Genomic DNA, 285,459 nt, shown 5'->3' on the forward strand with positions numbered 1-285,459 from the left:
CATGCATCGGGCTGTACCTCAAATTTAAACTTTTACAGCTTACAGCCTACACGTGCGTTTGTGCGAAAAATGTTTAAAAATCTCCGACAGTCCTTGAAAGTTGCAAAACTTTCTCATGCGCCACTATCCCCTCTCTAGCTCCTCTACCCCCGCCCCTGAACACGCCCCCACACACGCGCATGCACAAACACATACACACACATGCACACGCACACACAGACGCACATTCCAGTAGGCGGAGTCCGTGACGTCCTCCTGGTTTGTGAATGAGCTGCACAGAGTAGCGTTCATCTCTCAGAGTCCCAGCCAAGCCTAGGAGCGGAGCGAAAGGAGAGAGGAAGGAAAAAGTTTGCTAAATGGATTTCTTCACTGGAGTCGCACCTTTATTATTTTCATATGTACTCATTAACGGCATACTAATAACTCTACAGACTAAAGAAGGTAAGTGTAGAAAAAAAATAATGTCCCAAAAATTGATAAGGCTAAATCTTTCGAACGTTTATTGAAGCGCGTGCTTCAATGCGTGCTCCATGCGGGGAACCTCCTTTTAATTAAGAAACTTTAAAACCAGGAAACGCACTCTCTTAATCATGTGACAGTCTTGTAGTCTCTCAAAGTCGTATTCAAAGAAAAATCTTTAAGTTCATAAAAATGTATTTCTTTGAAGTTTCATATTTAATCACTCAGCTGAAAGTGTATACCTGCATGAGCGCTGCTCTAAACTCTGTCAGCAGGTGAATTCTGGTCATTTTTCTCTGAAAATATTTATTTCCTTTTGCATCAGCCTTTTAGGTAGTGTGTGTCTAATGTTTATTTTACACCCATTAGTTTGACTTTCAGAAACTCTCAAAGTATATGACAATTTATTTCTAGTTACTGCCTAGTAAAAAAAATAGAATTTTGAACACAACCTTTATTTAGAAATAGTTTTTTTTTGTGAAATTACATTTTTAATTACATCTGGTCAGCTTTTGGGTTATTATGCAGGTCATTTAAAATCACTTTCATTTGTAAATGTTCCAACTTCTGTGTAAGAAATAAAGTAGGATTGATTACCATTAATTCTAAGTCAAAATGTGTCTTTGCGATGAGCTCAAAGGTTTATTTCCATGTATTGACGGTGTTCTTATGTCTCCACAGAGGTGCTTTTGGATATGAAGGCAACGGGAGGTGAACTGGGCTGGTTGACATGGCCCTTAGATCAGGGAGACAAGCCTGGGGTGAGTGTTGCTTCGACTTCTCCTGCAGCTCCCACGTTTCCACTTGGAATTTGCCTTAGGACAAAAAACTGCATGGAGAAAATGCACAGGAAAAGTGTGTGTGTGTGTGTGTGTGTGTGTGTGTGTGTGTGTGTGTGTGTGCGTGTGTGTGTGCGCGCGCGCATATGTGTACATGTGTACATGTGTACATGTCAGGTAGCTATACAATCTGGGAGTTAGAGCCCAATGGTTGCTTGAGTATGGATATTGGAGTTGTAGGATCCTATCAGGAGCTGCCTGCAGAGCATGTCTGGGCTACACCAAAGCTGAGGCAGACAGAATAGCTGCTAGCTCTGAACTGGGAATACTTGTGGCTTCTTGTGGTTTCAAGGCTTCAGCTCCAGAATTGTATGGTAGAGAGCAATTTACTTTAAAAGTTTGCAGCATGTGGTACCTCTTCTTAGGGGGGAGGGGTTTTAGTTGGGGCCAATCAGTGAGAGCTACCTTTTCCTCAAACCAGGGTAAAATGTCTACGTTTTGGAGATGTGTCTAGATAATCGCTACATTATTGCACCCAAATGCTGCGGTTATCTCTTTGCCAGAACACAGGAGGAATGTGTGCCTTCTTCCATATTGTGGTTTCAAAGTAATTGGCCAGTCAAGCTCATGCAAATTCATTGTAAATAGCCTCATTTCATGTGCTGATGACTCAAAGGCATGTGCAGGCGTGCTGTTCACAGTGGCTCAACCAACTGGAGGTTTGACTGCTTAAATAATCCCTTTGACATTTAAGTTTCACTTTTTGCACTAATGTGCATCAAGCGCTGTACTTTCTTGAGGTTGGTTGGAAACATTTTGTATTGTGCACAGTTTTCTCATGTAACTACATTCACTTATGACAATTATTATTTCAAGTTTTAAAGGCCCCTATTAAAATAATGTTCACCAGCTGTTTAATATAGGTGTTGGTGTAAACGCAGAACCACACACTCCGCTAACAAAGCACATTCCTTTAATTAATAGCACGGTGGCTACATGCAGAGAGCAAACCACAGGCTCTGCCCCTGTGAGGGCCAGTTGTTCCTCTAGAGCCAAAGTTACGTTAAAACATGTTGTCACTTTTTTTCCAAAAATATTTGTGGCAGCATTTGGTATTAGAGCTTCGACGCTGTTTGGGGAAGATGCCAACAGTAGCGACAGAATGTGAAAGACTGAATTGGAAATAATTTGGTATCTTTGCAATGCCAGATGTGCTTTCTCACACACAGTCCTTGAGGTTTTTCTGCATTGTTATGCTGTAAAGGCCCATAAAGTGGAGTGTTGCAGGAATATATTTTGGCTGTGAAGGATAGTTAAAATATTCAGGGGGAGTAATTAGCAACATGTAGAGCCGTGGGTTCCCAGGTTACTGTGGTTTAATGTGAAATGGTATGGTTCCCCATACCTTTGGGGCTCCCAGGGGTTGGTGTTCGTACCTCTAACCTTGTTGGTTTGTGTGGTTTTGTTTCAGTGGGAGCTCACTCAGAGGACCCTGAACGGCTCTCAGCTCTATACCTACTCGGTCTGCAATGTTGGGGAACGTGAGCAGGACAACTGGCTGCGCACCACCTTCATCCAGCGGCATCTGTTGGCTTCACGGGTTTTTGTTGAACTCAAGTTCATTGTACGTGATTGCAACTCCTTTGATGGCGCTTCGCTGACCTGCAAGGAAACCTTCAACCTCTTCACGTCTGAGTCTGATGCAGACGTGGGCACCACCTTCCGCAAGGGCCAGTTTAAGAAAGTGGCCACCATAGCGCCCGACGAGATCACTGGCAAAAACGCAATGCACATCAACACTGAAACGCGAGTGGTGGAGAACCTGTCTCGGAAAGGCTTCTACTTGGCTTTTCAAGACATCGGAGCCTGCGTCGCTCTTGTCTCCACCAAGGTCTACTACAAAACTTGCCCAGACACAGTGAAGAGCCTGGCATCATTCCCGGAGACCGTGGCCGGAGGTGAAAACCAGGCACTGAGGGAAGTGAGCGGGGTGTGCGTGGACAACGCCATCAGCGAGAAGATTCCTCGCATCTACTGCACCGTGGATGGGGAGTGGGTGGTGCCAGTTGGACAGTGCCAGTGCAAAACGGGCTATGAAGAAGTCAAAGATGCGTGTCAAGGTAAGGGCGTGTGGTTGAATCTTTGGTATTTGTAAAGGTCTTTCTGCCCCCAGGCACCCACGACGCAGTTCCCATGAGAGTTTTAAAACAACCATTTGGCATTAGTCATTTATCTTCACTTTAATTGCTGTATGTTGTAAAACGAGCCCGTGTGGTATGCTGCGGATATTTATCATACGTGTTATTATCATTGTTCAGTGGAATTCTCCCCATGGCTAACAAGGCTACTCTGCAATGGAAAGAATGCTTTGAGCTACTTGTGCATGTCCCAGCATCGTCCCTGACCTTGAGTCGATACCTATGAAATTAGTGAATGTGTGCTTTTGAGTTTCAGCTATGAGTTTAAGATCCTAAGGAAGTGTTTGTACAAGCCTCGATCATTTGTTTGTGCTATAAAGTGATACACCCTTTGTGTCATCAAGGCTCACATTGGGCAATGAGAAAAGCTTTCAGTTCTGAGGGAGCTCACATTCAGGTTACACCGACAGGTATTCAAACCTCAATTTAACTCTTTACCATTTAGTTCTCATAAACTTGCAAGACATTGTGTAAAAATCTTCTCTGAACTGTTTTGTTGCGGTCTTTAAAACCACACATTTTAAAAGAGTTGTTGAAATTGTGCTCAAGCACTTCACCTTTCACAATACTTCACATAGGTCATAATAACTTACAGCCTGTTGCATCAGGTGAATTCCTGCTCCCTCTTTATCGTTTGTTCTCTTATCTCGACATGGGTGTGCTACGTAGTCCAACCATGACATTGTCCCTTGACTTTGTTGCCATGGCGTCGCTGTGTTTCAAGTCCTGCAAATTGTTGTGGGAAGGGCCGTCAGAGTGACAGAAAGTGATCAAAGAAGCCGGAAGGCTACCTGTACTGTGATGGATTAGTATCTTCAAGGCTGGGGGGGGGGCGGGCAGGCGGAGGCAGGAGGAAGCCTCTGAGCCTCACTGACTGTTCATCTCAAGCATCACAGAAAACAGGGGCCCTCCTCGCCACATCCGTCTCCCCCTTGTGAATCTACTGAGCCCCTGCTTTGGGGTGTATTGTGTGACTCCAGCAGTGTATGTCAACATACAACACAGGCCGGCATGCAAGGGCATGTTGGAATTTGTTCCATGTCAGAACACCTAAAGACTCCCATCAGCCCCAAGTACTCCTCCCCCTCCCTTTTTTTCTGGAAATTTCTTTTACACACACACACACACACACACACACACACACACACACACACACACACACACACACACACACACAGACAGGTATTATGCTTAATCACACTTTGGACTGCAGTTGTAAATCCACATGCAGCCTGTTTATAATAGATTCCCTCCCATTGGCTACAGAGCGATAAAAGTGATGAAGTTTTTTGTCAGTACATCATTTTCAGCTGCAGGAAAGTGCCAGGTAAGATGATTTGGGAGGAGGAGAGGCAGGAAGGAGTGAAAGAAAAGTCATAGAAAAGTGACAGAGGATTTGCTTAGCGGAGGGGTGTGATTTTAAAACAGAGAGAGGTGAGGAATGGAATGCAAAGATAGCAGAACAATGAAGCGCTGTGTTTTCCCCATGATGCCAGAGGAGCCCACCTCCACCGCCGCCTTCTCTCCCCCTTGGTTGGTACATTCCTGATCAGTTTGCTGAGAAGGAGTCTCCCAACATTATTCCAGACCTGTGGAATTCCCAGGGGGGGAAGAGCAGCGCCGGGTCAAGCCCTCACATAAAAATGACTAAACAAAGAAAAAACCCCAAAACTACCGAGATGAAGTCAAATGAGAAGCCGGAGACGCACAAGGGCAGTTGTAGATGAGGGTGGAAATGAATCACAGGGTTGCAGAGCTAGGGCCAAGATGAATGGTTCGTAGGGCTTTAAGTGGAATCTCATACAGACACACAGTTAATCATTCTCCCAACTTCTTTCCTGTGCTGCGTGCTGTTCGGGGGGAAAACCGCAAAACTTCAATTGTGGTGGGTTTTTTTCTTACTTGGGTTGAAAGTTTCCATGTTCAGTGATGTGTTCACTCAGTTTTATGACTCCTCGGCCTCGTGGGATCTGTTAAAGTAGCAATCTGTGACTTGATCTGTTTTTTGTCCGCGTCTCCTCATCAGCGCTTACCGCAATGGTGTTTTTGGCTTAGAGATCCCTGGTTCGTCAAACTGTGTTTGGACCCCCCCCCCCCCCCGAAGTGAAAAAAACGCATCACTTCCTGTGCTGCAGAAACCTACCACAATGTTTAGAGCAACAAATATAAGGGCTTTTATGAACTGGTTGTAGATCATATCAGTCAACAGGAGAGAGGCATTTGTTTTTTATGGAAGCATTAGAGACTTCTATAAAAAAATATTTATTTTGGCTCTCAAAATACATGAATGTCAATTATGAAATTAATCAGAAATAGAGTAAGCCCAGTGAAAGCTGCTCTCAAGATGTGTTTATTGCCAAAATCCACACAAGACTGATGAAGACGGTCTTTGTGTTTTCTCTAAAATTTGTTATTCTTTTTCCCTGCCCTTTTTATTCTAATAAAATCCAACAATAATACAAATATTTCTCTGGTGAAACAAGTACTTAAATCTTTAACAAGTAATGAGTGTACATGTTATTTAAGGAAAAGTCCTGCATTAAAATTTACAAAGTGAAAAGCTTAGTTAGTTATTCAAGTTTTATATGACTGAAACTTGTTTGCATAAATAAATAAATTAAATAAATAACAATACAACATAACATGGTGAAAATGGCTTTTCAAGTGGTGTAATCTATTTAATTTGGCATCTGTTTAACACCACAATGTCGTGCATTCAAAATAAACATTCTTTTTTTAATTCTGGAAAACAATTGTAACACTTAATGCAACTAAGCGGTTGGCTTTTAAATCGACAGCGGCGCTGTGACTCACTGTTGACACTGACACAGTTTTCCTCCGTTGCCTATCACCCCCTTCCTTACCCATAATCCTCCCTGACACAATAGAGCTGCATACCGTGTGTCACCCCACAAAGGAGCATGGGCTGCCTTGGCTGGTCCTCAAGAGTGTGTTGAACCGCCCAGGTCCACACCTCATCAGCTGCTCTAAAGCCTCAACAAATAGGACTTAATCCCACGTCATGGTTATAAGGCCGGAAAACACAATGTGATATATTTGGACTGCTGAGGGCAGTTTTGGTGAAAAATGGCGTCTCGGTGGAACCCTGAGTTCCAGTAAAGTTATTATTCCTCTCGCCAGAGAGGTTCCAGTAAGCCTTTCCTCTCGGTCCGTGTCTCCAAACTCATCCCCAGCTGATGTAACAAACAGTTGGTGACTAAGTTGTAGTTGTGTGACTGTGCGCTGTGGTGAGTGATTTGTATGGGTAGTAATTGACTTGGGTGTGTTTGTGCTTTTTAAGTGAAGTAACTACAGGTTCTGCATGCTTTTTTGCCTTTGTGCAATCCCTTTTTGCCGTCCTCTATACCTCTCTCCCCACTTCCTGGCGGTCCCCGGAGAGCCTTTCTATTTTTGCATCAATTTTCCGCCTCTCGTCTTCTATTTATTTGATAGATTCTTATCTCAACACTCGATTCCCGTCACAATTTTACAGTTCTTAATCCACGTTTCTCAGACGTACACTGCTGCACAAACTGTCCCAAGTATAACAAACTGACAAAAACGTTTTTCCTTTTGTGTGTTATGTTCTTGTTGTCCGTGAAAGCACAGAGCCACTGTTGTTTTTGGCTGGCATGCAGGTCATGAACATGACACCAATAGAGTTTAAACATCCCGTTTCACACAGCCCTGATGGGACTATTTAGACTGTGTACGGTTCTCGTCTTTCTCACTGGTAAATACATTTCTCCGAGACTGACTTGTAAAGATAAATGGAGGCTAAGTTTGAACAATGCTGCCAATCGGAGCGTTTTTTGTGGAAACGAAGAGAAAACAACAACTGGCCCTGTTCTCATTGTGGTTGGGGAATAAACATTTAGTGGAGGTGAAATGTAAACTTTAGCTGTCAGCTTCTGTTTTTGTTGGTGAACTTTATGACGGAGTTTGAGATTTGGAACGCAGATTGTTCCCTTGGAAATACATGCTGGAGATCAAGTCTTTCAATGCCAATAGCCTTTAAATCTGCTCGTACCTGGAACCAACCGGTTCATCATAATCACCCCCAAACCTTTTAAGACCAAAAAGTCTTGTGCAATTTCAATTTATCTGATGGACGGGAACATAGCACCACATCTCAGGGATTTGATTTAGCTGGCTTACGATGGATTTCACATCAATCATCTCCTGCTGCAGAATAAAGTCTACATTGAAATGTTCTGCTCTACTGAATTCCCTCGTCTTTTATCCCTGTAGCCAGACTCTGAAATAAAAAAGTAAAAAGTCGTAAGTCGACTTATCGTACACCGCTGCTCCTTTAGATGCACAGGCTGGATATAACCTCTCTTTTTCTTCCCCTGCTCTCGAAAGCAGCCGTGATTACTTTGAATTAGCGGATTCCTCAGATCTTGTGCCAAGGTAACGTCTGCCTAGCGGGCTGAACTTGAGGGAGTTGGTTGGATAATGGGGGGGACTCTGAAGGCACTTTCAAGTGGTGTCATGCACCGTCTTGTTGGGCCGCGTTTGGAGTGAACAGAATACTGGCAATTACTGTGGACGAGTTGACAGGAAATCTGGTGGCCCCTATGATTCTTTAATGTGGATTAGCGCTAATAGCACTGTTGTGGTGTAAGTGGGATCAGTCTGTTGGATGAGCCTTTGAGGTGTCTATGTAAAACACACTCAATATCAACTATACGATGAGATATGTTACTTCTGCACTACTAGCCTGAACACTTACTGAATCGTTTAGCGTGAAAAACACATAGTATATGAGCCATTTTTGGTCTCAGGACGAAAGTAGTTTAAAGCTGCAGTACTTGACTTATTTAATTTTTTAACTTTGACTACACAACATCTCAGATATTACCACCTTGAAAAGTTCACATGGCAAACTCGTTATCAAACGGTAATGTTAGCTCATTTACACATGTAGCAGATGCACGGCATGGAGTTTTGTTTCATCACCAGATGAAACGCAAGTCCAATATTCTCTCTTCTTCCTGGTTTGGCCTCTACCAAAATATCTGTGTCTCCAGCTTACTATATGTTCACATTTGTTCAGCTAGCTGCTAACAGTGTTGATGAGAACAGAGTTTGCACACTGGAATACCAAAACAATGCATGAAAGGAGGCTGAAAATGTTCTGAACTGCAACATTTTTTTGAATTATTCTCTTCAAGTGACACCTTTTACATTTCACATTATCTAAAAAATTAAATTAAAATAAATATTGATTGGTGCAGCTTTAACCTGGGGTTGGTTTCTTCAAAAATCAATAACGCCCAATTAAATCATTAGTGAAGTGTGTGTGTGTGTGTGTGTGTGTGTGTGTGTGTGTGTGTGTGTGTGTGTGTGTGTGTGTGTGTGTGTGTGTGTGTGTGTGTGTGTGTGTGTGTGTGTGTGTGTGTGTGTGTGTGGGGAAGTTGGGACATATTTCCTCTTGGTGACATTCCTGAGCCTGGGGGCTGTTAGTGTGTGTGTGTGTGTGTGTGTGTGTGTATGCGTGTGTGTGTATATATGCGTGTGTTGTGATGGGGTTGTCCAGAGCAATGTGAAGCACATTGTATTGTACTGCTGGTGTGTGAGGTCAGCACTTTCCTTCCCCCATGTCAGTCACTCAGTCATTCCCCCTCAGCGCCACCCACCAGCTACCGCCCCACCCATCACCGCTAACAGGACGAGCCCGCAGCGGAAACCGGAGGTCACCTAATCCTTTGGTGACTCCCCGACCCGTTGGCTCAGGACTTTCCATTGTCGCTCCACTCTGAGCAGCCTCGCTCAGCCACTTTCCATTTTGTTGTACTGCCTGATAAGTCATTTTGTTTACTGGTGCATTTGGTCCCATTTTGGCCTCTATCCCCTAACCAGGAAGCAGACGGTTGTCGGAATCCAGTGCGTGACCTGATGGCTCTGTGTGCTCTAGTAAAATGGTGTTGTTTGCCACCTGGCTGTCTGGATTTCACCAGCAACATGGAGAAACGTGGCCAAATGACCATGACTGCGGTGCAACTGAGGCGTCTGGACGCTGTATGTGACTCATGTCAGCCAGGATTGGTGTTTTTAAAGTGTCTACTCTATTTCAAACCATGTTTAGTATGTTTTGTGTCTTCTTGACTCCACTTTTCACTCCCTGTATCTCCACCTCCTGTTGCCGAGCCGGGCTGGACAGAGGTAGTGAGAGGAGAAAGGGGATCAGGGAATTTATTGTGTTTAACAACCCCAGATGAAAGCCTGAGTGCAATTGTAAAACAGATGTAATGCCCTTACAGCTGCTCCATTGGTCAGCTAATCCTTTTGACTAATGTCCCCCCACCCCCTTCCCACACGCACACACTTCCATCAGCTCCTACACCTTTACTGCCCCCTGCTCCCTCCCTTCCTCTACCTCAGTGACCCCTGGCTCATGTTACCCGCTCACCTCCCCCATCAGAGACCCCCATTGTTCCACCAGAACCCGACTCACCCAAAAGGCTAATGACATGTTGTCATCCTGCATACAAACAAAATTACATGACATATTGCAAATTACGGGTCCGACCAACTCAGGAACTAAAATGGGGGGGATGGGGAGGAGAAGTTTAGTAGATGAGGGCACAGATAAAGTGAGGACTCCCTTGCCTCAGATGCCCTGATAAAGATCTAGATATTGTATTTGTTTCTTATGGATTCATTTTTCCATGATGTTTTTTTGTTCACTGGCTGTACTTTAACTTCCCTCCTCATGAGGCAAGCCTCCGGCTGCTGCTGCTGCAACTCTTTCTCTCTCCCTCCTCCACCTTACGGCGAACATGTGTTTGTTTTACTTGGCCACTGACTCCCTGTAAGCCATGCGCAGTTTAACTCACAACTACCCTGAGGCAGACATGACCTTTCAGCCTTTTTAAAAAGCCCAGCGTCGGACTCGATTGTGGCCCCCCCCCCCCCCCCACCCTACCACTTACTCCTCCAGTCCTGAGGGCCATTTCTGTTGTCAAGCCCCCATGTTACCCATTCATCCATCTATCCGACCATGCATTCATCACTGTCGCCAATCTCATCCATCTTAACTTCTGTCGACAAACTGGGAGGGGGGCCCTTAGGGGGCTCCCACTCCAGAGCCACTCGGGCTCCCAGAATGTAACAGGCCCCTGCACTCACTCCCAATAAACAAACACAGAGCCACTCAAGGCGCATGGGGGGCCTCTCAAATGACAAACAGTTCCTTGCTCTTTAGCAACCTCTTTGAGGTTGTCAGATGTTTCAAGTCAGAAGAGGCTGAGAGACTTTTATGATAGAGAAAGCCCCCCCCCCCCTTAGTTTAATGCCCACGTTCATGTCGGGTCAACACATTTTAGCTTCCTTTTCGGTTATTATTCTGTCTCAGGACTCCGGTAGTCTCCGCTCTGGGTCTTCATTTGGTCACGCTTCCCTGTGTTTCCATGCTTTGATTGGCTGCTTTAGGAAGGAAGGTTGCATCAGCCTCACACTTCCTGCTTCCTGTTGTGTACAGCAACAATTCAAAGCCCTTCCTCCTCCACTGTGGAACCGAGAAGTTTCCTCTCGCCGGACTCTTGCTCTTTTGTTGAGGAATCCTCTCATTAGATACCTCCAGCAGTGTCATGTAGTTGCTGTCTTTGTGACTCATTATATCGAAGGAACACAAACTCATTCACCTTCATAACGGAGAACTGGGCGGAAACTGAAGCTGCTCTGCTACAGGCCTCCTGTTGGGTGGTGTGCACTGGAATGCATCTTGATTATAGAGGCGGCTCACAGTGTAAGGCCATCATCTCCGCAGACCTTACCACGATGCCTTGCAGCCTGCACTGTAGCGCCAAAAAGAGGCTAGTCCTCCTCTATTCAGTTGCCATGTGGCATTTCGGCTATTCTCGTGTGTGCGTGCGTGCGTGTGTGTGTGTGTGTGTGTGTGTGTATGTGGCACTTGAATGGCATGGCATTCTCCTTGCCTGCTGGTCAGTGGTGAATAGCAATGTTAATGGGTTAGCTGGGAGCCTTGTTAGTGAAGACTGGGAGGGGAGGAAGGAATTTGGGGATTACGAGGAGGAGAGGTAGGGCTATGAATTGGGGTTTGAGGCAGCAGCTGTTCCCCCTTCTCAATGGAAGAGTTCGCCCTGGCCTGTCTCTTTTCTTTCTTCCCTCTTTTCTTCAGTCCTCGGCAGGATACAGTGTTCCTCTCTGTCTTTCTCGAACCTTCTGTTCCTTCCTAGCACCTCACTCTGGCCTCGCCCAACCTCCACCTCGTTCGCGTTAATGAGTAGCAGTGGCTGTTTAGTGAAACAGCTGGCCAAGACGGAGAGGAGATGCAGTTTTGAAGGGGGAAGATTGAGTCACATGCGAGCCTACTATACAAACTTACAAATTCTTCTTATGGCGAGTATGGATCCTGACACCATTGTTGTCATGTGCCTAAGCTAATGCAGACCTCTTCACAGCAGCTCCTGCCGCAACTTGGTGATAGAATAAGCTGAAAGAGAAGAGAAACACATGGTCAATCGAGTAAATCCCCTTGATATCATTTAAATGGAGCCCGTGTGCTTTCCGTTTTGCGTGTGGTCACTTGCGGCTTCCAAATGAACTTCATTCAAGTGAACCGCAGTGAAAGGTGGCCATAGACCGAGACAGTATCTCCGAGAGAATCTGATATTGTCTTTGTCCTTGGTTCTGCTTTCAATTCAATTCTGCTGGAGTCTGACATCGAAACTGTGTTTTTGCCTCGGGCTCTGGCATGAACGTCAATCTCCCACACACGTTTAATTTCATGTCCTCTTTCTAACTTGTCTGATCTCCAGCTTGCCATACTCTTCCTCATTCCCAACCCTTTGTGTCTTTTCTCTCTTGCATCTTTCGCCTTCTGTTCCATCTTGGCTCTCATTTGCATTGTCAACATCTCATCTGTCATGGGCTATTTAAACACTGCAGGCAAAAGAGTTAGGTGTGTGTGTGTGTGTGTGTGTGTGTGTGTGTGTGAGTGTGGCTTAATTGCCGGTGCAGAGGGACATGAACAGGTGACAGGCGGTGGACATAATCCCTCTTCTGATGTCAGATTTAGCCATGTGTCCACGGGTGTGCTTTGCATACATGTATGTGTTTTGTGCATACATATGGGTGTGGGTGGATGTGTGCAGTGCATACATGAATGTGTGTGTGTGTCGATGAATGTGTGATGGTGCGAGGACATGAGCAGCAGCCGATGGAATGCTCTTGCAGAGTTAAAGAGGGGGCCGTCTCATTTTCACTCTCCTTTATGGCTCGCTCTCTCTAAAATTTCACACCGTATTAAGTTCGTATTTCACCACCGCTATGCACAGCTGGATCCTCTACCTGGATTTCTTTATTCCGAGTTGGACGTGTGAAATTTGGTGTCATCCTATCTAGGCAATACCGTTTCAAATGTGGGTCTCTGAAAGAAAAAAAACAAACGTTATAAATTACCATTGAGTGCAAACGGATGTTCTGCTTTTGCTGCTTCATTTCCATTTCTTACTTTCCTGATTTCTCTTGTCTTTATTTCACAACACTGAAGACTGACTTACTGCTGTGGAATGTGGGATGACTGGTTGTCTTTGTTGTGTGAGAGAGACGGTAAGAAAGCGGTAACAGAGGGGGGTTGGTGGTTAAAAAAGTAAAGAGTAGGAGAGGAGTGCCGACTAGGCAAGGAGTCTGCGTTTTTTTGTTTTCAGGGTTGGGTTCATGTGAGCAGCGACTTCGCTGGAATAGACAGTGTTTTAATGAGTAGAGTGCAGAGCGTTCCCTCCCATATATCTGTGACTTGTCCAAATCTCACCTTTTAGCCTCAACGACATAACGTGTCCACTCAACCTTGTCGTGTTGCTTGTGAGGTGAAGAGTTCACACAGCGTTGCTGATCTTTCAAAGGGGCTTGAATGATCTGGACCAACTGGTTCTGCGCTGTGTGGTATGAGACATTGCCTGAAGTCAACATTGTCCTCGTTCACCTGCTCATGCAAATGTGTTTTTTGTTTGCAGAATGTCAGCCTGGCTTCTTCAAAGCCGCAGCATCCGGTGACGAGTGTGAGCTCTGTCCTGCCAACACCCAGCGGCTGGATTCTGGGGCTTTGTTTTGCCCCTGCATGGATGGCTTTTACAGGGCCCCAACTGACCCACCTAGTGGACCCTGCTCAGGTAACGAGTCCCCTTGATCCCTAATGAGAACCATGCAATGAGAGCATTTGGAAATATTAGAGCTTCCAAGTGATATAATTTGCACTTGTGACTTTAGTTTTAACCCATCAGAATGTGCAGGGATTAAACATTATGAGGTTTGAAAAAAGAATTGGAACCCTGAATTTTAGGACATCCTATAACATTAAAAACAGAAGTTGTTTTTTTTTTTAGACTTGATTTTACTGTCATGTCAGAGAGGAATCCCCACATTTTTGCTTCCTGTTTTTCCTCTTGCCTGCTTCTATTAAATATCCCCTATCCTTTCCAAATCCATGTTCATCAGGCCTCCCCTCTGCCCCACGAGACCTGGCGGCCACCACCACCCAGCTCTCCACGGGAAAACTCCTCCTCTCCTGGAGCCCGCCTGAGTACACCGGGGGTCGAACTGACATCACCTACAACGTCGAATGCCAGTGTTGCGAGGGCAGTGTCTGCCAGCTCTGCGGAGAGAAAATCCGCTACGAGCCGGCCAGCACAGGCCTGACCCAACCCAAGGTTTCAGTGAGCGAATTGGACGCACACCTCAACTACACCTTCACCGTGGAGGCACATAGCGGAGTGTCGCCGTTCGCCAGTCAGGCGACGCCACGATCTAATAGACCACCGTCCACCAGCGCTCTGACTACATCGCTGCATTACACAGGTGAGTGCTGCTGATAAAGAGGGGGTGGTGTGATGATATCGGTGCCACAATAATGACAGATGCTATCGCTGAGGCAGTGACAGCTCTACAAGTCGAATCACGCTGCCGGAGTGAGAGGAAATTAAGTAAACTAGTTAATCTAGGTTTGACATTCCAACTGCCGAACTGCAGATCAATCAGTCTTTAACGGACAAGTCCCCCCCCCACGTTAATTTATTTCCTCGCATCTATTCATCAACATCCTTTACCTTTTAAAAAAATCACACTGTTGTGGCATGGTCCTTGCTTGTGAGCTCTCTTATCAGGAGGGAGCTCAGCCATATTTTTGGTACTTTGGGAGGTTTCTGAAGTATCTCTCTACCCTCTGTTCTCAGAACCCCCCAGGATTACCATGATGCGACTGGTTGAGAGGACCTCCGCCAGCTTGTCCCTTTCCTGGGATGTATCCCCCCGAACACGGGTCCAACCACGGCCCATCCGCTATGAACTTACCTACCGCAAGAAGGTGCTTCAGTCTTGTTTATTCTCCTGAAATTTGTTTAAATTAATAGTATTATTCTACATTCACCACTGTACAAGTTTAAAGATAAATGAAATGACGTTCATCATTTTAAGACCGGAGCTCCTGATCTTATTATAAGCATGAATCCACTGTAAATTCTATGTTACAGGATAGAGGACTTGCCATCATGTCAGAATTCATCCCTCTAACATGAATGCTAAAATTGAATCTGTTCTCCATTTTCAACATTAGCTGAATTTCTCCCTCATCTCCCCATGGACAGGATGATAACCTGGATGTGACTACCTACATCGTGCTCATACTGGAGAAGAATTTTGTGCAGATCAGCGATCTGGCCCCTGGCACGGCCTACCTGTTCAGGGTGCAGGCCCTCAGCAGCGACAGCAGCCCTGGAGGCTCCAGCATTGAGGAACAATTTGAGACCTCGCACGAAGGTACAGAGGGGAACAATCAAGAAGAAAAGTTTCACAGGTTTCATTCAAGAATGGGATGTCTCTAATGTCTATTTTTCTTTTCTTTTTTTGCCTATTCCAGGACGCCTCACTCAAAACAACACGGCAGTCATCTTCGGCGCAGCAGTCGTGGGAGCAGCCATGTTGTTCATAGTGATCCTGTTCCTGTTCCTACGCAGACGGTCAGCAACCGCCCCTCTGCTGCTCTCCTCGTCTTTCTGTCCTGTTAATCAGTCCTCCTTCACTGGCTTCCTCTCTCATTATTCTGCCTTTCCTTTGTGGGGCCTCCATGTGGCCTTTGCATTCACTCTCTCCTCACCTCTCTCTTTCTTTCCTCCTTTAGCCAACTTTCTCTTGCTCTTTATCTGGATCTGTGTCCCAGCACTCACTGGGGAAGAATTTGTGTTGAATGTGCCTTGTCATTGCTCAATGGTTATACTCTAGTGAGTGTTGGGGGGCCTTTGAAAGGGAATTGGTCCAGGGTGGTACATTGTTTGTGATAAGAGGCGCTTGGTTCCTTCCTTACCGGACCGCAGGCACTTTGTAAAGGTGACCTGAGCCTGTACTGTAGCAGACTGTAGCCCGTCTGTCCACCTCCCTCCCGCCTGCTTGTCTGTCTTTCAGTCTTGAAATCAGCTTGGCAAACACAGTCTGCCGTCAGCCTTTTTCAAAGGGCCTCTTCTGTGTGAATGGATGCATTGCGCCAGTGTCTGGATCCTTTTGAAAGCCTTAGAACTTCTTGAAAAATGGTTACAAAGGTTGCTATGTGCTATTGATATTAAATCAGGCAGATGATGTATAGACAAATGTCCATTTGTTCTTTGAAAGTGGGATATTAATTTGCAGAGGTTTTTTTTATATTTTTATTCAGGAAAAGAAACTCTCACTCCAGACAAGGACCAGAGGACACCTATTTCTCCAGTTCAGGTAGAAATAAAATCTCTCTCATCTCTTTATGTCACCCTATTCAATGGGTTTAATGAATTCGTTAACATACAACAATGTTTTGTTTTCTTCTCACAGAGCAATTGAAGCCTCTGAAGACCTACGTGGATCCACACACATACGAGGACCCTAACATAGCCGTCCTAAAGTTTGCCACTGAAATCCACCCCAGCCACATAACCAAACAGAAAGTCATTGGAGCTGGTGAGTGACAACCCTGTTGAGACAATCTGCTGGGGCTTAACTCCGAGATGTTGAAAGATTTTTCCAATCCCCAAATTCGCTGTTTATATTGTGCATTTTCCGCAGCTCAGCAGGCTGACTGACAGAGGTTACTTTAGTGAGATTATCAGCTATCCGGCTGAGCTCTCGTATAACAAGTTGAGACATTTTGTTGTGAGGCAACTCTTGGCTGTGAGATCTATGTGTTTTGGCCCCAGTTGACATGTACAATTATACAAAGAAAGTGTTGCAGGAGCAGTATTTTGGAATCAGAGCACCTTCCCGGGACCTGGAATCTTAAATTCGTAAATCGTAAAACATGTATTCAAGTGTGACCAACTTTACCCTTTGAACCGACAGTCTTTTTTTCCACATGCCCCCCCTTCCCAAGTTCCCACGACCGTGACCCCCCCCCTTATTCTCCTCATGTGACAGCTGATTCCCATGCTTCCACACCACAGGCCATCCACCAATTATACAACATAGGCTCTCTCTCAACACCCAGCCAACAACACACCTCTGTGAGAGAGCCTCAGGCAAAACAGCCGCAGAGACTTCCTTATTATCACTCTGTTGCACAGCGAACCCCTGCAGCTAGAAACCTGAGGAGACTTATCAAACGCCCCTCCACCTGATATCCCTTTCCTAAATCAATCGTCCCATTGATGTTGATTTCCTGCAGGGGAGTTCGGTGAGGTATACCGTGGCAATCTGAAGATGCCGGGGAGGAAAGAGGTGGCGGTGGCTATCAAGACGCTGAAGCCGGGTTACACGGAGAAGCAGAGGCAGGACTTTTTGAGCGAGGCCTCCATCATGGGCCAGTTCTCCCACCAGAACATCATTCGCTTGGAGGGGGTGGTTACCAAATGTAAGGATTTCTGTGAGTTTTGTTGCTTTTTTTCTTAAAACCTTTCTCACATTTTTTTTCCACCTGTTTTTGGCCCAGTTATTTTACTTATTGGTTTATTTGGTTAAGGATAGTGTACATTAATAGAACATTCCTGTAAATGCGCCAGAATTAGTTCAAGGACATAATTTGTTCTCTCTCTCTCGCTGTCTCTCTGTCTCTGTGTGTGTGTGTGTGTGTGTGTGTGTGTGTGTGTGTGTGTGTGTGTGTGTGTGTGTGTGTGTGTGTGTGTGTGCAGTGAAACATCCCATGATCGTGACTGAATACATGGAGAACGGAGCACTGGACAGGTACCTTAAAGTAAGTCCATCACTTTACTTTTGTGATGATACACAATATTTGCTGTCTGGAAAAGTGGATCTTGATATATTTCTTGGCTATGATATCTGTTTTGTTATTTCCTGTAGTATCACGATTGTTTCTGGTCACAAAACTAAATTAATCCGTGTTCATTTTCTGCCATCAGGACCATGATGGGGAGTTTCCCTCCTTCCAGCTGGTGGGCATGATGCATGGCATCGCTGCGGGCATGAAGTACCTCTCTGACATGAGCTACGTCCACCGCGACCTAGCCGCCCGCAACATCCTCGTGAACAACAACCTGGAGTGTAAAGTGTCAGACTTCGGCCTATCCAGGGTGCTGGAGGACGATCCTGAGGGGACGTACACCACAAGTGTAAGTAGACATGGAACTTCCTGTTGGCTTCAAGCTAAAAAAGATCCACCTCAGTCATGTCATTACGAGGTACAGCGTCATATCTAAGCGCAGCAACGTTGGTTTTTAGAGGAGTCCTTTTTTTGTGTTCTCCTGTCTCTAACTTGAAGCTTTTTTCTTTCCTAAACAGGGAGGTAAGATCCCAATTCGCTGGACGGCTCCAGAGGCAATTGCTTACAGGAAGTTCACCTCAGCCAGCGATGTGTGGAGTTTTGGCATCGTCATGTGGGAGGTCATGGCGTTCGGCGAGAGGCCCTACTGGGACATGAGTAACCATGAGGTAAGTGTTTACAGCAAGTTTACAGATTGCACTTTTCTCTGAGGTACTGCTGTTACAGCCAACGCTTTATGTTAAAAAAAAAAAAAAGAAAAAAGAAAAGAAGCCTAGCAGTGAGAGGAGATTTAATCACATTTAAAGTCTTCTTGCAGGTGATGAAAGCTATCAACGAGGCATTTAGGCTGCCGGCTCCGATGGACTGTCCCTCAGCTGTTTATCAGCTGATGCTGCAGTGCTGGCTCCAGGATCGCTCCAAGAGGCCGCGCTTTGGAGACATCGTCAACCTGCTGGACAAGCTGCTGCGGAGCCCAGACTCCCTGAAGACCATCGCAGATTTTGACCCACGGTAAGATTTAGTTACATACAAGACCAAGGGCTTAAAACGCACATTTGTCCAGTGCCAACCCTTCAGTACTGCCACTATCAGCAACCGGTTTTTGAAAACCACCTTACAACCAAAGGATTTTCCAATGCTCCTTTTTTTTAAATATAATGTTGAGCTTCTGTTAACTCCTTTTGTACTCTTTCAGTTTCCCTTCTGGTTGGTTCTGGTATCTACTTATGTGGCATAAAACTCTGATAATAAGCACCGAAAGTCATGTGGTTTCCTCCAAGAAGCGGAACCTTTCTCAGCTTTAGAAAGAGCTCTATTGGGGTGACCGTGGCTAAGAGCTCTATTGGGGTGACTGTGGCTAAGTGGAGAGCAGGCCTGCCTTTCAACCAGAGGGTCGTCTGTTCGATCCCCGGCCTGTTCTACTAGTCTCATGTCAATGTGTGACGAATATTAATCGAAAAAGAAACAACAGTATTATTATTTTTTTTTAAACATTACCAGTATTTGATCAATAGGCCTCTGCATAAGAGGGACATGGTCTGAGTTTATGTAAAAAGGCTACTCTGACAGGAAAAATTAAAATAAAGAAAAATATTGTTGTCTTTTTAAGAAAGTTGATAGTAGAGATAAAGGCAGGAAACAGGGGGATAGAGAGGGGAATGACATGCAGGCTGTAACCAAACCAGGGACCTTGTGGTAATCTGGTCTTGTCTCCTTCCTGAATTGAAAATTGACTTGGACTTCTCCCGACTTGACCTGGACCTGCTTAAAAACAGCAGCTCCCCATTTACTTCAAGTTTAAAATGGGCTGAGTATTTAGGATAGTTTGGGGAGAAGAGGCAATAGCGTTAAGATGTTCTACTTAAACCATTAAAAGGACAGACTGACACCGTGCCTGCCAGGCTAATGACAGAAACGTGTGTACACTCCTGCCAGGGAATTACAAAATTGGATGTGATTGTGTGTATGAATGCATATTTTCCCTTTGTGAGGGAGCAGTAAAGCAAGGAAATGGTGAGAAAGGACAAAAGGCTGTCAAGCTCATATTTTAATTATCTCTCGCCCTGACTGCTCCAACTGGTTTTCATCACCAACTGGTTTCCTGCACAGTCATCCACCATTGGCCTTCGTTGTGGGAAAGTTGATCATTATCATTTAGATCTACTTTCCTTTTCTTGCAGTGTATCCATCCGCCTGCCCAGCACCAGCGGCTCGGACGGTTCCCCCTTCAGGTCGGTATCAGAGTGGCTGGAGTCCATCAAGATGAGTCAGTACACTGAAAACTTCACCTGCGCTGGGGTCGTCACCATGGACCAGGTCCTGCAGATGAAGAATGAGTGAGTTGGACATGATTTCAGATTTGGTGACGCCACATAATGTGTTTTGATCCATTTACTTTATTTGGTTCGGTGTGTTTTTGGCAAAGAAGAGGAACATTTTGTTGTGTAGTTATGGCATACATTCTAACCAACAAAGATGTTTTTCCTCCCACGATGAAGTCTGTTATGCCCCTCCCCCCCTTGTAGTTTATGTATTTGTATTTCTAAAAGAAGTTGCTTTTATACTTTTATATAGCCTGCATAATAGTTTGCGCACAATATAATCTCCAACCTCAGTTACAACTTCAGAAATGTTTTAGATGGAAAGAGTAATGGAGAGAAGGAGAAGGAGTGGGCTCATTTGTGGTGGGCTGGTGGCGGTGGCTTGTGGTCTCTGCAGTCCTTATTCTTCTTTCCTCGCTCTCTCTGTGAGCCTGTGGAGCAGGAGCAGCTAGAGGGGATTAAGGAACTGAAATAGATGGATGAGATTTAAAGGCCCTGTAGTCCGGACATTTGTACTTCTAGAAAGATTGAAGAGGTGCACTCGGAATGTACCCCCTGAACTTATCACAGGGTAGTGTAAAGCTATTGGATCTTCTCAGATGTGTAAGAGCACTATGGGGTAATTTAATGAAATGGACTCACCCGTAGTGAAGCACATAATATATGGTTGTTTTGGAGCAATAATGAGGGCCAGAGCTTTTCCTAACTGCATGACCAGCCAATAGGACCCCCCCCCCCCCCCCTCCCTCTGCCATGGTGTAAGTATCTCAGCAGGTCTTGCTCCTGATTTGGGGAGATGGGCATACTGTAAAGCAGACGACAAACCCTTTTGAAGTATTTGTCATACAGAATGGTGTGATTTCATGGCCCCATGTTTCCATCTCGGGGCATCTGGTAGCACTCTTGGAAAATCAGCGGTTATTTATGACCCACCCTCTGCTTGCCAGACGAGTGATTCATGGTCAACAGGGAGAATCCTCGTTAAGTAATTAAGGCTGTAATTAGGGCTTTGACTTTGGGCTGCTGCGTTTCGGAGCTCTTGCAGGTTTGCATCATGTGCTCATGAAGAGCGAAGCCCCCAGTCATTACCCTTTTAATGTTGAAGATAAATTGAAACTTCGGCAGATTGCTAACTTGGAACACACCCCCACCTTTCCGTGCTGGTTCAGAGATCGAGCTATGCCCAGGAGTGGCATGGAGGCTGGCACTCTAGCGCGTTGGATGAGTTACTGATTACTACAAGGCTCGAGAGACAGGAAGGATGTGCGTGAAAAGTGTTGGAACAAGTCCAACGTTTAAATCCATGTGCTGCTCCTCTTATATTCTGTCACGTCTCCTTTCTTTTACAGGGATATTAAAAACATTGGCGTGAGGCTGCCTGGCCATTTGAAAAGAATCGCCTACAGCATCTTGGGTTTAAAGGACCAGACCAGCACCCTGAGCGTCTTCGCAGTGTGATCGTGACAACGAAGGGAATTAAATGCGGGCTCTGAAGCAGGCAGCCCTTTGAACTCTGAGCTGAGCTGGAGCGAAACTGCAGGCACGGTGTTGAATCGGCAGGCCCAAGAGACATGTGCCATCTATTGGGGGCCAACTGAATCAGACTGACTTGCTGTACATTTTTGATTTCTTCATCTTATCCACATGGGGATTGAGCAAATGTACAAAAATAGATGTATCAAGTAGACTCTGTATATTTAGATCTCTATTTTTACTATCTTCATCTTCTGTACAGTTACAATTCATTCCTTCCGTGTTTATTTTTCTCATTTCGCATTCCTGCTTCAAGAAAATCAACAATCAAGTCAGTTCTGGGAATGGCTTCAACTTTACAAAATTGCACCCTCTTGCATCCAGTATCAAACAAACAAACGCAGTAAGTGTGACAGTGTGGGCACAGTGGAGCCCAGCCCTCGCTTATGTGGAGGTTGGCGCTGATGTCGCGGCGTCTCCCTTTTTTAAATGGCACTTTCGTCCATTTCCTGTCAGACCAATGAGGATGGAGGGTCGATAGCTTGAGCTGGCCCAAAGTTAAAAAGATGGTCTATAAACACGGACGGACCTGGTGTTGCTACTGGCCTTCTGCTGGATCTGTGCCGAAATTAAGCTATAATCATGTAAGTGATGTTGTATGAAAAATAAAAGAGAGGATATATATCAGGTACTCTTTGTGTACAGATTACCAAAAACATTGGGGTGACAATTTATAATGTAGCACTTGGATCTAGAATCTCGTTGTCTTGGTTTGTCTCAGAATTGCATGGAAAAGGACGATTACACACAAAGTCCCCAACAAAATGAAATTGTATCGGAGTGGGAAATTGTGTGAATTGAATAAGTTTCAATTAGAAAGCTATCCATCTGTTCATAGCGTGCCGGTAATGAAGACTGAGAGGGTGACATTTGCCAAAAAATGCAAATTCCTCGGTTTAAAAAAGAAAAAAAAGAAAAGAAAAAAAAAAGATTTAATGATGAGTCTTGTTGTGGTTGAGATGATTTCATACTTAATAATAGTTTGGTTTGCAATTTTAATGTCTCATTTAGTTTTTTACAAGCTATATCAATTCATATTTCTGTTTGACATGTTGACAGGACGAAACTATATTCTTTAAAAATGTAGTGCCTGGATCGTTCCACACATTCAAAGACATTTTAAAGTGCCTGTTTGTGGGACATTAGCAAGAGTTTGCTTCTGTCTTCTGCTTTTAATGAAGCAGCTTGCCACTGTAGTGGGACGTGTATAGTTGACAGTTTCCCCAGTGCTCTTAATTGATGACTGCAAATCATTGTTACTGATGTACACCTTCCTTTACTTGAATTTTTACTGTATTTTCAAATGCATCTGTGATTCTCTTGTAGTGGATAGATCCATCTTTGGAAAAGGGATTTTGTTGTTATTACTCTGGTTTACAGGTTGCAATTACCTTTTGTACATTTTGTATGATCTCACTTATTACCAAACTGATTATTTTTCTAAGTTCTCATCACTTTACAAAGTGATGTCTCTTCCCTTTGCTGCCTTTCCAAACTTTTTGAGAGTTCCTTCATCGGAAAGCAAACGCCTTACTTTTTGCCTGTTTTATACTGTATTTAATAGCCTATTTATTTTTTACTTTTATTTATTTATGCTGAAAAACACTGAGCTGGGATTATAATTGAAGGTTGTGCTCTTATTCTCAATAATAAAATAAAATTCACTTTTTTGTGGAGCGATGAAGTCTTGTGTTTAATTCGGCAAAGCCTGCTGTATGATGCAAGACAGAGCAGATGAATGCTTTATTTGTTTTAGACAGTGCCAGGATGTTTATACTTCCACCTGGATATCCTCATAATGCCGCTGGATGGTTTAAGTCCAGTGTTTGAACCTGGAATAAACATGCATGTGCTTTATTACCTGCAGGGGAAACTGGGGTTCAGCTGTGGTGGGATGTGTAAGTACATTTAATCAATAGTGTACTTTAGTACAAATAGATCTAAAACGCTATGCTTCTACTTCACTACATCTACACCCTATGCTCCTACTTCTTAAGCTAAATAAATAATTTTAAAAGCCTATTGGTTCAGCTCGAAATGTCACAAAGCTGAAAACTCTGCTTATTTTCTGAGTCTTTTTAGAGATACGTGGTTCTCACAGGACAGCGATGCTTTACAAACATACGATGATCTTACTTGAATACAATGCATTGCTATGTAGATTAAACTACCAAGCAAGACAATATATGTAGTTTAAGTGTTAAGAGTTAAAATTAGCACAACCATTAACATCTGCACCAGTATAATGCAACATGCACATTAATGCAGCAGTCATTTTAATCCAGAAACATAATTTCTAATAGTAAAACACTGACAAGACAATAATTTACTGCAGGATGAGTACTTTTTCTACTATTAGTATGTGTTGCTGATTAATACTTACATAATTTCCTTTCAGTAAGGTTCTCAATGCAAGACTTTGACTTGTAGTCAAATTGTAATATCAAAATTCCTACACTACTGATGTCCAGACATGAACACACACACACACACACACACACACACACACATTGTACACAACACACATCAGCATTGACAGCATCATTTTTATTAATAATATTGTGTAATCAAATCAACCAGAAAAAAAAGCAAGACGCATGACATAAAAGTAAGCTTGAAAATTCTGATGTTTGTATTCATTTAACAGAGACTAATCTTTCTTGGGAAATGACCCGCTGCCTGACTCCACATTTTCTTTTCCCATGAACTCTGTTGTGGATTGAAGAAATTCTGTCTTACTGCCTAGAAATATACAGTGCAATGGTCCTTTACATTGAGATTCTGGGTAGGAAGATATGGACAACAAATGTGATATATTTGGAGATGCAGTTACCAGACATGATTATGGCATCATACACCTCACTACATAGCATGTCTTTAATACAATACTTTTGTATTTTTAATATGCTCATAATCTTTGCATGAATCTATCAAAACATTTGTATAATTAACAGTTTAACATGTAGAATTGCACTTGCAATAATGAATATTTCATGTTCAATAGATAGAATATGTATTACCAATAATGAATTGGTGTTTTTTCACAGCAGACATTTGACGTTATCGTCAAAACTAAGCAAATAAGACCAGAATTGTAATAAACTGATCCCTAAACTTAACCACAAAGAACTACATACATACATTTGGTGTAACGCCTGCTTCTCTCACTACCTACATTTACATATTTTTCTCCCAAAACTAAACCAGAGGTCAGAGGTCAGACAATTCATTCAGGAACTTCCAATGTCTGACCTTGAATGGAATGCTTCACAGCAGCGGGCAAGCAGGCGAGCGTGCAAATGTCAGCGTCAAATGTTGCGTTCGCGGCATGCAGATCGCGAGACTCACACCTGCTGACGACAAAAAATGCTAATAGAATGCAATAAAATGGAAACGTTCACGCATGAAAATTCAAGTCCAGACATGCCCGCTTGCTCACTTTGTGCTTCACCTTGACAGATCCACTTTGCCTTATCTCACTCACTCTGACCTTGCAGTGGCAGGGAAGTCCCTGGTGCCTCGCATTTTGAAAATTATCGGCTTTGGCTGATTGATGCAAGCGTCAAAGCCGTAAATGCATTCCTAAGATAAGAGCCGGGCGCTAGAAAGACGAGGGTCAATATTTAGGTGCTGAATTAATCCGCGGCTCAACAGCGAGAACAAGCCCAATGCAGACGGGCCATGGGAACCTGAATCTGACACTTATGAGTCCTTGTCCTTGACTTACAGTTGGACGTGTGTTCTTGCCTCTGTTAAGCCAATAGGATGCCTAGAAATAGTCCTGGCTTTGTGTGGCGACTGTAAACTGAGAAAGTCTTCCACCACTTTCCGTCTCCAGTGTTTCACAGCGTGGTGGATTTTTTATTTTTAAAAAAAAAGAGGAGCGGAGGAGCCACGACGTACAGCTGCTGACTGTACTGTTTGGTTTTATGCAAATCCACGTCTGAGTGCATCCAAACTGACTGCTGGAGCAGCTTGGTTTATGTCCCTGTCGTCAGCTGTAATGTGATTATCCTCGCTCTGAGGGGGTTGAATGTGTGGAAGTTTGTGTCTTGTCATTAGGACTGTAAATGACAGGGATGCATGGAGAGACAGAGAAATGGCGAGGGTGGGGGTGGAGGGGGGTTAGCTGGAGATTTGAGCCCTACCAGGGCTTTACTGCAGGCCACAATAGCATGTGTGGTGATTGTGTTGAAGGCTTGGCGTCCAGGGCCAGGGCCTCCCCCCGTGGACTGTTGTGCGTGGGGGCCGCGGCTTTCTTTTTCAGAGCTTTTCTCCTCCTTCTTGTGGCTTGTTAGATGTCTTTGTTCAGAGGGGGAAGGTCAATTTGAAAAGACTTAAAGAAGGAAAGAAAACACTCCCATGGCACTGTTCATGTATGACCTCTCCCTATACTGCCGCCCTTCCATTTTTATTTAAATTGAAATTTTTTGTTCTTATGTTTTCCTGGCAGCTTGCAGTGTCACGCAGGATTCGAAAACCGGCCACGCTTAGGAATTTACATCCACGCTAATTTTAGCAATGGGTTCCTGACCAGAAAACACATCCTCCAATTTCTGTCTATATTGGGCTTCCTGCGTCTTTCCGCTGCAGTTTCTCTCACCAACCCTCCGGGGCTTTTGCAGATTATTCTGCTCCCTAAATCTTCTCCAAGCCCCTCAATTTTCCTATTTTCACTACATTCTCAACTTAAAGATTTTATACGTCCTGATCCAAGATTATGCTCTGAATGCTGCCAAAGCTCATCAACAAACTAAGCTGCTGGAATTTAACGATTTAATTAACTTATTTAAAGAGACAGTGAGGAGCAAATAATTATTACCAGCAGCGATCATTTTCCCAAACTGTGCTGCTGCGATCTGTTTGATGTCAGCACCAGGCGACATGTGGGGGAGTAGAGAGCAGACACACAAGCTGCTGTTGACATAAGCCTTGTCTTTCTGCAGACTCTTTGTATATTTTGAAACGTCGGCCTAATTCACTCCATATTCCTGCTAATGGCACCGCTGATGTCACTCAACACATATAAATTCACACAAATCTGTCTTTGTGAGAGCCTATAAATGTCTCGGTGCTGCTCGCCTAAAGGTGCCTTTCTGGCTACTGCAGGAGGTATTGTCAAGGAGAGAATCGTCAAACTGCGCCAGCACAGCAGTCTTACCGCACCAAATTCCTCCTAAACTGTCTGCCTAACTGTCTGAGGTAGCGAGGAGTTGAAGGTGCTACAGAATGAAAAAGGTCACATATTTGATGTTTTGAGGGAAGAAATATGCAGAGATTTTTGCCTTTTAGGAGATGAAGTTCCATTGAGGTCTGCACATGTAGTAGTTTAGTCTTAACAACTTATTGAATATAAATGTAATTTGTTTAATTTGTATTTAGACATGGTAGTTTAATAAGAGCATCTTGCAATGAATTAAAGGACAAAAATCATTTCTAAACAGCTAATGTGACAGAATCAGTACCAATGTATACAGAATTGCCTGCAAAAAACAAAGACCCATAAATATACAGAATTACTGTAGGTCCACGAGTGTCTGTGATATCAACCGCATGCCTTTGGCTCAGGCCCCTGCTCACCAACGACATGCCCAAAACATGTATCTCTGCAACTACATAGTCTACTTGAATAGTCTTGGTTTCACAATAAAGGTAACATTTGTGAGATATCTGCAGTGGTGTAAGCATCAGGGTATATGTCACTGGGTATATGAGAATGAAAATGGAACACAGCATAAATTAAATATTTAATTTCCGCTTTACAAAACCGTACACTTTTAGATTGAATATCCCTTTGAAATGATGGAGTTGGTAAAAATGGTTATCGTGAGCTTTTATCCGAGCCTCTTCTTGTTATTATTCAGGATGAATATGTTGCTAATTTACTTGTTTAACTTGTGCTTATCTGGTGTTTGTTGAGATGTGCGCAACTGCCCCCGGTGTTTCACTTTATCAAGTGTTTATCATGTTAACTGCAACTTTCAGTCAGGGGGCACTCAGGTTCATGAGTTAAGAAAACATATCCCTAAACATCAGAGTCAACTATTGTATGTTCCTTGTATGTTGACACATACAAGGAATTTGACTTGGGTTGTCGGTAGGCCTAGCTCTTAATATACACACACACACACACACACACACACACACACACACACACACACACACACACACACACACACACACACACACACACACACACACATTGAGCTGAAATCAAATGTACCGGGAGATACAAATTCAGACATACAGCTAAACAAAGAATACAAAAGATAAGCAAAGATAAGCAAACGTAAACATATAGCTATTATGTTATGAAAACATACAGTTTACATTCCTACAGTATATACAGGCCAGTATACTGTATTAACAGGACTATGGCGTGAAATTAGTGTATGGCAGTGAGAAGAATGTTGAAATAAATATTTGTCAGATTATTCCATGCTGAAAAAGTTGAATCTAGCCCTAGAGAGAAATTCACCATCCTGACACAAACTTGTGATCCAAAACAATCATTATCATTGAAAAGTATATTTTTATAATATAGTCAAGAGATCTTTTGCTGCCAGCGTCTAGAGGACATCAGTGGTACTGCAACTTAAGTCATTCAGCTTTTAACCATGTGGTGACTCCTGTACTATGTGGGGAGGTTTTCTGGAGTATTCGCTTTTACCTTTTTCACTGCATGGGTGGCCTGTAAATGTGCCTCAGATTACATCCAGGTTTTTTTTCTATCAAATGAAGAACCAAGCTTTAGAAGTTAATATGACATTTTAACAGCAACAAAATTCCCATAAAGAAGAAGAAAAAAAGCCCTGTGTCATTATTGTAGTTCTCTTACCCAGCAGGATGCGTCTCTCTCTGCGACTTTATGGCTCTTTTTTTTCTTTGTCTCAGCCCTCCCCCCTTAATTTCCGCCTGTCTGCATATGTTTTGGAGGCCATTAATCGTCCCCTGCACAACAGATAATTACGGTCATTAAACCAATTAGGGAGCACATGGAGGGGAGGTTTCAGTCAGGCCCCCAGGCCTCCCACTCCTGTTCTTCTCTTACCAGGACGGCCGAGGTGGTCCGCTGAAAACGCTGGCAAAGCCTTGAATAAAAAAGGGAGTGAATTACTTCAGCCCAGCTCTGGATTAATGCAATTTCCTGTTGGTGTAGCCTTGACAGACCTTGCCAACTTTGCTGCAGGCCAAGTAACCAAAGCCATTCGCCAGCAAACGTCCTCCCCATTTTCACTTTCTCTTTTTTGTGGGACAAAGCAGTCATTTAGGTTTATGTCATCAGAATGTTTTCCTCAAGGCTAGGAGGGCTATTTTGGTGCGTCTGTGGCAAAACACTGAAAATGAGAAGATATCAGAGGGGCGGGGGGGGTTCAACATGCTCAGTCTAACATGTGATTCTAGAGCTAATATTATGGTTTCATTGTGCCTGACACAGAGCGCTGACACACAAGACATACAACTGTGATTACTTAGTTATTGAGACAAATGGAACTAAGACTTCCAGTCACCGTTCGAATGTGCAGGCAAGCCACAGAAAGTCCCTCACACTCCCTCAGAAGATCTCACACGGTTAGTCGTGTTGGACAACAGACTGTCCTCCCTTGTTTCGGCGAGGCATTTCCCAGCATTCCTCATGTTTTGCTTGGCATGTGTGTCCCCGAACTCTGCAAAGAGAGCAAAAGTGAAAAGCCAGCTCAGAACAAGGAGCTCCACACAACTTTTCTCTGCTTCCCCATGAATACCACGTAAAAAGTCAAATGTAGATCTTGTAATGACTCCAAAATCACATAAACAAAGAAAAACATAAAATCTTGCATGTTGAGGATAAGATCATGACAAGCACATGATGGTCCAAACAGGGCTCCAGCTAACACTTTTAACCAGATGGCAATGATGTGAGCTTTATTTTTGGGGGTCGGAACCTCCAAAGTTAGAAAATGTGGCTCAAAAAAAGTAAACAAAGAATGAAACATGAGGAGAAGATGTAAAAATTACTTGAATCTGAAAGTCTGAATTTGAGGTTTTAGCCACAATAGCCACAAACCCTGCACAGAAGAACTGGGCGGATGGATACTGAACTATTTTTCATCAATTAACTGCCAAAATGTATGCTAAGCTAGGCTAACTGCCTCCCTACTCCGGCTCTGTACTTAACGCACATACATGAGAGTCGCGACCTTCTCGTCTAACTCTCGGAAAGAAAGCTTCAAATTCTGCCCAGTTGCTTTTTATTTTTCTACTTTTGTGAGTATTTTTCAATGTAGTATTTTTCATGTTAATAGTTTTTTTCTAGATGATTTGTATGATTCATGATGTATATTTGATATGTTATATTTAATATATGCTTGTTAAACATTAATCTTGATATTTCTAGGTTCTTAGAAGGGAGGAATGCTCTATCCCCAAGTGAAATATCCCACAGCGTTGTTCATCTCTGCTCTGATTGGGCCAACTTGAGTGTAGATGATTGTGATCAATCATGTAGATCACAATCACCTGAGTGATTATTGTGTTTGTGTATCTATATAGCTTGTTCTGCTTCGTGAGGCTGATTTGATAATGCCTGAAGGAGATCTGTGTTGCTGGAAACAGTAGATAAATTCTGCTCTCAGTTAGCATTAAGCTGACAGAAAGATTTGAATTAAATGGCCATTTTGGATATAAACCACAATAGCAGCAAAAATCACCAAAAGCTCAAGACTCTCTGATCTCAGCTAAAGGCTCATGCCGTCTGCCAAACAAGCTTTCATCTGAGCCTCAACAGGACTGATTTTGTTGTTGAATGTGATCTGACCTTGAGAAAGGTTTATAACATACCTCCAAGGGGTCCCCGCCATCATATTTAACATATATCAGAGTTGGAAATTCCCACATTAACACAGACTGAAATTAAAAGAGAAGTTAAGTTTCCCTTGAAGCGGGATCATTTAGATCAATTACAGAATCAAAGTAATCACACCTGTAGTCATAACTCAACACTCCGAACTGAAAAAGTGTTTCATGTACTATGTGCACATAAACGGTGCTATTTGAGAATCATCCGGTATTGAAAGGCATCCAACTCCCTCTTTGCCTAAAGCGGAACATAAATGGCTGCTGCTGAATGTCTGTGGCTTCCCAGTGAGGAGCATCACATTGTATGCGGACGATACACATTCCTCCTGCTCCCTTTGTGCTCCTCAACGACTGGGAAAAAAAAAAACACGTTCTCATCTAATGAAATTCAAGATTAATTTTGTTTGATGGAATATCCAAACATACTAAAAATCCAGGCACACATAAGTGACATAAGAAAGCCAGTTCTATAGGCAGTAGATGTTAAGAACTGTAGTGGGACAAAAAGGTTTCTGCAACATGCAAGGTGAGAGGCAGGAGGGCCTCCGGCACCCTCCTGCGGTATTCCACGTTTGGATTAACAACACATTTCCCAAGGAGTCAACAGACACACGTGGAAGTTTGTGGCATTGCTTTCCAAAATATAGGACAAAAGACATGTGAAAACAGAACTGCTGCACTTTTGCCTTTTCACCACAAGAGGTCAGACTGCTCCCAACCAGGTTTCTCTGTCATGACGATTGTGTCTCAATATCGAGCTTAGGCACCTGAAAGAGTCTTTGAAAAAGTTCCAGAGATCATTACAGATATTCAAGATGGATTTCACAAGTCCTGGAAGCAGAATGGTCCTCATCTTTCAGGAGTCAAGAAATTCTTAGGAAAAAAGTACAACTTCTATCTTATACGATAGCCATCTAATGTCTGACCTCAGTAACCTGGTGATGGAACAAAACTGACACTCTGTCAATACTTTCAGACGTAACAACCAGGTACCTCGATGAGCAAGTAGCTGCTGAGTGAAGCCTCTGTAAGATGTGATGGTGTTAGGAACACAGCAATGAGCAGTAGACAATGCCTTCCAACTGTCCGTTTTGTCCTAAAAACTGCACTGTAATTTTGTGGAATGGCTATTTGCTGAAATTTGACAGGTATCTGTTTGGAAGCTTTGCTGGCTGTGCTTTTGTGTTTTTTTACAGTTGTTTTTTTTAAAGTGAAGACTAAAAATACGGTAATACATAGGAGTATACTGCATGTCTCTTAAACAGGGAATAGTGAATGGAGGGATTTCACACCAGACACAACCTTGTCATGATTAAGACAAAAGACAAATTGAAAAGTTGGCACAGATTTGAAAAGTTAATGTACGTCCGATTTAAAGAGTCCTTCTACAGAGTGCTAATCTTTAGACATCTGACCACACGGAAGTAGTGGTAATACATAGGGATTAGACATGCGCCAGGTGACACTTCAAAATATAAAAATGTAATGGAAATATTATGAAGTAAGGCTCTCAGTCACTCTGTATTGCTTTCAAATATTTCTTCACCTTTTCTCATGTAATGATATCTCTGCTGAATTAACACACACACACACACACACACACACACACACACACACACACACACACACACACACACACACACACACACACACACATGTAGGCATGATTTACTCTTCCCTCCTCTTTTGTTTCTTTTGTTTGGGGAAGTAACCTCTTCAAAAGTGCCAGTGAAACTTATTCATCTCAATTTATTTAATTTTATAAATATATAAACCCCTAGACTTTAATAGCTTCTATGTGTTTCAGCAAGATTTTTTGCTCATGCTCAAAACTTTCTGCACATTCGAAACTGCTTTCTCTGCAAAGTCAAGAATAAAGATGTTATATTTTGAGAAAAAGGTAACAATATAACGAGAATTAAGTCGCAATCTAATGAGAAGGAATAAATCCACCTGCTCTGTAGCCTGCTGTGCATTAAGTTATTTCTCTGCTGATACAGTAGTATTCCCTTCAGACTGACAGACACATAACTCCATTTGGGAGTCTCTCGGCATGAAACAAAGTATAGAGAAGTGGCTGCACGCTGCTCTTCATTGCAGGTAGAAAACTGAAACTAATGGAGAACACTTCTGATCAGGCATAAGTCTCACCAATGTGAGGCTTATTGTCTACACAAACTTCACCATCTCCGCCCATGGAGGCCAGCCGTTATGTTATCATGTGTATATACACTGTAAAACGTATTACTGTAAAATTACAGTAAATTACTGGCAGCAGTTTCGCCAGCAAGCTACTGTAAAATTTACAGTATCTCTACTGTATCAAAAGAATACAGCAGCTTGCTGTATTAAAATTATACTGTAATTTACTGTAATCCAAAATTACAGTAAATTACTGGCAGCAGTTTCGCCAGCAAGCTACTGTAAAATTTACAGTATCTCTACTGTATCAAAAGAATACAGCAGCTTGCTGTATTAAAATTATACTGTAATTTACTGTAATCCAAAATTACAGTATTTTACTGGCAGCAGTTTCACCTGTAAGATAATGTAAAATATACAGTATCTCTACTGTGTCAGAGAAATACAGTAATTTACTGTAATCAAAATGTACAGTAAATTGCTAAATTAATTCCAAAAATTACAGTATTTTAGTGTCAGCTCTTTACCCCAAAACATTTAGGAAACTGTAGTGGAAGCATCTATAAAATTAACAAGCATGAAAAATAACAATATACAACAATAAACAAGACAAAAGGACATATTCATAATATTCTTGTTTATTAGAATAGTCTAAGTTTAGTATAGCATCCAAATAATAGATTCAAATATTCAAGCCCTTACAAGTCAAAATGGTATGGATAAGGTGCGTGTGTGAGAGTGCGTTTTCTTAGTGAGTGTGTGGTTATCTGAGTGAGTGACAGGCTGACAACATTTGTACTTAACAAACTGAGTAAATTGTTACTAATCTGTTTCAAAAGGAAAGAGCCTCCCCATTACGCAAGGGGTTTTTACTTGACAGAACAATACTGACTGTTGAACAACACTGTGTGCTAGCCCAAAATACAAAATAGCTATTACACATAAGAATACTGCTATGAATGAACTTCTGTGTGTGTGTGTGGTTATCTGAGCGAGTGACAGGCTGAAATATTCGTACTTTATGGACTGAGCAAATACTTCTTTGTTTCAAAAGTAAAGAGACTCCCCATTACGCTCGGGGGTTTTACTTGACAGATCCATGCTGTTAAACAATATTGTGTGCTAACCCAATAGCCAACTTCAATATTAAACAAAAATAATGCCTGTTTGGACATTGTAAAGAGAATTAAATAAAAAATTAAAGCTGCAAGCAGCATTGATCGGGCCCTCGCAACGTCACACACGTCGAGGGTACTGGCAGGACTCTGGTTGATGCGGCAATGCATTTCTGTGACCATCATACACTGCATGCACAAGTTAGATGATATTTCCTGCGTCGACCTGCAGCATAGCAAGACCATGTTGCCAGGTCTTAAGCCTCAAATGTTTTGAGTGTACCTCCGATACAATCATAAATGTAAGCCTGTTAAGATCATCAAGAAAATGAACGTGTGAATGTGCTTCAGTATTTGTAACATAACAGACTGTCAGGTTACTGGGATGGAGTTCAACTCCCTGCAGTGTCCTACTGATTGTATTTGGACTTACATGAAAGTTAACAGAACAGCAGTGTCATTTGTTTTTACTTGAACACTTTAATTTGACACTGTTTTCATTTTAAGCTCTTCTGTAACTTTAGATTGTAGTGTGAAGCATTCATTGTAACATTTAACCTGATTCTCATGTAGAAGCTCTAGACAGATCATTTATACTAATGCCCACTGACATGGTTTGAAAAACTGTTGATTAACTTTTGTTCTCCAAGCATCTTAGTTTGCACATATTTAGATCAGAGAAGTCTTTTTCTCATGGTGTGCCCACAAACCCTGTTTGGGCCGCTGTTATTAAAGAATTCTGTTTACGTCTGTGTTTGCCAGTAGGTGGCGCTATGACTATGAGTTAATATTGGCATGCAGAAGTCCTAAAATCACGACAGCAATCAAGCATGTCAAGTTTGGGGCAGTTTTGACAAAGTAAGGTTGAGTTACAAAAGCTTGATGGATGATGGCGAATCATATAAAATTGCCGCGACACCAAGTCCATGTTATCCGATGAAACATCAAGCTTTTAGTAACTTTTAATCGTTAAGGTCTTTGGGTTGTTCTGACCAAATTCTAAGCTGATCGGATTAATTCCCTAGGAGGAGTTCGTAGTGCAGCACCTGGAAAAGGAAATAAAACCACAAGAAATTCATACAAAATTCAAATTGGCTGACTTCCGGTTGGGTTTGGAGCATGGACCCCTAAGACTTTTTTTTAAGTCTACATGTGATACACCTGCTTACTTAATTTCATACATCTAGGTGAAACGTACTGCGAGGGCTGCATCGTCGAAATATTGTAGGGGCGCTATCGAGCCGAGTTGCCACTCTGAAGCATTAAAATCACATCAGATAACTACATTCAGGATTTTAAATGTGTGTGACAAGTTTGTTTTTGTTTTGAGTATTTTTAGCCCCTCAAAAACACCTTTGTTTTTCATGGCGAGGAATGCGTCGCCACGGCAACGGCATTTCACGAAACAACAAGCTTTGAGTAACTTTTAATCACAAAGGTCTTTAGATTGTTCTGACCAAATTCTAAGTTGATCTGATTAGTTCCCTGGGAGGAGTTCGTTAAAGTAGAGCGCCTGGAAATTGAAAAAACGACACTAGAAATTCAGACTAAATTCAAAATGGCTGACTTCCGGTTGGGTTTAGGGCATGGCCCCAAGAGACTTTTATTTAAGTCCACATGTGATACATGTGCCTACCAAATTTTGTTAATCTATGTGAAACGTACTGCGAGGGCTGCTTCGTCGAAATTTTGTAGGGGGCGCTATTGAGCCGATTTAACACTCTGATTGAATAAAATCATATTATATAACTACATTTTGGCCTTGTGATCTGTGTGTCAAGTTTGCTTGTGTTTCGAGCTTTTTTAACCTCTCCAAATGACCATTGTTTTTCACGGCGAAGACTGCGTTACCACAGCAACGGCGTTAGATGAAACATCAAAAGCTTAGAGAACTGGCATTATGAACTTCTTACATTTGTGTGGAACAAATTTGATGTTGATCTGATTTTCCAACTAAGAGAAACAAGCCAAAGTATAAAGACTTTAACTTACTGTTGCCAGTAGGTGGCGCTATGACTATGATTCAAAATTGGCTTGCAGATGTCTTCAGGCCTGGAGTTTAATCAAACATGTGAAATCTGGTAAAGATCTGATGATGCGGAGTCGAGTTACATCAGTTGATTCGTTCATGGCGAAGGATCGAAATTCGCAGAGCCGTCACGTCGCCACGCTTCGACAACTTCCTACAATTTTCACAATGAAGCATTATCAAGGTCTTAAGGCTTTTGTGACAAAATTTGAGAGGGATCCGATTAATCTGTGAGCAGTAGGGTGTCAAAGTACACAAAGTATGACTTCCTGTTGCCACTAGGTGGCGCTATAACTATGATTCTAAATTGTCATATACATGTGTTCAGGGTCAGGATGTTATGACATATGAGAAATTTGGAGCAGATTAGGCAATGTACAGCCGAGTTACAACAACTTCCTGTTTCATGGCGAATGGTGTTTTTTTGCCGCCACGCCACGGACACATAGTTTGATAACTTTTTGATCTTTGAGTATCGTTTCACTGCCAAGGTCTCAAAAGCATACTGACCAAATCTGAAGGCAATCGGGTTTAATCTCTAGGAGGAGTTCGTTAAAGTACGGCGCCTTGAAACGGTCCAAAAACGTCATAAAATTCAAAATGGCCGACTTCCTGTTTGGCTTAGGATATACCTCCTTTGACTTTTTTGTGCGTCCCATCACGTTCCACATACCTACCAAATTTCATACAGCTAGGTGAAACCCAAAGTTGGGGCTACTCTGTAGGGGGCGCTATCGAGCCAAAATGTCATGCCGCAGCTGGACACCCCAATAATACTGGAATTTTCACCACGATTGAATTTTGTGCCAAATTTCAAAAGATTCCCAGTATCCCAAGCACCTCCTTTTTGCAATGAAACTGGTACGATAATAATAACAATAATAATAATAATAATAATAATAATAATAATAATAATAAAAAACATTAGAATAACAATAGGTCCTCCGCTCCGACTACGTCGGTGCTCGGGCCCTAATAATAATAATAATAATAATAATTAAAGCTGCAAGCAGCATTGATCGGGCCCTCGCAACGTCACACACGTCGAGGGTACTGGCAGGACTCTGGTTGATGCGGCAATGCATTTCTGTGACCATCATACACTGCATGCACAAGTTAGATGATATTTCCTGCGTCGACCAGCAGCATAGCAAGACCATGTTGCCAGGTCTTAAGCCTCAAATGTTTTGAGTGTACCTCCGATACAATCATAAATGTAAGCCTGTTAAGATCATTAAGAAAATGAACATGTGAATGTGCTTCAGTATTTGTAACATAACAGACTGTCAGGTTACTGGGATGGAGTTCAACTCCCTGCAGTGTCCTACTGATTGTATTTGGACTTACATGAAAGTTAACAGAACAGCAGTGTCATTTGTTTTTACTTGAACACTTTAATTTGACACTGTTTTCATTTTAAGCTCTTCTGTAACTTTAGATTGTAGTGTGAAGCATTCATTGTAACATTTAACCTGATTCTCATGTAGAAGCTCTAGACAGATCATTTATACTAACGCCCACTGACATGGTTTGAAATACACTGTTGATTAACTTTTGTTCTCCAAGCATCTTAGTTTGCACATATTTAGATCAGAGAAGTCTTTTTCTCATGGTGTGCCCACAAACCCTGTTTGGGCCGCTGTTATTATAGAATTCTGTTTACGTCTGTGGTTGCCAGTAGGTGGCGCTATGACTATGAGTTAATATTGGCATGCAGAAGTCCTAAAATCACGACAGCAATCAAGCATGTCAAGTTTGGGGCAGTTTTGACAAAGTAAGGTTGAGTTACAAAAGCTTGATGGATGATGGCGAATCATGTAAAATTGCCGCGACACCAAGTCCATGTTATCCGATGAAACATCAAGCTTTCAGAAACTTTTAATCGTTAAGGTCTTTAGGTTGTTCTGACCAAATTCTAAGCTGATCGGATTATTTCCCTAGGAGGAGTTCGTAGTGCAGCACCTGGAAAAGGAAATAAAACCACAAGAAATTCATACAAAATTCAAATTGGCTGACTTCCGGTTGGGTTTAGAGCATGGACCCCCCCATGGACTTTTTTTTAAGTCTACATGTGATACACCTGCTTACTTAATTTCATACATCTAGGTGAAACGTACTGCGAGGGCTGCATCATCGAAATATTGTAGGGGGCGCTATCGAGCCGAGTTGCAACTCTGAAGCATTTAAATCACATCAGATAACTACATTCAGGATTTTAAATGTGTGTGACAAGTTTGATTTTGTTTTGAGTATGTTTAGCCCCTCAAAAACACCTTTGTTTTTCATGGCGAGGAATGCATCGCCACGGCAACGGCATTTCACGAAACAACAAGCTTTGAGTAACTTTTAATCACAAAGGTCTTTAGATTGTTCTGACCAAATTCTAAGTTGATCTGATTCGTTCCCTGGGAGGAGTTCGTTAAAGTAGAGCGCCTGGAAATTGCAAAAACGACACTAGAAATTCAGACTAAATTCAAAATGGCTGACTTCCGGTTGGGTTTAGGGCATGGCCCCAAGAGACTTTTATTTAAGTCCACATGTGATACATGTGCCTACCAAATTTTGTTAATCTTTGTGAAACGTACTGCGAGGGCTGCTTCGTCGAAATTTTGTAGGGGGCGCTATTGAGCCGATTTAACACTCTGATTGAATAAAATCATATTATAGAACTACATTTTGGCCTTGTGAACTGTGTGTCAAGTTTGCTTGTGTTTCGAGCTTTTTTAACCTCTCCAAATGACCATCGTTTTTCACAGCAAAGACTGCGTTACCACGGCAACGGCGTTCGACGAAACATCAAAAGCTTAGAGAACTGGCATTATGAACTTCTTACATTTGTGTGGAACAAATTTGATGTTGATCTGATTTTCCAACTAAGAGAAACAAGCCAAAGTATAAAGACTTTAACTTACTGTTGCCAGTAGGTGGCGCTATGACTATGATTCAAAATTGGCTTGCAGATGTCTTCAGGCCTGGAGTTTAATCAAACATGTGAAATCTGGTAAAGAGCTGATGATGCGGAGTCGAGTTACATCAGTTTATTCGTTCGTGGCGAAGGATCGAAATTCGCAGAGCCGCCACGTCGCCACGCTTCAACAACTTCCTACAATTTTCACAATTAAGCATTATCAAGGTCTTAAGGCTTTTGTGACAAAATTTGAGAGGGATCCGATTAATCTGTGAGCAGTAGGGTGTCAAAGTACACAACCTATGACTTCCTGTTGCCACTAGGTGGCGCTATTACTATGATTCAAAAATGTCATATACATGTGTTCAGGGTCAAGATGTTATGACATATGAGAAATTTGGAGCAGATTAGGCAATGTACAGCCGAGTTACAACAACTTCCTGTTTCATGGCGAATGGTGTTTTTTTGCCGCCACGCCACGGACACATAGTTCGATAACTTTTTGATCTTTGAGTATCGTTTCACTGCCAAGGTCTCAAGAGCATACTGACCAAATCTGAAGGCAATCGGGTTTAATCTCTAGGAGGAGTTTGTTAAAGTACGGCGCCTAGAAACGGTCCAAAAACGTCATAAAATTCAAAATGGCCGACTTCCTGTTTGGTTTAGGATATACCTCCTTTGACTTTTTTGTACGTCCCATCACGTTCCACATACCTACCAAATTTCATACAGCTAGGTGAAACCCAAAGTTGGGGCTACTCTGTAGGGGGCGCTATCGAGCCAAAATGTCATGCCGCAGCTGGACACCCCAATAATACTGGAATTTTCACCACGATTGAATTTTGTGCCAAATTTCAAAAGATTCCCAGTATCCCAAGCACCTCCTTTTTGCAATGAAACTGGTACGATAATAATAATAATAATAATAATAATAATAAAAAACATTACAATAACAATAGGTCCTCCGCTCCGACTACGTCGGTGCTCGGGCCCTAATAATAATAATAATAATAATAATAATAATAATAATAATAATAAAAAACATTAGAATAACAATAGGTCCTCCGCTCCGACTACGTCGGTGCTCGGGCCCTAATAATAATAATAATAAAAAACATTAGAATAACAATAGGTCCTCCGCTCCGACTACGTCGGTGCTCGGGCCCTAATAATAATAAAAAACATTAGAATAACAATAGGTCCTCCGCTCCGACTACGTCGGTGCTCGGGCCCTAATAAATACAAAAATAGCCCATACAAATACAAATAGAAATGTGAATGAGTGAGACACAGACATAGCGGGTAGTCAGTAAGTGAGTGAGTGAGATATGAAGGATTTGTGTGTGTTTGTATGCGTACTCATCTGAACTCTATGGACAGAGTCAAGGTAGTGATAAACTCATACAAAGTCCCACTCGAAATCTATCAGCTTCCTCAAGAGGATGCACACATGCGGATTCAGGGATGTCACTTTCTTTTGGACCATTCTCCCGCTCTTCTTGCTGGTCACCTTTCCCTGACGTGCCTTTGTCCCTCTCTCTGGGTTGATTCCAACACAACTTCTGGCAAACATGGCAAGGTAAAACAAAAATAAATAAACGAGTCAAACTACTTCTAAACTATTGTTAATAGCCACCACATATTGTTAGCATAATCGTTCTTTTTCCTACTTTATGTTTATAATGCATATTAGAGTAGATATATAGGAAAATGGTGCAATATTTATTGCAAATACCGCTTAATTTCCTTATGTTTTGTCACATCTTTGGAATGTGCAAATAACATTCAGGGTTTTTGATAACTTGACGAATCTTGTACATATGTACACGTCTTTATTACAGTCGCGGTGTTTCGCCATGTGGTTGTTTTCAGTACGGCAGTTAAATTATTTGGCCACTAGAGGGCTTTGTGGACCACAGAATAGTTTATTCTGTGGTCTAAGTGTATTTGTCGTGATTGTAACCTAAATCAGTAATTCTCAAAGTGGGGTCCGCAAAATAATTTACAAATAAATATTAAATTGTGGTGAAGAGTTAAAAAGTGCATATCTACAGATGGGAAACAAAGCCATATGCCAGCCAGGCTTAAGCAAAATATAATTACAAAGCACCCCTGATCCAACATGACATTTTGTTATGTTTATCACTAGGAAACGGATCTGAAGCATTTAGATTGAAAAGTATTAGAATACAAATAGTTCCAATGGCATCTAAAAGTACAAATGCTAATAAGCATAAGCTTAACCGGTGTTACAATAATGAAGTGTTCTTTCGTTATTTTTCTCCCCTGATAACCGCTGAAGTTGAATGTGTATTTCTTCTGTTTATTTTAGAACCACATATACACACCCAAGCATCCAAGTAAAGATACATTTCCTTTTGGAATGAACTTTCTGTCCTCTGTTCTCTGATCGAAGTCCTTATCCTTTAAGGAGCTTTCAAGCTAGCATCCTAAAGATACTATATCTATCACACAAAGATAAATGCAAGGAGAGCTGTAAGGCCCGAACACCTGAAACTAATGACTCCATATGGGATTCAAACTTACCTCTGTATGAATTCAAGTGTGCAGGCAGCCTGATCCTGATATTGGAGGTTGAAGTTGTAGTAGCATGTGAAGACAACAGCAAGCCCCAACACAAATGATGCTCCTTCGCACACCACGTGGCCCTCGATGCTAACCATCCAACGCTGATCAGGAATCACTGGAGCTTTAACAAAATGCAAACAGAGTTAGGCTGAATGTCAAATTGACTATTTAACATATTATAAAGTGGCAACTTACTGCTATATTGTTTTTGTATTGTACTGACATTTCCAATTGATATTTGAAAAGATTTCAAAACAATGTAAACTTTTGATAGATATCAGGATAGTTAATGCTGTGTGGCCTTCTGATGTATCCAGGTTTTAGCAGTGTCGACAACTCTTCATTGCACATAGTCTTGCATACAATTTAGTGACTGTCTCTTAAAACCAGATACACCCGTAGGTCCCCCATTTGGACGCAGAGTACATCAAAACTTAGAGAGTTTTGTGTTAAAAGTAACTGGCAGAGAACCCACGAAGAACGAATATAGTGATGTTATAGTTCTGCAGAAACCTCAGCGTCCTGGGAACAACATGAACTTGGTCACTTCTACATGAGACAAACACATCTCCCATCAGCCAAGCAAACAAATAACAAAATATCATAAATCATACTCGATATGACTGGGACAGACCGGAGAAAAAGGCTGCTACACTCCGTTAGCAACGTGCTACCTACGAACATGCAGCATGAAAAAGCACGAGCGCCTGACGGAGATTACGGACATAGTTTCCATTTCTCTCCCCGGTAAACCATCGCAGAGATATTCAGCTTCGAACACAAAAAGTCACACAGCTTTCATCGAATATTGTACTTACTTTTGGTCGAATCTCAGCGAAAAAATGGAATATCTCCGTACTTCCAACGCATGTTTGTCCAGCTGCTGGTGCTCCGTGTGAATCCGTTCGATTCGTGTCTCTCCGACACTCCTCGGATTCTTGGGAGGGTTGGAAGCTCAGCAAATCAGATTTCAGAGCTGGACCTTTTTGAGCTTTATTGGCTAATAGTGCTGTCAATCATCTAGCTTTCAATTCCAGACAATTCTATTGGCTCCTACGGTTCGAAGGATGTCTCAATGGTGAAAATCGGAGAAGGGGGGGCTGAGATACAGCCCTGAACAGAGAGTCTGAAGCAGGATTTGACCTTAAACTAAATAACTAAAAAGGGCATAGAAAGAGCTTAAAACACTCAAAAAAGGTCCAATCTTCGGTCTATTGATTCAATGAACATCAGGAGTGATACATAGAAGTGATAAAGAGTGTTTTTGAATTTTAAAAATACTTTTTTATTCAAATATTGGAGTATTTGATCAGTTTTCTAATTTGAAATGCTCTATATTTCATAAATGTTTCACTGTATCTATGTATAGCTGTGTATATAGAGCCTATATCAGTTGTTCTAAGAGCCCAGCATATTAAAAGTCTTGGATACCCATACTTTCCAAAAAACAATACCCTAAAAGTGCTGTTTTTCAAGATCGAGCTTTTGAGTTTTCCAAGTTCTGCTGTGTTCCATCCTTATCTTATGTGAACCAGTAACATGTATTCTGATAGTTCCATGATTTTTCTCATCTCAAAAATATATAAAAAAAAAAATTATTTTTTTTTTTTATTTTTTTTTTTTATACAATTAATTAGGTATTTCTTATCTTTATTCGAGCTGAGGCCTGCAAATAGGCCTCGTTTTTAAAAGGTTAATAGAGACATCTTTAGCCAAATAATCCCAAAATCACTACAGGGACATACACTTTGACAATCTACAAAGGGAAGGAGAAGATCAGACAAACTAATTACATTTTTACAAGCTATAATGATACCCTAATCAGTGGAGGAAAATAGAGAGAGAAACACAAACTACTGACATACCAGAGAAAATATTATTCTATAACCTACTGTGTCTGTATTATAGAGACTCAACTGTTTAATAACTATCTAAGACTATGTATTAATTTATCCATTTATTCATGCTAACCTATTTATGAATTAGTATCTATTTACAAAAATGTAAAGGTGTGTGTATTATATACAGTATAAAAGAAAAAACTCACTACAACTGAACTCACTATAGCTGTGGGGCTTAGTGCTTACCTAGAATGATCAGCCGAGGGCTTTCAGGAAGGGCAAGGGATGTCTTCACAGTTGCTGCTGTCTCTGACACCTGTATAGGAGACAAAAATATCATTGCAAGTTAATGTTAATACAATTCAACAATGTTTTAACTATGGTTGCCATCAATTTCACTTTTACGAAAACTATTTAAAAAGATAGACTATGGTCCACTCATTATATTTAAATACATTTAACGAAAAGTGGCTCATCTGTGCTTTCTGGAAACACTTCTGCCTGGTCTCCCTCTATGTCATCATTAACATTGGAAGCCTCTGCTTCTTCATGAGAGCACCCTGTTTGCTCAGCAGTATTCTCTCCATTATCTCTTGACCTCGTCAGGCTGAAAAGATTATCAACTGCACAACTTTTACGTGTTCTTGACAAGTGTGATGAAAACGTGGATATCACAGTAAAAACTTTACCACAGTTTTGGAATGGACATAAGACTGGTCTTCCCTCTTTAATGTGAGTCTTCAAGTGAGAAAATAAACGTGACAAACTGTCACACTTGACGGTACAGAAATCAAAGTGGCATGACAATAAAACGTCTGACTTATGCCAGTACATCCTTCCCTCAATCTTGACTCCTTCTGACCTGGGTGATCTCCATGACATTTTAAAGCCAACACTTTGCCAAATGAACGGTTACAACCATGAATAGCACATTTAAATTTGATGTGGGGGTTATTCTGGTGAACTTATATATACATGTCTTACAAAGGCATATTTAGTAACACATGCATGGCCGCAAAATTGACAAGTGAACATTATGGAAAAATAAGCTAGACTGCTGCCATGTGTCCCTTGTTATTTTTTTAGTTACCTGTTATTAATAGTATTCAGTATCTAAAAGTTAACTAAGCTAAGAGCGGCTAACGACTTAGCTAGCTAACATGCATGCATACCGCATGAAGAAACATGTACTAACGTTACATGTTAACAAACGTGTTCGAAAAATTAGCTTAAATTGACTCTGGACTTACCATGAGGTATAGTTAGTAGTTGTCCTTCTTGTGCTTTTCATCCGGACGGGGTAGAAATACGAGACCCAAGCTCCAGGTGTTGTGTCTCCTCCACTTGCACTGGAACAGGATGGGTTTAGTGCTGCAGCGACGAGAGCGTACCGACCTCGCGCGCAACGGTGAAAAAATAGCGCGACTTTTAAATGTTTTATCGTAATCTGGTAAAACTAAAGTGACCTACGTTTTAACACAGAAGACATTATAATTCAAATAGAAAATGACAAGATTGACAGAGGAGTTGCAAAACTCAGCTCTGGCTACTCATTTATGATAACTTCAAAATGAATAAACGTTACTTTCCCGAGATTCTCAGCGGTAGGCAGTAGATTACTGTGAAAAGAAACACTTGACCGTTAGGATAATGGAAATAAGCGTTGTGACTCCCAGAATGCCTTGCTTTTACAGCATTATACAGTATTAGCAAAATACAGTAGGTAACTGTTAGAATTTCACTGTAAATTTACATCAAAGTGTTACAGTGTATATATTAGCAATGACAAACCCATTTTATTTTCTATCCACCGTTACTTATTAAGTATCAAAGGACAAAAGAAAATATTTGAATGGGCCTGAAGCAGCTGAAATAATTAATAATAACATTGAATATAATTTACAGGTGCTAATCAACCATAGCCTGTAGACTTATGCTTACATTGTAAAGCCTATAGGACTTTAGACTATATAGAAAATATATAGTCTAATATATATATACATATAATATTCTATTTGATGAATGATTCTTCATTCTGTTCTGTAATAGGTCTACTTATTAGACCTACAGATGGAGCAAACTGTTTTAACGGAGGGTGGATTGTAGTGGCAATGGTAAAGTAATTACCAGCTTGGTATACCGGGATACTGGTACAACACTAGTGCCACTTTTTGTTACTTCATTTTCAAGGACATGTTTGTGGATAATGTGAGAAGAAGTACTTTTACTGTCACGGTTAAACAAACGTTTATCAACACATCACATGCAGCTCTTTCTAATCCTCCAGGGATTTGGAAACTTTGTCAGAGCCATCTTCCCCTGCCCATATAAATAATATGTTCCTTTGTCTCCTTTCTTTGAAAAATTAGTTAAAAAGGAAGAAAGAAAAAAAAGCTTCTAAAACATGGAGTTGCTTGGTTGCCGTGGCAACATAATTTTCCCCATGGCAAGAGCCCTGGTTGCATTATCCCAGCATTCACACATTTCATTACAGGTGTGTGTGTAATGTGTGTGTGTGTGTGTGTGTGTGTGTGTGTGTGTGTGTGTGTGTGTGTGTGTGTGTGTGTGAGACACAGAGTTAACGGGGTCACAGGAGACTATATATTGAGTCTATATGTCTGAATTCTATTAAACTTAAATCTGTGGAAACTAGAAATTTAAGATCTCAGAGTTCTCGGAGCAGAAGCATCCTAATAACCATAAACAGCAATAATCAGATTCTATCTAGTCGATACAGGAAAGCCAAATTTCTGAGCATTATGTACTGATACTCTCACTGTGAACCTTTACTATAACTGCAGTGCTTAATTATATATTACTCTGTGACATACTTGACAAAAATGTGTTTGTACTTTCACTACCATTTGTTGCCATAAAGTGCCAGGCCAGATTCATTGTCAATTATTTGATTAGATATTGATTTCAGGGAAAACAGTTAAATATTCTTTCATGTCATGCATCAAAAACAGTATTGTTACATTTGTAGCAGCAAGTAGACATTATTTGGTACTTTAATGCAAGGTGCTGAATTGTTCCCATATCAAAATAGCACTAATATATTTAACATATAGCTCTGCTCTGTCATCAAGCCCTCCATTCACAGTGAGTCTCCTCCATATAGTAGGATGGAGAGGAAGAGTAGAGAGGGAGGAGAGTAGAAGAGAAAATAGAGGGGAGGAGATTCGAAATCGTCAGCAAACAGGCATTCATGCTTTCTCCCCGATTTCTTCTCTCTCTCTCTCTCTCTGTCTCCCCTCCCCACATTTTGTCTGTGTCGCTCCCTCACCTCTCTCCTCTCCTATACAGACAAGTCAGCCAATGCATCAGCCTGCAGCTCATCTGGGCATCCACTCGTACTTCCCACCTGCCTCACTTCCTCGCCTCTCTCTGCTCCTCTGCCGGCTCATCCCTCCTTTTCCTTCCCTGCCTTGTCTCCCCTTCTCCCTCCCTTTCACCCGCACCTCATCCTCCTCATCCTCAAGCCACCATGGTGAACAGATAACCGCCCGGCCGTCCTGACACCATGGGCGCCTGCCTCTGCAAAGGTCACAAAGGTCAGTGCCCGAATCCACCTGTTTTGTGTGTCCAAGTCCATGTTTCTGTTTGAGGGTTGGCTCAACCCGCAGGAAGTGTCGACAGCGGCCAACAAACATTTTAAGGAGCACAGCTGTTTCAGAAAGTTGCATCATGCTTTCAAGGGACAGCTCTGTAGGTGAGAGTCTAGACAATTAAGGAAAAATTAACAAGGTTCCTGAGGCGATGACAACCTACTGAATCACATTTTTAGCCTGGCTGAAGTGCTTGCATGTATAGTGTTGCAGAGCACAAATGAAAGCAGGCAACCGAAAACTTGTTTTCATCTGTTCTTTTCATAGCTATTGTTTGAGCTGAGTGAATCCATGGATGTCGCTTTAGAAACTCGACTCCGGGGGCAGATCAGCGGACAACAGCAGCGGCTTTAGGATATGACAGCTCCATCCAAAGCTCATATCCAATTTGAGGATGTGACTTGGGTTGCAATTTTCTCTCACGTACAGTATTTGCTGTCTGCATGGAGCGTTAGGGAGCTTTAGGTGGAAATAAGGCAGGGCTTGATATCTGGATGAAACAACGATGGCTCGGCTTGCAGTGGGGGCCTCTTTCAGGAGGAACACGAGCACTAGTTTGCGCTGTCAAAACAAAAGATTTGATCAAAAATAAAAGGGCAGTTGAAGGTGGAGGCTACCAGCGTTCTGTGACACCTCTGAACAACAATCTATGTGTTGTTTTGTCAGTGCGCCACATTTAACGTCACGTCACATTCTCACAATTTATTTCAAGCCTGAATCTGTTAGTCTCACATTATGTTGTGAGATAAGACATCTGCTTTTGTTCAGGAAGGTCCCTTTTAACAAGGTGGAGAGTGATGAGGGCAGCGCTTTCAAGCTGGGAAGAAAGAGGGAAGGCAGCTGTGAGGCTCCTGGCAGACAGCTAAGAAAACAGCGGGAGTGTGTTTGTATGTGTGTGTTTGAGTGTGTGTGTGTGTGTGTGTGTGTGTGTGTGTGTGTGTCTGTGTGACTCAGGGTGGGATTTAACCCCTTAAGGAAGGCGGGTTGGTTCACGAATCATGATGGATTTGTTGACCTGCTAATAGCGTTTGATGAGGCCAGAGCATGGATCGTGACTTAAGTAAATGGATGGCTATCACTCGTCTCTTGTTGCTGTCGCGTATCCATAGCAACAGCCAATTGTCTTGACAACATCTCCCAGGGGAAACCCCAGGCGGGTTTGTAAGTGTGTGTGTCCACGTGTCCACTGACCTTTCTAATGATGTTAATTCGCCATGGCTTTGAAGTGCGCTCCATTTCCTCTTGCCATTCATATGAACCTCATCACCGTCAATTAAAAAACAAATAGGCCGAGTGTGGGCTGGTGCAGAGTCAACTATGTAGAGAGGCTCCAGTTAAATTATGCTGAGCCTCGCTTGACCCCTGGCCATTTGTGTCAACTGGGTTTTGGCTGTAAGGACCATCACCCATGCCAAGAAACACACACACACACACACACACACACACACACACACACACACACACACACACACACACACACACACACACACACGAGCATGAATCTAACACCAGCATTTGTTTGTGTGGCTCCCCACAGAGCTCCACTATCCCATGACAGCACAGCAGGACCAGACGGAGGAAGTACAGCCGTCCTCTGTCAAGGTGAGTGAAAGCCCTCACCTTTACCTTGCAGGTTTTGGCCTGACATTGGCCTTTTCAGTGTGTCTGCCTCCCAAATGTAGACTGACAGCAAAGAGTATTGGCTTTTAGTGTCGGTTCAGTAGAATTATAGCATCTATCACTAGAACTCTTTTCAAGAGAGAAAAAAAGTCCCTCTAAAACTGTTTGATGCTGTATGAATTATTGGGGAGGCTATTTCTGTTGAATTTCTTAAACAAAACATTCAATGCTGTGAGTAACGAAAACAAATTCCTATTCATCTATGCTGTATTGGGTAAGGGGAAGAAATCTCAGAGACAGATAATCTCAAAATTCTGGGCAAATAAAACTCACACTATCTGCATTCTTATACCATAAGAGATAATTATGAAAATATATTTTTTCTGTGCTGTGGGTGAACCAACGTTTTAAATGTTTGCTGGCAGTGTTTGCTGCTGATTGAAGGAAAATCAAACGAGCAGAATATTCAATGTTCACATTGGAATGTTTTCAACACAAACAGCTGTTCCGTCTGCTCCTCAGCCAGGCTCTATCACACTTTCCATGCAGGCTTCTAGAGTGAAATGACCAACCTGATTAATCAGCATTCTCTGTATTTGTGTATTTCAAATAGTAACACCCTGCTATTAAAATGAATGTCCCCAGAATTTTACAAATTCTCAAATATATATATATATATATATATATATATATATATATATATATATATATATATATATATATAAAAAATGTAGACTTGCAATTTAGGTAAATTTGTGTATCTCTTTACTCTTCTGTCTTGTGTACTTGTTCTGTGCTTTGCTATAATGTAGCTAAAATGCTCTTTTCACAGCAGACATTTTGACATGCTATTGCAGGATAAACACAGGTGTAATTAATATTATTAATTATGGCCCTCTTCCATTTAGGTGGGCCAGGCCCCTGGTATTGTGCAAGCTGACTCATGACAGAGACACACTAAATAGAATGGGACTATAATTAATAATATTAATTACACCTGTGTTTACCCTGCTGTGACATGTCAAAATGGCTGCTCCGAAAAGAGATTTCATGTAGTGTTAGCTCAAGTTGGCTTATAGCCTTAACATTTCCAGCGTCTCCATCAGTAATGCATCAGAGACTCGTCAAAAATACATCACTCAAATTCTTTGTGGTAAGTAGAAAATAGATGAACTAACTTACAACAAACAATTTCAGAGTTATTGTTTTGTATTTCACAGTTTGATGTTGAGCTAATGGTATAGCTGTTTTGCTAGCTATCTGGACAGCTATTAGCAAAATAAACTTAAAGATATTACCACCATTGAAAAAATGAGACATTTGAGTTATTACATACTTTTACTAAAGTAGGACATGTTTGTATAGATGAATTACTTTACAACCAGCCTTTTAATAACCTTTTTATTTGCGCTACAAAGCATTATAAATAGAATACATGTTAGACCTACCAAACTGTGTCTTACAATTATTATGTAATGATACATTTACAGATTTCATGATATTAAAGAAGAATTGTTAAAGAAGAATTAATTTTGTTAAAATATAAAAAGATCAGTTTTAATGGAAAGACCAAGACCTCCTTGTGTTTGCAGTGACCACACATCTGGCAACAAAGCACTTAATGTCAAAAACAGAAAGGGCCATAATTTACCCAAGATACCGCTGGGTTTTCCCAATTTTCCAGTTTTACATTCAAGTGACTTTTATGCAGAATTTTATTGCCTGTAAAACTTAATTTGGAATGGTTTCCAGCACTTTGAAGTGAAACCATCCACTAATGTGTAAACATGTACTTATAATCCCATTTTTCTTGCAACATATTTGGGAAAAAAAATATCAAAAATACTAAACCAAGGGAAATGCATTTGCAATGCAGTTTCTCTTTCCATATTGATTACTTTTACACAAATGCCAGCTGTTATTATCATCCCAATTTTGTGTTTGTTTGTGTGTGTGGTTTGAGTCATCACACATTGCCAGAGGAGGATGTATATAAATGTGCTTATGGGTGCGTTTGGATGTGTGTATGTGTTGTTTTTTATTTATGGATCCTGGTGATTTTTATGGCTTGCTCCTATGTTAGATGAAAAAATATCTCTTTGTCATTCAAAATCCCATGTCAGAAATGGCAAATTTTAGCTATTTTAATCGTTTCCATTGGAGAAAAAGCTTTTCATCTTACATCAATGATAAAGATGTGACATTCTCTCTCCTTTTGCGCATCATATTGTGCAGGATGGCCAGAATCCGTCCAACGGCAGTGTGTCAGATAAAAGCAATGGCTATGATATCGGCGAGCTGGCCACCTCCTCTTTGATGGGTGAGACGGACACACACACACGAACATAAACAGGCTTAGGTCATGTTGTGCTTTGTTATGGATGAATTGTATGATACTGGGGAAACAGTAAGCTGGGAGATTGCGTTAGTAACCATGGAAGGTTAGCATTGTAATTTCCCTCTTCCTTTATACCCTTTCTCTCTCACACATATGCTGTATCCATCCAGACATGAGTAAACAGTCAAGTACACACGGTTCCTTCACCCATTTAATTTTTTGCTTCACCTTTGAGTCTGGCTTCCTTTTCTCATCGTGTCTGTGCCTTCTACTCTTTTTCATCCCCTTTTCCCCATCTCCACTGCTTTCCTCCCTCTGCGGGAGGTTAATTATCTGACTTAATGTGTTATGCCTTGCTGAACTTTCCCCAGTGAAAGCTCCTGTATTACCCTGACAGCATAATTATGAAGGCTGTGAAAACCTCATGAATATGTTAGACGAATACAAACATTCAGGCAGACAGCTGAGAGGCCGACACCTGCTTTGGGAATGACAGAACCGGTCCAGTAAAAACAATTTACTCAGACTTAATCACTTGTCAGTCATCATTTAAATTGGCAGAGCAAGTTCTGTGGAGTGGAGCAGTCACAAAGTGCAGCCGACAACCTGCTGAAATCAGATCACACTGCGGCGTTGTTATTATTATACTAATGGAATTACATTTAGAAGAATATCATGCAGACGTTATTGCTACATTTCATCTTCTTGTATGATGCTGTTTGATCGATGTATCACGCTGATGTGAATTTATCAACAGCAAATGGTTTAAAAAGCCCTGCTGGTGGCACCAAGAAACTGAAATGAAATCATTAGATTCCATTAATTTAATAGTGTTGCCCTGAACAAAGGAGTTAATGGCAGTTTTGTTAACCTAACAGCCTAGTAGTGAGTCTTGAGGGTGCGGGCTGCCAAGCAGTTGTTGAGATATATTGCTTCTGTTGCATGGACGGACACAGTGACTGAACAATCAGATTCCACATATATGAATGCATACGTGGCATTGATGTGTTTAGTCATGCTAACGCTGTGTCTTAAGGAAGGATGAAGCCTAATGACTTTGGTGATCCCCTGACTTTTCCTTTTGCGCCACCAGATGAAATGTCTCAACAACTGTTGGATAGCTGTAACAACTTTGGTGAAACTTTAACTTGTCATCTAGCGCCATCATCTGCTCAAATTTTCAATGTGTCCAATGCTATGGTATATGATGAAATACAGGCAATACTAATGGCATTCCCATCAGCCTGAACATGGTAAACAAAATAGGCTACTGGTTAAATTGCCCTTCGTGTTTGCTATGCTTCATGTATAAAGCAATGAAACGCTTTTAATTTGCTTTTTTTATTAGTTCAGTCTACCACAACCTGAAATCAACACTGTAGTTGCTTTCAAATTACAGTTATTACCAATTAGATCCCCTTTAGGATGTGATACAATTTTGTTTTCTAGAACTATTCCTGTGTTGGCTGGTAAATAACAAAGCTCTGAATGCAACACCTACACTCCATGTTTGTTCAGCCCCTTTGTTTCCTCACAGCAACAGCAGGGAGTGATACCTCACAGTATGCAATATATGTCTATTTTTGTAAAGGGACTTATTCCGAATGGATTGTGGTTGCATTATTGATGATAACACTGTCTTGTAACATGATAAACAAGTCTGCGAAATCCATACATTTCTTACAGCATCCACAGAAATGTCAGTATTGTTGATCCTGCCTCTTCCATTAAAGCTGTGACATTACAGTGGGGCATTTCAAAAATGTTTGATTGGTTAAATTTTATACAACAAAATGTTGGCAACGGTGAGTACAAACTCCTGTTACACAGTACAGGTATTCAACTACCAGAAAATGCTTATTTTCCATAGAACCCCCCACTTTACAGCTGCTATAATAACTATATTTTACTTGCTCCTAGAAATAAGACCACTGATAATTTTTAGCACATTCTCAGCTCTATGGAACGTTTTAATGTCTTTCAGCCCATTGTTTGGTTTTACTGCCCACATCTTTACTTTGGTTCAGTCTCACAGCTCTCATCAACCTCGATTCCAGACACGTTTTCAGCAAAAAACTGCTATTAACTGCTACCTGCCGAGCATTAATGCAGGTTTAATTTTTATGCTACTATCTAATATCATGAAAATGTTTTGTCAAACGCATGATTATTCTGTGAATGGGGTGTGATGGCAACCTGATACAATCTGCTCATTTTGACACAGCAGTGTGGAGAATAAGGCTAAAATATAAAATTCGACAAACAAATGGAATTTTCCTGCGGTGTGCACAAAAGAACACAGAGAAGAGTCAGTGGGTGTTGAGCTCAAATGAAAATAACATGTCAGGATTTTTTTTTTGTTCTCTCTCTTTCACTCCAACTCTCTTGGCTCCGTTATTTTATTAAGTGTTTCAATATCTTGTTGCTCTGTCCTCTCTCTCTTCTTTCTCTTCCAACCTTAACCTTTCCTCCTCGTTCTCTTTTTCCACCTTTGCCTTTTCAACCTTTGCTTTTTCGTCCTTTCACATTATGTTTAATTTACCTGTTCTGCAATTATGACCAAGGTATCCTGTCCTGTCGCGTTCGCTTTAACCCCTCATTCCCCTCGACCTTTTCTACCCTTGTCTCGTGTGATTAAAATAAATGATGGCTCCATTGTAGTTTTGCCCAGTGATTCTACAGGTTATGAATAACATATTACTGTAGAGATACAGGGTCACAGCACCTCTATTAGATGCTGCTTGAATCTTGACATGAGTCCATTAAGTTAAAGCAACAGAGCTGATGATTTGAGGCTTGGATTTGAGTCAGTCACAATAATAACAATTACTTAAGACTTGAAATTTGAAAACAAACAGATTTTATTTCTCAAGTTTTGAATGAAAAAAAGACAGGCCTTGCATAGTGACTCAGCTTGAACGTTTAATTATTAGATGTGCTCTGACAAAACATGAAGCGAAAAAGTAATTGGAAAGATGCAGGTGAGCGCGATCTGTTGCTAGCTAACAGCTAATGTCGGCACAGTTGGTACATCGGCTGTTTGGAGCGAATCAACACTGACAGGTCTAAAAATAAACTACAAAATAAAATTTGAAAAATAAGAGCAAAGTTGTCTTGTGTTGTCTTATTGTGAGTCAAATTAAATATTTCATTTTGTTTAATTTCCATTATAGGTTTTCTATCCTTGTGGGCTTCTTACAGTGCTGTTGAAGTGCTATCCGTAATCATCAATTCACTAACAAGGACCACACCATACAACGAAAATAGGTTTCGAGAGGTTTATTGCGAGAGGGGTGAAGGGGTCAAGGTAGAGGGATGAAGGGATGTGGGGTAAGGGTCGAGGTAGAGGGACGAAAGGGTCGAGGTAGAGGGATGAAGGGATGTGAGGTAGGGGTCGAGGTAGAGGGATGAAGGGGTCATGGTAGAGGGATGAGGGGATGTGGGGTAGGGGTCGAGGTAGAGGGATGAAGGGATGTGGGGTGGGGGTCGAGGGATGAAAAGGATGTAGGGTAGGGATGAAAGGGTGTAGGGAAGAAGAAGGGAGGAGGGTAGAGAGGGTTGTAGAAAGAAGGCTGTGGGAAGCTATGGTGGACCGTTGGTGTCTGCTGCCTGGCGGGAACGGAGGGATGGAGACTCTAGAGTGGGGGCCGTCTCTTGACGGCCCCCACTCTAGAGTCTAGATCACGGAATCAGGTGCCGGTGGGCATTTCTAATGTTGTTCGGATTGGAGCGGATGTAGGAGAGGTATGCGGGGGAAGACCAATGACCGAGAATCTTAATGATGTGGTCGGGAATTCCTTGGCTCAAAGCGGTGGAGGCGGCGCCGATGTGAAAAGAATGGCCCAAGGGGGGTATTCCTGATCTGGCTAGTATGTGGCGGAAGTGGTGGTGAAACCATGAACGCGTGGCCCCTTTGCCCGTCTCTGTGGTAAACAGGGGATCTTGCGGAGAGGTTTGGCTAGCTGATCTCAAGGTTATGTAGTCACGGATTGGTTCGTACGGACTTAGGAACGAGTTTAGTCGGAAGAGGTAGATGGGTTGAGGTGGACCGTGTTGGTTGGTCTTGCTGCATTTTAGGTGATAGATGACGTTGTTGGGAGGATGAATTGAGATGTCAGAAATGGTGGCATGTCGTAGCGGGTGGTGGTCGGAGTTTGAGGCGGTGAACTTGGAGCAGCAAAGGAAGCCGAAGAAGGCCAGCAAGAACATGGACTCGAAAACTTTGTCCATGGAGGGAGACAAGTAGCCTGATCAGAGTGTATGGATGCAGCGGGTGAGGAGGTCCGAGGCAAACATTGAGGCATTGGGCGTGGTTTGGGTTTACGGAGACCTTTGAGTAGCATGCCTATGTGTGAGTGGGTAGAAAGTGGGCACAGGACAGTTTAGTGAAAAAGTTAATAATACTTAAGTAAACCTGTATGGTGGAGGATTTTATTTTGAGGAGGGAATGGGCGAATGTGATGAAGTTTGTGAGGGTAAGGATGTTGAGTGACGGGAATGGAAGGCTGAAAGAGGTGTGGAAAGCTTTGAAGCGGTTCCGTCCGGTGAGGTACGAAGAGAGTATTTGGGGGGCGACGCTGTTGAGGATAGCGTCTCGGGAGGCGGAGATTAGGCATTCCAGTTGGATCTTGTGGGAAAGTTCGTCTGGGCGGAATTGAGCTTGGCTTGAGTAGTCGCGAATGGGTTCGTACGGACTTGGGTATGAGTCTTTTCGGAAAGGTCGTGGGCTGGATTGGGCCGTGTTGGTTGGTCTTGCGGCATTTGAGGCGATGGACGACTGTTGGGAGGATGGATGTGATGTTTGATGCAGTAGCGTGACGCAACGGATGGTGGTTGGAGTTTGAGGCGGTGAACTCGGAGCAGCGAAGGAAGCCGGCTAGAACGTGGACTTAATACTTTGTCCATGGAGGGAGACAGATAGCCTGAGCAGAGTGCATGGATACCCCGGGTGAGGAGGTCCGAAGTGAGGGGCAGACATTTAGGCATAGGGCGTGGTTCGGCTTACGGAGACCTTCGAGTAGCGTAGCAGAGGCTGGGCACGGAGTTGCGAAGAAGTTAATTCCGCTTATGTAGACCCATATGGTGGGTGACTTTATCTTAAGGAGGGAATGGAAAGTTCGTAAGGGTAAGGATGTCAAGTGACGGATGGTGGAAGGCTGAAGGAGACGTGAAAAGCTTCGAAGCGGTTCTGTCCATTAAGGTGCAATGGAGTGTTTTGAGGGGCGACGTTGAGGATGCCAACTTGAGAAGCAGAGATTAGGTGTTCCGGTTGCGGGGTCTTAGTCTACGCATGAACGTCATTGTGTTTAGACGATGTGACCGTCCTTTATTAATATCTATGACGGGGCTATTGTCCGAGTAGGTGGCAATGGTCTTTTGACCGTTCATGCCCTGAAAGAATGGCTGCAATGACTACGGGACACGTTTCGTAGATCGGAAGGAGTGAGGGATGAGAATTGAGGCGGCCATGCAGCTCGGCACCACTTGCCACCGTGGAGGCCGCCGAAGCTGATGGAGGGTGCTGCATCTGTGAAAAGCTGGATGTCTTCTGGCTTGGTGATGTGTTAGTCGTAGAAGGAGATGTCGTTCCGAGAGGAACTGGTGTCGTGGTTTACCTTGATTTTTGCGTGCTTCGTCAAGTGTGACGTGGTCGTTGTAGTGTTCAGAAATTTCTCAAACAGAGTGGAAGAAGGCCAAAGAGGAGAAGAAGGCCACTGAGGAGAAGAAGCAGCAGCCCCCCCCCCTTGCACTCTTTGTTCCATCAGCAAGCACGGCAGGAGTCAGCAGGTCCAGGTCAAAATCAAAAGTATTTAATATTGTTAACAGAAGCCAAAACAATCACAAACCAAATTACACTATCGATAGTAAAATATTTCAAGAAATATGAGACCTCATTCACACCACAGGACAGATTGATGTATCTGCCCCATGGTACGAAGGAAGTCTTAGTCTCTCGGGGGACAAACAGCTCCTTTGTCCCGCCAAAGTTACATTCCTAAGCCTATCGATCAGCTCCACAATTGGCTGAAGTCCAATGAGCTCCTCCTTGGATCCTGACCCATTGTCCTGGGCAGACACTTCTGTCAACTACTTTCTTCCCCCGCAGGTTTACACCTTCTGACATTCCTCCTTATTTCTTCTTTTCTGAGAGGTAGTTGGGTGTGCCGTGGGAAGGTATCCGATTTTGTTTAATCGGTCCAAAGTATCTATCTATTTATCTATCTATCTATCTATCTATCTATCTATCTATCTATCTATCTATCTATCTATCTATCTATCTATCTATCTATCTATCTATCTATTAGTTAGTTGCATCAAATAATTTGCCATTGTTGAGCGTCTGAGCCTGCGATATAATGGCTGGCTAAGTAATTAAATACTCTTCTGTGCCTGTGGGCGGTGGTAGGTAGCGTAATAATGATCTTGGTGTCTGCCTTAGGCGACCAGCTTCTTGGCCTGCTATGTACCTACCTGTTCCCTGTTGGAGCAGTCTGTGTAGCTGGTGGAGGTGGGAGGAGTTAGCCAAAGTGGGTGGGACATGAAAGGTAGAAGTAAGGGAAAAGGAAAGGATGCTGGGATGAATGTAAGATCTTTAGCATGATCTTTAGTACGTACAATTGGTACCCGGTTAGGGTAATGAGGCCGGTACCAAGGTTTTGAATCGATCCTTTTCAGGACTAGTCGCAAATAAATATCTGTTAAACTACATGTGGGAGTCAGAGGTACGGCGTTCAGTGGGGGAAAGTGAAGTTGTGCAAGTTTGGATGCTGCTTCCGATCTGCTGTTAGCCTTGACTTAATTGTGTTTTAGAGAAGGGCTGTCGACTGTGTCGCTGGAAGTTGTTCCATGCTGTACTGACTCTGGCTGTGAAAGAAGATTTCCTGATGCCAGTTTGATGCTGAATTTGTAGATTCTGGCTTTGGCAGGTAGTGTTGGACGTAGTAAGGAATTACCGCAAGTAAAGGAGGGTCTGTTGCGTTTGGCGCTGTCATACCCACATGCCTGGGTTAATAGTAAAGTTTTGGGGAAAATATTGCAATGTGAGCTCTGGCACAGGGGGAGCTTGAAGTGGGTGGTATACAACCTGGCTCTCTGAAGGGACTGATGTAGGTCTCTGAGCGTCTTCGGCCGTGTGATGCGTCATGACGTCATCGGTGCGCCCCTAACGTGGCGTAGGGAAACCCAGAAGTGCTCTGGAGGCTCGGAGAGTTGTGCTACGAGTGCTTTAATAGCTTGGAAAGTTGTGCTTTTTTAAGCAGACTGATGCAAGGCGTGTTGCGTTGGATGATTGCGTTCTTCGTTTGAGAGAACTGTCTGCTCGGAGAAGTGGAATATGGAGCGACGGAATGGTGAATCGCGGTGGTTTCGCCCGTCGTTCGAGCACCTGGATCTCCGGCGGTCGGGATTGGGGTTGTAGGGGAAAGGATAGGGGGATTAAGTTTGAGGGGTCGGATGCCGAAACCGGGATCTCCCCCCCGGGCTGTTGGAAGGTGGGGGCGAACGACTTCGGAGTTGATGGAGAATGGTTATCGAGAGCCGCGGGGAACGTGGATGGCTACACGCAGCCGAGGTTGCTGGCAACGAAGCGTGGTGAGAGAAGGTGGGAACTACGGGACTTCGGGACAAGGCTGGTCGTCTATGGAGCTAAATCTAGGTCAAAAGTTTTGATCATTTGAAAAAATAATTTTAACCTGAAAGTTCAAGTTGTGGTCTTGAACATTGAAAAATACAACAATGTATTCAAAATAAAAATAAGTGAATAAAAAGTTATTTTGGGTCGAATATAATTTTGATTCAGTTCTGGAATTTTTTTGGATACATTTATTTTTTTCATTTTTCACCTTCATATATATTTTGATATTTGAGGTCTTGTATTTTTCAGTTTCAGATTTTATATTTTCAGATTCAAATTTCTTTTTTTTGGTTTCAAATCTTTTTTTCACTTTCAGATTGTTTTTTTCAGTTCAGACTTTAGACCCTGATCTAGCGTGGGGGCGTGGCTTTGACTGAGAGGGGCGTGTCATCATGAATGACAGCATCACAAAGAAGGCTGAGGACCCTCCTCAACAATGTTGCCTTCAGGTAACGTGGGCACCTCAAGAATTATGATTGAACACTTTCTATACACCATATTCACGTGAATGCAGTGGGGAAAAACTGTGAGCGCCAGCTATCCTGAAGGAAACTTCAGAGGGAACCAGCTACTGGTTCGATTGGTCTTTCGCTCCTATACCCAGGTCGGACGACTGATTTGCAAGACCTCAAATATCAAAATATATATATGAAAGTGAAAAATTAAAAAAATAAATTATGTTCAACCCAAAAAACCTTTTCATTCACTTATTTTTATTTTGAATATATTGCTGTATTTTTCAATGTTCAAGACCACAACTTGAACTTTCAGGTTCAAATTAATTTTTCAAATGATCAAAACTTTTGACCTGGATTTAGCTCCATAGTCATCCGAAAGGGTTGAGAAAGAGCCTTTGAGCAAAGGTAAGCGGTTTTAAGATTTTGCTTGTCTGTCGTACATCGTATTAAAGCCCAGTCGAAGTTTGGTTGTTGTCTGTCATATTTTGTGTTGAAGCTGAGTCAGAAAGCGTTTGCTCGTATGTCTTACTTCATGTTGAAGCTGAAATTAGAGAGCGTTTGCTCGTATGTCGTACTTCATGTTGAAGCTGAAAGCAGAGAGCGTTTGCTCGTATGTCTTACTTCAAGTTGAAGCTGAAATCAGAGAGCGTTTGCTCGTATGTCTTACTTCATGTTGAAGCTGAAATTAGAGAGCGTTTGCTCGTATGTCTTACTTCATGTTGAAGCTGAAATCAGAGAGCGTTTGCTCGTATGTCGTACTTCATGATGAAGCTGAAATCAGAGAGTGTTTGCTCGTATGTCGTACTTCGTGTTGAAGCTGAAATCAGAGAGCGTTTGCTCGTATGTCGTACTTTGTGTTGAAGCTGAAATCAGAGAGCGTTTGCTCGTATATCGTACGTCGTGTGGAAGCTGAGTCAAAGAGGAAGTGAACGGGTTCGTTGTGCTTCAGTACTTGTGCCGGGAAATGGGTTGTATCCGGGGCGTGGTCCCCGTTCCTGAACCAAGTTTATGAAACTAAATGAAAATTTACAATTCTCTCCAAATTCACCTTTGGTGCCATTACACTGTAATTTTCAACCTTAATGGAACTCTGCATCAGACTGCAGCGGCAGAAACCCCTCTTTCATGCTTCAGGTCATGCAAATCAGGAGAAAATGTTGACCTTCAAAGTCTGAATTATGCCAAAGTATTCTTCTCAATTCATAGCTATACTCATTCTTCTGTGTCTTCTTTACCATTTCCATATTCCTGTCCCTTAATGTGACATTTGATTCTTCCTTCTCTATCACCTACTGTACACCATTGCATGTTGCCTATAACTTTAGCTTTTCCTCAAATTGTCTCCGTATATCCTCTGCTACCACACTGACTGTCCATGTCCATCTAATCCACGTTATCATAATGCTGCCCTCCTTGTCTTCCTCTTATTTAGGTCTGGTGGCCACAATAAAGGAGCATGTCACCAAGCCGACTGCGATGGCACAGGGGCGAGTTGCTCACCTGATTGAGTGGAAAGGTTGGGGTGGAGGCGGCGAGGCCAGAGGAAGCGGGGGCGGTTGGAGCGGGAACTGGGGTAAAGGCAGCGGAGGCTGGGGGGGTGTGGGGACCGAGCTGCATGAGGATGAACAATTCTACTCCCAAATGACGGACGAAATCAAGGAAGCTCGCTTCGCTGCAGGTGAGACAAACAAATTAATTCAATTTAAGGAAAACAAGTCGTGGTCGGTGGAGATGGAGTGATAGTCAAATCCCTGTGGGCATTGTTTCTGTTTGATTGGCCTGTGCAGAGAGAGCGTCTACAAAAATCAATATCCCTTAAGATGTGCCATGACAGTGACTCAAATCTAGAGCACTTATTCGATTTCCCTTTGTTTGTGATGGTGGTAAAAAACAACTGGGGGTCCACTTCTGAGAAAAGGAATATCAAACGTGTTTGTTTCACAGGAGTAGCAGAGCAGTTTGCCTTGGCCGAGGCATCCATGAATGTGTGGTCCCTGAATGACAGCTTAGAGCAGCCCTCCACCAGTTTACAAGGTTTGTCATGTAAAAGAGCTTTTGGTCTAAAATGTCTCTTTTTAACTTAATGTTAGATTTATTAATGAGGTCTAGTGCAAACTTTGCAGATCTGTTGTGTCTGAAAACAATTGAATCAAAAGATTAAAATGAACCATTTCTGCTGTAATAGTGTGGCTTTGGCTATTATTGTAAGTCTTTTTTTAGACAGATAAGACATAACAGACAGAATCAATACCTGCTGTACAACTTAAATAATGTTATGTGTAATGCAAAAATATATGATATGTTATATGTTAGATATGTATGGAAATTTTTTCAAAGACCAGGTTTGCTCTTATCCACAGGAGCGGACGAATCCTGAGCGTGATGTGTGCATCACTGTCAGATGTTTTTTTTTTTAATTCCGTTTTTTAACTTTACTAATGGCATTGCTGTAATGTCACACAGTTTGTTGGCCCCAGAGTGAAATTTCTTCAATTTTAAAGCACTGCCATGAAATTGTGTACACACATTCATGGTCTCCAGAGGATGACACCTGTTGACTGTGGTCATACCATGACTTGTTATTAGGCTTCACCACCTCAAGCTCAACCTAGACAAAACTGAGCTACTGTTCCTCCCGGGGAAGAGTTGCCCGCACCGGGACCTGTCCATCACCATTGATGATACCGTGGTGACGCCAACTCGGACTGCGAGGAACCTGGGTGTGACCCTGGATGACCAACTGTCATTCTCGGCAAACATTTCATCCGTTACACGCTCCTGCAGATTCCTGCTCTACAACATCAGGAGGATTCGTCCCTTCCTGACTGACGAGACGGCGCAGGTTCTCATCCAGGCTCTTGTCATCTCCCGCCTGGACTACTGCAACTCTCTACTCACCGGAGCCCCGGCGTCGGCCATCAGACCTCTGGAGCTTGTCCAGAAAGCTGCAGCTCGCCTGGTGTTCAATCGCCCCAAGTTCTCCCACACAACTTCCTTTCTCCGTTCTCTACACTGGCTACCTATAAGAGCTCGCATCCAGTTTAAGACTCTGGTGCTAGCCTACAGGGCAGTGAAAGGAACAGCTCCTTCCTATCTCCAGGCCATGGTCAAGCCTTACACCCCCGCCCGACCACTTCGCTCTGCTGCCTCGGGGCGATTGGTGGCCCCGTCGCTCAGAGGTCCTGGCGGCCGATCGACCCGGTCACGGCTGTTTTCTGTCCTGGCCCCACAGTGGTGGAATGAACTTCCCACTGACGTCAGGACAGCGGAGTCGCTGCCCATCTTTCGGGGCAGGCTGAAAACCCACCTCTTCAGGAAGTGCTACCCTGAGCCTTCCACTTAGCGCTTATTGTTTTCATACTAGCTTGTTGCACTTATTGTATTCGTACTACTTATAGCACTAACTGTTTTTCTTGTTTCTGCACTGTACTTTGGCTCTGAGTTATGCTCTGCTTCATGCTCTTAGATGCTTGTTTGGGAAAGGAAATGTACTTATGACTTCTGGTGACTAGTAGTTCTTTTGATTACCAATGTTGAATGCACTTATTGTAAGTCGCTTTGGATAAAAGCGTCTGCTAAATGACTGTAATGTAAATGTAATGTAATAATAAACAAAATGATGTCCATATTTTGATCAACCTCTACCCTACTTTGAGCATAAAGGGGACATATTGCAGAGCCTGGGCTACAAAGTCATGCCAGCTGTTTGTACAAACTCCAAACACAACTCTGACAAAACTATATATATTTCCAAATATCAAAATCCATATAGCGCCCCCTGGGCAGACCCACTCTCCACATTTATGCCTCTAACGCTGTGCTCTGTAGCTCAATGCTAACATACGTTAGCTCAAAAGATCGCCAGTAACCTGAGGATTACAGGGATATGACTCATATTCCACTACGACACAGCATCACTGAGTTATGAGCTATCAGACACCAGCAATACCAAACTCAATATCGATTATCATCATAAACAGCACCTTACTTTTTGATGTTTTGCAGCGAAAGGAGAAATATTTCCGTTCAGTTTCGCCGTCCATGGGTACATCCCAAGTCTCTTAATTGTCATTTCCTCGATCCTTGCTTGAAGTTGTTCTGCTCCGCCATATTGACGGCCGTCCCAAAGCTCTTATTTAGCTCATAGGAGCGAGAAGAGAGGAGGGACCTCTGAGGAGCCATGTGCGATGACCCACGAGAACAGACTTCCAGGGAGTGTTTTAATGGCGGACACGCCTCCTCTTTGTTCATCAGTTATGTGATTGGACGCTGCAGCCAATTGGACTGATACGATTTTTTTCAACATGTAAACAGCGAAGACGGATCGCAGATTAAACTTCTCATCCCAACCGCTTCACACTCAGCTGCGAAAACCGATCCAGTGTGTGCTGGAGGTCACAGCCCGATGAAGACATCAGGATCACATCATCTGCAAAAAGCAAGGATGCAATCCTCAGCCCACCGAACTGTAAACACTCCTCCCCACGACTACGCCTTGATATCCTGTCCATGAATACCACAAACAGGATTGGTGACAAAGCGCAGCCCTGGCGGAGGCCAACCCTCACCGGATACGAGACCGACTTACTGCCGAGAACCTGGACACAGCTCTCGCTATGGGCGTACAGGGATTGGATGGCCCCAAGAAGTGGCCCCCTCACCCCATACTCCCGCAGCACCTCACACAGTATCTCCTGGGGGACCCGGCCATACGCCTTCTCCAGGTCCACAAAACGTATGTAGACCGGATGGGCGTATTCCCAAGCCCCCTCCAGGATCCTTGCGAGAGTGAAGAGCTGGTCTGTTGTTCCACAGCCAGGACGGAATCCGCATTGTTCCTCTTCAATCCGAAGTTCGACTATCGGCCGAACCCTCCTTTCCAGCACCTTGGAGTAGACTTTACCAGGGAGGCTGAGTAGTGTGATATCGCGATAATTGGCACACACCCTCTGGTCCCCCTTTTTGAACAGGGGAACCACCACCCCGGTCTGCCACTCCCCAGACCTCCACGCAATGTTGAAGAGACGTGTCATCCAAGACAGCCCCTCCACACCCAGTGCCATCAGCATTTCTGGACGGATCTCATCAATCCCTGGGGCTTTGCCACTGTGAAGTTGTTTGACTACCTCAGTGACTTCCACAAGGGAAAATGATGAGGCTCCCCCATCAGCCTCCAGCTCCACCCGCGAAAATCGTGAGATTCCGCGATAATATGCGTAACAACCATGGATGTATAAAGAGAACAACAAACACATAAAAGGTTACTTTACCTGTCCGACGTTGAATTGCTGTTGATTTGGTAATATTTCCCTGTTTTTTGAGACATTTTTAAGCTTCAATATAGAATCTTACATTTTTGTGGTCAAAGCAAAATATAAGAAGAAGAAGAGAAGTGTAGAAGAAGAGCAACTAGAAAATGCATTTCCTGCTGAAAATGCGTTGGAATGTTGAAAGCTGCAATGAATTGCAAAAAGCATTGCTGAAAATACAGAAATGGGAGACACCTGTCTGAAAAATGTTGAAGCCCGAAAACATTTAAACTGCAGATGAAAACCCTTCTAGTTGAAACGTCCGACTATGGTGTCAGTAGCTGAAAATATGAGAAAGAAGAAGGCTTTGAAAGTTGAAGAAGTTTAACAGGATTTGAAGATTTTCTCCATAGATATCCCATTCAAAAAAATTGCAAAAAGCTTAATTCAAAAAGCTTAAAGTTTACAAACATGAAAAATCATATCACCCTCTCCTGAAAGAGCTGAACATTTTGATATTCTAACGGTTTCTGTGGCTTAAAAAATTTCAACAGTAGTGATATTTGTAGTAGTAGTAGTAGCAGTAGTAGTAGTAGTAGTAGTAGTAGTAGAAGTTGTAGTTGTAGTAGAAGTATTATTAGTAGTAGAAGTATTAGTAATAACAAGAAGTAGTAGAAGTAGTCGTAGTAATAGCTGTAGTAGTGGTTGTTGTATTTAATCTAACAGTAGTAGTAGTAGAAGAAGTAGTAGTATTAGTAATAGTAATGGCAGTATTTGAAATAGCAGTAATAGCAGTAGTAGAAGTACTAGTAGCCTTTGTACAAATAGCTGTAGTAGTATTAGTACTGGTAATAGCATGAATAGCAGTAGTAGTATTAGTAGTAGCAGTTGTAGTATAAGTAATAGTAGTACTGGTCGTATTAGCAGTAGTGGTAGTAATAATAGCAGTAGTAGTAATGGTAATAGTTGCAACAGCAAAAATTGTAGTAGAAGTAGTAGTAGTATTAGTAGCAGTAGTAGTAATACTAGAAATATTAGCAGCAGTAGTAGTAGTTGTCGTAGTATTAGTAAGAGCATTAATTATTTCAACAAAAAAGCCTCATTTTGAGCTTAATGTTTAAATACAGTTAATCCATGGGGCTTTTATTTTGAAAGGGTGGGGCTGGGTGGGTTAGACAGGAGGAGAGGAGACTGAATCATAATGTTAGATAAACACAAACAGGTTATTAAATGACAGGCTTCATCAAAAGCATTTCAGTTGGAATTCATTCGGTGGGGCTTGTACTTTAAAATGGTGTGTGTGTGTGTGTGGGGGGTCCTCTAAAAGTCTCTAATACCTGAATGACTGTATAAGAGATACACACACAGAGAGAGAGAGACACACAGAGATATAGAGTGAGGCTTGTGTCTGTGAGTCTGTGTGTTTATAAACATCAGTAATTAGCTCAAGCACGAACACCTGTGAGCCTGCCGCCTTTTCATGAGAAAAGACTGGGAAACACCTGTCAAACAAAACCCCAAAAACCCCATAACCATAGCCCCTATTGCTCCAATATTAATACTGGAGAGGGAGGATGACTTGAAGAACAGATCATGCGAAAATTGTGTCTGTAGTATAAAAAAAAGTGGCTTCAATGGCGATTTAGAAATGGGGTACGGTTGTCTGTGCAAGACTTTTTTGAAGTACGTTTTAACATTGGGGTCTATGGAGGAGAAAGTTGGTTTTCCTCTCAAGTAAAGGCTTTTGTGCCAAATGTGTAAATCTGTGGGATTCCACAGTCATATGTCTACGACAAGGACAAGATTAGCTACGTTTCCATCCAAAGATTATGCATCAAGAGTGAAAATTGAGGAGTCAGTCGCAAAAGACAAATATTTGTTTCACAGGAATCTCAGGCTCCTCTTCACTCTAGCGGTGACATCACGCACTCTAAGCTGCGCAATACACACCCATTATAAAAGCAGAAAAGGACTGAAAAACACATAAAAGCAAAATAGCTGCAGTTCAAAAAGTGTAAAAGTTATCAAAATGATTATAACATACAATCACTGATCAGGGTTTTTCTCAACATTTGAAAGTTTAAATGGTGTCTGTAGCTGAAAGTATGAGGAAGTAGAAGGATCTGAAAGTTGAAAAAGTTTAAGAGGATTTGAAAAGTTTCTCCATAGACATCCCATTCAAAAAATAAGTTGCAAAATGCTTAATAATTAAAAAGTTTAAAGATTAGAAATATGAAGAGACATAGGGGTGTCCTTAAAAAGCTGAACATTTACATAGTTGAACGGTTTCTGTAGCTGAAAAAAATTTTGAAGTTATTAAGTGTCAAAATATGTACGACGGAAGAAATAGTTGAAGAATAAAGATTCGAAGAACAATACTTGGAATGCTGAATCAGCATTCCAACAATAACAGAACAAGCATAAACCCGACACAGGGGCTCTCGCACGCCCTCTTTTTTGAGGCAGAGGTAGTGTTTGCCTCCCCTGTGTGCTTTCTGCGGTTTCTGTCAGATCAGAAACACTAAATAGGTTCTACACATACGTGAAATACAGTTACCTATTCTATGTAAAGAAAGGACATATAATAAAAGTGTCTACAAATATTACAGTTGTGACAAACAATGAGACAGCAAAAGACATGCGCTCAACCCAGTTTGTGAGGGATTGCTCGTCGCTGCCTCACCTCACGTGTCTCCTCTGTTTGAACAGGACATGCGACAGGACAGCGATTATAAAAATGCTTGAAATGATTGGAATCATACAGAAATTACATTTATAGCTCAGATCAGTAGAGAAATAATAATATTTATTTTATTTTAGCATTATTTTTTTTTTACTTTTCATGATGACAGGTGAGGTGATGGTTCCCCGGAGAGGATTCACTTTATCAAAGAAAAAATTTGCCCAGAGACTGTTCATATATTGTGCTATGATCTGAGAGAGTTTAAACCTTGAGGCTACATCATTCCTAAAAATACATATCCTGAAAGTGCTTCTTTTTTTTTGACGGAAATTAAAATTTTCAATTTGTGCTGTGTGCCATCCTAATTTACTCTTAACCAGTGACATATATACTGATAATTACACATCTGAACAAATTTCACAAGTGTTCCCTTTATTATAGCACCAAAATAATTTAAATAGACCTTGTAGTTGCACAAATATACTCATTTTAGTATGGCTTTGCAATTTTCGAGCAGAGGCCTAAAAATAGGCCTGGGGTCCAAGAGGTTTTAATGCTGATATTACTTGTTAACATGCAGTGCATTTCACAGTCCATAGCTAGATAACTACTTTCAGTATGTAAATGACACTTAACTTTGCCAATCAACATTTTAAGGCGCCAGATTTGCCTTAATAACTAAAACAAATCCCAAATATATGGTTGCCTTCAGTTAGTCTTTTTCATTGTAATTACTATTTGAGCACATATTCAAATGCTGTTTTTGAAGCCATACTTGCAAAATTAGATTTGTTTGAATTTGTTTGAACTGAACAAAATAAAAACATTTATCCTCTATCCATATATTGTACCAACTTTGGAGGAAATTCACTGTATTTAATTGGATTTATAGTAATATGTAATCTATATTAAAAGCTACATGCAGCAGCTGGTTCAGAATAAATTACACTTTTTTTGATCCAAGTCAAGCACTGAGTGCATTTCTATTTCTAGCATGTACTAGTGTGAGGGGTTTCTAAAATCTCTACGACCTGAAAGGGCCCAGCTGTCACTGTTTGTCAAAGTTCAAATCCTTTTCTTCAGTGTTTTCAAGTATCCACCATTTGATTAACATTGTTATTATTCTTCCTCAGCTGCACAAAGCCACTTCTTGTCCCAGTTCCTGCTGGATGGTGGAAGCGTCAGCGTTCCTCAGCACCTGTACAGCATCCACGCCCAGACTTATGGTGACAACTGGGCGGCCAACCTGGTCTGTCCGCCAGTGGTCCACACCATTTCCCCGACGTCCAACACCCAGCAGGACAGATATTGTCCCCTCGAGGGCAGCAGCACTGCGACTGCAGAGGCTGCTGTCCGACACGTAGACAGCAGCTCGCTATCCGAGGATGACGTTTTTTATAACTAGGCTTAACAGGAAAGCGAGCAATCTTGATGGCAATCTCTAAAACAAGCCCTACTTGGAGGACTTGAGTCCCATCCACCAGCAATGGCTGACCCAAAACATAAAGGCAGACATTTGTGAGATATCTCGAGAGGCAATTCCCTGAAATGGCTGGCCTGGGGAGGTTTCAGCGCCTGGTCCTCAGATACAAAGACTCCAAATTGTATTTTCTCCCATGTTGAGGCATGTACTTTTGTGAATGTACATAGTTCTATTGTTAATTTTTATTTTTATTCAGCATACAATAAAACACCAAAGCAGTATAGAGTAAAGAAAATAACATCAAATAAATTGAAAATGTGTCTTCTTTGAGGTTTGTCAGCTGAATCTAGAGGGAAGAAGAAGTATGTTGTAAAGAAATCTTAAGCCCAATTATCTGTCTGGGTCTCGACTATGATTAGCTAATATTCACACTTTTCTGTCTAACGGTGCAGGAGAGGAGTGCAGAGGAAAAACAAGTGTAGAAAAACACAGTACAGAACCATCACTGTGTCGGTGTGTATTTCCTCATGTATGTCAGCATGCCTGTGTTTGAGAGATGGTTGGAGATTGGAGGTGTTAGTGTTTCTTGTCATGGTGTTTCTTTCAGCACGGGTTTACACATCACATCACATCCATCATGAAACGAGACCCCTAAGTAGAACAGTCAACTGAGTTGAGGCTTAGGTAGTTCTACAGTGCAACAACGGCTGTCGCAGCTTTGCTCTGTGAAGGAACAATGACTCCATCAAATTGGATTTGATTCTTTTATTTACAACAATATAGTGTCTGAACTCTCACTCTGGAATCAACAGGAAACCAGCAAACACACCTGTTGCATGTAGAAATAAATTTCCTTTTTAGACTTTAAACTAAAAATGAGTTGCACAAATTTAGCACGAGTCATTTCTTTAGATAATAATCCCCCTTAATCCTAAAGTGTGATTTATCACTTTTAATAATTACAGTTGAAGTCTGACCTAGTGATTACACCGTAGTCCAAGATCTCAATAATTACTGCAGTGAGCAATGTAACCATAACTGATCAAAATTATGGCCAAAACTATCAAAACAAGAACCTTTAAGATCTTCTTCTGATACACATTGGATAATCATATGATGGCAGACATTTACTTTTCATTAATGGACAGAATATGTCTTATATATGTTTACACAAAGAAAACTATATTATTCATATCTTACCATATTTGTTGCATCAGAATTTTTCCCTTTATTGTTCTCTTTTGGCAGATTTCATCTAACATTACGAGTTATTCATTTTGTAAAACATTTTATTTGAATTTGATGTGTGATTGTATTCACATTTTCCTGAGTTTTAATTATCACAACAGGAAAAGCACAAACAATCATATGGACTGCAATTAAGATTTGATTAAACTGAGCATGAACCTCGGTATTAAGCCAACTCTAGCCATATTCCTGATATGAATATGATAAATCACTTTGTATTTTCACCTTAAAGCCACTATGAGAAGAATGCATATTATTCTGATGGCATGTGTTTCTTTTTCTTTTCTTTTTTTTCAGAACAATTAGACCATTCGGGTGAATATTGGTGTTGCTATCAGGTGGCAAATTAACTTTTTTAATGGTATTACTTGGGGGTGCCAAATTTAGACATTTTAGATTTCAACACATAGCAGCTTTAACTTGAGACTCCAAATCTTTAAAGACAAGGGACTGTGAGTTTGAGTGAGCCACTAGCCACCTCCTTCACACCAAGATGTTGATACAACTTTGTCTAATTACGAAATATGTGTTTGGTGGATATGTGAAGTTAACCTATCCCAATGACGTTTTAATGGTCTGCAAGGTGATTTTCATCATGTACTGAAATAAATAGAAACCAAAGACTGCATGGTAGGTAAAAAGCCAATCTTAAACTTCTCAAAAATGGATCAACATTGTGTTATTTGGTGTACAAACAGTTTTATAGGCTTTTGTTTTCATCCCCACATATTATTCTGGGTAGACACACTTTTAATATTGTTATGTTACAAATTGAGGGTCAGGGAATGAGATAGTCCACTATCGCTTCAGTGGACGAGACCCTGCTATTTTCAATAAAAGACAAGACCATAACCTTTAATACATGTTAAGGAGCCTCCAGCGAATGATAGTTTTGTTTGTATGCAAACATTGTTACCTTTGGGCAATGAAGAAGTGATATTATTATCAGAGCCAGGCTTGTGTCACTGCTAATCAAGAAAGAGATCGATTCACGTTTGCTTAAAAAAAAAGTAAGGCCAAGGGATGAGCTTTTTTCCTGTGTGTTGCTGCTTAGATTTCTTTGGCCAAGTCTTCTAATATTCTCTTCATCTGGAGGAGAAAATAGAGAAAGAAATAGGGAGAGAGGGAAGAGACAGCTTTGAATTCGTATACAGCCATTTTGTCTCAGACAATTACAAATCCATGATCTTGTTTCTAATGTGTATATGGACGAGAAAAAAGCCCAAAGAGGAACCAAACAAACTCAAGCTGTGTGTGTCATTAAGAAAACATTGAGTATTATATTTGTGGCTGTTTGTAAGTGTGAATACACACATAACACGCAAACACGTATTACCTCTGGCCATGTGATGATCCCGACCAGCCTTCCCTTGTCTGCGACAAACAAGGTCTGAACTCCAACCAGACTCAGGACACTATGGGCCTTAGAGGATGCAAAGGAAAATGGATTAGAAGTAACTGATTCTTAAAAAAGTTGCTCAAGATTTTTGGGAAATGTGATTATTCACTTTCATTCCGAGAGTTAGCTGAGAAGATTGCTACCAATCTTTTGTCGTTAAATCTGCAATAACCATCATTAATATATAATTTTTCAGTCGTGTTTCTGGCCACGTAAGTGCAATATTCACTGGCTTTTAGCTCTGTTTTTGGTCTCCACCAACTCCTGAGGGCAATATCTTACACTGCTCGATGCTCGACTATGTTTACCTGCTAGTTGCTAATCTTGCCTCTCCGCTGATTGGTGCTGAGCCAACCCATTCTCACTCCCAATGCCACAAAAACAACAGCTTGGTCAGTGGCCCTGCCACAGAGGCTACCTTTAGCGTGTGTATGCTATGCACTGGGCTTGGAACTAACTCCAATGCAAACACAACCATGTCGCTAAAAAAGCTCCACAAAGCTGAATGGAGCAGCAGAGTTGCTCAAAGCCTCCCTACCTCCTGAACGGTGTTGTGAGGCGATAACAGGACAGAGGTCGGATAAATGCAGCAGGCCTCATCCAGATGTTTCTCCAGAGTCTGAACAGAACAACACAAAATGATTGAACGTGTGTATGCATTTTCTAACAGATGCATCAGTAGCATTTGAGGAAGTATGATTCACAGTTGTGTTGTACTGTCCTGAATATGTTCATACTTGCTCTACTGTTGGACATTGCTAGCATCTGTTTTTTAAAAGCAGCTCTATTTTTCTAACACTATAATGCTTTAAAATGGATGTCAGGTGTCATAAGATGAGCTTTTATGTCAGCCAGCGGAATGTAAAGACATGACCTGCCTTTTAAACAGCATCAGACAGTGCACTCCTCTACCTTCTCCCGAACCCTGCAGCTACTACCTGTGTGACTCCATCCAGCCTTTTACCTCAGCCTTGCAGCGACGCAGGAACATCAGCAGCTCTGACCGGAGAACAAAGCCCAGTATAATCTGCGAATCTTCAACAGAAGAAAGGAGAGCAAATCAATTTTTGTTGCCACAGTCGGTGCAACAGTTTTGAGTGCGTGCAGCTCTCTAGTGGGCTGTGAGTCCTCTGTTGCAAAGGTAAAAATTCATCAATGTGATTGCAACGATTTTCTCACACTTGTAGGCTCCTTGTCGGGGGACTTTAACACTGTTGAATCGCTGCAGCTTTTTAAATGGTTACAATCATTTCTCTCATCATGTTTCTCCATTCTTTTCAGGGACTGTGTTTATTCAGCATGTATCTGACATTTTCTTAAAGATCTTGATGACTTTGTGTCAATATTCCATGTCTTCACTTATATCTATTTAATTTTTTTGTGGGAAGATTTAGACAAAATATGATTTCCTTTGCAAGAAGACTGGGGAAAAATAATCTATCCTTGTCTGCGCACCATGTGAGTCCACCACAGGGATTTGTGTGTCAGTGCTGGTGTTGACAGCATGCTGAACCTCCACTGACCCAGCTGCTTTCTGAAGCTGCACTGATTTCCCTCCCAAAACCTGTCCGACTGGTGTGGAGGGAAGCCTGCAAAAGAGAGGAATCGTGTCACACCTGGAACAAAGGCAGCTGTGGCTAAATCTAATACATCTGGAGGTTAACGCTTTTTCAAAACCAGTCTCAGGTTGTAAGGATTCATGAAATCAATGGTTTGGTGTGATGGTGGTAACAAAAGTGGATCTGACACAATTGTGCCCAGGTACAAACAGAAGCAAATTACTTCTGTCAACAAATTTACAGGGTACACAGGTGACTCTGGGAAAAACATTTTCAAGTCGTTTCTCAAGTAGCGTCTTCTGTCAGACAATAAGTCGTCTCCGCCTGAATGCTGTCGACAAGGAGCTGTGGGTGAAAACGACTTGATTTCCATTGAAGCGTATCATTAGAGGCTGAAAATCTGCGTGAGACACAAGTGTGGAGGGAAAAACCTCAGTGAGGCTGCTAACTGCTGTCAGCGATATGGTGGCAGGTATGGTGTCATGTACCCACTTAAACCATGTAAACTACAGCCACAATAGGGATTAGTCAACTCTATATTTATATCTAATCTGTGCTTTCAAGGAATATTTACTCATAGCAGAATATGAAGAAAAATTACTCTGAAAATGACTTTAAAAAATCATCAGTGACACCGGTGGATTATTGGCCCAGGTGTTTATGTTGAGAGATAGCGAGGGATGTTTTTTAATTGTGTTTGGTGTGGCCGAAAGTACAAAGACCACACCAAAAAAAAAACAACTGATGGATCCATGAAGTGTCGATTTATATTTTATTTACATTTTAAAACAAATGAATCTCCCGGCAGGGTATAGCCTGATGTCCAGAAAAAGTGATTTTCTCCAAGAGCTTATTGATTTAGAGATGCTATATTTTGACAGATATAAGAAACTGTTCTCAAGGCAGAAATATCCACATGCAACTCGGGTTTTTTTTAGGTTTTCCTCTTTCAGAGCACAAATTGAGAAAAATTGCTATGCGGGTGGTCGATGGAGCTCTCTTGAGTCATTACTTTGCCTGCTTTTGAAATTCAGCTGTTTAAAATCCGTCCTCCCACCTGCAGCTTTCACGAGACATTTCATCCTATAAGGTTAAACAGTCTTTAGCCTGTTTAGTCTATTGTGAAAAATGTCAGCTACTGTATGTGAATTATGGGTAACTTTGACCCAGTCAAGGGAATAAGAGAATACTCTGCACTTGTGCCTCACACTCAGTTCACATACTCGGCTGATCTGCAATTAGGCTCAACTGTGCTTTGAATTAAATGTTATTTAGTGTTTTAACATACAGTATGCATATAAAATACCAATGTTTAGTGCTGGAATGTAACCTTCACCATGTTTTGTGCATTAATCTGAAAGTACAGTGAGGCCAGTAGGAATTCAGTCTTAGCTTTTGAGTTTGTGTTGGAGAACTGGAAATGAAGACAGCATAGGTTAAACATACAGGGATCATCTGAGTCTTTTGAATGGATCTTCTATCTCTAACATATTTGATGGCATCCACCTATTATTTGTTGAAATGTTTCACTTTGGACTAGTGCTGGACCAATATTGTCATCCAGAAAGCCACCAAATAGCATGAACTCCAGATATATAAGTATTTCTAGGACTTTTCACACTGCTTCCATATAATTTATTATTTAGTCATTGTGTAACTGCTGACCACGGAGGTGATCATCCCAAAACATGGTGTATTTCTTTAATACATCTTGTTTTTACTTACCGGGGGCATGCCTTCACCAGAGAGGGCAGGTGTGGGAGCCTCTTGCTGATTGACAGAGCGTCATAGAAAGATTGGCAGTGCCCAGAGCGAGCCAGGGCATTGGCCAGCAGAGTGGCGAGGAGTATGGGGGCAGCATGGCTGAACTGACCGGTTAACTCTAAAGCCAGCAGCGCTGGGGACAAGGTGTGTGTCACAGCCCCGGAGAAGGCTGCTGCACCTACAAGGCAAAAACCACATTAAGACACTACTCAAAGGCTGTTTTTCAACATTGATCCTAGTTCCTATATTTTGTGTGGACATCTCCACACTGTCACTAAAAGTGCTTGTCTTTGCCACCCCATATTGAAAAATAACCAAGTTTAATTTTAGTATCCTTTATGATGTTGTAAACTACAGTTAGTACTCAGGTTATCTTAATCACTGAAGTATTTTAACATAATAGCACAAATGTACATTGTATTCAACATAATATTGCTTTATAGGGTTATTACATCCTGATAACACTGAATACTTGCAATTTTCTGGAATATGTTTACATCAAAATGATCAGATTCAGATATTGGTCAAAATTATGAGCTCTTGGCCGATTTGGTGAAAACATAGTCCGTGGCTCACGAAAATGTACAGTGGTTAGTAGGATACAACATTAAGAGTAAGCAGATTAAAGAGGGACACAAACACTGTAGATATACAGCTCATTTCTTCTCGATATGAGCAGCAAAGAGCCAGTGATCAATGTCTTCTACCAGCAAGTGCATAGCCCCCAGGATTTATAGAAGCCCACTGCTGGTCTGAAGTCAATCCAGTGGAAGACACATAAGCTACTCCTTCTCCAAGCAAACGGCCCAAGGCTGCTCCTGGAGAACAGAAATAGAAAAAACACACACGCAAGTGGAGTTTCTCAATCTTTCAGATTACGGAACAGCTTTCACATGCTGGTGAGAGAATGCAGCAAGACTTCAGGTATTAAAAACTCGCCCAGGTGATTTTCTTTTACTCACCGTAGACAAACACTGGCATGAAGTACCCAGCTGGCAGAGGCAGAGTGCAGGCGAGGACCAACATCCACATCTGAGGACAAACAACAGAGACACAGACTGTCAACTCTCTCCTCCGCCATCTTAACAGCCACAACAGCTCTACAAGCACAGCAGATGAGTCACTTGTCACGCTGTGTGCATGGAGATGTTTGCACTGCTCTCAAATCAATTTTGCAAAAATAAACACTTCTTTGCCACTTCACATCTGCGGCTGGTAATGAGGGGAAAAGCAGATCTCTTCTCAATGCAGAAATGTTCACATACAAAAGTATTTTTTTCTGCAACAGTAAGTTGGCTTCCATCCATTTGGAGTGCAAATGAGAATGTTAGATATGTGCAGTGGTTGATGGGGTTTTTAACCTTTCATCTGCAATGTTGCTATGGGTGAGCATCAGATATCACAAGATATTTCAGCATGAAAGGGTAAACAGTCTTTAGCTCTCTACTGTGCAAATGTCAGTTACTGTATGTTAATTATGGGTCACTGTGACCCAAGGCAATAAAAGGCATGAGTGGTTTGTTGGTTATCAGCAGGTAGACAGATATCTATTAAAAAAAGACTTCTTAATTGGCTTTCCCATTGCTTGTACCTTCATGAACAGAAAGACAGCCAGAGAAAGGACTGGGTTCCCTGGTGAGCTCCACTCCAACAAAGGCTTGGGCCCCAATTGAACAGAGGCATTGTGGGATTGAGAGCTCCACTGCCTGCTATCCAGTAGGGAGGTTAGGAGCTGCTTCATGGTGAGCTGTAAAAGACATTTCTGCCATTCAGAATATTGTGCAAACACGAGAAAAACTAAACAAAAGGTGAACATTAAAGGACGAGGCTCGCGTTGTTCTATTGTTTTTCTTACTGTCTCAAGAAAAGACATTTTTTTCTTATAATCCGTCTCTCAATACTGTATGACTTCCCTACCCTGTCTGTGGCACTCATCCCTAATCCCATTTGTTCATGGCAATTTGGTCTGATTATTTGTAGTTTTTAGCTAAAGTCACACAAACAGGAGAAAGTAAGGCATTTGTTGGGGACTGTTTTCAGCCATTTGTTGTGGTGAGTATTTACGTCAGCAGGAGGGTGCATGAAGGATTGCCTCAATATAAACTGTCAGCCTTCCTGCTGATGAAGAATCATGCCACCCAGTGCAACAGTGAGGCTCAATAGTGTGTGTTTCTAAAAAGTTCCTTGACAACAATTGAGTAATAAAGTTTTTGTCAAGAAAAATATATAATATCTCCAGCCTTGTAATTTAAATGTTTGATTATGCTTTTTGATAAATCTTCATCTATATTAGTACAGTCTGTAAAAAATAGCAGAATTTGTTTTTAATGATGATCGGTTGAGAAAAACACATTTGCTGTATGTAGCATGGCTCCATGTCATCAATTATGTGTTTATAAAGCCCCCAAAAGAAATAAACTGTGCCTTTAATTCCTACCTTAGAAGCCATATATTGACCAGCAGAGGGAGGAAATGTCAGAGATGCTAGGAAGAGGGCCACCATGACTGAATATAGACCCTTCCTGCAGAGACGGATTCACATATACAGGCACCATTGTTATAATGTTACTTTCATTTGGGTGAATCCTATTGAAATTTAAATTGGTTTCAATGGGTTGACCGCTCTCTGTGACTTCATCGGAATAAACATCAGCTCTGGTGCGTTTCAGATCTATGCTTTCAAAGGTTTACAATGTTTTACACTATTTAGATCTGGAGTATATATGAAATTGCTAGGTTTTTAAAAAACAAAACATTTAAATGTTGCTTGAAAGACCCTGCACCGTCATTTATCATCAATCATAAAGTTGTAAGTTGCATATCAGTATGGTAAAATGGATTCAGGGGCTAACAGATTTGTAATACAGTAGAAAGAAACACACCATTGGCCCATCAATCGGCTTGAACTAATACTCCACCCAAAATATATCTCACGAGTCTGCCTTGCACCGCGGATGACTCATCGCTGAATCACTATCAGGCTTTCACATCGCAAAGAGCTCTCACTCTGTCGTCAGCATTCTGATGAAGATGGGGTTTGTTTTGGTGAATTGCAGGATCCGCCGATGGCAGAGGAGGTAGCAGCAGCTCACAGCTCCACACAGCAGCCTGTTTGCAGACGGAAAGCCCACTCAGTCCACAGCGGGAGACAGGAGGCTCATTTTAACCTCGTCATTCAATCGGAAGTCATTATTCTTGGGGAAGTGATGAGGAGGAGGAGGCCAGGAAACTATTGACTTGAGAAAAATATAACTCTGAATGCTGATTAGAATATAGGAGGAATGCAGAAAATGGTCAAAGACTTTTCACTGTTGATATGAATATGAATAACAAATGTCAGTTTTTATTTGTGGGACTCAGACAAGTAGAGGACTTGTTTAACTATACAGACGCTGTCAAAAATAAACTCACCCCAGGATGGCAAACAGAAGAATCTCCAGTGGGTAGAAAGGTAAAGCAGAGGGGAAATTAGTTTTGAACAACGCCTGAGGAGTCTCTGTGGACACAAAACAAATTGAAGTCATCCCTCTTTTTTCTCCCACAGCCTCTCAAAATCTAATCTTCCCTCACTTTATTGCACTGAGATTTTATTGAAATTCGCCGTCAGTCAGCGGAAATGTTTCTGCTAATTTTGACAAAGTTGATGCTTCCATTCATTGTCATGACAGGTAATTAGATGGCTGTCAACAACACTGACAGGCTGAAATGAACAAAGCATTACATTTACTTTTAAATAAGTATGTCAGTCGGCCTTCAAATGTGACATTTTCTCATGGGAGAAGAGTACGGAAAGGATCAGTGTGCAGGATTTAGTGGCATCTGGTGGTGAGGTTGCAGATTGCAAATAACTGAACACTCCTCCGCTCACCCTTCCCTTTCCAAGCAGTTTGGAGAACTACGGTGGCTTCAGGTAATGTAAAAACGCAAAACTCTCGCTAGAGTCAGTGTTTGGTTTGCCCATTCTTGGCTACTGTAGAAACATGGCAGTGCAACATGGCAGAGGCAACTCGGTGGAAGAGGACCTGCTCCCTACACGATTTTTAGTTTCAGGTGATTATACAATATTTTATCCTACACACTGGAACCTTTAAACCAAACTCAATTTAAAAATGTAGCATTTTAATATGACCATGTTTATTGGCAAACATATACACACTAAAACATAACTTTTTTACAAATTGTTAGGGTTATCTGTTGATTTCAGCACATATGCTATGCGGCCAAAAGTATATGGACACCTGAAAATTTCAGTCATGTTGAACTTTTCATTCTTAAACCATGGGCCTTAATTTCCAGCTGTAGCAGCTCCCACTCATCTGGAAAGGCTTTCCGCCAGGGGCCTCCATTACCTCCATCTCCACTCCACACTGAGAACAGGCGGAACGTCAACGCTCCACAGGCGGCTGAGAAGAAACATGGGCAGTAATGCCTCAGGGCAAAGTGAGAACACATCACTTCCACGTTGAACAAAACACCTACAGGAGCAGAGGAGTGTGAGGAAGTCACTTTAGACTATTCCAAAAACAGCAGTAATTATTGTCAGCTAAATGAGCAGAAGACAAAAAAAGAAAAGAAATTATCGTTTTGCCTGCATGTGTGGCAAAAAATCATACAAAAAGGAAATATAAAACATATGCATTCAAAGTGTTAATCTCTAATGACTTTGTGTTAATAATGACATTTTGAACTTCTCTTGCAGTGTGAGCACAAATGGAGTTTGAAACTGAGGTGCTCAATCCCGATGAGGTTATAAAATATACAGTGAGCTGAGAGAATCAAAGCAGGCCAAGAGGTGACCAAAGGAGGAAGAGGTGAGAGAAAATGCTGACATTATGAGGATAAAAGGGAAGAGCAAATATGTGAAGCTAAGAAGTGGGAAATGTCAGGTGGAGCTGCATTAACCAGGAAAGTGTGAGAAAGACATATTTAGCACCAGCAGATAATTCATAATTCCTGATGCTGAACCCGTACTGGCTCCCTCACCACTGATGGGAGCTCCGAAGCAGCTGGCTACTCCGACGGCAGCAGCTACAACCAGCATTTCTCCAGCAGCTTTTTCCTAAAAGAGAAAGATGCCATAATGTGCTGTCTCTTATCAGACCTTAATATCCTCCAGAAAGTAACAATGGAAATTTTCAGAAGGCGGTTTCTATTCTAACCAAATGTATTTTCTTTTTTTGTGAAGATATAATACAATATTTAACTTTATTTCACAATGACATTTACTTTTATCCTAATAGGCTATATTTTCTTCATCATATTGTGAAAAATATTCATAAAGTAGAACAAGGCCATCGCGAGTGCATTTTTAAGAATGCATACATTTTCCTACAGCTGCATTCTTTTTTAATTTTTTTATATTTGTCTGCAAATAGTTATTAGATAGATATTACACATCCAGCAAACACGGAACAACATTAGCATTTTCGAATGACTCGAGCAGTCATGTTGCACTTGTGAAATCAAACATTATTGTCAGGGCAAAGAAACAGCATGGAGATTCTGCAATGCTTTACCCTGATAACTTGTGTTTGGTTCAGCACCGCTTCAAGAGTTTTTAGATGGTGCGTACCTCCCTTCTACAAAGTGATATTGACTAAATGTGTAATTATTGGCTTTTCAACTGCATGTCATAGTCTTCCTCAGCTGGTGAAGACTGTTAAGTCAGTGAATAGACCTTGAGTCAAGACAATTTGGTCAAAATAATTTCAAGATTAAGAGTGAACTTTCACACTAAGCCTTAGCGTTCAGCATGTTGAATCCAATATTCATTCTCCTCTTAGCTCCGTTTTGGTTTCCACCAGGTAAAGTGGGTAAACCCAATGCTGAATTTCTTTCTCAGGTCTACCTTCTTATTGGCTTGTATAAGTGTGCAGAGGTTGCTCAGATAGGCCCCAACCATGGTGGAAAGATGCACAAACGGACCCTAATGTTAAAAGACAAATATAGAGAACTGTGACGTACAATTTTAAATGGATGCTTTGTATGACAAACAGGTATACTGAGACGCCTCTCACCACTTTGCCCAGGAAAATAGTGCTGCCGGCTGCCAGTGTACAGATAAGGCCCAGGAACTTGGTAAACATATTCGTGAGAGACAAGTAATGAGGCATTTCAATGCCGGCCAGCATGGTTCTCACCTCTGGTATCCCCGAGCCTGCGGAGAAATGAAGTGACAGGACAGTATTTTTAAAGACTGAGACATACTAAAGCAATCAAGAAGTTTTATAAAAGCTATTCCAAGTGAATGCACAGGAATGACTTCAGAATATTTAAACAGTTTGAGGTGGTGGCAAGGACAATCAGCACAAAAGAAAATTAAGCACAATTTAGTTTGTGATTCATAAAGTTACGGTGGCAGGTTTTTAGTATTGAAGTGGCTTCTTTGGGGAACTTGTTTACTTAAATCAAGCAGGTTTGCCCTTTTCAGGTTAATCTAATAGCTTTATTCTTTGGCAACAACAGAGCAATGTGCTCATGCTTTTAGGGGCAGAAGCCTTAACATGAACAAGTAGCCGATTGGGGCAGAAGTGTCCTGTGAGACTTTTTCTGCTTGGGACAGAAAAAATAGAGTGAATAGGGTGAGGTCGTCTCTTAAAGGTCGATCTATGTCTTCTCCTGCACTGCTTACTCTAAAAACAAGCACAGAGATCCCTTCTTCCTGGAAATACATCATGCTTTAAATATTTTCTGTATCATGTGCTATGAGCCTGATGTGCTGGGGGATGCTCACCAAGTGCAAGTGACTATAATATAATGTGTAGTGTTGGCGAACGCAGTCCCAGGCCTGACTCCTACCCAATCCAGTTCATTAATTAGGGCGAGACTATACAAGGCACCTATTGGTCTGTGTTCACTGTTTTGTAGTAATGTTTGGTGTTCCAGGTTTGTAGTTAAACCTCTAGAACCCTGGCCCTATTTGTAGGCCTCCGCTTGAAAATTGCATACCCATACTAAAAAAGAGTATATTTCTGCAACTACAAGCTGTATTTTAATAATGTTGTTGTTATAATAAAGGGAACACTTATGAGATTTGTTCAGATGTGTAAATATCAGTATATATGTTACTGGCTAAGAGTAAATGAAGATGGCACACAGCACAAATTGAAAATTTTCAGATTCACCTAAAAAAAAAAAAGCACTTTCAGGATAATTATTTCTTAGGAATGATGTAGCTTGAAGGTTTAAACCTCTCCCAGATCATAGCACAATATGTGAACAGTCTCTCTGTAAATTTTGACTTTGATGAAGCACAACAAAATTAGAGTGGTTTTAGTACAGAGATTTCAGGCGAGTGAGGAGTCAAGGAGTTTGACACAGGATATCCGGTGAACAGATTTGAGTACGGACTAGCGGGGCAAAATGCATTGTCTTCTCAAAACTTCAAAAAGTAAGGTGCATTTTATGATCATAATCGATATTGTGGTTTGCTTTGCTGGTGTTGTTTTGCTCATAACTATGTGATGGTTTGTTGTAATGGAATATGAGTCATATGTCCGTAATCCTGTTGCTGCCGTTGTTTTGAGCTATCGTGGGTTAGCATTGATTGAATTAGCATGGCGCTAGAGCCATAAATGTGGCGAGTGTGTTTGCCTAGGGGGCAAACACAATATTTTGATATTTGGTAATATATTTAGTTTTGTTTGAGTTGTGTTTGGAGTGTGTACAAAGGGCTTACATGACCTTGTAGCCCAGGCTCTGCTGTTTAATCTGGTATGCAACATCATTATATTCGTTACTGATGAGTGCACTTGTTTGGCATTTTGCGTGAGTGAATTTTTGCATGAACCCGGGGGGCTCTCGGGTTTAATAGGTTTTAAAGTGATCACTTGCATGCACAAATCAGCCTTGTTAAAATGCAGACTTAGTTGACTGCCTACTTTTATAGCTTTGCTCTGTCGTGTTGGCTGAGCATATGGTGTGTTGGGACCTCATTGTTGTCCTTGAAACTAGCACTTGAGACATAAACTCTTATTTACATTTACTTAGGAAATGAATCGTGTGAAAAGTAGGGGTAATTTCTGAGACTCTTTTACAATCACTTCTCTTTATGCAACCGCAGGAGAAAGAATGCAAGTTTAAGGTACTTTCACATTGGCTTCACTTCAGAGAACTGGGGGTGGCAGCCTGGTCTTTCCATTATGCACTGATAGGCTTTGCCAAATTCAAATAAATGCGAGCTCATCTGAGCTTTGATCAGGTTCCAGCCTCTACATATACCTGCTATAATGAATATCATTAAAATGAAGTGAAACAGTGGAATTTATTTTTTCAATTATATTTTTCTATTTAGGCTCGCCAGCTAGCATTTGTTGCTGTTTGTATGGGTGGAAGAAAAATGGTCTACATTTAGCATCATTAGTGATCCTTCCCTGTGCTACAAAATAAAAGGAGCATTAATTTTGAGTCGTGTTTGCAATCCGACTGACAAAGGTGACTCCAGTATTTACTCTGTTTTTTGTGCTCCTTTGCTCTCCACCAACTCCCAAGGGAAATGCATTGTTGCTAACACTAGAATTGTAGCTGGACAGACCTGTGGAGAAGGGACAGATGTTGTCGGAGAACGATGATGCGACTGCACAGAGGCATGCTGGGTAAAGGGTCCAACAGAAGAACTGCAGCAGACTGTTGCCCTCCAGCTTCATATAAAGCCACTGGTGAGCTACAAGTGGAGTAAAAGCGAAACATTCATTTTCTGTCATTTGCTCACTCAGATTGTGTCTGAGTGAGCATTGTTGTGTCTACCTCGCAGCAGCTTTGCCACACTGAGGTCCATCAGAAAGCTGAGGATGGCCATTGAAATGCCCAGAGCGGCGTAGCCATACCACTCCATCCCACACACTGTTCCCAAACAGCACCTCAGCTTCAGCAGCCACTCTAAGGATGCAAACATGTGGGTTAGCCTTAAGTTTTATTTGGGTTTTGTGAGGCATTGAAGTGAAATATGTTTATTGAAGATACACTGCAGATAAATGAGGTACACATTTCAACTAAGAGATATCATGAAACTTCACTAGTTGATTTCTTGCATTAAACCAAAAATGCAAAAACGTTTTCAGAAATTTTGGTTGAATATGCAAATGCAGTGTTGTCTAATGTGTTAATTAGCTTGAATATACAAAACCGAAATCTGAACATTGGATGAAGCCAGGTTAAAAATACTTGATTAATTTTGTTGACGTATTAACATCAAAGGTTTTTATAGAGGGAATTTTGCAAATATCTTTATTCCATAAATCAGAAAATACATTCAAAAGTTAAAAAACATGTTTTTAAGGATTAAATGTTTTATAACTCAGGCTATGAATGACATATGGACAAACCCCTTCATAGAAACCTTCAGAACATAGATGGGAATGAAACTGGGATGTATTTATTTGCTACTGAAGTAGCAGTTTGTGGTTCAGTGTGAGAAAAAACTCATCTTGAAAATGAGGCATTCTCTATTGTTAACTTTTGGTGAATTTAGGAGAAATGTACAAACGCAAATAGTCTGAAAAAAGAAGTTATGGAAGCAAATAGCCAAAAAGCAGCCTGCCGGTAATTCCTAATTTCAAAAGCATTACATATCACATCCTAAAAGTACGATGTCTTTGAACTCAATCTATGATTTCTCAGATTAAGCTCAGAACTCAGATTCGTGTCTCAGATTGGCGTCATGAATAGCTACTCTGATGTATTGATCAGGTCGGTATCGATCACATTCTAATGATTTTCCACTTTAGTCTGACCTTTAACAGTTGCACGGGACCGTCGGCATGGTTTCCATGGATCAGCAAGGAGCACAATCTTATTACAGGATGTGTCTGTTTGATTTTCTTGCTCCCAGTCATCGTTCTCTCCGACGGTTTCACTCCCAGCAGCCTCCTCCGGGCTCTTCATTTTGTCTTGAAGTGTTGGCGTCATTGTGTGATTACAAGTCTCAATCAAACACTGAGGCTCAATGTTGGAAGACAAAAAATATGAATGCACTGCTGCACTTATTGTTGCTACTGCAAAACAAAACTAGAAGACTTGTAGACTTACCTTCTAGTTGGACTGGAAAGTGTTAGCACTCTGACCTCTGTCATGGTATCGGGCATAGAAGTGATGGTGCAGTCATGGTTGAAAGGGTAGCTAATATTAACTCTTTGGTGGAACAAGTGCCCTTCATCTGTCTTAAGTGTAGAGGAGCAGTGAGAGAGACATTTTCACGCTATTCAACTTTTTAATCAACCATACCGCAGAAATGTAATATACCGGTCTTGCAATAATTTTCTATTAGCAGAGATCACAGGTTTCTTTGCAGAAAGATATAACAACGCGGAAGATATTGAATAAAGGGTAAGGAAAGAATTGAAATAGATGAGAAACTGAGTCGGTTGAAGATTTATATCTACAGATGTCATTGCTATGGCTTTCCTTATGTCAGTGATTGGCTGCAAAGACTTGTTTGAAACAGAAAAAGACATTCAACATGAAACGATAATCATCAATCCTGTAAATATCCGTTGCTATGTAGGAATCCGATGGAAGTTAATTCCATCGGATTGCTCAAGGTCAAGGCAATCATTGTTCAGATCTCGGAACACACATACACACACACACACACACACATACACACACACACACACACAGACACACACACACACACACACACACACACACACACACACACCTATACACACACACACACACAAACACACACACACACACACACACACACACACACACACACACTTTAAATGAGCCTTTTGTTAATGTTTATTTTCCTCCCTGTTCGGCTTTCAATAAGCACTTGTGTTATTACAGAGATTTGCATGCTGTGAGCGTCAGTCACACTCTCAAGCATATACACTGTAAAAATGTACAGACTGCTTTTGTCAATATAAAAACTTGTTTCCATGGGAACAGCACACCTAGGCGACCAGAGAGCAAGACAGTAGTTTATTTTTTACTTAACTCTCATAAACTCTTCTCATTTCACTCAGGCCAATAAATAGGCTTTTCAAGTGAAGTACACCTTTTTAAGAAAGATCAGTTCTATATGAAGGTCATGCCAGTGAATGCAGCTCCCAGTCTTAGCAGCTTGTCATTCATGAATATCTTTATAATGTGCTCACAAAGGTGACCATCTTACTTGATAAAATAAATCTGCTGCAGTGAGATGACCTTCCAGTTCAGCCACTGCCTGTCCATAACTGTGGGACTTCTGCCTGCAACATTACGGAACATGCAGCAGCTGAGGCAGACATAACCCAAACGTGTGTGTGTGTGTGTGTGTGTGTGTGTGTGTGTGTGTGTGTGTGTGTGTGTGCTTTATGTGGCCCGATAGGAATGCAAACACAAGCCCACACATATAGTGCTGACTCAAAGTCCTGTTATTCTTGTTTGTCATTTTCATAATTCCTGTGCTCCTGGCCGGATCTCTGATGTTATGATTAGCAATATTGTATCTAATTTATATATTTGTGATTCTCTATCTTATTGAAAACCCTTGTGTGAGGATATGACCCATCAGCTTCTTCGCTTCATTTAAATGCATTTATCTGGACCGACTAGGGTTCGTAGGTGGCCCACATTGCAATTCCAATCTTTAACTTTTAAACTCCTTCACTTCAGAATAAACAACAAAGACAGAGCAGCATTTTGAATCTTTCTTTGTTGACCCCATCATGTCTTTCGAATAGTAGCCTGGTCAGACGGCTCTTGATTGATACAGCCCCGGTTGAGGGTTTGATGATGCGACCAGTTTTACTATAAATTCAGAAAAAAGTGGAATATCCAGTGCTTAACAGTAAAAAAAAAAAGAAAAAAAGAAGCTTAGAAATAGATTTAGAAAAGTTTGAAAAGTGCCCAAAAAAGCAAACCATAATTTTTGCATCAGAAATGGTTTTATACTATTATTTTCTATCTTACTAAGCATCTCATCACCCCCTCAAACTTATCTGACGACCCATCTGGCAGTCCCAATCCCGAGGCTGAGACACAGCTGAGATCAGTTTGATCTTTCTTATTATAAAAACATGATTGAGAAAAGAATATGACTGACTACATTACCATTAATAACATATTCCGCTTTGTTCTCGATGACGGCGCCATTAGAGGTACAAAACACAGTCTAACTTTGAATAAAAGGCCAGCATGAACCAACAATATTGCTGCTGTTACTATGGAGGGGAGGGAGGCTCTGTGTGCTCCTTGGCAGGGAAACTGAGTTGCTGGTCTGGATTTAGACCTTCAGCAGAGGACTCTGAGCTCTATACTGATAAGACTGGAAGCACATATCACTGTGTGGCGTCATTAGTAATGCTGGGTAAGCTTTCAAACATGGCTTCAAAACGAAAGATGGTCACCTTTGTGTGTTTTATTTCAGCTGTGATGGCAGACATTTGATGTTTGGCACTGCAGCTGTGTGGCGTCAGTCGATAAATGATTGTTGTCATATACAGACGATCTGTAAATTAAAGGTAACCCCCTCTGGACTGAAAAGACAAAGCAGAAGTCAAATGGCGTAATGTCGATGAGCCCATAAATGGATTTTAATGGATTAGCTGTCACCGTTGAGAGGGGGAGAGCAGAGCAGTGAGTGTTTTCTAATCACGATGGCCTGTGCTGTGTGCAGATATTAATAGCCACAAAGCAATGTCACCACTAAGTCCCCTTCTCCCGCTGACGGCTTTGTTTTCACGCATTCTTTCCATCTTTGTTTTGCTCTCAACTTATCCTCGGAGAAGACTAGGTTTCACTTTTCAATTCACGTGCCACTTTCTACCCAGTGAGTCACTTGTTAGGTGCTCAGAGGTTTATCATGTGAGAGATTAAATCAATAAACGGATGAGAAAAAGCTCTCTAATGAGACATAACTATTGGACAAAATGTCATTTAATGGCAGAACCGTGTGAGGATCCAATTCTCAGGATAAAGGCATGGCACTAAAGGAGAACCAACTGATGAAGCATGGAGTGCGGGGGGATTGAAGAGCGGAGAGGAAAGCTATTTCAGGGGCGGTGTGTCTGAAATGACAACTGTTGCCCCCCCCACTCAGCCCCTGCTCTTTCTCTACCTCTGTCTATCAAATCTCGCTATCTCGCCTGCCCTTAAACCTCGAAGCCTTCAATGCCCAGAACTTTTTCCAACAACAGGCACCTCTCTTCATCGCTCTCATGATAAATATAGAACACTATTACCCTTTCCCAATGAGCTGTGACGCACGTGCACACTGACCAGGCGCGCATGGGACCGTACAGTATATAAGGGCAGAGGGTGGGTGGCTGCTGGAGAGTGGGCAAATACACGATTTTACCAAATACAAACAAGCTATTTAAACAAGTATAAAGAAAAAGAAAGAAGGACGAGTTGTGTGTATTGTTTTCTTACATTTAAAGCCTCTGGAAGAATCCTAGAGGAACCGTGAGAAGAATCAGCTCACTCTGCCTCCCTCTTCCTCCCCTTCACTCTCCTCCTCTGCCTCACCCAGCACTCTCAGCCATCCATGAGTGGGACCAACTCCTCTGCCTATCGATCGGAGCGGAGTTTCCACCAGACCTCGTCCTCATCCTCTGGTAACCCATACATGGAGAAGAGCCAGGGACTGTTCGCTGAGGACTTTGGTTCCTTCATGCGGCCCGGGAGCGACGCCTTGGGCTTTTCCAGTAAGTCGGAAGCAATGTCAGGTCTCTGTAACTCGTATTGTGTACAAAAGGGGTATTAATAACAATAATAGCAACAGCCGGTTGAAGGGACAGCTTTGACTGAGATTCATGAGCATTCTTGGAAGCAATTTGTTTAAAGTGTTGTGATTTTTTTTTTTACGTAAAGTGGTGATAAATCATATCCAAGGTGACAGTTGAGAGGAGGGGGACAACAGGCAGGACTGGGTTAAAAAAAAAAAAAAAAAAAAGCAAAGGGTCTCTGGTGTGATTGATGTGTGCAGACAAAATGTGTTTCTAAGAGTGTAGCCTGGTTTGATGGAGTAACTTTAAAAAAGTTTGAAAATAAAACAGGTGTTGGCTACACAATGGAATTCACTCTTAAGTTGGAGCTGTGTTTTTTGCGAACATGGAGGCGCTGCTCGGCATTCTCTTCCAGGTTTTTTGGGGGTTTGTGTGTTTAAAACACACATTTAGGTGAGGAGACATTTCACTCTGCATGTGCGTGTGTGGTTCATTCTTGAGCTCAGCCATGTGTGCAGCTGGTGTGAACTGCTCTGTGTCAGTTCACCGCCGGCGCACACAGACGTGTGAACATGTGACATCTGAACTTTAAATGGACTTGGAGATCAGGTGGTCCAGGTGTCAGGGACAGGGCAGAATCATTTGGGAACCATTGTTGGTGGGTGCAGCTAAAGGGAAAACAACATACGCACACACATGCACGTCTGGGGAATGCTGGACTGGTTGCCAGTGTGTGACTTCACACACTGAGTATCTGGAATGGCGCCTGCATGAGGAATGGCCGGATGGTTGCCCGGTGACCAGTGTACACACCAGATATACACACACACACACACACACACACACACACACACACACACACACACACACACACACACACACACACACACACACACACACACACACGCATTTGGAATGATGTCATGCAGTCAAACTAACCTGCTTATGTGAAGTCAAAGCACTGCATGATATCATATGTGTCTCTACTGTATCCTGTTACTGCCTTGTAATTACATTTTTTATTTTGTTCCACAAATAAGAAAATTCACAATTTGGATAGCCATTTACTTAAACAGATTCCAAAAATCTAGCAATAAATACTAGTGCCATGGAAAAAGTTTTAAAAGACACTTAATGCTAAACAGCCCAGTTACCCCTGTAACACACTTTATTTTAGTGTTTTAGTCCATACGTCCATGAATTTCATGGGAAACCAAATAAATAATATTCATTTCAGAACTACATTATGGGCTGTGATGGAAATACAAGAATGGAAAGCCAAATAACACAGTGTGACACATTTCAGGTCAAATAGTTTATTAAGCTAGACAATGATTCATTTTGTGCCTTTATTTTAAGAATATGAAGTTCTCAAATGTCAAATACAGTAGACACACTTAGAATATGAATACTAGAGCAACATCCCATTTCACGTTATCAGTGACGTGAAAACCAACACAGCAAGGGTCAAGACCCTGAAACTGAGCAGCTAAATGGAATTCAGCCTGCAATATTGTTTCTAGGGCCATTAAAGGGCAATTAAAACAGAAAATAATGAGCCTGAATAATGTTTGATTATAGCATGGATTCTACGCTGTTGACATGTAATGACAATAACTGAAACATTGTCAATTACATGATATGGTCTTGTAAATCAATGAGAACCCGTAACATGTCTGTAAACGATCACTAATAAAACACCACATGCAGGTTTTATCCACTGCCCACAATTATCAGACCAGAAAGATAAAAGTTGACCCTCTTTTGCATGTAGCATAAATAAGAATAGAGTAAAAATGATGTGGCAAAGACAGAAATATACTTTTGTTTCCTCCTGTGGTCTAACATCCTTTCTCATCTTGTTGTGCGTTAGGTGGATCTGGAAATATCAAGGCTCTTGGGGATTCATACCAGTTCACAGTTGACGTGCGAGACTTCTCCCCTGAAGATGTCATTGTCACCACATCCAACAACCAGATTGAAGTTCGTGCAGAAAAGGTGGGCGGCCTAATTTTTTCATTTGGAATGGTAACATGAGTCTTTAAAACAATGTCAGTGTTCCCGTGATAGGACTGTGAGACTAAAATCTTATTAAACAGTGGAGAAAACAAATCTCTTTTCATGGTATGTATCCTCTGTCACAAATACATTAAGTCAACAGTCATGTTCTGTCTTTGGCAGTTAGCCCAGGATGGTTCGGTCATGAACACTTTCACACACAAGTGCCAGCTACCCGACGATGTGGACCCCACCTCAGTGACATCATCACTGGGCGCTGAGGGAACCCTAACAGTCACGGCACGGCGACACCCGGCCAAACACGAGCTTGTACAGACCTTCCGCACCGAGATCAAGATCTAGAGGGGGACCCAGCTTGCACATCACAGGCCTCTTGTTTTGTGTTTTTATGCTACTTCCTGCATTTCCTGTCTTCACTTAAACCATTCTACTACACTCAACAGAGAGTTGCCACTGTGCTCTGTGAAACACGTCACGTTCTCTCTCCGTGACTGAAACAATGCCTGTTGCTGCTCATCTGTATTCTGAGTTAGTTCACAGCACCGATAGGTCCCACCTGCATTGAGACACGGGGGTTGCATTCTCTATCTCACACACACACACACACACTACATTACATTACATTACATTACAGTCATTTAGCAGACGCTTTTATCCAAAGCGACTTACAATTCAGTATCTATCTACACACCGTAGATGCAGCTACGGGAGCAATTTTGGGGTTAAGTAAAGGACACATTGACATGAGACTAGTAGAGCAGGAGCCGGGGATCGCACCACCGACCCTCTGATTGAAAGGCTGCCCTGCTCTCCACTTAGCCACGGTCTCACACACACACACACACACACACACACACACACACACACACACACACACACACACACACACACACACACACACACACACTCACACACAGAGAAAATAACTGATTGGTTCACCACTTTACTCCTGTCCTCTAACACAGTTCTAAAAAGACTCAATTGATGGTTGCCTCGTTAATAATAACTTATTGTATATTATTTGTGTGAATTAAATGATCCTGCTTTGACAATAAACATCAATGTGTAAATCTCTTGATGTTTTTTTGTTAGATGTTAGGTGTGGGCCTTGAGTTTGGTTTTAGCAACCAATGGAGAGTTTATGTTCTATTATTAGAAAACCTGCACATCTTTGGTGTTCTACAAGCTCTACAAATGAGTTGTCTTTTAGGCAAACAAAATGATAACGGCTTCAACATTTCTCCCCTTGATTTCTATTGCTTTGAAACACCATTTAGCACTTAATTTGAAGAAATGTAGGTGAACGGTAATTAAAAATATAAAATATGAAAAAACAAACAATCAAAGTAGTTTTACAAACTATTTTTGGTTTGTGCTCTAAATTTTGCTGGTAGAAGTCCTCAGACGCTGTCCAAGATGTATTTTTTAGAACAGAACTATAATTTAAATATGCCTGTTTTATGCAACATACAAATTAAATAACAACCTGTTTTTGAAGCATGATTGACCCAACACCATTTATTTCTTCACCATATCGACATAAAGACACAAGTAAGACAAATTTAGGCTTAAAGGTGGGTAAGCAGTGAACACCACAAGGTAAACTACTCTCAAAATTAATGAGACAAAGCTTAGAGGAAAGATGGTGCTTTTATTCTATTCGTTTGTGCGGGTAGGCATTTATCTGTCGTGCTTTCGTGAGAAAAGGATTTCAAAAGCTCTATTCAAGCAAAAATCATTTTGACAGCTTTGTTATGTGACTGTAATTGACTACATGTTTTAGCCAGTCTTCAGCCTTTGCATTTTGGCATGCTGCTCCCTGTGAAAGACCACATCACACTATGATCTAGCATATTATGTTGTGCTGTAGTAGCCCTGAAATGAATGCTTTTTATGTTCCCTTGGAGAGTGCTTTGGAAGTGATTACACGTCATTGTTCTTAAAAGACCTTGCACACCCTGCACAATAGTTTGATGCTCAGTTTACCTGCAGTATAGTACAGCCCACACTATGATTTTTAATTTATCATAACATTTAAGATTAAAAGCCAAATTGTTTTTATGCTTTTACCATTCAGTAGGCTACATCAATGGCTCCAAATCAGTTTAATGACATATAATGTGTTGCTGCTGGTGGGTGTTTTGTGTGTAACCTCGTTAAGTGACGTACAGAACAACTTTATTATCATAAATTGTGTGGATCAAGTCGCTCGAGCATATTACGCCACCACATGGTCGTCATAGGTACAGCATGTGTTCACACTGCGCGTGCTCCTGTGATACATCCGGCCGGTCCCTATCAATCGATCAGAGAGAGGAAGATGGCGGTGGATGGACTTAACGGGGCAGGATCGATCACCGAAAAACTCGATTGGGTCTGTTTTCCTATCTGAGCAAAACACTCAATATCACCGCCCGAGCAGCAGTTTGAACCCTGTGTGAAGAAGCGACAATAAGGAGGTAATTCAGGAGGTGTTCTTTATTAAAATGGCGCTTGCATAAAGCGAAGTTAGCGAGTTAGCTGGGAAAACAACAAGGGATGAGGACAGGCCCTACTCGTCAGTCCGCCATCTTGTCCCTTCACTACATGCATGTTAAGGCACGCTAAATTAATCCCAGATAACAAAGCTACAAGGATGGAGGAATTGTAATCGAGGTATTGCACCGTCAAACCAAGCTGTCAAAACGTTTAAAGAAACGGAATTTCCAGTTACGAAACATGTTAACTGCAGTCTTGAATTTCGATAATATGTGTCCAATAGCATGGCCATCATGACAGTTCATTATTATTCATCATTTTTGTTAGCTAACTTGCATTTTAATCCATGGTTGCGACCCATTTTGTACATTCGATAATGTTATTTAACGTATTTTGAATTGAATGTGTTTTCGTTGTTTAAACGGTTGGGGTTGAAATTGTATCTCTTTCTCTCGTATTGATGCTGTCCTGTAAAGGAGCCTGACATTTACACCCATGATGAGACCGTCATTCACCAACAGTACAGCACACAAACGAGACACCTTTTTACAATAATAAATAAAATTACTTGTTTTTTTTACTTTTGTATTAACAGGAAGTAGGACAAACCTCAATACAAATGGGATTATTTTTCAAATTGATAGTGAATCTAATCGACCTATGCTGTTGTTCATGTAAATATAAGCGAGTTGCAGGATACATAGTCCTAGTTCTTAAAACTTTTTAATGTGGTCAGATACAAAAGGTGAGGATAGTTAGAAATAGGGCTACTGTTCTTTGACCCTTGATTGCGATAAAGAAAAAGTCCCCCCAAAAACAAAAAAAAGTTGGAAGAAACAGAGCTATCAGAGGTGAACGACAATGTTTGAATGTCATCCCAGTGTAAAGACAAACTGGTCAAGCCGACTATCTGTGTCCACAGAGCAGCCAGCCCCCTCCCCCTCAAGGCTTTGTGGCGATGGAGTTCCCATGGCACAGTGGGAAAGTTCTGGAGCAGCTGAACCGCCAGCGCAGACAGGGCATGCTGTGTGACTGCACCTTTGTCGTGGACGGGGTGGACTTCAAGGCCCACAAAGCCGTGCTGGCGGCCTGCAGTGTCTACTTCCGCACCCTGTTCCTGGACCAGAAAGATGTGGTGCACCTGGACATCAGCAATGCAGCAGGTGGGTTCCTGTCAGCCTTTGGACACGTATCTCTGTGTACTTTCACATGTACTTAATTTATTTTTGTTATATCTATCTTTCAGTGCTCTGACTTTGCATACTGTCGCAGTGCTTTACTTTAATAATAGTTAATTTACCCCAGCATTACTGCTGTATAACCAGACCTGTATTGCTGATTATTGTTGCAGGTTTGGGTCAGGTCCTGGAGTTTATGTACACAGCCAAGCTGACTTTAAGTCCACAGAATGTAGAAGACGTGCTGGCTGTTGCTAACTTTCTACAGATGCAAGAAATTGTAAATGCCTGCTCTGCGTACCAGTCAATGTCAAATCCTGCTCCGTCCCTCATAACACTGGATTTCGCCGTTGGTGAGTCCAGATTAATGCATCAAACGTTCATGTCTGAACTGTTAAATGATCCGTGCCCTCAATTTCACAAGTGCTGAACCAGGTCAATCATTTGTTGCTGGTGTAGAAAGGGGGCAAGATACGTTTTCTGTGTTGAATGAATTTAACAATGTTTCCATGACATGAGGTTTCATGTGTTTATTTTGTTAGTTACATGGTAATTCCACCGTCTCCATATTGGTAGCAGTCATTCAAAATAACATACTTTTCCTGCATCAATTAGAATAACGAAGTCAGAGCTTTAAATTCTAAACTGCTGTTCAGGCATTCCTATAAGTTAACTGTTATTATAATGAGCTGATATTAACCTTTTTATTACGATTCACATCTGGTGATTGATCAGTTTACTCTGGTTACTTTTTGTTGTTAATGCTACAATATTAGCCTTATCGAATTCAAATTCACCATGTATAAAATATGGAGCCTGATGATTCCTTTTTTCTTTACGAACAACCCAGAAGAGAAACAAGGTGAAATAGAGCAGAGGGAGGACTTGGAGAGTGACCTGGCAGAAGTGGCATCTCAAGCAGAGGAGAGTCCCTGCACGTCCACAGAAGACAATAAGCCCGCACAAAATCAGGAAAATGTGAAAGAAGACATCTCCACCGAGACACAACAGACTGTTCCTTGGCCCAACCCGGCTAGAACCCACTCGTGCCGAGGACGAGCCCCGAAAACCACCCCTGTTTCTGCTCAAAAGAAGATATCCGTAAAGAAGGAGGAAAGTGCTGCACAAGACGCACCTGTATTTCAGGATGACCCCTCTGATGCTGACTACGCTCCCAGTAAGTGCGTAGTAATAGAAGGACTTTGAATCCGCCAATTTGGCATTTAAGCTCCAAATGTATATTATTACAGAGTTGCTCTTTTTAAACTAAGAGAGATTTTCAATTTGATTACAGAATCCCAGCTGAACTCTGCTGGCAGCTCATCCTACATGAGCTCTCGCGGGAGACGGATCAGAAAACCTCCTCGACGAAACTTCCCACACGGTGAGCAGGCTGAGATAGTTTGCTCCGCTGCATCAACCCAAACAACCCCCATTTCTTCTTAGCTTTCCACTGCTTATGGAATTTGTTGAGCATCAACATGCAGAAAAATATTCCAGATAGAAAAAGTCAAGGAAATTGATACATTTAGAAGAGTTTTCAATAGAGCTAGTGTAATTATTCAAAATTCCTGAGTTTTAATCTTATATTTAAATGCAGGTATAGGAGGATATTTATTTGTTATTTGCAGTCAATACTCATGTCATACACAGACAGTATGTCATTTTCAAGACTTGTCTATCGTCGCCCTCATAGACAATGACTCAGAAGAAGAAGGCACATCAACGACCAAAACCCAGAATAGGGTGGCGGAGTCGGCAGAAGTTGCCGGTGAACCGGAGGACGACTGCGAGGAGACAGGCGACGGGGAAGCTGATGATGAAGAGGGGTCTGGAGAGGAAGATGACGAGATGGAAGGGGTCAATTCGGGCAGCGAGAGAGACGGGGGACAAACTCTGTCAGCGTCTATGAGCAGCCGATCCGAGTCAAAGCCGTACAGCTCCGTGACACACGAATGTGAGGTGAGGAATATCAGTCTGGGTCCAGGAGTGAAGTGACCAGGTGCATTTACAATTTTTAATTACTTATCTTTAGTGTTAAAGATTTTTCAGATTTAATGCTGTTCTTAGCTTCTGCATTAAAAGTATGTCATCAACTTTGAACCACAAGCTGTGGAATGACTCATCACTGTCATATCAAAATGCATCAACGCTAATATATCTGCATCAAACATGGAAACGTTGCTGATGCCGGGAGCTTTTATGCAAATCTTTGCAAAAATGTTGGTGACATTTGCATAGAAATATTTGCATGAATAGGTTTTGCTCACTCTTCATGACACATTTTCTTCCTCTCAGGACTGCGGGAAGAAATTCACCCACACTGGCAATTTCAAGAGACACATGCGTATTCACACAGGAGAGAAGCCGTTCAGCTGTCGGGATTGCAACAAAGCTTTCTCTGACCCTGCGGCCTGTAAAGCCCACGAGAAAACACACAGGTGAATTGCTTTGTTTTACATTTAGTTCGCCGACACCTGCTCTGTCTGGCCTGTGTCTTAAATTGCGCTCCTTGCTGCCTCCTAGCCCTCTCAAGCCGTACTGCTGCTCGACTTGCGGGAAGAGCTACCGCCAGATCAGCCTGCTCAACCTGCACCGCAAACGCCACACGGGCGAAGCGCGGTACAGCTGCGAAATGTGCGGCAAGCTCTTCACCACGTCTGGCAACCTGAAGCGCCACCAGCTGGTGCACAGCGGCGAGAAGCCGTACCACTGCGACTACTGTGATAAGGCTTTCTCCGACCCCACCGCCAAGATGCGACACCTGGAGACGCACGACACGGAGAAGGGCAACAAGTGTTCACACTGCGACAAACGCTTCAACCAGGTAATAACATACCTGTGAAGGTTTGGTATCAACAACTGTACTACAAACATCAATGCAATGATTGCAGATTATCTCAAACTGTAGAAATGTTGAGTTTGGTAGCCACATGTACATACAATTCAGTGATGTGTTACTGTGATTATATTGTTGAGTGTGTTAATCAACTAGGTACTTGATTTTGTGTTTTCCCTAGCCGGGAAATCTGAAGGCTCACTTAAAGATCCATATCACAGACGGGCCTCTCAAGTGCAAGGAATGTGGCAAACAGTTTACTACTTCAGGTAAAAAGATTGTACGGACCTTATTTTTTTTGAATGATGTTTACGTTTACGTCTGTTTTTCATCAAACTGAAATTCTACCTGAACTCTCTCAAACGTGAGGATTTGCAGTTTTTTTTATCATTGTAAATTGTATTTCTTTGGGTTTGGAACTTTTTTTAACAGGTACATTGATGATGACAATAAGCGATGCCCCCCACCCCCACTGTTGTCACGTGATTTCAGTTGAAGTTAGTAAGATGCTACTAGTGGTGTTAAAAAGACAGTGACAGATGTGTTTTTTCAACCATTTATTTGGAGTAAACACAATTCCAGCTGCTTTCAGTCTGCCTGTACGTTATCTGGAGGAAGTTGACTTTGAGTTTTTGAGTTTTGCTTTGAGGTTTGCATTTGGTCAAACCTTTGTGTGATGGTATGTGCTTTTAAGGAAATCTGAAGAGACACCTGCGAGTCCACAGTGGGGAGAAACCGTATGTCTGCATGCACTGCCAGAGAGCTTTCAGCGACCCTGGAGCTCTGCAGCGGCATGAGCGCATCCACACAGGTACTTCATGACATTCAGAGAGACTATGGAATGTGAAAGCAACGCATCCGTTTCGCTTTCAATCTGAAACTCTGCACATATATTATTTACATCCCACCATAGTGAGACTCTAATTCATGTTCTACAGGAGAGAAGCCCTGCGTCTGTCTCATCTGTGGCAAGGCCTTCACGCAGGCCAGCTCACTCATCGCTCACGTCCGCCAGCACACAGGAGAGAAACCCTACGTGTGTGATCGCTGTGGCAAAAGGTCAGCAAGCAGAAAAATCTGTGCCGTAACAAAGGCTGTTTTTTTTTATTCACTTGTGCTTGGGGAATGTAACTTGAGTTTATCTAACAAGGAGATTTGGAAATGTGTAAAGAGAGAGAGCAGAGAAAATTAACTTTTGGTTTTAAATGTTATCTTAAGGTTACTTTATTGTCTACCATAAGAGAGAATTAGAGATAGGGATAATTGCATCAAGACCCAACCCATGTCACAATAAAACACGTTAAATAAGGACAGATGCGCAAACATCAGCTCAAAACAAGATTTAAAAAAAACCCAGCTATTTAATGGCATGCTACAGAGCCGGAGCAGATCTTGATCTACAGCTAGAAGTAATTGAGAAAATGTTTTCTTTCTTTGGACGCAAGATGAGGGGTGCATTTTATGTTTGTCTCGGGACAGGTTTGTGCAGTCCAGTCAACTGGCCAATCACATCCGGCATCACGACAATGTCCGGCCGCACAAGTGTCAGATGTGCAACAAGGCATTTGTTAATGTGGGAGACCTGTCGAAGCACATCATCATTCACACAGGTGAGGACAAAATGATTGTCAAATAATGATGGGACTTATGGGTAAAGGTGGAAATAGGGAGACATCCAGCAGAGCTCGCAGCTTTCACCCTGACGTCGTCAGTTGATTATTTTTTCTCCGTCCTACTCTCTCAGGGGAGAAGCCTTTCCTGTGTGATAAATGCGGCAGAGGGTTCAACCGGGTGGACAACCTGCGCTCCCACGTTAAGACCGTCCACCAAGGCAAGGCCGGCATGAAGCGGCTGGTGATGGGCGGGGGCAGCGCGGACGAGGGGGGCGACGGGTGCGCAGGGGTGTCCACCTCCGACAGCGAGATCAACATAGTCACCGTCACCACAGAGGACATCGTCACCCTGGCAACTGAGGCCCTGGCAGCCAGTGCGGTAGCTCAGCTGACAGGTCCGACAGCATCTTATGATATTAGGGAAAATATATACATATCCTCGGGTTGGATCTGTGACAATTGATATATAGAAAATAAAAGAAGCATGGGGATTAAAGGGCTTAGACAATGGTGAGTGTTTGTTTACTTTGTGTCATGTGTCTGTTTGCAGTAGTTCCAGTGGCTGCTTCAGTGTCTGCAGACGAGACGGAGGCTTTGAAAGCTGAAATAACTAAGGCGGTAGAGAAAGTGCATGAAGCAGGTAAGACTACAAGGAAATCACTGTACATTGCGGATCCTGTTTGCTGCCTTGGTGCAGCGTAATTGATTCTCAACTAAAAATCTTGAACTATACGTTGAAATGGAATCAACGCCAGTACCAAATTCATTCATAAACAAAAGTATGTTGGAACTTAAATTACTTTAGTGTACTTTAGAATTTGTGTACGCACTACTGCATTACAACATGACAAGTTTGATAAAAGTGACATGATGTTGAAAAAAAACAACCTCATCACAAGTTCTATTCGACAGCTGTTGTGGAGCTTTCCATGGTATCACATGGTTTTCATCAGCTGATAGAGAGAGTTTGTTAAGGACTTGTCACTCAAGCTGGTCTAAAAGCTGAGGTTCAAAGTCAAATCATTTTTGTCACTACAATATTTTGTCAGTGACGTTCACTGTCAATTCAAGTCTAAAGCCTCTGCCTCTGCCTATTGATTTTCACACTGTACTGAAATAGACACTATGGTCAGTACAGTAAATGGGCTAAAATATGCAAAAACACATGTGATATTCAAGGTCTTGCATGGCTTCAAATCTTTAAAAATACAGGTTGTCAAATGTGAGTATGATTATACATACTTCTGTGTTTGGTTTCATTCTAAGCCAGATCACTGAAAGCAAAGAGGTTGTCAGACCCTCCAGGAGGTAACTTTCATCGCTAACTTTGTCAACTCTTCTTCTGTTCCCAGACCCCAACACCCAGATCTTGTACGCTTGTGATTCATGTGGTGATAAATTCTTGGACGCCAGCTCCCTGGCCCAGCACGTACGCATCCACACAGCTCAGGCCTTGGTCATGTTTCAGGCAGACTCCGACTTCTACCAATACACCACAGCCACCACCACTGAGGGGGATTCTGCCTCAACGTGGCAACCCACAGCTGAACAAGTCATCCAGGAAGGAGACCTGATCTTCCGTGCACAGGATGGAGAGGGAGAGGGAGAGGGAGAGGGAGAGATAGTGGGGGAAACACAAGGAGAAGAGACTAAAGAGATGATTCATGATGAGGGGAGGGAGGATGAAGAGGTGGAAACTCACGCTGCGATCCACACTGAAGGAAAAGATGAAGCTGCAGCAGAGGTAGAGGAGGAAAAACAAGAGGAGATGGAATGTGAGAGTGAGGCTTAGTGGGGCACAGAAGGAAATATGAAGAAATGAATTGAGTTGATAAACTCAGAGTTTCAACATGCCATGATGTTAGAATAAATCTAAACTGGATTTGTAACATCCAACACTTTATACACAATTTTATCTTTCGATGTATTTTCAAAAATCATGTGTTTTGCAGTCCTAATTCCAGAAATGAGGTGAGGTCCAGTGATTAGGTAAATATTGTTAATTCTTCCAGAGATGTTTATACTACGTTGTATAGTCTGTTTATTTTTAGAATGAAATGCAGGACTATGCAGTGTCCTTTGTATTTACATCACAATTCACTTAGAGAAAGACCTCTGTGTTATTTTTCCATTTCACTCAGAAGATATATGTACATTTCCCTTAAATAGTCAAAATATTTTATTGTACTTAGTTGTAAGTATTTTCCTGAAAATCACATTATACAGAGATTATCTACATGAACATGTTGGGGTACTGAAGATTGAAATGGGGGGTAATTATCACATCCTCCACTTTCCAGAAGTGGGATGTCATGGATTTGTATACTGTCAAACACTGTAAATGCTGTGCATGTATAATATTTGTATATTTATGTGTCCTCTAAAAAATGTCTTAATTAACCTCTGCTTCAAGAGAAAGAAAGGAATATATAAGGAGATGACAACCTGGTCAACAATTCTCAGTTTCACATTGATACCAAGACGGTTGTTTTTCTGGTTTTGCAGTAAACTGGTCATAATAGTATGAAGACGGTTCCCTGTCACCAATGGTTTTACGTCATTATTTTGTCTGCTCATATTAACATCTGTAAGATGCCCCAGTAGATATCAGTAGCATTGCTTAGGCTCACTGGAAGTTGTCATCATCTCATCAATAAATAATCTGCACAGTCTGACCAGTCTTGTATTGTGCTGTTATTTTAAGTAAAAACAATGTGATGTTATGTTTCTTTTAAGTTTACATTGCTCTCAGAATATCTAGAATATCATGGAAAGATATGTTCAAGCAATACAATGTATAAATTCATTGAGGAAAATTACTGTGCTGTATTCCTGGAAGGAATACAGCACAATAAGTTAATAAGATCTTTCTGCTTTATATGGCTCCACACTTTACTTCCGTGATTGTCAGTCTTATAATAAAGCTTTCATTCCATTGGCTGAGGTGGAAGCCATAAGGACGCGTTCCTCTCGGTGATTGGCTGGATTGCGGGGTCAAAGTTAAGTCGACTCCTAACGCTGACGTCGACTTCTGCAGCAAAATGGCGTCGTTGACAGCAGTCGTGCAGACGAGCCAGCCCGGTCCTTTATTATCGTCCAAAAAACGGAACGGAATGATGACCCAAAGGAGGTTCAAACTTTTGGACACCAGTATCATTTTATTCCTGTCGTTAGCTTCCATGTTGCCTTGTGCTTTGGCTGACGGTAAAACGTTGGTTCTTCTGGACAACGTCAACATCAGAGACACCCATTCAATCTTCTTCCGCAGTCTGGCAGGTCAGTAAGATACGAGATTCGTGCCTTTTACATCCTTAAATACTCTCCTCTATACTGTTATAGATTTCCCCTTGTATTGCTAACAGGTCTCTAGCAGGGAATATTCAGTTGGAGCCTTTTGTGCTCGAGCTGCATGCAGCACAAGCATGCTAACGTTTTAGCTGCATTGTGTTTGCTGTGTCAAGCAAAACATAATTCAAGGCGCTATATTTTTAACTAATCAATGGTAGTGTACTTCCTTGGTAATGTTAACTTACTCTGCATTTAATCGAAACGGGACCACTTTTTTCTGGAATACTTCAAGTACACCAAATAATGACAACTAAATAGTTAATTATGCCCGATGCAATTGATCGAGGATACATGTAGATTAACCTTAATTTGAATATAAATAAGGTTGTTAACAGATTGCTAACATGTTATCCTGAATCAACTAATGATCTGCATGCTGATGCCTTCTTATATACAGTCTAGATGGCTAACACTGTAAATAGGCTTGTCAATCTATCTTCAGCTATTTTTCTTAAAGGGACAGTTCTCCCACAAATCAAAAATACTATTTTTTTTTTTTATCAAAATACATATTTTTGATTTGGGCACTTGGCTGCAGCAGTGTCTCTTTCCAGAAATCATGACCCGGTGGGTCAAGATAATCCACAGACCTTGTTGTTCCATGTAAGAACTATGGTTGCAAGAAAATAGTTCCTACTTGAAATTGCTCACAAGTTATGTATTTTTGATTTTGGGGTGCACTGTCCCTTTGAAAAGATTTGCGAGCAGGTAATATACAGTTTTATTTGGGCAGTAGAATTTTTTTTTATATTGGTAGACAAGGAATCTACACTGTTCATAGGAAGTCAAACAGAATAAATAGATGATTTGGGTGGTTTCCCTTGCCAGTTTTATTCTCTCAACAATGATGTCAGCGCTTATTGCAAGGGAGTTATAGTATAGAAATTCCCAGTCCTTTGGAAATGCAATCCACTGGCACTTTCTTTAAGTTAATGCAAAAATGTTCAACACGTGTGTCAACGTTTCAGTGATGACGTCTCTCTCCTTTTCAGATCGTGGCTTTGACATCTCATTTAAGACGGCTGATGATCCCTCCCTATCTCTGATCAAATATGGCCAGTTCCTGTATGACCATTTAATCATCTTCTCGCCATCAGTTGAGGGTACATTTCACACTTTTCACACGCATACTTGATTCAAAATGAAGATAGCAGATGTGTTTTTTCCTTGTTGAAACATTAACAATTGTAAAAATGTATCCCTTTTTTGTTAATTTGCAGACTTTGGAGGAAATATAAACGTGGAGACTATTACATCCTTTATTGATGGTGGAGGCAACGTCCTGGTTGCTGCCAGTTCAGATATTGGTCAGTTGATTTCCAACGGCTTTTCTGTAATATATTATTTAAAAATTCCTAAAATGCAAATATTAAGCTCTCCTCCTGTTACACAGGTGACCCTCTGAGGGAGCTGGGCAGCGAGTGTGGCATCGAGTTTGATGAGGAAAAGACTGCCGTCATCGACCATCACAACTACGACGTGTCTGACTCTGGAGACGTAAGCAGAATTCTGTTCAGACATTAGGCACATTCAGTTTGTCTCTTCAATCCAGTCTTTAGAGCTAACACTCCATGTTGATACTTACGAGTGATCCTTCCCGTCTCCAGCACACGCTGATTGTTGCTGATCCAGAGATCCTGATGAAAGCTCCAACTATTGTCGGCAAACCCACCAACAAACCTGTTTTGTTCAAGGGTGTTGGGTAAGCACAGCTCAACCCAATTTAAATGTTAGCAACAAGTATTCAAGGTGCATTACTGAACATCCACTGTGTTGACACTCGCTGTTTTATTAATTAATTTATTAAATGTAGTGAATGAATACTTCATTTCTTTGAGCAGCACCTCCCTAGGTGAACTTTTCACAGAATCTTTACTGTATTAGAGTTTTTGTAGAAAGAGACAGCATTTGACGTTGCATCTGTTTAGTAATGCAAGCTATATAAAGTCTGACTAACATGCCATTCCTCCCTTCCTCCTTTGCAGCATGGTGGCAGACCCAGAGAACCCTCTTGTCTTGGACATCCTTACTGGCTCGTCTACTTCTTACTCATTTTTCCCTGACAGACCCATCTCTCAGGTAAGATCACCAAAGATAACAATTATATCAGATGTTTTTAATTCATAACATTTATTCAGGTAGTAATTAGCTACAGGAGATCTGAGTGGAAATACTTTTGTGTTTTCTAGAAATTAACTACACAAGATTTGACATCATCTATTTTTTTTCAGATTAATAATATATATTTTTTATATTTATATTTTTTTCTCCAGTACCCCCATGCTGTTGGCAAGAACACCCTCATGATTGCCGGCCTTCAGGCCAGAAACAATGCCAGAGTGGTTTTCAGCGGCTCCCTGGAGTTCTTCAGTGATGCTTTCTTCAACTCCGCTGTGCAGAAGGCCACGCCTGGCTCCAAGAGGTAGTCTTCAGTGTTCATCACATCGCTCCTTCTTTTTCCGTCTCATGGATGTAATTACAGCTTCCAGTTACGAAATATAAACTGTCATCAGTAATGTTCTCACTTTCAGGGTTTTATTTATTTTTTTGCCATGTGAACAGATGTTCATTTACTAATCAACTATGTTTCATGCAGGCGTTTGCAAGTCCTAACAGAGTGTTGAGCTGCCTACAGTTCAGTGTCTTAAAACTCCCTGAAGGTAGCCTTCAAGGGTAAATTCACCACATTTGTATGTGGATGTCAATACAATGTTGATGGTAAATGTAGTAAATTGAAGCAACATTTTTACTATGAACACTGATTGGACGACCACAGAAAAGGTGGCACGTTTTCCCTTTGATCCTGCAGCTTTGTGTATTGTGAAACACTTTCCTCTGGTAAGAAATATCTCCAGTTGTGCATACTTTTCTGATTTTTAACTCATCAAGCCAGTTTGTAGAAGGAAAGTATTCTTAAATGGTCTTTACATGAGTATTCGGGTGTTACATTTAAGACCTGTGTAGTTAACATGTTATGTGTAAGACCAACAACTGTTGAGCAGTCATTTTTGATGTTTTTTTTTTTTTTTTTAAATATCAACTCTTTATGTTTTTTACTTTAACTTTAACTTTTTATGTTGGCTTCTGACAGGTAATATTTTTTATACTAATTGGCAGTGTTTCAAAATGGTTGACATTTTCATGTCCAAACAGAGCCAGCCCTAACAAAAACCTGCTCCAAATGTGTGCTGTGTAAACTTGCGTCTTATCCTCGCACTGACAAACAATAATATATTGATCAGTTCTAATGAGAATGTCGTGGTCTCTTGTTAGGCACGAGCAGACAGGGAACATGGAGCTGGCCGAGGCACTGTCCCGCTGGGTGTTCAAGGAGGCCGGAGTCCTCAGGGTGGGAGCGGTTACCCATCATCCTGTTGGAGAGACCAATCCCCCTGCAGCATACACAATCACTGACCTTGTGGTGAGTCAAATTTCAGAGACTCGTGAACAATCATCACCCAGAAGATGTTTTGTCTCAGCCTGAATAAAGGGCTGTGTACTTTTTTTTATGTGCACACTTCAATCAGTGTAAAACCTTCCCACGCAGGAGTACAGCATTGTCATTGAGATGTTGTCCGAGGGCCGCTGGGTTCCCTTCGACGGAGATGACATTCAGCTTGAGTTTGTGAGGATCGATCCCTTCGTCAGGACTTATCTCAAGAAAAAGGGTACGTCTGTGGTTATAGAACATTCACATTAATTCATGCTTCAAGTCTAAATGTGTTGCACCCTTGTGATTTGTGTGTTTGAGCTGTATGCACCTTCGTTAATGCTGTTGTCTTTCTTCTAGGAGATAAATATAGCGTCCAGTTCACACTGCCAGATGTGTACGGAGTCTTCCAGTTCAAGGTGGACTACAACCGACTGGGATACACACATCTCTACTCCTCCACTCAGGCAAGTTAATTGGAAGGTTTACTTCACTTGGGCGTACCGAAATCAAAATACCGGTTGCAGTACGGAGATCTACTGTACATGCGTGGAAATTGGCGAATGCAAATGGACGGGAATACTAAAGATCTAATTATTTACCTTTTTGTTAATTTATGGGAACAAGTGTAAAGAATATTGTCCCAAATATCTAATGAGAGCAATCTACCAAAACATTGGTCTATTATTTGTAAGTTTACTTTCTGAATACTGTGGCTTGGAAGAGGTTCTTCTCACTTATAATGGATTCAACAGCAATGTTCTAATGTATGATGGCCTAACCATTGCTGTTTTGTTTCTTCATCACAGGTATCAGTGCGTCCCCTGCAGCACACTCAGTACGAGCGCTTCATCCCCTCAGCCTTCCCGTACTATGCCAGTGTCTTCTCCATGATGGCAGGGCTCTTTGTCTTCAGCATAGTCTTCCTGCACATGAAAGAGAAGGAGAAGTCAGACTAATGTTGAGACCGCCGGGGAAGTGATAACAAGATTATAGAATTAAACTTGTGGTGTGAAGAGTTGAAATTGAATGTCTCGGTGACTTGAAACTCTTCACACAGGGACTTGGACTGCAGTCCTCCGTAAAAATACAGTTTCTGTTCGGTTATTGGGTTTCTCAACTAATCTGGGACTAGAAGCCAAAAGGTGTGACTGTAATGCAGTGGTTTGGGGTTTGTTTTGGGTTCTTTTCTTGTACTCTGAAATCATTCAAAGGCTTATAAATGTCCTGCAGTCAGTCAACGTTTGTATAAAGTTGCTTTACATTTGATAAATGATCTCCTAAGTAGAGCACATGCCTTGGAACCTGAGAGAAGTCCATATTAAAATTTGATCCACATGTTCTCAATCAGGAAAGTTTATTGTGGTAACTACATGCACTGAATATGCCAACTGCTAATTTGTTTCCAAAAAAGTTGGAGTCATCTTAACAATAAAATATTGACATTCCACTCAGAAGAAATTCTTGTCATTTCTGTGACATGACACAATTGTACTGTGAAATCTGTCACCTGGAACACGCTGTGACTGACAAACATAGTATTATTGGTTGTAGTGATGTACTGTTGTGGAAGGGACGTTGTCGGAGTATCCACGCCAAATTCAGTTTAAAAATAGTAATTTAAATGAGCAGCTGCTTTGCAAAAAACAAAACACGCATATCTACATACTTAACTGAACTGACTTGACATTCTAATCAACATTGCAGTGTCAATGAAAGGGACAACCGTGAACAGTGCTTTAACCTCTTCCACGTGGTTTGCTTTGCACGCAGTCAGTCTGAATAAGAACAGGATGAAGCGATTCAAAACGCACATTTATGAATAAGTTATAATATCGTGTTGCACGCACGCCGAATTGAGGAGTTAATTATATTTATCTGAAATCAAGTCATTTTATGATGTATTGTCTGCTTGCACAAAGCAGAGCAAATTCAACTTTAAATAGTTTTGATTTTGAACGCGATTCAGTCGGCATAGTCCTCCCATAATAAGCCGTGTTGGGGCTAGTGGTGACGTAACCCACCGACGGCCACTTCCCACTAACAGTTGGCATTCGGTCAGTAGTAGCACAAAAAGTAACCCTAGCCTCCGTAACTTTGGTGTATTTTGTAAACTTATATAGGCAAATATGCGACAAGGTAATGTAAAGTAGTTTAACAGCCAACCACATTGATGAAACTAAGAGAATGATAACCACAAATGCTACTAAAAGTTATCCTTGGTTGGATTCAGAACTTGCTAGCCAGCCCCACCTTGAGGTCTAGCGTTAAAAAAGTCAAGTGGCTAAAGCTAACGTGAAGCTAGGCAAATATTACTTGGCTAACTGGATCCGCTGACAGCGGTTGACTGATCTTGCCACTTGCTCGGCACTAACATGGTGCTTGTGGATTAGCGGTGCTGCCGAATTGAACGTGTACAACTGACAGCCACCGCTGTGTCGTTAGTTTGGCAGCCCACTGCATTGGAGGGCAAGATAATGTGCGCTAGCTAGCTTAGACGGGCGTTAGCTTTAGCAAAACAAGAGCTCTGTCTCAGGAGTCAGCTGACAGGCTGCTGTGAGCTGCCAGCAGATCAGTGATGGATCAACTGAAAGTAAAGGATCGCATATTGGAAAACATCTCCTTGTCTGTCAAGAAGGTAAGTGCCGTCCATTTGGTCAGCACACTTGAACGTTGTCACTAAATTGAAGTGTTTTCACGCGAATGACTGTAGCTAACGATAGATCATCTTTTGTCTGCCTGAGAGGGCAACTTTCAAGTCGGTGGGACATTACTAGCTGGCTGTTACGAGAGGGCCTTTCCCTTACTGACACGAATAACATGTAGACTTTTCTCTACCATTTATGAATTCACTTTTATGTTCTGTGGTGTTGTGGTTTTAGTTTCTCTTTTTGACCACGGTGTACCACAGTGACATCAAGCCCCAGTGTCTGCCCACTGCGGTACGTGTTGTAAACACACCTGCAACTACATCAGGACACGCATATTTGCAACACAGTAGATTTTTGCTCCTAATTTCCCTTTTGGAGTTATGGGATGTTTTAGATTTGTTTGTCCAATTGTGCCTGATGTGATTGTGAGACTACCTTTCTCATAACTTGACAGACAGCATTGCATCTTCTTCCTGAACCTTCTGCATGCTTCTACATTCACTTTCTAAAACGTGAGCAGTTGAGTTTTTTTAAATTGTGTATGGGCTTTCTTATCTGTTTCAGTAATTTCCCATTACTAGTCCACCAGTCTTTAATGCAATGAATCAAGCCCAGTACTGCGTCTTACTTCCTTAATCCACTTTTTTCTAACCACCCCGTTTATCTCTTCTATAGTAAAGACTGCATAAGGACCATAAAAGTGCTTATGAAATGGTGTGCCTCAAGTGTCCAAGAAAGAGTACAGTGTTTACCTCCATCAAACATTGCTTAGTCATGTCAAAGGATTCAAATTATTGTTCTTTGGGTCACAATCCTCAAAGCTACTCCGACCTACACTTTAGTTGGTTATGCTTCAAGGGTTTGTGGCACGCTGCAGGATGTTGGATGACAATGAAAAACTCATCAACTGCATGAACCACGTACCTCTCAGTAGAGCTGCCTACATCTAACATTGTGTCTTGTGGCTTTTTGTTCTGTACGCCAGCACATTGGATTTAACATGTAAACAATTATAAGGGTGAAAGTGACACCTTGATCATTAATTACATCCCCATCAGATAAACGATGTTGGTTGCATATCCTTTACAGCCGTGTCCCATGACTGGTTTAAGGCTCCAATTCACAGACATCAGCAGGCACTTGGTGTCTTCTCTGGTGATGCTCTGTCAGACCTGTGCTGCAGCCAGCTCACTCACTGCTTATTTCACAAGTTTTTTGCCTTCAGTGTGATCTACAGCAGTGAAATCATAGCAGTAAATCCCAACAGAAAAACACATACTTAGTTGGACTTAGGTCAGAAATATTCCACTGCTTGGCACTGAATTCTTTGATTGCTTTGACTGCATGTTTCATGATAGGATCATTGTCCTGCTGCTCCGTCCTAAACCTTGGATCGTCTACAATTCCTTCAGCGTTCACCCCATATTGATGTGAACACAATTTAGCACCCTTAAAGGCTAGGCTCTGCATATACTGTACTTACTGTTTAATTTCAAATCCAGTGTGCGGGAGCACAGAGCCAAAAATAATGAGATGACTTGATCATCAGGTTAGACATTCATTACAGCCAAAAATTACTGAACAGTTCGGCTTGTTTGCATGTTTTTGAAAGCTCTTTCACCAACTTCCTTTGAGAACGATTCAACATGCCAAATTTGCTGAACAGTCACTGATAAGAACCGAGTACAGGTAACGGTGTACACTGCGTGGTGAAACCTGGCACGCATAGTACATTGCAACAAAAGTTTTGAACCACAGCTGGTTTCAGGTATATGCGGCACACAAAATATAACATTCTTTTCCAGATCCATGCACCTAAGCCATACCGTCCTAATAAAGCCAACCTATCTGTCAAAAAATGACATAGCTTAATAGGTATAACTTTTGAAGGTCTGTCCTTCATAATAACTTTTTCAAATACAATCAGTATTTGAGAAATAATTGCAATTTCTGTCACTGGAATGTGAGTTTTAGAAATGACCCTCTCTAAACCATGTCTCTCTGTAGTTGCAGAGTTACTTTGCGGCCTGCGAAGATGAGACTCCAGCTATCCGAAATCACGACCGGGTCCTTCAGCGTCTCTGTGAGCACCTTGACCATGCTCTGCTGTATGGGTAAGAGACTGACTGCCAGTAATCTGCACACTGGAAAGAGGAAAGTTGCATAGACCAAATAGTAATCTGACTTGTTTTTATGTCATGAAATGTTATGTCTCAATTATGACATGTTTTGGACGCATGCTACAAGTAATTGATCTAAGTGTGGATATACAGTATATTACTGTTCCATTGCTGTGAAAATGTAGCTCTTGTGTCATCACTCTACTCCTGTTGCCCCTTTTTTGCCTCACGCATGTGATGCTATTTACTATGTTCTGCTTTATAGCCTGCAGGACATCTCCTCGGGCTACTGGGTCCTGGTCCTTCACTTCACCAGGAAAGAGGCTGTCCGTCAGATAGATGAGCTTCAGCACATAGCAACCAACCTCGGTCGAAGTGAGACATCCCTCTCACACTGTCAAACACACTCGCACGCACAGGATTTAGTTTGCGGGGAAGCATCAATCATGATTCAATGAGTTACATTCATAGAAAATAACTCTTCTCTTTTCTGCGTAGGCCGAGCATGGTTATACCTGGCATTGAGTGAGAGCTCTTTAGAGAGCTATCTACGCCTCTTCCAGGAGAACCAAGGATTACTGCAGAAGTATTATTTCAAGTAAGTGATCCAGTTACCCTGATCTTGAGTACCTGAAGAAAAGTAATTCTGAATTTACAAACTGATGGTCTGTAACAAGTGGAAGTTGCATTTCAGGAATTACTTGTTGTGGTTGTTAGAGAACAAGTGGATGCACTTAAGTATTTTTGTGGTTAAAGTAAATGTCTGTCACTCACATGAAGCTAACTGATTTTCGTCTCTGCTAGGAACGCACTGGTCTGCAGTCATGACCACCTCACGCTCTTCCTCACGCTGGTGTCCGGCCTGGAGTTCATTCGCTTTGATCTGGAGCTGGTTAGCATGTGTTTCACGACAATATCAATAGAAATTATTAATTAAACTAGAAAATCCATTTCCTGCTGAAAATGCGTTGGAATGCTGAAAGCTGAAATGAATTGCAAAAACATTGCTGACAGAAATTACAGACTACCTGTCTGAAAAATGTTGAAGCCCGAAAGCATTTAAACTACACTGCTGAAAACCCTTCTAGTTGAAACCTCTAACTATGGTGTCTGTAGCTGAAAGTATGAGAAAGAAGAAGGCTTTGAAAGTTGAAGAAGTTTAACAGGATTTGAAGATTTTCTCCATAGATATCTTATTCCAAAAAAATTGCAAAAAGCTTAAAGATTACAAACATGAAAAATCATATCACCCTCTCCTGAAAGAGCTGAACATTTTGATATTGGAACGGTTTCTATGGCTTAAAAATGTCAGCAGTAGTGATATTTGTAGTAGTAGTAGTAGTAGAAGTTGTAGTTGTAGTAGAAGTATTGTTTGAAGTAGAAGTATTAGTAGCATTAGAGATATTTATAGTAGTAGTAGAAGTTGTAGTTGTAGTAGAAGTATTATTAGTAGTAGAAGTATTAGTAATTAGAAGAAGTAGTAGAAGTAGTCGTAGTAATAGTTGTAGCAGTGGTTGTTGTATTTAATATAACAGTAGTAGTAGTAGAAGAAGTAGCAGTATTAGTAATAGTAATGGCAGTATTTGAAGTAGCAGTAATAGCAGAAGTAGAAATACTAGTAGCATTCATACTAATAGCTGTAGTAGTATTAGTACTGGTAGTAGCATGAATAGCAGCAGTAGTAGTAGTTGTAGTAGCAGTTGTAGTATAAGTAATAGTAGTACTGGTTGTATTAGCAGTAGTGGTAGTAATAATAGCAGCAGTAGTAGTAGTGGTAATAGTCGCAACAGCAAAAGTTGTAGTAGAAGTAGTAGTAGTATTAGTAGCAGTAGTAGTAATACTAGAAATATTAGCAGCAGTAGTAGTAGTTGTTGTAGTATTAGTAAGAGCATTCATTATTTCAACAAAAAAGCCTCATTTTGAGCTTAATGTTTAAATACAGTTAATCCATGGGGCTTTTATTTTGAAAGGGTGGGGCTGGGTGGGTTAGACAGGAGGAGAGGAGACTGAATCATAATGTTAGACTAGAAAATTTCGCAAGAAATTTTGACAGTGTGGCTTCTACTGCCCGAAGACGTCGCAATATATATATATATATATACACGCTGATGTTACCGGTAGTATCGTTGAGGTTCGATTGAGATAATGCTTCTCTCTTTTCTGCATTTTAGATTCATACTCTTGAAAAAGTTAAACCAAGTTAAAGCTGACGCTTTTATTTTGAAAACTTACCAGATGCTCTGTCCCTTATTGGTGTCTGACTTCCTGCCTGGGTCGATCTGCTCTGTGTTAATTGACGCGATAAACCCGAGCCTTGGGCTCTCGCACGCCCCCTTCATTGAGGCAGAGTAGTGTTTGCCTCCCCTTAATGTGAGATCAGCAACACTAAATATGTTCTACACAGACGTGAAATACAGTACCTATTATTTGGAAAGAAAGGACATATAATGAAAGTGTCTACAAATATTACAGTGTGTGCAGGAATGAGACAGCAAAAGGCTCAACCCAGTTTGTGAGGGATTCACAGTCTGAGGTGAGGAACAGCTGGTCACTGCCTCACCTCACTGTCTCCTCTCTGTTTGAACAGGACATGCGCTAATTCAGAGATTTTGATTATAAAAATGTTTGGAATAATACAGAAATTACATTTATAGCGCAGATCAGTAGAGAAATATTAATATTTATTTTATTTTAGCATTATTTGTTTTTTACATTTCATCATCACACCCTGACCGCACGTCCCTGCGTAGAGCTCTGGGTGAACACAGACGGCTACAGTTTGTACTTCCTGATTCAACAACAACAGGACGTCAGTGATGACAGGAGGAACATCGCGCCAAACGCGCCGCCTGAAACGCGTCGCCTCAAACGCGTCGCTCCAAACGCCTGAAACGCGTCGCCCCAAACGCGGCGCTCCAAACGCCTCAAACGCGACTCCCCAAACGCGTCGCTCCAAACGCGTCGCCTCAAACGCGCCGCCTCAAACGCATCGCCCCAAACGCGCCGCGCAAAATTTGCGTCACTGCAGTCTCATCGCGTCTGTGCAAAGACTTTGTATGTAATCTCATCGCACGAATAATTCGCCCTGCGTTCGGTGTGAACACAGCTGGCAGCCTCGTGGGGAGGGGAGGGGGGAGCTGCGCTCATGTGATTGCTTGAAAATGAGGCTGACATCTGATTGGCTACAGATAGGTCCATGTTAAAAAAAAAACGTATTTGTGAATCCGGCCAGGCAGGGGAGTCTCAAAAAACCCACCAACAAATGTGAAGAGATCCACAAACAAATCCACACAAATCCACAAACAAATAGAAAACATCCACACACAAATACATACAAATGCAGAAATATATTTGTTCTGCGTGCATTTGTGAGTCACATTTATTTGTAAATCCTTCTGTGTAGAGACAGACAGACAGAGAGAGAGAGAGAGAGAGAGAGAGAGAGAGAGAGAGAGAGAGAGAGAGAGCGCGCGTGCGTGCGTGTCACTGTTTGCCATGGTGACGACGCAGGGCCTGGAGAGTCTGTGAGTCTTTGTTTATAAACATCAGTAATTAGCTGAATTAAGAACACCTGTGAGCTTGGCAGACTTTTCATGAGAAAACACTGGAAAACACCTGTCAAACAAATGCACTTTATACCAAAACCATGAGTCCAATCAATAAAATAAGTGCACCGTGAGAGAGATAAGACTCTGCCGAACGCCCTGGTATGTTTTTTTATGTTCATAGTGTTATAAATGTGAGCGCCAGCGCAAGTTACAAAACTGGTACCGTCTGCTTTCTTTGACAAATTTCTTTTCTGATTTAACATGGGGTCTAATGGAGCAGTCGGTTGGAATTCATGTCGCTCCACGGCTGTTTGAGCCAAATGTGTAAGTCCGTTGGATTCCATAGACACTTTGTTGCGACCAGCACAACATTTCCAAGCTTTTTGGCCAAAAATGGTGTATAAAGAGTAAAAATTGTGGGAATGGGAGCAATTTGTTTGGAAAAATCACAGAACATTTTCCTGCTCTGCTTCACTCTGACCGTGATGTCATCACTCTAGCACTTAACGAGCTGCGCAATACACACCCATTATAAAATCTCAAACAGACCCAAAGTTTTGCTGAAACTAAATCGGTGACTTCATGAAAACTATGCTAGCTAGCAAAATGTCCATTTGGCTCAATAACGTCCATCAATTTGTCTACGTTTTAAACTTTGAATCATGTTTCTACGTTAAAGTATGGCTGGTCAATATGGGTCCAAAGTTAAGTGTTTTTTTTGCTTTCTTCACGCCGAAATCCCATTCAAGTCAATGGGCCGATTTTTCATTGTAGATCGCGATTTTCGGGGAAACCGCTGGACGAATTTCTTATAAAAGTCATAGCTCACGATTCCCGATCAAGCCGCACGTGTTGAATTACTTTTTGAGCAGGTGTTGGCAACGCTGTGGGGCAAGTTTCGCGGCAAACTCTGATGTGGAAGATGGAGAATAAGAACTAGAAAATGCATTTCCTGCTGAAAATGCGTTGGAATGCTGAAAGCTGAAATGAATTGCAAAAACATTGCTGAAAATACAGAAATGAGAGACTACCTGTCTGAAAAATGTTGAAGCCCGAAAGCATTTAAACTGCACTGCTGAAAACCCTTCTAGTTGAAACGTCTAACTATGGTGTCTGTAGCTGAAAGTATGAGAAAGAAGAAGGCTTTGAAAATTGAAGAAGTTTAACAGGATTTGAAGATTTTCTCCATAGATATCTTATTCAAAACAAATTGCAAAAAGCTTAATAATTCAAAAATGTAAAGATTATAAATATGAAAAGTCATATCACTCTCTCCTGAAAGAGCTGAACATTTTGATATTCGAATGGTTTCTGTGGCTTAAAAAATGTCAGCAGTAGTGATATTTGTAGAAGTTGTAGTAGAAGTATTGTTTGAAGTAGAAGTATTAGTAGCATTAGAGATATTTATAGTAATAGTAGAAGTTGTAGTTGTAATAGAAGTATTATTAGTCGTAGAAGTATTAGTAATTCAAAGAAGTAGTAGAAGTAGTCGTAGTAATAGCTGTAGCAGTGGTTGTTGTATTTAATATAACAGTAGTAGTAGTAGTAGTAGAAGAAGTAGTAGTATTAGTAATAGTAATGGCAGTATTTGAAGTAGCAGTAATAGCAGTAGTATAAATACTAGTAGCATTCATACTAATAGCTGTAGTAGTATTAGTACTGGTAGTAGTATGAATAGCAGCAGTAGTAGTAGTAGTAGTAGCAGTTGTAGTATAAGTAATAGTAGTACTGGTCGTATTAGCAGTAGTGGTAGTAATAATAGCAGTAGTAGTAATGGTAATAGTTGCAACAGCAAAAGTTGTAAAAAGTTGTAGTAGAAGTAGTATTAGTAGCAGTAGTAGTAATACTAGAAATATTTGCAGCAGTAGTAGTAGTTGTCGTAGTATTAGTAAGAACATTAATTATTTCAACAAAAAAGCCTCATTTTGAGCTTAATGTTTAAATACAGTTAATCCATGGGGCTTTTATTTTGAAAGGGTGGGGCTGGGTGGGTTAGACAGGAGGAGAGGAGACTGAATCATAATGTTAGATAAACACAAACAGGTTATTAAATGACAGGCTTCATCAAAAGCATTTCAGTTGGAATTCATTCGGTGGGGCTTGTACTTTAAAATGGTGTGTGTGTGTGTGAGTGTGTGTGGGGGGTCCTCTAAAAGTCTTTAATACCTGAATGACTGTATAAGAGATGCACACGCAGAGAGAGAGAGACACACAGAGAGATAGAGAGACACACAGAGAGAGAGATACACACGCAGAGAGAGAGAGACACACAGAGAGATAGAGTGAGGCTTGTGTCTGTGAGTCTGTGTGTTTATAAACATTAGTAATTAGCTCAAGCACGAACACCTGTGAGCCTGCCGCCTTTTCATGAGAAAAAAACTGGAAAACACCTGTCAAACAAAACCTCAAAAACACCATAACCATAGCCCCTATTGCTCCAATATTAATACTCGAGAGGGAGGATGACTTGAAGAACAGATCATGCGAAAATTGTGTCTGTAGTGTAAAAAAAAGTGGCTTCAATGGCGATTTAGAAATGGGGTACGGTTGTCTGTGCAAGACTTTTTTGAAGTACGTTTTAACATTGGGGTCTATGGAGGAGAAAGTTGGTTTTCCTCTCAAGTAAAGGCTTTTGTGCCAAATGTGTAAATCTGTGAGATTCCATAGTCATATGTCTACGACAAGGACAAGATTAGCTACGTTTCCATCCAAAAAGTATGCATGTAGAGTGAAAATTGAGGAGTCAGTCGCAAAAGACAAATATATTTTTCACAGAAATCTCAGGCTTCTCTTCACTCTAGTGATGACATCACGCACTCTAAGCTGCGCAATACACACCCATTATAAAAGCAGAAAAGGACTGAAAAACACATAAAAGCAAAATTGCTACCGCTCAAAAAGTATAAAAGATATCAAAATGATTATAACATACAATCATTGATCAGGGTTTTCTCAACATTTGAAAGTTTAAATGGTGTCTGTAGCTGAAAGTATGAGGAAGTAGAATGATCTGAAAGTTGAACAAGTTTAAGAGGATTTGAAAAGTTTCTCCATAGACATCCCATTCAAAAAAAAATTGCAAAAAGCTTAATAATTAAAAAAGTTGAAAGATTAGAAACATAAAAAGACATAGCACCCCTCTCCTGAAAAAGCTGAACATGTACATAGTTGAACGGTTTCTGTAGCTTAAGAAATGTGGAAGTTATTAAGTGCCAAAATACGTACAGAAGAAATAGTTGAAGAATAAAGATTAGGATAACAGTACTTGTAATAATTATATAATTGTTGGAATGCTGAATCAGCATTCCAACAATTATAGCGGCATGCTTGTAACGGTTCTCTTGGGTCCTGCTGGTGCAGGATGTGCCCTATCTGGACGTAGCCCCATACATGCCAGAATACTACAAACCCCAGAACCTGCTGGACTTCGAGGAAAGGCTGCCCAGCTCAGACAGCTTGTCCCTACACTCCTTCACCTCCCTCACCTCCACCAACCTGGAGTGGGATGACAGCGCCATCGCCCCCTCCAGTGAAGGTAAACAGTGTGTAGTGTGTCCCGATTAGCTCTCGTTGGCTCCGATGCCAATCCCAGTCCTTCAGTGTTTAGAGTTTAGAGGCGGAAGCGTCGGCTAAAATGAGAAGCTGCTCGTCAAGGTTTTGTACACTGCTCTTTGCTAATAAGAGGGGAGAGATAACGGATTTGTTACAGTCAGAGATGAACAAATCTTAAATCCTTTTATTTTTGCTGATGGTGATCTAATAATATACGCCTTTATCCATACCGATCCATAGTATCAGCTCGGAACAGCTTCATTTGACCACTTAATCACCAGTGATTGTCTACTTTTAGAGGAGGGACACACAGTTAGATTAACTGGTTTAATAATCATTTGAACACATACTTGCTTTTCTGAATCACTAATGAACAGCCAGTACTGCTATCCTTTGAATTAGCCTCTTCATGAATCTAGTGTCAGTTCTATGTGCCACTGTGTCTCTGTGTGCCTCTAATCTGGACACTATAGGACTAATCATGATGTAACTGTAAGGCAGCATTTATTTCGGGTTCATGTTTGGATCAGGCCACAAGTACACACTCATATGCTGAGGCACAAATTCAGAGAGTGATGTCAAGCTGACGGCATGTTGAAACAGAAGTTAGATTGATACTTGGCCGACTCTTGTGACTCACGAATACCAAAGTGCATTTCATCAAATGGATCACTTGGCGTCCAGTCGTTCCAGAATGTTCTCATCAGGGTGATTGCAACGCTCATTAAATGCTTTCCACGTCACTCTGCACAAAGTACTGAGTCAGTTCCCCTCTTTTAGTTTTAGTTCCCACTTTGTCTATTCGTCCCCATCGATTCTGTTATTTCATACACCATATGTCATGTTATTTTTCTCTTCCATTGTAATCTCCTCTCTCCTGTCTCCACTCATCTCTCTCTAATATTGAATATCATCCTTCCTTTTTTTTTAGATTATGATTTCGGTGACATCTTCCCCGTGTTGCAGTCATTGCCAAGTGCAGACTGGGAAGGTGGGACATTGGTCAACCCATCCCCTTCCTGCTGTTTCATCCCTCCCTCCCTCCCTCCTATCTAGCATGGCCATCCCTCAGTTTGTGCATAATGCATGCAGTGTGCACTAGTCAGTAATGTTGAAATGTAAAGTACAACTAGCTGGTGCAAAAGACTGCTGATCTGAGGACATGGAAAGAAGCACAATCAAAGGGTCTGGTGTAAAAGTGATTCTAATTTTTGGGAATGGATTCAGTCGGAGGGGATGTAAAGTTGTGTGGCACATTTTCAGCTTATAATATAAATGAAGTGATGTGGCAGGCATATGACTTAAATCACTGTAATTCATATGCTCAAAGCTTTATGTTAACCTCCATGAAACATGAGGTATGAACTAATTGAAAGCCTTCTTTTGACAGTAGTATTTTAATGTCTAGTAAAATGTGACAGCCTATATTCATTTTTAGTAAAGCTTCTCTTATTGATGATTGTATGACTTTAATTATCAAACAAAAACACAAGGTGTCGTCATAATGAATAAGTTGACAGGTAAGTTTGGGAGAAAGCGCAGTTCTTTTTGGTTCACTGGGAATTCAGTGTTGGGCAGGTACGTGGAGCTGCTATCTGTCATGTTTTGCATGTTGTGTTACTCATCTTGGGAATGATCCGAATGCTCACTCTGGCTTTTTGTTTACAAGAAGCCAGAGATAAAACAAGATAACCGCCTGGTGTACTGCCTGGTACTCACCTCGTACAGTCTGTCTCCATTACACTGTGTTATCTGTTTGTCTGGCGCATTGTTGTCTTCCTGTGTGATATGTGGCACTGGTCTCGGTTCAGCTCAACTGTAGTGTGAGGTAACAATCAAGATCAGTTGCTTAAGTACATAGAATGCGAATTCCTTGAAATTATTACACCATCGGCTTGCAGTAAGCTTGTCAGTGGTTTGTAGTTTTGACGGCCTAAGTGGTTTAAAAAAAGTAGTTAGTGGGAGCAGCATTAGTGAAATTGGGGGATGTTTTTTTAATTGGTTCAAAGGGCCTCTGCCACAGCTTGGTCAGTCCGCTCACGATGAATCAAAAATGTTTCCTCCAAATTGTATTATTTAAATATTTGTTTTGTATGACCCATCTCTAACTGCAGAGGTAATGCTTGACCTAGTCCAGTGCCATGAAGTAAGCTGCTGTCCGTGCACCTACTTGATGTCTTGCACATTGCGTTTTGTGCCTCTCTCTGACCCTGCCAAAGAACTACAAAGGACACTGCGGCCCTTAACATTTGTTTGTGTGCGATGCTGATGAAGAAACGCGCATTGTTTTTGTGAAAATGTGTTGTTAGTCAACTTTATTTATATATATATATATATATATATATATATATATATATATGTGTATATGTATATATATATGTATATGTATATATATATGTATGTGTATATGTATATATATATGTATGTGTATATGTATATATATATGTATGTGTATATGTATATATATATGTATATGTATATGTATATATATATGTATATGTATATGTATATATATATGTGTATATATATATATACACATACATATATATGTGTGTGTGTGTGTGTATATGAACAACAAAAAAAACATTCTCAATGTGTATGGATAGAAACAACTCAAAATTACTTTCTATAGTCAAACTTTTTGATTTCTAACTCAACTTACCGACGAGACAGTGGCAGCAAAAATTCAGTGTAATTCTTATGTATATTCATAACTACTGGGTGGCTGTTACTTTTAACTCTCGGTTTATCTTTTCATGTCAGAGGGTGACCTGACTGACCAGGCCAGCTGCCCACGATCTAGTGGCTCTGATCCCCAGACAGTCATCAGCGACACAGTGGTCCTTTCTGCTGGCACTGTGAAGGTGAAGGTAGCAGCTCATCTTGCTGCGCACAGCCCAACGTACAGACACAATCCCTTCAACGAGGACTCGGACACCAACACCACCAACACCTCAGCTGACGTTACGCCGGTTCATTTGGCCAGCTGCTACTATGCCGTCACCGCTGGAGATGACACGGAGAGCACCGGCGGTGAGCTGGAAGTCATCAGGTACAGTAGCAACAGGTTCAGTTTCAGTCTTGTCTGCTCACGTTCTTTCTGCACAGTTGTTGTAATTGTATTAGAACGGAGGAGCCACAGCTAACTACTCTGGTCTTCCAGGATGGCCAGACGAAGGAAAACAGCCAAGAAGCGACGAGGGAGGGGCTCCACAGATTCCATCAGCAGCCTCCATAACTCTGTCTCCTCTGAGCACGTGGAAATGGGCAACAGCCTTCGGTCTTTGGGGGATGTGGATTCATTGAACGGCGCTGTAACTCAGCCGGATGCAGAGGCCGAGCTGAGGAGAAGCCGGGTGGGATCAGAGGTTGTGGAGGAAGGAGACGAGGACGGAGTAGAAGGCCTCCTACGGCTCCCAGAGATGACGGACACCTCCATGGACACCGTAGGCCAACCACTCCGTGACGTCATGGACCGGCTCAACGGGGCTCTGGATAGGGAGGAGGCCTGGGAGCAACGAGAGGAGGGGGAGGAGAAAAGCGGCGCCGACTGTGACCGGGTTCCCGAGCCCCCTATGCAGCAGCCCTTTCGGGAGGATTCAGAGGGTGAGCCACCTGACCCAGCCCCAGGAGAGACGTCTCTCTTCCTGCAGGCCCCTGCTGAGCCTACAGACTTATGCTGCTTTACCCCCAACAGTTCAGACTCTACTCCCTCGGGTGGTGGCCACTATGACTCTGCAGAGCATAGCCAGTCGCAAACTCTTTCAGGTGGCCTTGAAGATGAAGGAGATGCAAAAGCGTCAGCAGGTCAGGAGCCCGAGATGAAGACCGGGGAGGAAGACACAGAGGAAGGAGAGGAAACCGGCAATAATGCGTTTACTGAGGAAGCAGAGAATTCTCATCCTGCAGAGTTTAAGTAAGGAGTTTTTAAAAGAACACATTTTTTGTTGTTATGTATGTAATGTTGTTTAAAGTATGTTTAATGTTCTTCATTATTTATATTTCAGGGTGGACAACAATCACTTGCTTCTTCTCATGATTCATGTATTCAGAGAGAACGAGGAGCAGCTCTTCAAGGTGAAGACAGGATTGTTGTTATATTTTATTTATATTGAAGGAAGTTACATCTTTGGATAAAATGTGAATCTATCAATCAAATAGTAACATTTAAAAAAAAACAAAGCAGTACAGTGATGTCATGGTCTGTTACCAGGCCTGTTTTCAATTGTCTTTAAGTCAGTTTTGGTGTTTAACTCTGACAGGGAAGAAGTGGTTTGGAGACTGTTGCTCAGTGGAAGTGTTGCAAGGCTCAGTTTGCAAATTGCATTTGAACTGCTTTTACTCAGGCTGTAGCAATGTACCTGTCTGGTATAAGCTTGTTAAAAATCCACACTTTTTTCCGCACACTCAAACAAACAAACAAACGAAAAAGCTGTTTTCTGCACTGGTTTGTGATAAATGATGAGAACTTACAGCTGATGATGGACAGTCAGTCTACAAAATAACAACTATAAAGTTTGTTATCTGCTGTACTACTGTGCTATCCAGTTGCCAGAAGCCATCACTCGTGAACACAACAGTTTGACTCAGATGAATGTGGAGGTTGCAGACATTTGACAGAATTTATGTTTGTGTTTTCAGATGGCGAGAATGAGCACAGGCCATATGGAGGGGGACCTGCAGCCCCTTTACCTGCTGCTGACTGACTGTTACATCTATCTGCTTAGGAAGGGTAAGTGCTTAAATACTGATATTGGTATTGAGAAAACACAATACATTTTTTTACACATGGGAAACTCAATTGCAATTGCATTGCAATTTCCTTACGTTTGGGAAGTACAATTTTGACCATGACTTCGCAAAGCGATGGTGTCCATCTGTACTAGCAATGCTATGAGAGTTTCTTTGACATTACATTTGAATTAGGTTATTCTTTAGACAGAAAATACTTTACATTAACATGTGCTCACTGCATGTCTTGGTTGTACTTTTGTTTTCCTCCACAGGTGCAGCAGAGAAGCCCTACACAGTGGAAGATGCTGTTTCCTATAATGAGCTGGACTATCTTTCAGTAAGTGTCCTCCACAACAGAATTTACAATTTTTTTGTTCACATGGCCTGGGCCGCTGTTATTTTACACACACATGTTTCCACAAACCCTTTCATGTTGTCTTCTGAGACCAAACACATTCATATAGGGCATGTGGGGGCGGAGTGATACAGACAGATTGGCACGTTTTCTTTATCATCATTCATATTTTTGAAGCGGAGGCTTGTAGTTGCCAAAGTTACACTCATACCATATTGCTACTTGTTAATTAAAACTATTATATTAGAATAAAAGATATAATAAAGCCAGCCAGTGCTTGTGATCAATGTGATCCATGTAGAGTTAATTACAAGATATTTATGAACTACGTAGACTCCAGCATGATGTGACAGCTGGGGTAGTGGAGCACAAGGTTGGTTTAGCGTCTGATATATCAGTTGCAATGCTGTTTTCCTTTAGGTGGGCCTTGACCAACAGACGGTAGCGGTGGTTTGCACCAACAGACGAAGAAAATTCCTGTTGGACACAGCTGATGCCTCCCTGACTCTGTGAGTGTACCTGTATATCTCTGCCTTGTGTTTCTTGGTTCTCTGACTCCTTAAACTGTTTTTGCAAGCAATGTGCAACTCTTTGCAATGAGCCAGCATGCACAAAATCACAACTACTCATGTGTTTATATGTGATGTATTGTGAACCACACAGGACACATCACAAAATGGATGATTGATGCTTGTTGAACTTATCCAATCCATCCTTCTTCACATACAGGTGGTTCTTGTCTGTTCTCCAGTCAGCCATGGTGAAGGGCTGTCGTGAGCCTCCTTACCCCTCTGTGCTGACTGATGCTACCATGGAAAAACTGTCTCTCACGAAGTTTGTATCCCAGGAGTCTCACTGTGAGGTACAGACGTGTTAAACTTCTCATATACTGTATCAACTCTTCCTTACAGGTCTGGTCTTTACAGAGAGAATGATACTAACATGTTACTAATCAACCATTAATCATAAGACAAAATTACAAAATCTCAAAGTTGTCAAGCCTTTGACTCTACTAGAAACTCAAATGAAAGAACAGAAACTTTTTTGGAATCTGTGACACAAGTAATCACAAATTATAGCTAGTGTGTCAAATTGTAACACTCACAAATGCACAGCTTTTTCATTTCTCTGTGCAGTAGGCGGGTAAAAATGCATTTTATCATGTTTGTATACATATAACTTATTTTGGACTGCATCACCATGTAATAATGACATGATATTGACAACAAAATATCAAACACAATGCTCACTGTGATAAATACTTCACCTAAGTCTCTTTAAGTCAATTTTCACATTATATATGAATTGGGAAAAAATGGCTGCCTGGAAGATTGAAAAATAGCATTTACACTACTGACAAATTTACTTAGAAAAAGCAGCAGTCAGATCTTAGTATTTCTGTAATTCTATAAAGTTGGGGAGTCCCCTATGATAAGATTATTTTTTACCACTTTCCCTTTCTTTGGCTGACTTTCCTGTTTCTCCAGGTATGTGACGTGTCTATCCAACTGTATTCACTGGTCCACTGGGAGGATCCTATGGACATGACTTTGTCACCCCAGGGTGGCCCACCAATCTCTGGACTACCTTCCAGCACCAAAGAGGGGGCTCTGCAGTACCGGGCTGGAAACACCTACCTGGGCAAAGAGCTTTGGAAAAGCTGCTACCTCGTTCTCAGGTATGGGCAGGTCGCACATGCCAGTACCTCGTTCAGCTGGTATCAATACGTTCCTTGAGATTGGCTGGGTTCCATACTCATGTCACTTCCCATTGTAATAATTATTGCATTTAAGAAGATGCTTAAATCGTTTACCAGAGCACAAGGTTCTTCATAGAATTATCCTCTTAATTTTGCTATTAAAGTGCACCAGGTTGAGGCATTTAACTATAAAATGTACAACATTTTTGTTTCAAACTTGCCCCCGAATCTCCCTAGAGGGTGAACATTCCTGTATTTTTTTTATTGCAATATACTGTATATCTGAAAATAAACCAAATGTGAAAACCCAATAATGTGTTCCAATATTCTGCAGCTCGACACTGAATATTATATGAAAACAAATTATATTTTTGCAATGTAACATCAAGCTTTATTAGGTGAATATATGAACAGCTGTCCTCTTTTCTTGCAGCAAGGGGATTCTGTACCTCTATGCAGAAAGAACTGATGTGACACCTCTGCTGTCAGTCACTATGGGGTAAGCTTCAACTACAGTGTCACTAATAGCATTACGACGTCTCTCCGCTTCTCAAGCGTCCCAGTAAGTCATGACAGTGAGCCAGCGCGCACAATACCAGCACATGAAACTAAAGCAGCAAAATGGAATTCAACCATCGTTCATTTGATTGTTTACTCCTGTGCTTTTTCCTACGAGGACAAATCAAAAGGCCCATTAGACTAGAGCTGATTGAAATGTGGAGGCCTTTATTGTTCGAAAGCGGTAAACAACACGCTGAGAAAATGGTAATCGCTGATGTATTTTCATGCCTCTTGTGCCCAACAGAGGAGAGCACTGTGGAGGTTGCCGTCGCTCAAACAGCACAGAGCGTCCGCACACCTTCCATGTCATCCTGACAGAGCGGCCAGCGCTGGAGCTCAGCGCCAACAATGAGCAGGACATGGCTGACTGGATGCTGCTGCTCTGCCAGTCCGTCTCCAAAGGGGTAACGAATTATTTAACACATACATCATGTGTTTTCATTTCTAATATTGCATGTATCTCAAGCTTTTAATAGACGCTAGATAGATAGACAATATTAGGTGTCACACAGTCTGTTCATTAGTACCACAGTATTATAAATAATGTAAATAATGAACATTTTTACACTCGCCCAACCCTACATGTGGGCACGTACAGGCTGTTTTCCTCCCTAAAACAAGTTCACTAGGACTTTGTTACTACAGTTGCTGATGTTCTTAATGGTTCATAATAAAGGTATAATTAAATTATAGCCACTATACCTGCAGGTCATCCCTCAAGGTGTGGTCCCCACTCCATGTATCCCATGTTGCCTGGTGATGACAGATAGGAAGCTGCTCACCTGCCATCAGGACTGTCAGACCAGCTTCTTCCGTTCGCTCGGCAGCGCCGATATCTGTGATGTCACTTCCGTCAGCCTGGAGGCCGATAAGGAGTACTGTGTCATTGTGAGTGGCCATTTCTTTAACTTCTCTTGGTGTTAGTCCAATGTATGGATTTATATGAGACTTAAACTAATTACTTATTATGTTTATTTCCTACTCTGAAATTAAGCTATTTCGTTTAGTTCTCCATAGCTTAGGCTATGCATGCATAACATAAAAAATATATATTATTTGTCACCGATGTTTGATGTTTTGCAGATTAAGATGCTGAATTCATGAAATAATGATTTTTAAAATGTAAGAAAGTACCAGCTTCTTCATGCTATCCTAATAGTAAATATGATATTTCCAGTCTAACAAGGGGTCCAGCCTTCATTAGCATACAAAACACACATCATACATCACGCTGCAGTTTGTGTGTATCAAACAAACTGCACTAACTTACTCTGGTACAAATAGCAGTCAGCTAACAGGGTCAGGCGTCTCCTCAAACTAAATCCAAGACCTAGTGGGTCTTGGATTTAGTTAAACTCACTTGTCATGAAGTACCTTCCACCGCAACATTTTTTGTTGAAACAAGTGAATCGTGAGGTATAATTTTTATTTATGAACAATCTTGATTGAGACCATGAGAACACTATGATATTACTGAATGGACTTCATCTATTAGTTACATCCTCAGGTAGCATCTTTAGTTTTACCTACAGTATATCCCACTTGCATGCACCAAGACGAAGCAAGAGGAAATTAGTTCTTTTAGCATTAGCTCAATTTTTGTATTACTCTATGTATCTAAAGGTGTAAACATTGAACAGACAGTACACTATATATACCAGTTTATCAGTATATAGTCCTAGTTTAATTCTCCTGTGTTTAGAAACTTTAATGTAAGCCGTCCAAATTTCCCCTTCTGTAGGAGTTTGCGTCAGATCGGACTCAGTTCCTTCCTCCGTGGGTGTTGTACTTCAGCGGCTGTGAAGAGAGAGATCGACTGCTGGAGGCGTTAGACCACACATGGAAGGCTGTTTTCCAGGTGGGAAGATAGATAGACTAGTTGTTATTGTGGTTCATGGAAGAAAAAAGTCAGTAATATTGCAATATTTACTGTCCTAAAAATATTACCATTTAAGTTATGCAACAACTACTGCCAATGGCTGTGCATCTCGTTAAACCCTCATTTATGTCCTCACTGTGCACAGGTTGATCTTCCCCACAGAGAAGTGTTGGATCTGTCTGTGCAGAAGCGTTGTGGGGAGGCCCTCGTCTTGATGAATAGCGCCTGGCAGAGGGCAGACAGTCTGGCCCGAGGCAGAGCCCAGCGTGAACCCTGGTGCTGACAGACACACACACATGCATGCATTCACTTACCTGTGGGTAGCCACTGAGACAGACTGATAGTTAAACAGTCTGATATAGTTCCGGGACAGATGGAGTTCACTCTGGCATTCAGTCTGTGTCACTGTGAAATCAGACGCGGTTATTGGTTGATGCACTACAGCGCAAGCACGTGATGCACCTCTGATTTACTGATGAAACGTTTCCATCAGAGAAACTGCAGAAGTAGCAATGCATATGGCACGTCACATCGCAGCAAGATATTCTCGCTTGAACTGAAATGAAATTAATCAATATTAACAAAACAATAAAACAGATTTTTATTTGATTCTAGTGACACATTGCCATTATTCCTTTGTTAGAGCTTCTTAAGAAATAGCAGCAATGCAGAACAAATATGCTGAATCAAGAAAAAGTTTGAGGTCAGATGATATGACTCTTTCTTGATTTGTACTAAAAAAGCCCTGTAGGAAATGCCGATGGATAATTGTAGAACGTACATAATGTACAGTCAATGTGTCGAGACTTTGAAACCAGTCATCATTATGTTGTGCGTTCAAATATATCCTGCTGAATTGAGTTTGAGAATTCTGTCTCACATTTAGTACAAGCTGAGAGAAAGACAAGGGCCCGTTACCGGCAGCTTCTCTGCACAGTGAAAACAGAAAATGATTAAAGTTTAATTCAAAACAAAATCAATCTGATGTATGTCAAGAAAGCCATACATGAAGGGGGGCGGTTGATACTCGTTTGCTACGTGGAAAAAGTTTACCTTCCTTGCCTTGCACACACAGAAGTAACGATCTCTGACCTGCACAAGTCACACAACTGTGTGAAGATAAGTCACTCCTTACTTAGTACCAGTTACAAGATGCTCTACTGAACCGGTACAGTTATAGAGCAAATGTACAGCGCTGTACAGTATCAACACATAATCACTGATGGTTATGTACAGTGCTGTGAAAAAGTATTTGCCCCCTTCCTGTTTTCTTATTTTTTTGCATATTTGTCACACTTAAATGTTTCAGATCATCAAACAAATTTTAATATTAGACAAAGATAACCCGAGTAAATACAAAATGCTGTTTTTAAATGATGATTTAATTTATTAGGAGAGAAAAGCTATCCAAACCGACTTGGGCGTATGTGAAAAAGTAATTGCCCCCTAAACCTGATAACTGGTTTTGTCACCCTTGGCGGCAACAATTGCAATCCAGCGTTTGCGATAACTGGCAATGAGTCTTTCACATCGCTGTGGAAGAATTTTGGCCCACTCTTCTTTGCAGAATTGTTTTAATTCAGCCACATTGGATGGTTTTTGATCAGAAACGGCTTGTTGAAGGTCATGCCACAGCCTCTCAATCAGATTTAAGTCCAGACTTTGACTAGGCCACTCCAAAACCTTCTTTTTGCTTTTTTTGAGCCATTCAGAGGTGGACTTGCTGGTGTGTTTCGGATCATTGTCCTGCTGCATAACCAAAGTGCGCTTGAGTTTGAGGTCACGAACTGATGGCTCGACATTCTCTTTCAGGATTTTCTGGTAGAGAGCAGAATTCATGGTTCCATAAATTATGGCAAGTCGTCCAGGTCCTGAAGCTGCAAAGCAGCCCCAGACCATCACACTACCACCACCATGTTTGACTGTTGGTATGATGTTGTTTTTATGAAATGCTGTGTCAGTTTTACACCAGATGTAACGGGACGCACACTTTCCAAAAAGTTCAACTTTTGTCTCGTCAGTCCAAAAGTCTCGGGGATCATCAAGATGTTTTTTTGCAAATGTGAGAAGAGCCTTTGTGTTCTTTTTGGTCAGCAGTGGCTTTCGCCTTGGAACTCTCCCATGGGTGCTATTTGTGCCCAGTCTCTTTCTTATTGTTGAATCATGAACACTGACCTTAACTGAGGCGAGTGAGGTCTGCAGTTCTTGAGATGTTGTTCTGGGGTCTTTCCAGACTGATTCATGTCAGTTACTTTGTTTCTCATCTGTTCTTGAATTTCTTTACATCGCGGCATGATGTGTTGCTTTTTGAGATCTTTTAGCCAACTTCACTTTGTCAGACAGGTTCTATTTAAGTGATTTCTTGATTCAACAGGTCTGGCAGTAATCAGGCCTGGGTGTGAATAGTGAAATTGAACTCAGCTTTCCAAAAAATCACAGTTCATTCATGATTTATCAAGGGGGGGCAATTAGTTTTTCACATAGGGCCAAGTAGGTTTGGATAGATTTTCTCCCTTAATAAAAGAAATCATCACTTGAAAACTGCATTTTGTATTTACTCGGGTTATCTTTGTCTAATATTAAAATTTGTTTGATGATCTGAAACATTTAAGTGTGACAAATATGCAAAAAAATAAGAAACCAGGAAGGGGGCAAATACTTTTTCACAGCACTGTATGTGTCTGATATTCAGTTTTCAGGTTCTCTAAGGGCACATACCTCTACACTGAATTCAAGTCACATAGGACATTTGTTTGGGAGAATGACGATCTCGATACGAAGAATATCTGGATGTTTATCAGTTGCACTGTACATGACATGCTCAAACTCTGTCTGAGAACTTTTTTTACCAATTTAAACTTTGTCACACGTTCAAACAAAAGAAGAAGAAAAAACTATCAGGAAATGCAACAGATTTGCCTTTTATCTCCACTCTGTAGAGACGGGTGGAGGCTTCCATGCACATTTCACATTTTTAATTTTTTTTTAATGGTACCAGTTATGGTTTTGTTTTAATATCGTAATGAGCTTTTGTATGACCTTTGCAGATAAAGTGGGAACAATTGTTGCTAAATGATTTAATATAGTGGGGACAATTTGCGGGGGTCTGACATATATACTTCCCCCTTTAGTGTGGGCAAGTATCGAGGAAGAATTACAGTCTGTGTGAAGAATCTGTTACTGACTGAGAGCTACAACTTGTCTTGGCTTACAATTTTTACTTTGCACCAGTGGCACATTACTGTGCTGCACTCTACTGTACAGTGTGATCTGACCAATCTGACAAACCTCTTTCTACACAAGTCATTTAGTGGTGCAAGACAATGTTTGATGTTTAAAGTTACAATCTCAACATCAGACCTCCGTTTCATTCTCTTTGGCGGCACTGTATGGCTAAAAGCAGTAATTGCAGGTGTGTCTTTTCGGATCCCACTTCCCAAACAGTGTTGCCTGTGTGACATCACTTGATTCTGAAGTTTCACCGTCTGTAGTCATCGATCTTTTCTGTGTTTGTTTGGCCATAGTAAACGTCTCAACAGCAGCAGAGACCAGAAAAAACCCAGTACACCGCTTCACTCGCAAGTGAGCCAGTCTGTTGCGTTACCCTCTCTGGCGAGCCAGCCACTGCTGGGTGATGGTGAACACTAACTGTGCAGCCTCTTGTGATTTTTCCCGGGAATGTCGCTACAAACACCCAGTTCATGATACTGCAAATGCCAGGGCTGTCATCAGCGGGCTTTCGGCTCAAACACCATTGTGTTACCTCATAGTAGGTAATTACTCCCCATAGAAAGTGACTTAGCAGGCATTTATTTAAATTAAAATCTTTAAGATTATTACTTTAAATAGCCATGTGTTGCATCTGTTCTTTGCCTATTCATGTTTTTAAATAGTCTGTAATGTCATACAATATCAAAACTTTACTTGGAAACTGAATAAGATTTAGAAGACCCGAAACCAAACCCTTAATAGTTTCCCTACAAATTATAGTCAGTAGATGGTTGTGCATGTGTTTCAATCTGCCCTTGACATTAACACTGATGAGAGTACTGCTGCTCTGCTAATGACGATGTCTAGCCGCTCTCATTACAAGGCTGAGATCAGCCTGAGATTTCTTTTGCAATGACAATGTTGCCTTTTTGTCAACCTTGACTGAACTGGACAAAAACCTTGACACTAAATGATGCACTATTTCTTTCTTTCTATGGATGCCTCACACTGTACGAATTGGCTGACTGCGTTGGAACACTTAAACACTAAACAATAATCATAGGTTCATGTTGGGCTTTTGGCTTCTTTTCTTTTCACTCTTTTGAGTTAAACTATGTGCTGTATGTAGGGCTGGGTATCAACTTCGATAAGGACCCTGTTATGTCTAAGGACAGACATAATGGGGTCCTTATTGAATGTTGTAAAAAATACGTGATTATATACGATACTGAAAAATAACCACTATCAAAAACCTTCAAATGATACACAGCCCTATACATATGTCACTTATTTATTGTATGTACAAAATGTCTTTCTCAATGACACTGTGTTACCTTCATGTCAGAATTAATCAGTGCTTTAAGCCTTTCTAAGTGCCACTTGGTCTCATTCGTCGTCTGCTTTTTAACAAAGAAATCTAATCTCAGGTGAAAAAGGTACGTCACATCCAAAACCTCACCGTGAGTTATTTTTTTAAACGCTGCTGTTTTTTGTTTTTATTCTAATTTGAATTTTTTTTTTTTAATTCATTTTTTTCTATTTTGGTTTTGATGCAGCATTATGAAGTTATTTTGCACACACAGACAAGGCTGCAAAGTAATATTACATGTTGGAAAAAGTTTTATGTAAAAGTCCTTACGTTTAGTGGGTTCCGAAATAGGATTGGTAAATTGTGTAGTTAAATTTGTCTCCCCCAGTGGATCACTTTAGGACTTTTTGACCAGGAAGAGTACACTTGCAATAGTTGGACTTACTTGAAATGTTTGTTGGATTAAAGACAAATAATCAACTGCATAGAGTTGTGGCCTATGAAGTATATATAAAGAAAAAGTTAAAGTAAGTCTTTTGAGCAGTGTTTTAAATGTGGGACATTGCTGGCCAATGATGGATGACATCTTCTGAATGACGCATTGTGACAAAGCGCCTTTTTCATTTTGTTCGTAACTGTATTACTGCATGTAATATGTGTATGACGTTTAGCGGTTTAATTGAATTGTAAATAGAGCGCTAATAAAATATAACATACTGTACACACATGAATACGTGCATGTCCAGAAGGTTTTACACTGTTCATAATGGTAATGACTGTACAAATAAACCTTTGTGATTGGACAGCGTAACTGAATACATTGGAACAAAACCATGGCTCCTGTGGTGATACATGCACTATATGAACCGATATATCCGCTTTTTAACATCTATATTTCTGTTGTAGGTCAAACCAGTGGAATGCTGTGCGTTCAAAACACAGTCATGTTAGAGCAGGGACAGAAGATTCACAGGTAAGAGAGCAGCTGTGTGTTAGGTAAACTGTCAAACAAAAAATGTAGTCACTATCGCACACTACTCTTCTTGCTTTAATCACCAGTGTGGAGCATGTTAAAGGATGGTTGTCAGCAAAAAGACTGCGCACAACAAAACGGCATTCTGACTTATGTTATATTTCTGTGGGAATTGATTTGTTTACCGACTTTAATTCATGACTTTTAAACTCACTTTCCAGCTTATCACTGTTTTGAAATTAGTAGTCCCAGAATGCCATTTTAAACTAATACTGCTGGAAGACAATTAAGCTAGGATGACTGGAAAACCATGCTTTCCAAACAAAAAACAAAATTAAAGCTGCGAGCAGCGATGAACGGGCCCTCGCCTCTTCCCGCATGTCGGGGGTGCCGGCGGGACTCCAACGTATGCGGCCGAGATCGTCTGCGACAGTCGGACAACGCGCTTAGGAGTCCGATGCTTTTTTTCTGCTTGGACCGCGTGACGCAGGGATTGATGCTATGCAAATAGTCCACAGCATCGTGTATCCGCTGTGTGGTGCTACAGAGCATGCACAAACATGTATTATGTTGCTCTATAACAACTGTAGACAACATTGTGTAAAAGTCATGTAAATCGGATGCCGGTTGTCAAAAAACGCAGAATTACTTTGGCCAGCAGGTGGCGCTGTGAGTATTAGTGAAAATTAGCTTGTAGACATCCTCAGGCCATGAGTGTTATCAAGCATGGGAAGTTTAGGAGCGTTTGGAACAAGTCCGGCTGAGTTACATCAGCTTTTTTCATGGGGAGTCACGTAAAGTAGCCGCCCGCTACGGCTAAGCCATTCCGTCAAACGTAAAGCTTTTGATAACTTTTAATCACAAAGGTCTTGAGACTGTACCGACCAAATTTGAAGTGGATCCGACAAAGTGCCTAGGAGGAGTTCGTTAAAGTATAGCCACTAGAAATGAGCCTAAATCCATTGAAAAATGACACAAAAATCTAAATGGCCGACTTCTGGTACAGTTTAGAGCATGGTCCCAAGAGACTTATTTGTAAGTCTCTCTGAGATACATAATCCTACCAAGTTTCATACAGGTACCTCAAACGTAGCGCTGGGGCTGCTCTTTTGAAATATTGTAGGGGGCACTATGGAGGCAATTTAAAACGGCCAAGCCAAACACCCATATAAAATATGTCCTCCCATTACCTATAACACATGTATAAAGTTCCATGAGTTTTTGAGCATCGCAAACCACTGATCCATCAGCCTACTTTTTCATGGCGAATGATGCGTTGCCGCGGCAACAGCATTCAACGAAAACTCCCAATATTCATGATGGTGCATCATCAATGTGTTAAGACTATCTTTACAAAATTTCAGACTGATCTGGTGAACTGGCTAGGAGGAGTAAATAAAAGTATAAAATATGACATTTCCTTTTGCCAGTAGGTGGCACTATGAGTTATTGAACATTTTTCAATTGTAATGTGCTAAGAGTTGAAGTAGCATCATGCATAAGAAATTTCGTGCAGATTGAATAATGTACCTTGGAGTTATAACAATTTCTTTCTTCCCGGCCAATGAGGCAAAATGGCCGCCCCGCCACATCAAGGTTCTTTGATGAAAACTCTAGCTTTTGATAACTTTTCATCACAAAGGTCTTAAGAGCATCCCGACCAAATTTGAAGTCGATCGCATGAATTCTCTAGGAGGAGTTCGTTCAAATACAAAGGCTGAAAACGCGAAAAATCACCAAAAAACTGAAATTGAGTGAATTACTGTAGCGCCCCCTATGGGTTGAATGGAATGAAAATTGCAGGGTATGTTCCACCATGCAATATGCACAAATACTGCAAATTTGGTGATTTTAGGATACACGGTTGAGAAGTTATGTGTATTGAAAAACAAGCCACGCCCCAAGAAGTTCATTGGTCCGTATCTTCTTAACGCTTTAAGATATCAACAAGCTTTTGATAACTTCATGTGATCTTGATCCAATAATGATCCACAGAAAATTTGGTAGCAATTGGACCAAGTGTGTAGGAGGAGTTCTCAAAAATGTGTTTTTCACAAAATTCAAGATGGTGGAAAATCTAGGTCGGCGGACCTTAGGGGTCTGAGAGGCTTTTTTTTTTAAAGCTAGTGGATCTGGACATGTGTGTCGAATTTCAAGTAAATCGGACATACTGGCCAAGGGGTGTCGCTGGTCCGACTTGTAGGGGGCACTAGAGAGCCATTTCTTTTCACACATATATGAAACCTATATCATACCTCTATTTTCACCAGGCCTGACAAGTCTGCAAAATTTGGTGAGTTTTCATGCATGGCAAGTATCCCAAATATGCGCCCAAAGTACAAAAATAAAAATCTGAATAATAATAATAATAATAATAATTAAAGCTGCAAGCAGCATTGATCGGGCCCTCGCAACTTCACGCACGTCGAGGGTACTGGCAGGACTCTGGTTGACGCGGCCATGCATTTCTGCGACCGTCATACACTGCGTGCACGAGTTAGATGATTTTTCCTACGTCGACAAGCAGCGCAGCAAGATCATGTTGCCAGGTCTTAAGCCTCAAATGTTTTTAAGTGTACCCCCAATACAATCATAGATGTAAGCCTGTTAAGATCATTAAGAAAATGAATGTGTGTGAATGTTTGAAACATAACAAACTGTCAATTTACTGGGATGGGGTTCAACTCCCTGCAGTGTCCTGCTGATTGTATTTGGACTTACATGAAAGTTAACAGAACAGTAGTGTCATTTGCTTTTACTTGAACACTTCAATTTAACACTGTTTTCATTTTAAGCTCTTCTGTAACTTTAGATTGTAGTGTGAAGCATTCATTGTAACATTTAACCTGATTCTCATGTAGAAGCTCTGGACAGATCATTTATACTAATGCCCACTGACATGGTTTGAAAACCACTGTTGATTAACTTTTGTTCTCCAAGCATCTTAGTTTGCACATATTTAGATCAGAGAAGTCTTTTTCTCATGGTGTGCCCACAAACCCTGTTTGGGCCGCTGTTATTATAGAATTCTGTTTACGTCCGTGGTTGCCAGTAGGTGGCGCTATGACTATGAGTTAATATTGGCATGCAGAAGTCCTAAAATCACGACAGCAATCAAGCATGTCAAGTTTGGGGCAGTTTTGACAAAGTAAGGTTGAGTTACAAAAGCTTGATGGATGATGGCGAATCATGTAAAATTGCCGCGACACCAAGTCCATGTTATCCGATGAAACATCAAGCTTTGAGTAACTTTTAATCGTTAAGGTCTTTAGGTTGTTCTGACCAAATTCTAAGCTGATTGGATTATTTCCCTAGGAGGAGTTCGTAGTGCAGCACTTGGAAAAGGAAATAAAACCACAAGAAATTTATACAAAATTCAAATTGGCTGACTTCCGGTTGGGTTTAGAGCATGGACCCCTAAGACTTTTTTTTAAGTCTACATGTGATACACCTGCTTACTTAATTTCATACATCTAGGTGAAACGTACTGCGAGGGCTGCATCGTCGAAATATTGTAAGGGGCGCTATCGAGCCGAGTTGCCACTCTGAAGCATTAAAATCACATCAGATAACTACATTCAGGATTTTAAATGTGTGTGACAAGTTTGATTTTGTTTTGAGTATTTTTAGCCCCTCAAAAACACCTTTGTTTTTCATGGCGAGGAATGCATCGCCACGGCAACGGCATTTCACGAAACAACAAGCTTTGAGTAACTTTTAATCACAAAGGTCTTTAGATTGTTCTGACCAAATTCTAAGTTGATCTGATTAGTTCCCTGGGAGGAGTTTGTTAAAGTAGAGCGCCTGGAAATTGAAAAAACAACACTAGAAATTCCGACTAAATTCAAAATGGCTGACTTCCGGTTGGGTTTAGGGCATGGCCCCAAGAGACTTTTATTTAAGTCCACATGTGATACATGTGCCTACCAAATTTTGTTAATCTATGTGAAACGTACTGCGAGGGCTGCTTCGTCGAAATTTTGTAGGAGGCGCTATTGAGCCGATTTAACAATCTGATTGAATAAAATCATATTATAGAACTACATTTTGGCCTTGTGATCTGTGTGTCAAGTTTGCTTGTGTTTCGAGCTTTTTTAACCTCTCCAAATGACCATTGTTTTTCACGGCGAAGACTGCGTTACCACGGCAACGGCGTTCGACGATACATCAAAAGCTTAGAGAACTGGCATTATGAACTTCTTACATTTGTGTGGAACAAATTTGATGTTGATCTGATATTCCAACTAAGAGAAACAAGCCAAAGTATAAAGACTTTAACTTACTGTTGCCAGTAGGTGGCGCTATGACTATGATTCAAAATTGGCTTGCAGATGTCTTCAGGCCTGGAGTTTAATCAAACATGTGAAATCTGGTAAAGATCTGATGATGCGGAGTCGAGTTACATCAGTTTATTCGTTCATGGCGAAGGATCGAAATTCGCAGAGCCGCCACGTCGCCACGCTTCGACAACTTCCTACAATTTTCACAATGAAGCATTATCAAGGTCTTAAGGCTTTTGTGACAAAATTTGAGAGGGATCCGATTAATCTGTGAGCAGTAGGGTGTCAAAGTACACAACCTATGACTTCCTGTTGCCACTAGGTGGCGCTATTACTATGATTCAAAATTGTCATATACATGTGTTCAGGGTCAGGATGTTATGACATATGAGAAATTTGGAGCAGATTAGGCAATGTACAGCCGAGTTACAACAACTTCCTGTTTCATGGCGAATGGTGTTTTTTTGCCGCCACGCCACGGACACATAGTTTGATAACTTTTTGATCTTTGAGTATCGTTTCACTGCCAAGGTCTCAAGAGCATACTGACCAAATCTGAAGGCAATCGGGTTTAATCTCTAGGAGGAGTTCGTTAAAGTACGGCGCCTTGAAACGGTCCAAAAACGTCATAAAATTAAAAATGGCCGACTTCCTGTTTGGTTTAGGATATACCTCCTTTTGACTTTTTTGTATGTCCCATCACGTTCCACATACCTACCAAATTTCATACAGCTAGGTGAAACCCAAAGTTGGGGCTACTCTGTAGGGGGCGCTATCGAGCCAAAATGTCATGCCGCAGCTGGACACCCCAATAATACTGGAATTTTCACCACGATTGAATTTTGTGCCAAATTTCAAAAGATTCCCAGTATCCCAAGCACCTCCTTTTTGCGATGAAACTGGTACGATAATAATAATAATAATAATTAAAGCTGCAAGCAGCATTGATCGGGCCCTCGCAACTTCACGCACGTCGAGGGTATTGGCAGGACTCTGGTTGACGCGGCCATGCATTTCTGTGACCGTCATACATTGTGTGCACGAGTTAGATGATTTTTCCTGCGTCAACAAGCAGCGCAGCAAGATCATTTTGCCAGGTCTTAAGCCTCAAATGTTTTTAAGTGTACCCCCAATACAATCATAGATGTAAGCCTGTTAAGATCATTAAGAAAATTAATGTGCGTGAATGCGCTTCAATGTTTGAAACATAACAAACTGTCAGTTTACTGGGATGGGGTTCAACTCCCTGCAGTGTCCTGCTAATTGTATTTGGACTTACATGAAAGTTAACAGAACAGTAGTGTCATTTGCTTTTACTTGAACACTTCAATTTAACACTGTTTTCATTTTAAGCTCTTCTGTAACTTTAGATTGTAGTGTGAAGCATTCATTATAACATTTAACCTGATTCTCATGTAGAAGCTCTGGACAGATCATTTATACTAATGCCCACTGACATGGTTTGAGAACCACTGTTGTCTAGCTTTTGCTCTCCAAGCATCTTAGTTTGCACATATTTAGATCAGAGAAGTCTTTTTCTCATGGTGTGACCACAAACCCTTTTATTAAGTTCAATGTTTGGGCCGCTGTAATTATAGAATCCTGCTTACGTCTGTGGTTGCCAGTAGGTGGCGCTATGACTATGAGTTAATATTGGCATGCAGATGTCCTAAAATCATGACAGTAATCAAGCATGTCAACTTTGGGACAGTTTTGACAAAGTACAGTTGAGTTACAACAGCTTGATGGATGATGGCGAACCATGTAAAATGGCCGCTACACCAAGTCCATGTTTGATGAATTCTAAACTTTTAATCACAAAGGTCTTTAGATTGTTCTGACCAAATTCTAAGTTGATCGGATTAATTCCCTAGGAGGAGTTCGTAGTACAGCACATGGAAATGGAAAAAAACAGGAGAAATTCATACAAAATTCAAAATGGCTGACTTCCGGTTGGGTTTAGAGCATGAACCCCTACGACTTTTTGTTAAGTCTACATGTGATACATCTGCTTACCAAATTTTATACAGCTAGGTGAAACGTACTGCGAGGGCTGCATCGTCAAAAAATTGTAGGGGGCGCTATCGAGCCAACTTGCCGCTCTGAAGCATTAAAATCACATCAGATAACTACATTCAGGATTTTAAATGTGTTTGACAAGTTTGGTTACATTTTGAGCATTTTTAGCCCCTCAAAAACACTTTTGTTTTTCGTGGCAAAGAATGCGTCGCCATGGCAACGGCCTTTCACGAAACAACAAGCTTTGAGTAACTTTTCATCACAAAGATCTTAAGATTGTACTGACCAAATTTGAAGTCGATCTGATTAATTCCCTAGGAGGAGTTCGTTAAAGTAGAGCCCCTGGAAATGTCTAAAACGACACTAGAAATTCATACAAATTTCAAAATGGCTGACTTCCGGTTGGGTTTAGGGCATGGCCCCAAGAGACTTTTATTTAAGTCCACATGTGATACATGTGCCTACCAAATTTTGTTAATCTATGTGAAATGTACTGCGAGGGCTGCTTCGTCGAAATTTTGTAGGGGGCGCTATTGAGCCGATTTAACACTCTGATTGAATAAAATCATATTATAGAACTACATTTTGGCCTTGTGATCTGTGTGTCAAGTTTGCTTGTGTTTCGAGCTTTTTTAACCTCTCCAAATGACCATCGTTTTTCACGGCGAAGACTGCGTTACCACGGCAACGGCGTTCAACGAAACATCAAAAGCTTAGAGAACTGGCATTATGAACTTCTTACATTTGTGTGCAACAAATTTGATGTTGATCTGATTTTCCAACTAAGAGAAACAAGCCAAAGTATAAAGACTTTAACTTACTGTTGCCAGTAGGTGGCGCTATGACTATGATTCAAAATTGGCTTGCAGATGTCTTCAGGCCTGGAGTTTAATCAAACATGTGAAATCTGGTAAAGAGCTGATGATGCGGAGTCGAGTTACATCAGTTTATTCGTTCGTGGCGAAGGATCGAAATTTGCAGAACCGCCATGTCGCCATGCTTCGACAACTTCCTACAATTTTCACAATGAAGCATTATCAAGGTCTTAAGGCTTTTGTGACAAAATTTGAGAGGGATCCGATTAATCTGTGAGCAGTAGGGTGTCAAAGTACACAACCTATGACTTCCTGTTGCCACTAGGTGGCGCTATTACTATGATTCAAAATTGTCATATACATGTGTTCAGGGTCAGGATGTTATGACATATGAGAAATTTGGAGCAGATTAGGCAATGTACAGCCGAGTTACAACAACTTCCTGTTTCATGGCGAATGGTGTTTTTTTGCCGCCACGCCACGGACACATAGTTTGATAACTTTTTGATCTTTGAGTATCGTTTCACTGCCAAGGTCTCAAGAGCATACTGACCAAATCTGAAGGCAATCGGGTTTAATCTCTAGGAGGAGTTTGTTAAAGTACGGCGCCTTGAAATGGTCCAAAAACGTCATAAAATTAAAAATGGCCGACTTCCTGTTTGGTTTAGGATATACCTCCTTTTGACTTTTTTGTACGTCCCATCACGTTCCACATACCTACCAAATTTCATACAGCTAGGTGAAACCCAAAGTTGGGGCTACTCTGTAGGGGGCGCTATCGAGCCAAAATGTCATGCCGCAGCTGGACACCCCAATAATACTGGAATTTTCACCACGATTGAATTTTGTGCCAAATTTCAAAAGATTCCCAGTATCCCAAGCACCTCCTTTTTGCGATGAAACTGGTACGATAATAATAATAATAATAAAAAACATTAGAATAACAATAGGTCCTCTGCGCCGACTACGTCGGTGCTCGGGCCCTAATAATAATACCCCATAGAATTTCAATAGGGCCTTCGCTGGCCCGACGTTGTCGGTGGCTCGGGCCCTAATAATCAGTACAATTTCAATAGGGCCTTCGTTGGCCCGACGTTGTCGGTGGCTCGGGCCCTAATAATAATAATCCTTACAATTTCAATAGGGCCTTCGCTGGCCCGACGTTGTCGGTGGCTCGGGCCCGAATAATAATAAAACCCCTTAGAAACTCAATAGGGCCTTCGTTGGCTCGATGTTGTCGGTGGCTCGGGCCCTAATATTAATAATCTTTAGAAACTCAATAGGGTCTTCGCTGGCCTGACGTTGTTGGTTGCTCGGGCCCTAATAAAAATGACCGAGAAACATTAGAATCTCAATAGGGCCTTCGCTGGCCCGACGTTGTCGGTGGCTCGGGCCCTAATAATAATAATACCCCATAGAATTTCAATAGGGCCTTCGCTGGCCCGACGTTGTCGGTGGCTCGGGCCCTAATAATAATAATCCTTACAATTTCAATAGGGCCTTCGCTGGCCCGACGTTGTCGGTGGCTCGGGCCCAAATAATAATAAAACCCCTTAGAAACTCAATAGGGCCTTCGTTGGCCCGACGTTGTCGGTGGCTCGGGCCCTAATATTAATAATCTTTAGAAACTCAATAGGGTCTTCGCTGGCCTGACGTTGTTGGTTGCTCGGGCCCTAATAAAAATGACCGAGAAACATTAGAATCTCAATAGGGCCTTCGCTGGCCCGACGTTGTCGGTGGCTCGGGCCCTAATAATAATAATACCCCATAGAATTTCAATAGGGCCTTCGCTGGCCCGACGTTGTCGGTGGCTCGGGCCCTAATAATCCTTACAATTTCAATAGGGCCTTCGCTGGCCCGACGTCGGTGGCTCGGGCCCTAATAATACCCCATACAATTTCAATAGGGCCTTCGCCGGCCCGACGTTGTCGGTTGCTCGGGCCCTAATAATCCTTACAATTTCAATAGGGCCTTCGCTGGCCCGACGTTGTCGGTGGCTCTGGCCCTAATAATAATACCCCATAGAATTTCAATAGGGCCTTCGCTGGCCCGACGTTGTCGGTGGCTTGGGCCCTAATAATACCCCATACAATTTCAATAGGGCCTTCGCTGGCCCGACGTTGTCGGTGGCTTGGGCCCTCATGACATATTGTCAGATAAGCGTTGTCTAATGCTGTATGCTGCATTCTTCAATAGAGCTCCAGTTCCTCACAGTCACCAGTAGAGGTCACACATGAACCTCCTCTGGTCTGTCCTTGATATTCTACATATCATGCAGGTAATGAGTAACCTATTTACTTTACCTTTTTTTTTTTTTTTTTTTTTTTTTTATACAATACTCATGTTTTAGCTTTTACGCCATATGATCAAAAGTACTAAGTGCATGTTTGTTTTGGGGCTGTTTTTCCTTAGTTTGGACAAAGCTCCTTAGTTCCAGTTAAAATAAATCCTAATGCTGCAGAATACAATTATAGTTTAGGCAACAGTGTGCTTCCAAATGTGGGGCCACAGTTTTCGGAGGACCTTACCTGTTTCAACGTGCACAAAGCCAGCCAAGAAATGGGTTTTTGTTTTTGTTGAAAGCTGATAGCTTTAGAATGAGATGTTAAACTATGTACTAATCTAGCATTCACATACTTTTGGCCATGTAAGGTATTTATCAAAGGGTCGGTTGCTGAGCTTCTTCAGAACCACTCTGTTATGTCTTGATATTACTCATATTCCCAGTTGAAGCTACAGAGCACAATCTCTGTCTACGTTGTTGTTTTATTATTATTATAGTATTTTTTTTTTCCTAATTGTGGTGAAGCAAAATCAGGTATGTGTCACATGCTGTCCGAAGTTTGGAGTTTGGAGCACTTGTCAAATACTACATGGTTAACATTTAAAAAACACTGCTTTTACCAATCAATGGGGTCTTTTTTTTAAAAAACATTGAGAATATAGATCTACTTAAAGATAGTATAGTTAACTTTGTATCTGGTGCAATATAATATGTTCAGTATCAGCTGTAAAGAGTCCATAGTGACAAGAAGACAATATCAAACACAGCATAGATGGGAAATGTTCAAAGCCTCTGGCGTTATTCATTATCTTGTTGTAGTTGCTCAGGCAACAAGTTACTGCTGGTCTTGTTCAGATACATTTTTAATTATTTTAGCAGCATAATAATACTTGTGCTGCCATGGTTTTGATGAGCCACTTTTCCCAGTGTGTGTTGTCTTCTCTGCACACAACTATACAGTTTATTACCATTGTTAGTATTTTTGTGTTTATGGTGTTATAGACTGTATTTTTCCACGCAAAGATTTTTTTCATATTCTTATATTTATAATTTCAACCTCTCAAAAGACTTTGAATCTCAGTTGAAACAGTAGATTGATTGAGATGACCTCTGTAATGTTGCATTCATGTGCATTCATGCATAGACTATATCATTCTCATAAGTAGCCGTAGTTGGTGAATGCAATCTTTTTTGCTGGGTACTCTTAAGAGACTTTTAATTATCCAGACAGCACACTGTATTTCTATCCATTAAATGATACTGATGTTAGAATCATACTGTGTTTCCCATCATTTGCTCTGCTCTACATTTTTACACTCTAGCGCTACATTTTCATGCATCCTCCCTCTCTCTTTTTTCTCCTCCTCTTTACTTATCGCTTTATGTACTCTTCTTACATCTAGCTCTGTTTTGACTGCAGCAAAGCAGTCCACTGAAAAGAAGCAGGTGTGTTGGAGAAAACAAATTATGTCACCTGTTTATGATGCATTTTGAGGCTGTCCAATAACAGGATCTTTGAAAATCGACCAACAGCATTTGAAGGCGTGTAGTCTTGTGCCTGTGATGACGTACATCAGGAAATGAAGCTAATAGGGGTGAAGCTTCTCTTCTAGCGCTGGTACTACATTTTGTTGATTGTGTGTACATTTCAAAACCAATTAAACAAAATGTGCAAAAAGCTTGTGCGGATGAGAGAATACCCAATCACATCAAAGAGGAGATTTCCCCCTCTCGTATTATACCCTGCATAATGAGCGTGCCACAGATTCTCCCATTCTCCGCCCCAGACTGACTATTACATTATTTACGAAGTGGGGATGCGCGCTGTGCTGAATGCTGTTAAGAGTCGGCTGCTGCCTGCGTGCTAGGTCCATTACGGTATTCCACAGTTATCAGTGGAGCAGAGGAGCCTGACGGATGCAGAGATAGAGAAGAGGGAGAGGACAAGGGAAGCACAGATTGCTGCGAATTCAGACTTCAGCGGCAGCCTAATTTTCACCACAGTAGAGGTCCAGTATCAGCCATTCTTTTCTCTTTTCAGCCTCTTTCTCTTAAGCACGTATGTCATCTGAGAATGACTTCACTAATAAGCACAGATTTATTCCACAGGACCTTTTGTCATCTGCCTCATCATGTTGAGGAAGGGCTCAGAGCTCCTGAAGAGAGACAGAGAAGTCCTCCTGAATCTGGACTACGAGGCTGAAGCACAAACCACAGACGGCTATGGGAGTCTGCAGAACGGCAGCTACATCCCACCTAGATATGTAAGCAGTATTTTACTTTTTTCCTATAATGCTGCTGTATATTTTCCTTTTGTGTAGGAATCGCATAGATATTGAAAAATGGCTGCACATTCACAAAGCGGCCATAACCCCGCTGCTTTGCTCATCCCTTCACCCCTCACTGACTTCTCTGAGATGTTGCAGTAAATTTGAAATCTACAGGGATACAATGTGGTATGAGGCACTGTACATTGCTGGGAAAAATGTCTTCTTGTCTTGCAACGGGACTTAACTGCACTGAAACATTGTTCTCAATCAGACTGTAAAAAGCTCAGTGATCATTTTCTGGCTCATTATTGCAAAGTGGAGGCTTTTATGATGCTGAGTAATGGCACAGGATATTATGGGTTAAACCTCTTTGAGAGCAAATTAACTGAATATACAGAACAAAGGACAAGAAGAGAAAATAGTCTGTTTTTGCCAGTTTTTAATTAACCGATTTTGATAATAACTCAGCTGTTTGGATGCTTCTAGCTTGCAGCCGCAGTTGTTGATGATATCGGTGGTGATGATCCCACGTATAGTCACTGTAATACAAGAAGTAACCAGCCAGTTTCACAGCTGGGGAACTACTTCAGAGATGGAAGAACCAAAATCGGTAGGTAGCATCAGCAGTTTGCAATGTATTGGTTGTCACAAGCTCACTGATGGATGACAAGTGCTGAGTCAGTCCTTCACTTACCTTTTGGACCTTTTTTTTGTTGATCTGGGTTTAGACTTTGTACTGGTGTGGGAGGTTTGCTCACGGAGGAAACGGCGAGGGAAGGAGAAGAGCCAGGGGACCGCTGAGGAGGGGAAAGCAGCGCCAAAAGAGGAGAACAGCAGGTCTGAGCGAAGAAAGGTACAGCTGGCACAGTGGAGGGAGAAGTTTGTTCAGAATCTGGAGAGTGCTGGATTGCTCATGGAAAAGGTGCTGTAGACCAGATTAAAGATCATCATCTTATAAATACGTCTTAATAAGTCTCCTTATTATTTTTATGGCCTTATTAACAACTTGTCTATATTCCCTCTCTTTTCTTTAGGAGGAAACAGCGAATGAAAAGAAAACAATACATTTTCTGAAACTTAGCACTCCTTGGGATGTGTTGCTGTATTACGCTGAGGAACTCTGTCTAAGAGCTCCATTGCAGGTTAGTGCAGCTGTTTATAATCTAATAGGTCTATTTTAGATTTCAAGATTTTTATGGATGGCACTCTTGGCCTATCAGGTGTGAGTCCAGACTGAAATATCTCAACAACTATGAGATGGAACACTTTGGAATTTGTCCAGACATTCAGATGCCCATCTTGTGTGTTATTCTAATGATGTTGGTGATCCACTGAACTTTCATCTAGTGCAACAAGCTACCAAGTTATCATATTTCCTGTGAAATATTTCAATATGTACAAGATGAATTGCCATTGAATTTTGTACAGAAATTCATGGTTCCCAGACCATGTATCCTACTGACATTAGTGATCACTTAACTTCTCTTGTTGCGCAACCATGAGGTTGCCATTTTTGGATTATGGATTGTTGGATGGCTTGCTACAGAATCTGATATAAATATTTATCCTTTACTTTGGTTTATGACCAAATATCTGCAAAGTGAATCACATTTCCATCAGCCTCAGCCGTACTTGTGTGTTTAGTGCTAATTATAGTACATTAGCATGCTAAACTAAGATGGCAAACACATTATACACATACATACATCATACATTATACAGGTACATGGTGCATATTCCACCTGTTAAAGATCAGCATGGTAGCATTGAAGTGAACTGAACTAAATCGGCATTGTGCACATTTAGCATTAGAGGTTAGCATTTAGCTCAAAGCACTCACACGGAGCTGCCAGCATTGCTACAGACTCTTAGTGTTGTTATTACATCAAACCCTACTTTTATTGTGTCTGGCAGAGTCCGCCTCTGCTGAGCAGGATTCAAATATAACAACACACTAGGAACTCACAGGACTAGATGCATGCACGTACTGGACATGATGGACACTGTTGTTGACTGTTTTTGGTCTTAAAACTGAAACTGAATCCTCTGAGCCCACTGTTTATTTGGCTGTGTCGTAAACAGATACATGTTGCTATTTTTGTGTTTCATTACTGACTGAGTAGCTGATGATGCGTTTACTGCCCCAAATGATTGATTTCAACATTTCTAACAAAACTCAAGGACCTCTATCAGCAAAATGTTCTTACCGTTAACCACCAGTAATCACAGGTGTCACAAAATTGAATTTTAAGGATTGTAACTTCATAAAGAGAATGAATATAAATGTTCTTCCGACTGAATTGCTATTTGTTTTACTTCCAGGCACAGCCAAACCTGGACTTAAACACATCTGCTCAGGTTCTGAAGAGACTCTGCATACCTAACGTAATGATGGAGTCAGTGCCAAACAGGCCACTGGACTATTACACATGTGCCTTTCGCAAGTCAAAGATGAACAGGTGGGTTCTAATTAACAATCATAAATGGGAGAATCGGTTAAGATTGAATCACAATATATAAAAGTGTATGTTGGCTGAATGAATGTCTCTCTTCCACAGGTTTCTTGGTTGCAACGACCATGAATCCTACTTCACCAATACACAGAGACACCGTGTTGTGAGTAACAGGAATTCCTCTACAGTGCATGTACTCGGTGAAATTATTCTCTCATGGAGTGAGAGTTTGTGTGTTATTTCAGGTGTATGAGATTCTTGCCAGGACGGTGTACGGCAAAAGGAAGAGGGCTGAGGTTGGTGTGGACAGACTGGTAAATGAAGGGGTGTACAAAGCAGCTTTCCCACTGCACGAGGTCCGATATTATTTATCTGCTCTAATCGGGTGAAAAGCTTGTGCTCTGTTCTCTCTCTAATCAACATGTTTTGTTTTTTTCACAGGGCCCCTTTCAGCTTCCAAAGTATGAGATCCGTCCTGATGAGCTGAATCAGAGGCAGATTCTTTACCACTACTGGGCCCGCTGGGGTAAATGGTACAAGTACCAACCATTGGACCACATCAGGGAGTACTTTGGAGAGAAGATTGCACTCTACTTTGCCTGGCTGGGTAAATACAAATTTGTATTCAGACACATTAGGTTCAGTGCTTTGAAATTAGTAGTTTGGGGCGATGTACAAGCTTTCGTCTTTTGCAATGCCTACCCGACCTCTTCGTCATGGACATTCCAGCATCAAACAGCAATGTAATTGCACATCCCTGCATCAGCCGAGAGCTGCAGTCTAATGGAGCTTTATGTCTCTGCAGGCTTCTACACAGCCTGGCTGCTGCCGGCGGCTGTGGTTGGAACCCTGGTCTTTGTGTCTGGAGTCATGTCCATGGGTACCAACGCACCCGCGTGAGTCTACACATGACACAGAAACTACATGTTTAATTGCAAACTATATCATGTTATTTTGGCCAAAATCTTAAATGGGAGATCCACCAATTTTACAGTCATTATGTTATGATATGTATGCTATCGTGTTAGTACTAGTAGTACTCTATTAGTATTAGTAGTGGTCATTCTGCTGAATTGACTGTGCATTCCGTGTGGTCTATTAATGTCTAGAAGTCTGTCTTTTGAGAAAAGAAATAACACAATCTTACATATTAAAACTTGACACATCCAGGCTCAATTTAGAATAGTCAGGGGTTTAACTGCTATCTGTACTGGTATGACCTTAGTTAATGGTAATGTTGGCAAATTTTAGATATACATGGTGAGACATTGTTTGTTGTCTTTGTATGAATGTTTGTTCACATACTGTACTTTTTTATCCTGTCACAGATAAACATTTCAATGCTTGTATCACAAAAGTAAAACGGATAAGTAAACAGATCACCAGGAGTTTGTTTGTGGTGTCATTCCACTCCATCTCAGTCAGGTTTTCCTAAGGACGATCTTTTTAAAACAATTGGCCTGAATCTTGGTAAATGAAATTCAATGTGCCAATAATGAGTCATCCTTTAATTGTCACTTGTGGGATGTGAAAGAAAACTGTTTGTAATTTTAAAGTAATTTACATGATGGAACTATTTGATGGTAGATAACAACAGGGGGCAGTGACTTCCTGCTCTCTTGTTGTTGCAGTGAGGTTGCCAGGTTTAGTACTATATTGCCTGTACAGACACCTATTCCAAAACTTTTGCTTAAAGAAATGGTATCCAGCACCATTGCCATAGTCCAGCTTTGTACTTAACGCACAGACAGAAGATTCTTAAATGGATACTGGAATCGTGCAGAAATTCAAACTCTACTGACATTCTTCCTCACAAATTATGTAAAGCTGGCCCAGTTTTAGATACAAATATACCAAAGCATCAAAGCAGAGTCCACCCTGCATGAAAACAAACCTCTTAATTATTCAATCCACATGGGTATGTCTGTGCCCAAATTCTTATTCATTATTCAGCAACGCAGTGAGCTCTACTCTACCTACATAGCATTGTGTTGCTTCACCGATTGTTTTGTGTTAACCGTTCTCTTTCTATAGCCTCCTGTTGGTTTCAGTGATAGAAAATTCAATAAAGTAACGAGGGAGGTTAAAGAGAACGGAAGGCAAGTCAATATCTCAGGAAAAAATACAACCAAATGTCTCAGATTAATGAGGTTCATTAGTTCAAACTACAGATTAAAGCCACTGATTAGTGTAGAACGGATGGAGAGCAGTCTGCGGAAACAAACTGCAGCCATCTCATGTGGAGATTATCAATCTGCACTAATAAGGAAGATAGATGTTTCTCAGTGAGTCCAGGCTTTATTTGTGCAGCATGTCTGTAGTCATTGCAGTACCTCCCTGAATAACTGCAATAAGTGAAAGTGCAGTAGCTCTGCTGCCTGGCAGCAAGCTGGGAGACTGATTTCAACACCCTCCATCCATCCTATTTTCTCACTCAATCAATATGCCCTGGCCTTTTGTGAATGCAAAATACATCACAGTTAATTCACCCAATCGCTTAGCTGTCACATTTACAACTACGAGTATAGTTTTTGTCAAATGGTTTTGGCCACCTGATGCATCAGAATCTGAAAAGCAGTCCTTGTTTGAATGCTTTAAAACGTGTTTTCTCAGTTGTAACTAATCTGTGTCTATGTGTCAACAGTAAGGACATTTGTAACAGCGGAGGTAGTTATCTGATGTGTCCTCTCTGTAATACATGCAAAGCCTGGAACATGTCTGATATCTGCACCATGGCCAAGGTAACGAACTTTAAAACATTTTGCTAACTCTGTTTTTTTTAATAATTATAATGCAAAAAGACTTAAAGCTGATGTACTTTCTGCATTGCAGTTGGGCTACTTATTTGACCACCCAGGTACAGTCCTCTTCAGTGTGTTCATGTCCTTCTGGGCCGTAACCTTCCTCGAGTACTGGAAGCGAAAGATGGCAACCCTGGCCCATCACTGGGACTGCATGGACTTCCATGAAGAAGAGGTCTCACAAGTTTTCCTTTCTTGCTTGCTTTCAATACGAGTATGACCATGCTGGTCTCATAAACTTAATGGTTCTTAGGTAGGTCATGATTCAGCGGCTAGCAATCCCAACAGATTCCAACTGCAGACCTTAAAGTGCCAGTGTATATTATCACCTGAAAATAGTGTGTTTTCGGTACCTCAGAATGAGCTGTTTATATCTACATACGGAACGGGTCTTCTTCCACTGGTACTGCAACAATACTTTAGTTGTGATGATTGTTTGGTATTGGGAGTGCTTCTATAGTCATTGATTGTGGGATGTATTGTTTGATGAATTGTACAGTGGTAACCAAGCAGCACACAACCAGCATACATATCGGTTTGCTGAATGCGTGTCAGTTTGGCTTTTTGTTTGAGTGTACTTGATTGATTGTTCAATTTGTATTGATGTTTTGATGTGCTTTCTTGAAACACCAGTGCTGCATACTGTTTGCATTGATTTGTTGGATTGAAATTGTTTGAAGTTTATTTACATTTTTGTATAACTTTTACTTTTTGTGTTTTGAAGATTTTCAACCTGATGGACCAACCAGTCAACAAATAAGGAAAAAATAAATATTGAACTGTGTTGGAAAGAGTTGTTCCGTGCGTCTTTTGGGGTTGATGTTCCAGGCCATTTCAAGTTGGGCAAGAGTTGAACAAAACACCTAGGAACTTGACAGTTGAAAACCAATGTGAAGCAGCCTGGACCTGAGGATAAACAGCTTCAGACATCCAGAGACAAGCTGTTGATGCAGAGGGAATCAAGATGGCAGAAGATGCCCTGGGGAAGACGATCAAGCAGCTCAAAAGAGAGAAGACCACTGCAAAAAGTAGCTTCACCAGACAGGCCAACTTCATGACCAGAGGGGTAAGCAGCATGCTTGAAGCAGAGCTAAAGGAGGAGTTCACTAAACTCTCAGACTGTTTTAGACAACTGCTTGATGCCAATGATGACTACAGGATTGGACTGCTGGCTGAGATGAAAAAGCCAGAGGAAGAAGAAGTTGGGTTTGAAAAGCAGCAAGAGGGAGACATTGAGAGGACAGAAAATTAAGCTGAAACAAGATTTGGACAAGTAAAAGATACTATCCAGACGAACCTGTGGTCAAGGTATGGCAAGAATTAACTCAAAATGGCAATCTTAGAAGCAGAAAAAGCCTGTGATCAAGCAGATGGTGTAGTTGTTGAAAGTACTAATTTGGAGTGCTATGAAGTGCACCTGACCCTCTTGGAAAAGCGGATAAAGGAGCTCACCACAGTGATGTCAGCGTGGGAGCGATGGATCCCTGCGTTATCAAAGGATGAGCTAGATAACAGTCATGGATTTGAGAACAGCTAGCAAGAGGTTTGAACATAGAAGAGCTGAATTTGTCACTGCACGGAGGATTGCAGAGGAAACGCTAACCACAGAAGCTTCAGGAGGTGGGAGGTGGAGAGCACAGCCCACACCAGCAACACCAATCGTGAAGACCAAGCCAACCACGCTGCCCATCTTCAATGCCTGCAAAAGAGAATATCACAGATGGAGGAAAGACTGGGAGAGCCTAGAAAGGCAAGGAGAACCAAACTTCAGGTGAAGTTAAGAAAATTCAGCTCCTGGATAGTGTGGAGGACAAGATTTCAAAGACTTTCAACCTACTACGCTGCTGAGGATATATTCAGAGTCATGGAGAACAGGTGTGGCAACAAGTCAACCATCGCCATAGAAATCCTTGAGGAGCTGGAGAAGATACCATATGTGAGGGGGAACTAGCCAAGTAAAGTCATTGACCTCATACAGGCTGTGGAGAGAGCCCTAGCAGATCTCACAGAGCTGGGAAACTCCGGAGCCATAAAGAACCCACTGGTAATTAAATCTATTGAGAGTAAGTTACCTGACTTTATAAAGAGAGACTGGCTAATGTTTATGGTTGATCCTGCAAATGATGTCACTTCAGACAACCACTTTGACATGCTCTTAAAATTCCTAAAAAAACAGGAAGAAATCCTTGAGAGGCTTGAACAGCTAAGGATTGTGGAGAAGATGGAGAAATCATACCATCCAGGAAAGAAATATGCTTCAACAAGAACCACAAAGAAAGGAGACCTGGAGGATGTGTGTGGTGCGTGTGGTGATAGTGGACACAATAACAAGATTTTCTTCTGTAGGAAGTTCAAAAGGCTAAAGCTACCCGAAAAGAAATCTGCCTTAAAAAAGCTGGGAGCATGCAGAAAATGTCTTGGATGCCATGATGACGATGGATATTGCAGAGATACCTTCCTATGCAGAAATAAAGACTGTAAAAAGGGAGGAGGCACCCCAGACCACCATTACTTTTTCTGCCCAAAAGGAGAACTAAGGGGTGAGGAGGGAAAAGAGTGGAAAAGGCAGCAGAGGTAAAAGCAAGCAAACAGAGGAACAAGAGGAGTTCTTGTCTGAACTTTCCCCAGAACTAGCAGAACGGTGCAAAGAAGCTTTCACCTACAAAACCACCGTTACAAACAATGCTAAAGACCAGTCAGAGCTTTTAGAGAAAAAGGGGCTGTCTGAACTTCCTGTCATCATGATGCTGATGGAGGTCACTGCAAATGCAGGGCAGAAGATTGGGACTCTGGTTAACCTTGCATCTGACACAAACTAAATTACCCATAAGGCTGCTGACAGGCTGAAGTTACAAAGTGAGAAGATAACCTTAGTTGTGCACGGGGTTGGTGAAATGACCATGAAGGTGAACACAGAGATATGTCCTCAAATTCAAAGAGTCAAAACTCCTCAAGGAACAGACAGGGCACATGAGCTTGTCTGCTATGGCTTGGATGAAATTGCCAAAGTACACAAAGTAATTGAACCTGAGAAGTTGCAGAAATTCTTCCCAGAGGTCGAGCTTGAGGAATTGAGGAGGCCAGAAGAAGTTGAACTCCTCATTAGCCACCGAGAGGGAAGACTCGCTCCGCAGAGGGTGAGAGTTGTAGGAGATCTTGTCTCATGGAAAAGTCTATTGGGTAAGACAGTGGGCGGAGCACACCCCGACTTGTTTGAGGAAGTAGAAGTGGCAGCACACAAGTCCAAAACACACTTTGCTCGCTCCATGAGGACAGCTGCTGTCAAGTATGAGGAAATTCTCAGGAGTTCAACACCCGAGGCAGCCCAGTCACAACAGGAGGATGTGGCTCAGGCCAAGTTTACAGCTGCTGGTAATCGCGACTTCCTGGAGTGGTGGAGGTGGTACAGCATCGGAGCTGCATGTGAACCAAGATGTGGAGGATGTCGATGCGGACACTGCCAACCAGGAGTAAAAGAAATGACCTTGACAGAGGAGAGAGAACTTGAGATCATAAAAGAAGGCCTCACCTACATCAGAGAGGATGCTCACACAACATCTCTACATTGGGATGCAAGATATCCATGGACTGTAGATCCCACCTCTCTCCCCAATAACAAAGCTGCAATGCAGGCTATGTTCTTGAGGACCGAGAGGCAACTGAAGAGAGAACCAGAGTGGCAAGTTGCATATGCAACCCAAATCCATGAGATGGTTGATCGAGGGGCAGCCATAAAACTCACTGAAGAAATCATGAACAAGTGGAAAGGACCAGTGTGGTATGTAAGCCATCTGGTGGCACCAAACCCTCATTCAGTGACAACTCCAGTGAGAATTGTATGGAACAGCAACCAGAAATTCAAAGGTGGAAGCATGAACAATCTTCTTCTAAAGGGACCAGATGTTCTCAACCCTATCAGAGCTGTACTGTTCAGAGGGGGTGTGCATGCAGCTTTAGGGGACATTAAGAAAATGTACAACTCAGTATGGTTAGAGGAGTGTGAGATGCATTTGCACAGATTCCTTTGGAGAGACAGTCCAGATGAAGAGATAAGTGAATATGCCATCACAAGGGTCAACATCGGAGACAAACCAGCCGGCTGCATTGCACAGGTAGCTATGAGGTTAACGGCAAGCCTGCCCATGTTTGCTCACTTTGAGGATGAACGGCGAGTCCTTGAAGAGGACAGTTATGTGGATGACCTCTTAACCTCCCACAATGACCTGCAGAAGCTGAACAAAATCACAGCTGGAGTTGAGGAGATCTTGAGACCTGGAGGATTCTTTCTCAAACCTTGGGTCCGGTCAGGGCAAATTGGGAGGCAAGGCACTGAAGCAGAAGTACTGGAAAGGGAAGTGAAACAAAGTAAAACCTTTATTCTTCCAAATCAAATGAGATATGAAGACAACAAAGCCCTGGGCATTGGGTACCAAGTGGAGGAAGACAAACTCTACATGATGACATCAATTAACTTTTCCAAAAGGAAAAAGAAGATGAGAGGTGGCAAGGATCTTCTCAAACAGGAGGTGAGACCTGAGACACCTAACCCGCTGACTAGGAGGGGACTCCTAAGCCAAGTAGCTGGACTGTACGACCCAGTTGGTTAAGTTACACCTGCCAAACAGAAAGGGACAATCCTTGTCAGGAAAGAGTTCCAGGAAGGTGGAGGTGGTAAGCTGACCCACGGAACCTGGGATAAACCTCTTTCAGAAGGTCTCAGAGAAGAAGCCATTCAGCTTTTTGAAGAGTATGTGCAGCTTAGGCAGAATAAATTCCAAAGGAACCTCACACCAGCTGAATCAACAGGTAAACCATGGGGGATCACATTCTCAGACGGAAATGACAAAACTTAAAGAGCTGTGATGTATTTGAGGTGGGAGACAAGTCAACGAATTGAAGTCTGATTTGTTGAATCAAAAGCCAAGCTTACATCGCTGGATCAAAAGGGAGAAGCAGTCAAAGCTGAGGTCTGTGGAGCTGTCTTTGCAGCCAGGATCAGGAAATATGTTGAAAAGCATGGAAGAATGGAGATTGAGAGATGGTTCCATCTAGTTGACAGTCAAACAGTCCTGGGGGCCATTCAAAGAGAAAGCTATGGTTACCAGACCTTCTTCGCAAATAGAGTGGGCGAGATCCAGAAGTCTGGACCAGTGCAAGACTGGTGGTGGATACCTGGAGATTTGAACATTGCTGACATCATTACAAGAGGCAGCACTCCTGAAGATCTAAAGGAGAATTCCACATGGCAGAATGGACTGAACTTCCTGAAGTGGCCAGTAGAGGAGTGGCCTAAAAAGTCTGCTGGAGAGGTTGCAGCTCATGCCAGGGAGAGTGTAAACAAACTCCAGAGGAAGGCATTCGCAGCTGTATTGACAAGAGTTCAAGCAAAAATGGGCCAGAAAAAGGAAAACCATGGGTGTCTACATTGTTGGCACAAGAAGCCCATAACTCAAACCATGAGAGAGTGGCGGGGACCCTTCTCAGAACGAGGAAAAAAGCCTGGGTGATAAAAGTCAGAAGACATGCCAAGAAAATGGTAGACAGCTGTGTGGTCTGCTGGAAAAACAAGGCAAGGCAGTGTCAACAAATCATGAGTGAACTTCCACCAGAGCGAACAGGCACAGCTGCACCATTTGAATTCACAACCATGGACCTGGTCGGCCCTTATGAAGTGAGGGATGAAGTAAAGAAAAGAGTCAGATGCAAAGTGTTGGGAATTGTGTTCTGTTGCATGGCTTCCAGAGCCATACACACTGATGTGGTGAGTGACCAGTCATCGGAAGGATTCCTGCTGGCTTATCAGAGGTTCACTTCACTGAGGGGATACCCCAGGAAACTGTGGTCAGACCCTGGCACTAACTTTGTTGGGGCCAAGCCTGCTCTGGAGCAGCTTCACAAATTTTTGGACCAACTGAACAAGTCTGAGCTTGAAGAAAACACTGCCAAGCATGGAACGGAGTGGTCTTGGCGGATCCACCCTGCAGACTCTCCCCATAGGAATGGGGCAGCTGTCAAGATTGTGAAGCAGGCCTTGAGCAACCTTGGTGGAGATGGAGGTTTCACCTGGGGGGAATTCCAAACATTTCTCTTCATGGCAGCCAACCTCGCAAATGAGAGACCCATCGATGCCAGAACTCAAAGCAGGGAAGAATGTGTGGAGTATATCACCCCCAAGTCTCTGTTGCTAGGACGGGCCAGTCCAAAGGGTGACCCAGGAGACTTCAAGTTTGACGGCTACCCATACAAAAGACTCCAAAGTATTCAAGGAGAGGTCAGCAGATTCTGGAAGAAGTGGTGCCAGTTGGCTTGTCCTAATCTGTTTGTAAGAAACAAGTGGCACACCAAGGAGCGAAATGTTGCAGTAGAAGATTTGGTATGGCTGGCTGACCAAAATGCCCTGAGAGGTCAGTACAAGGTGGCTAGAGTGGTCAGTGTCAACGCTGATAGGAAAGGTATCGTAAGGGATGTACATGTAAGAACCTTTCCCAGCTACCCCGTCCCAGTCACGAAGCCAAACAAAGGAGAGATCACAAAAACAAACAAGGAAGGAACCAAGATCTCAAGAAAATCCCTGCGACAATTCTGCAAAGGGATGTCAGACACCTAGTCATCCTACTACCCATTGAAGAACAACCAGAGGCTTGAAAGACTGGTGTGACCTCCCTGGGTTTAAAAAACCAGGCGCTCAAGTGTGAGGTGTTGAGACAAAATGGTGGAACTCCCCAATTTTGCCATTTTTTCAAGTTTCGTTTCAGTTCCTCATCAGATCAGCTCACTTGACTTTGCCTAAAAGACTGCAAGTCCCATAAATAAATTACTTTAAGTTGGAACACCTGCGAATGGAAGGTCTCTCTCAGCAAATATCTCAGCAAACATTTCAGCAGAGAGAGACAGGCAAGCAAGGATTCAACTCATGGTACAACCAAAGAAGCCACTGGTACTGTAACAAGACTTTAGTTGTGATGATTGTTTGGTATTGGGAGTGCTTCTATATTCATTGATGGTGGGATGTATTGTTTGATGAATTGTACAGTGGTAACCAAGCAGCACACAGCCAGCATACATATCGGTTTGCTGAATGCGTGTGAGTTTGGCTTTTTGTTTGAGTGTACTTGATTGATTGTTCAATTTGTATTGATGTTTTGATGTGCTTTCTTGAAACACCAGTGCTGCATACTGTTTGCATTAATTTGTTGGATTGAAATTGTTTGAAGTTTATTTACATTTTTGTATAACTTTTGCTTTTTGCATTTTGAAGATTTTCAACCTGATGGACCAACCAGTCAACAACTAACAAATAAGGAAAAAATAAATATTGAACTGTGTTGGAAAGAGTTGTTCCGTGCGTCTTTTGGGGTTCATGTTCCAGGCCATTTCAAGTTGGGCAAGAGTTGAACAAAACACCTAGGAACTTGACACCTACACACTGGCCCTTTTTAAGTCCATGGGAACTTTTTACACAAAACTTACTGGAAAAAATACTGTTACCTTCCCGTCCTGAGTAAACGGGAGTAAACAACAAAAATAATAAAACATTTTAAGCTGTTATTTGAATGTAGTTACCAGCGTCACCTCTGGAGAACCTACTCTAGTCTGTACCATTGGGTCCTCAAGTCTGCAGCTGGATCATTCTCAGCAAAACAGCAAAGAGTGTGTCCATTGATGCTGATGTCGTCACTGTGTTCCTTCAGGAGCGTCCTCGTCCAGAGTTTGCAGCCATGGCCCCGACTATGGAGCAAAACCCAGTGACTGGAGTGAAAGAGCCCTACTTTCCAGAAAATACCAGGTTGTCCCGGATGTTCACTGGCTCCATGGTCATCATTATGATGGTGAGACACTGTTTACATGTGTTTTAAAGGCAGATATTGTGCTCTTTTAATTTTAGCATGTTTTCCTTATGCAATATATTGGATTCTCAGATTGGCCAGTCAATAACACCAACTTCTAATCTGATGAACACATTGCAGTTTGTTTGATTACTGTGATTAACTACTCCACTTGTTTTCTATTGACATAATCTTTTATCAAGTCAAACAATCATTGCCATTATACAGTGAAGAATCTTAGTGTCTTTTCAGCTCTTACTTTTGTGACCCTGAAGAGAAAGAGAGGTGGAGTTCACACCTGTGTGCTATTCCACTGAATCCTGCAGTGGTAATTGAATCTTTCTCTGATAATGAATCCAGGTCATTTGCCCACAGGGCTGGATATTATCTGATAATCTAAGCCATACACATTATGTTCAATCTCAGGATTAACTTGTTCTTGGAATTTAGGATAATTTTTCCCAACCCTTCTACTGACAATGATGATTGAGATGGAAAATGCTACTGTAGTGGAAATTAAAGTATTTCCTTGTGAGAAATCAAAAAGTATCTTAAGCTTTCTGTCTTTTAAGGATTTATTACAGGATAAGATATAGAAAAATTATAAAAGAATACAAACAAATAAAACAAATCTAACTGAGCATAAACAGCTCAAATGTGCTTTCACAGATTAAACAGAGTGAACAGATTTAACCAGATTAATTAACAGATTAATAAAACAGAGTCATACATTACGATACAGCTGTATAGCAGAGAGCGTTCCTTCACCCATGGCAGAACAAAGGAAGACTCTGCCTTCTCTGCAAAGAAGGTCCTTCTTAAATGCCTGTCTGAGCGGAGTATCACCCCCCTCAGCATAAACTATGTGTCGATCAAAGTCCAGCTGTCCAGTTCCCTGTGGCCTAGGGATGTTTACATAGAATCAGGTAACCATCTGTTTCCTATAAGGCCCTACCACCAAGGAAGTTGCCCCCCTTTGGTTCCCATGATAAGCAGAAAACTCTGCTCCTGTTTGCCCAAGGGCCAAAGTTCAAACTAGATAGAAAACACATGAGCAACAAATCTAAATAAGAAATAATAATTAGAAGTCACATGAAAATAATTTTCCCCCGACATCCCTCTTTTTGTAATTTTTGACAATCAAAACATCGAACAAACAATTGGTAATACACAAATTCTTAGAGCATACATCAGTAATGTACATTCACGAAGATTCAGAACACCACATCATTAACTCTAAGTACACAAGAACATTTACTGTTTTAGTAACGCATAAGTTATTGGGTTTGGTTACACACAATTCTCAAGTTTGTCATCACTATCAAGGCTATCTGGATACGGAGGAATCCATTCATGAATTGGATACCGCATCGGTGTGCTTGTGGGTTGAACAGATACATAAGTTGTAACAATTTTCTTCACACAGATTTTAGAAATGGTTGCAATTAGGGTGATAACAATCATAATCAAAATAATGCCTCCTATTATCCATACCAATCCTTTGAGAAGAGAGGCTCCCCATGAGCCTACCCATGCTTGCATTCCCCCAAAGGGATTCCAGCCATGGTCTTCATGCAATTCTTTAATGCCTCGTTCTGTATCTGCTATCACATTGTGAACTGCTGAAGTTGCATCTGAGATGTAAGTGCAACACTCAGTATTAATCACTTTACATACACCTCCTTGTGAGGCCAAGACCAGGTCCAAAGCCATCCTATTTGGTATCGCACCTGATTTGGATGAGGTGGTTTCCCACAATAAGCCACGCATCATTCTCTATCGTGTAGAGCGAACAATCATTCTCATCACATAGTTCAGCTGGACAGTGAAAACCTATTATCCTATATCCTTCCTGCCACGGGGACGGTGGAGAATGCTAGTATCCGTTATGTTTACGTTATGTGATTGCAATTCATAGATCAGAAAAGGTATCATTACTAACGTGGTGAGTGATAGTAATACGCACATGTCTTTACAAAGGGCTCCAACCATGCATTCTGAAAAGATGCCATTTACACAATTTTTCCATCGTTGGACAGCGACCTAGTCTCTTACGTCACCACCAGATGTCACTGTTGAAGCTTAGCTTATTGGTGGAGGGAGATGCTCGCTTCCCTTCTCCTCAACCTCCAAGACAGCAACCGTGGCAGGTCCTCTATCTCCTCCGGATACGTTTGCAGTGGCTAGCATGGATCCAAGTTGCTTTCCCTTCCACCTTCACCGCCGTCTCAGTGGTCAGGAGTACTTGGAAAGGGCCCGTGTAGGGTCTCTGCTTCCAGTGCTTTCTCCTGTGATCCTTGATGAGCACCCAGTCTCCTGGTTTCAGGTGATGCTGGATTGCAGTAGCTGGTGATGGAAGCGCAGCTTTCACCTGTGAGTAAAGTGCTGAGAGTGAAGCTGAGAGGTTAGCACAATACCTTAGCATACTATCTTCATAATGATCAGTTGTCAAAGCCAGTTTTACTGGCTCCAACCCAGTGCAGGGGGGTCTTCCAAACACTATCTCAAAAGGGCTAAGACCGTGTTTGTTTCTGATACGCATGCGCATGTGGAAAAGCACCAGTTGGAAGTGCTTTTACCCAAGATAGACCTGTGTCTTCACAACACATGCACTGGTGCCATTCTCTCGTTCAGCCGCACCTGCTGATTGCGGATGATAAGAACAATGATGTCTGATGCTAAACCCTAAATATTGTGCATTTATAGCAGTACACATTCCCCCTTTGCCCACGTGGTCTCTTCCGTGAGATAACTTAGCATAGGTATGGAAGAGGGCGCGTGGCAAGCAAGGCTTACTGTCCGGGCCTTTCCAAACTCCGCCCTTAACGGTAGCACCAGAGCGTCTCCACAAGGAGTGCTCCTGTTCATTGGCGAGAGATTGAAGTGTGGGAAGATCAGCATAAGGACTGAGGTCTGTTGGCGCGGAAAGCATTTGATTGAGAGGAAAAAGGGAGCCAGATGAGGATGCTATCTTTGCTGCCGCATCTGCTGCTCTGTTCCCTACAGAAACGTGGTCAAGAGAAGAGGTGTGAGCTTCACATTTAACAACCAAAACAGCCTTGGGTAACAAAATGGCATCCAAAAGGGATGAAACAAGGATGTGATGTGATAGGTTTGCCAGATGATGTTAGAAACCCTCTCTGTTTCCACAGAGATCCAAAGTCATGTACTACTCCAAAGGCATAACGTGAATCAGTGTAGATGTTAACAGTTTTACCCTCAGCAAATTTACATGCTTCTGTGAGTGCAACTAACTCTGCTGCTTGTGCTGAGAAGTGTGAAGGAAGTCTGCCGCTAACAAGTGTGTTGTGTGAGGTAACCACCGAAAATCCAACACGACAACTGCCCGTTTCGGGTGAGCGAGAAGGGGAGCCGTCTACACATAGCTCAAGATCTGCATTAAGAAGAGGTGTGTCCATCAGATCAGGCCTCGGGGTGCATGTCTGTTGCAAGACTTCTCCATCATCTGCGGTTGGAAGGAGCGTAGCTGGGTTAAGGACATTGCAGCATTTCACAGTAATGTTAGGCAAATCTAACAATGTTGTCTGATATCTGAGCCATCTCTGATCAGAGAGGTGAGAAGTCTTCTGAGCATGCAAGGTGTAGGGAAACAGTATGCGGGACCATAAGTGTGACATCAGAGTAGCCCACTATGTCACGTGCTGCTAATATGGCTTTCTCAGCTGCTGCCACCGCTCGCAAGCAGAGAGGAAGGCCTGAGGTAACAGGGTCAAGTTTTGAGGAGAAGTAGGCAACAGGCCTAAGTTTCCCTCCCATGAGGTTGACACAAAACTGAAGTCATGTAACAGTCCTTTTGGTCTATGAACTGAGTGTATGGCAAGTCGGGTCTCGGCAGGCCCAAGGTTGGGGCCTGTGATAAGGAAGTCTTTAAGTCATCAAATGCCCTGTTGGCTTCTGTAGTCCAAGTCAATTTATCACGCGCGCTAAGGCTTCTACCATGGACGAGAGCGGTGCCTCTCTTTCTGAATTATTAGGGATCCACTGTCTACAGTATGACGTCATTCCCTAAAAGCTCATTTGTTTCTTTGTAATTGGTTTTGGTACTGATTGGATTGCTGCAATACGTTTGGGAGAGAGGGATTTACCCTCTGCTGTGATCACATGTCCCAGATAAGTTACTTCTTTTAGAGCAAATTGAAGTTTTTTGTGTCCATTTTCTGCCAAATGTTTAAGTAGCGCTACTGTGTCAATTTTACAAGCCTCCTTTGAGGGGCTGCAAATCATCATATCATCCACATAGTTCAAAAGGACCGACTCCGTGGGGAGTTGTAAATTTTGAAGGTTTACACTAAGCGCTCTGTGGAACACGCCTGGGCTTTCATGATAAACCATTGGACATCTAGTCCATGTATAGCCACGCCCATCAAAAGAGAAGCCAAACCAACCTTGACTATCTGGGTGAATGGGAACAGAGAAAAATGCATTTGCCAGATCAGTAACAGAAAAATGCGTGGCGCCTGGTGGAACCAGTGACAAAATTGTGGGTGGATTTGCCACTTCTGGCGCCCATTGATAAGTAGCGACATTTACTTCTTGCAAATCCTGCACAAACCTCCATTCTGTGGGCTGACCTTTATCGCAAACCTTTTTTACTGGGAAAATGGGTGTGCGCACAGGGGAATCTTCGCAGGGTACAATTATACCTGATTTTAATAGGGATTCGAATACTGGTCTTATACCATCGATGGCTTCTTGTTTGAGTGGATATTGTTTTAGGCACGGCCTATAATTTGTTTTAGGACACACTACCAATGGTGCAGCGCCGTTTATGAGCCCCACGTCATACTTATGTGCAGCCCATAGTGAAGGCGGCACATGTGACAACTCAGGAATGTGATCCACTGTTATCTGTGGATACAAGTCTGTGTGTTAAGTGTGTTCCTCAATGAGCTATATTGTTTTCTGTACATTTACTGTGCTGGTCAGTGCAGTGCGAAATACATTACCACTAGCGCTATACTCAATTTTAGGATCCTCCGCACCCGGTCTGAAATCTGATAGGCCGAGACGCTGTTGCAACCATGGACCAAGATCCTCCCACTTCCAGTGTGATGGTTTAGCCAATGAAATGTGTGGGGTAGACCCCAGGAACACATTTTCCTGTGTGGGAGAGAGAGAGACAGACACAGCAGCAGCCCCCTCCGACCAGTACACATACTTCAAACATAATCTCTCTGATTCCCCTTGTGGATCATACCATACTTTCTCATAGCTTCTGTCTGGCCCTATGCTTACATGAGATGTACAATGTAATGACTGTTCCTGCATGTAATCTTCTGCTGCAGTACTGTGTGTGTGTGTGTGTGTGTGTGTGTGTGTGTGTGTGTGTAAATGTGACAAGATCATGAGTGATCGTAGTTTCATGGTCTAACATTAGTTTCCACTCGTATACATACGTGTGTTTGGGCTACACTCAACCATCTGAAAAAATGGGAGTTCAGCTTTTTTCAACACTTTGATGCCCTCCGACATCGAGCACAACACAATGCCGAAATGACACATCAAATCTCTCCCCTTCAGATTTACTGGGCAATTTTGTGACAATAGAAAAGAGTGTTTTGTCATTTGGTCATCTAATTCACATCTCAGTGGAATTGAGCAACTCTCAAAAATGGGAACGCCGCTTGATCCCACTGTAAGACGTGTTCTGCCACTTTTCTTTGGAGGATCGGGCAAGGCATCTGTTCTTAAGACTGAGCTTGTAGCTCCTGAGTCAACTAAAAATGTTACAGGATGGTTGGAAATCATCAATGTTATTTGTGGGAATGTCTTATATCCTGGGTTGCTAACATACATGGTAAAATTTAGGATGGGTGTGTGTGCAGTTGCGTTAACTCTTGTCTGTATATGGGTGGATGTAGATACTTGCTTTTCTGCGGAGAGGTGGTCTGTTTCCGAGGTCCTCCTCCCCCCCCCCTCCTTTCAGTTCGACGTGTGGAAAGGTTGTCTCATTCCTTTCTCCGGACATTCTGCTCACCAGTGTCCTCGCCTTCCGCAGTTGTGACACACATTCGGATCGTACCCTTTGTGAATCCGTCCTGCTCTGCCTCTGCCGCGACCTCTGACATAACCTCTGCCATGACCTCTGCCCCTTTCCTGTTTATCTGGAACAGATGTTTGAGTTGGCTCTGCAAGTGCATTATACATTGACAACTGTGCCTCTTCCAATTTCTTCTGTCTGCTCTCTTTCTTTTGTTCATCTTTTCTGTGAAAGTCATCCTCGGCATGTTCAGCATGTTGGAGTATGTCTGCCAGTGTACATGTTTTCCAGGTTACACAGGATCTTCTCACCATCTGTGCAAGTTCTGGTCTCATTCTGCTTATGAAATGTTCTTTCAGATGGACTTTGTATGGCTGTAGGGGCTGTGTGCCCATTAGGTTGGGTCGTGTGAGGCCACTGTGAGTGTCAAAGGCTGTAGTCAGGCGTGCCAGAAATGAACTGCATGTCTTTTGTGGCTCTTGTCTCATAGAGGTGATAGAGGACAGGTTTAGTCTCAAAGGAAAGTGCTCTTTTACTGTTGTAATGAGAGCATTCACGGCATTTCTAAAGTCCACATTGCCAGCGTCCTCATAATCTGGTATACTCAGGCGGTAAGTCATTGTTACAGGGGTAAACACACTTTGAACTTTGTGATAGTCATTTGTCAGAAATTTACTCATCAGACGTCGCAGCTCGGACATGGAGGGACGATATTTTCGGACAAATTGACTGATATCAGTCTCCCATTTGGCAAGATTGTCTTTAGGATTGCAGACAATGTTCATTGCTTCGGCCACATCCGCATTCTGACCAGGGTCTGAAAACCAGCATCGGGCCTTGCGCCCCTGCCACTTCCAACATTGGCATGTAACCCTCAGGATCAAACGAAGCCTCCCTCTGGTCTCGGATCCTGGCCCTCCTTCGTTGAGCCTCTAGGCGGGTCATATGAGGTGAGAAGGTCGTCTTGCTGGTGTCAGTGGTTGAATCTGGCTGCCTTCTCTCTGGAATGTTGTCTGGTGGAGGAGGGTGTGTGTGAGCTTGACTTGGCTAAGGAGAGTGCTGGACATTGTAGGCTGGAGGGGGGATGGGAGGGGAGGAGTCCAGATCCACCGATTTCCTCAGGATCTCATAAAAACAAGGATAAACAACAGGTTTTGGTTGACAAATATTTTTACCCTTTGTAGTTTTTTCGGGCTTTTGTGAATTAAATGCTTTCAGTCTCTACTTCTTCCTTCTCTCTGACTGATATTTCCACATTTTAAATGCCCCCCAGTCTGCCTTAATAAATATCACATTCTTTTTTTTTTGCTTCCTTTCGGACAGGGCTGCATGCTGAGCTGCACATCTCTTCTCCATCTCCCTCAGTTGCTCCTTCAACTGTTTTAATTGATTCTCACTCAAACTTCCATTTGAAGGAAACCCATTTTTGCATTTGATTTAAACTGCCAGGATAACGTTCTGACATAAATTTACACAAGGGTGGCAGGATATTAGTATCATGGCTTGCATCATTCTCCCCTTTACTCTGACCGCTGCCCATTCTCTCGTCTATTCTGTCTTATTCTGGAGTGTGCATCAGTGAATTTTCAGGATTCACCAGATGCATGCAACCTCGTAAAAAAACAACACATGAATAAACTAATGGCACGTCAGTGACCGTTGCTGGTTTTCTAGTTATCTGTCTACTGCACTAACCAGAGGTGCACCAATGAATTACTAGGATTCACCGGATGCATACAACTCGGGAATAAATACCACAGAAATAACCATGACACGTCTGTCAACAACTCTCAAATAGTTGTGAGGTAGGCCTCTTACCCTTTTAGCTATGACTCTGTCTGCTCAAAATATTTCAGATCTCTCACCGCGTGTTTTCCGTTGATTTTTCAACTGGATTGGATCGGAAATCCGGGCTCTGCTGGACGGCAGCTTCTCATCCTGCAGGGAGGAATCATCTATAGTATGGCCTTCTGTCCGTCCGACGGAGTCTAGAGCAAGTGTCCAATCCCATCCTCGTCGCCAAGTTTGTGGTGGAAATTAAAGTATTTCCTTCTGAGAAATCAAAAAGTATCTTAAGCTTTCTGTCTTTTAAGGATTTATTACAGGATAAGATATAGAAAATTGATAAAAGAATAAAAAAACAAAAAAACAAATCTAACTGAGCATAAACAGCTCAAATGTGCATTCACAGATTGAACAGATTTAACCAGATTAATTAACAGATTAATAAAACAGAGTCATAGATTACGATACAGCTGTATAGCAGTATCATAGAGCGTTCCTTCACCCATGGCAGAACAAAGGAAGACTCTCCCTTCTCTGCAAAGAAGGCCCTTCTTAAATGCCTGTCTGAGCGGAGTATCACCCCCCTCAGCAGAAACTATGTGTTGATCAAAGTCCAGCTGTCCAGTTCCCTGTGGCCTAGGGATGTTTACATAGAATCTGTTAACCATCTGTTTCCTATAAGGCCCTACCACCAAGAAAGTTGCCCCCCTTTGGTTCCCATGGTAAGCAGAAAACTCTGCTCCTGTTTGCCCAAGGGCCAAAGTTCAAACTAGATAGAAAACACATGAGCAACGAATCTAAGTAAGAAATAATAATTAGAAGTCACATGAAAACAATTTTCCCCCGACAGCTACCATGGTACCAGCTCTGTAAAGGCACACTGCATAGAATAGTATCTATGACCACTTACCGGTATCTGGAAAAATCAGCCAAATATGAGGAGTGGTGTAGGTGATGATGGCTGCACCCCATTTGGCTATGATGGTGTGCAATATAATTTGTAGCAGCAATCTCACGAAGAACTACAACACTGAGATACTGTTGTTCAAAAGTTCAGAATATCTCTTTGCTGTGTTCCTTCACAAAATCCACCAACTGATGTTTTTCACCCAATGTCCCTGTTTCTTCCCTCTCAGCTGTGTGTGGTGATGATTTTCCTGGTGACAGTGGTCATGTGCCGAGGTATCATCAGCTTGATGATGTTCCGCACCGGGAGCCCCGTCCTGCGTACGGAGGTATATCAGATTTGCATAAGGCATCTTCATTGATGGATGTGTGAATTTAATTTGTTCTATTATGAATATATTTTATATTTAAAAGCAGTGTAACGGCTGCATACGCTACAGGTGTACGTCAGCTCCTTCAACATCTCTGTGTGTCTCTCCAGGCAGGGACCATAGCCAACATCTCCGGCAGTATTGTGAATCTGGGCCTTATCTTGTTGATGGGCCAGGTCTACACTGCATTAGCTGAGCAGCTCACTAAATGGGGTAAGAATCAATACCGCTCTCCAACACCTCAAACCAGAATGCTCTATATTGATATCAGCCTCTCACTGGATCTCCACTAACTAAAAGATGAGACTCCTCAAAGAGCAGATGATCTTGAATTTGATCCCAGCATCTGGGGTAATTGTTAGTTTGTTAGGAGACTTCTTTTGAATAGCACCTTTTATACAAGAAATGCAGCTCAAATTATTTTACAATTAAGGAAAATAGACATACAATGACCATCAAAACAGGGTTAGAATGCCATAATGTGAAATAAGATAAATAAAATAAAACAAACGTGATAAAATAAGATACAAATAAAATGAATTAGAATACATACAATGCATAGCGATAAGATGGGGAATAATAATAATCATATTTAATTATTAATGAGATCAGGACCCATTTTTGCAGCATGCACATGTATATCAGTAAACACTACAGCAGCATCAAATGGCCTTAATTTTTCTGCTCTGTTCTTATCTCTTTTTTTCCACATCAGTTGTGGAGATTTGAATTTTCTAAGAGACGAAAGCTACCTCAGATCGCCTTTTTCTAGGGTGCAACCTTGCTGTGGCCAACCACTTATGTCATTATTTAACTAAACACAATAGCACACAAACAAGAAACACGATAGAGTTGCAGGCCTGTATAAGGAAAGTCATTGATAGCTAGTTAAAGGTTAAGTGAATAGATACAATATTTAGCGAGCTGTCTTCCCTGGTATCTATAGGTAGTGTGTGCATCCCCAAATTAATTTCCCAAGCTCCTATGTATGTTTAAAATGTTATGATGATTTTTCACATCTTGCAGATACTATTACTTTAGCTAGTTAGCTTACAGCTAAACACAACAAGAGTCAAGAAAGACAATCAAGGTTGTCATGCTAACATGCTACCATGGTTACCATTGTCTGAGCTCAAGAAAATGAGATAGAAATGTAATTAATTTTTCACCTATTTGGTCATAAACTAAAGTACAATTTTGACTTGACGATGGTGGCAGACGAAAAGTCAAAGGATGACTTTCAGTTTTTATGAACCAAAGGGGTTGACCAACATAGCAACCGACCAACAGGGCCATCTCATGAGCAACTCAACTAGGGTTGCTAGAAATAGTCAAGGGTCAATCAGAATATGTCCAGCTTAAGTTAATGGCTGTCTGATATGGTTCACTCTGCTCTGAGTTGCTGTGTCGATTTCACTCCATTTGCTTTTATAGATGATGATTCCAGCTAATTTCTTGTTTTGTTTTTACATAGTTTTGTCCATTGTTTCAATAAATGAAGATAACAATATATTCACTATGTTACTTGACAACATGCGCAGTCAGATGCCTAGACAGGTTTTAAGCAAACCCCCTTGTTAGGCAAACCTATGCGGAAGAGAAAACAAAGGCAAACAGTAAAATTATGACTTTATTTTTACTCTAATGTTTTGTTTCCATGTTTTCTCTGTTGCAGAGATGCACAGAACACAAACCCAGTATGACAATGCCTTCATCTTCAAGGTGTTCATCTTTCAATTTGTCAACTTCTACTCGTCCCCCTTCTATGTGGCTTTCTTTAAAGGAAGGTGAGACACAAGTCAGTCTTCAACAGACACGAAAAATATTGATAAATGAAGAACAGATTTTAACTTCTTTACTTCTCTGTGTGGGTAGGTTTGTGGGTTACCCCAGCAACTATGGGACATTGTTTGGGATGAGAAATGAAGATGTGAGTCTATAATTTATCAGTAAATGTCAAAGGGAGGGAGTATTGCATATCCCTGCTTTTGTATTTTTTTTAACCAAGTGTGTAAAAAATGTCATTTCGCTCTGTGTTTCTGTGTCTTCACACTCTATTGCAGTGTGGTCCTGGCGGTTGCCTAATTGAACTGGCTGAGCAACTCTTCATTATCATGGTGGGAAAGCAACTCATCAACAACATTCAGGAGTTCATTATCCCGTATGTTTCCTGTCCACAATATATACCAGTCCTGGTTTCCTGTTATTTTACTGGAAATTGTTGTCTGAGGAAAGGTTTTCTCAGTCGGACAATTTGGTGAATTCAAAATTAAATTATAGTCATCAGCTTGAACTCATAAATAGCCTTAAAAAACTAAACCAGAACTCTCAAATAGAATTAAATATAACAGAATAAAGTAGAATTGGTATAATATGGGCATGTGATATTTGTAGTCTAAAAAGACTCGTACTAAAACCCATACATTACTTTTTTTTTTTGTGGCCTGCATGACATTGTTTTTTGTTTTTTTTGAGTTGTTGCATCAGACAGCGCTGCATCCTGATTGCGGCTCTGTTTGTTTGGTGCAGTAAAGCGTGTGTGTGTGTGTGTGTGTGTGTGTGTGTGTGTGTGTGTGTGTGTGTGTGTGTGTGTGTGTGTGTGTGTGTGTGTGTGTGTGTGTGTGGAATCAGAGTTTAGAGAGCTTTGGTACACTGAAGAACTACCTTCAGTATGTAGGGGCCTTCCAAAGAGAGAGCTATGAGGCTTCGTGGTAATGCTATTTTCCTGTGAAACGGAACACAACCTGAGATGTTTAAATAGATGATCGGAAACTGACAGCAGAATGGAAAAGCTGAGGACAAGGGTGCAGGGGTCGACAGATTTTCTTCTTATCGTGTTGCATTACTGCTTTCTTTGCTTCAACTTCTCTTGACCTACCTACTTGCTAGAGTTAGTCATGGCAAGTTCTATTTTGTACACCACTTCTTTTACATAAGTGTGCAGTTGTCAGGGTGAAATATTTGTATGTAGATCTCTATGCTGATAACCGCAATAGGGAGGTCTTATGTGCAGCTGCTGTAAGATTGATTAAGAGATTTATTGTAGCTAAATATGTGAGTTGGCAGCCAGGCTTGTCCTGCTTGTTGAAGTATTTTTTTTTTTGCTATACTGTAGCTGTGTCCCAATTCAAGGCTTCAATCCTTCGAAGAATAGGTTTGTCCTATTGATGACCCAAAGGCAAGGCTAAATTGAAACACTGGCAGGGCGTCCTTCGGGTGGCAGCATCTGCCTCTTGGGATCAGCGCACCTGTTTCCAGTCGTTCTTTCTTGCTCATATCTCAGATGATGGATGGCTGCCACTGAGGAGATGAAAGGGGCACATTTTAAAGGAAACCTGCTTAGCACCCGATTTGTGTCATACCTAAATACAATACCATGAAAGATTGTTTGTGTGCTATTATTGTTATTATTTTTATTATTATAGTGGGATTGAGCTAAAATGGCCATATGGTATTGATTTTTGACATGCACGGAGAGTTTTAGGCAGATTTGTGTTACAGCAGAGCAAGACTTAATAACTAAGATGCCAGTTCCAAAGCCACAATAGAACAGTCTGCAACTGCTTTTGAAGATTTGAGCCTCAGAGACTGGCTACTCTGACAACAACTTGTCAAACATTGTTTCCAGCTTTGAAGAGATGGAAAAACCCATGCTCATGGCAACACTATAATTAAGTTAACAGTTATCCATGTAATATAAATCTTTGAATTATAGTTTGTAACCAGGGTGTACAAAATGACAACAGTAGAGACAAAAAATACATAAAAACTGTGTTCACAAAAATGAAAGGCATTTTAATCTAGAATAAGAAAAAATCACCAGCTGTTTTTGTAAATGTTTTTGTGCATGACCTATGACCTCCATGTGTTGACTACAAAAGTTCTATATTAACGCTGTTATGTTTATTTCATCTTTATTTGCTCTGATAGTAAAGTGAAGGCCTGGAAGCAGAAGAGGACTTTGGCCAAGGTGCTGGGGGATAATGCATCCCATGAGCCTCGGCGCTGGGAGGAAGACTACCAGCTGGTGGAGTGTGAGGGCCTGTTCGAAGAGTATCTGGAAATGGGCAAGTATCAGCTACTTTGTTCTAAGTACATGACCTCACTGCTATTAAAATGTTTATAAAATAGATTATGATGAATATATGTAAAAAAAAAAAAGAATAATGTAAGAAGTTTAAATTGTCTGACTCATTGCTGTGCAGTGCTCCAGTTTGGGTTCATCACCATCTTTGTGGCAGCGTTCCCCCTCGCTCCGCTCTTCGCCCTCCTCAACAACTGGGTGGAAATCCGCCTGGACGCCTACAAGTTTGCGTGCGAGTACCGCCGGCCGGTGGCTGAGCGCGCCCAGAACATCGGAGTCTGGTTCAACATACTGGAAGCCCTGTCACACCTGTCTGTCATCGCCAACGTGAGCCCATTGAAAATGAAAGCCACGCCAGACTGGATACTACTCTCTTTTCTCCAACGTCATCTTTTGTCATTTTTCACTTTTTCGTCCGCAGGCTTTCCTAATAGCCTTCACATCAGACTTTTTACCTCGTCTGCTCTACCAGTTCAAGTTTGGTGACGATCTGAATGGATACGTTAACTTCACCTTAGCTTACGCTCCACTAAACTACACTGAGAACCCCATGTGCAGGTAAACTGTATGCTGATTGTCTGAATGCATGTCATCTAATGGGGAAACACTTTGGTTCGAAATTCTATAGTTTGCCCCTCAAATATGTTTTGTTTCATGTCATTATTGCAAAATCCTGAAAAAGTTTTAAAATGCCAAAGTGTCATTTTAATGTGTTAATTGTTGATTTCAAATCACAGATCAAGGAAGTTTAACACATAGTTGAGTTTGTTGTCAGTTTGTGCTGCTGCTGCATATCATGCACACTAACCATTACACAGTATTTTCTGCAGTAACTCTATTTTATTTTTTATTTTTTAAGATATAAAGCGTACAGAGACGACAATGGAAACTACTTACTGTTCTACTGGGAGCTTCTTGCCGTCAGACTTGGTTTTATCATTGCTTTCGAGGTATGAAGGAAGCTGCTTTGTATATATTTGCTAATCTGTTTCCTTCTGCCTATTTCAGTGATTTTAATGCCCACATATTTACCATTTATTCAGTTGCATGAGCATATGGAAGACCTGGGTGAAACACTTTTTCTCTATGCGGCTGCCTACGCTCTCAATGTAATTGGGGGCAACTGAAAAAAAGACGCTGGTGCTCAGCAAAACACACTATATGGAAACTTAGAGGCGAGGAGTGGCTGAAAGCTTCAGGGAATACTTGTGAAAAAGTGGTCTAAGTGAATATTTTTTGTCAAAATACAAACCACACCAAAGCTCAAACACAAAATGTTGCTTTAAACATATTTTTTTAGCTTGTTTGACTTGCCTTTTTCTTCTATCTAGCGAGGAGCTTAATGTCTTGCTGTCTGCACGTCTTCCCCTTCATCAGCATGTGGTATTCTTCGTGCTGCGAGCCATCGACTGGATTGTGCCAGATGTCCCTGGGTCCCTGGAGCTGAAGATCAAGAGAGAGCGCTACCTGGCCAAGCAGGCTCTGGCCGAAAACCAGGAGGCTTTGTTGGTGAGTCGAGGCCGAGGGGCCGCCCCTGCCACTCCAGGCACATCCAGCCCAGGTCAGTAGAGTGTGGGACACACACACACGCACACACTCATTCACAAAACCTGACACCCTAGTTCTGTATTTGAATATTTAGGGCAAGAGCCAGTTTATTTGATAAGAATTACTCCAAGAGAATGAGAGCATTTATATGCATTGATGTGTTTAGAGATGCTAATGATCAATGTTAAATCATATCAAAGTTATCCTCAAACTTTTCTAATGTATAAAATATTAATGAATTCAAACAATAAGTTTACCCAAATCACACTAAAATATATATTCTCATTTGGCCCTGTTTCTATCTAGCTACATTTTTTTTATTTTATGAGCTGAGGTTTTTGGATATCTGCCTCTCAAACTGCTACAAATCTGCTGCCACACAAATACAATGAAGGTGACCAGAATTTAGTTTTTGCTGTTTCTTTCCAGAAACAATATCCTTGTTATTTTGGATAATACAGACTCTTTATTGTTATTTAATTAGATACTCACGTAGGTCCTTATTAGCTCTATGATACCTCCCCTAAATTTCACAATCCTGTTTTTAAATTTTTATGTTGATGTTCTGCACTATTTGGTAACACACAATGAAACAGTGCACTACCAGAGTTCACATGCAGTGTTAAACCTGTCACTGTTGATTCTCATAAATGAATTCCAGATTTTAAAGGCTTCTAAAAGCTCACACACCCGTGCACACACCTCAACAGAGCATTTGCAAAGCACCTGCGGCTTGACTAGCTGTTATAAACTCGCTACACTGCACGCAACATGATCATTAAAGGTAATCTGTGTGGGATCCGAGCCAAATATGTCAGATGAATATAACTACATCCATAGAGGAAATTCTAACATATGCCAACAGCCCACAAGCTCTATTAGTGCTGCTGCTTTTTTAAAGCATTACATTCAAGCAGGAAGTAAACAGTAATCAGTAGAACAGTTCAGACGCACACTTCGAGGATCACAGCCTGCACATTCACATTTTGTTTGTGGAGAATACAGTCCCATACAGTGTGTTTTCATCCTCCTCTGTGCATCTGTGTGTGTGTGTCCCTGTGCTCTGACCCATGTTGTTGTCATGTGTCTCATGTAGTGAATGTTGCTGGATGAGGGCAGGTGAGTACTACACAACACCTGAGTAAATGTTATTCTCGAGAAGGATGTCAGCATTTCAGTAACCACAGCAGAATTGATCAAATTAAAAGGAACATAAATTCATTATTCAATCACTGGCATTAAATCATGAAAGCCACAACACACACAGTACAACAGCACTGTAACACCATATCATTTCTCGCCAAAACTATGTTATCAATTGATATATGTGATAAATATGTAACATAACGGAATAGTGAACACAATATCTGTAAAAGACAGGGCCACAGTAGTGCTAGGAAAGATAGTTGCTGTTTAATGTGTTAGAGCTGTTATCAGGGGGCACACAAATTCTAGTGGCGCCCCTTGTCTCTTTGTTTTGGAGCTGTTTGTCATAGATGTCGGCTGGGTGATACAGTTGTAATACATAAAATTATTGAAAGTGATGATCAGCGCAGTTAGCTGTGCTCCACTGTATTTTAGCACAAACAACTGTTTTGTTACAATTGTACATGGAAATCATTCATTTTGACAGCAGGTGCTTTCTTTGCTGAATGACTGATTGCCAGATACAGTCTGTAAGCACAGTTCATGGTTTTAGCCTCTGTAAAGGTACAATGCTACCAAACCTGGCAACCTCCACAACAAGATTTTGGGAGGCTGTACACAGTCACCGTGCCCACATTTTCATCGCGAAAGTGTAAACGCATAAGTCCCAAATACTATTAAGATTCAACATGTTAATTAGACCTGGAGGTTGATTAGACCTGGAGAAGGCGTATGACCGGGTCCCCCGGGAGATACTGTGGGAGGTGCTGAGGGAGTATGAGGTGAGGGGGCCACTTCTGGGGGCCATCCAATCCCTGTACGCCCAAAGCAAAAGCTGTGTCCGGGTTCTCGGCAGTAAGTCGGACTCGTTTCCGGTGAGGGTTGGCCTCCGCCAGGGCTGCGCTTTGTCACCAATCCTGTTTGTGGTATTCATGGACAGGATATCGAGGCGTAGTCGTGGGGAGGAGTGTTTACAGTTCGGTGGGCTGATGATTGCATCGCTGCTGTTTGCAGATGATGTGGTCCTGATGTCTTCATCGGGCTGTGACCTCCAGCACTCGCTGGATCGGTTCGCAGCCGAGTGTGAAGCGATTGGGATGATGATCAGCACCTCTAAATCTGTGGCCATGGTTCTCAGCAGGAAACCGGTGGATTGCCCACTCCAGGTAGGGAATGAGTCCTTACCCCAAGTGAAGGAGTTCAAGTACCTCGGGGTCTTGTTTGCGAGTGAGGGAACAATGGAACGTGAGATTGGCCGGAGAATCGGAGCAGCTGGGGCGGTATTGCAGTCGCTCTACCGCACCGTTGTGACGAAAAGAGAGCTGAGCCACAAGGCAAAGCTCTCTATCTACCGGGCAATCTTCGTTCCTACCCTCACCTATGGTCATGTGGACTGGGTCATGACCGAAAGAATTAGATCGCGGGTACAAGCGGCGGAAATGGGTTTCCTCAGGAGGGTGGCTGGCATCTCCCTTAGAGATAGGGTGAGAAGTTCTGTCATCCGTGAGGGACTCGGGAGTAGAGCCGCTGCTCCTTTGCATGGAAAGGAGCCAGTTGAGGTGGTTCGGGCATCTGGTAAGGATGCCACCTGGGCGCCTCCCTAGGGAGGTGTTCCAGGCACTACCAGCTGGGAGGAGACCCCGAGGGAGGCCCAGGACCAGGTGGAGGGACTATATCTCCAAACTGGCCTGGGAGCGCCTCAGGATCCCTCAGTCAGAGCTGGCTGATGTGGCCCGGGAAAGGGAAGTTTGGGGTCCCTCGCTGGAGCTGTTGCCCCCGCGAACCGATCCCGGATAAGCGGTTGAAGATGAGATGAGATGAGACGTTAATTAGTTAGCTTTAGAGGTGCTGCTAGGATAGCTGTTGTGTTCTCCTTCAAGGCTTACAGCTATGCTAGGCTAACCACATCCAGACTCTAGCTTCATACTTAACTCACAGACATAACATTGACATCGAGCTTATAGTTACATCTTCAGAAAGAACGCAAATTGTCATATTTTACTAAAATGTTTTAAAATTCATATTGTTTTATTGCAAGTTTCAAAATATAAAAAAAATGTTAGCAACCGGCTGTAACTTAGTAGCATGTTGCAACAAAGATTGTCTGTGTCAGTTTTTTCCCCCCCTCTCCACTCTCTTGCTGTAGTCAGTCTGACAGAACTAATTCTCTCCTCTGTCTTTGTGCTCCTTCCCCATTCCTTCTGCATCCAAACCCAACTGCACGGCCTCGCCTGAAGCAAGCGACACATCCTTTGGAAATATGAGTTAGGACTCCAGTGCGGAAAATGAGTGGTTATTGGAGGAATAAAAGACACTCCTTCACATCTGGGATAACATGAGTGAACTTAGTCCATGAGTGAAATACTGCCGCTGCACTAGGATTGTTTTCATTTCATTCACTAATGTGCATACCGCGCAGACTTTAAAATAAACAGGTGTGTAACGGAGGCTAAACTCACCTTTTCATCTGGAGAACACAGTTCTTCAACACAAGTCAAAGACTTATATTTAGGCCTATAGCAATGTATCTTCACATGTTCCAAAATCAGTCCTTGATCTGAAAAGGATCCACATCTTTCTTATCCATACAGGGTACTGACCCGACAGCAACCCAGCCCTAGCGGACCTGAAGGAAATGGAACAAAAACACCCAGAAAATGTGTTTTATATGGTTTGCTGATACGCTGCCCCAATTTGCTTTAAACCTGCATCAATTTTTTGTCTTGGCAGAAATGTAAAAGTCTTAATGTCTTAATATATGTATAGATGAATACTGAAATTTATTTGGCTAGTTTGCGGAAAAACTCAATAGCGTCCGTGGCCAAAATGCAACACTCACAAAGTAACAGGCATAATATCTAGCATAGTGAAGCCACATCTATGCCAGTAATTTAAGTCTTCATGTTTCTAGTGGCTAAACTAAATTTGCAGCATGAATTGTTAACGCTGTCAGACTTCATGTTCTGTTCATTCTAGTTACAATTTCACACTGACCTAATACCTGCAGCAGTGTGCATCAGACCCAACCTGAGTATTATTAGTATTACATTGATGCTATATGGTTTTAATGACATTAAAGAGTAACTTGAATCCCCCTGAAAATTTTGTTTTTGCTGATCTCCAGTGGTTTAAGTTTTCACCTTGAAACAGTTATGTTCAGGTGTATGCCAGGACCCTGTGTGGTTCGCTCTCCCTCTCTCTCTCTCCCCCCCCCATACAATTGTGCTACTATGATTCATAAAATGAACAGCATATTTTTGCGAATTTGCTCTCATAACAGGTTGTGCGGGTAATTAATAAACCTAGCAAGGTGCAATTTCGAAAACATCAAATCACTGACCTTATTAAAACTCTTTCACTGTTAACAATCTCAAGCTTCAATTAATTCCTTCTGGGTCACGTTTGGCTAAATTTGACAACTATGGCCTATATTAGAGCCAAATGATTTAAACTGATGGCCATGAACCTTTAGTATCCTTACTTTGTGCAGGACACTGTTGTGTTTCTATGTTGAGGAACACTGAGGATATTATTAAAACTAATATTTGCACAACTTCTTCCTGCCTGGTAAATATATGCCTTTCAAACTAAACGCATGTCTTCAAATCCAAGCAGAGATAACTCATCATCACATCATTAGGGTTAGGGCTTTTTTTCTGTTTTAAAAGGCATTGATTGTGAGCTGTTATTATTGCATAGATTGTCTGTTGTCTGTTGACAGATAACGAGGACGCTGATTTATTAGGAGTCAGAAACAGACAGGTATTTGTTGATGATTTCTCTTCCTCTCCCTCCTCCCCTCACAAGCTAAACCAATGGCTGTGGATTTAGGCAAGTCCTGACTTTTATTTTATCTTCTTCCCTTTTCTCCCCCTCTTCCTCTGTCACTCTTTCCTCACCATTTCTTGCACTCTCTCCTCCCTCTGTCTCTTATTTAACTTTTATCATCCTTGTTTTTTTTAATGTACACGCTCTCTTTCCCCTCCCTTTCCGCCTCTCTTAGCCACATTAATCTTCTGATTGTTATGATTGCTGTACGTTCCTCTGCAATAGCCTGCAGGAAGAGTGAGTTAGTACTTGTCAGCGAGCACAGGTATGCACTGTGGACACCTGCTGGCTCATTCACCGACTGCTGGAGCAAGGAAGGAGACGCTCGCATGCACGGGCTGCAAAGTAAAGCTCCAGATCAGCCACAAGGTAATTGATTAACGTGATTAAGGTAAATTTAACACAGCATGTCAAATGGCCAAAAAAAATAGACTTTTAAAAAAGTATTTTATTTGCATTTCTGATGAGGCTGAACAATTTCTGAGATGTTGAGTATAATGCAGATAAACTGTAGAGCTGGGTAACATGTCTGGAATAAATATCATATAGTGATAAGAAGTGATGTGTTTGCAATACTGATATACTGTATTACAATATATCACAATATGTAGAGTAAATGCAAACATAATAATCAAAATACAATGCAATCAACTTTTACATTTGAATGCATTAAGTTAGAAAAATCCTACATTACATATGATAATTTCATCAGGATACAATTCCACTGAATCCGGATAATCAATAATATTTTAATGAACACCCATCCCTATGCAGATTTTGTCTTGAACGTTAGCAACAAAACAGTGAGTTCATAAATGTTTATTATTTATTAATAACCACTTAACCTCACGGATAAGGCAACAAGCAAAAACATTGTTCAAACCCTGAAAACTATATTTTTTAATTCTGTATTGTTTAATTCGGATCCCAAAATCTACGGAAATGTGTATACATTCTGCAAAAGATATAAGAAATATTTCTATTTGAATGTGCGGCCATGAATTTTGTAACTTAAATCAAGAGTGTTGTTCCACCTCTTGAACTGAAATAGAATATATGTGATACGGCCATACAGATGAATCAAAACATTAAAGCAACATTTTTTTTTGTTTTTTTTGGGGGGGGGTTGAAGAAAACAAGTTAAAATACGCAACTTTTATTAGCTTTCCTGTTAAAAACTGCTGAGTAAGCAAAAGAAAGCAGTTTGCAGGCCAGAAAACCAAGACAAATAGCTAAAAGAGGCTAAAGTGCTTGATAGTCGGGATGATCCCATGGTTTGGAATCATCACTACAAGCGACACCTTTCACGTTACACACATCATTTGATATATTGTTGATATAAAATATGTATTAGTGCAGCTTTAAAGCTACTGGGGTAAATAGCTGTGTCAATCAAATGTGCCCCAGGCTTCTTTTTTTTAACTCATCTGAAAATCCTAGTTGTATTGTAGATCCTTTATTTTATCCCTTCCAAAATATTTTAGATTGCCAATTCACAGTAAAAATAGTGTTACAAAAGGAAAATTGCTCAAGCCTGTAATGAACTGTTTTTTCTCCCACAAAAACAGGGACAATTAGACGTCCACCACTGCGGAGTAGTATCCTGGGGTAACCTAACACCCCACCACCACTGTTCTTTTCATGTTTTATTAGTTAATATAGTTGATACAGCAGCAAGCAGAGAGAAAGAGATGAGAGAGCTCAAGCATGCCGTAGCAGCTCAGTCACCAACTCAGTTTGACGTTTAAAAAAGTTGCATGAAGGCACACACACACACACACACACACACACACACACACACTCTTCAAGCGATGGATCTGCACACAGTGCTGTGTACGTGTAAAAAGGCGAACTTGCAAATGTGCACGTTTTGCATTGCATGATAGTCTTTGTACTTGCTGTGGATGCAAACCTCACACATTCAAATAAAGTACATGAGCACACAGGCTTTTGCTGACAAAGTGCACATGCAAATTGTCCACACTCCCACCGAGGAGCAACAGTTTTCTTCAAGTCTGTGCTCCCTCCTGTCTGTGTCTCTTTCTGGCTTGAAGCAGGTGCTGAAATGAGACACTAAATAACTATTAGAGTTCGAGGAAGGGCGAGAGAGGGGGGAGGAGAATGAGAGAGCACTTCCCCAACAGTAGCAGGGAGGGAGGGAGGGAAAAGGAGCGAGAGGCTAGGGAGAGCAGAGGAGCTTAGAGAGGGAATCTGCATTGCAAGTAGCTCTGAGAGCAGCAAGTGGTGGCTGTTTTTCAACCTGTTTTTGTTTTTTCCCCGAGGAGACGGTGAACAAGAGGGAGGAGAAGAACCAGGCAGTGGAGCACAGATTTGAAAAAGTCTGAGCTGAGTCTCAAAAGAAAAAGACACCGAGAGAGAAGAAGAGGAGGGGAGCGAAGCCGAGAGGAACTCAAGGAGGCAATGGATAGCAGAGTTGCTCAGCCTGACCCTGGGATGGCATGGATTCACAGACAACTGCTGGCTACAATCCAGCACACACACTAGGCTGCAAACACCAATGAGGTACTGTAACAGCAACAATAACTAACTAAGCATAGACAGTCTTTTTGCTCCCAGTTGGAGATTTTTTTTTGCTACTGAGTGAAAGTTGAGCTGTGTTATTTGCCTGAGAGTGAAGGGTCTGCTTTGTGTGGTGCACTTGGGAGAAAAGCAGTGCTGTGCTGCTTGTCAGGTGCATTGCATGAAATGACAGCTCTGAATACAAAGGTATACTTCTTCTATGTAGAATCCAGGAAACGACACAGGTATGAGACCTGTTATCAGGATTGTTTGCCTTGATGTTGTTTTGTGTCAACTAACAAAAGCAGCTGTTTAAATATTAGTTTTTCAATAGGCCAGGATTGAATTGTGAAATCTGACATTTCATTTTCACTTTCCTGCAACACAAAGGTTAGAGGTAGCCAAATACCCAGCAGCAAGTAGATGCACATGTCCTGCCAGTGGGATCGTTAGCGTCACCATTCATGTATTCTCTTTTGAACAAGTCACTGTTTGCATCGATAATGTTTCCAGCAGCTCCCTAGGCAGTGCCGAGTGAGGTGAGCCTTGAATGTGATGGTTACAGTGCAGCAGTGAGTTGTTGCAGAGCGGGGCAGGTAAGTGCATGTCTGGAGTATGTTGGATGAGGGGTTGTTAAAAAACTGTACATGGCTGAAACTTCTCTGTTCTCCTCCATGGGATATTTTAGCATAAGACTCAAACACCCTCTGCCTGTAGCTTCAGGCGAAGAACAGAACCTTAGGTTGGTTACTGAGGAGTGTACATGGATCTGTGTGTGTGTGTGTGTGTGTGTGTGTGTGTTCATGTACATATGTGCATTTCTCAGAGTGCACAGGGGTTTAAGTTTTCTTTCACCCTGTCTCACTGTTTTGTTTATTAACTCATGGGGAGCCTCCATCTGGTCCGAGTCATTTACGAGGCTTCACGAGGGATGCACAGTAATGACATTCAGCAGCCAGGTCATGATTTTTAATTCAAGGGGAAGCTTCTCCCTTCTTCTCAGTGTGACAGTTGTGACCCACATGTGAAACACATTACCACCTTCCAGACTTTTTCCCCGACATCTTCCGAACTACATCAGTGGGAGGGCGGGCTGAGGTGATGTCTGCCTGTTCTGTCTGCTGTCCCAATGACGAAGCATATTGTCATGTGAATTGTCTGCTGCTGCTGCTGCTGCTGCTGTTGCTGTGTGGAGAGTTTGGAGGTACTTATTTTGGCTGGAGCGCAAATAGATAGCTGTGGGTGTTTTTTGGATTATCCGATTTACTACGGTATGTCTGGACTGGAATGCACCACCTGCACGTTGGGCAGACGTGTACCAGCACAAAGCATAAATCAGGACCTGTTTTACTGCACGTTATTACAGGCTGGAGATGCCCTGCATGAACTTTTTTTTTCTTTTTCTGAATAGCCATCACATAGAGTGATGTCCTTTCGCTATGATTGAATGTCTAGCCTCTGAGCGCTGTACATTTGATTTCCCTCTGCATGCCTGCTCATATCACACACACAGATTTATAACTCAGCTCACCGCAGGGCCCCACCTTCCTCCCACTTCCTCCCTCCCCCACAACTGTATGTCTGGAGAGCACCTGCCCCATCACCTGCCGCTCAGACAGTGGCTGCGTGTGTGTATGGATATGTGTGGGGAAGCGTTCCAGGAGGCCACACCTCAACCTCCTTCTACCCCATACCCTCCCTCACCTCGCCCAGCATTGCAAATGCTGACTGTGCTCCTTATGGTGTTTCCACCACACTCAGCTGCTAACCTGAATGTGACTGTCTCTGCTCTGTCGTTTTTCTTCAAACTAGGCTAAAATCATTAGGCATCAATGACTGAGAGCAACCTGCCTTTTAAACATCAGTAACACCAATATTTTGAGGAGGCCCTGTCGCTTTCCAGGCTTTTTTGGCTTGTGGCCTAAATGGCAGCGGCCTTAATAGCCAATAATAGCAGGCCTAGCCGCTGCACGTGTATAGTCAAGCTGCTTTGTTTGTCTCCTGCCTTGGTTTAGTGGTCAATTTCAGAGGAATGAGCTTGCCGAGTCATCCAGGGAATGTGGAATAGTGTCTCCGTGGGTCAGAGGGTCTCATCTGGGGTTTGAGCACCAATGAAGTTGGATTTGAACTTGTCCTTAAACCTGGACTATAAAAGAGACCACCTACTGAGTTGAACCCAGTGCATTCACTTGATAAAAATACAGTAATGTGATGGCTTTGATTTGAAAGTAAAAAAGTTGATTTTTTTAAGACGAACAAAGAGCTGCAGTTCCCTGAAAGCACAAACCATAGTAGTGCACAAGCTCTGTCTTTTATTAGTTAATCTGCATGTCCGAGAATTTTTGCATGAATGTTAAAACAGAAAGAAACTCAAACCCAGAGGCAATGTGTGCTGAAACTGCCCCGGCTGCGTTGCTGCACACCTGTCTAGCACTGTAGCCCTCAGGTTATTTCACAAGACGCTGTATTTTGCATTTGTACTCGCTCAAGATAATACTTTTCTGGCTCAAGAGGCGTTGCTTCTTCGCTAAAATGTGTGTGCCTCTTTGCTCTTCTGAGGAGAACAAGGTGTTGCTCTCAAGTAAAACAGCAGCAACTGGTTTTTTTTGTTTTTGTTTTTTATCTTCTTCAAGGATTTTTAGCTCTCATTAAATTAATTGCTTTAATCCCAATGACACTGTTAATGCTATAACAATAGTTAATAGCTTTAGCTCTGTGCTAAAGTGGAATCGTTTCTGGATGGTCAGCTTGCGAGGTGTGTTCCACTTTTACCAGATCACATTTCAAAACAACAAGCAGCCCAGTGGATGGCTTGTCCATACCTGTCCAGACAATAAAAGCAAAAATTAGGGTGGAGGAGGGGGTGAGGAGAAACTGCTGGTGCTGAGATGGGAAAAAAGTGGGACAGACAGCTAGAAAACAGAGAGGAAGAGAGTGCAAGTAAACACAGGAGCAGATGAATGCAAGAGATGTATCAGCAATTTGTAGTAAAATAGGTCAGCCTCTTGAGAGCTCAGTGGCAATTGATCAGATTATAATCAAAGTGTCCTGATTGACAGTTTGAGTACAGCAAACCCAGCAGCCTCCTTTTTAGTGAATTTAAACCAGAAAGATACAAACCTGGAAATAAACTACAGCAGATTCAAGACTGGCACATATTCTTTTAATGTTAGACATTTATTATCAAACTTCTAGTGCTGATAGGATTGGTCTATCAACAGAAAATGTATCAAAAGTAACTTTGAGAAAGGATTAAAGGATAAGGCTTGACTTTTTTGACTTACAAACCATCTAGAACTTTTAAAGGATAAGGTTGATCATAATTTATATTTTCTTACTGTCAACAAGTCCCATAAAAATACCTAAACCAGCAATACATTAGCCTCAATACCTTCCTACTTCAGTCCCTGTTTTTGCCTCAGTCTATTGGTTTCTACTGAAAATGTAAATCTTTAAAAATGTGTCACAAGTTGAGTTTCACTTTCGATAAATGCTGAATAGTTCCCTTGAATTGCTGGGCACAGTAGTTTTTAGCATGCTTTACTAGTAAAGAGTGAATTTGTTGGGGACTATTTTCAGCAGCGGAGTAAGACATTTGTTGCTCTATTGAGTATTAACTATTTACGGCTGCAGGAGGGTTTATTGGGGCTTGACTGAAAATAAACTGCAGTGTTTGTGTTCGTGATAATGAAGGATTGAGCACAAGAAAACTACAGAGAATCACTAGCCTTGCCCTTTAAAAGTTTACAGTGTTTATCAACCTAAATTGCCAAAACATTACTTATTGCCCAGGATGTGCTGTTCAGACAAAAGAATGTTTGAAGACGTCACTCTGGGCTCTGGAATATTGTGATACAAATTTTTAACTATTTTATAGACTAAGCAATTAATCAAAAGCACATTTGTTAATCCACAGAATAATGGAACTAATAACCATTAGTTGCTGACCTTAAAGTGTAAGGATGGGGACCTTTAGTCACATTACTTACTGTAATCTGTTATTGGAGAAGTTCCTAGCTGTATGAAACATCAAATGGTTGTTGAGTTATTTGTTAAACCACTTTTTTTTGACGATCTGGCTTTTGAATTAACATACAGTAATGTAAACTATGTGTTTTTTCTAAGATGTGTTGTAGTTTGTTTTTCTTTTGTCCGTGTAACCTGACAAAACATCTTAAATCAGAACTCCTATTCATAGAATGTCATCGCATCCAGATAACCATCATCTGTCAGAAGGCACTGATTATGGGATTTTCTGGATTTACTGCATGTTGGATCCCTGGCCCTCCATCGACTTGGTAGCTTTCACATCTTATGACAAAGAACCATAATTAGACCGGGTTATTTCCACAAGTTTGTCAATAGCCCCTTTGTTTCTTTACTATCCTGCCTGTATGTCTCCTGTGTGTCCACTTATCTGACTGCAGCTATTGTGGTGGCAGAGTAAAGTGGGGGTAGGAGAGGTTAAAGGTCCAAAAGTCTTGCCGTGTACGTGCGAGATGGTCGCCATTTTGTTCAGGCTTTTAAACGAGAGTTTGCTGTTTGTCCGTTTCAGTGGGCAACAATCCCACCGGGTGAGACAAGGTCAGGGAAGGCCTCTCTACATCTCTTCACTTCCAATCAAAGACAAACTGCGTCTCAAACACACACTCATGTTCAGGTGTGCCGTGTGTGTCATAGCTTTGTGTGGTTGTAAGCCAGGTTGTCAGTATGCATCTTCATAGTGTCTCGGAAGGTCGTGGGTAAATTGCCTGAGGCTGTAGAGGCGGATTAGGAGGACCCGCACCATGTGTAAACATTTGGGTAACCCCCCCCACCTGCCTCCTCTGTAGCCTCTGGGGTGCTCACCTGTCTCAGTGGGTGGAGGCCAAAAGAGCAACGAATACCAAGAAACTCCCTGACCTGAATTCACTCAACCATTCTCACACCATTCAGGCATCTGATCTCCCAAAAAAAATGCAACTTAGTGCGTCACCTTGACATCTGGTGCGCTTTTTTCTGATTGGAATTCAAGTCTCGCTGAGGAGTTTGTTTTGATTGAGAGATTTAGATGAAGCCCATTAAAATACCAAGGAGACACTTCCTGGCTTCACATCCAGGTATTTCAGGTAAACATTTGAAAAGTGCAATGTCAAAAATTTTAATTACATGCATTGCCATCAGCTGGTTCGAGACAAATCTCCTGGCAACTAACAATCATCTAATCTTAATAGGAGACACATGAGAGAATATGCAAAACCACATAATTTAAAGACATAAAAACTGCCTACCTCAAACAAGCATAAAAACACATTGCACAATGTCTGAATTGCATCAACAAGTTCCCAGTTGCCCCAATTGGCATCAAAATAATTGTTTGGAGAACCGACACACAATAATAAGACACTAATAAGTTGGCATTGCACAGTTGAAACTTTTTGAATAATTTTAGTAATTCAAGTTGGAAAGTTTAAAAAAAAAAAATGCTTATCTTGTTGGCAAATTTCATCATTATCCCAGTATTGATAGAAAATGTTGTGAGGGTGTTTTCCCATAAGTGACGCTGAATGATGTCATGTCTTGTCTCTGCATACAATGCTGGGCTCTTTAGTCTACTGCTTGGCAATTAGTGGTCTGATGTGACAGAGTTAAACTGCGATCTCACACACACACATGAGCTGGTCACACCACACTGTCAGGACACTCCAGTCAGTCTGACCAAACACACCAGACTTACGCTCGTGGAGAGAAACTGTGGGCGGGGGAAGTTTCCACAGTCTGATCAGTGTTAGATAAAACAGAAGTTGCACTACAGACATTAAAAATGATCCTCTGATATGATTTTTAGTGACTTCCATGTGGGACCACAGCTCAAAGTGTCTTTTTATTTTAATAAAATGTCTTGTGCAGTTTGTTTCACATCATATATTTAGCCTGAAAGAACATTCATGTTAACCGATTCCTGATGTTGGATAATTTTGTTTTGTTTTGCTCTATACGCAGTTGCAAGGAGCAGTACACTTAACATCAAGATTTAAGACAAGGCATACAAAGTTCTGATTGTCTCGGTCTGGAACCACGTTACTTATTCTAAACATCACCACACAAACTACTGGAAAAATAACTGCTTTGACATTTGTTGTTGACTTCAGAGTGAGAGTTTTTAGGCTTGAAATCAGATCTGGATTGCATCCAGGGTCACTTCTGTGTTGCAACATTTATGTTTGAGCAGCTGAAAAGTAAGTAGGGAGGTTGGAAATGTCTTGAAACTCATACAGATTTGGCCTCTTTCTTTTTTTTTTTGGTGACATATCGCACAAGAGAGAACTATTAAACGCGTCTCTGTCCTGGCAAACCCTCACTTAATCTCACAAGCTTAGTTTTAGCCTGGTAATCATCCACTGAGAATCTGTCCTGAAAGCAGGACCAAAGTAACAAAAAGCACCCTCATGAGATCTGAATCTCAGTTCATGTACAGTTAGTGCCAAATTGTGACGTATTGAGGGAGGAGACATCACAGGTTGGCTGCGACTGACTTTGTTACAAGCAAACAGTTTTATCTCCTGCATTGAGGCTGCAGTGAAACTTGTATTTACGTTTGGCACGATTAAACAATAAGGCTGGTGACATTCAGTATTTTTGTTATGCATTTCTCTGTCTCTCAATACTTTCTGACTTCACTACCCTTTTTGTGGCACAGAGCCACAAGGCTTTGTGTATCCTACTGATGACATACTGTACATCTTTTAAAAGGTGGAGCAAATATTTAGTTTTATTTAAAAAAAAAAAAAGACTAAATTATGCCACGAAAGAGCTGGGCACTGTGGTTTTTAGCAAATGTAGCTAAAACAGGGGTAAATATGTCATTTTTGGCAGGCTATTTTCAGCTGTGGATTAATACACATTTGGTCCTCTATTGAGTCTTATTGGGTGTCGAAATAACTTCAAATATACTATAGTATGTTCATAGTTGTATCAATTAATTGTTGGTTTCAATCTTCTTCATGGAATTTGTCGACAATTAGAAATGTATTATTTATTACTTTATTTATTAAAGCAGGCTATACGGGCCAATGCAAAAGCGGACCACACTGAGCAAAACACTAGATTGCTGTTTTAGATAGATGAGAATGTATCTATCGTAAAACCCACATCCACACACAGAGTATTAGTCAACCTCTCTTATAGTCTTGCATAGCCAGACTACAGCACATTATCATCCTGCTATAGGGGAAAAAACACTCGTATTGTCTGGCGCAAAGCATATAGCGACGGTGCCATTGCAAAACGGTAACATGCATATCGCGGAAGGGAGAATTGACCAATGGTAGGCTTATACCCACAGTCTACATCCGGTGAGTTAGACTACTAACCAGGCACAGATATATTATTATCATGTTCCTCTCTGAACAATGAGCGTCCTTCATACTGCCGCTTTAAAGCATCGTTACCATCACACTACCTAACATTAGAAAAGTAAACAGTGTAGAAATGTATTTCTTCACTCCCATGAACCGCAAACAGCTCCAACAATGTATCCATTTTTTTTAACATTCTTATCTCCCCCTTGGCAAACGTCAAACAAACTTTATTTGTGCGATTAGACAACATTTTGCTCTGTCGTGAAGCTGATTCAGCGATGGATTCGTGCTTGCATTTATGTGCTGCACTCCATTAAAGGATTATTCTGAGACCTTCAAGATGAAAAATGTCACAATTAAAAATGTGCCTCGTATGGCTGTTGGCATTAAAGGCATGCCATTAAAGGAGTGCCATTCATTAACTGCTGTATGCAGACATGGCGTCTTAGAGCAGCCTAGTGAAATTACAGGGGGAAACACTGGCAGCAAAGTCCATAACTGTCACAAATGACACCCTGCTATGACAAGGGAAATTACACATCTTTGGAATTGAGATTTTAATTGCGTGATATAATTGTATTGGTGTGAGGAATGTGCAGTTTGTGTTATCGGATGCTTTTCATGTTTTGATAAATGTGATGGCGAGGCTTATTGTCAGTTTTTGGGATCATTGAGGTTTCTTGATCAAATAAGTAGATAACTAATTTTCTTCAAAGAGTTTGTTGATTTATTACCACTTGGCTGTTGATGGAGGATTATGTGAACCTTCAGTCATCAGGATGCTAATGAAAGATAGAATGATCATGGAAACTGAGGTAGTGTTTGTAGACTAGGAAATAATTCATATTTAATCTGAAATGACTGCAGATAGAGGTTAGTAATGTTTGGTTAATACTGTACATCTACATCCGGATTATAGTATAACCAGCCAGTTATCACATCCAGATCCCAATAAGATTGTGTCATTATGCAGCAGTGGTCTGCATGTGTGTGTATATGGCTCAGTGGCTGCACTAGATGGATCAGTATAAGGAGTTCCCATACTCTCTCAGGTGTCCTGTGCTCAGGGCAGCCTGGGCCAGGTTCACAAATAAAGGCTGCCTTTGTCTGCAGCACGGAACAGTTAACCATTTGTGCTTGCACTACTGTGTGTGTACGCACTTCTGTGTGTGTGTGTGTGTGTGTGTGTGTGTGTGTGTGTGTGTGTGTGTGTGTGTGTGTGTGTGTGTGTGTGTGTGTGTGCGTGCGTGCGTGCGTGCGTGCGTGCGTGCGTGCTTGCGTGCATGCAGTAGTATGTGTGTGAGTGTAGGAGAGAAACAGAGGGAGATAGGATTGACTGGGCTGCCTGCCGTTGCCTCAAGAGCAGGTGTGGCTTTGCACCAGCCTCATATGCACAGCATACAGCACAACACATGTGTGCTCAATAAAAAGGAAGGTAAACCATTATCTAGTCTGTGGTTCCTCAGGCAAACAAACACCATTTTAAGCAAAGTTGCACATCCAGGGAAAAGCGTTAATTCATGCTTTTATCCTCTTAAAGGCACAGTGTGCAGGATTTAGGGCAATCTATTAGCAGAAATGGAATATAATGTTCATAACTTTGTTTGCATTAGTGTCACCTGCAAATAAGAATTGTTGTGTTTTTGTTAGCTTGGTTAGCTTGTGAGCCCTTCCTATCTACTTGCATAGGGAGTTAGTCGCCCTGCCATGTTTCTACAGTAGCCCAGAACGGACACACCAAGCACTGGCTCTAGATGTATAGGGCCCTTCATGTTTTTTTACGTTACCTGAAGGCCACCGTAGTGCTTTGATACGCTTGTTAAAATGCACCACCAGCCATTTGACTTCTGTTGCTCTTAAAGTAGTGTTATAATAAAATAAATGACTTTTAAGCAAGGCAAATGGCATTACCTCAGTTTTGCACTCGATGACTTTCGTTACCACAATCTTGGAAGGGGAGGAGTAAGCAGAGGGGTATTCAATTGATTGTAATCTGCAACCACACTGCTAGATGCCATCAAATCATACTTTACCTTTTACAGAGAGACTCCACGTTAATTCAGTTGCCAAGCCTTAAACTTGCATTCTTTCTTATAACCATCAGGGGGCAAATAAGTCTGATTGTATAGAAGTCTATGACCCTACTTCTCTTTTTTTTACCCCTTGTGCACATGACTTTATGATCTCAATAACTAGTCTTCTTCAATACAGCATGATGTTCATCAACTCAAGGCTTCAAAATGGCAGACCACAAACCAATGAGTGCATCCACTTCTTATATACAGTCTTTCACAGAGAGAAAAAAAAGAAAAGTTGTGTGACTGCTATGGCATCAACTTGGAAAGACAAAATTAATATTGTTAATTTTTCCTGAAATTGGCATTAAGTCAAAGATACTGTTTTATTGATGCACGGCTATTAGAAGAAAATATTTCAGAATCATTTTTTTGTTAAACATTTTTAAGCCAACATGGATGAGAAGTTTAAAGTGCTGAGAAAAACTCAAGTCAACTCAAGAACCTGTAATACGACAGCAGCTCCCTCACGGCTGCTGAGTGAACTTGTGGTTCGACTGTTTTATCAACTGATGTTTCCAAGGTCAAGAATGAACTTTCAATCTCTGTTGCACTGTATGGCAAAGCTAACTTATTGCTAGGGAAAGACTATCTAGCCTACATTGTTCTCCAAAATAAAGCCACAGGCTTAAGACATATGACCTCTGAACAAATAGACAAAAAAAGAAGTACACAGTTAACAATTGATGTTCAGACAAAGAAAGGCTAAAGACCACAGTAAATATGCAGCTTCACAAAAACACAAAGGTTTACAGGTCACATGACCTGGTAGAACAAATACGAAATGTTTTAGCAAGTTGGCCTGAAATATAAATTTACAATATCGTCAAAGAACAGAAGAACAGATTATCCCTACTTTTTTTGCTTATCACTTTTCACCTTTTACAGTTTATTTGAACTTGAAAGAACAAAATTAATCTAATGTGACTGATCTGAATGATCTGACTAAATATAATAATATAAAACCATTTTGCCTCTGTATCCCTCTGTGCACACAGTTCGTATGAGGCTGTGTGTGTTGTATGTGAGTATACTTCCTTTAATCGGCTCTTTGAATCAGGAGTTGAGGATTACCTGTTCAGGAAGCAGGAGGGTAAGAAGAGACAGAGCTCCACAAGTGTGTTTTAACAGGCTGTCAGGAGAGCTAACTTTATGACCCGCTGCTGGGATTTAACAGACGCTCACTGTGAATATTCAATCACAAAAGGTGCCTGCCAGCTAATGTGGGCTGACAGGAAGGCAAACCAACAACCAGAGTGATGGATGAGTATAGATCTCAGGTGAAAGGTGAGAGTGCTGAGGATGTGCTCTCTTCCTCTCTCTATCGTGGTATTATGTCTGGTGTGTGTGTGTGTGTGTGTGTGTGTGTGTGTGTGTGTGTGTGTGTGTGTGTGTGTGTGTGTGTGTGTGTGTGTGTGTGTGTGTGTGTGGGTGGGTGTGCGCGCGTGCGTGCGTGCGTGCATGCGTGCGTGTGTGCGCGCTAAGTACAGAGGCTGTATGCTGTGAGTAGAGAGGTCTTTAATTAGAGCAGGAAGACATGGCTCAGGAGACACACTATACTAGACTTAATTGTGTGTGCGTGAGTCTGTCCATGCAGGTATGTGTGTGTGACTGGGAAACATCCTGCACGCGTCAATAGTTTCAGGGTCCATCTTGTCATTTCCAGCAGTATCTGCTCAGCTTGTGTGTGTATGCTAAATGAGGCTAAATCCCAAAAATGTTCAAAAGCCAATTAGAAAGTAATCAATCAAACATCCACTCTCTGAATAGTTTATGAAATGTACACATTGCTGCATACTGTTTATTATAACCGAATATACTGTGGCTAACAGTGAATTGTGTGCAGGCAACCATTTTTTGTTGCTGGTTTAGGGGTTTGTCACTGTACTGGTTTAGATTAATATGGCAGTTTATTTTCTTCAGAGCATTCCAGTTTTCTCTCTCGCTCCTGCTTCATATATATATATATATATATAATCATCAACACATTTTATCCACATGAACAGTTTAAAACAGGGGTCTTCAACGTTTTTCAGGCCAAGGACCCCCAAACTGATAGAGAGATATAGCAGGGACCCCCTACTATATATATTGTATAAAATTGTGTTTTATATTAAACTGGGCCTAGTGCCATGTATAAACATACTTTGTTATTGTGCATGCAATACTAAGCTAATCAAATAAACCACAGGTTCATATATTCATGTTTTTATTTTAAACATGTGCAAGGTACAGTGAAGTAGGGTGGCCGTGCCACTGCCATTTAGAAACATACCTTGCATGATAATCATGCATACAAGCTATTCAAATTGACGTTTTTATTTGAAACAAAAATGTGGAAACGAAAATGAGTGATGGCCTATTAGTGCCACTGCCATCCATAAACATGCCTGTTATCTTGCAGTACTTCTGCGGACCCCCTAGGGGTCGCTGACCCCGTGTTGAAGACCTCTGGTTTAGAAACTGATTATAGATAACAACAAAAACTGTATTTAATTTTGTTATAATAATTATTTTATGGTAACCACTTACATTTATTTGAATTTCTTTATTGCAGAGGTTCCGGAACATAAATTGTTTATCCTTTTTCATATGCAGATTATGGTCCATACTTATTCCAGTAAACTTTAAATAGACATTCAAACATGACCTCCACCACCTTCTTGCATAATGTCAATTCATTTTGACTAATATCTGTGAGACGGATTTTTTGATTAGTCCAGAAAACTGCATTCCATTTATATGCATATAGAAAATACATGCTGCATTGGCAAGTTGAATCCATCCTCAAACCCAGAATGTATACATTTTGCTGTAACAAATTTGAATCTCTTTACTAAGCTTAGAGTGTGCCCTAGAATAATTATAATGTTCTCAGTGTTTGATTAGGTACTGTATGAATTTATTTTTCACTGTAACTGAACTGAGACCTGCTATTAATGAAAAAAATATTTTTTCAAGTTGTTTTTAATATTAAAGATGAAAATAATGAAATTATTATTCCGTTAACATACAGTATTAAGGTTTAATTGTGTTGTAACACATTAATAGTATTATTCTGAGATACTAGGTGGAGGGAATTGCACTTTTCAAAAGTGAAACACAAGATTCGACCCCCCTCCCTACACTAATAAGTGTTATGCAAGTAATACATTTATACTTTAAAAAAAAGATTTGATTCCCTACATTTGCATTTAAATGAGGCATTAATGAAGTCTAACGAAATGATAAAAAGATCATGCAGAATTTTGGCCTGAGTAAGTACTACAGACAACAATGTTTTTAGTAAAACAGATTAAATAGTTATTTTCCCTCTCTTCTTTTGCAGCTTTCATGTGTTCGCTCAGCCATGCTTCCTGGGTATGGATTGTCACCTTTTCCTGATTTCCAACCCCACCTTCACGCTTTTCGCTGCCGAGGAGAGAGTCCCAGCATGTGGATCCCTGGCTCAGGGGAGTCCCAGGCTCTGAGCGAGGCCCAGGAGGACAGGCCTCTTCTCCACCCGTGCCATCACAAGCATGTCGCTGTGTGCCAGCAGGAAACATTGGCTTTTATTGCGCTACAACCACCGGTGACTCCTAAACTAAACGGTCTTAGCTCCCCGAGGCCAACCGTTATTCCAGAGACACAATACACAACACACTCCCTGCCCCTGAATGGTTTCACACAAACACTAAATGAACTGAATGACATGCAGAACAGCTGCCACAAGACAGACAATGAGCATGAAACAGCATTGAATTTGAACTCTTGTACACCTGAGGGTGAGTGTGAGCTTGAATGCCATAGTAGCATCAGGACTTCTTTGAAGGAGCAGACAGAAAAACCTTGTGTTGTCACAACAGTATGTCATCCTTTCCATGCTGCGCTCAGCCTCCCTCTACCGTTCCCTCTGTCCTCTCTATACACAAACGGAGACTCCTGGGAATCTCCATTACCTTGCTCCCCATCCTCACCTGAAGGTCCTGGGTTTCAGAGCCTAGACTCCTTCCAGCTTCAGAGGAGGACGTCCCAAGGTTCACTGAAAGAGAAGTCTATCCGTGAGTGTGCAGCTGTTTTCCGCTATGGACAAAGTTTATGTAACAAATCCTGTTTAAAAGCTCATTACATGCTTTCCCTTAATCTGATATTAAGTTATTTTCTTGTTTCCAGGGCGAAAGATGCAGGTTTATTCGCCCGACAGCCAGAGCGATGAATCTCTCAGCAGCCCAATCCTGGACGCAGACTACATCTTCCCAGGACCTTTTGCATCTTTCCTGGAAGAGGACCTAAGTGGATTATCCTCCCTGGAGGCCACTTCAAGGCCTTCATCCACAGACGGCCTTACAGATCTCCCAAACCTCAGTCATGATGATATTTTCAATCTACCTGAGGAACCACTGCAGATAATAGAGGACTCAATGACAGCGGTGGGGGAAGACAGCGGGAGTGTAGAGATGTCAAGTGCCACAGGGGGGAGCTTTTTGTCCCGCAGCCGACAGGGGGATCAAGAACGGCGGCGCTTCTCGGCTTCAGAGCTGATATCCAGGCTGCAGCTCTCTCAGAGGAAGAGCTCCTTCACATTGAAGCTGGGCAAGTCGCTGTCTGCGCGGGTCGCCTCCAGAGACAGAGGCTCCAACAGCCTCAGCCCCAACGCTGACTGTGAGTAGAGAACAGAATCAACATCATGGTAACATAACATTGAAGGGTAGTCCATACACCAACCAAGAGCAGTATAAAAAACACAAAAAACAACTGGCCTTCTCCTTGAACAAAGACAAAAGACGAGGCAGATTAATGACAAATTAAAGGAAAACTCATCTTAAAGTGTAAGCACATCACTCAATGTCAAATCTATCTAACGCTATGTGTTACTCCCAAAGACTAATTTACATGTTTGGTAGATGAAGAAATTGGCACAAACTGGGCTCAAAGAGCCCTTAAACAACTAATTATGTCAAGTGTTGCAGCAGTTTTTCCTCTTATGAAGCTGTCCCTAAACATCCAGAGAGGTTCAAACTGATAGTATCGTTTCATGAACCTTCATTGTATGAGGTCTATTGCTTCTCCCCTGTACCTCACACCTGCACCGTGTGCTTTTTATCCTCTTTAGATAAGTCCAACTGCAGGCACCGCGGCTGTAGTGATAGCGCCCCCCACAGTCCTGTAGGACCTGCACCTACTCCGCCCAGCAGTGACAATGGCATGCCTTTGCATCGGTGGAGCACAAAACTCGGGTAAATACAGTTTTAAACTATTTATAAATTGCACAGATTAAAGGATATGTGTTGATGTCAGTTACATTTCTTTTTTACAGAATGCGAAAGAAATCCATAGACGAGGACTTCTGCACACTTCAAACTGTTGCTAGTTCATATCGATTATCACGGTTTTTGCCTAGTTGTAAGTCTCCCTTGGACTTGGATTTTTTTTTTCAAAACTGTTTAGCTATTTGCAACTAATTAAACCAAGACTTTGGTTGAATTTTCCTCTGACATCCCCTCTCTACTTTCCTGCAGCTATTCTGTACCAGGAATACAGTGACGTTGCCATCAACAGAGAGATCCAGAGGCAGCAAGGGAAGGAGCCAAGCACAGAGGATGAGGTGCTCAGGGATGAGGGGTCAGACGGGATTCCGTCTCCTTCTAACCTGTCTCCATCCAGCTCCTTTCGCTCCTCGCGAGGCTCTGCTTTTGCACTGTGGCAGGACATCCCCGATGTTCGAACCAGCGACCAGCTCGACAACTTCAGCAATGAGGAACGTAAATTACAGGAGGTGAATGAAACATCGCAGACCGCCACAGCCGTTTGCCAGTTCCTGTACTGTAGATGACCCGGCTGACTTACTGTCTCTCCCTTAACTCAGGCAAAGTTTGAGCTGGTGACGTCTGAGGCCTCCTACATTCGGAGTTTGACCATCGCAGTGGACCACTTCATGTTGTCGCAGGAGCTCGCAGAGTGTCTTGGAGCTCAGGATAAGCAGTGGCTCTTCTCCAAGCTGCCTGAAGTCAAAGGTGTCAGTGAGAGGTGAAGTAATATGCTGCCAGTGTGCCTCTGTTGCCCTTCAATTCTTTATCCTAACATCTCAGTCGTAATGTCTCCTTCTCTGAGTGTATTTTCTGCTCACTCTGTGCCTTTTAGGTTTCTTCAGGACTTGGAGCACAGGCTGGAGGAAGACATTCTGCATTTCGACGTGTGCGACATCGTCCTGGAACACTGCCCGGCCCTGCGAAGGGTTTATTTACCTTATGTAACCAACCAGGCATACCAGGAGCAGACATACCAGCGTTTGCTGTGAGTAACTGTGTAACGTATCAGCTGTTTGAGACCTAAACAGGTACTATCTCTTTGTGCGGCTGTGGTGCATAAAATCCAATTGTTTCATGCTGGAGTTCCATAATTTCCTCTAAGTCTGTTCAGGTGTTATTTTAGTCCTGCATGACTTAACTTGCAGATGTTTCATCTCGAGGAGGCTAACATTTTTTTCTTCTTCTCAGGGTTAAAAAGCTTGCTGGTATTTACACCCACTTTCACTAAAAGTCATGAAATAGTTTCTCTAAATGCACTCGTCTTGTCCTCTCAGGCACGAGAACCCTCGTTTCCCCGGCATCCTGGCTCGTATGGAGGAGGACCCTATCTGCCAAAGACTTCCTCTGACCTCTTTTCTAATCCTCCCGTTTCAGAGGATCACCCGGCTCAAAATGCTGGTGGAGGTACACCATCAAACGTTCACTGCAGTTTGCACTTGAAACCCAATTAGGTGCTGTAAATGGGGTAATACCGTAGTATGTGGACCAGCTAAGCAATTTGCCGCAGCAGGTTTTTTCCCCAACAAAAGTATTATTCACTTTTGTTGGCATGTCTTCAAAAAACATATTTACTTTTCAGAACATCTTAAAGAGGACGACACCAGGCTCCCGAGATGAGGACACTGCTACGAAGGCTTTCAATGAGCTAAAAAAGGTGGTGATTATCATCTCTAATAGCCAGTTGGATTGGTACCTGTATTATCACTGGTGAGGCACAACAGCAATAACCATGTTGATATGTGTTGTCTTAGATCATCAAAGAGTGTAACTCCAGTGTGCAGTCAATGAAGAGGATGGAGGAACTTATTCACCTCAATAAGAAAATCAATTTTGAGGGAAAGGTGACCGAAGTCATTGTAAATTGGCCATTTTTTGTATCTGCGTTGTTAACAGTGTTTCTTATTCAGCAACTTATTTCCTTCCTTTGTAGATCTTTCCTCTGATCTCTCAGTCCCGCTGGCTGGTGAAGCACGGTGAACTCCTGGAAGTGGACACTCAGACAATGAGTATTTCTGGATCAAAGCTCAAGTTGCCCACCAAGCCTGTGTACCTTCACCTATTCAATGACTGTCTACTGCTGTCCCGGAGGAAGGAGTGAGTGAGATGCAGTCGAAACAAAGAGACCAATGACTAAAATATTGCACTGATTGCTGACTCATGATAACAAACAAGGACTTGTTTTATGTATTAAACACAAGTTAAATGATAAATCTGTCTGAATACAATGCTCACATGTCATATACGCACATGTTGACGTGATCATCCCTCCACTCCAAACTGGTCTTGCAGCAATCCCTTCCCACAGCAACAACACTGCAATGACTAAAATAGAATAGACAATACTTTATTTTCTACTTTTGCGTGCAAAAGGAAGAAATATTTCTTTGATTTGCAATGTGCAAAATCTGCTATTAAAAAGGGTACATTATACACATTATACATTATCATTTTCAGACAAGACACATTAAACCATTTATATAAAAACACACAATAGAAGCTATATTAAACCAGGTTATTGATGGTGAGGACTGAATGCAAGGGTAAATATAAAATGCTGTGTGCTGAGGTAGCAAGCAAAAAAAAATAAAAAATCTACTGTGCTTATTTTGAGCAAAAATGCTTACAGTATCCTTCCACAATAGTTCAGCAGGTAAAAGCTCCAGGAATCCACAAAGAAAAAACAACTGTAGCTGTGAATGATAACTACTTTATTTATCTAACTTCGACTGCTGAAACCTCATGATAGCTTTGGGTGTACTTTAGAATGCTTTTTTGCACAGAACAAGGATTTGGTTTTTCCCTCTTCTTTCTTCTTCGCATTAGGAAGAGATCTCCTTACAGACAATTATCTTTTAATCTACTTATGGCATGCAAATATTGTAGTTTGACATTTGGAGAAATTGGCTTATGCACTTACTTGTCGAGCGTTGGATGAGAACATTGAAATCACTTATACGAATATATATATATATATATATATAAGTGGTTTCAATGTTCTCATCTAACTCTGGACAAGTGCATAAGCCAATTTCTCCAAATGTCAAACTACAATATTTGCATGCCATAAGTAGATTAAAAGATAATTGTGTGTGTATATATATATATTCAACAATAATTATAATACTACTACTACTAATAATAATAATAATAACAATATAATAATGATAATATAATAATAATAATGGTCTGAAAACAGCACATAGACTGCACCAGTTTTCACTAGGATTATCTCACGCTTTTACAAGCATAACAGAATGCAGTAATTTTAAATAAGCCTCATCTCATCTCATCTTCAACCGCTTATCCGGGATCGGGTCACGGGGGCAACAACTCCAGCAGGGGACCCCGAACTTCCCTTTCCTGGGCCACATCAGCCAGCTCTGACTGGGGGATCCTGAGGCGCTCCCAGGCCAGTTTGGAGATATAGTCTCTCCACCTGGTCCTGGGCCTCCCTCGGGGTCTCCTCCCAGCTGGTAGTGCCTGGAACACCTCCCCAGATGCCCGAACCAACTCAACTGGCTCCTTTCCACACAAAGGAGCAGCGACTCTACTCCGAGTCCCTCACGGATGACCGAACTTCTCACCCTATCTCTAAGGGAGATGCCAGCCACCCTCCTGAGGAAACCCATTTCGGCCGCTTGTACCTGCGATCTAATTCTTTCGGTCATGACCCAGTCCACATGACCATAGGTGAGGGTAGGAACGAAGATTGCCCGGTAGATAGAGAGCTTTGCCTTGCGGCTCAGCTCTTTTCGTCACAACGGTGCGGTAGAGTGACTGCAATACCGCCCCAGCTGCTCCGAATCTCCGGCCAATCTCACGTTCCATTGTTCCCTCACTCGCGAACAAGACCCCGAGGTACTTGAACTCCTTCACTTGGGGTAAGGACTCATTCCCTACCTGAAGTGGGCAATCCACCGGTTTCCTGCTGAGAACCATGGCCTCAGATTTGGAGGTGCTGATTTAAATAAGCCACGACCACTTAAAACTTCAACTCATAGTGGCTTTAAAGATACACCAGCTGGTTATTAATGTGGGAAAAAAAAATCACATGCACTGTCTGCTGGTGATCTTGATAATAAACCGCCATCTTTTTTTTCAGCACGTGGAAGTTCATGGTGTTTGTACACGCCAAGATAGGAGAGCTGAAAGTGAAGGACCTCAGTCAGAAGCTGCAGGGCATCTCAGGCTTCATCTTCCACTTGCAACTGTGTGGAGGTCAACAGCTCAAACACCAAATCCTGCTCAAGTCACACACCGAGTGAGTAACAACAATAATTAAGTATGCCTAAGTATAAACAGGTAGCTTCAGCTGACGGTGATGTAACTGCTCTTTCTTGTGTCTACCAAGGAGCGGGAAGCAGAGATGGATTACAGCAATGTTTCCATCTGATCCGCTCGAAGACATTGAGCAAGCCAGTGAGAATGATGGTCAGTAGAGAGCTTTAGGTGCACTATGAATCAGTGGAAACCTTTTAATCCTCTCATTCATCTTTTTCCTGTCTTTTCCACTTAGATATATCCCAGGTTCAGTGCATCAAAAGTTATCAGGCCCAAGAGCATGACGAGTTAACACTGGAGAAGGCCGACATTCTTCATGCTAAGACCATTACAAGTGATGGTAAGAGTCTGGATAAAGTCCTCTTTTAGATAAACTTCATTCCGACCTCAACCTGCACCTACATTAGGTAAATCTGTCCCACTGGCCATCTGAGTTTAAATCTGGTGCTAGATGTGTATGTGCAGTGGTTTCTTTGATGTCAAAGGGATGTTGTCTTTCACCAGGCTGGGTAGAAGGCATCAGACTGTCTGACGGGGAACGGGGCTGGTTCCCCAAAACCTACGTGGAAGAGATCACAAGTCGCAGCGCACGCCTCCGCAACCTCCGAGAAAATATTCGCATCAAATGTGTCACGCAGAAACTGGAGGGGGAAGACTAATCACTTTTACTGCAACTTGTCATGTGTCAAAGGTGTGTTTCAGTCGTTACATTTCTAAGCTTCTTGATCATTTTAGTTTTCATTTTAGATGGAAGTGGGACCTACTTGTAGTATGCAGGTGCTAAAAAAAGCCAACATTTTTAACTGTGTGGGCATTTTTCTTTAGCAAGCTAACTGCAAAAGTCTTGATGTGAATGAGAGTACAAGGCTTTTCATTCTCTTCTTTTAATAATACATTTTTAGCTGAAATTACTTTTATACAACACGAGTCATGTTCACATTAGGACATTTTTTGTGGGAGCAATCACTTAATGCATGCTTTTCACACTTTAATTTCAGAAGACAGATAAAAAGTTGCGAAAACTTACGGAGATAAATGAAAACCTGATTTTATTTTATTTTTGTCCATCCAATATCTGATACACTACAGTACAGTGCATCAGTGTGCAACAGTTCATCTCCATCCATTAATTGTTCCTGGCCTCTTTATTAAAGAGGAGGTCCAGACAAGGATACTGAAGAATGGTGGTGGTTTTCATTTGTGAAATCAAAGATGATTTCACAAATCTGCTGTAACATAAATGAAGGACAGATTATCTAATTAACAAGGCCACAATACACAAATAAGAGTTAGGCTGACTATATTTTTAATTTTTTTTGTCAACAAAAAACAAACAATTTATCCTACTGACAAGTATTGTCTGTGTAGCTGAAGATTGATATATCTTATTCCTCTCTGCCATAGAGCTCCATTGGTGTCCAAAAACAATTAAACACACATCAATGAGCCAAACTCAATGATATTCCTTCGTTACCATGAACACACACAACAGTACATAAACCATCCCACTGATGCAAATACTGACTAAAGCACCAAATACGTATTAATGCACAGCTGAAAATAGTCCCCAACAAATGCACTATTTACTCCTGTTTGAGTAACTTTTGCTAAAAAACTACAGTGCCCGTTTGTTTTAGGGAATGATTTTAGTTGATTTAGTTTAGGGAAACTATTTATGTGTGACTCATTTTAAATCTTCAGTGGGAACAAGTTGGACTTGGTGCTGAGTGCCACAGACATGGTAAGGATTGTTGGTTTTGTTCTTTTTACTGCGTTTGTTGACAGTAAGAAAAATACAAAATAATTGTACAATTGTAAAGAAATGGACTCCTACCAAATTCACCTCAGGACACATTTACATTGACCCTCAGTGTGGTAAAAGGGTAAAGGTTTTACCCCACTTCAACTAACTTTTATAAACTTTAACCCCAGTTGAACAAACACTAGAAATTGTTATATTACACTTATCATACAGGATCAAGTAATACTGTCATATACTAAGGACTGAATTACATTTAGGTCTACATCGTCAACATTGTTCCCCTCATTAGTTGCAAAAATCCCCAAATGACCAAAAGCGCAGTGTAACTGAGCTGAGACCAGTTATTAATGAACCGCTATAATCAACATTCAATTGTAAACTCTTCCAGTGGCACATACAATGTTTATAACCCCCTTTTTTTCTACGTCTGCGTTGTGAGTTGTAATTTAATTGGTTGCTGTTGCAGCATGTGTATTTATACTCCTCTAGCTGGTTGTTCTCAAAGGAGATTCTGATGTAAATGTACTTAAGTGCAAATGGCTTCATGTATAAAGAGTAGAAAATGATTAATTTACTATTATGACTGTAATTTATGTGAACAAAGACTTCATAGATATTATTACATTCCATAACTATGAAGTTTTCAGTTTGATTCATTTCTAATACCAACATATAAATACTGTAATACACTGGATGTTTACTGGATCTCTGCACACTACTGTAAATGTTTAACCATTGTAATAAATACAGATACTTACATTTTTTGTTGTGTTGAATAAACAACTCTTAAAAGTTTTTTTAAAGTTTATTGTGGAAAAAGTCAAACATTATGTATTTTATAGTAAAGACATCAAAGCTAAGTATGTACAGTTGCTTCAGTACTATTTTCTTCAGTAAGTAACCCTTATAGCGCTACAGACTAACATTTTTTTATCAGTGGTCTAGCCTTAAACTGGGTCATGACCTTGTTTCTGTTTGTCCCCACATGAAAGAGAACTAAAAGTGTCTTTTTAGTCCCTCAGTGTAACAATATCACATACAGTATTGATATACTGTATACATTTCAGAGCCTTCAAACTGCTGTATCTTCATCTTGTGGCACAAGTATACATAACAGTCATATGTACATACTATCTACATGTTATTTCAGATTTGTAATAAAAGTCAAGCTTCTCCACATTCAGATGAGTCAGCTGCGACCATTGATCTGGCACTCCTTCCTGCTCCTCTGCAGCTTTGGCATTATTGGAGGTGCAGTGGGACTCACAGTAACGTGACTGTTTCTGTCTGGCTGCAGGTTAAAGAAAAAAAATCTTGTTGGTGCAAAGTTTATTCACATTTGAGGCAAAGCCAAACCAGTTGTGAACTAGGAATGTTACATGCAGAACTGTAACACTGACGCATGCATTTGAAAGTAGTCAACAGAAATGGAAGGATATGTTGTAAATGCTAGGCTAAAACAAAAAACATAAAATATTCACTGTCTATTAACTTTGTTTTCGTCTACACCAACAGGGCTACTGAGGGAAATATATGGCTCTTTAGTTGCTAAATGCTTCACTACGTTCACCAGTCTCTAACTAGTCCAACGGCAAATGGCAGTTTGAAACATACAATGACAAAGTATTGACAACGCCACAAAAAATTCCCCAACTCTGCAGTTCCCCTCTCTTAGCTCTTTGTTTTAACACCCAAACACTATTCTTTACCATTTTATATTCCTTAAAAGATGTCAAACAACACAGTCTAACCTGTTGTAATTGAAACATCCAGTTCCGATAATCCTCCAGACGGGTACAAGAGACCTGCAGGGGCTCCACCAGCTCACCTAAAACACAACAACGATTATGAAATGACTATTTCTTGCTATAATCAAATGCTACATTTAGCCAAGAAAGTATTAATGCCAGATGTTTGCACAGCATACCTATCAGCTCAAACTCCAGCCGTCCAGGCAGGGCGGACCTCTCAACTGCTCTGACGCTGTGTCGGGGCAACCTGCCCTGTTAGAGGTGACATAGAAGAAATAGAAATGCTTTAAATTGTCCAGAGTTTTCACTTTACAATCATACAACGATTGTACAGGAGAAAAACTACTGACTGAAATGACTGAAGGCAAGTGTTAGTTACAAAATGTTCCACCCATGCTATATGTCATGTGTCAAAAGAACTAGTCCTGTGTAAAGATTACAGGGACAGGCAGTTATGCCACAGTGGTTGAGGAGGTATTATTATGGATTTTTCCCATAGTCGTTTTACAGTACCTCATATCTTATATTCAGGCGCTTGTTGTCGACTGACAGCAGCAGGACGTCTTGAGGGAAGAGAACCATCAGTCTTTCTTGGAGTCCCTGAAAGAACAAAGCCATGTCACTGCTGCTGTTGTATTAGCTGTTCAAAACAGAGAGTACCACTGACAAAATACTGTGACATTTCAAATAATGTTCTCTATAATATAGAGTGGACACTTATAACTACCATATTGACATGTGCCATGAGTAGCATTTTTTTAAAGCACAGCTGCAGTTTATTACAAGTTGTCTTATATTTGTAACTTGGTCCATATTTGAAATTAGTAATAATATTATAGTGCATTCCAACTTAATTGGTGAGACATGCTTATGTGGCTATGTTGCTATAAAGTCAGGGGGTTAATTTACTTTATTGTGATAATGATAATGAATAGAAAAGATGGCCAAATAACCAAAATAAGACCCAAGTTGTAGTAAATGTGAATTATCCTTTAACATAAAAAAATTTCCATTTCGATCTTCTGTTAAATAAATGAGAGGCCATAACTGGAAGCAGACTCTACAGTACATGCCACATTATATGCCAGTAGGTCAAATTTAACATGAAACATGACTTACTTAGAACTGTTTTATAAAAGGAAATGTGGTTTTGATTTTCAGATACTTTGACAAAAACAAGAAGTATTCTTGTAAGTGGTGGTTCATCTGTCATCAGGTGGTAAGTATGGAAGGACATAGAGGACTTGGGTAAAAAGATGTTTTAATCTTTTCGGTTTAGTTTGGTGTGGAGCTTGGCAGTTTCAGAAGTTAACTTGTTTTCATGCTGACAAATGAGTAATTCTTGCTCTCCAATTATTTTTTATCCATGCTCATTTGTAGATTCTTAATCCAGTGTGACAGAGTATTTATTACCTGTCTCTGTGTGTTGATGATATGGACGATAGATGTGTATCCTGGCTGACCCATGTGCTGTATCGGCGAGCCCTCCCACTGCCAAATGGGAGCTTGTAGTAAGTACTTTTTCAGTTCTTCTCTTTTCCAGTGCTCATCACAGGGTAACTAGGGAAGACATATGATATGGTATACACATATGATATTAATTGTATTCATTACCATTTAACTTGTCTACTTTTTCATGTAGAGTTGTAAGCAGATGTACAGCAGTTGGTCATTACAAGATAGGAGAGAGCGCAGTGGGAGGGACTCATGGGTTGTGCCATTGACTTGTATCTCCTATCTTCTATGTGTTGCATCCATTTCTGTAGCTCTGCAGAACTGGCGCATATGAAGACCTTGGAGTCCACCATTGGACCTGGATGGAAGAGGGAACAACATAAATCATGCTCAGTACTTTACACTGTGTTTCCGTGTCTCAGCTGAATTTGGACATTTCCGCAGACTCACCGCTGATCTCAAACATGTGTGGTGAATGTGACGTTTTAGGGTCAATAGAGACAGCTTCCAAAGAAAGTCCAGAAAGGGGAAGGATGCCCTGTGAGATAAGATAGCACAAAAGTGTCAGGATAAAGTAATGTGCTTCAGTTTCCTCCGAAGGGATCGTGATGCATTTTTATTATTATTGTCCCCTAAAAAGCTGGTATGGCTTCTGTGTGATTGCCCATTTACACATCCAGCAGATACTGAGCTCCTATGCTCTTGTCCGACTTCTGTATTTTTCAATCTGGACCCTATTTTCCAATGCTTTTGTGTTGTCAGAGTTTGTTGTGTTGGAGTTTGTCGAAGTAGGAAAAGTACAGCTTAGTGTTATCTAAAAGATGTTGTTGTACCCATTAGTCACTTTAGAAACAAAAAATGAAAAAATCGGGTTCAAAAAATACAGAAGTTACCCTTTAAAGTGTGTTTGAATCTTAGCCACCATTTGGCATTTCATTTTTAAGTAAAATGCACAAAGAATACCTCATAAATGAAGTCTTGTCGAGGATGGTCCAGGGAAAGGATCAAGAGGTGGAAAGAAAATAACACCAGGAAGTGTTCACTGGTTTCCTGTGCGGGGAAAAACATGAAGACGTGTGACAACAATTTAACACCAAACAAGCTGTACAATTTTTGTTTTAAAGTGCAGGAGGTGTAGGCTCATAGTGTCAGAGTTTCAAGAGTTCACATAGGCAATATAATGAAACTGACCTGTTTCACTATTTTTCCAATGAAAGATGTTGCTTGCCAGTTTAAGGTACTGTATGGAATCCAACAACTAGAGCAGTATTGCAACTCACAAAGAAAACATATTCTCAAAGAGGATTTCAGGATAGACCCTTTCAGGGTGATGTTTGGGTGGAGCCACGCCTCATAACAGCTGACACCCATGTGCAAAGCAGTGTTACCTGTGTGTAGCTGTTGTAGAGAGACACCAGGGAGGAGTGGATGATCTCTCCATACATGTGTGCAGGTTGGCCCTCCCACTCCCTGATTGGCTGGTGGGAGTAAATCCTGTTGCGTAACTGGTCTCTGCTCCTGCCCCACAGCACCACCTACAGACACAAAACTGTATCAACCCATGTGTATTGGTTATGATTTGTACATTTCAATGTTTTGTAGGTTTTCCATTGGTTGGCCATTTCCCCTTAGTTGTAATAAACTGTGTATCTTCTTAGTGAAAAAGAAAGACTCCTGCATACTCTATGTTACTAAATGTGTTTGTGCCATCTCATGTCACTGCCCCATCAGTGTTTTTATGTGGCCACATGTTTCACAGAAAGATGAGTCATGCATTACACAGCTAATTGGAGCTTGTTTCACTGTTGCAAGCCTCTATAGTCATTTTTATTCGTGCAAATGTTGCACAATCAAGGGGGATTTGGTTTCTGAAATTGTTGTTTTTTTGGGAGTTGGCAGCTTCATATTTAGACAATTTCTCATTCAAGTGGAAAGAAGTGCGAAAACTCAAGTTTGTGTGGCAGTGTGACAGTTGAATCACACCAAACTGGGAATGCAGAATCTCTCACTTTTGTTGTGGAAATTCCTACGGTGTGTAAACAGTGCGTGTCTGGCCTCAACACAAATAACTGCACTGAGGAACAGTTGAAACTGTTCATATTCATGTGAGGCACATCTCGCCACACTCTGCTCGAGCGCTAAAAAAGTGTTGCAGTGTTTGCCCAAAGTGAGCCACATGTGTTCTTACTGTGAAAAGTGCATGATGAAGTTTCCGCCTGTGTCTTTGTCACACACATACACACTCGCACATCACACGCACACACACACATGCACACACGCACACATCACACACATAGCGACCTCTTGTTCCAGGTGACGTATAGAAGGGTGGCGCAGTGGTGGCGGGGGCTGCTCATCTCTGCTGGTCCTCACTGACAGCTGAAGCCTGGTCTCTCCCAGACTCCACACCCTGAATAAACACATTTCATCAGTCACGTAGCAGCACTCAAATTTAGTGGTTAGCTTCGTGGCCTCATTGTTGCACGGATGTGGGTTCAGTTTCTGGTCCTGTCTGTGCAATGTAAATGTTAAAGTGCATGTTCTATTTGGCTCTGTCTTGCTACAGGGGTCCACAAACTATGTTTGTGGACCCCTGTTTGCATGTGTTCCCTAATGGTGCTTGGACTGACTACAGCCCTGGTGAGCCTCTAAGAAAAATAAATAGAGATTGAAGAGCAACAGAGCATATCACAATTTAAATGACTGGTCTTGATCCTCCTGCAGCCCAGCGGCAGACAGACGTAATCAGATTACAGTAGTCAGAGCAGAGACGGACACCTCCCCCCTTACTGCCATATTTTGTAGCCAATGCCGCACATACTAATTCGAAGCCGGTTTTGAATGTGCGCTGTAGTGGACATACACAGAAAAAGTGACAAAATTAAGTATAGTAAAAACAATCATGCATACAGAAAATGGTTACATTTTTTAGTATGATGTTTATGTAATCTATTGTCCCACAATGCAACGCACAATGGAAGCAGAGGAACTACTCACAATACATGATATGCAGATAGATGATAGATGCCGTCCATAAATGCCTAAATAAGCAGTGACATGGTGGTACCTCTCAGGGTTTCTGGCTCAGTTACTCTGGGTGTGTTTATGGAAAACATTGTAAGATGCCCTTTGGTAAATCCTCTGCTTGGTGGATCAATATGTGGAGCACCTTATAGCACTCAAAATGGCATGGGAGGACGTCAAAGCAGTTTTTGAAAAGGTATCAGTCAAGAGGTCACCAATGATGAATGTTTTTTCATCTTGAGTTTTGAGTATTCTTTATAGAGGCTCATCTACAGGCTCGCATTGCAATCTCAAGCTATGAATGCTGGTATGTGACATTGGTCCATGCTATATACCTGCCCCCATAAAAATAAACATGAATTAAGTAAATGAAAAACAGAAACATTTCAATGTGTGGATGATGGTGGCGAGAAGGAGCATTACATTTTTGGAAAAATACTTGTCGTTTTCCCATTGTAAAGTTTACTTAGCGGTCCCGTTTCAAATTCATACTTTGAATGATGTTATTCAGATACCAACACAGTCAAAATCAGTAATTAAGACAGCACTTTATACTGAGAGATAAACAGTCACTAGTGTGTATCTTATATGCGAGTGTTCATCTTTGTCTGTGCATGGGTTGCGACCATAAGTAGTAATCGACCAGATAAGTAGTAATTATTTAACAACCACACATAAGAACTGGTAGTTACTATTGTAATTATCCTCTGGTAATCCCTTAGCCTTAGAACAAGAGGGGATTTGTCCCGCCCTGACTTTGTATTAAACCCCTCCATGATTCAGCCATTGTCTTCTAGTAAGCTGCTAATCACATCAGTGCAGCATCACCGAGTCCCCAAGTTCATGTTCAGTAAATAGGAGCCAATTAGTTATCCGGTCTTGTTGTTCTGCTGGGTGCTGATAAGTGGAAATCATATGGATGAAATGTGTTGTTCTGCAGGTGTTTTTTATTGCGGTTAAAGGGAATTGAATCTTTTCTTCTCTGCACTACCTGGAAGATTTCTGTGTAAAAGCCCATCCTGTTGCTCTGTGAAAACAAGCATTTAGTGTCACTGCTTCCTCCTGCAGAACTCACTGATACACAAAACCACATTTAAACAAACCTAAAAGGTACTCTCTTTGAAGCCGTGAAGATAAACACAATACATTTGACTCAATCCTCGTTTTGTTCCAGGATCCAAGTACAGACATAACTGTGTAAATTCCCCACCTTTGCTTTTCTATTTTTGAGCAGTTCTCAGCTTTAAATCATAAACTTATATTCATGTCTTACCCTAAATTGTCTCCAGAGAGTTCCAGGAGCTCGATCTCATCAGGCCCCACCTCGTCCACTCCAGTATGCCTCTGGGTCACACTGCAGCATCCCATGTTGGACGAGGAGTCTGTCCCTCTCCGCCTGTCTCAGCTTCTAGTCCACACACTGAGCACCATCTGCCCAGACAATCATCCCTGCTGTGTGTGTGTGTGTGTGTGTGTGTGTGTGTGTGTGTGTGTGTGTGTGTGTGTGTGTGTGTGTGTGTGTGTGTGTGTGTGTGTCTGTGTCTGTGTCTGTGTGTGCCACACTTAAACCAAAGAGATAACAGAAAAACGGGGGCTGGTTGGGTCCAAAAGAGGATATTGTTCGCTAGAGAAGAGAAGGGAGGGGGTGGTGTCGCTAAGCTCTAGTTCCTTCTTTTTGCCAGCATGCAGTTTATATTTAAATAGAGCCACAAGAACGAAAGGTGTTGACGCCTTTGAAGAGGAATTGAAGATAAAAGTGGCAAAAAAGTTTTTGTTGAGTCGCAGCTTTTGTAGTTGTTCCTTCCTTCCTGTCAGTTGGCTGTCTGCAGAGAACTGAACAGTTTCCTTGGTTGTTTTCTCTATTGACGGTCTGAGCTCACAATGGGACCTTGCTGGCGCTCTACCATGACAAATAAAAACTGGTTCCATTGTTAATTAAAGCTTCCCATTTGTAGATGTAAAAATGCTGCTGCTACAGATACTAAACCTCTTCATGTTGATAAAGTAAGACTCTGATGCTCCCAGCCTCCTTGTTAAGAAGTATGTAGATGAAGCAAGGATCCTGTTGGAAAAGATGGGAACATGCCAGCCTGTGTTTACATGCAAAACTCATGAATATTGATAGGCAAGTGAAATAATTATGAGTCATGAAATGGAGAGGTACAGGGCTGCAGTCAAAACAACAAGCCACAACAACTGTTGCCCTGTGTTGATCTTCCTGGTTAGAATTACAGTAAGATGGTGGGAGGGTTTGTACACAATCACGTCTGAGTGTTTCTGGCTTTCCACAAGGCAAGAGCTGTTTCTGTGAAGTGAGGCAACTTGATGTAAGATGAGTGACTGATATATTTTCCATTTGTCTCAGCTGTTGATTTCTGCGTTGATTAAAGCAAACAAGTCTATTAATATACTGTTCAATGACATTTTACGACATACTACACTATAACTCTTTATAGTATTTTTTGTGACTTTTTATGACATATACAATTACTTTTTGCAACATTCTATAATATAACTTTGCATGACTATTTTTCAAATACAATACTATTACTTTGTTTTTTTACTTTTTTGGACAGTGGCTTTTTAAAGACTTGTTTTGACATACAATACCACAACTTTTTATATGAATTGTTTTATAGTAAATATTTTTTAGATTAACTATATAGTTTTTATGACTTTCTTCAACACACTACAATTTGACTTTTTTGACATACTGAACTCTTAATATTTCAACATACTATACATTGACGTTTTATGACAAATTATACCATGACATTTTTGTCATATGAATGAGGGTTTATGACTTTTTAACGTATTATACAAGGACTTTGTTGGATATACAACACAACATACCATACTAGTACTTGTTTTGACGTGTTAAACTATGTATTTATATATTACTTTTTTGACATACTGAACTATAACGTTTCTGCATACTACACTATGACTTCTTATAACTTTTTTGGAGTATCGGTTTGTTACCAATACCATTGACTTTGCTTCTTCACCAGAGTCTTTGTGCTTTCTCGCCTCGCAGGTTTCCATGGATAGTGGTTGTACCTGGAGCATGGTCTTGTCTCCTGTCGTGGTTATGTCATAGGCATTGAATGTGTTGTAACACTGTTATGTTGTTCATTCTGTTCACATGACATCTATTGCACTTCTGTCCATCCTGGGAGAGGGATCCCTCCTTTGTTGCTCTCCCTAAGGTTTCTTCCTCTTTTCTCCCCATTAAAGGGTTTTTTTGTGGACTTTTTCCTGTTCCAATGTGAGGTGACAGAGGATGTCGCATGTGTACAGATTGTAAAGCCCTCCAAGGCAAATTTGTGATTTGTAATTTTGGGCTATACAAAATGAATTGAATTGAATTAAGTAACTATGCTAGGACTTTTATGTCTTTTTATGACTTTGGTGTTTTATGTTATATTATAGTATAACTTTTTTTTGATGTTTTACAATATCAAATATTATAACTTTAAATGGCATTTTATAGCATACTAAACTATGACTTATTATTGGCTTTTTATGACATTCTATACTGTGATTTTTATGGACAAACTATACTATGACTTTTTTTTTAATTAAATTTGTTTTGACTTTTTTCAAGATACTATAATGTGATTTTTCTCGACATACTATACTATGAATTTTGTATTCCTTTTTTCAACAAAATTACTTTGTCATAACTTTTTTGAATACTCTAATATGACATGTGCCAAGATACTATAATATGACTAATATGAATTTTCTAGACATACTATACTTTGACTTTTTTTGACATATTATAATAGGACTTTTTTACAACTTCTTTTGACCTAGACAGAATTTTTTCGACATACTATACTATGACTAGTATAGTATAGTGTTATATTCCCCTTTTGAGATCTAAGGGATGAGGGGAGTAACAAAGTAAAATGCACAGGGAAAGAGAGAGTGGGCAATGGACGAATAACCAAAAGACAAAAGAGAGTTATTAACAAGAAAGCACTGCTACACCAAAAACACACAGCTTGGATGCTGCCACTTAGATCACTGGCGGGGGTCCCTGTCGGGCTGGATCTCCCAACCTCTTATCCACCCTGGCACTAATCAGTAATTGGGGAACAGCCGTGTTAACTCACACACTACAGCTTGCAGGCAGGGAAAAGGGCGGCACCTGAATGGACGCTGGGAGGGAATAGAGAGAGGGCACAAAAACACGGCACGTAACATATAGTATGACATTTTTTGAAATGCTATAATATGTCTTTTCATGACTTTTCTAGACATATTATACTATTACTTTTTACTTGAATCTTTTCAACATGCTATATTATAACTTTTTTAAGATGTTGTCAACATACTATATTTTTTTTTCCCTAGATATTATATTAGGACTTTTTTATATTTTCAATATACTTAACTATGACATTTTTAAAGGGATGTTCAATTAAAATTCCACGAGGTCTATTTAGAGAGAATTTTCTCAAGCAAAGGTCCGGAACATCACAATAATGTCTAACTTGCGCTATGATTTAGTTCAATACGTATTGAAGTAGCCTAGCAGTTATATTCATGTCTATGTAATCTGACTGTCAAATCAAATAAAGAAAGTTCAACTGAATAATATCCCAACAATATTTATTGTCAGTTTTCAAATTGAACTGGATGAATTATAAATAATACATAATCTAATAATAAATAAATGTTCTTCTCTCACTTCAAGTAAAATAAGGGCTGGATTATAAAAATAATTACATAACAGAAAGCTTTTGAAGAATGTTCATCTTAAAATAAAGTACTTAATTTAAGAAAAATGTATTTCACTGAATTGCCCTGCAGCTTTAAATTCAGTTCATTCAGGTGTGAAGTGATATAAATCAAAAAAGCCACAATTATATTATTCTAAAAAGAAAACTTTGTGTGTAGGGACTAACGTTATATCTATGGTTATTAAACCACTTGTTTTAGCTCTATTCCTCTCCATTAACATAATTTTTTGGGCAGTAAATGAATGTGTTAGGATTCTGATCATATTGGGGTCTTAATTTATTTTCTGTGCCTTAATTTCAGATGTTAGTGGGTATGTTTGCGCAAAGGATTTGTGCTTTGTCTCATGGTGGCTCTTCACATTACCGCTTTTAATAGTCATCACGGTCTCTGAACATGTGAGACATACTGGTTTTGAACTGCCCATGGGAAGAATTAACCTAAGAGTCTTTCCATTGTTGATTAAAAGTTCTGGTCTAGCTGACCACTTTACTCTTTTGGGAGAACACCATGTGAAATAACTTCTGACTCACGTATTATTCTCCAACTATTCAACTCGGGAACCTTGTTGAATAGTTGGCTGAGTTGGCTGAGTATCATCATGTGATAGGAAGTGCTACCCTGAGCCTTCCACTTACTACTTATTGTATTCATACTAGCTTGTTGCACTTATTGTATTCGTATTACTTTTTGCACTTACTGTTTTTCTTTGTTTCTGCACTGTACTTTGGCTCTGAGTTATGCTCTGCTTCATCCTCTTAGATGCTTGTTTGGAAAAGGAGATGTACTTATGACTTCTGGTGACTAGTAGTTCTCTTGAATACCTATGTTGAATGCACTTATTGTAAGTCGCTTTAGATAAAAGCGTCTGCTAAATGACTGTAATGTAATGTAATGTAATGTGATGTGATTAACAACGCATGTAATTGGTCGGTGTGTTTCCTGGACCGCTGAACGAGTGCCGTAAAGGCTGGAAAAGCTGCGCCGGTTAAAATAGAGGCGCTCCGTCAAAATTTTATAATTCTCAATTATCGGTTTTAGGTCCAGGGACCGGATACAACTATACATAGTATACTGTGACTTTTTTTCTGACATACTGTATTATGACTTTCCCATGACTTTTTCGACATACTGTATTGTGATTTTTTTCTACATACCATTCAATACAATTAAATTCAATTTTCAATTCAATTTATTCTGTAACGCTCAAAATTAAAAATTTGCCTCAGAGGGCTTTACAATCTGTACACATGCGACATCCTCTGTCCCGGGACCCTCACATCGGAACAGGAAAAACTCCACAAAAAACCCTATAACGGGGAGAAGGAAGAAACCTTAGGGAGAGCAACAGAGGAGGGATCCCTCTCCCAGGATGGACAGAAGTGCAATAGATGTCATGTGTACAGAATGAACAACATCACAGAGTTACAACACATTCAATGCATATGACAGAAACGATTCATATAATGAAAGTAGTAAGCATAATAATGATGGAAAAATTACAAAGTGGATATAGTAGAATAACAATGATGACAAAAGCAGTAATGTTATCGGCAATAGCAAGCAATGCGGCTACTAATAATAATGATAGTAGCAGTGGGTGTAAGGCAGAACCACAGCAGGAGGCAAGACCAGGGTCCAGATATAACCACGATTCACGGAAACCTGCGAGGCGAGAAAGCACAAAAACTCCAGGGAAGAAGCAAAGTTAGTAATGTGCGTTAATGGGACATAAATTCATGCAAAAGGAGATAAAGAGGAGAGAGGAGCTTAGTGTATCCTAGGAAGTCCCCCAGCAGTCTAAGCCTATAGCAGTAAATCTAGGGGCTGGTCCAAGGCAAACCTGGGCCAGCCCTAACTATACTATGACTTTATGACTTTTTTCAAGATACAATAACATTACTTTTTTCGACATTCTATAATAAGAATTGTTTACGATTTTTTGACATACTATACTATGATTTTTTGTGACTCATTTCGTCACAGTATACTATGATTCTTTTCAGGACTTTTTTCGACAACCTATGCTAAGACTTTTTGCATGACCTTTTTACTCTAACATGATATTTTTCGACTTTTTTTGACATACTATACAATTACTATTTTTATGATTTTGGAGTTACTGTGTTCCAATGCATAGCTTAGGTTTTTTGAGTTTCCACATTTTTTAAGGTTTTACAATTGCTTTAAGTTAAAAAAAGATGTGATGCATGGGCAGGTATTTTGAGTTTTTCATTTTGACTTTTAATTAAGTTTCCTTTTTTTGAGGTTTTCAAATTGTTATGTTTATAAATTGTTAACAGTTTGGGATTTTTGCATGTTTCAATGTTTTAGGGAACTTTGAGGTTAGGTTTAGAATTTTTTTTAGGATTTTCAAACGCTTTCTATAATTGTAACATATCAATGCATTTATAGAGACTAGTGGGGTAGATACTGTACATGTTTTATTTATGGGAGGAAACCGGATTTTTTTCATTTTTAGCAGATTTTAAGGGGTTGTTTGAACTTTAAACATGTAAAAGCAGTTTGGGAGTTTAGCGTATTTCAAAAATAGTGTAGTTTATTGAGTTTCCATTCTGAAGATAATGTTTTTTTAAAAAGGTTTTCAAACCATTGTTTCCTTTTTCAAAGAGTCTCACAATTTTGGAGGTAGCATATTCCACTGCATGGTTTTTAAAATGTTGACAGAGTTTGGGATTTTCAAGCATTGCATGGTTTAGTATCTTAAAAAAATGACTCAATGTATTATCATAGTTTGGAATTTTTGCACGTGTCAATGGTTTAGGGAACTTTGAAGTTAGGGTTCGATTTTTTTTAGGGTTTTCAAACGTTTTCTATAATCTTTTTATATATTAAAGCATTTGAAGAGGCTAGTGGGGAGAGATACATCTTTTGTTTATGGGAGGAAACAGGATTTTCTTTTTACCTTAAGACTTTAAAAAAAGCAGTGTGTTTATTTCTTTGTTAAGACTTAACAAAACTGCTTACAGGCCTTAAGACTTAACAAAACTGCTTAACGGCCTTAAGACTTAACAACACTGCTTACCGACCTTAAGGCTTAACAAAGCTGCTTGACGACATTAAGACTTCAAAAAAATTTTAAATAAACACACTGCTTACAAACCATAAGGCTTAACAAAACTGCTTACCGGCCTTAAGACTGTACAAAACTGCTTACCGGCCTTAAGACTTAAGATTGGTAAGCAGTGTATTTATTTCTTTGTTAATACTTAACAAAACTGCTTACCAGCCTTAAGACTTAACAAAACTGCTTATCGGCCTTAAGACTTAACAAAGAAAAAGTATGAGTATATTTCTGCAACTACAAGCTGTATTTTAATAATTGGTCTTATAATAAAGGGAACACTCGTGAGATTTGTTCAGATGTGTAACTATCAGTATATGTTACTGGTTTAAGAGTAAATGAAGATGGCACACAGCACAAATTGAAAATCTTCATTTTCGTCTAAAAAAAAGCACTTTCAGGATATTTATTTTTAGGAATGATATAGCTTCAAGTTTTAAACCTCTCCCAGATCATAGCACAATATATAGACAGTCTCTGGGCAAATTTGTACTTTGATAAAGTGAAGCATAAAAAAGTTAGAGAGGTTTTAGTACAGAGATTTCAGACGAGGTCTCCAAATTTTAAACATATACACATTTTGCACAATGTGTGCTATTTCAATTTTCTGATCTACCAAACTATAAATTTAACTTGTATATATCACTAATGGTGTTCAATACATCCAAATAGAGCAGTTATGGCTTTATTTGAAGGCCAGGATCCTCCAGTGACCTCTCTAAGTGTCTGTGTTTTTTCACATTCCAGCCCTGCCCCTCTATTAGAGCCAATAGAATTCATTTAAATCGAAGGAGGGAGATTGGCAGCACTGTTAGCCAAACAGAATCAAAAAAGTTCCGGACAGCGTGAAAACTAAAATCCGATTTGCTGAAAGTCAAATCAGTCTCATACACTTTCAAAATGGCTTTGAGTACAACACAGGATATCCGGTAAACACATTTGAATCTGGATTAACCGGGAGAAAGGCTTTGTCTTCTCAAAACATCAAAAAGTAAGGTGCTGTTTATGATGATAATCGATATTGAGTTTGGTATTGCTGGTGTCTGTTAGCTCATAACTCGGAGATGGTGTGTCATAGTGGAATATGAGTCATATCCCTCTAATCCTCAGGTTACTGGCGATCTTTTGAGCTAACATGTTTTAGCATTGAGCTACAGAGCACAGCGTTAGAGGCATAAATGTGGCGAGTGGGTCTGCCTAGGGGGCGCTATACGGATTTTGATATTTGGTAATATATATAGTTTTGTCTGATGCCAGCTGTTTGGAGTGTTTACAAACAACTGGCATTACTTTGTAGCCCAGGCTCTGCAGTTTAAGCAGGTATGTGACATTATATTCTTACTGATGAGTGCACTTGTTTGGCATTTTGCGTGGGTGAATTTTTGGATGAACGCATCAGTGGGGGCTCTCGGGTCCAAAAGGTTTAAGACTTAACAAAACTGCTTACCGGCCTTAAGACTTAACAAAATTGCTTACCGATCTTAAGGCTTAACAAAACTGCTTACCGGCTTTAAGACTTAACAACACTGCTTACCGACCTTAAGACTTAACAAAACTGCTTACCGGTCTTAAGACTTAAATAAAAAATAAATAAACACACTGCTTACCGACCTTAAAACCCGTTAAGCCCTAAGCCTTTTTGTAGGCCTCTCCTCGATTTTTGCAACCCATAGTTAAGAGAGTGATTTTCGTCTAAATATAAGGTGTATTTTAATAGTTGTTATAGTGTAGAAAGCTGACACTTGTGAAATTTGTTCTAATTTGTAAATATCAGTATATATGTTACTGGTTAAAAGTAGATTAAGATGGAACACAGCACAAATTGAAATTCTTTATCTCCGACTATAAATTAATCCAATTTTGATAAGATATTTTTTTTTAATGTTGTAGTTGAAAGCTTTTATCCTCTCCAGATCATAGCCCAATGGGTTGGAAGTCTCTCTGCACAATGTTTTCTTTGATAAATTGAAGCATTCAAGAGCTAGAGAGGTTAGAGTGCAGAGATTTCAGCCGAGGTCAACCAAAATGTCATTTGGTTCCAGCTGTTCCATTGTAATTTTATATAGTATATAATTATATATTTCACTTCTTTTATGACTAATAGTGTTCAATCTATCATATGCAGAAGTTTGGCATCATTTAGAGAGCCTGGATCCTCTCTGAGCCTGTTTATGTCTGTCATCCATGGGATTTTCTCATCTGGCTTCCACTCCAGGTCTCCTAGCTCAGCCTGTGGTTGGTCGATTTCAGTCAATGGACCCGCCTTAGAAGCGTCTGAGTCCTGGCTATCTAACAAACACATCGTGATTTTGACAGACGCGTTAGCCAGTAGGGAGTAAAACAGTGGCGCGTCACCTGAACCGTGCGCACAACCTCGTCGGAATTCACACCCATCCCCCACACGGTACCTTTGTTAGACGGGCCCTTGTTTCTCCGCGGGGACATTTAAGAGACGCACCGGAAATACGTAGAAATATTGTTGACGGAAATAAGTGGAGATATACAGCAGAACAACGAAAAGGTAAGGAGCTTTGGATGATTTTGAAGGATATTACGCATTGTGTTTCTGGTGTTTGTTTGCTCACAGCCTTGTGAGGGTTTACCGGAGGGACAATCTGATAGTAGTTCTGGAATCTGTGTCGAATGCTCGTGCTGTTTGATATTTCGGTTGCCTATGCTAACCGTTAGCTTTGTTATGCTAACTCGGAGAAGAGCGACTTATGGCTAGAAATACGTGATTTTGTGATAAATCTTTTATTTGCGTACACTATTTGTGTAGAATGGTGTTTGGAGTGTGTAAGAATGTCTTGGATTGTTTGTTTTAAGCAGATTTTGAATTTTTTTTTGATTTTTTTTTTTTAATTTTTTTCATATTCATAATTACATGCAAATGGTCATTTTTGGACGGTAAATGCTACAGCGGACCCGGAATCGGGGGCGTAGGGCTTAAAAGGTTGACTTAAAACTGCTTACCAGCCCTAAGACTTTGATTAAGATTTTGGAGGTATCATGTTCCAATGCATGGTTTAGGTATTTTGAGTTTCCATTTTAAATGTTCATTAACTTTCCACTTTTTAGTTATTTTTAGGTTGTCAAATTGTTGATTAAGTTTTTAACGTGATGACAGAGTTTGGGATTTTTAAGTCTTGCATTGTTTAGTATCTTAAATTATTAAATGTATTATCATAGTTTGGGATTTTTGCAAGTTTCAATGGTTTAGGGATTTTTGAGGTTAGGGTTCGATTGTTTTAGGGTTTTCAAACGTTTTCTATCATCTTTTTACATATCAATGCATTTAAAGAGGCTAGTGGGCAGAGTTTTGTTTGTGTGAAGAAAACACAATTATTTTTTGTAGTTTCGATTATACATTAATAATAGGAAATAGTTCAAAAAATAGTTATAGTTATGAGTATTAAATTCCATTTCTGCCAATAAATCACTCTAAATCCTACACTTTGTTACTTTAAGACATGCTGTAAAAGTTGTGAGCCTAAAATAATGCTACTAAGCTAAGCTAAACTATATTACCAGTTTGCTAGTCTATACCGTCAGTTGCTAAAAGGTTTTCAACTACCAGTTAAGTTGACTAAAATGATAGCTAAGTTAACTATAGGACACCGGTGGGAAAAGTTAAGCAACTAACTCACTCCATGTAAGGTGGGTGGGTGAAAACCTTTTAGTGGAGACTTCCTTAGCCTACTGAGAAGCTGACGAGCCTTTTCTCCTCCTGTCCAAGGAGCTGAAAATCCATCCTGCAAAAACGTCCAAGCTGTAGCTGAGAATGAGTCCGGTTCAGTCCTCCTGCCTTGCTGTCCTGTGGTCTTCTGAGGTCTCCTCTGGTCTGTGCGCTCTCTTATAACGACGTCACGCGCATCTAGAACACCTCAGGTGTTCTAGAATATTGCTTATGCCTCTCAGGCGTGTCAAGTGAACTGCAAGTAACTGTAATTATTAATTCATCTGTTCTTCATGTTGTATATTAATAGTTAGTTCTTTCAACGCAATTTTCCAAAGCCCAAGCAACCATATTTGATATACTTTATTTGTCCGTCCAGCAGTCCAAAACTCTAAGATATTCAGACTATCAAATGCCAGCAAATATTCACTTGTTCAGGAAATTACTTAAATTACTTAAATTATACATCAAATATCAAATAACTAGTAAAGCACTCGGAGAGGGTAAACCTCTGCTCAAGGTAATTTCCACAAGTGAAAAATAATGCCTATATCCGATCCATGATTCAAATCCAGTCCAAAACTCCTTGGCCCATGTTACATCTTTCCATCAAGTTTCATGAGAATCAGGCCAGTGGTTTTTCTGTTACTTTTTCTGTTTCAGCTCTAACTAGTGATCAGCTGTTCACAAATCTGCCGGAAAAAAAATATGTGTGGAAAGTGTCTTAACTCTGTTACAAATCATGATTGTTATGTTCTACTTGCACCATTTGTAAATGCAGAAATGCACATGTGCTTGTTTCAGTGCGTGCATATGCATGTATTTCATTATTTTCACCCTAATCACCCTAATCAGCCTCTAATATTTATTAAAAAGTAGGCGTAGTCACTGGTTTTCAAGCCTCGAGTTTTAAATTTTTGCCGTCACAATCTCGTTTTTCTGCAATCAGAATGATAGGGTGGGGTTAAGTACAACCCAATGAAAGACATTTTTAAGCAACCAAAATGTTACAATTGACTTTTCATGAACTGAAAATACTTCAGTTTGTCAAAATAAGTCATAAGAAAGTCATAGTATAGTATGTCAAAAATAGTCATAGTAATGTATAGCATATCAATAAAGTCACAAAAAAGTAACTATAGGATGTCCAAAAATGTCATAGTCAGTCAAAAAAAGTCATCCAAAAAGTCTTTGTGTAGGTTGTCGAAAAAAGTCATAGTATAGTAAATTGTAAAAAGTCATGAAATGGTCATAGTATAGAATGTCAAAAAGTCATAGTATAGTATTTTTTAAAAAGTCCTGATTAATTCATAGTATCGTATGTTGAAAAAAGTCATACATAATTCATAGTATAGCATGTCGATAAAGTGATGAAAAAAGTATAGCAAAAAATGTTTTCGAGGGACAAGAGAGCAACCCGAATTCGGGTCCGCTGTAGCATTTACCTTCCAAAAATGTCCATTTATGCATGTATTTATGAATATGAAAAAAATAAAATAAAATCCCCCAAAAAATTCCAAATCTTCTTAAAACAAACAATCTAAGACATTCTTACACACTCCAAACACCATTCTACACAAATAGTGTACGCAAATAAAAGATTTATCACAAAATCACGTATTTCTAGCCATAACTCGCTCTTCTCCGAGTTAGCATAACAAAGCTAACGGTTAGCATAGGCAACCGAGATAGCAAAAAGCACGAGCATTCGACACAGATTCCAGAACTACCATCAGATCGTCTCTCTGGTAAACCCTCACAAGGCTGTGAGCAAACAAACACCAGAAACACAATGCGTAATATCCTTCAAAATCATCCAAAGCTCCTTACCTTTTCGTTGTTCTGCTGTATATCTCCGCTTATTTCCGTCAACAATATTTCTACGTATTTTTGGTGCATCTCTGAAATGTCCCCGTGCAGAAACAAGGGCCCGTCTAACAAAGGGACCCATCCCCCCACGGCGATCTTTTACGCACGTTTCAGGTGACGCGCCACGGATTTACTCCCTACTGGCTAACGCGTCTGTCTATCAAAATCACGAGGCGTTTGTTAGATAGCCAGGACTCAGACGCTTCTAAGGCGGGTCCATTGACTGAAATCAACCAACCATAGGCTGAGCTAGGAGACCTGGAGTGGAAGCCAGATGAGAAAATCCCATGGGTGACAGACATAAACAGGCTCAGAGAGGATCCAGGCTCTCTAAATGATGCCAAACTGCTGCATATGATAGATTGAACACTATTAGTCATAAAAGAAGTGAAATATATAATTATATACTATATAAAATTACAATGGAACAGCTGGAACCAAATGACATTTTGGTTGACCTTGGCTAAAATCTCAGCACTCTAATCTCTCTAGCTCTTGAATGCTTCACTTTATCAAAGAAAACATTGTGCAGAGAGACTCTCAACCCATTGGGCTATGATCTGGGAGAGGTTTGAGCTTTCAACTACAACATTCAAAAAAAATATCTTATCAAAATTGGTTTAATTTTAAATCGGAGATAAAGAATTTCAATTTGTGCTGTGTTCCATCTTAATGTTCTCTTAACCAGTAACATATATACTGATATTTACAAATCAGAACAAATTTCATAAAGGTCAGCTTTCTACAATATAAAAACTATTAAAATACACCTTATATTTAGACGAAAATCACTCTCTTTACTATGGGTTGCAAAAATCGAGGAGAGGCCTACAAATAGGCTTAGGGCTTAACGGGTTGTAACTGTACGGGACTGCATGTGCGAGTGTTGCGTACATTATATCACCATGTCCTCCACGCGCTGTGAGGAGATGGTGATATGATATGAGATGTGATACTGAGTTATAAACTAAAGAGGTTACTGTGGTCATGTTGGATTAATGTAGCCATGTTTGACTGTGCGTCATGACTCGCATAGTTCAATGCATACTAAATACGTTCACAAAGTTTATTGCAAATCGTTGATCGTTTTGTTCACACAAACATTGAAGTCCTTACAATGTCTTTGACCAGAGCTCACGAGAACGCAGCTGTCTGGAAAAAGCCGTGAGTAAATGCGTGCAGCCATCACCTCTTCTCCTCTTACAATAATTATGAAGCCTCTTCATGTGCAACTTATGATAAAAAGCTTTTTTATTATTATTAACCTTACACAGTTGTTTTGGACATACACAAATAATAGTAGTAATACTGAGAACAATATAAATAACGACACTAATAATAATATGCATTACTGTTATTATTATTATTATTGTAATCATTATTGACTTTGTTGTTTTGTTTTCTGTTTTCTGTCACTAAAGTAATTAAAAAATGAACCAAAAAGCAGCTTTATATTTTCAATTAGGTTTAGTTTCTTATCACGAAATTCTTGATTTTTAATCTTCAGTATGAGTCACACTCTTCAACCAAACATTTGAATATACTTTTGATATATATATCATCAAACCATCCATCTTTGGAAAATAAAATTCCCCAACATTAACAAATAATAATAATAATGTTCATCATTAAGTGTCACATGAAGGCAGCATTAATTGATTCTCATTCCCTAATCTGTTCAAACAAACAGAGGCACATTACTGTTAAAATATAAGACAGCCTCTTGTGTGTTGGTGACACGTGTAGTACGGTCATAGTTCGTTTATGGATATGCTGGCGTGTTTTTCAAATTTTATCTTTGATTATTGCTCAATGTCATCCAGAAATATTTCATGTTATGAGAAATCCTTACAGTTTACATTTTTCCGTCTCAGCTGGTGTGAACAACATCATGGAACGTCCTGCACAAGACGGCCTCCCTGAAGTGTTCAGGATCCTCAACATTGATGAAGATAATCTCCCAAACTACTACTCTTCTGATAAGGAAGAGGAAGGTGAGGTTGAGATTGCTGTTGTGGGTAAAGGTCAGGTCGGGTTTGACATTGTGGGTGAAGGTGAGTGGCTTCCCTGGCTCCTCTCTGACGAGGAGGGTCTGACTGGGAGAGCGAAGATTCCGGGTATGACTCCATGTTTGAGGATGAAGAGGAGGAAGAGGAGGAAGAAGATGATGAAAATGAAGATGAAGTTGACCCTTGTTGTTCAGTAACAGACCTCCACGATTTTACACACCGCACCAACCTCCTCTTAAAAAGCAACGTGGAAGACTCAACGTCCAGGATTTCCTTGACAACAGAGAAGAGGTGTTTACTCCGGACCAGATGAGAAGGATGGAGGACTACAGGACCAGATGAGAAGGATGGACCCGATGAGAAGGATGGAGGACTACAGAACCAGCAGTGACGTGCGTTGAGGTTCGTGGCTGGTGAGGCACTGACTGCACACTACATAAGTCAGATTTACAAATATATGAACCCAATAGAGTAGCTTGAATCACCATTCAATTAGCAGCTTGCACATTGACTACTGGTTGTTTTTCATATTTCATATCAGCATTCTTTACATACACATAGGTAAGGTACATATTTGATTCCACTGGGAGCGTGTGCACCGCGACCTGCCCCACCGGGAGTGTTTCAGAAGTGGAGCGCTCGCGGGCCACTCGTGAAAATCGTGAGATCCCACGATAATCTGTGTAACAATCATAAAGAGAACAACAAACACATAAAAGGTTACTTTACCTGTCCGACGTTGAATTGCTGTTGATTTGGTCCCTGTTTTTTTAGACATTTTTAAGCTTAGATATTGAATCTTACATTTTTGCGGTCAAAGCAAAATATGAGAAGAAAAGTGTAAAAGAAGAGCAATGACAGAACAAGCATAAACCCGACCCGTGGGCTCTCGCACGCCCCCTTCATTGAGGTAGAGGTAGTGTTTGCCTCCCCTCTGTGCTTTTTCACTGCGGTTTAATGTCACAGACGTGAAATACATTACCTATTCTATGGAAAGAAAGGACATATAATAAAAGTGTCTACAAATATTACAGTGGTGACAAACAATGAGAAAGCAAAAGACATGCACTCAACCCAGTTAGTGAGGGATTCACAATCTGAGATGAGGTACAGCTCGTCGCTGCCTCACCTCGCGTGTCTCCTCGCTGTTTGAACAGGACATGCACAAATTCAGCGATTTTGATTATAAAAATGCTTGAAATGATTGGAATCATACAGAAATTACATTTATAGCACAGATCAGTAGGCTCTGCCTCACATGCCTCCCCTGACCGCACGTCTCTGAGGACCAGATGAGAAGGATGGAGGACTACAGGACCAGATGAGAAGGATGGAGGACTACAGGACCAGATGAGAAGGATGGAAGACTACAGGACCCGATGAGAAGGATGGAGGACTACAGGACCAGATGAGAAGGATGGAGGACTACAGGACCCGATGAGAAGGATGGAGGACCACAGAACCAGATGGAGAGCGGCGGTCTCCTTTCTTTCAGTGGGCTGAGTAAGTAATCCCTCACCAAGATTACAGAAGTATCAGTAATAAGATTCCATCATTGGAGGCCAGATTCAACACAACAATGTAAAGGTTGTATAGTTGAGTTAAAAGTATTCATCTCTTGTGTTTGTGTCTCACAGGGCAGGACTCCTCTGTGTTTTTGTTTCACTCCTGGGGAAGCTGAGAGTGAACGTCAACCAAACCATCATCCCAGGAAGACCCAGACCCGCCACAGACCACTGAACCACTCTCAGCAACCCAGTGAGTTTGAGACCCAGTGAGTCCTCCCTGCCCCTCCACCCTGACACCACCTGCTCCACCCACCAGCCGAAAGGATGAGGAGCATCCCCTCCGGCACAGAGGATGTGGTTTGTCTCCGTCTGCTTCTTCTGTGCTGGTGGGTTTGGGAAGCTCCTCACACACTCAGGAAGCTGTCAGCAGCTCTTTGCATCTGCTCACAAATCAAGGACACAGACGGTTCAGGCTGAACGAGAAATAATAATCCTAAAAGCTTTCAGGTATTTAATTTGTCACATAGACAAATTAAACTGTATGTCCTGTATGTATACTGTTTATTTACTGAGTAGGACAATTAAATAAATGTACGACAAACTTTCCATATATGTTTTTAGAGTAAAAACATAATATTTCTAATATAATTCCAAAAATCTGACAATGTATGACATTTTATTTACAATAAATATTGTGCAAGTGATAATTGAATATCTTTTTGGTTTTCGTTAATTAATTAATTAATTAATTAATTAATTGATTGATTAATGAATTAATGGATCATTATTATAATTTTCATAACACTGCTCTAGTTTATTTCAAAATGATCATATATAACTTACCAACACTGGAGAGGCACAGATGGTCCAGATAAAAGAGTATTGTCAGGTAAATACTGTTGGTCTAAATAGACAATTGAAAAATTTGAGTCACTGCACAATATCAAAATGAAATTATGATATGACACGGTAATCTCATAACTTTCAAACTCAGCACATCTCTTCTAAAGGCAAACTAACAATCCAGTCCTTTAATGTGTGCAACATTGCAGGTCCTTAGCTGATTCGAATCACTGTGTTCAGTTCAGATTTGTAGTTACTGACTTTTTTGCTCAAGCTAAGTGTCACATTACTGTTCAAATGTCGCTGGATAAAACACATCGGATAAGATAACGTTACATTTGTGCATGGATACAGTATAGCTAAGTTACCTGGCTAGCTAGCAAGCCAAGGTAACGGTGACGTGCATTGTGCGAGACGAGAGGAGGATTTCACTGATTGGTTTCACACCAAACTAAATAATATTACAACAAATCTATGACAAACTGACTTTCTATAAAAGTCTATGAGAAAATTGATCCTTCTTCTCACTTGATTTATTACCTCAGTAAACATTGCTAACATGAGTTTATCGTCTCAATCGCAATATTCAAGTGTTCTTCAATACACCATGATGTTCAGTTTGTGAATTTTGTTCAGTAAAATAAGACAATTGACAGGTCACGGCATTGTCCAGTCTGAGTGTTGTCCAGTCTGAGTGTTGTCCCTGATTTGATGTTAGAACTTAAACCCGTTGAGACTCATAAACTATGATATCAGACCATATAGTAACTAGATGGTTTGATATCATAGTTTATGCAAAAAAAGAATTCAGTGACCAGGGAAAAAATAAGGAAACAGGTGGAGGAGGACAAGGATCATCTGATCTTCCAGCCAGAGATGAGGGACTCGCTGCAATTATTGGACAAACAGACAGGACTTTCACCCAGAGGTAACTTATTTTGTAATTGTATTAGGGTTGTAGTTAATAGAAGCTTTATTCTTAACCATTTGATTTCTACATCATCATCAACATCTTTCTGTTATTTCTATTCTTCTGCACAGTTGCAAATACAGATCTGGCTACACTAATATTATTAGCAGTGCGCGAAATAAAAAAATAATTAAAAAGAGTTTTTTAATATTGTCTTTATTGTCTATTGAAGCCTTTGTTAATTAATGCAGTTTTAATAAGATGTGAATTTATTTAAAAGGTGTGTGTTAACATTAAGACAGCCAGCCGGGCCTTCATCATTTGTGCATATGCATGGTCTGAGGCAATTCTAAATTTGTTCGCAGAAAAAGTAAGAAAATATTGATGAATCCTGGATTTTACCATAACTCATTTGTACATTTAGACAGAGAGTTTGTGAATGAGGTCCAATGACTTTGTAAGGACTTCCAATTCCCTCAAATTCAAAAACCTAACACGGCACAGTTTGAGCCACAGATCAAGGTAAACACACTGAGAATATTCATAATGACAACTAGCAGGATTTACAGAATTTATGTTTGCATATAACGCATTACAGGTCCTCTTCTGTCTGATAAATAGAGTTGTTTTTGTCATGTCTGAGCTGTTCTTCACATTCTTTTCCACAGAGCGGAGGTCCATGAGGAGGGAATGGTGTCGTTGTCTCTGGAAAGCCACAGACAGTGATCCCTGGTGACAATAGCGACCAAATTATAGTCTTCTGCTGAGCCTTAGAGTCCTTCACGTTATCTGCAGCTTTTGAATAATGATGCAAAGTACATTTGCTCAGCTTGAGATCAACCCGAGACCTGGGATTCTTATTCCTAACATTCTGAATGCTTTTGCAGGTGCGGTGTAAATGTGAAGGTCCCTGCACTGATGGAGAGTTTTGATGGAAAAGTGAGCGGGCGGTGGAGGTGGTGGGACACTGGCAAGACATTGCACTACCTCTTCCTTCCACACTTGCTGAGACATTCACACTATCAAGAGATGATGAAAGCACAATTTTGCCCTCTGTCCCTGACTTACATCTTTTTGGTTCAGTCTTTTTGGTGGCTTTCTTGTTGAATTCACTGTCTGTGTTGCTCTTGCTGCAGGCCAGCACTAAATCAGGAGGAAAAACTCTGTTGTAAAGCAGCACAAAATTCCTCTGACTGGCCAAAGGAAGAATCCTCTGATTGAGACGACACTTGTTGAAGATCTCCAGAGTTAAATCTAGAGAATGGAGGAAAGTAGATAAAAACATGTTGGGTGGTATCACACATCATCCTGTTGAGCAAACAAATTAGGAAAGTAACATATTTAATAAAGGAAAAAATTATTGTACCATGCATGCAGTGAAACAAGGTGACATTTTTCTTTGGAGCGTGGTGTTAAATTGATTTAAACATCTACCTGAACCTGAATATAAAAGGTACTTATGTACATAAATGTAATAACGTTAGCTCACCCAGCGACTCCACAACAGTGCTGGGTATCACCTCCTTCAGCACTTCACAATTGGTATGGAGAGCTGGATTACAGTTCATCTCCAACAGCCAAACCTATTATAGACATGAAGACATGATTAGTCCAAAAACATGCAAAGGTTAACACATGTTGAAAACTGACAGCCATCAAGATATTCAATGACACATCACCCACCTTGAAGTCCTCATCAACCAAAAAGTCGCAGCCAATCAAGTCAAAGAAGCCCAGTCGGCAGTCAAACTTGGATTTGACTGCCAAGAAACACTGGGTCATTATCTGCTGCATGCGCTTCTGATGCATGGGAAGGAAAAGCAAACAAACTTTTCATTCAATCAATACATCATATACTTACATGATATTTGATCTCTGCACTTAACCCATCCTGAGCATTTCGGAACAACGGGCTGCTGCCAGGGAACAGCGTCCTCTCAATCGCACTTTAACATGCAAACAGGAAGTGCTGGGGATCGAACTGGGGATTGAGGTTAGAGGACAATCCCCGCTATCTGAAAATTTGTAGTTGCATTTCTTCAATGATTAATTTGTCTTTTTAAATGATTGGATCATTTCTTTCTCAGTAGAGTATGTCGAAATATATTGATTAGTGCCAACAGCTCCAAGGAAATAAAGGGCGTCATTTCACCTCTTTTTCTGGATCTGTACAATCCGAATTTACAGTCATCAGTTATTTTAGGGCAAGAAAACGCAAATGTCAACCAAACTGAAAAAACCCCCGCTGCTATCTTATAATCTTCAGTTTATGTTAGCCAATCTTTGTGCCACGAACCATCCCTGTATGCTGATCTGTGGCGGTTTTTGCTGGTGTGTTTACATGGTTAACCGTTGTTTGTAAACAAAGGAGCATGCACATAGCACTTGGGCAAAAAAGCATTATTCTCCTCACACACAATATAGCACTAGCATAGCAGCTATGATCAGTCATGGCGAGCTGTCATGCTCCCCAGATCGACAAGAATGAACTGATCAAAAAAAGGGCGAAACAATTTTGCAGCTATGCCATAAAACTTCAAACTGATGCAAGACTTTGTTAGGCTTTAGATTGTTGACTGTGGCATGGGGGAAAGCTCACTCCTGTACGCCGTATATTTTAAAGGGAAGACGTCTGACAGTCACTGAACAGCAAGAAATTTTGAAAGCTCAGGTTTGTTTAAATTGCAATTGGACATGTCTGCAGTGTATTGACTTATTATTTAATGGGGTCTAATGCTCACCTGCCTCACATACAGCAAACTAACATTAGTCTTCGCAAGGACGGGGAGACAACAGGATTAGCATTATTAATCAATTATGTTTATTTAGATTATTTCTTATTTATTTTATACAATGTAACTTATCTTTTATATTGTAGCTTATGACCTGAATAATAAGCTACTGGAAATTCAACTCATCACTCTTCAATGATATGATCCTAAAAGCCATTATGTGTACAATTGGTATGTCATTAAACATCTTTCAAGTAATTCTAATGGCATACGCTTTTCAGTTCTACAGAGATGACTTTAATAACAGATTTTTTATTTTTTTTCCTCGCAGTGTGCACAGTATGACAGTTATCAGTTGGACTTGTATATAGACTTAAACTTGTGATTCAATAGCAGGTTTCTGTTCCTCCAAACAGCCACATTGGTGGTTTGTTGTATGCACTTCAAAGTGTCACTATAACCCATTAAATGTTTGAGGTTTCTCTCCAACAGGAGCAAACAAAAAATAATTCAAATGTGTACATTGTACCGTTTGTTGTACTGTAATAGGATGATGTATGCTCAGACAGGAGTGAGGTCATCGAAGCCTAACCCCAATCTCAATTAGCTGCAAATGCCAACAACCATCATTATATTGGTAATTGGTCCCCGAGAGCTACAATACACCACAGTACTCACTGCAAAGGCACCCAGCACCCAGTCCCTGGGCAGACCCTTGGCAACCCGAAACCTGTCATTGACGTAGGTGTTGAAGCTCTCCATGGACCAGACAGTGTCCTCCTTCAACTGGCTGTACAGAGGGTTCTTCTTCTGCATGTACTGGAGGTGGACAGCAGGGGGGACCAGATACACATGAAGCAGTCAGCAGGAGCACAGAGCCAGTTACATTACATTACATTACAGTCATTTAGCAGATGCTTTTATCCAAAGCGACTTACAATTCAGTAAGTCAATGACATAAGACTAGTAGAGCAGGAGCCGGGGATCGAACCGCCACCCCTCTGATTGAAAGGCAGCTCTGCTCTCTACTTAGCCACAGTCACCCCCAGTTGATGCCACAGCTAAATGCTTGATCTATTCAACCCCTCTGTAAATAATGGAGGATGGGATGCAAATATCTCTAATATTATGATGAATGATTTTGACCTTTTTAATTTGTGTTAAATGGAAGTTTACATGGCATGTGTGAAATACTGACAGAATGCCTTTAAACTCCATAAATGATTTATGGATAAGTGATTTCAGTCCCCAGACCACTTTATCATTGCAATTATGTCTGCGTAGAATAAACAGAATGAAATAAACAAGCAGTGTGTGGGGATTGTTCAGCTTTTCACTAAAGATAATTATCACACAGCAACTGCAAAGAAGGGAATATCTTCCAAAGTTTGAAAAATATCTACTTATGTTTAATTCTGACTGCTGAATTTCATGAGCTTTAGATAAATATTGGAATACATTTTTGCACAGCTTTCACTTACATTGAAAGCACATTTAATGGCCAGTATGAACAGAAGGCGTGATTACAGCAAGTAAAATATGGGCACGACTCCTATTTTAGACAAAAAAATTGTAAACTCTGACCTGCTATTTAACTCTGTATATGTTTGGCAGAGTTCGAACAGGATTGAGCTGTACCTGATTTGTCAGGTGGGCAGACAGGTTGTTGGAACTGGGGTCGTAGAGGTCACAGGTCAGTCGCACATATCCATGGCGAAAGAAGACCATGTAAGGTGCAGTGCAGGCGATCAGAAGATAAGAGCGAACGTCAAACTTTTTCCCTTTCAGGAGCAGTGGCCTCCGAATGTAACTGAGGGCAAAATGTCAGTTCACCTCCAATTTCAACAGCCACATCAACGTTTCCATAGGAAAAGGCTAATTTGTCATTCGTCGAGAAGATGTTGCCTGGTTGGAGACATAACATATGACATGATATTAATTCTAACAACCCCAGAGTTACGTATGTTCACCCACTGTTGGACAATGCGAGCCTGAGGCTGTCGTTGGTGCATCTTCTTGTTGGCCTGGCTGCCTTCCGTGTGCTGCAGCTTCAGTCTGAAGGCGGCTACGTCCTCCTGGCTCTTCATCAGAAAGATCCCTCTGCCTTGGTTCAGACCCGTGGGCTTACAGATCCACATTTGATTCTCATTGTTGCTCACACCTGGTAACAATCATAAAGGTACATCAGGTAAATCAACAACTTATGACATAGAGGTAGGAAATATCAAGTCCTTCTCTGTTTAGAGACAGTGTGAAGGAGACTTCTCACGTCTGCACTCTTCTATATTTTTCTGTTGTGTTCTGTGGTGTCCTGTTCTATATTTGTTCTATTGTTGTGTCTTTCTTTCGTTATAAAAACTTCTTTATTTCATGAATGACAAAGAGCGCCGTTTCTGAAATCTTAAGGACACCATGTGTACTCTCCGCCACTTTATTTGAATGTTCGAATCCCAAAAAATGAAATTAAAAATCCCACGTGTAAATTAACAGTGGAAAGGAACTACAACATTTAAATTCTGCTTACATGTTGATGCATCAGTTGTAATTAAAGACTATATGTATAATATAACCCTGACAGAGGCTATCATACCGTATAATGAGTACTTTCTCAGCTATACTTATTAAAGCAGGACTTGTATATTCTCACTTTGAGGTATTTTACCAATTATTAATATTTCTTCCACCACTGACACAGATGATGCTTTTTCAGATTATACACACAGTGTGTTCAGTTTTTGTGTTCTGATCTGTTCTTTGCTTTTGTCTTTTTTTCCACTGATTTATCTGTCACCCAGAGCTCTAAACCAGCTGTGTCTTTCTCCTGTTTACATAGTGATAACCATGTTTGTCAGAACCTGCACACCACTTATCATAATGCTGTGTGTCTGTTCAGTACTCCTACAAACAATACAGAAACCAGGGGTTTGTGTCCTCTTCGGTCCTAAAAATGTTTTCAGTTTTAATATTAAATATATTTTTTTTGCCTCAGTCCTGTCCAGTTCTGAAGCAGATCCACATCCAATTCCAGTTCAGCGTCTCTGCTTGTGTTTGTGTCTCAGACCTGTCCTCTGCTGACTCGTCTCTATGGCAACAGCATGTTCCCCTGGTGATTTAATCAGGGCCTTATGGGAGGTGAAGTGCATTATTTTCCAACGTCCTCAGCCTCTTGATTAAACAATCACCAAGGCAACTGTTGTCTTAACACTGCCAAGCACAAACTATTCTTTGTTGCATTACTGGATGAATAACAAGTCAAGTTGGATTAATCTCATTTTAAAACTGGAGCCGTCTAAATAAACACAAATCAGTTAAACCAGTGTTGTGTTGTTATTGCATTAGGATGCTACTGATGTCGTTGTGCTGTACTAGAGGTTGATGTGGGGGGGGGGGGGGGGGGGGGGGGTTTGGGCATTTTACCCTCCTGCTGGGCAAAGAAAGCCTCCCTCTCTTCCCTCACATCCATGCGGAAAGTAGTGGGAATAAACTCCTCCATTTTCAGCCTCCTGTGAGGTACAAAAAAGGAAAATGGTGCACAAATGAATGGTTGTGTGTCTTCAGCTGTTTACACCTGCCATTATTATTAAACTTTTATTTCCAGACACATGAGTCCATGTGACCATTAGAGCAGGAGGCATTAACAATCAGAATCAGAATTATAAAAACAATTATCATATATTGAAAATATGCTGGAGCATTGTAACATGTCTTGGCACGTTTCGGCCACCAGCTAAACCATTAACAAGAATATTTATTGCCGTGTGAGCGTACATGTTTGTCCTAGTACATGCACATGACATACAAACATGCGTGCACGCACAATTAGTGATCAAAACCTCCACAGGGTACGTGGGAATTTTTTATGGATGGTTACTATTAGACTGTACTTTATGATTAAATGGTTTGTCTGAACTTTTAACATCTTATTTTGTATATGACTATGTATAGGAATTTTTTTTTTTCACCAGATATTTCACGTGCTGATTAAAATAGTTAGGTTGTGAAACTGTATTAATTTACAATCAATAATTATAGTTTATATAACTGACACACATAATGCTTAATACCAAGCTCGTAGGATTCTAACTGAAGGCCTGATTTCTGATGAGGCCGGTTGGCTGTGTTTATTAAACAGTGTCACGGGCTGATATGTTTTTTTAATCAGTATTTACAGGGCTGGGCCTCTATTGAACCTCCATGATGGTACCAGATTGTTGCTAGGAGATTGTGACACAACTATGCATTTTGCAAAGGAAATAGCTGTTATATCTCTCTGTTTTTGATACATACAACCTGAGTCCTCGACCGTGGTTCACTTTGCTGCTGACTCGCTCATACTCCCGCAGACTGCTGAGGAGGCCGATTTTAGTGGTGAGCACCTTGTTGTTGGGAATCTGGTACACCAACTGTTCACCTGGGAACAACACATGCAGATTTTGAGTTTTCTTTCAGAGAATGGATGGCAATAAACCTCTTTTCTACTAATAGAAAGGTAGCATTGTGGTACTTTTTCATAGTTTACAGTCAAATACAGTATTTAGATTATGTCTTGTAATCATTATAGCACTGGACCTTCTCTGAAGTTACGGTAGTTGGCTGGTGATTTGGTCTCACACCACTTGAGTTTAAAATCCTTCTTGTGCTTGTTGTAAATCCTCTTCCATCCTCTGCTCTCACAGTAACTGCTCACTCTAAAGGAAAAGTCCCAAAAGAAACTTTCTGCTTTTATCGCACAACAATCCAGAGGTCAGGGCTAAAACTAGGGTTTGAATAATAGGGGGCCCAAAACAAAATATACAGCAGGTGAATAACGTTTTTTGATAGCATGAAAGTAAATATCTAAAATTGAAATCATCACTTTTCTTAAACTTTTTATTCTTCAATTAAACTTCAATTGCTATGTGATCACATTTTAGAAATATCTACAATCCAACGGATTATTGGTCCTTTATTTTATATTTCTCTACATACATTTCAGCCCCATTGGCTCCTCCAAAGAAGTAGAAAGGCCCAGGACCCCGGGGCTCCTCTGCCTGCCGCTGCCGGTCCCCGTCTGGGTAGGAGCAGGTCGGCAAGGCACTGGGGAAGGACCTCTGAATGTATCGCTTCACCAGGCCTGCACCTTATACGTTTACATGCACAGAAATCATGTGACACATGTCACTCCTACTCAGACAAACACATAAGCTCTATCACTATGTACATGTAAATCGTGTTGATAAATTGTATTTTGTAATGCTAAAGGATCAACATATGTCAAGAATAACAAATTATATCACACTTGACGTCCCACCTTCCCGCACACACACCTGACCCTCTATCCCGGCTTTCCTGGTTGACAGACATGTCGGAAAACACCTCTCTTGCTTTCTGAGTCTGTGTCTCCTCTCTGTGGACCTGCTCTAGGCCACTTTCTGATGTTGCTTTTTGCATGCCACTATGGTCAGGTGACGACGGCCGTTTTCCTTCTTGCTCGTCCTGCTCATAGCTTCCTGCAGGCTGATTGTCCCCACAGGGAACCTCCACTTCCTCCTTCTCTGCTTCGTCCCCTTGTTGCTTCTCCAGTCCAGTCTCCTCTGCCTGGACTTCACTGCAGGGCTCCATCAAGCACTCAGATGACGTCTCCTTGTGCTGGTAAAGATTGCTAATGATGACTGAAAATGTTCCAACATGGGAGACGCATTTTTTTGTGACATTGTAGTCAGAAAGAGAGACCAGGAATGAGGTGTTTGTCATTGTTAGACAGAGATCATTGAGGACTTGGTGAAGTAAAAAAGGAAAAGAAAAAAAGAACCAATTTACTCTTCATTAATAGTATCGTATGTCTGGTATGGCCACACAATATTATTTTCATTAGCCATGCACGCTAACATCATACCTCTAGGGATGGCTATGTCTGTCGGTCGGTCTTCCACTTTGGTTCAGACTGAAGTATCTCAACAACTGTTGGACCAGTTACGATGAGAGGTTTTACAGGTCGGATCATTCCTAGACTTTGAAGATCCCCTGACTTTCCTCTGTTGCCGTCGCAGGCCATAGTTTTCACTTATCCAATGAAATATCTCAACACTTATTAGGTGAATTGGCACAAAATCCCTCAACAACTTTAGTACAGATTTTTATCTCCTCAGTAATCATTTTGCAAACCCCTTAACTTTCCATCTAGTGCCATCATTGGGTTGAAAATTTTATTTTGTCCAAAATTTTGACAGAAAAAACCTGCAAAACTAATGACATTACCACCATCCTCAGCTATACTTTGTGTTTGGGCTAATCAGCAAATGTTAAACAAGCTTAATGTACTTGCTAAACATCAGCATGTTAATATTGTCATTGTGCGCATGTTAGCATGCTGATGTTAGTATTTAGCCGTACTTAAGTACAGCCTCACAGAGGCGCTAGCATGGCTGTAGACACTTGTTGATCATTATGAATGCTAAGCAGCCAGCCATGTAAATTGGCATGGATATTTGATTCCAAATTATTGTGGTGACCGCCTGAGCTTTTGTGTAAGACTACCAGTTAAAACTATGCACTTGACCTTGTATTTGGCCCATAGATATTTGTAGTTCCCAGAGTGGTGATCCCTTTCCTTGAGCAACACCGTTGGACTGAAATGACAAAATCTGACAGACAGATTGCTATGAAATTTGCACTTTCATGGTCCCATTGTAAAATAATGAACCCATTACCTTTCCTCTAGCACCACCATCAGAACAAGGCACACCACAGATAAAGCTCTTTGTATAGTTTTGTTTGGTTTAATCTGAAAGGTAGGGGTTTTCAAAGTCTGACACTGTGGACATCCGGACAACCCCTCATCCCCTCACCCCCAAGACAAACATATTTAGGTTATTCTATATGATCTTCTTTTTTATTTCTTGTTTCACTTCCTGTAACTGAGCCTACCCCGAAATAGTTTGGAGCCCCAGCTGGGGAGGTCACATTAATATCACATGTGGCAAAAAAGAAGTGTGAAAAAAATGTTTATTTAATGTTTAAATAAAATAAAATAAATGTTTTGTTTTATAAGACAGGAGCTGAACTCTGACCTGATTGTAGCAACATTTAGAAGCAAAAGGGTTTACCTGCAACTCCAGCGTCAGTCACAAGGACAGCCAGACTCCATAAAAACCTACTCAGCCTGTTCCTCTTCTGCCATGTGCGCTCAACCTTGCAGTCCAACGGCAAGGCCGAGACAAACAGCAAACCCGAAGACTGAAGGACAGACTTAACAGAGGTGAAATCACATGGTGTGTCAGCAGTTTAACCCACTGTCACAATGCCTGGTTACTCCTGTAATGGGACCCTTAGCAACAGTTGCCGCTTGCAGATTGAAACAACAGCAGCTCAAGACAAACTAACTACTCAAGATTATGTATTCCACACCTACCCCACCTCTAAGTTTAGCTTCATTCAATATTAATTGCCTGTTAGCCTCTGTTGTGTCACCCCTTTGGTAACATGAGAGTAGAGTGTCAAACAAAATGGATTTGCCAGGGTATTATATCCTGACACCAATGGCAAAATAATAATTTATATAGCCTCTGTGACATACAAAAAGAGCAAAGAAAAGTGATTTCTGTCCAGGTTTCATATGCTAATGTAAATAAAATGGTATCCACCTTTCCACATTTTATACTGGTTGACTGTTTCTTATGCTGCCCCATATCTATAGCTCCATTTTACACACTGAACAGCAAAGCCTGAATGGTTATGTATATATGAAAAGTATAAAAGTTATACTCCGTTTCAGATTCTGTAGGAAAAGTGTAATGATGAAATAAAACATTATTAGCACAGTATCTCTAGATGAACCTTCAAACCTTTTATATATAACGTAACTTGTGCTGTTAGTTAACCATAGCATTTGATTAAACCTAAAGCCCCTAGGCCTAGACCTATTACATCTATTGTGAACATCAGTTTAATTTAACTCATCCAGCTGAATCATTGTTGGAATCATTATTTTTATGGCATGACATGATCATGAATCATATTGTCTCGAGCCAAATCCAGTGGCAGGTATGCAGTTGAGCAACATAGTATTTGTCTGCTCGCATTGGCAAATCCACTTGTCACTTATTCTGTCTCAGTGACTGGGGAGGAAACACCCAGGCCAAGTCACGGTTGGCAATTATGCATAATCTCCTTTCTTCCTCCCAACAGTCTGATAATTTACAGGGGTGGATGCCTCTTAGCCCCAGCGTCCATGCAACCGTATAATTACACATACAGTAGGGTAACCAGGAGTGACGCAAACACCCAACACTTGTAGGTTAGGCGCGCATTTATATTTTATATTATGTTTAGAATGTATGTAGAACATTTAAAGCAAATTCTGCAGTGTTTTAACAGATGAAAACTTAACTGACTCAACAACTAAATGGGGAACGGCCTCCAAAAATGCAAATGTTTATGTGATAAGGTGTTAAATGCAACAGTTTATGGGTATAAAAAGAACAACCAAAACAACAGTCAACTTTTCCTCCACGGTTCATATCACCGAAATGCAAACTGTAGGTGTCATCACACCCCTTAGTATGTGCCGTTACACATTTCACGCATGACTAAATTTACAACAAGGAAGCAGCAGTCACCAGACAGTCATGTCAGTTCAGTCATTTACACACACTGCAAAATGGCAGCTACATTGCTTGGCAATGATGCAAGCGCAGCCACAGAACCCCAGTTATTAGAAGCGGGCTTCCCATATTCCTGTTTAACAGAGCTTTGTGTGGAGCCAGTGTCAGCCACACCTTGATAAAGAGCCGCCATCTGATAGACACACTGTGCAAAGGGTTTGCGTAGGTGGACAAAGAGAACAGGCTTGTTTTACAACCCTGTCGACCTCATGGTTTACCATCTGCCAAGAGTCTTTGTGCATGTGTGTGTGTATATTAGAATAGGTGTATAAGCTTGTGTATTTTGTGTGGCTATCTGCATGTTCCCTTTTTTGTATTAATATATTTCACGATAAAAATGTTAATGAATACTTTCCTATTTAGTTTATATCTCCGTCTGTCAATCGAACAGTTTGTGCAAATGTGCTAATTTTTTTTACCTGAACCTAACTTTTCCTTTTGTTTTCCTTGAGTTTCTGCAGTGGAACTCTTCTAATTGTTTGTTCATCCATGGCAACTACCACTGCTTATGCTAACAGGCCTGTTCTTCTCCTATTTACTACAAACAAACCACACACATAAAAAAGAACATCACTACATCACTCCTCCAAATTGTGGATTGTTTCCCAAGAAAAGATGGTGGGTAAAAATGTGTATGTGTTTTCAAAAACAGAATAATGTGTTAAAAATATATACTGAGCTATATGAAAATAAAACTAATGAAAATCAATATATATCTTTAGACGAGAAGTATGTGTGTGTGTGTGTGTGTGTGTGTGTGTGTGTGTGTGTGTGTGTGTGTGTGTGTGTGTGTGTGTGTGTGTCTGTCTGTCTCGGGGCGGTTACACCATAAAGTGTGTGTGTCTTTGAAAGACTCACCCAATCCCATGTCATCTCAACTGCCTCCTGTACCAGGAAGTGCTCGGCAATTACAGGGATGCAGCCTGCAGCAATGGTGTCCCTACACAACCCATTATTTGGAGAGATTCTCCTTGTCAAGGTGTTGTAGTGGAGGGAATGGAGTTAAGTTTCAATGTAAAGAAAGGCTCGTCTCAATAGGGTCTCTCTGTCTCCTGCTATTCATGTTTTCCTTACAGAATTACGCCGGGAGAGCAGAGGGGGCTGTGATAGTGGGGTGTGGGTGACATTTTGTTCCCAGGGTCTGTATTCACTCATTCCCACTGGTGATAAATGCAAGTTGGAGACACATGTAATTTCACCAAGACAGGCTTTAACATGGGAACATGTACACGCCATATGCACATTTGCCTCAGATTAACAGTTGTCTAGAGGAAGATATGTAAAAATAATTAAATCAAATACATGTGGTTGACTTTATACATTAGGCGTGTATCCTCCTTATAACTCAACTTCTGTGTGTTTTGCAGATTGAATACATTCAGTCTTAACGCCAATGTAGCAAATTTGAGTGCTGTTGAGGGTTTTACGGTTGTGACATTTTAAACCCATTCTAGTGATTAATAATCAAAAAAAGTAGCTTGACATTTTGAAAAGATGTGGTTTATGTGTTATACAATATAAAAAATCACTGACATGGCTCTTGAATAAAGCTCTCATGTACTCCATGCAGCTGTAGTATTTCACACTATCATCATAAGGTGATGAAGACGGAGAAAAGCTGCCTCAGTCCCACCCAGCTGAGCCTTTGTGGTAACTCCAAATGCAAAGAAACGTGTACGTGATGCGTATGGCAACCTCCTGGATTAACGTCATTCACGTTACGCCCTCCAGAGTTATGAAAAGACATAAGAGGAATACCATTTGATTTTGAAGTGGAAAAAATGAATCACCGATAGCAGACTTTGGCAAGAACACGACAGAATGGGGAGAGGTGGTGGAGGCAGAGATGCTCCCGGTTAACAAAGTAAAAAATACAACAACTAAGTGCTTGATGCAACGAGTGCTGGTGCCAGTCAACACTTCAGAAATCAGTCAGGTTGCAGGTGAAATCCATCAACATATCATTACAGAGCTGGGGAGGAAAGTAATATCACTGACACAAATGGTTAGGTATTCAAACTACTGGAGGTGTATGAGTGCTTATCTGGCAGGATATTTAGGCCTCAGTTAATGAGGTACAAGCAAAATAGGGAAATGTCTGTAATTGTAATAATAATCTTTCACTGTTTAATTAACAATCAATGGCAGGCATTGACATGTATGTGCTTTTGGTTACTAACATACACTCAGCTAAATTCAGCTGCTGTGGAAATTTACCAGCAGTTATGAAGAAATGGCAGCCAACTCTGCAGAAAGACCTGCTCAAAATGAGATCAGGAGAATATTAGAAATGTGTTGGCACAGTTCTAATACCTCAAATGATACTGGTTCCTGGGCGAAGCTTCAGGAACCAGTATCATGTACAACACAAAGCAAACTCACCAAGTGTGCCAAAGAAGGCTTAAGGTCAAACTACATTTGACAAGAGTTGTCTAATCAAGTGGTTGTTTATCATTTACCTTGTTGCTTTCAGCTAAAGCTAAAGTACAGCAACTATTAGCTTAAGACTAACAGCATAGACGGACTGCCATCTGGAGTACCAGATGTTTTCTATGTAAGTAAAAAAGTGATAACCATCCTGTGTAATTGGTTTTAGACTGGCATGCCCACTCCACACAGGTGTGTATTGGTTAAGGTAAGTTCTTCACATCTCATTTTCTTTATCCACCAGCTTTATTTACCTTCATTCATTTGTTCAGACACTGAGTTGACAACTCACACATAATGTGATAGAATATAACAGCATGGTAGAGGATAATATAATATAATAAGCAATTAGTTTTGAATTGGAAACCATGAGAGATTACTTATTTATTTTCATTTACATTTTCAATTGAAACATGCCATCCACATAATACCACATCACACCACTTTTTGCATTGAAAGTACTAAAGACGTTGATTTAATGATGATCTGTCTGAATGTATCTGAAAATTGCCAAATGGATTCTGTTCTTCCGGACTGAATAGTTGTACATACATTGCTAATATGTGTTCTGTGTCTTGACATCGAGGCTCTAATGTGATACAATATGTTCCAAGCAGTGAAGTGATTATATATTTTGCCAGAACTAGTGTTTCTTGTTCATATGCAATACATAAAAGTGTGTTATTAGTTTGTTGAAAGTAGAATACACTGTAAGTATACAAAGCAGAGATTGCAGTAGAGTTTCAAGTATTGAAAAACTAAAATCTAACTTCAGTGTGGCAATGCTTCTGCCCTAACCTATAATCAGTTCCACTCCTCTATAACTGACTGTAGACTGACAAAGGAGTTCCCCGCATGATTGTGTGGCAGCTCCTCAGATTTAATGTACGTCAGCAGAGTTGCAGGTATGTCACAGCCGTTTAGACTCTGTTGTGCTCCTGTTCCACCCCAGTGGCAAGCCCAGCTAAGTGAATCTAGCCTCCTCATCCACAGCCGGCAGTAGTGCAGGAAAGTGGTCTGACTGCACCAAGCAAGCATGCACAGACCAGTGCAGGAATCCTCTACAGGCTCTCTGCCAGTCAGGAATGTGATTCAGTAGTGTGACGTCACCAAGCGGGTGGGTGGAGAACCGAATTTCAGTTGCCTGTTTCTGTACTGTAGTGTTTTTATTTGTATAATACTGACACGTTTTAACTTTTGTGTCTTTATGTGCTGCAATGTAAAAAATACGCTTTACAAATCAAACATTGGACCCACAGGGGGATGAGAGATTTCTTTTTGGGGAGATCATTTATGGAAAGTGGAAATTATATTTTCTAATAAGGCAATTTCCAGACATATTTTAAGTCAGATTATTTTTGTTATAAAACAATATACAGTAATTACAGTTTATCTGCACTGTTGGTGTCAGTGTCCATCTTGGCAAAGAGTAAATGCTTCACCTTATCTGATATCAGTTAAATAAATAAGCCATCCGGTTGGCTATCTACCATCCTTTGTAAGTATAAATGCATTCGGAATTGTTCAGTTTGATTAATTGTAACCTATGAAGATTTTATGGCAGCAATTCATTTTGGTATAAAACTTATTTAGTCTGAATTTTCTAGCATAGAGATATCGCATAATGTTTAAGATGGCCGCCCACCTGTTGTACGTGACAATCTTTTACTGACACTGACACAAGGACAAATACTAAACTAAATACTAAACTCAAAAGACAACCAAAAAAGTATGTAATATGTGATCCATATTGGATTTTGTCTAACTTGACATTATAGGTAAAGCCCAGGTGTTACTAAAAACGTTAATGATGGCTCTGTTCTACTCAAGTGTGTCAGTAAATCATGACAGTGTGACAGTGAACAGAAACTGAATTCAGCCTTCATTCATCTTATTATCGAATGTGACATGTAAAAATATCTTCAGCCTTTTAAGCATGGATACACCTGTCTGCATCAGCAATTACTGACTGACCTAAGGTCGATATGAAAAAGAAATACAAACATGCTTGTTATGATGTATCATTTAAACACATTGTGGTTTCTCCTAAATACATGCAGTTTTGAGTCTTTAGATCACAGTCCTTTGAAAGGTGGCTCTGCTGTAAATGCTAGAGATTAATGATTAAGAAGGCTTTTGTCTTCCTCTCAGGATTTGTATCTGTATTTGTATAAGCTGTAACAGGAAACCATTTTAATCACCCATGATTCACAGAAATCATGATGATTAAGTACATTGGAAGGAGAAAACAGTCTGTTCTAACCCAAAGGTTAAGATTTTTTCTTTCAATATCTGTCAGGCATAATTTTCTCCATATTGTACACAAAAAAATGGGATAGAATATTTCTGGGACTAACAAACTCTTTCTTTGTGGAAAAACCATTTCCACAAAGACAAAGTCTCCCCAGCATGGGAGATCAATGAGGCCTGGGGCCTGTTATGTTGAACAGCTAAATGGTTTTTGTGTTTGCGTTCCAACTGATAAAATCAGAGCTGCGTTTAACCAGTCAACTGAAGCCCTGAGCTAACAGGCCTAATTAAACACCATAGCCATAATATTGGCTCCGTATGTGTGTCTGTTGCTGAGAGAGGGAGATAACAGTGCTAAGAAGAAAAAAAAAACTTCCCCTGTAACTCTGTAATTGCAACCATTGTGATAATTTAGACTAAGAGTATAGTTTTCAGTAGGCAAAAGCAGCCTACTGTAAGTCGCCCATGGACCTGGCAGTGAAAACACGTCTTGTGCTCCTCGGTTTATCAAGCTAGCCTACTGTGTACTGCCATAGACTGGGACACAATGAGGGCTTAGCTGATGGGGGGACCTCATGGGTAAATTGAGGCATTTAAAAAGAAGCTCTGTTCAGCAAGTAACCTGATCCACACCTGACTGGGGCTCAGCATTCCGGTCTGGCTGAAGGAAAAGTTCACAATGACCAGAGAATCTGCTACAAAGGGCCAGCAAACAGGAGATCTGAATAAAATGGTTTAAAAGAAAAACTAATTCTGAAATTACGTTTAGAAAGAGCAAATGAACAAGAGGCACTTCACATTTCATCCCATTTTATTGAATCTTTTCTTTGACATTACATAAAATAATATCTCAGTAAATACAGTTAACATTATGTATATAGTGTATTATAGATAATGAGTTCTCAAACTGTGTGCATTGTTCTACTGTACATGGAGAAAAGCCAAGTCCCCAGAAGGAATTCAGTTATTGCGGTAAGAGGAAGAAAGCAGATCTTTCAACAGATAAAAGTCACAGCATTTTCTGCAATACATTTTTTTTTTTTTACATGGCAATCACATTAACATTCCTGATAGAAACTAATTTGTCAAAAAAAAATATTCGGCCTTAACCAGGACTGCTGCTCAGTAGAGAAACTTTGACTCAAGTCACATGGAAGAAACCCAGAGAAATCAATCAGTCTTCCAGTGCATGGATCATAGTTCCATAGTCATCATCATTCAGCCCCATCTGCCACTGCTATAAATATGATGATGTGCTCCCCTGCACTGCCCTTTGTCAATACGCTGCATGTCAGATGCACGAGAGCGAGAGAAGAGGAAGTAAGAGAGCAGAAGGTAATGCCATTTAATGGACGGCATTACCAGACAGTATTAGACACCATTAATTACATCTAACCATGTCTGGTAAGACGCCTATCAACAGGCTGGAAGGATGACCTCTGAGCTTTCACCTGTGCATAGAGGAAGAAGAGAGCCGGAGGGAACAGAACAGTGTAGCAGAAACAGGTTGAAACGAGCAGTTCCTCTTTTGCTGCAATCACAGATTCTATACACACTACACTTTTCATTTACCCATACATTTAAATTGGTCAAGCATGCAGAAGGAGAATCAAGCCACGAGTGAGCAGACCAAGGCATGAAGCAAAGTAGGCTTGGTGAATTGTCAACACAGAGAAAAGGGACAACTGGGAGAAAATAGAAGCTATTTCATATTTCTGTGGCTTGAATAATGGAGCTGGGTGGGCAAATAAAGGTGCGGCTCATTATTTGCGGGGTAATTCTCCCTCCTTGAACAAACACTAGGTCTCTGCTTGCTTCATGTCTATTATTAGCCTATTTCTCAAGTCTGTTTGAAGGCTTTACCCATTAAATTCACATTCTAGTCCAGACATTGATGAAAATTGTTCAAGGTCTTCAGTTATATTTAATCTCCATTGTTTTAAAGGTGCAAGAAATCAGTGTAAGTTTTACTCACAACACACTAACACACTATATACATTTTTGTTGTTGAGACTCCATTTTATGATTACTTAAAGCACTGCGGTATCGTCCTTTAGTGGATAAAAGCTTGGAAAGTTGGTAGGAGGCCACAGCATCTGTAGATCTGTTTTTCACCAGTTACCAGCACTCTCAGGTGAGCTCATGTGTCAGTTTCAGGATGTGCCACGCAGGTAATGTTTGTCGGACCAATCACTGCCACACAACACAAACGCCAACTCTGTTCAGGGGAGGGAACAAGGCCCTGCAGGACCGGTGGAACCATCAACCAACTGCTATTCTTTAACTTGGGTGGGGTTGGTTTTGCAATATAAGTTAGAAAAAAACAGACAGGGAAGTGAGCAAAGAAGTAAAACCAAAAGAAATCATAAAAGCTGACCTTTAGTACCATTAGCGCAATAAAGAATTCCATTTCTCATTTCTCTTTCAACAATCTCAAACTGTTTTCAAAATAAAAGGCTCAGACATAAATGTTTGTGTATTTTTACATAACCTAATGTCCGGTCTTTCAACACTGTCACAGCATCCGTGACCTTTAATGTGTCACCGATTGACATGCAGCCTTGAGCATTTATAAAAACAAGTGACAAAAGAAAGTTAACCTTCTTGGTTTTGACTTCAAAGTAAAAAGTGAGACACTTAGGAAACATTTCCCCGTCATGCTACCACAGAACACAGAGCCCACACTGCTTATTACTCTTACCGTTCAGCAACAACATCTAAGGAGTCTCACAGATTTTAACAGTCATTCACACTTTTGGATTTCAACATCTGACGAGCATCTACTACCAGTAGCAAGCAAAGAGTCACCCAGGAAACATCGTTACCAGACAGTGTTAGAACAACAGTTGTACAATCCAGCACTGTCAGGTAAGATGGATCCTGAGAGCCATTTCTGAGCCGATCCAGGGGCCCAGGCTGGGAGCACGCTGCTGCTTACGCTGCTGCTTACGCTGCTGCTTACGCTGCTGCTTGCGCTGCTGAAGTGGTTTGTCTGGTTGCAGTCCTCAGATGACAATCATCATCATTACCAGGCAGTATTAGAGAGAGTGATGATATCCAATGCTGCCTCGTAAGATGGAGATAATCACCCAAACACAAAACATCTTGTGATTACACTGATACAAGGGTCAAGATATGTTTGATTGTAGAACATAATGTGATATCAGTGCCAGTTATTGAAGGTTAATGAATGAATGAAATCTACTGAAGCAGATTTGGGTGTGAGTAGTACCCCTAACCATAAATACTTTTGTCTAAAAGAAAACAAAAGGGGAAATCTACCTTAAATCATTTGAGTAAATGTGCATGTAAAAATGAAATATGTGGATATTCAGCACAAAATATGGACTAAAATATTGAGTTAAGTTACATAGTTTTAAGTAAAACTGAGCCACATACAACCCAAAATATAGCACTGTAAATAAGAGCCGGGAAGTCCATATTTGGTGACCACCTTTCCATATTATAGCTGAGCCCTTGTTATGGCTTTCAGCTTAAACGCGCTGTCACAGAAGACTGGCCCACAGTGGTTGTTAATGATTGCCCAAACCTGTTCCAACTAGTCTAAATCTATGGCACGGCAAGGTTGAGAGGCCTGCTTTTCACACAATGCATGGCAGTTAGTAATTTCAAACGGCGCACGTCGCGCACATTCACCTCAAAAGCACATCAGCCTCGGGGAGCTGTTTCCGTTTTACATCATATCCCGGCAGATTGTGTTTTTATGTTGCAACACACTGTTCTGTCTCAAACAAAGCAGTGTTTTCAAATCCATTTCAACAGATGTTTTAAGGAATGGAACACTAACCCAATTTTTCTTTTTTTTATCTGTTTTCCGTTGGTGGACTTCTCAGGCCGTTGTCTTTGTGTTTGCTGAATGATGAAAGGCTGATGGAATGCTGCTCAGCTCGACCCGAGCAGATGCAGTGTGTGCAGAAGGTCACTGAAACAGCCCTCGTTTATTGAATAACGTGGATCATTCACAAGTACGCCGTGCCAAATCCTCACACCACATACTGACATATTAAAGTACATTATTGTCTAAATTAAAAATTAAATACATATCTTAGTGCATTATCTAGTTCTTAATTTATTATAGTTATTCAGTGCACTGCCTGGGAGTTTACTGCAACAACATTGTTTTTGAAGTGACAAAACAAATCTCTTGCATCTTCGTCACATTAGATATAGAATATACTTGATCAAATGACGTTTAGGTTAACAATGGAGAGTTCCCCTTTTCTTTCAACAAAGACTTGGTTGTTCAAAACAATGAGAATCAGCTCTCTCGTTTTGAAATCTTTTACAAAGTGACTAAATATCTCAGAGCAGAAGAACAAATGAAAATATGAGACATTGTGTTCATTGAGAAAGAACAGGTTTCCAGTCATCCTGCAAGCAATGCAAAAGTAGAGCAGAAGAAGGGGGGGAAGGGGGGGAAGAAAAGCGAGTATAAGGGAGGGAAAAGTTCAGGGAAAGAAGGTGGAGAAGGAAAATGGAGAATGCACCTGTAACCTTACCGTCATGAAAGGTACCCCAAGGAAAGAATGTAACAAAACCAAAGTAAAGTGAGTACATTTTAGAGGGAAGGGGCTGAAAAAGAAAGAGAAAAAAAGATCTTGAATTTCCACCCCGCTGCCTGAGAACGCTCCGTCTTCCTCCCGGTCAGTCAGGCCCCATGAAATAAGAAAGCCAAGCAGACCTGCTCTCCCAGACTCTATTTAGTTAATCATCAGCATTATAAACCAGTGCTGCGGGCCCTTAGGAAGAGAAGAGGGAGAGAGAGAAAGAAAGAGTGAAAAAAAGATTAGCCAAGAAAATTCGAGCTGGTAGGAACAAGCTGCGAAAATAACAGTACCTGATCAATGTTGTGGATGTCCTGTGTTACCTTTCGAAATGTCTAAACAACAACCTACACAGTCTCAATTTGTCCTCCATTTGTCCAAATACTTCCTCTTCTGCTCCCTCATGGCCAAAACCTGCAGAACTTTTCCCATTGTTGCACATGGTGCTCGGTGCAGTGGGAGTCTTAACCGCTTACGGCTGCCCACGCTTTTTGCCTGTTGGAAGTGAGGCGTGATCAGGTAACTCTGCTCTCTGTGCTGGAATGTGACTCCACTGTGAAGTCAACAACCTGATAGGTAAACTGGCCTGGCCCTTAATCAATAGTTGCTGTCTTTGTGAGGAAACAATGGCAGGGAAACCCAAAACTTTATTTAACTCCGGACCTTATCTCAGCACTACCTAATTGGACCTTCAGACTAGCAAGGGCAGCATGGTAACTGTGATATTTAGGCCATGATAGTGCTTATCATCCATGTACCACTGCAGCTTCTTGGTTGTGATTCTAAATGTATACTTCATGATTTACATTTGTCATTTTAGAGACAGTAGCTCCTCCCCCTTGCTCAGTGTCCTTCCACCATTCAGTTTTGAATATTTCAAATTAGTACTAAAATATACAACAGTTTTGGTTATAAGGGATTTGGACTTTTCCTTTTCTTCATAATGCGTTTACATATTTTAATTTAAGATACTTATCCACCCTCCCCCGTACTGGCAGGTTCCTTTTGCATTTATGCTCTATCTATTTAGAAACAGTAGAAAAGCAAAATCTGGAAAGAATTTGAAAATGTAAATTATTCATACTGCTTTGACTAATGTCATAATCATGTTGTCATCTCCCTGGAGGCACAAAATGTAACATTACATCTGTCAAAGTTGATTTAATGCTGCCAAAAAGAGGAAAAATTTAAAACTGTAAGAAGAAGATATCTTGAATTATATAACCAAATCATCATGGCTTCTTACGGAAAAGGGTACACAACATTCTTAAAATGTTAGCATAGCATTAACTTTTCTTAAATGGCTCTGGTCCTTAATGCAGTGTCATTCGCCCTATCAGCTGAATCAAACCTAGCTTCACCTCTCAGGCCTACAGTCTCCTTTTATTCCAAACCTGTGAGTCAAACGCGAACAAACAACATAAAATTCGTCCACCTTTTCATCTGGCCTCCCAATCGTTAAATCTCGCTTTCTGTTGAAATTCTGCACTGCACTTCCCGCCCTGCAGCCACGCACTGGCAGAGCTCATGTGACTTGCGACTATTCAGGTCTATGTAAGAAATGAACAAATGTTGCTCTTTGCACCAATCACAATCTTCCACCTCGCTCTGCAGTTGCCACTGTACAGATATGGTCGACATTTTTCCCTCCATTTTCCCTTCTCATTCCCAGACTGCAACAGTCCTTGTCGGCTTCAAAAAGATCTCAAGAGCAGCGTAGAAGACTTAATAACGTGTACCTTCTATCTAGTGTAAACCATCTGCTCTGATAAAAGTCCAACGCTGCTGTCTGTCTTATCTTAACCAAACCTCAGAAGCAAGGAAAATGGATGAGCAGACATTTTACGTCCGACACACATCCATTATGCATAACAGACTTCCTCTTTTTTTCATTTCAAAAGCTCCTGAAACAGTCATTATTATATCAAATTTCTATCCTAAAAAGTTGCCAAAAAAAGAAAACAATAACAAGTTAACCGTAGATATAAAAACTTGATAATATCTTAAAAGATTGACCGAGGCTTTACAGTTCAACAGGTTGCAGAGAAAAGTTGCCAAATGAGCTCTGAACTCGTATGAATTAACACTTAACAATAATGTTGTTATTAGATTATTAGTTCTTAAAGCGGTTTCATACCGTGGATGCTCTTTGTAGATAGCATTTTAACGCTCTAAAAGGAGCCCGCCTCTGTCTTCATATCCTTTGACAAGCCTGGCAGTTTGCCTTTACCTGCACCAACTGGTCTATCCAGTTTAGGAATGAGCGTTGGCTTCTATTGTTTCCTCTTCATTCTCTCTGGTTAAAAGGAGCTGGAATTCGATACACATTATTTTCGCTTCCCATCGAAACTAGCTCGACCCTGCTATCGATCGCAGAGGGCTTCGTGCAGTGACCTAATTTGTTTGCCGCACATTTCCTGAACTTAGCCGACTAACAAATGCCCGTAAAGTTTTAACTCTACCGTCGCCGAGCAACAGGTCATGACGACAGCTCAAGTCTTAAAGATGGAGAATGAAGACAAAGAAGGGATCACGTTTGTGAATTTACCAAGTCTTTCCCAGGTGTGGTCACCGAGCCAGAAACCCAAGACAAGAGGCATCATTGTGTGAGGGCTCTTGACGCCCCGTTGGCTAGTCTTCCTCTTTCCTGCTCCTGCTGAAGGACAGTCGACCTCTGGAGTGGCAGTTAGGAAGAGAAAAAAAAGCTGTCCCTTTCAGGTAGACGTTGAGTTGGAGAAAGAGCCAAGCCCCGGAACAAACCCAACCAGTTTGAAGCGCGTCAGCTCTCTTCCTGCAGCCCGAGCGGAACTTGTTTTTTTCCAGGAGCTCCCGTCTGCAGTGTTAGACGGTTAAGCTCCTCAAGAAGACAGGGCTGAATTTGTAAAGGGCTTGGTTTTCATGTAGCCTGACCCCCCCCCCTCCTCCCCTTTTCCCCCCACAGGTGTAATTTTCAGGTTGCAGCCAATCTCTTAGCCTCTGGCGCCCACAGGTGTGTCCCCCGCGTTGTCTTTAGCCAATGGTGGTTGAGACAAAACCCCCCCACACACACACCAATCCTACTCTACCCTCCAACTCCCACCTCACCGGTTCCTTCACCTCCGCCCTCCCCATCAGCCCCCAGGTACCTTGTTGTGTGTTTTTTTATGATGTCAGCTCAGGCTTCTGTGGGAACAACCTCCTCTGTTCCTATTACAACGCAGACAACAGCTAAACCACCATCATTCTCAACTGACGAACACATCCCATACTGTCCAAGCAGACAAAATAAATCATCAGGCCGACACACACCGTGAGGGCCAGTTATTCAAAAACATGTATCTATGAGGTATTATCACATGCATAAACCTTTGCCTACTTGTGAGCTGTATAAGCCCGCCATAACCTGAAATACCTGCCCTTTGCTCTCATGCCTCTGTCCACACACCTTTTTTGTCCCAGCAATAACCCAGCTGTGTTACAGCGAGAGCGACAGGTGAACAAAGTGCAGGGGAGTAAAACTTGAGAAAGACACACCAGCAGTTTGAGAAGTGGGAGATGGGGGAGCAGTGACAAGGGGGCTGGCGGGGCTCCTGGCCCCCAGGGGCAAACCGGGGGCCTAATCCAAAGCCTGGACAGGGCTTGGTCTGGATGCTTCGCAAGGCCGCCACTTTCGGTCTCGAGGTGTAATTGTCGGGATTAGCCTCTCAACAATGAGCACAATGCCAGAGTCGTATCCTGTTTCAGCAGGGGCGTGGCGCAGGTTGCAGCAGAACTACGTTAGCAAAGATGGAAGTAAGCGATTGTTTGAATCTTTGAGTTAAACAAACATTAGTCTGTGAAATACTTACCCAAAGTACAATAAAATCACCCATTATCCACCAATCAAGCACCTTTACCTTTAAATTCTCAGCCTCAATTCTGTACTGTGGACAATGAGCTGATTCAGGCCGAGTGGTTATGAAAAGAGATGATAGTGATAGAAAGTCTGTGCTTAAGCATTAAAATCTATAAGTTTTTTTAGACCCTCAGTCTCTTCAAAGGGAGCAGTTAGTAAATTGCCCTGCTCTGAAAGGTTTGCTTTGTTTAGGCCTGTCATTTGCATTTCAAATAAGGTTTGGAGTAAAGGCAGACGCATGACCCGAACTTATTTGGGTACTGATGGCTATCTGGCTAACAAGTCACGCAAGTCAGGATGTAAGGACATCCATCAGCGGCACTGACCCAACAGCCTCAGACAACAAGCACCAACAACAAGCACCAATATGCAGGCAAATACATCTGCCCAACTCCCACCTGCCAACACGTCACTTTTAGGAGAAAATCAACTAACAACAATCTAAAATAACAGAACCTGGGAGGTCTTATAAGAGGTGTAAAAAATTATTTCTGCTCTCAAATTAATAATTGTTGCTCCTGATTTTGCATAACTTATCGCTTTCATGTCATTACGCTTGCCTTCACACGTTCACATTAAATTCAGTTTTATAATTGTGTTTGAGATCCAAACAACTATTTTCTCTGTAAAAGTTGTGATGATACAGCAAATGTCATCCAGTTCATAAAAATCCCTAAAAGCCCCTTTTACTATGCAATTCTGAATTCAGTTCTGTTGAAAAATTGTCTAAATGAATAGTGAATAATAGTATTTCCACAGTTCCCGAATGGTCAAAGACACTAATGTAAAGCCATCAATAGCTGCTAGGTTTTCCCAAATTAGAGGCCTTATGGCTCAATATGCAGCATCTGGCTGTTCAGTCTTTTCTGTTGTTTTATCCACCTGCGTCCTTGGTCTGCCCTGCTGCTCAGGTGACTATGGGATAATTACAGAGATTTACATTGTCTTAGAGGAAATTGGAGGACTTAGCCCAGGTGTGATGTTTAAAGGCCCCTCATTACACTGATCAGCACTCAACCACTGACTTCTACCAAGTCTCTCGCCAATTAGCTCCTCTTCAGGAAAGCCCCCTTCCCACCTTACGATAGATAAACACAATACTGAATACATAATTCCTGTAGATGTTTAAACTTTTTCTACATTACAATATTGAAAATTGTATATTGAACTTTTATCTTTGCCTGGCTGTGAGAAGAAACGAGCCTTGTTTCTTTTCACAAAGCCAGAGAATCACCCAGGGAGTAGCATGCACGCAAGCTGTCTAGCAGCCACAGCCGTGCTCTGACTTGCGGCCTGCCGCCAACAGCGGGTAATTGGCCCCGAAGGATTTAGGGTGGGATGGTGTGTGTGGATGGCGCTGTCGTATCCCATAATCTCCAATGGGGCAGTTGCCATAGAGAAGCAAAGTGAGGCATACCAATTATTAGCGCATCTTATTCCACAACACACCTGTTTGGCTCATCTGCTGGTTTAGAAACAAACTGCCGCTGTGATCAGCCTGACATCCGTCACATGCAAAGAGTTAAATGGAGCAATAGACAGAATCCATGTTCATATTGTGCAAAAACATTCACTATTGACATTACTTGATGAAGTATTCCTTCATGTATTCCTTCATGTTTTAGTTGAAACCGGGTTTCTTCATGTATTCCTTCATGTTTTAGTTGATTCCTTCATGTTTTAGTTGAAACCGGGTTTCTGTTAAGTTTATCATACAGTAGTTAAATAAGAAAACCATTGTCACTGACAACGTGTTTAAACAGGATGTGATTCAGGATGCTTGTGTTGAAGGCAAACACTTATCCACCACCCAGACAGCCACACACTGCACTATATGAATGAAACAATTCAAGCCTGGCAGTCTATTTCACTTAAAGTTGAAGAGTTACAATAGTGGTTGTCTGAGCTTCTAATCTTACATTGTTGTTGTTTTGAGGTATTGTGTCCTCTTGATGTCACTGAGATCCTAGCAGGGGTTTTGCTATTTGGCAATGTGCAAATGGGCAAAATATTAAAACCATTGATCACAAATAAACATGTGAATGAAAAAAATATATAAAATTACCACCTTGCAGGTGTATCCCTTTGGAAACCACTTATGTTGCAGTTTACATCTATGTCTGTTAAAAATATTATCACTTCATCATTTTTACCTATTGGACATTTGTGTGAAATTCTCATAATTAGCATATGAATTCATGAGTAAAAATATGTCTTTGACCATCAAATTCATATAATTTCATCCTTGAGTGCAAGTGGACGTTTGTGCAGAATTTGAAGAAATTCGTGAGGTCATAGTGAACTTTGCGTACCGACGGATGAATGGACGGACGGACAGACGATCCAAAAACATAATGCCTCAAGCCATGGCCTTTTTTTATGTGTGAAGGAGTAAAGGATGGCACATCGAACAAGAGACAAAAGCTGATGGAAAATGTGTTTTAATATCTTCTGCTTCCTCTAACATCCAAATCCAAAATAATATGTAAAAAACTTTGAGGACAAAAAGAGCCAGAGTGCCAGGAGTGAACTTAACCATAATGTCCCCACTTTGAGTCCAGACACAGGGCCTGTGGTGCATGTCACACTCTCTCTGTCATCATATCAGCTCATAAAAACACGTGTGGATCAGAAGAGACTTCAATCACATAAAAAAAAAAAAAAAAATGCTGTCAAGTAAATAATGAGACACTTTATTAATTATGCAATCTTGTCACTTTCATCCTCTTGCATATATTTGCATACAGGTAGCACTGGTTCATATGTAATTGTGCCAGACAAGTACTAATGAAAATTTAAAAAAAATTGTAATCACTAACAGGTCATCCACTATGTGCTACCCAAGCATGTGGGAAGTATGTAAAACTGGTCATAATTCTATGTGTATGTGGTCAATAACTATATTAGACAGTAATCAGGTCAATGGCAATGCCTGATGGTTTCTACCTCGCTTTAAGTCGTTACTTTTTATATTGCATTGAGGGTTTAAAAAAACTTGTCCATTATTTTCTCACAAGAGAACAGAGCAAAACGTAGTACTACACAGTTAAGGATTTTAAACAAATAAAGTTCACTGGAAAAGTGCATGATTGTATTATAAGTCAGGCTGAGGCAAATCTTCTAAAAGTTTTTTGTTGGTTAAGTTCAATGTCTCTGAATGGAGTCCTGTCTGCCTTAAACCGTCACTGGCACACACACTAAAGTTTGACTCTTGTTGCCTGTCAAATACAGCTGCTGAGCTGCCGGCCGGGTCCAGTTTCAGTCATTCACAGTCGAGACGTTGCAGTTTGTTTAGGAAATGAGTGTAAATGCTGACCTCAAGGTCATCATTCATTGTGCCCTACTTTAAATAGCATGTCAGCCTTGCCTGCCTCACGGCAAAATGTGGCATTGTTAAAGCTTTGAAGGGTTTGTGTGTGTTCAGTTTGAGGGCATTATGAGGCGCTACGATCGTGTGCATCTCCAAACACACCTGCCTGCTTCTTCCAAAAGACTTTCTGTTTGGTCTCATGTAATTAGCTGGGTGTGTAATGTGTTTACTAAGGCATTAGATTTTCAGAGGAAGAGCTATGTGCTTTAGTTTATGCGTATTTTGAATTCATCCAGTCATGAAAAATGTTGAATGGCACTAACAGAAGGCTAGTGCCCATTTTCACTCACCTTTTGAGATTATTACAATGGGGAGAGATTCTGTGTAGCTGTACTCGCATGCTGATGAATGTTTAGGTCAACAGTCAGTTGCCCTGTGTGAATTTACAGTTATCATATTATTAGTAATGGGTTGACATTTCCATTAAGAAAGAACTCTTTTCTCATCCAGGTCAGTCCAGTTAACGGTTTTATGCCAAAACATTTTTTATGGTTTAGAAAATGTCTGGTAAGATAATAATTCGGTCACTAGGCACCAAAACATGTTACTGCTTTCACTTTTGATTTTCTTTGTCAGACTTATTTGGTGATGAGTATTTACCATTTTAATGTATTTCCCTGCACTAGAAGTAGTTAAGGTGACAATTTAAAATGTTCTACCAAATGGCACCAGGAACTAAGAGATCCCGGCAACTGAAAGTCCCTCTTGTGCAATCCTGTTTACATTTACACCACCTTTGAGCAACCATGACGCCTGGACCAATAGACCAATGACAGATAGATTTTTGGTAACTGACGGGAAGTCGACTACAATGACTTTTGAATATCAATAAGTATTATGAGAAATGTTCTCCCCTAGTCATAGGATTTACACTACTGACAGGCAATACTGTTTTACTGTCTGAATCAATCTTGCTGTTTTTCTAGCAGCGTTAAGCTTTGTGTTTGATCAATCAAGGACTCTTGTCATAAACTTATCAGAATGCGCTACCTCTGGGGTTTCTCTACCAGTTCCTAAAAAAGTTTGTGGGTTCCTGGATGAGTTCCTGTAGTGGAAAAGGGCAATATTATACTTTTTAATGATTACTTTGCTCTAATGTTTGCTTGATTTTTCTCTTTTGTAAATTGCTGAATTATTTTATCTTAGCCTCTAAAAACATTTCGATAAAACAAGGGAGTTTTTGGTTAAACTGGTGACAACCAGCAGAAATATGCCACCAGTGACGGACTATTCAAGTCGATTGATTTGTTTCATTACTTCTAACATTGATGAGATGTCCTGGATATGTGAGAATTTGTGAGCTTTATAAATTGCACACACACTATAAATGGCTTAATACATTACTTTTATGATAATTTATGATACTTGAATGCAACTGACAACTGTGGACTGGATTGATATGAGATTTCTGAGGGTCATAAAACTGATTAAAAATGCCGACATACATTTTGGTGATCTGAAATATCTTTGAACGTTATGCTTCAAAACAAAATGTAGTTGGTTCTGGCAGTGTTTAAAGAAAACACCATTTACAAGGAAATAAACATCAGTGCAACCCTCAGCATTAAAGAAATTCCAATTGCAATTATTATTATTTCTGTTATTGCTCGTAGTGAAGCTCAGTCTTTGACATGTACAGTTCATTCACTGTGTGTTGGGTAACTGCTGATCTCTTTCACAGAGTGTATCATGGGGGTCTGGCTGCAGGGTAACAGCAGGTCCTGCTAATGATGCAAGACATGTTTGTGATGTACAGGCTCTCTAGGGAGGCAGGGTTCAGGTGAAGGTACGACAAGGAAGCGGCCCACTGGGACCAGTTACCAAGGCAGAGGCACAGCCCTCCTCAACTCCTCACATGTGCTGTATCTCTCCTCCACCTCTGTGTGTCAGGGTGAGGGCCATGACAAAAATAAAATCAAAGTAGCAGTGGCTAAAGAAAACCGGAAGTCACTCAAATTAATGAAAAATTAATATATCATTGTCAAATAAAAATAAACACCTTGGTGTACTTGCCATATGAGTGCATTTCCCAGAACTCTCCCCGGCTATCAATCACCTTGTCAGAACAAATTTCCCAGCGACCTTTCACTGTAAAACAACATCCCTTTTTTCCATTTTTTGTTGTAATGCAATGCAGCAGATCCCAGTAGGCTACATCAAACACAAAAAAAGTGCTCCCACGAACAGGGCCAAATTAAGAAGTAAATACTTCTCTGTTGAATTTGCCTGAAGGAGCATCTTTCATTGAAACCACCATGTTCAGTATGAGAAGCTCGGGGAGGCAGTGTTTTTGGTAATTTCTTGCATTATCGGGAAAAACGCATACTGTATGCATACTGTACATATATCAGGCTTTTGACAAACTACTTTTTGCTGTTTAAAGTGTTTTATGTTCCTGCACACGTCAGCATATAAAACCCTCATACAAGCATTGTTTCTCATCACTGTCTGTTGGCAGTAAATTACTGCTGAGCAATATTTTAAAAAAAAGTTGCAATTAAATTAGATTCATAGCTCAGAATAATTTACTGTTCTTGCTAATGCTGATGGCCATGGCCAAAATATACATCTGACCTAAGCAGGGAGATAACAAGATCTCCAACCTGCACACTCAAACAACAAAATGATTCAAGGGAGGAGAATATAAGAAAAGAGACGGTAAAAAGCAGTAAAAGTAAAGATTCTTACTGATTATCTTCATTATTAAAAGGTAACTATGGCCAACCAGAAACGCATCTTGATCTATAATGGGAAGAACTGATTTCTTGACAAGTAATTCAAAAGGAAAAGTGTTACTGGCTGCTTAATGACTTGTGCTTGCTTTCGTGCTGCATATCTTATCTATGCAGATAAAGTTAATGACTTCAGTCACATCTGTAGCTTTTGTTCCTCATGCTAACAATGCCCAGGTTCCTCAACTGTAAATGATGAAAAAGCTTTTTGAGCAGATAAAGAATAACAAGAACAAGAATTTGCAGAAATACACTCCTGCCCCGAATAGGGACAGTTTGCTATAGTCATGAACTACAGATAAATATTTGATGTATACCAAGGGGAAAGTGAAAGTGAGATTGGAGGTGAACACTGCTAAATACAGGCATCCCAGTCCGAAAAATTCCCACATCAGCATTGACCCAGAATGACTCTGAATCTGCTCTGAATTCATAGGGGTCAGTATGCAAGTAAATGAATGGCAGATTTATTTCTGTTGTATAAATCAAATGAGTATCAAAGTCCACAGGCCTAAACATTACCTGGGTATCTCTGCTATGCAGGCCTGTCACTGCAAAGGAGCTACACATTAACACATTCAGCACGCCGGTTTTCTCAAAGCTCAGCCAGGGTTTTTACAACAGTTGGGCGCCGCTCTGTCAACATTGCAGTCTCCATACACGAGGCAGGTTAATTTACTCCTCACAGCCAATCAAAAAGAAGCAGCAAGGGTGCGACATGGTCCGCTGAGAGCCTATGGGAGAGCAGGAGCCATGGAGACCAGCTGCTCGTTGAGCGAGCGGTGATGGGTGAGGAAGTGTTGAGGCCTGAGGGTGCAGGTACATTTTGGCAAGCAGAGTATTTACTGTTGTGATGCTGGTGTTTTATAGCCAGTGTACTGTGCAAAGCAGTGTATTTATGGAGTTTTATCGGATCATTCAGGAAGATGCAGGTGTTGAAGAGGCTTTGAGTCAACATCCCAGTAGACTGCAGTCAAAAGAGAACAAAACAGCCAATGCTGCAGAAAAACATCTTCAATTTTGCTAATGCACTAACATGACACACCTAACTCGATCTCTTCTCCACGATACCTTCAACTACACTTCATACCAGCTTCTTTAGGATAAAATATGTGCAGAGTTTGCCAACAAAGTCCCTCCTGTGCATCTCTCATGAGTGAAATGCTCTATTTCCCTTCAGGTTGGAGGGAACAGACACACAATAGATGTGGGTACACCCTCAGCTTTAACCCCAGCTGACCTACCTCTTGATGAACGTGACCTTTACCTGGAAGATCACCCAATCTCTCCATCTCTGCAAGGCAACAGCAGGCTGCAATGGAATCTTCAACTTGTACTCTCCAGCTCAGCAAAGGCTGTGAGATCGACCGCGTTTATACGCGTACTAGGAAAAAACCAAAGGGGAAGATGTTGGCAGCTGTGATGTGTGTTGAGAGGAATTCACCGTCGTTATCACTCACTGAGTTATGCAAGAACAGGCCGGTGGAAACCTTTGCCTGGTACAATGTTGGGCCTCAGCCTCCTTATGCACAGGCTAAACACACACACACACACACACACACACACACACACACACACACACACACACACACAGAGCCAAGAAAATCCTGCCCTGCAGATTTTCTAATTACCCTCAGTGAATGGGAGGCAGTCGGACTCACAGAGGGCCGACGGCCTGAGTTATCACACACACCACCAAGACTCCCCGGTCTTCTTTGGGATAAACTATTTTTAGCTTTCATCTGTGGCTTTTTTTCTTCCTCAGAGGGCATGAGGTGTATGGGAGGCATTGTGAGGAAAAGATTTGTTTAAGCGGAACTCTGTAACTCAAGCCCAAATAAAAAGTGTTCTTTAAAGCATTTACTGCCTGTAGCTTCTCATCAGAAGATGCTTCTGACCATAATAGAGCTTGAACTAAAAGTCAGCAAAATAAATTTAAAAAACATTTACGAGGTTACCGGAAAAAATATTTTGTCTCATTATTGACTAGAAGTTTAGTAAAAACACTTTTATGGCTACAGTACAAGCCTCCCCTTTCATTTGGTGCATCATAATATACAGATTTTGAATATTTATTAAGATATTTTAACTTTTCCCTATTGCATTTCGTATCTCACAACCATGGCAAGATTAATTGGTTAGGAGGCAAAATGGGCCCTTGTTGAAGTCAGTGAGTCTGGGGCTCTATCCCTGTCCCCGAATAATAATGCCTGACCACTGGTTTTCTGTGTCAATTGATTTGTGGTAATTAGATGTTTTTTTTTACTTTTTAATCAAACGAGCACCAAACCAACAAGCTCTAACATCAGCAGGGTAACACTTTATAATAACTACACACTATGAAGCATTAGTTAAGTATGAGTAAACACTTAATTCATCATTTATAAAGCATTGTTCCTACATAAACACTAATATGCAAAGCTTCTGGCTAGCTCCAGTTGTACATTTGCAAATGTTTTATATCCAGCCATATTCTTCTGAAGGAGAATCTGTTTGTTTTGGTTTTTTACATGAATGAATGGCTGAGAGGTTTGTACATTGTTTGCATCTTGTAATAAATAAATATTCTTTATCACTTTGTGTGGTGTCTATTTGTCTTTTCTGACTTTTGTGGGTTTTGAGGAACTGATGGCCTTTCAATGTCATTTATAAATGCTTTGTAAGGCATAGACAGTCCACACTTTAGATGAGGTCACACAAAATACTTAACAAATGACTAGTAACTACCTGAATTAATCATGAATTGCACTATTAATACGCATTTATAAAGCCTATATTAACATAGTCCCTAACCATTAGTGCATATCTAAATCATTATATATATATATAAATGCATGAATAATGTACATCTAAATAAGTTCTTAATAATTTACTAGCACTTTATAAAGGATGTTATTAATCATCTACAACTCCTTAATAATTGGTTTGTAATATATATAATACTTCATTTACAAATGGGGAATCCATCATTTATAAAGTATGAAAACATAATCACCAAACACATAATAGACAAGCTTATTAATCAAGAATAAAACATTTATAACTGTTGTTATGAATTATATACTAATGAGTGTTAATGTAGAAACAATGCTTTATAAATGATGAATTAAACAATCCGGCCCGAGCGCCCCCACCGGCGGGGGCGATCCAAAAATGAATCCACTCATAACGTGCACTCATCAGTAACGAATATAATGATGCCGCATACCTGCTCAAACTGCAGCTCCTGCGCTACAAAGTCATCTCAGCTGTTTGTACATACTCCAAACACAACATATGACAAAGCTACGTACAATACCAAGTAACACAATCGATATAGCGCCTCCTAGGCAGTCCCACTCGCCACATTTATGCCAATAACGTTTTGAAAAATGAATTCAATGCTAACACCCGTTAACTCCGGAGATCGCTAGCGACCAGACAATCGCAGCCATTTTTTACATTCCACTACGACACAGCCTCGCAGTTTTACTTACAAAGCCATCATCATAATCCGCATTATCGATCACATTATAAACCAGCTCCTTACTTTGAGATGTTCTGCAGCAAAAAAAAAAATGTATCCGTTCATGTTTACTGCCTATCTGTACATCAGACGCCGCTCTGTGTGAATTCAAAGCTGGCGCTGCCGTCGTGTGCCTCGTGTGCCTGCTAGCAGAAGGGGCAGGGTTATATGTCTCAGCAAATCGGATTTGAAAAATTTGACACTCGGGTAGTTTTTATTTTCTGATTGGCTAACGGATTCTGTCATTCAAAGTCACGTGAGGTTGTTTTAACAGAGCAGGCTGTGACGCATCTATGGAACGTTCATGGGGTCAAATCGGCCCTTCACACTGGCTGAAAGGCCCTGGAGGATAAAAAAACTGGAATTCAGACGATAAAATCCCATGGATGACAAACATTAACAGTCTCAGAGAGGATCTTGTGAGGAATTTTAAGTTTTAAAGCATTCCTAGTGCTGGATATTATGTGTCACAGTGTGTTTACTTAGGAAGTGCTAAACCAAGGAGTGTGGTCATTGAATGTATATTGAGTCTGTGATGGGGGTTTGAGGAATGTCAGAAGGTGTAAATCTGCAGGGGAAGAGGGTAGTTCACTGAGGTGTCTGCCCAGGAAAATGGGTCAGGATCCAAGGAGGAGCCCATTGGACTTCAGCCAATCGTGGAGCTGATCGATAGGTTGAGGAATGTAACTCTGGGGGGGCAAAGGAGCTGTTTGTCCCCTGAGAGAATCAGACTTCCTTCGTACCATGGGGCAGATACATCAATCTGTCCTGTGGTATGAACGGGGTCTCATATTTCTTGAAATATTTTACTATCGATAGTGTAATTTGGTTTGTGATTGTTTTGGCTTCTGTTAACAATATTAAATACTTTTGATTTTGACCTGGACCTGCTGACTCCTGCCCTGCTTGCTGATGGAACAAAGAGTGCAAAAGGGGGGGGGCTGCTGCTTCTTCTCCTCAGTGGCCTTCTTCTCCACTATGGCCTTCTTCCTCTCTGTTTGAGAAATTTCTGAACATTACAATCTAGGCTCTCAAAATGATGCCAAACTGCTGCATATGGATAGATTGAACACTATTAGTGATAAAAGAAGTGAAATATATAATTATATAGTATATAAAATTACAATGAAACAGCTGGAACAAAATTACATTTTGGTTGACCTCGTTTGACCTCTCCGTACTAGATCAAGATGTACTAGATAAAGCTTCACTTTATCAAAGTAAAAAATTGTTTAGAGACCCTCAACATATAGTTCTATGATCTGGGAGAGCTGGAAAGCTTGGACCTAAATGATTTCTAATAAAAAAATATCCTGAAATTGCTTTTTTTCCATTCGAAAATTTGAATTTTCAATTTGTGCTGTGTGCCATCTTAATCTACTCTTAACCAGTAACATATATACTGATATTTACACATATCAACACATCTCACAAGTGTTAGGGTTATTCTACTTCCAAAAGTATTATAATAGCCCTTACAGTTGCAACACTACACTCATTATCGTATGGGTATGCTATTTTCAAGCTGAGGGCCTAAAAATCGGTCTAGGGTCCAAAAGGTTTTAAGTGTTTACTCACACTTAACTAATGCTTCATGGTGTGTAGTTATTATAAAGTGTTACCAAATATTTTTGTCTCTCTCTTTTGGAAACATTCAGAGGCAACGAATGAATCCATGGACTCCAGAGGTTGAACGTGGAAACAAGTTGCAGCCTCGGGCCCCAGAGCTGAATGGGGAGACAGTGAAGTGAGGAAGAGCAGTATCAGATGAACACATGAAAGAGGGAGGTTGCTGGATTTAAGGCCTTTTGTCTTTGAGTGTTCAAAGGAGACAGCTGTCGACTGCACAAGACTCGGCTCTATTGATGTTGGTGGTGGTGGTGGGGGGGGCAGACAGAGACCACGCCAACATACACACGCACTTCAAAGGAATGTGTGTGTACGTGTGTGTGTGTGTGTGTGTGTGTGTGTGTGTGTGTGTGTGCGCGTGTGTGTGCGTGCGTGACATCTCCCAACAGGTTCAAACTGTTATTATCATTATTCAAGCAATTATTCATGTCATCCACGTATGATTTACACAGAAGGTGTGTAACACCCACAGTACTTGACAGTCTTCCGTGTTTTACTTGGTGTCGTAGCTCTTACTTCCTGTCCTGACACAGGCCCCACACTTTAAAGGAACAGTCCAACTTTTAGGGAAATACCCTTGTTGGTGTGTAAGAAGATATTACTTTCATCTGAGTGTGTCCAGCACGCACAGCACGTTAGCTGAACTCAGCACAAAGACTGGAAGCAACTGTCTTAATTACAAGCTATTTTGTTCATTTCTCACTCCGGGAGGTTAAGGTTTTAAAAGCTGTTACACATTTGGAACTACGTTTTTTATTGACATACAACCGTTTAATTCGTCCATTACCTGTTGGGAACTCCTAAAGCCTCCTCAAAATGAACCAGTTACATTACTACTGTTCTGAATGACAACAAACAAAGGCAGGGTCAAAGGCCTATTTTTCCAGTTAATGTGGAACTACATCTTGAATCACACGGCCTCATTTTTGCACTTGATAACTAGTCTATCACTTTAATAAAGTAGCAATTGTATTATGACAGCAGACAGATGTGTAAAAAGTGAAGATTATCCAAACTTTACTATTTCAATAACAATTAAAGCAGCAAGCAGCGATGAACGGGCCTTCGCACCTTTGCGCACATCGGGGGTACTTGCGAGACCTCAGCTTACGCGGCCGAGAATGTTTGCGACCATCGGACGACGCGAACAAGAGTTAGACATTTTTTTCCTGCATAGAGTATTTGACCCTCGAAATTATGCTTTGTAAATAGTCCACCACTTCCTGTAACCACTGTGTGGTGCTAAACAACGCGTGTCAACATGCATTATGTTGCTCTATATCAAGTGTAGACAATATCATACAACTGTCATGTGAATCGGATATTGTTTGTCAAACAACATTGATTTCCTTTAGCCATTAGGTAGCGCTTTGACTTATATGGAAAATTGGCTGGTAGACATCCTCAAGCCATGACTGTTATCAAGCATGGCAAGTTTGGGACAGATTTGAACAAGTCCAGTGGAGATACATCAGCTTGCTGTTTCATGGGGAGTCACGTAAAATGGCCGCCACGCCACGGCTACACCATTTAATCAAACGTAAAGCTTTTGATAACTTTTAATCAAAAAGGTCTTTAGATCGTACTGACCAAATTTGAAGTGGATCTGAAAAACTCCGTAGGAGGAGTTCGTTAAAGTATAGCACCTAGAAATGGTCAAAAATGAATGGAAAATTCACACAAAGATCAAAATTGTAGACTTCCAGTATGGTTTACAGCATAGTCTCAAGAGACTTTTTTTTAAGTCTCAATGTGATACATGTGTCACATGTGTTCGAGCTGAGGCCTAAAAATAGGCTGGGGCTTAACAACTGGTTTCAAATGCACAGCTAACAGTATGAAAGCACAGCTAACAGTATGAAAGCAAAGCTAACGGTTATTATGGTAATGCTAACGGCTAATCGCGATTAGTAACACAACTTGTTTTACACTATAACATTTAGTCACAGTATAGAAAACAATTCACAAACTCGTATTTACCTCTTGTACATCACAACAGCCCAAACCATAGGATTATTGGTCGTCAGCCATTAAGTTATGAACATTATTGCACTCTCACAATAGTCACTATTCACTTGATGGTGATAATTCGCTTCTCCATTTCTCCAACACACTGAACCTGGCCGCATACGACTAAGCCCCACCCCTCTACATGAGAATGGGCTTGGATTGGCTGTTAGTTTCAGGACAAGCCAATTAAACAAAGTCAAAACAAAGATTGACATATCATACTGCTACACAAGTTAGGCTGTTAGGGAGAACACACGTTCTGAATCATGTACTTATCAAACAAACTATGCTCATTTGCATGAACTGCAACTTTTGAACTGTAAAGCTTATGAGTCTCTTATTGAAATACATTTTATCCACCCATATCTATTTTTACCCATACTTGTACAGTTTTAACTTGGTTTTAGAAAACTATTTATATCCTGATGTCTGAATTAATTTTTAACAAGGGCTACACCAATATTCTACTAGTTCCTGAATCCACTATGTGGCGGTAGAGAACACATGCAAACATGCATTATGTTGCTCTACAACAAGTGCTCTTTTAGGGTCTATATCAAGTGTAGACAACATCATGTAAATTACATGTGAATCGGATATTGTTTGTCAAATAACGCAGATTTCCTTTCGCCATGAGGTGGCGCTTTGACTTATATGGAAAATTGGCTTGTAGACATCCTCAGGCCATAACTGGTATCAAGCATGGCAAGTTTGGGACAGATTTGAACAAGTCCAGTGGAGATACATCAGCTTGCTGTTTCATGGGGAGTCACGTAAAATGGCCGCCACGCCACGGCTACACCATTCAATCAAACGTAAAGAATTTGATAACTTTTAATCACAAAGGTCTTTAGATAGTACTGACCAAATTTGAATTGGATCCGCAAAATTCCCTAGGAGGAGTTCGTTAAAGTATAGCGCCTAGAAATGGTCAAAAATGAATGGAAAATTCAAACAAAAATCAAAATAGCAAACTTCCAGTATAATTTAGAGCATAGTCTCAAGAGACTTTTTTTTAAGTCTCAATGTGATACAGGTGTCTACTAAATTTCATACTTCTAGGTGAAATGTACCGCTGGGGCTGCTCTTTTGAATATTGGTAGGGGGCGCTGTCAAGGCAATTTCTAAAAGAAAAGGCAAAACCCCATATTAGTTATTTAGAATGGCACAAAATGTGAGCGAAGTGGGCGCACGCCATGTCAAGGTCGTTCAATGAAAACTCACCATTTTGATACATTTTCATCACAAAGGTTTTTAAATTGTCCTGACCAAATTTGATGTTGATCGCATAAACTCTGTAGGAGGAGTTTGTCAAAATACAAAGCCTGAAAACGTAGTTTAATGGGAGTCGCATAAAATGAACGCCACGCCACAGCTACGCCATTCCATCAAACATAAAGCTTTTGATATCTTTTAATCACAAAGGTCTTTGGATTGTACTGTCCAAATGTGAAGTGGCTCTGACAAAGTCCCTAGGAGGAGTTCGTTAAAGTATAGCAACTAGAAATCAAGGGAAAATTCACATAAAAATCTAAATGGACGACTTTTGGTTGATTTTAGAGCATGGTCCCAAGAGACTTTTTTTTAAGTCTCCATAGAATACATGTGCCAACAAATTTCATACATGTAGATTAAACGAGGCGCTGGGGCTGCTTTGTTGAAAATCTGCAGGGGGCGCTATCGAGACAATTTATAACGACCAAGCCAAAAATCCACATGAGATCTTTAATTTCATCACCTACGACATATGTACAAAGTTTCATGAGTTTTTGAGTATCCCAAATCACAGAAAAATCAGCTTGCTTTTTCATGGCGAACAAAGCATTGCCACGGCAACAGAGTTATACGAAACCTCACAATATTCATGATGAACTATCATCAATGTCTAAAGGCTTTCTTTCTAGAATGTGAAGTTGATCTGGTGAAATGGCTAGGTGGAGTACATCAAAGTGTAAAACTTGTCATTTCCCTTTGCCAGTAGGTGGCGCTATGATTATGTGAAAATTGAGGCATGGGAATGTTTTTAGGCCTGGACTAGCATCCTGCATAAGAAATTTTGGGCAGATTTGACAATGTACCTTGGAGTTACAACAACTTCAATTTTCATGAAAAATTGACCAAAATGGATGCCACGCCACGCCAAGGTTGTTGCATGAAAACTCATGATTTTGATAACTTTTCATTATAAAAGTCTTAAGATCGTGCTGACCAAATTTGAAGCCGATCACATAAATACTGTAGGAGGAGTTTGTGAAAATACAAAGCCTGAAAACGGAAAAAATGGCCAAAAAGAGCTAACTACTGTAGCGTCCCCTAGTGGCTGAAGGAAATGAAAATGTGAGGGTACGTTACAGATTTCTATGTGGACATTTGCCTCAAATTTTGTGATGATAGGCACAATGGTTTTAAAGTGAGGTTGATTGATGTACAGAGCCACGCCCCTGATAAGTTCATTGGCCCATAACTTGATAACGCGATAAGTTATCAAAAAACTTTTCAGGGGGTTTTGATGAAATTGAATGAATAATGATCCACAGCAAATTTGGTAGCAATCTGACACAGCGTTTAGGAGCAGTTTGCAAAAAGGTGTTTTTCACAAAAATGAAAATGGTGGAAATCTGAATCGGCGGAGCTAAAAAATTTGAGTGTAATGATTGTAGAGCAGATGGAGCTGAATATGTGTGTCAAAGTTCATGTTAATCAGACATATTAGGTGAAGGCCGTGGCCTGTGAAACTGTAGGGGGCGCTAGTGAGCCATTTTGTCATACATGAGCATGCGACCCATAAAATCTCAAATTTTCATGCAGTCCTGATCCGCCTGCCAAATTTGGGGAGTTTTTGAGTATGATAAAGCCCTGAAAAATGCAATTTTAGAGGAGAAATAATAATAATAATAATAATTCTTTGAATTACAATAGGGCCTTCGCCTGACTTCGTCGGTGCTCGGGCCCTAATTAAAGCTGCAAGCAGCGATGAACGGGCCCTCGCCGCCTCCCGCACGTCGGGGGTACCGGCGGGACTCCAACGTATGCAGCCGAGATTGTCTGCGACAGTCGGACAACGCACGTCGGAGTCCGATGATTTTTTTCTGCTTGGACCGCGTGACGCAGGAAATGATGCTATGCAAATAGTCCACAGCATCCTGTATCCGCTGTGTGGTGCTACAGAACATGCACAAACATGTATTATGTTGCTCTATAACAACTGTAGACGACATTGTGTAAAAGTCATGTAAATCGGATGCCGGTTGTCAAAAAACGCAGAATTACTTTGGCCAGCAGGTGGCGCTATGAGTATTAGTGAAAATTTGCTTGTGGACATCCTCAGGCCATGAGTGTTATAAACCATGTGAAGTTTGGGACTGTTTGGAACAAGTCCGGATGAGTTACATCAGCTCCTTTGGTGGGGAATCACGCAAAGTAGCCGCCCGCTACGGCTAAGCCATTCCGTCAAACGTAAAGCTTTTGATAACTTTTAATCACAAAGGTCTTGAGACTGTACTGACCAAATTTGAAGTGGATCCGACAAAGTGTCGAGGAGGAGTTCGTTAAAGTATAGCGACTAGAAATGAGCCTAAATCCATTGAAAAATGACACAAAAATCAAAATGGCCGACTTCCGGTACGGTTTAGAGCATGGTCCTAGGAGACTTATTTGTAACACTCTCTGAGATACATGTTCCTACCAAGTTTCATACAGGTACCTCAAATGTAGCGCTGGGGCTGCTCTTTTGAAATATTGTAGAGGGCGCTATGGAGGCAATTTAAAACGGCCAAGCCAAACACCCATATAAAATATGTCTTTCCATTACCTATGACACATGTACAAAGTTTCATGAGTTTTTGAGCATCGCAAGCCACTGATCCATCAGCCTACGTTTTCATGGCGAATGATGCGTTGCCATGGCAACAGCGTTCAACGAAAACTCACAATATTCATGATGATGCATCATCAATGTCTTAAAGCTATTTCCCCCAAATTTCAGATTGATCTGGTGAACTGGCTAGGAGGAGTAAATAAAAGTATAAAATATGACATTTCCTTTTGCCAGTAGTTATGAGTTATTGAACATTTTTCAATTGAAATGTGCTAAGGGTTGAAGTAGCATCATGCATAAGAAATTTCATGCAGATTGGATAATGTACCTTGGAGTTATAACAACTTCTTTCTTCCCGGCCAATGAGGCAAAATGGCCGCCCCGCCACGTCAAGGTTCTTTGATGAAAACTCTAGCTTTTGATAACTTTTCATCACAAAGGTCTTAAGAGCATCCTGACCAAGTCAATCGCATGAATTCTCTAGGAGGAGTTCGTTCAAATACAAAGGCTGAAAACGTGAAAAATCACCAAAAAACTGAAATTGAGTGAATTACTGTAGCGCCCCCTATTGGTTGAATGGACTGAAAATTACAGGGTATGTTCCGCCATGCAATGTTCACATATACAGCAAATTTGGTGATTTTAGGATACACGGTTGAGAAGTTATGTGTATTGAAAAACAAGCCACGCCCTAAGAAGTTCATTGGTCCGTATCTTCTAAACGCTTTAAGATATCAACAAGCTTTTGATAACTTCATGTGATCTAGATCCAATAATGATCCACAGACAATTTGGTAGCAATCGGACTTAGCATGTAGGAGGAATTGTCAAAAATTTGTTTTTCACAAAATTCAAGATGGCGGAAAATTTTTCCAGACGGAGCTTAGGGGTCTGAGAGGCTTTTTTTAGATCTAGTGGATGTGGACATCTGTGTTGAATTTCAAGTAAATCGGACATACTGGCCGAGGGGCGTCACCGGTCCGACTTGTAGGGGGCGCTACAGAGCCATTTTTTTTCACACAAATATACAACCTATATCATACCCCAACTTTCACCAGACCTGACAAGACTGCAAAATTTGGTGAATTTTCATGCATGACAAGTTCCCCAGAAATGCTCCCAAAGAGGAAAAATAAAAATCAGAATAATAATAAAACCCCTTAGAAACTCAATAGGGCCTTCGCTGGCCCGACGTTGTCGGTGGCTCTGGCCCTAATAATCTTTAGAATCTCAATAGGGCCTTCGCTGGCCCGACGTTGTCGTTGGCTCGGGCCCTAATAATAATCCTTACAATTTCAATAGGGCCTTCGCTGGCCCGACGTTGTCGGTTGCTCGCGCCCTAATAATACCCCATACAATTTCAATAGGGCCTTCGCTGGCCCGACGTTGTCGGTTGCTCGGGCCCTAATAATAAAAAACATTTGAATTTCAATAGGGCCTTCGCTGGCCCGACGTTGTCGGTTGCTCGGGCCCTAATAATAAAAAACATTTGAATTTCAATAGGGCCTTCGCTGGCCCGACGTTGTCGGTGGCTCGGGCCCTAATAATAATACCCCTTAGAATCTCAATAAGGTTTTTGCTGGCCCGACGTTGTCGGTGGCTCGAGCCCTAATAATAACCCTTAGCATTTCAATAGGGCCTTCGCTGGCTTGACGTTGTCAGTGGCTCGGGCCCTAATAATACCCCATAGAATTTCAATAGGGCCTTCTTTGGCCCGACGTTGTCGGTGGCTCGGGCCCTAATAATAATCCTTACAATTTCAATAGGGCCTTCGCTGGCCCGACGTTGTCGGTTGCTCGGGCCCTAAATAATAATACCCAATAGAATTTCAATAGGGCCTTCGCTGGCCCGACTTCGTCGGTGGCTCGGGCCCTAATAATTGCAAAAAATAATAATCCTTGCAATTTCAATAGGGCCCTCGCTGGCCCAACGTTGTCGGTGGCTCGGGCCCTAATAATAAAAACTCTTAGAAACTCAATAGGGCCTTCGCTGGCCCAACGTCGGTGGCTCGGGCCCTAATAATAAAAATCTTTAGAATCTCAATAGGGCCTTCGCTGGCCCGACGTTGTCGGTTGCTCGGGCCCTAATAATAATAATACCCCTTACAATTTCAATAGCGCCTTCGCAGCCCGACGTTGTCGGTGGCTCGGGCCCAAATAATAATCCTTACAATTTCAATAGGGCCTTCGCTGGCCCGACGTTGTCGGTGGCTCGGGCCCTAATAATTCTTACAATTTCAATAGGGCCTTCGCTGGCCCGACGTTGTCAGTGGCTCGGGCCCTAATAATAATACCCCTTAGAATCTCAATAGGGCCTTCGCTGGCCCGACGTTGTCGGTGGCTCGGGCTCTAATAATAATACCCCATACAATTTCAATAGGGCCTTCGCTGGCCCGACGTTGTCGGTGGCTCGGGCCCTAATAACCCTTACAATCTCAATAGGGCCTTCGCTGGCCCGACGTTGTCGGTGGCTCGGGCCCTAATAATAATAATACCCCATAGAATTTCAATAGGGCCTTCTTTGGCCCGACGTTGTCGGTGGCTCGGGCCCTAAAAACATTCGAATTTCAATAGGGCCTTCGCTGGCCCGACGTTGTCGGTGGCTCGGGCCCTAATAATCTTTAGAAACTCAATAGGGCCTTCGCTGGCCCGACGTTGTCGGTGGCTCGGGCCCTAATAATAAGAAACTCAATAGGGCCTTCGCTAGCCCGACGTTGTTGGTGGCTCGGGCCCTAATAATAATCCTTACAATTTCAATAGGGCCTTCGCTGGCCCGACTTTGTCGGTTGCTCGGGCCCTAATAATACCCCTTACAATTTCAATAGGGCCTTCGCTGGCCCGACGTTGTCGGTTGCTCCGGCCCTAATAATAAAAAACATTCAAATTTCAATAGGGCCTTCGCTGGCCCGACGTTGTCGGTGGCTCGGGCCCTAATAATAATACCCCTTAGAATCTCAATAAGGTTTTCGCTGGCCCGATTTTGTCGGTGGCTCGAGCCCTAATAATAACCCTTAGAATTTCAATAGGGCCTTCACTGGCTTGACGTTGTCGGTGGCTCGGGCCCTAATAATACCCCATAGAATTTCAATAGGGTCTTCGCTGGCCCGACGTTGTCAGTGGCTCGGGCCCTAATAATAATCCTTACAATTTCAATAGGGCCTTCGCTGGCCCGACGTTGTCAGTTGCTCGGGCCCTAAATAATAATACCCAATAGAATTTCAATAGAGCCTTCGCTGGCCCGACTTTGTCGGTGGCTCGGGCCCTAATAATTGCAAAAAATAATAATCCTTGCAATTTCAATAGGGCCCTCGCTGGCCCAACGTTGTCGGTGGCTCGGACCCTAATAATAAAAACTCTTAGAAACTCAATAGGGCCTTCGCTGGCCCAACGTCGGTGGCTCGGGCCCTAATAATAAAAATCTTTAGAATCTCAATAGGGCCTTCGCTGGCCCGACGTTGTCGGTGGCTCGGGCCCTAATAATCCTTACAATTTCAATAGGGCCTTCGCTGCCCCGACATTGTCGGTTGCTCAGGCCCTAATAATAAGAAACATTAGAATCTCAATAGGGCATTCGCTGGCCCGACGTTGTCGGTGGCTCGGGCCCTAGTAACCCTTACAATCTCAATAGGGCCTTCGCTGGCCCGACGTTGTCGGTGGCTCGGGCCCTAATAATAATAATACCCCATAGAATTTCAATAGGGCCTTCGCTGGCCCGACGTTGTCAGTGGCTCGGGCCCTAATAATAATACCCCTTAGAATCTCAATAGGGCCTTCGCTGGCTTGACGTTGTCAGTGGCTCGGGCCCTAATAATACCCCATAGAATTTCAATAGGGCCTTCTTTGGCCCGACGTTGTCGGTGGCTCGGGCCCTAATAATAATCCTTACAATTTCAATAGGGCCTTCGCTGGCCCGACGTTGTCGGTGGCTCGGGCCCTAATAACCCTTACAATCTCAATAGGGCCTTCGCTGGCCCGACGTTGTCGGTGGCTCGGGCCCTAATAATAATAATACCCCATAGAATTTCAATAGGGCCTTCGCTGGCCCGACGTTGTCGGTGGCTCGGGCCCTAAAAACATTCGAATTTCAATAGGGCCTTCGCTGGCCCGACGTTGTCGGTGGCTCGGGCCCTAATAATCTTTAGAAACTCAATAGGGCCTTCGCTGGCCCAACGTTGCCGGTGGCTCGGGCCCTAATAATAATCTTTAGAATCTCAATAGGGCCTTCGCTGGCCCGACGTTGTCGGTGGCTCGGGCCCTAATAATAAGAAACTCAATAGGGCCTTCGCTGGCCCGACGTTGTTGGTGGCTCGGGCCCTAATAATAATAATCTTTAGAATCTCAATAGGGCCTTCACTGGCCCGACGTTGTCGTTGGCTCGGGCCCTAATAATAATCCTTACAATTTCAATAGGGCCTTCGCTGGCCCGACTTTGTCGGTTGCTCGGGCCCTAATAATACCCCTTACAATTTCAATAGGGCCTTCGCTGGCCCGACCTTGTCGGTTGCTCCGGCCCTAATAATAAAAAACATTCAAATTTCAATAGGGCCTTCGCTGGCCCGACGTTGTCGGTGGCTCGGGCCCTAATAATAATACCCCTTAGAATCTCAATAAGGTTTTCCCTGGCCCGATGTTGTCGGTGGCTCGAGCCCTAATAATAACCCTTAGAATTTCAATAGGGCCTTCGCTGGCTTGACGTTGTCGGTGGCTCGGGCCCTAATAATACCCCATAGAATTTCAATAGGGTCTTCGCTGGCCCGACGTTGTCAGTGGCTCGGGCCCTAATAATAATCCTTACAATTTCAATAGGGCCTTCGCTGGCCCGACGTTGTCAGTTGCTCGGGCCCTAAATAATAATACCCAATAGAATTTCAATAGAGCCTTCGCTGGCCCGACTTTGTCGGTGGCTCGGGCCCTAATAATTGCAAAAAATAATAATCCTTGCAATTTCAATAGGGCCCTCGCTGGCCCAACGTTGTCGGTGGCTCGGACCCTAATAATAAAAACTCTTAGAAACTCAATAGGGCCTTCGCTGGCCCAACGTCGGTGGCTCGGGCCCTAATAATAAAAATCTTTAGAATCTCAATAGGGCCTTCGCTGGCCCGACGTTGTCGGTGGCTCGGGCCCTAATAATCCTTACAATTTCAATAGGGCCTTCGCTGCCCCGACATTGTCGGTTGCTCAGGCCCTAATAATAAGAAACATTAGAATCTCAATAGGGCATTCGCTGGCCCGACGTTGTCGGTGGCTCGGGCCCTAATAACCCTTACAATCTCAATAGGGCCTTCGCTGGCCCGACGTTGTCGGTGGCTCGGGCCCTAATAATAATAATACCCCATAGAATTTCAATAGGGCCTTCGCTGGCCCGACGTTGTCGGTGGCTCGGGCCCTAAAAACATTCGAATTTCAATAGGGCCTTCGCTGGCCCAACGTTGTCGGTTGCTCGGGCCCTTATAAAACCCCTTACAATTTCAATAGGGCCTTCGCGACCCAACGTTGTCGATTGCTCGGGCCCTAATAATCTTTAGAATCTCAATAGGGCCTTCTCTGGCCCGACATTGTCGGTTGCTCGGGCCCTAATAATAATAATCTTTAGAATCTCAATAGGGCCCTCGCTTGTCCGACGTTGTCAGTTGCTCGGGCCCTAATAATAATAATCTTTAGAATCTCAATAGGGCCTTTGCTGGCCCGACGTTGTCGGTGGCTCGGTCCCTAATAATTCTTACATTACATTACATTACATTACAGTCATTTAGCAGACGCTTTTATCCAAAGCGACTTACAATAAGTGCATTCAACATTGGTAATCAAAAGAACTACTTGTCACCAAAAGTCATAAGTACATTTCCTTTTCTAAACAAGCATCTAAGAGCATGAAGCAGAGCATAACTCAGAGCCAAAGTACAGTGCAGAAACAAGAAAAACAGTTAGTGCTATAAGTAGTACAAATACAATAAGTGCAACAAGCTAGTATGAAAGCAATAAGCGCTAAGTGGAAGGCTCAGGGTAGCACTTCCTGAAGAGGTGGGTTTTCAGCCTGCGCCGAAAGATGGGCAGCGACTCCGCTGTCCTGACGTCAGTGGGAAGTTCATTCCACCACTGTGGGGCCAGGACAGAAAACAGCCGTGACCGGGTCGATCGACCGCCAGGACCTCTGAGCGACCGGGCAACCAATCGCCCCAAGGCAGCAGAGCGAAGTGGTCGGGCGGGGGTGTAAGGCTTGACCATGGCCTGGAGATAGGAAGGAGCTGTTCCTTTCACTGCCCTGTAGGCTAGCACCAGAGTCTTAAACTGGATGCGAGCTCTTACAGGTAGCCAGTGTAGAGAACGGAGAAAGGAAGTTGTGTGGGAGAACTTGGGGCGATTGAACACCAGGCGAGCTGCAGCTTTCTGGACAAGCTCCAGAGATCTGATGGCCGACGCCGGGGCTCCGGCGGGTAGAGAGTTGCAGTAGTCCAGGCGGGAGATGACAAGAGCCTGGATGAGAACCTGCGCCGTCTCGTCAGTCAGGAAGGGACGAATCCTCCTGATGTTGTAGAGCAGGAATCTGCAGGAGCGTGTAACGGATGAAATGTTTGCCGAGAATGACAGTTGGTCATCCAGGGTCACACCCAGGTTCCTCGCAGTCCGAGTTGGCGTCACCACGGTATCATCAATGGTGATGGACAGGTCCCGGTGCGGGCAACCCTTCCCCGGGAGGAACAGTAGCTCAGTTTTGTCCAGGTTGAGCTTGAGGTGGTGTGTTGTCATCCACTTCGAGATGTCAGCCAAACACGCAGCGATGCGCGTCTCCACTTGGGTGTCACCGGGGGGAAATGACAAGACCAGCTGGGTGTCATCGGCATAACAATGGTAGGAGAAGTCATTCGAGCGAATAACAGAACCCAGAGATGTTGTGTAGAGCGAGAAGAGAAGGGGGCCCAGGACTGACCCTTGGGGAACCCCCGTAGTCAGCATGCATGGTTCCGACACGGCCCCCCTCCAGGTCACCTGGTAGGATCGACCCGTCAGGTAGGATGCAAACAGGGAGAGTGCAGAGCCTGAGACGCCCATCCCCTCGAGGGATGAGAGGAGGATTTGATGGTTCACAGTGTCAAATGCCGCAGACAAGTCCAGGAGAATCAGGACAGAGGAGAGAGAGTTGGCTCTCGCGGCGTGAAGCGACTCTGTCACCGCAAGGAGGGCCGTCTCTGTCGAGTGACCCACTTTGAACCCGGACTGGTGGGGGTCCAAAAGGCTGTTTTGGTGGAGATAGGAAGACAGTTGGTTAAAGACAGCACGTTCAAGTGTTTTGGATAGAAAGGGTAGAAGAGAAACCGGTCTGAAGTTCTTGACATCAGAGGGGTCAAGTGATGGTTTCTTCAGAAGGGGGGTGACTCTGGCGGTCTTGAAGGCCGTGGGAAAGCATCCTGAAACAAGAGATGTCTTGATGAGGTGGGTGAGGAAAGGAAGGAGTTCAGTCGCAATAGACTGAAGAAGAGGGGAAGGGATCGGGTCAAGGGAGCACGTGGTGCGGCGGTTAGACGTAACAAGGTTGAGGACCTCGTTAGGGGAGAGAGGAGCCAGAAAGGGTAAGATGGGGCGTGGAGATGGGAGGGAGAGCTGTGGGGGCAGGATTGGACAGGGAGAGAGGGGCTGAGAGAAGGAGGATCTGATATCGTTTACCTTCTTGTCAAAGAAGTTGGCAAAATCATCAGGGAGAATGGAGGAAGTAGGAGGAGGGGGTGGGGGTTGGAGGAGTGAAGTGAAAGTTTCAAAGAGTTTTTTAGGATTGGAAGCAGAGGTTAGGATTTTAGAGCGGAAGAACGCAGCTTTAGCAGTCGATAGAGAGGAGGAAAAAGTGGAAAGAAGAGCTTGGAAGTTAAGAAGGTCCTCCGGGAGTTTGCCTTTTCTCCATTTACGCTCAGCCTCTCTTAGGCTCCGTCTATCAGTACGCACTGAGTCCGACAGCCACGGGGCAGGTGGAGTTGGGCGTGCAGGCCTGGAGGTGAAGGGACAGAGTTTGTCCAAAGAAGAAGTAAGGATGGAGAGGAGAAGATCAGTAGCAGTATCAGGGGATAGGAGAGAGAAGGATTCAGGGTCAGGGAGAGCAGAGGTGACAGAAGAGGAAAGATCAGCAGGGGAGAGGGAGCGGAGATGACTCCGGGTAGAAACCATGTGGGTAGGTGGAGGAAGTGATGGAGCAGAGGATAGGGAGAGGGAGTAGGACATGAAATAGTGGTCAGAGAGCTGGAGGGGAGTGACAGAGAGGTTAGCAGTAGAACAGTGCCTAGTGAAGATAAGATCCAGCTGGTTGCCGGCCTTGTGGGTAGGAGGAGAAGAAGAGTGGTAAAGGTCAAAGGAGGAGAGGAATGAAAGAAGAGGTTCAAGCTTGTCGGTCTGGATGTTGAAGTCACCGAGCAGGATGAGCGCCGGGCCATCGTCATGGAGGTGCGAGACTAATGTGTCGAGCTCCTCCAGGAACTCACCAAGAGGCCCTGGTGGGCGATACACAACAGCAATGGTGAGCTTGACTGGATAAGTGACAGTAACAGCATGAAATTCGAAAGAGGACGGGGAGAAGTGAGGAACAGAGACAAGAGAGTATTTCCATTTTGGGGAAATTAGCAGGCCAGTACCACCACCCCGCCTCCCAGCTCTGGGAGTGTGAGAGAAAGAGTACACATCTGACAGAGCTGCGGGTGTGGTGGTGTTTTCTGGTGTGATCCAGGTCTCAGTTAGAGCAAGAAAGTTAAGGGAGAGCAAGGAAGCGTAACCCGAGATGAACTCAGCTTTCGGCACTGCCGACTGGCAGTTCCAGAGCCCCCCCGCCACCACTTGCTCGCCCCGAGCTGAGAGAGTAGGATAGATGAGGTTAGTGGGGTCACGGCTCCTGAAAGCTGCCCAATGTTATACGTTTGGGCAGCTACGTGACCGCCGGGCAGAGGACCGGACAGAAATAGGATGCAAACACATGGTAGTACACGCTCGAGAAGTCTTAGCTTGACGAAGTCGGGCTTGAAAAAGTCGGCCTGTTGCCTTTGTTTGCCCTAGCCTTAGTTTGCCAGATGCTTGAAAGCTGACGCTTACAGCAGTGGTTAAGTACAGCTATCTACTAATTGCTCATTGTCTGCCAGGAGTGGAAGCTCCTCCTTTGCAATCAGTGAACCAGGCTTGATCAAACAAGCCGTTTCAAACAAGCAGAAACTCAGATAGCACTTCACAACTGAGGCCACTGAGACAGGCCTAAGTACAGCTATCGAGACAGTTCAAAGCAGGTTCCTTTAAAACAGGCCTAAGTACAGTTTAAAGAGCAAGAACAAGATACTTATCAAATGCAATTTCAATAGGGCCTTCGCTGGCCCGACGTTGTCGGTTGCTCGGGCCCTAATTACCATGGAGTAGGCCGAATGAGACCAGGCATTCAAGTCAAGTTTCACCAGGTGTTCTGAAAATCCCAGTCTGACATTGAAAGTCAAATCTCTCTCTCTCTCTTTGCCTGAAGCAGTTTGAGCTGCATCGTCACTGCAGCCCGTCTTCAGTTGATATTTGCATCAGAGGCAAATCAGTCAGCCTCCAGAGAGTTGTGTGTCCAGCAGAGCATTGGAGCCTTATGTTTTGGGGTAGCAGTAGCAATATGTGTTTAACCTGGTGTTTGATAGTGTAAAAGTAACAGTAACACTTGTATATCACAGCCGCATTTATCAAACTCTTAAAAGTAAAAATTTTAGCCACAAGAATGGATAAAGTCAAACTACTTGTAGAAGTCAAGTTTCACCAGGTTTCATTATGTGTATTGTAAAAGTACACATAATACACTATGTTCTTCTTCACAGCAAACTACAGAAAGAGTATCTGTGTACATCTATCTTGAAATTCAGTTTAGAAACTGAATCCTCCAACGATGGGTCGACCTCCAAAGACTTCACTTTGTATTTACCTATGCAAATAACTTTGCATTCACTAAACGAATGCAGTAGCTGCTGCAGGAGACAAGGCTGCTCTGTCATGCTCAGGTCACTTCCTGACCTCTTTTGTTCAAATTAAACCAAGATGCAAAACTGGCTTCAGCATCAGACATGACTAAGACAACACCTTTTGTCTGCTCCAGTTTGTACAAGGAAACCGACAAGAGGCGACCAGCAGCTGAACTCAAAGGTCTGGGAAATGTATCTTAAAAAAGTAACAGCATCGGAATTTCTTAAAGCGTGTTATATTTTAAAGTAAAGGGACGTGAACCAAATGCCCCTGCGAAGGAAATCTTGACGAGACATTATCCAATATTATTTGTGGCTTCAAAATACCCGATTGGATTAAATCCCCACAGTATATATCTGTTTGAATTTGGTAATCTCAGAAGAAAGGGCAACACGTCACTTGGGTGTCATCAACCTGCTTCCCATCAAGTTTATCCATCTGCTGTGCTTAGTCCCTCTACATATGGGCTGTATTCTCCTATAGGAAATATAATGACCACCTTCTTAACAAATCCGCAGTAAAAGAGGCACGACAGCAGGTTGATTACAATGAAGGCAGGGTCGTATGGGGGGGGTGCAATTGAAGTGTTAAGCAGGACCACAAAGGTGGAGGTTGGTCTGCAGGGATTTTAAAGGAGGCTGTGTATCAAACATGGCCGTTCAGGTTACTTTCTGTCAAACAATTTAAGAAACCGGCTCCTTACCTCCTGTTCATAACTGGTACATAGTGAGCAAAAACACCTCAGACCCAAAATTAGACTATGGTCACGTACCCAGAGAGTTGAGCTGAGCTCGACTGATATTGCATCAGTGGGAATCCCATCATAGCAACCAGTTGCCTGCAGCCACAGGGAGATGGAGACAAACAAGGTGCTCACTGTACATCTCACCTCCTGATCTGAAGCAGGCTATACACGTAGCTCCTATATCACCCATAACTAATGTACATGTAGTTATAGTAGCAGTACTGTGATTGGGATACAGCAAGGTAGAACAAAGCACCCTAAACCTGAGTGTCATTAATCATTAACCACCAATGACAATGTCACAGTCAATGAAGAATTGACTGGGAGAGCCTCACCTGTCCATCATGACAAGTAAAAAACAAATAATGCTAAAATAAAATAAATATGAATATTTCTCTACTGATCTGTGCAATAAATGTAATTTCTGTCTGATTCCAATCATTCCAAGCATTTATATAATCAAAATCGCTGAATTAGCGCATGTCCTGTTCAAACAGAGGAGACATGCGGGGTCAGGCAGCGACGAGCTGTGCCTCACCTCAGATCGCGCGCAATCCCTCACAAACTGGGTTGAGCGCGTGCCTTTTGCGTTGTCATTGTTTGTCACTACTGTAATATTTGTAGACACTTTTATTATATGTCCTTTCTTTCCATAGAATAGGTACTGTATTTCACGTATGTGTAGAACATATTTAGTGTTGCTGATCAGACAGAAACGCAGTGAAAAAGCACACAGGGGAGGCAAACACTACTCTGCCTTAATTAATGAAGAGGGGGTGCGAGAGCCCACGGGTCGGGTTTATGCTTGTTCTGTCGTTGCTCTTCTTCTACACTTCTCTTCTTCTTCTTATATTTTGCTTTGACCACAAAAATGTAAGATTATATATCCAAGCTTAAACATGTTTCAAAAAACAGGGAAATATGACCAAATCAACAGCAATTCAACGTCGGACAGGTAGAGTAACATTTTATGTGTTTGTTGTTCTCTTTATACATCCGTGGTTGTTACGCAGATAATCGCGGAATCTCACGATTTTCGCGGGTGGCGCCCGCGAGCGCTTCTGAAACGCTCCCGGTGGGGCAGGTCGCGGCGCACACGCTCCCGGTGGAATCAAATATATACCTTACCTATGTGTGTGTAAATAATGCTGATATGAAAAACAACCAGTAGTCAATGTGCAAGTTGCCAATTGAATGGAGATTTAAGCTACTCTTTTCGGTTCATATAGTTGTAATTCTGACTTATGTAGTGTCAGTGCCTCACCAGCCACGAACCTCACCGCACGCCACTGCGCCTTAGACAGCATACAGATGCTTTTGTAGCACATTTTTGAATTGTAAGCGACAGATTAAAAATGGATGGTCGCAATCGACCTTAATGACATCATCAATGATATTATACAACTATGAGCCATGTTAAAAACGCTGTTTTAACTCTTGAACCCGAGCGACCCCGGTAGCGCTATCTACTATTCAAATAGAGGTTGTAGTTGCAGAGGTACACTGTTCATTCTGGCCATGAGGACTAGTGTTTAAGAGTTTAATTCAATATTCTGTTTCTATTCACACCCAAGTGGCAATAATCAAATGGCAGATATTCGTCTATTTACACTTTCTGCCAGAAATGACTTTCAAGCCCACAGCTAGAAGCCCTGACCCAGCATGGAAAAGGATTTGTACGAACAATATTTCTGGCTGACAGCGGCGGAGAAGCGTTGCACATTTTATGGCTAAGAATGTGCTTAATTTGCAACTGAGCTCTTGGTGTTTGGAGCTGTTTGGAGCTACGCTACGCTAACCAAGGCAGCTACACGACAGGACACGCACAAGCTACGTGCTTTTGAAAACTTTTGGAGAGACCTGAGTGGACTTTTTAAGTGAAGAGCAGCTGTGGTAAGTTAACTGTTTGGAGTCTTTGCATCTGCAGTAGCGTTTCTACAGTGTTCATTTGTCTATCGTGTCGTTTTTATGAATAATATGAATGGCTCGTGCTCTAGCGCTGCAGTGTTGCTGGATTGATTTGTTGCTTTGTTGTCATATAAATATATGTGACTGGTTCTTGGGAGTTTTTCTTGTCATTGTGTTAATTACATTGATTTGGACTATATGCATTGTCCGTTAATTACGAAGAATCCCGTCATGCGCGGTGTTATTGTCCGGACAATTGAATCCGTTTGAGCTGTTGTTTCCCCGCTAAGCTAGTTAGCTTAGCTTCCCTGAAGACACGCGCGGTGCCGCAGCCTCAGCTGTTTTTTGTTATTGTTCCGGGTTCAGAGGTCACAAAGCCTGTTGTTTGTTACGTGGGCGCAGTCCACCGAAAACATTATATTTCCCACAATGTAAGCTTCTGCATTTTCCAAATGCACTAGTATTATTCAAACATATTGTTCGGTTCTTAAGCCTCATACCGAACGGTTTAATACGAATACGTGTATTATTACACCCCTAGAAACAAATAACCATAGCTGTGGCGTCATAATGAGCTTATTAGGACATGGCTCAAGTCTAGTAGGACAGCACAGAAGGCCCAGGTATAAAGTGCACGGTCCGCCACTGCCCAGGTGCAATAGCTACATTGGCTATTCCACCTGGATGCAAATAGTATTGTTGACTTCTGACACCTGGGTGCTAATAGCCTTACATAATTTACTTGTAGTGGAGCAGATTAATGTACTCCTGGCCTTAAAGAAGTAAAGCCTTTCCTAAATAATGACTTTTAAAAATCACAGAAATCACAGTGCTATGTCCCAGTATTGGTAGACTTGATGAGTGATAGGTACTGTGTATGTTCACAAACATATCAACCCTGCGGATATTTTGTCCATCTTGAGTTGTGCGGCAGAAAAAACGTTAAAGACATCATGAAAGTGTTGTAGTAATTAACAGATTTGTTTTCATTTAAACAAAGCTTTATCATGATGTAAAAATGCATCATAATTTACAATTTGGCTTGAGGCTGATTCTCCTCCATCTCTCTTCCCTTTGTCTTATTTACTGTCGGTGATCGTTATCTGGCTGGTCTGACTTCATGTTAAAAACAAATAACGTCCATCTTTTATAATCAACATCTGCTCTTTGCTCTCGGATGAGTAAGATGAAACTTGGGGACCCCCGTGGGGAATACGCAGTTACTGCATGCACAAGATAATAGCAACAACACCGTCTCCCTCCACCCAAACCTCCCTATCGGTGACACAAACCGCATCAGCAAATCCAAAACAAATTCTTCAACTGCCGGTGATTTTTCATTCGTATGTGGAGTGAAAAGCAACCGATGCAGCGCAACTTGTTGATGGAACAACAGGTGTTTAGTGACAGTGTAAACAAAGCCACCTCATCTTGAATTGCTGGTTTATTCCTGCTGCAGGAAAGTCGATTCACTAAATCCTACGCTACGGAAAAGTCCCGGCACCTTGTGGTATTTTCCACCAAAACATCTAAACCTGATAACTGTATAAAGTCCAGAGGACAAACAGGTGCAAAGCTATTATTTTGATAATGAACAATCGAACAAATTAACTAAGAGCTTGGAGGAAACAATGGCCTTTTTTATGTTTTTTGAATATATCAATTCCAATAGTTTCATTACAGTTTGCTGGATGTTTGTTTAACACTATAATAATGAAACTACAGAGGTAAATATGGACTCACATTTACTGTGAGTGTAAGGATTCTCATACCTGGCTGCAGCTTTGTGACAATTAGTCTTTAGCATTCAGTAAATGTATGGTATTGACAGATTAAGGTAATACTAATTGATCATAAATCAGTATTGCCTTCATATAATTATAAATTATTGATTATAAATGCTCCCCTGTTTTTTTGTTGGTTTGTTTGTGTGCTTTCTCTGGAAACAGGAGTTAGAAAATTATCTCCTAATCATTAATTAAACCTCAGTTCTCAGTGCTCACCGTAATAAGCAAAAAGTGCAAAGTCATCCTCTCTTGTGAGCGGAATTTGACTTTGAGAAAACAAATCACCACAAACTGCAGTGGTGAAAAATTACTAACAATTTCCTTCTCTAATTTTGTGGTACCGAACATTAACCTATTACTAAAGCAAATCATGTAAAATGGAGTTATATGTGACATCAAGTTACTGCAAAGCATGCAGTTTAATAAAATCACTACCTTGTATCACTAACCTGTGATAACACATTCAACCATTTCCCTTCTTCAAGTAAGTGAACTGAATGTTTCATGTTTTTTGTTATTACAGCCCTGTGTTCCTATAAGGTCGACAACAAATACAAAATGCAAACTCACTGTACCTTAACTGTTCACTGTAATCAGGCAATGGTGTTTGAGTCAACCAACCGGCTCAACTTGCCATTAACCTATAGAACTGGCACCTGAGGCAGTGTGGGACAAGTCAGCTGTAGTGAATCCTGCTCAGAGCTACCTCACTGCTGAATCTCTACCATCATGGATGCTGTTCTCTCCCTCCTCTCGGGCTCACTTTCCTTACAGAAATCAATTAAAGGGGTTAAAAGTTATGTTTACATTCAGTGTTGCTCACCTAAACACATCGTTTGTATCCTTGAGGTCTAACAAACGTGTTCAATGCATTTCCATCCTAGTAAAACATTTGCAGGGGCGATTTCCCGGCAATATCTACATCGACGTATACTAGCCTGCAATCATCTTCTTTCCTTCGTTTGCAGTCCCATTGCATCAAATCTCGACGCGTTACCGCCACCTATTGATCAGTAGAATAAAGTGAATCCACTGGTACTGTAGGTCTGTGTATCACATCACCTGTGTGGGCACGCGCATGCATGCGTGAACGTCCTTGTACACAAGATAAACAAAACTGGGACCCACTCATAGAAAAACAGCTCCATAGCATTAGAGGTCAAACACTCCACAGGGAACCTTTAAAGAATAAGACTCTATATTTTTATTATTGTTAGCAAATCCTATGAAATGACCAGAATCAGTCAGGCCAAAGTCTGTCTGTATATGCTTTCCAACCCTGTCTGTGGGAAATAAAATCTTTTAAAATGGTCAAATAATAATAAACTACAATGCCCAAGTTCATGGCTCCTTGATGTTCTATAATTGATTTTGAAGAACAATGGAGCTCTATGGCACAGAGGAATAAAATATATCAGGGTTTAGATGCACAGATGATCAATTATGGTTGTCAGAGGATTCTTTTGGCAACAAGATAAATATAGTATGACCAAAGTGATCCTGAATAAATAAAAAAAAAGAAAGGTCATTAAATGGAATATGAGATATTTATGGAATATTTTCAGGCCAAAACAGATATCTTCCTGTTGAAGATGTTGAGACACCTTTCAAGAATACCTAAAAATGCCCAACAAGGTGTCCATTAGCAGGGATTAATGGATGACAGGGAGGCCTGAATTTATATTTTCATGCGTTTTGCAACCACAATCTTAAGTTTTTCACAAGCCATAACTTTGTTTCTCTGGACACCTGAGGGGTTGCTAACAGGTTGCTAATATCTGGAACATGTATTACCATACTTCACGAAATCCTTATTAGCATAACGCTAAAGTTATGATAGAAAGTGTATGAGCCATTAGTTATGTCTGTGTATTATGTTTGAATTGGGAGCCTATCTCAGGTTGACCACGGGTGGCAGTGTGTATTTGTGTGGCATGTAGTTTATATATGGGGCACAGGTGCAACTGACAGAGGTAATGATGCATGCCGGGAGATTGCATGTTTTTTACCACAAACCAGACACACCAGACGGAGACCAGGAAGATAAGTGATATTAAAATGTATTATCATTTGAATGCTAATTAAACGGGAACCTCACCCAAACGTGTGAACGCCTGGAATCTTTATGTCAAAGCGAGTAAGAAAACACGATCTTCTCCCGCACCCAGCCGAGTGGCTAGTTACAGAATCAGTCACTACAGAAAGATTCAAAGCCATTAACATTGCGCACGATTGACATACAAATATAATTTGACAGAAGTAAGACTAGCTAGCTATCCAGCTATGCCATTGCCCCAAAATCAATATAAATAGTTTCACAAACAAATGATGTGAGATGATCGTGTGACGTGACGCAAAGTATCATACGTTCAAAGGGGCAGTGTTCTTACTTCTTGCAGTTTGTGTGTTACAGTCGCCCCCATGTGGTTTTCTTCAGAGGATGAGGCACTGAAGGGTGACCGGGTAAAATAACATCAACATTAAATAGCAGATTTTTTTTGTAGCCAGCGCATTGATTTAGAACGGTGAACAGACAGTTTCATTGGAACTACCTAACTAGCTACCTAGTAGGTGTCCCTTATCAGGAATTAATGGACACCCTGCAGCCAATCAGAATCAAGTATTCACCTGGCATTCACCCAGCCCATGTGGTAAAGTACTCTACATATAATTTAAACAATATAATATCTAAATAAAAAGTATTCTCAAGTAAACAAATGAATGGGGTATTTGTTTGTTTTAAACTAATGGTTCACCCTCCACATGATTCTCTTAATAACAGTAAAAAAAAAAAAAAAGTTTGAATATGTATTTACAACCTCTTAAACTCTAGCCCTATTTTTAGGCCTCTGGTCGAAAATACCCATACTAAAAAGAGTGTATTTCTCTAACTACAAGGTTTATTTTAATAAGTTTGATGTTATAATAAAGGTAACACTTGTGAGATTTCTTCAGATGTGTAAATATCAGTGTATATGTTACTGGTTAAGAGTAAATGAAGATGGCACACAGCTCAAATTGAAAAGTTTCAGGTTTGCCTAAAAAGAAAAAGCACTTTTATTGTTATTATTTCTTTGAAATGATGCAGCTGACAGTCTAAAAAGTCTTCCAAATCATAGCACAACATGTGAACAGTCTCTATGCAACATTTGTACTTTGATAAAGTGAAGCAGAAAAAAGGTAGAGAGGTTTTAGTACAGAGAGGTCAGGCGAGGTCAAGCAAAATTGTCATTTTGGAACCAGCTGTTCCATTGTAATTTTATATACTATATAGCTATATATTTCACTTGTTTTATCACTAATAGTGTTCAATCTATCCAAATACAGCAGTTTGGCATCATTTTGAGAGCCTGGATCCTCTCTGAGCCTGTTTATGTTTGTATGTATGTGGATTTTCTTGTCTGAATTCCAGTTTCTATGCGTCTGTGAGGACACTATCTCAGCCTATGATTGGTCGATTTCAGTCAATGAACCCTCCTTTGACGCGTCAGAGTCCATACAATTGAAGGAAGCCATGATAAACATGATTCCTCTGTAATGTCTCATCGGCATTCAACATCCTGTAGGTAACGTTAGAGAAGTCTTCTCTTCCTTGTTGAGTCAGGAACCAGTTTACAGGAACCAAAGTTCTGATCGAAACATTTAATCATTTCACATGAAAGCTAACATGAAAGCTCTGATTGAAACATTTAATCATTTCACATGAAAGCTAACATGAAAGCTAATTTATGACCAAGGAGAGAATATATTTAATAATAATTTATGTTTGTACAGTAGATATGAAGCTACAGCCAGCAGCCAGCAGCCAATTAGCTTAGTTTAGCTGTTAGACTGTAAACTCTCTAAATCTCACGTATGTTATACATGTCACTTATATCAGTATAGCAGTAAAAATCTAGCCTCCATCTACCAGCACCTCTAAAGCTACACTACCAAAGCAGCACGACTTATCACGTAATATGTTTGTTTGATTCGTACAAAAACTGAAGTGACAGGTTGTGGTTTGCATTTCAGACAGACTACCTGAAGTCTTTTTGTGGTTGTACGTACGTAGTGTTCTTCTCATCTAACTCACTAACTCATCTAACACATCCCTCTAAATGTTGAAAAATTTTAACTTAAACATTTCTTTAAACATGTCATTCTTTGTAAGTCATCTACAATGACACGTCTTTCTAGTCAGGCTTTTTTTTTTTACTTAAAAACTCTGCTTGTGAGTTGAAGGAGTGTAATGAACAAAAGCCTGTCAGTGTGGATGTGAATGCAGATACCAGAAAGGAGAGTAAGCCACAGCACACGCGAGGCTCAGGGAGCAGATCTGTGAGCATGATCTGTGATCCCTGTAGGATCCCTAAGAGCAGGGTGCTGACATTCAGGAAATAGTACCACTAGATGGTGGTCTCATCACATCCTGTCAACACAAGCTCTGCTACTCTGACACAAATGAGGTGGACAAAATAATAGGACAGTTTACCTGCAAACACCATTTTTAGATGAAGTTGACAAAGATGGGTTTGAGGGAGGAGCTGTCACAACTCTTCATTGTATTAGAATTATTATCAATAGAAATAAACTTAGCTAAAGTCAGTATACAACTTTCATCAAAAGAAAGAAGAAAGAAATGTATTTCAGTTGTCATATACATATATGAAATGTAGCTTCTGCATTTAATCCATCACTAACTTATTGGGAGCAGTGGGCTGCTGAGAAGCACCCGGGGAGCAGTTAGGGGTTCAGTGTCTTGCTCAGGGACACTTCGGCACAGGACATGTATCAGCCAAGGATCGAACCGCCGACCTTGCGGTTGCTGGACAACCCTCTCTACCCATTGACATAAACTAGAACAATAAAAATATGCAAAGGAGAAACAGTAAAAAATAACATCACAAGGTCATTTGACAGACAATTACAAATTATATGAATATGTAAGCGTTTCCTTATATAAGTATTGGGGCATAAACCAAGAGTAAATATTTAGAATTTCATTTTCTTAAAGTGTAAAGCGTGAATATATTCATAACAATGTGTCAAATAAAAGCAGAACAAATTTCATTCCAAATTAATTTGAAATAATTCAGCATGTAGAAAAGTGATTTCATCTGTCATTTTTCAAGGAAAATTATTGACATACACTGCTAATTGCAGTAGTATTTCAAAGTTGCTGTTCATTTTTGAAAACTTTTTCTTATGTTTCTGGGTTAAATAACTGTTATATATAACCACCTAATAAACTGTACTGACAGAATTCTGAATACTTTACTCTAAATTACAGGCTGCTATGAATACAGGTTTCTTTCACATCAATTTCTTTATAGCTTTTTAAATATATAAGAAAAACAATACACTTGTTAGAGATTGCAGTGGCATTGTACGTACACCCAGTGTTCAAGGCCATGTTGTCTTCAGAGAGGACGTCACTGCCAAAGTGCTGAGTCATATGCTAAAGCCATCTGAGCCGTAAAACAATTAGGACTAAGAAGTGGCACACAGCAGCATTTAACTGGAGACGCTGCACAGATACCGTCCAGCCTAAACGGGTTACAGCAAACAACCTGCTCAAAGCCTTCTGCTTACCTGAACTGAGGAAAATCTCATGTTTATCCTTCTCATGGGGTTAAGACTGAGAACCAGTATTATTCATGTGAACGTCAATAATGGTGGATAGAAGCTACTTAACATCTTCACCATGATGAGATATGAAGATATGTATACTTCTGTTCTATGTCCAATTAAATAAAAATATTTTGCAGTTGAAAATACTTAATTACATTGCTTGTGATACGCAAGATGCATATAGAACAAGCACTAACTTACTTTTTAACTTACAATGCTAAAGTGTAAAATTAACATTTAAAATCTCTGTATA

At 41.3% G+C, this 285,459-nt stretch overlaps 11 protein-coding genes and 2 long non-coding RNA genes across 32 annotated transcripts; 9 read left to right on the top strand and 4 right to left on the bottom strand.

Moving 5' to 3' along the window:
- Positions 1-311: 311 nt before the first annotated feature.
- Positions 312-23,166, top strand: epha2b (eph receptor A2 b). 2 transcript variants are annotated; one of them, XM_068732652.1, is made up of 17 exons: positions 312-441; positions 1,141-1,220; positions 2,710-3,358; positions 13,420-13,575; positions 13,901-14,260; positions 14,635-14,765; positions 15,046-15,217; positions 15,318-15,417; positions 16,107-16,162; positions 16,259-16,384; positions 17,085-17,282; positions 17,548-17,609; positions 17,776-17,985; positions 18,155-18,304; positions 18,454-18,647; positions 19,817-19,972; positions 21,307-23,166. In XM_068732652.1, exons 1-17 carry the CDS (start codon positions 357-359, stop codon positions 21,413-21,415), a joined length of 2,994 nt encoding a protein of 997 aa, XP_068588753.1. In that variant the 5' UTR covers positions 312-356; the 3' UTR covers positions 21,416-23,166. The 2 variants fall into 2 exon arrangements, with proteins under 2 accessions (XP_068588753.1, XP_068588754.1); XM_068732653.1 differs by having other exon boundaries at positions 17,085-17,270.
- A 16,805-nt stretch (positions 23,167-39,971) lies between these two features.
- LOC137889003 (uncharacterized) lies at positions 39,972-43,270 on the bottom strand. Its single transcript, XR_011105200.1, has 3 exons — positions 43,199-43,270; positions 41,070-41,232; positions 39,972-40,084 (listed from the first exon to the last, which is right to left on the bottom strand). It is a non-coding gene; the product is annotated as an uncharacterized lncRNA (long non-coding RNA).
- A 2,998-nt stretch (positions 43,271-46,268) lies between these two features.
- Positions 46,269-68,149, top strand: fam131c (family with sequence similarity 131 member C). 2 transcript variants are annotated; one of them, XM_068733477.1, is made up of 6 exons: positions 46,269-46,506; positions 48,098-48,162; positions 50,416-50,500; positions 60,042-60,287; positions 60,554-60,643; positions 67,675-68,149. In XM_068733477.1, the coding sequence occupies exons 1-6, from the start codon at positions 46,476-46,478 to the stop codon at positions 67,944-67,946; spliced, it is 789 nt and encodes a 262-aa protein (XP_068589578.1). In that variant the 5' UTR covers positions 46,269-46,475; the 3' UTR covers positions 67,947-68,149. The 2 variants fall into 2 exon arrangements, with proteins under 2 accessions (XP_068589578.1, XP_068589579.1); XM_068733478.1 differs by lacking the exons at positions 46,269-46,506; positions 48,098-48,162 and adding an exon at positions 49,260-49,333.
- Positions 68,150-68,756: 607 nt separating this feature from the next.
- Positions 68,757-83,862, bottom strand: clcnk (chloride channel K). The gene is made up of 19 exons (XM_068733166.1): positions 83,666-83,862; positions 82,680-82,811; positions 82,468-82,596; positions 79,952-80,091; positions 79,783-79,860; positions 78,918-78,993; positions 78,284-78,409; positions 77,346-77,430; positions 76,941-77,042; positions 76,372-76,456; positions 75,526-75,681; positions 74,897-74,966; positions 74,642-74,752; positions 73,896-74,112; positions 72,067-72,200; positions 71,576-71,646; positions 71,150-71,230; positions 70,549-70,635; positions 68,757-70,301 (listed from the first exon to the last, which is right to left on the bottom strand). Exons 1-19 carry the CDS (start codon positions 83,838-83,840, stop codon positions 70,263-70,265), a joined length of 2,094 nt encoding a protein of 697 aa, XP_068589267.1. The 5' UTR covers positions 83,841-83,862; the 3' UTR covers positions 68,757-70,262.
- Positions 83,863-87,174: 3,312 nt separating this feature from the next.
- Positions 87,175-90,678, top strand: hspb7 (heat shock protein family, member 7 (cardiovascular)). Its single transcript, XM_068733861.1, has 3 exons — positions 87,175-87,568; positions 89,463-89,587; positions 89,771-90,678. The coding sequence occupies exons 1-3, from the start codon at positions 87,409-87,411 to the stop codon at positions 89,948-89,950; spliced, it is 465 nt and encodes a 154-aa protein (XP_068589962.1). The 5' UTR covers positions 87,175-87,408; the 3' UTR covers positions 89,951-90,678.
- A 99-nt stretch (positions 90,679-90,777) lies between these two features.
- Positions 90,778-100,391, top strand: zbtb17 (zinc finger and BTB domain containing 17). 2 transcript variants are annotated; one of them, XM_068733859.1, is made up of 15 exons: positions 90,778-92,067; positions 93,009-93,249; positions 93,438-93,617; positions 94,115-94,441; positions 94,559-94,648; positions 94,961-95,226; positions 95,563-95,705; positions 95,791-96,091; positions 96,285-96,372; positions 96,798-96,914; positions 97,042-97,162; positions 97,583-97,713; positions 97,848-98,111; positions 98,267-98,356; positions 99,069-100,391. In XM_068733859.1, exons 2-15 carry the CDS (start codon positions 93,045-93,047, stop codon positions 99,506-99,508), a joined length of 2,763 nt encoding a protein of 920 aa, XP_068589960.1. In that variant the 5' UTR covers positions 90,778-92,067; positions 93,009-93,044; the 3' UTR covers positions 99,509-100,391. The 2 variants fall into 2 exon arrangements, with proteins under 2 accessions (XP_068589960.1, XP_068589961.1); XM_068733860.1 differs by lacking the exon at positions 90,778-92,067 and adding an exon at positions 92,253-92,263.
- A 349-nt stretch (positions 100,392-100,740) lies between these two features.
- ddost (dolichyl-diphosphooligosaccharide--protein glycosyltransferase subunit (non-catalytic)) lies at positions 100,741-105,944 on the top strand. The gene is made up of 11 exons (XM_068733495.1): positions 100,741-100,992; positions 102,057-102,167; positions 102,285-102,371; positions 102,458-102,561; positions 102,672-102,766; positions 103,050-103,143; positions 103,338-103,486; positions 104,338-104,485; positions 104,612-104,732; positions 104,855-104,961; positions 105,304-105,944. Exons 1-11 carry the CDS (start codon positions 100,758-100,760, stop codon positions 105,451-105,453), a joined length of 1,401 nt encoding a protein of 466 aa, XP_068589596.1. The 5' UTR covers positions 100,741-100,757; the 3' UTR covers positions 105,454-105,944.
- Positions 105,945-106,530: 586 nt separating this feature from the next.
- plekhm2 (pleckstrin homology domain containing, family M (with RUN domain) member 2) lies at positions 106,531-126,202 on the top strand. 2 transcript variants are annotated; one of them, XM_068733863.1, is made up of 20 exons: positions 106,531-107,132; positions 109,153-109,259; positions 109,531-109,640; positions 109,764-109,863; positions 110,070-110,157; positions 116,174-116,348; positions 117,297-117,356; positions 119,129-119,417; positions 119,529-120,281; positions 120,373-120,442; positions 121,007-121,097; positions 121,372-121,436; positions 121,875-121,963; positions 122,184-122,316; positions 122,942-123,132; positions 123,587-123,652; positions 123,959-124,118; positions 124,423-124,602; positions 125,456-125,572; positions 125,739-126,202. In XM_068733863.1, exons 1-20 carry the CDS (start codon positions 107,073-107,075, stop codon positions 125,874-125,876), a joined length of 3,042 nt encoding a protein of 1,013 aa, XP_068589964.1. In that variant the 5' UTR covers positions 106,531-107,072; the 3' UTR covers positions 125,877-126,202. The 2 variants fall into 2 exon arrangements, with proteins under 2 accessions (XP_068589964.1, XP_068589965.1); XM_068733864.1 differs by lacking the exon at positions 117,297-117,356.
- ano11 (anoctamin 11) lies at positions 125,823-174,764 on the top strand. 6 transcript variants are annotated; one of them, XM_068733871.1, is made up of 25 exons: positions 141,893-142,492; positions 142,593-142,747; positions 143,240-143,363; positions 143,482-143,675; positions 143,788-143,895; positions 145,076-145,212; positions 145,312-145,369; positions 145,452-145,562; positions 145,648-145,813; positions 146,012-146,102; positions 147,851-147,947; positions 148,039-148,182; positions 155,699-155,836; positions 164,756-164,854; positions 165,007-165,109; positions 166,572-166,683; positions 166,772-166,826; positions 166,960-167,057; positions 168,827-168,963; positions 169,102-169,307; positions 169,402-169,538; positions 169,840-169,930; positions 170,358-170,541; positions 171,625-171,647; positions 173,912-174,764. In XM_068733871.1, exons 2-24 carry the CDS (start codon positions 142,616-142,618, stop codon positions 171,639-171,641), a joined length of 2,739 nt encoding a protein of 912 aa, XP_068589972.1. In that variant the 5' UTR covers positions 141,893-142,492; positions 142,593-142,615; the 3' UTR covers positions 171,642-171,647; positions 173,912-174,764. The 6 variants fall into 6 exon arrangements, 5 of the variants coding, with proteins under 5 accessions (XP_068589971.1, XP_068589972.1, XP_068589970.1 ...); XM_068733870.1 differs by lacking the exons at positions 141,893-142,492; positions 171,625-171,647 and adding an exon at positions 125,823-125,869; XR_011105241.1 differs by lacking the exons at positions 171,625-171,647; positions 173,912-174,764 and adding an exon at positions 170,024-170,205 and having other exon boundaries at positions 170,312-170,450.
- A 90-nt stretch (positions 174,765-174,854) lies between these two features.
- On the top strand, positions 174,855-199,527 carry arhgef19 (Rho guanine nucleotide exchange factor (GEF) 19). Of its 4 annotated transcripts, none has more exons than XM_068733867.1 (18): positions 174,855-175,871; positions 177,788-178,025; positions 190,766-191,477; positions 191,590-192,078; positions 192,530-192,653; positions 192,734-192,819; positions 192,936-193,192; positions 193,283-193,443; positions 193,558-193,710; positions 194,000-194,129; positions 194,305-194,379; positions 194,477-194,566; positions 194,656-194,819; positions 196,828-196,986; positions 197,077-197,156; positions 197,242-197,346; positions 197,511-197,697; positions 198,708-199,527. In XM_068733867.1, the coding sequence occupies exons 3-17, from the start codon at positions 190,787-190,789 to the stop codon at positions 197,663-197,665; spliced, it is 2,919 nt and encodes a 972-aa protein (XP_068589968.1). In that variant the 5' UTR covers positions 174,855-175,871; positions 177,788-178,025; positions 190,766-190,786; the 3' UTR covers positions 197,666-197,697; positions 198,708-199,527. The 4 variants fall into 4 exon arrangements, with proteins under 4 accessions (XP_068589968.1, XP_068589966.1, XP_068589967.1 ...); XM_068733865.1 differs by having other exon boundaries at positions 174,855-175,505; positions 175,728-175,871; positions 197,511-199,527; XM_068733866.1 differs by having other exon boundaries at positions 177,785-178,025; positions 197,511-199,527.
- LOC137889817 (rho guanine nucleotide exchange factor 7) lies at positions 198,895-206,573 on the bottom strand. 4 transcript variants are annotated; one of them, XM_068733874.1, is made up of 12 exons: positions 206,272-206,573; positions 204,276-204,384; positions 203,363-203,509; positions 203,166-203,249; positions 202,938-203,024; positions 202,425-202,512; positions 202,196-202,332; positions 201,933-202,079; positions 201,033-201,119; positions 200,696-200,771; positions 200,520-200,596; positions 198,895-200,059 (listed from the first exon to the last, which is right to left on the bottom strand). In XM_068733874.1, exons 1-12 carry the CDS (start codon positions 206,364-206,366, stop codon positions 199,958-199,960), a joined length of 1,236 nt encoding a protein of 411 aa, XP_068589975.1. In that variant the 5' UTR covers positions 206,367-206,573; the 3' UTR covers positions 198,895-199,957. The 4 variants fall into 4 exon arrangements, with proteins under 4 accessions (XP_068589975.1, XP_068589978.1, XP_068589977.1 ...); XM_068733877.1 differs by having other exon boundaries at positions 203,166-203,214; positions 206,272-206,359; XM_068733876.1 differs by lacking the exon at positions 203,166-203,249 and having other exon boundaries at positions 206,272-206,572.
- Positions 206,574-215,324: 8,751 nt separating this feature from the next.
- Positions 215,325-223,844, top strand: LOC137889171 (uncharacterized). 4 transcript variants are annotated; one of them, XR_011105208.1, is made up of 6 exons: positions 215,325-215,353; positions 216,569-218,491; positions 219,509-219,541; positions 220,252-220,788; positions 221,620-221,889; positions 222,024-223,844. It is a non-coding gene; the product is annotated as an uncharacterized lncRNA (long non-coding RNA). The 4 variants fall into 4 exon arrangements; XR_011105207.1 differs by having other exon boundaries at positions 216,569-219,541; XR_011105209.1 differs by lacking the exon at positions 219,509-219,541 and having other exon boundaries at positions 216,569-216,671.
- A 30-nt stretch (positions 223,845-223,874) lies between these two features.
- ttll10 (tubulin tyrosine ligase-like family, member 10) lies at positions 223,875-232,717 on the bottom strand. 2 transcript variants are annotated; one of them, XM_068732856.1, is made up of 11 exons: positions 231,686-232,717; positions 231,348-231,498; positions 230,949-231,067; positions 230,667-230,790; positions 229,797-229,882; positions 228,354-228,540; positions 228,018-228,189; positions 227,058-227,198; positions 225,331-225,447; positions 225,137-225,230; positions 223,875-224,901 (listed from the first exon to the last, which is right to left on the bottom strand). In XM_068732856.1, exons 1-11 carry the CDS (start codon positions 232,110-232,112, stop codon positions 224,240-224,242), a joined length of 2,280 nt encoding a protein of 759 aa, XP_068588957.1. In that variant the 5' UTR covers positions 232,113-232,717; the 3' UTR covers positions 223,875-224,239. The 2 variants fall into 2 exon arrangements, with proteins under 2 accessions (XP_068588957.1, XP_068588958.1); XM_068732857.1 differs by having other exon boundaries at positions 224,815-224,955.
- Positions 232,718-285,459: the final 52,742 nt, after the last annotated feature.

This window comes from Cebidichthys violaceus, unplaced genomic scaffold, assembly GCF_023349555.1.
Source record: "Cebidichthys violaceus isolate CVI_PGR_0920_01 unplaced genomic scaffold, fCebVio1.0.p SCAF_6, whole genome shotgun sequence".
Lineage (NCBI taxonomy): Eukaryota > Metazoa > Chordata > Actinopteri > Perciformes > Stichaeidae > Cebidichthys > Cebidichthys violaceus.

Excerpts from the sequence above, each read along its gene's own strand:
- fam131c (XM_068733477.1), top strand. The coding sequence starts at position 46,476 with ATGGGCGCCTGCCTCTGCAAAGGTCACAAAG. Across the intron at positions 46,507-48,097 it reads CCTCTGCAAAGGTCACAAAG|AGCTCCACTATCCCATGACA; the intron begins GTCAGTGCCCGA and ends GGCTCCCCACAG. Across the intron at positions 50,501-60,041 it reads GGCCACCTCCTCTTTGATGG|GTCTGGTGGCCACAATAAAG; the intron begins GTGAGACGGACA and ends CCTCTTATTTAG.
- plekhm2 (XM_068733863.1), top strand. The coding sequence starts at position 107,073 with ATGGATCAACTGAAAGTAAAGGATCGCATATTGGAAAACATCTCCTTG. Across the intron at positions 116,349-117,296 it reads CATCGCCCCCTCCAGTGAAG|ATTATGATTTCGGTGACATC; the intron begins GTAAACAGTGTG and ends CTTTTTTTTTAG. Across the intron at positions 122,317-122,941 it reads CCCAGGAGTCTCACTGTGAG|GTATGTGACGTGTCTATCCA; the intron begins GTACAGACGTGT and ends CTGTTTCTCCAG.
- epha2b (XM_068732652.1), top strand. The coding sequence starts at position 357 with ATGGATTTCTTCACTGGAGTCGCACCTTTATTATTTTCATATGTACTC. Across the intron at positions 14,766-15,045 it reads AACTTACCTACCGCAAGAAG|GATGATAACCTGGATGTGAC; the intron begins GTGCTTCAGTCT and ends CCCCATGGACAG. Across the intron at positions 18,648-19,816 it reads ATCGCAGATTTTGACCCACG|TGTATCCATCCGCCTGCCCA; the intron begins GTAAGATTTAGT and ends CTTTTCTTGCAG.
- ttll10 (XM_068732856.1), bottom strand. The coding sequence starts at position 232,112 with ATGACAAACACCTCATTCCTGGTCTCTCTTTCTGACTACAATGTCACA. Across the intron at positions 231,499-231,685 it reads AAGCCGGGATAGAGGGTCAG|GTGCAGGCCTGGTGAAGCGA; the intron begins GTGTGTGTGCGG and ends TAAACGTATAAG. Across the intron at positions 224,902-225,136 it reads CACTGTTGTGGAGTCGCTGG|ATTTAACTCTGGAGATCTTC; the intron begins GTGAGCTAACGT and ends TCCATTCTCTAG.
- ddost (XM_068733495.1), top strand. The coding sequence starts at position 100,758 with ATGGCGTCGTTGACAGCAGTCGTGCAGACGAGCCAGCCCGGTCCTTTA. Across the intron at positions 102,562-102,671 it reads ACGTGTCTGACTCTGGAGAC|CACACGCTGATTGTTGCTGA; the intron begins GTAAGCAGAATT and ends TCCCGTCTCCAG. Across the intron at positions 102,767-103,049 it reads GTTTTGTTCAAGGGTGTTGG|CATGGTGGCAGACCCAGAGA; the intron begins GTAAGCACAGCT and ends CCTCCTTTGCAG.
- LOC137889817 (XM_068733874.1), bottom strand. The coding sequence starts at position 206,366 with ATGGGATGCTGCAGTGTGACCCAGAGGCATACTGGAGTGGACGAGGTG. Across the intron at positions 203,250-203,362 it reads TCTACAACAGCTACACACAG|TTGCAATACTGCTCTAGTTG; the intron begins GTAACACTGCTT and ends TTTCTTTGTGAG. Across the intron at positions 203,025-203,165 it reads TTGGAAAAATAGTGAAACAG|GAAACCAGTGAACACTTCCT; the intron begins GTCAGTTTCATT and ends TTCCCCGCACAG.
- clcnk (XM_068733166.1), bottom strand. The coding sequence starts at position 83,840 with ATGACGCCAACACTTCAAGACAAAATGAAGAGCCCGGAGGAGGCTGCT. Across the intron at positions 77,043-77,345 it reads CTTCTGTTTGCCATCCTGGG|GCTGCTGTGTGGAGCTGTGA; the intron begins GTGAGTTTATTT and ends GTCTGCAAACAG. Across the intron at positions 70,636-71,149 it reads CTCACAACACCGTTCAGGAG|GCCCATAGTGTCCTGAGTCT; the intron begins GTAGGGAGGCTT and ends GCATCCTCTAAG.
- hspb7 (XM_068733861.1), top strand. The coding sequence starts at position 87,409 with ATGAGTGGGACCAACTCCTCTGCCTATCGATCGGAGCGGAGTTTCCAC. Across the intron at positions 87,569-89,462 it reads CGACGCCTTGGGCTTTTCCA|GTGGATCTGGAAATATCAAG; the intron begins GTAAGTCGGAAG and ends GTTGTGCGTTAG. Across the intron at positions 89,588-89,770 it reads TTGAAGTTCGTGCAGAAAAG|TTAGCCCAGGATGGTTCGGT; the intron begins GTGGGCGGCCTA and ends TGTCTTTGGCAG.
- arhgef19 (XM_068733866.1), top strand. The coding sequence starts at position 190,787 with ATGCTTCCTGGGTATGGATTGTCACCTTTTCCTGATTTCCAACCCCAC. Across the intron at positions 192,079-192,529 it reads CCTCAGCCCCAACGCTGACT|ATAAGTCCAACTGCAGGCAC; the intron begins GTGAGTAGAGAA and ends TATCCTCTTTAG. Across the intron at positions 194,380-194,476 it reads CTTTCAATGAGCTAAAAAAG|ATCATCAAAGAGTGTAACTC; the intron begins GTGGTGATTATC and ends GTGTTGTCTTAG.
- ano11 (XM_068733870.1), top strand. The coding sequence starts at position 142,616 with ATGTTGAGGAAGGGCTCAGAGCTCCTGAAGAGAGACAGAGAAGTCCTC. Across the intron at positions 145,814-146,011 it reads ACTCTACTTTGCCTGGCTGG|GCTTCTACACAGCCTGGCTG; the intron begins GTAAATACAAAT and ends ATGTCTCTGCAG. Across the intron at positions 169,931-170,357 it reads GTTTTATCATTGCTTTCGAG|CATGTGGTATTCTTCGTGCT; the intron begins GTATGAAGGAAG and ends CCCCTTCATCAG.
- zbtb17 (XM_068733859.1), top strand. The coding sequence starts at position 93,045 with ATGGAGTTCCCATGGCACAGTGGGAAAGTTCTGGAGCAGCTGAACCGC. Across the intron at positions 94,442-94,558 it reads TGATGCTGACTACGCTCCCA|AATCCCAGCTGAACTCTGCT; the intron begins GTAAGTGCGTAG and ends ATTTGATTACAG. Across the intron at positions 98,357-99,068 it reads AGAGAAAGTGCATGAAGCAG|ACCCCAACACCCAGATCTTG; the intron begins GTAAGACTACAA and ends TTCTGTTCCCAG.